This window comes from Tyto alba, unplaced genomic scaffold (genome assembly GCF_018691265.1).
Source record: "Tyto alba isolate M040663 unplaced genomic scaffold, T.alba_DEE_v4.0 Super-Scaffold_20000042, whole genome shotgun sequence".
NCBI lineage: Eukaryota > Metazoa > Chordata > Aves > Strigiformes > Tytonidae > Tyto > Tyto alba.
This window is the reverse complement of record NW_024881293.1, coordinates 4,158,124-4,366,164: the sequence shown is the minus strand read 5'-3', so window position 1 is coordinate 4,366,164 and position 208,041 is coordinate 4,158,124. Positions and strand designations below refer to the sequence as shown.

Genomic DNA, 208,041 nt, shown 5'->3' with positions numbered 1-208,041 from the left:
ATGCTGTTTAATTTAAATGCTATAGTTTAACATATCAGGCTTTTTTTTCTCCAAGTTAATATCATACAGCTTTTAGTTTATTGACAGACTATGAATGTATTGGAAAGATTGAAGAAATGCATTCTGCTAATTTTATTCAGCTATTACAAATGAGACACACCACCACCTTTTGTGAATAAGGATGCTCTGGGGATGTTGAATGGTTTTATAAAATGAGAAGAGCACGAGCAGAACTAATCCATCCTGAAATTAAAAAAAAGCTGATTGCTTAAGTGTACCCTTTATAGGGCTTGTGGTCTGCTGTTCTCTAATAGTTCTCGATATTTCACATTTGAAGTGTTTAACTAACATCAAAGAGGGTTGCGAGTTGAAAAGTTTTACCAGAAAATACGTACGGAACTAGCTCTTTTTAATGCAAATATAAAATGATAATCCTATTTTTTTTTAACTTACTCCATTGTGCCAACGAAAAGATTTGTTTGAACAAATTCAGGATGTTTAGAAATACTTACATTTGGTATCAGGATGTATCAAGACAATGCCGTTCAGAATCTGATCTTATAGGTATTCTGCCATCATACCAGACTTTGAGACCTATAAATAGCAAAGTGCATTACTGAACTGTTTTGTCTAATTCTGGCATACATGTATCATTTGAAAATGTATCAGTGCAGAAGACAAGAAGGCTAACATTAAGTGGCTAAACCAATTTTATCTGGAGAACTACTCTCCAGTGCTTGAAAGGTATGAGTTCAACCAAACACTGTCCCAAATTCAGCATTCATGGACAGAATGATGAAATGTATTTTAATATGAGCAACTGAATGTACTATTCTGTTGTTTTCTGGGGGAAAAAGTGAATTAAACCAGCGTTTTTGTGGCTAGTGGACACTTGAATATCTGAAGAGGAAAGCTGAAAGTAGTATTAGATTAAGAATAAATCTACCACAGAAGCATAGCAGTTGTGTGACAATTGTTTAATTAATTTCATACAATCTGCAGGTTTTTGTGATTTTTTTTTTTTTCCCCTCTCCCTAATTCCATGTCATTTATCTCCTTTGATCCAAGTGTAACCATATTACAACACAGGGACTTTGTGTCAGAGATCACAAAATCTATCACTTGATTAAATTACCTTTGACATTTACATGTATCTGCAGAATCTGAAGAGCTTTCAACTGTGAATTCTTTATCACAGGAATGGTTAACTATATGAACGTTGCAGAATGGGCTTCTATTGGAAAATTTGTAGTTACAAGATTTTATCGCTGGTCTCCGCTTGCCTCAAGCTATGTCACTAAAGAAATTACTAGGGCAAGTTCTGATGTTAGAGCAATACAATTCAGTACAATTGATTCTATTATATCACAATTTACACTTATGTAATAGCATAATTTACATCTTTGTCAGCTATTCCCTGCTGGCCCCAAGGACAGCCTCATGCCGCTAATAGCAGGCTGACACTGCTGCTTTAGCCAGCAGCAGAGTGACTCTAACAGTCCCCAGGAGCATTCTGTGACACGGTAGCTGTCTTCCTTATCGCTCAGCTTAAACCAACCCTCTTGCCTCTGTTTAAACAGGCTTCCCTGTTTTAAGAAGCACATGTCGGTGATTTCAGTAACCAGCTATATTTGTTTGTACTAATAAATGCAAGAGACTTTTTTACAGTACTATTTGCTCTCATTTTTCTAGTATGATAATGGGCAAGAAGACTTCACTTGTGCAGGGGCCCTTCATTATATGAATATTTTCTGGAAAAGGAATGTCTGAATTCTACTTCTAAATGCACACAGCTTGCAGGGAATTGGATTTGTTTCTGCAGTGTTGCAGGTTTGTGGTATTGGTTAGAAACATACACAAGGAATTAGAATAGACACTAATTTTTTAAATACGATTCAGCAGTCAAATATTGCACTAGGATTCCACTTAAGTACAGCTTTTACTAAGTTAATTCTAAATTACCCAGGAAGCTCTCCCTTTCAGAAATGATACCAACAAGGCTAGTTTAGTTGTGCTGAAGTTCTGTAATTAAAAAGCCTACATCAAGACTGCGTTAATGCTTGACCACCTTCCAACTCAATGCTTCGATCCTCAAAGATGAATTTTCTTCCTGCCTCCCTTTGCAGTGAGAGACCTCCCAGATGCTATCCAGCATCTGTCAAATGCCCTTTACCATTTTCTTTCTCTACATGTAACTAGATTTTTAAGTGAACATTCCTAGCAGATTTTTCAACACTCTGTAAGCAAGCAACTGAATTAAAATACTAGAACTATGTAAGACAGTGATGCAGGAACTACACTTCCTAGGTGACACTATACAAACTTTACTGAAGTAAAATTAATCACGTTATCTTTTACCATGGAGGACTACGGCACATGGCCAGTATTCCACCAGTTTACAGGGCATTTTGAAACACATTTTTTTCTGAGTTTTTTTTTTTTCCAGAGAAAGTATAATTGACCTAATTCTGCATGACTCTGGGTAGAAGTTAACAGTTGCACCACACTAAACCCATCACTAAATCATGTGTTTCATCAATAGGAAATCTTCCAAAGTTCAAATAATGGTATTTTCTAAGACACATGAAAGCCACGGATTTTTGCTTTGTTGGTTCTGTGGCAGTATTTCCTTAAAAACCATGGCTTAGCTCTGTAGGGTTAGGCTTTTGCATTCAGAGGCATAACTGCAGGTGATATGCACACACAATGAGAGGGGAAGGGGGGGGAAAGTCACTTTTTACCAAACGAAAAGTAACAAATACCTCATTCTCTCAAAAACCTGAAACTGACAGGGAACATGAGACACAGGGAATATTAATGTTAGCAGCCAGGGGCCTGTGAACAAAAATAAACCTTGTTCTGAAACTAGAAGTCTCAGGTTTCAAATGTTCTCAACAGCTTAAATCCGATTTGTATATGATGGTGTCTGTATGGAAAGTATGTAATCAAGGTAGTTCATGTAATATTGTTTTCTTTAAAATGCTCATAAGCTTAAATAGAAACCTATTTCTAACACTAGAAGTGATCAAAGTACTAATGGAAAGGAGGAACTTTACAGCTGAAGTTATTGCCACAAAATAAGTTTTTACTGTACATGTGATACTATTGAAAGTACAAAAACTAATATAGCACTACTGAAACAATCACATAAAAATACATTGTGAGATCTACAGAAAATAAGATGCTCAGAAAACGGTTTTGGGGTGGGGGGAAGGGACAATTACTGCCTCCCCTCTGAGCCAGGGGTGCCAGGCCTTCTTCAGGACTCAAACTCCGGGGTCCCACTTAAGTTGGCGAACCCGCTCCCTCAGCCCCCGTTTTGCGGCAGGCCGACACGCCCACCTGCCCCGGGCCCCTCGAGGCGGAGCCGCCAGCCAGCCGCATACATTAAAAAAGCATTTTTTTAGTCACAAGTGCCCAATTTCTGCTCACGTCTCTGGTAACGACGCGCAACATCCCCGGGCGCGCAGGGTAGGCGGCCGCCGCCGCCTCCAGGGCCGCGCATGCACACACCACGGCGGAGCGGTGAAAAGACACGGGTGTCCTCGCGCCGCTCGTTATAGGCTCAAAGAGGGACGACGCGGCTCCGTCCCGAGCTCTGATTGGCCAGGGAAGGGGGAGAACTGATTCCCCGGAGGGGCTCGGCGGAGAGATTGATTCAGCGGGAGGAGTAGGGCCCGTCATTGCGGGCGGGCATTCCCGGGCTGTGATTGGCACGGCGGGAGGCGGGCACACGCCTCTTCTGCGCTTAGCGATTGGCGGATGGGGGGGAGGAGGGAGCACCAGCGAGCGGCTATTGGCTAGGCGGACGTCCCTTCGTCTGCGGAGGTGGGTCCGGGCGCCGGGCCCCGCGATCCTGTCAGTGTGGGAGCGGCGCTGTGGGGAGCGCGTCGCTGTGTTCCTTCTTCCCGGTGCGGCCTTTCTCTTTTCTCCCTCCCCTTTTCTCCCCTCCCTCCCTCCCTCCCTCTTCCTTCCTGCTCCTTTCCCGGCGGCGGGGGGAGAGGGGGGGGTCTCCCGGCTTCGTCGGAGGCAGCGAAACGTGATGGGGATGGCCGGATTCTTTTCTTTCCTCCGCCCCGCACTGCGTTGCTTCGCCGGCCGCGCCGCCTTTCCCAGCTGCTGACAGCGCCGGCGGCCCCGCGCTGCCCGCGTCCTGCCGATCCCCCCCCGGCCCCGCCCCAGGTGAGGGGCGGCTTGTGCTGAGGCAGGTGGGTCCGGCAGCGAGTTGGGGGCGAGACGAGTGGGGAGGACGGCTGGGTGCCGGGGCGGGGGGGGTGGATGCCGTAATGCGGGTGCGGGAGGCGGGCGTTGCTGTTTCACGCAGCTCTTCGGCGTGGCGTGGGGGGACACGCCACGAGTGGGATGGGGCCTAGGAAGTGGCGGGGGGGTGGGGGGAATTGGGGGGTGTTGGCGGGACGGCGTGCCCCGGAGCTGTCAGGGCAGCGGCACAAGGGCGTGGGGCCCGGCTCGGCCTTTCCTCGTCTGCATCTGCCTGATGCACGGGCTCGTCCTCTGCGACGCTGCCTTCCCCTTTTCCCCGGCGCTCCGAGCCATGGCGGGCCGGCCGCTTCCCGTCCTTTTAGTCGGCAGAATTCCGTGCGCTTTGTGGGTCGCGAAGATCGCCGCGTTTCGCCGCCCTTTTTTGCCTCTTTTTTAGCTCAGATGAAGTGGAGGCGATAATTGCTTGTTGAGGAGGGAGGCATAGTCTCTCAACCAGCCGGAAGATGCAGGAATGTAAAAGGATTGTGGTTTTCAGGGTGTTTTTTTGTGGGCCTGTAGGTATAGGATCTGTGCCTGGATTCAGCACAGCACAATTACTGAGGCAGCCATGTTGGGATGATGATCTGACAATCCTCGGTGAGCTAAGTCAGGAGGCAGGCGTCAGGAGACAGGATGACAGGCCTGGTAGTTTTGGGGTCATTGGCAGAATATGGGTGTTAAACTGGTTGAAGAACTGGAATTCACCAGAGGCAGGTGGTGGATTTGTATCTGTTCTCTGAAACGTAAAATACGTTCGTACCGAATTTTAAAGTGTATTTGTCTCTACTTCCAGCTCTTCCTTGGCTCAGTTCTTTTCGTTACTGCACAGTCCAGTGCATTGCTGTGTTGATAGATAGCCATATGTTTGGATGATCAGATTTGCAGTGCATTTCCAAGTTATGCACCACTGTTTTGCCTGGCATCTTTACTCAGTACAAAGATAGCAATTCATAGTGTATGAGTTCAGTTGATATATCAGACTGTCATCACTACCTGATCCTTAGTGGAGGACCTAAATTAGAATTCCCTGTGGTCCTGTTGTTCCTAAACCCCTGCTGCTCTGAACAGCTGTTTTGCTAACTTTCCATATACTAATCTCTATTCTTGTTAATTGTCTTTCTTTAAAGCTGTTGTACTGATTAATTTAAAAGCAATCATTTTGTTTAAAAGTTACCACAATTTCTGGTGGGCACACGTATGCAAATATGACACAATGGCTGGCTACGTTAAATAAAAGTGATGCTTCATTTGTGATATGTGGTGGTTTTTTAGATTTTTATTTGAATGTAGAGAGACAGATTCTGAACATTGCTTTCATAACCATTTTGAACTTGTTGCAAACTTCTCTGAACATGTAATTTGGCTAAATACCTACTCTGCTTGTAATTTTATTTCCAAAAATAGCAATACATTCTGTATTTTGATACTCTGTAAAGACTGGTTTGCCAGAACTTTCAAATACATCCAGGGATCCAACTCTTAATAAACAGCTTGTTTCTTTAAACATTTGTGTGAAAGTCTGAATGTAGTTACAAGTGCTTTGAGACCACGAAGGGTGGTTGACCAACATCATTGGGTTTGTCAGCTTGAATAACAGGAAATGGGCGAGATATTTAGATGATTGGTTTAATGACACACTTTAATGTTAAAACCTCAATGTGTGACTTAGAGGGTGGATGGTGGATATCTTTTAAAAATAGTTTAACATAAGTGGGAAATTAATATATAGGATTTGCTTTTGTGCTGATGGAACTCACTAAACAACTTAAATATTATCTGCCACCTGTTTCAGAGCCAGAGGTATGTCATGTCAAAGACTCAAGCATGCAGTTCCCGTCTTGTCTTTGTTCCTGATTGGGATTCCACAGACTGAATCTTAAAAGATACATGGCTAGTAGACTCTTTTAAGACGTTAGGAGAATGATTCATTCAAGCATGGATGGCAGCCTTCTAAGCCTATAATGAACATTAAAAAAAAAAAAAAAAAGCTGTCTTTTATAAAGATTGTTCTTCTAAATCTGTACCACAGACTGTATTGCACATTTTGTTTTGCTCTGTTGCAAGTTATGTCTCCTATTACCACTCTGGCGACATCATTTTGTAGTAGTAAGTGATACTACTGGCAAGTGTGAACTGTGAAAAAACAGTTGCAATTTATTATCTGTGATGCTGTGCAACTTGGTCTCATTTTGCCTTACTTTATCATTTTGTATGATGAGGGCAATACTGCCTTTATAAAATGTTACAACCAGTTACAGTTGCTGATAAGTGGGGAGAAAAAAAACTCCAAACCCCAGCACCTTAAATTTATGGGAAGCTTGGCAAAATATACTGATTTTGGTTCATTTTGTTCTTAATAAAAATTAAATCTTCCGTGGCATTCAAAACATCTGAAATCCATGTGCAACTACAAGTAGGCATATTGCTTACTTTAGCTATGAAAAATAGCAGAGTTGAGAATGAATGAGGTTTAAAATTACACCACATTTAATTTCCTGTGAGCATAAAAGTTATAGTTGGGAAAAGTTGGTAATTACAAAAGTCTAGCAGTTCAATTTTTATGCTGTTGTAGGTGATTTTGCAACCTGTTCTGTAGGAATTTCTTCACAGCTATGTTTCAAACAAGGCTATTATTTAGCTAGTGCATATGGAGTCTCTGGCAGTGTGCTTTTCATGCTTTCTTATTAATATGGTGTTCAGAGGTACTCAAGGATTTCTTTTTTTATTTGGAGTAGATCATTCTTTCAGTCCATCTTGTTTGCCAATTTCCTAGGTATACTAGTTATCTGCAGAAGTTAATGTAGTATTCTGAGAGATATTTCTATGAAAACGTCACCAAAAAAAATGTTTGTGTGTGGGAGTCTTCAGTAAGAAGGATAAATGAGATCCCTACATTTAATAAATGACATTATAAGAATACATTTGTTGTATTTTTGTTTTCTTTGAAAAAAATACCGCCTTCATTAATGCCCTTACCTTTATTCATTGGTCCTTGTGGGAAGTTGATAAAATTACAGTTTTCACATTAATATGGATAGATGGGGAAAGAAAGAGGACAACCACTAGGCCACTGTCCGGTAGAATCTCTGTAATGTGCTATACCCTATGAAACTTCCATCCACTCATCTTTTTCTGCAAATCTGCAGTCTGACAAAGTAAACCGTATCAGTGTGACTTGATAGATTTCTCAAATTATATTCCAGAAACAGAATACTTAGTGGCCATTTACAGTAACATTCCTGTTTTCTAGCAGTAATATTCAGGGTCAGTTGAATAATACCGCTGGGCTGTATCAGGATTAGTCTTGTCACTTAGCTTTCATGTGAGGGCACAGGTACTTAGACAAGGGTCATGTTAAGAAGGGAGAACAAAAATTCCATACAGTAGTTACTCAGGAAGAAGGTTTATAATGAAGCTACATGTTTGATACACTTAGTTATACAGAAAAGTAGACATCTCTGAGCAAGAGTGAATAAAGCAGTCCTCTAAACCAACTCTGTTAACCTTTGAAAATGATTCAAATTCATTTCCATTACTACTTTACTCTAATCTATGTTTAAGTTTTTAATAAAACTTCTTAAAATTCTGTACTAACTTAAAGTTGACTGTGTGGCTGTGTCATGAATCATTTTTCTATCAGTTTGCTGTACCCCTAACGTTGAAATTTACTTGGCTTATTCCAAAAGACATTCCTATTCTTCTAGTCTGCTGAGATACCTCAGGTACCTGCTAAAATAAGGAATCATTTAAATTACTTCTGCTACTTGGTGGAGTAATTTAATGCCTGCCTTGACCATGTGATGGCATTAATGAAGTAATGCAGTTTTATTAAAAACTTCTTGTACTGTGTGAACATGTGTCATAACTTGAAGTCAGCATGTATATACCTTTTGACCAGCTGTAGAACTTTAGAGCTGAAATGCTTTTGCTTTAGATCTACTAGTAAGTTTTCTTTTGTGGCACTGTGATTGCAGTCCTGAAATGAGCATTTAATTGGATATGTGGCTTATAGATAATCAGAAAAGATGTCAGGATTCTTGGGCCATACATAATGACTTTTGCTGGATAGAGTTCTGCCCATGTTAACTCAGATTCAAGGTAGAAATGGCTGCAACAAGTCAGACCAAAGATTCACCTAATCTGGAATCCTGTCTTCAGCAATGGCCGTAGCAGCTATTCAGAATATAAGGATAAACCCAGCATGCAATCATGTTTTCTCAGTATAGTCTTCCAGGCTCAGAGAGTCTGTGCCATGGAGGCTTTCCTAGCCAAGGGTGGTAGTTTTTTACTCAACTTTGATAGCTTTTTCTCTGAATCTATCTTAGTGCTTTTTGAGTCTATTTAACTTCAGTACTGATAGTATCTTGTGGCAATAAGTTAGCCTGCTTAATCTTAGACTGACTGAAAAACTTTCTTCTAAATGGGAAAGGATGGTCAAGGACAATACAACTGAACCGATCTCTATTAATCCTACATGTCCATGCTGTCTTGAACGTGCCTTGAAGTTTGGATTGTGGGTATTAGGGATAGTTTCTTGCAACTAAAGTGCTCCATCATTTGCACACAGTAGGATTTGAGTAAGTATTTTCATAATGAAGATGAATTTGCTGTTGAACATCTGCTGAAGATATGGATAGTAATATTTACCCCAAAGGCAATAATTTCTGATTCTTCTTCTTCTATATAGAGTAGTGTGTCCTTTAATCACTAGATATACAGGTAGTTCATGAGGTTTTATTTCCTTTGAGAAGAGGACTTCCCCAGAACTGCAAAGGGTGCTTTAAAGTTATCAAGTACACCCTTTTCTCTGGAATGGTGTGTATGGAAAGTCAGGGTGATATGGCCCATCACACTTTTGTTACTGTTAATGTTACTGCTAATGCATTATGGCAGTGAGGGTTGACAGCCAGAGAACCTAGACATGTAGTATATGGTAGCTAGCTCATGCTGAAATCTAAGTAGCTGTATCGTTACTGCTAAAATTATCTTTGTTAGGATAAGCCTAACACATGTTGCAACCAGATCTTCATTTTGGTATTGGCATCCCTACTTTCTGGGAAGAAAACCAAGTAATGAAAACAAATATGTTTGTACACTTCAAAAGAACTGCTTCAGATGACAGAAACTTTTGACTAGGGAGACAGCATACAAGTGCTGTTCAGGGTGAGGCAGGGTGATTGTAGAGTAGAAATTGAAGTTATTAAACAACTTTGAACCTCCCTAATTTTATCAACGTATTGAATGCAATAGCTGTAAATAACTAAATTATATTTTTCTCTTTAGAAAACGCCAACAAGAAGGATAACTTGAAACACTCTTGACCCTTTCACTTTGAATTTCTTGACTGCACTACAAGCAACCAGAATGTCGGGGGCTTCAGTGAAGGTGGCTGTTCGGGTCCGGCCCTTCAATTCCCGAGAAACCAGCAAAGAATCCAAATGTATCATCCAGATGCAAGGCAACTCAACCAGTAAGTCTATTTTAATCTCATAAGGCAGTCTTTCTCTTTCTTCTCCCTTCGTGCTTAATCCTCTTCATTTTGTCAGACTAAACTGACTAAACTGTGTACTTTATACCTTCTAGAATTACTCTTTTAGGGAATCTTCTCTTCGGAGGCTGTCATTAGACACAAGACTGTCTCTGAATTTGACTAGAAAGTCTTAATTCACGAGTACCTTGATTTTGATGCAGTTGTTTATGGTGTTTGCTTGTGGTGAGCTGAGGATTCTCCAGAAAGGTCAGAATGCCAAGGTGAAAACCTTTTCGTTATGTTCAGTGTGTGGGAATATCATGTGGACTGTCAGACGCAGGGATACGTTGCAGACCACCACATGATAATTGTTGCAATGTAACTCCTGCTTGGGTCTGGTGCTTTAGTTCTTGGTGTGCTTATTCCGCAGTCTGTGCCCTTGTTTAGGAGCATAATTTGAGTGAGAAACCTGAGGGGAAAAGGATGTCAAGTTGTATGATTTTCAGGTTAGATGTCTAAATAATGGCAAAATAACAGACTACATAAAATCTTATTTTCTGACCAATTTGAAGTGTTAGGATTCTTAAATAAATATTGTGGGATGAATTCAGAGAAGACTCTTCTATGGGAAACTGAATACAGGCACACTGTTTATGGAATGTTTGTTTTTTTTTTTTTTTTAACATGCGTCTTAAGATCAAGGCAGTATTGATAGCATTTGCTGCAGTGTCGTTGGTCATGTGTAGACTAATACCTTTACCTATAAACTGCTCTTCTTATGGTAGTTTTTCAGTTACATAATCAAGTAGAGTCATCTTGTCTGTAGCTGTAGGAAGTAACATGCCAAGAGTACTGAGTTACTTCCCTGTCTGATTACTTGAGTATTTACTCATGCTTGTTAATACATGGAGCTTTTATACAGGCTCCTCCCTTTTTTTTTTTTAGCTGGTACTGTACTTCAGCCTGCTTCTGCAATGGAATTTAACTCCTGGTTGTGGTCATTGAAATGATATACAATGTTTATGGTTTCATTGGAAGAGACACTGTACAGAAGAGAGCTTGCTTTTCAGTGCAGTGAATTCTTATCTTTGGACCTTATGTAGAATATTACCCAAAGAAACATTTTTGGGAGTTGGATTTCAAAACTTCCATTTAAAATGGGGGGGGAGGGGGAATGTTTAGAAATCATCTCATGTAGAAACAAGTGCTTATATCTCAGTGTTGCCTGTCAACTTTCAGACCAAACCATTGTTGAATGGAAGAACTACAGATGCCATTAAATGGAAATGCCACCAAGTTCCAAACTACAGCAGCAGCACTGGGTGCCACTGTAATAGGTCCTCTTGCAGCTGTCATGGCATGACAACAATAATTTTAGACACTTACGGTTTTTAAAGTCCAGGAGCCTGTGGAAACACCTTTCTTGTGGTACAATGACAAGGGTGACCAGTGGATCTTTGTGAGTTTGACTAAGTTTGAAATGTGGTGTAGACAGAAGACACTGTTTTTGTTTCTGAATGCTAGAGCTTCACTACAAAGACACATTTTCAAGAAATGGCATCCACTTTCAAAAGGGGGAAAATACGTCCTGATTTATCTCATTGGAAATTTCTTTACAGGTTTTGCTGTATTTTGTGGTCTGGAAATGTTCTAATCTTTAGCCTTCTATTTGGGTCCTATGGCTCTGATACAAGATGGGTGATAGGACAGGTGGTCAGGTTTAAGTCACCAGGGGCCATGTCACCACCAGTGGGAAAGGAATCATCAGTTGCAATAATTACACATTCTTACAATTTGTGGGCTATTTTCTCCCTGTATTTCCATCTTAGAAGATAAATACAGAGGAAAGCAACAGACAGGAGTAATTTTACTCATTGAACAGAAGAGGATCACATAATAAAAGATACAAATAAGGCATTGTTTGGTGAGGAAAAAACCTGAGCAGAAATCTTATCTCCAAAGAATCTTCCTAACAAAGTCGTCTGACGCACATAACTGAGCTGAAATTCTTCTGAAATGCATTTAGGCTACGTTAGATTTGGGGGCATAAATGCTGTTGCTATTTCTGCCAAGGATTCTTTCTTTTTCATGATTCTTCAGTCTTTGCAGCCTCACAATTACACTATTGAACTCCTTATTATTAAGGTCTGAACTTGTTGGCTACAAGCTGACTACAGAAAGTGAGAATGTACCTGACACATCTGATGCAGCACCTTCAAAATGAAGGGAATTCAGTAACAATTTTTGCCTGTGGAGTTCCTGCCTCATACTTTCAAATGCACTGACAAAATGATCAAGGCTTTCGTGTCTTGCTTCGGAGAAGTTGTTTTTTTTTCTCATTTGTGCACTAATCAGGTTGACAGGAGGCACATCTGAGACGCTGGTGATAAGTTGGGCAGCGACTGTTTTAAGCCTTCAAGATCTTGGAATTAAAGCCTGATGGACTATTGTGATGAACAGGATTGATGAGATGGTGTGGAGTCTGATTGCTGAGAACGGAGTTTGACTGCTACTTGAACTTTCATTCTTTATTTATTGAGTGGCGAAGCTATTCTAAAAGTCCTTTGTGGCTCCTGAGTTTAAACCTTGTCCGAGTCTGAGTTTTGTAAATGTATTGGCTGATACGGGCAGAGAGTTAGATTATAGTGAAACTGAGGCAAAGTGCTTGGTACTATTTTAAGGAAAACAGTATAGAGATACAGATAGTAGTGTATCACAAATATACTCCATTTATGTGTGTTTTTTTGTTGTTTTGTTTTGTTTTGTTTTTTAATGAATGTGTTTAGAAAGGAGTGGGTTTTGACATCCATAATGAAGTATATTCTTGAAGTTGGATTGCCACCAGGGTTGTTGCCTGACATGCTGCTTTTGTTTGTCAGTTTTGTGTGAATTTGGCTGTTTACAGCTTTTGGGGTTGCCTGTCACTTGTGGTGGGTTTGCCAGCAAAACAAAGCATCCTCTCCTGGGTTAGAAAGCTTATTCTCAATTTTGTTACACAGTTTAACTTTGCCTTTGAAGCAAAACAAGTGTACTTTTTTTTTTTTTTTTTGGTGGGCTTGAGGTCTCCTACAGTATTAACTTGTAATCCTATCTAGTTTTTATGGAATTTTTGGAAGAAGATCAGGATCTTTAGTCAAGATCTGTAGTAGAACTTGATCTTCATAATTTCTCAGTGTTTAAAAAATGACAGTGTAGCTGTATACAGTTCTATATATGTCTTAATCTCAGAAAAAGAGAGTTCTTACAAAGGTCTTTAACCCACAGCGTTAAGAGCACTTACTGTAAGTAATTGGGACTTCTATTTTTCTGTTGGAAGTATACAAAATATAAAAATTTTTAAATCAGTACTTGAAACATATTGTCTCTTTTATTTTGTCTGCTATATTAAGATGACAAGACTAAATTTTGTTTTTTCCCCTTTTTTAGTTGCAAAGGTAATACAGTATCTTGCACTTAAAGAATCATCAGTATTTGTTTTCAAAATATATGCTGCAAAAATGAAATTCTGCAGTCCAACTGAAGTCACATGTGCTGACTGCGTTAAAGGGCTGGTATTTTGGCAGCAGGCCTGTGCTGCACAGATCATATCTAATTGCAGATGGTATCCGTTTGAATGATACCGCCAGAAGTTCTTCAGTGGAAATGGGAGAAGTGCAGGTAGGAGAATAGAAGATAATAGAGGAATTCTTAAAGACAGGAGGAGTTAGTTTGAGATTGCAAAACACTTTCCAGTGATGAGGTAATGTCACTGTCAAACTGGTAATAGAAAAACCCTACCAAAACAGTAACTGAATGAGATGAATTTAAGAGAAGACCATTGATTTTTTTATTATTATTATTATTATCACATAGTTATGATCTTAAGAAAGATAGGATTTGCTTTCAAAAGCACCTGCTATGCATTTGGATTCAGTTGACCTAAATGCTTTATTTTCATTTGGATTTATGTTCTGAAGAATGTATCTATATTGTTCATTGGGCAGAGGTCACTAGTAGATATGAACATATGCCTGTAAGTCTCGTGCCCACTCAGGGCTAGGCACAGTGTAGCTGTCTTTGTGGCATTGCTTATGGTGTAGTCAGCCATGTGAGGGTTTCTGGTGTGAGAAGGGAAAAGTTAGTGGGCTCTGAGGACTTTTCATATTGATAATTAATTCCCTAGGGTGATCTTCTCTTAGCAGTCCTTTCTATCGGTTAGCATGACAATGCCCAATATAAAGTTTGTTTCTTATTCTGCTTCTTACAGAATATTTTGAAGTGAAACTTGGCATTGCTAGACATTCAATTTGCCCTTTGTGGTGGTGGTGGTTTATTGGTAAAATCCCACCTAATATTGAAATGGACCAAAACTTCTGAAATAACTTTTTTCTTTTCCTCTGAGATAACTTCCTTAAACTTATCAGTCTTTAAAAAAATTTGAAAGTTTATCTGCTTTAATATTTTCTTTAAGTTACTGGATAGATGCTTTATTGTGCTCTATGTCAAAGTCACAAGCAGCTTTTTGAAATTAATAATTCATGAATAGATCACGGTTGTTAGCATATCTTGATTGAATATGCTTTAACTCCTGCTTTTTCACTTTTTTTGTTCAGAATAATTTACACCAATGCATCTTACCTACAATGTATTAATTGCTTATTGCCAGTGCACTTCATTAATTACTGGTTTTATGGTGAGTGGGGAAAAAGATTCAGCTGTGTAATACATGGGATGAAAGGTGAGCTATAGGTCTAAGAGTATATTGTGTGTCAGTAATTCTTGTACTCATTTTGTATCAGATTTTGAAATGTAACAAATGTAAACAACGTTGACATTGCTGCCTTGGATTATTGACCTAAGAAGCTAAAATATTATATGCCTAAAGACTTCCTTAGTGTTGTGGGTTTTTTCTGTGGGTTTGTGTTTTTTTTTTGTGGTGAGTTTTTTTTTTTTTGGTTGGCTGTGTGGTTTTCTGTTTGAGGTTTTTGTTTTTGTGTTGTTTTGGGGTTTTTTTGTGTCTGTGGAAGTGATTTGATAATCCCGTCAGTAAATAAATAATGCATAAATAGAAACAAATGGAAACAAAGCAGGGGTTCAAGCTAGTAGTTACAAGACAGCATTTAGGTACTCATCACTAGTAGAGAGTCCAGCTGACTTTTTCTTTTAAAAGGCTAAACAAATATGTAGAAAACTAAACTAATGAAGCAGGGAAATAAGTAAGTATCCTATGTGGAATATGTCTCCTGCAATGGATTTTACATTAACTGAGCGTTAGATGGATGAAAATAGGTTTTAGCATCTTGTGGGTTCCAGTGACAGAGTCAAACAAAGTTCTCAAACTACAGTTAATCTGAGATTATTGTTGGCCATAAATTGTATCAATGTAGAAATGTGCCTGCATAGTCTAGGTTATTTTGAAAGATATGAGCACAACTGAATCCTCACGTTAGGAGTGAAAAGTGAAAATGACCTATTTGGATTTTTAACTCAGCCATAGTCTCGTCTCCGTGGCTCGGTGATGTTGGAAGGCTCTTTTGTGGACTGCTTAAGGTATTGGATGTTTAATGAAAATAGGCACAGTGGAGCGGTCCCATCTGCCAGTAACAATAGTCACAGCTGCTGCTGTGGACATGTGGCAGTTAGGTTCTCAAGCAGGCATCCTTGGCATCAGAAAAACTTCGTAAGGCATTCTGGAGTTAATTTGTAGAGGCTGAGGAGAAAATATTTCTCCTCTAATAGTGGGGTATTTTTTTTTCTAAGGTTTATAAACCTCTGGTCTAAACCTAAATATTTTTAAATAAATAAAAAAAAAATAGAGAAACATCTAATTCTAGTTCCTTTTCTTTTTTCTCCTTTAATTTTTTTGTCTTTTAAGATGTGCTCTCTATGCAATTGTTCTGGAGCAAAATAAAAATGAGTGGGAAAGCAGGACTAAACTTAAGGCTTTTTGTTTATGGCATGTTTGTTTAAATTAGTTATTTTTGAAATATAATAAAAACGTTACTGATATTTGAAAAATAATACAGAAGTCAGAACTATTCAAAGGTTCATAGAGCAAGATAACATCATCATTCAGCTAGTACTTTATTGGTATACATTGACAGGGGATATTGTTAAATGTTGCCTTTTTCAGTGTTATGTAACTCTAAAAACTAGTAACATCTTTTAAAGAAGCTTAATCCTAAGAGGGAAAAGAAAATATGGTTTTCTGATCTTCGTCTTTCTGTTGTAATTTTTAACTGTTTTCTTAGTGAAAAGACACACTGAAGGGAAAAGAAACCCTATTGTGTGTATATGCCTTCAGGAGAACATTTTTTTTTTTTTCCTGTGGTATTATTCTGTAAGCATAGTTCATATAGTTTCACAAAGGAACCTGTATCATGAGAAAAATCTATGCCCTAAATGACTAATGAGAAAAGTCCTTATAAGAAACTGGCTTATTTAGACTAGTTCTGAGTACATGTTAGGTAGTAATGGGAATTAATATAGTGTTTGCTACATAGGTAGAAAGGGCAAGAAAGAGTTCATTGTAGTTGTCTTACCTAATAACTTTACTTTGTTAATCCTCTTCATGAGACATTTTCAATGAAAGAGTAGAACAGGTGGGAGGATTCATTTTCCTAGATAGATTTCAGTCTTGACTCTCAGTTTGTCTTCTGAAAATCACTAATTATATATATCTCAAAAAAATAAGCATACCCCATTTCTGATGACTTGTGCCTGCCAAAAGCATTGGCTTTTAAAGCATGTCGTTTATAATATTTTTTCTGCATACAGCTTGCGTTTTTGTTTGTTAGTTTGTTTGTGATTTGCTGTTTGTTTTTTTTTTAGTGTTTCCAGTTTTTTATGCTTGTATCTTGCATGATGAGGTTGTCTTGGGAAAATAAACAGCAGTGGAGGAGAGTCACTTAACCGTTATCTTGATTTTCTGATCTGTAAATCCTCATAACTGTGGTTAAAACTAGATGAATGCTCGTCCAGCATGTTAATACTACCTTGCATTCATGGTAGATGTTTTATCAAAACAGGCTGTTTTGTGGGAAGATAAATTGTGTGTCATGTGGAAGATGCATCAATTGTCTCACAGTTGAAGGTTGAATTGGGAACTGATTTGAAAGACAAGTCAAAGAGGTCACAGTAGTCGAGGTTACCCGAGTTCTTCCAATGCCTCTCCTGCTTCCAATTACATTTGTTGGAAATACTGTAACAGGGAACAGAAGGTTTGAATGCAAGTTTGTCTCAAAGAGAAAATGGAAATGATAGCTATTCTCTTTAAATAGTTGTCCATGAGTGGAGTTTGTTGAGGAGTTGCTCCTGCTTCTTTATTTTGTTTCTAATAGTACTGGGTAATGCTGAATGCAGGCAACAAGCAAAGACTCTACATATGAACATTAGGGCTTTTTGTGTTTTGCAGGGTTGGGGACTCTGTGTTGCTTGTCCATAAGTCTGTCTTAATCAGTGTTTTTGAATGCCCTACAATATTAACAATTCATACATGTTAGAAATCTTGAGTATTTTTTTGGAGAAGAAAAAAAACTGGAATTTTTTTAGATGCTTCATTTTCCTTCTAAAGCCTCTCTACTGATTGCATAAAAATAACTTGAAGTGTTAATTCTGCACAGTTTAAAAAAAAAAAATCTTTGTAAGATGACTTCGGGGAGGTGGGAGAAGATGAACATTTAGTGATTTTTAAGTGTTAGAGGTACAAATAATGGGCCTGGGGAAAGATCTTGGGATGGCTGGGATGTTTCAGCTAATGTTAAATGCAGTTGGACTAAGTTTATGAAACTGTTACAGAGTATAGAAGTATAGTAGAGAGAGATGCTATTATTGATGAACCCAGAAAAGTTTTCCATTTCTGGTGAGTAAACTGTGTGAAATGCTGCCTCTTCAGAGTTAGTGCCCACTGACACAGAACTAGCACTTTAGAGATGATTCTTTTTATTAAATGCTTAAATAATGTGCCATCTTTCAGTATGCAAGTAGAAGTAAAGAAAACTGACATTCTCAATGAGAACTACTTTAAGAATTGGGTATTTTCACTACATGAATCTTGTAATAGATTGAGGCTGGCAGAACTGACTCCCCGGGATTCCAATGCTACATGATGTCCTCTTCATGTAGTGCTGGTGTGTGTCTGAAGGTCAAAATGGCCTTTGAAGAAGGTGGTTGGCTCTTGGAGATATAGTCAAGTAAAAGCAGGTGGTGAGGGGAGGTATTTTGTCTGCCTTGAAGCAGGAAGCTTGAGGAAATAATTCAGCTCAGCTCCAAGTGCTTAGCCAACTACCTACATAGACCTGATATGCATCTTCTGCAGTAGGACATCTTCAGGTAATCAGCTGACAATGGAAGTTTTGGAATGATTTTGGTTCAGGTTTTCAGATAGGTAGAACAGTGTGGTTTGACTAGCTCCCGCTTGGTGCAAAGCCTGCTGTCATGCTGTTCTCCAAGAACACCAGCTGTAGAGATGGTATTTATAGCACTTGGATCTGTAAGAGCAGCTGAGGATGAGAGCAGCTTTCTAGCAGCTTCTGTGAGCAAGCATTTGCCTTGTGCTGGTGCTATTGAGGCTAACTCCCTCCCCCATCCAACCTTTCTCCCAGTACAGGGCTGAAATTCCACAGTGGGGAGAGAATCCGGTTGAATTCCAAATGAGCTGTTCTTAGCTTCTACTTGGTTTCCTTCCCTTTTAATGATTTGAAAAATGCAAACAGTGCTTTGAAAAGCAAGCGCTGCTTTACAAGCTGGAAGTGTCCATTTCCCTTCATTTATCTCTTCTAATAACAACCCTGAAAGTCTGTCTTATAAAAACAGTATAGCCATATATCTGATTGCAATGTATGCCTAGGAAAGAAGCCTGTATTAAATGTGTCTTTGGGGTGTTATTCACGTTCCAACAAATAAAGAATGCCTGCTCCACCCTGCTCTCAGTAAGGAACATGTTCTCATTGTTGTCATTCCAGTCTACAGATGGCGCAGATATATTTTCCAGACCCATGCATTTTAAGAGACTGTATATTTAATGTTGATTTGATCTTGTGGAGTCAATTTTGAAAGCCCCAGATCTTTTATATTGGTTAAACTGACTAGTCAGGCATCATAAAATAGAAGTACTGCTTATATTGATTCAAATAGAGTTTGAAGAAGGCACAAAAATTAATTATTTGGTGTTTGGTTCCCCAAATGTTATCCCTTCCAAAGTTCTGCCAAAACTAGCATGTTTTTTGAAAATTTCTGCCTATTCCTTGACCAATGATTAATGAGAACAAAAGTGAAGACAGGACAGTGCTTTTCTGGGAGTTGTTATCTCTTAATATGTGTTGGCATTTGGTAGGAATGTGTGCTCTGTGTAGGTTACTGCTGCCACTAGAATTACTGAGGCTGGTGTGAAGCCTCTTTTGTGAGATGAAACCTAATTTTATTTCATATGTAGAAATTAAAGAGGCTTTGTGGCTTCAGCATTGACAGATCTGGTAGCAGTGTGGGAATAGAAGATATAAACGACAGAAAGCAGGCTGTATTGCACAAATGATGAAAATTGAGTTTCTTCGATTCTATACTTGACTTTCACTGTTACTGGGTTTTATTTCTGTTTGGCAATTGATAGCTTGTTTTGGTTTTGTTTGTTTGTTTTTTAAAAAGCCAACATTATCAGTCTGTCTACCCCCTAGCACAGACTGTATATCAGCTAATCCCAGGATTTAGCTCAAGTTAATTCTGTCTGCTGGTGTTTATCTGAAGGGCAAACTGCAGTTAGACAGTTCTTCACTGGAGCACCCTACAGTGACTAATATGTGGCATGTCTGATGGCAGAATGCCCTGTAATATGACTCTGATTGCTAACAGAGGTGGAGCTGTTGAATCTAGTGACTTGATTTTAAATGCTATGAGGGTTAAGAGAATAATTCCAATTCTTACCTCTTGTATGCTTTGCGCTCTGTCTCTCTGTTCCAAGAGTTTATTAGGAAGAATTGCGTGTATCCCCAGATACCAAACTGCAGATAATGTCTAACCTGAAAAATTTCTGCTATGCTGGGATGAAAACTGACTGGGCTTGGACTGCAAATTCAGTGTCACAATCTGATATGAGATTTAAGTGGTTAAGAAGTAGTTTCAGTCATTCTTTGTGCTTGCAGAAATATTTTTGTGGCTGAGTAGATGGGAATGGAATGAGGGGGCTAACCTTGGCTAAGTTTGCTTGCTTTGGTTTTTTTCTGCTTTTTTTTTCTTTTCCCCCTCTCTCTTCTCTGTAGGTTTCCCACTGTCTGTTTACTTGGTTAGTTTTAATGGAGAATGGAAGTGTAAATCCAAAAATGAAGGCTTGAAGTGAGAATGTGTTTGTGCATATGTCTAGGAAGAAGTGAGAAGACAGAGAATGCTGCTCCAGTTGAAAGTGTCCTAGAGATTGTAATTTTGCATCAGGTCTCTGTTGTGTTCCACACTCCTGTTAAAATTGTAAAATAAAGTGCATATTTGAGGTGTGCTTTTTGAATTTCAGCTTCGACAACTCACATTTGGATTGTAAGGCAGTAAAGTTTAAATGTCCAAAATAACAGTAGGAACGCAAAATAATATATACTACAAAATACATGGGTACTGTTTCAGTTGTCTTTCAAAGTTTGCTAACAGTTTTTGCTAGAATTTAAAACTCGCAATGAATTCGATCTCATAGATTTGAAAGGTTGAAAGTGTATGTTATTTTTGTCCTAGCTGATAAAGCAGATGGTAGATGTTATGAAAAATGTTAATTAAGGAACAAGTAGGATGGACTGTGGAAGTACCTTATGCCAAGAAAATAAGTTCCCTGTTTAAGTAAGGGCATGTTAAAATCCAAATGTTTTGTGGAGATTGGTTTGTTACTGTTGATACAGCACATGTAAAATTGTAATTCCTTCATTGATTGTGGTCCTCCTTTCCCCTTGTTTTTTATTAGGCTGTACTGCTAATACAGTATACTTCTCCTGTATAAGGACTAATTAGTTAAAATATGTAGGTCTGATGTAATGATACAAAATTTTAGGTTATTTGATGTGAAGAAATTTGTTTTGAAGCTTCCTTACCTTCTGGTCAGTGACATATAAAACTCATATGTTCATAGTTACAGGTACCAACCAACCAACACCCCCCCCCCCAGCCCCCGATTTGAACAGCTAAGTAGCTAAAAAGAATTGTTTAAATTATTTGAGCTTCAGAGAACATGTGGATTACTCTTGCTTAGAGGCACCTCATATGGTGTGAATCAGCTCTGTATGGCTTACTACATAACTGTAAGGAGAAGGAAGCTTTTAAAATGCAAGCTGTTTCTCTAGGTTGGATCGGCAGTGGGTATTAAATAAACTGCTTCAAATTAAATGGTAATGCTACATGGCTGTTCACACAGTGCACTTGTATTTGAATTTTATTTCAATTTATGACATGTAATTACTTTTACTTATTCTATTTGCTTACCAAGGTAGAAAACTGATGTAAGTATTATGTCTTAAGGTGAAGCATATCAATCAAAATTTCTTGAAATTAATAATTCAAATAAAGAAAAGGAATAATATGGGCATTTATCTCCCTCAACTGAATCAATTATTTGTAGAGTATATTTTAAAAATACGAATATTCCCATGTCTTTTTCTCAGACTTCCATTCTAAAGGTAAATGATAGACCCTAATCCAAACTGTGGTTGATGCTTTGATCCCGGAAGATTTTTTTAGACACTGCAGTAGGAGAATAATATCTTCAACTTGTTTCATCCTTTCCACATTTTTGAATTGTGCGTGTAACCTTTTTCAGTAACAATGGTATACAAGATGGGGATTTTGTAAAATATCCCTTCCAGTTTCTGCTTGATGCAGAAACCTTAACTTGTGGAAAGCTGAAAGATTTCACATGACCTAAGAAGTTGGCTCTTGGTGAAGCAAGGGGCCTGAAAAGGGGGTTGAGTTTCTCAGAAACTGTCTGCTTAGGCGATCTCCAACATTCAAAGTTGTTACGGTGCCATGCTGATGGTAACTAATTATAGCTGCAGCACAAAGCATTAGTGTCAGTTTGCAAACAGAAGAGTTAATTGCCACATTGGACCTTTGAAATAGCAGATAAACAAATTTATTCTGTAAGATAAAAAGGCCATTAATGTGTTCCTGCTGTGATCGTCTGCCTTATTGCCTTTCTCATTTCCTGAGGCTCTGTAATTAAACCATTAGCTTGCGTACCATGCCTTCAGTCTGCAGTGGTGAGAGGAGATAGATGACGACCTATTTCATGATTCACTAATACAATTTATCTTGGCCTTTACATGGTTTAAAAAACAAACAAAATAACTGAAAAGCTTTTAGTGTTGTGTGTATTGGAGACACTGGAAACAGTCCTCTTTTAAAATTCTGTTTGTTTCCTTGTTCGGCTGAAAACACAGCTTGCTGAATAACATGGTACATAAAATCATTGTTGCCCACTTAGTCTAGTTTCTGCATGGTGTTCCTTTTTTTTTTCCAATTTGGTGTATGAACTTTTAGGATAAAGCTTACCTGTACTATAAGAAGTCTTTTAATTTCTTCAGAAATATCCATTAGCTTCCTTTAAAAGTAACTAGATTTCATGGATTTGCTTGTCCTTCCAAAGTAGATGGTTGGTGCAATAGGCACCTTGAAGTTAGGTCAGTTACTTCAGCTTGAATTCTTAGTTTCTTAGCTGCCTCACCATCTTCTTTCGGGTGTCTTATCTTGCATTATTGCGTACCTGATCACGTGGTTCAAACTTGGACCGTATCAGACATGACTGATGCTAGTAGCTACCCATTCGGTGCTCAGTGTTCCAAATGGAGAGGGTTTCAGTCCGATTGAAATCCAGTGAAGTCGTAATCTTGTATTTTGTCAATCAGTCAGCTCTGCTGGATTCATTTGTAGACAGACTGCGAATTCTGTTAAACCAGTGATTCTGAAAATGGAGGGTGTAGACTCTGTGTAGGAAACAGGAATGGGGATAAATAGACTTCAGGCTAGGACTAGAAGCTGAGTGAAAAGGCTGGGACTGGATCACAGTAGTGAGGGACAGCATGCAGAGTTCCTGGCAGCCAGGAGGTTTTCTGTGACCTGTTCCTGTTGCAGTGGAAGGTTTTGGCCAGGCAACTGCATTCCCGACCTCTGACAGAGCTGCCTTCTTGCACGTTAATCTCCTTTTCCTGATATGCTTCTCAAGATATACTTTGCCAAAACATGCATCCTAGAAGGTAGTTTTCAAAATAGTGTGCTGGGTGTGGAACTTGGTGTGAAGTTGCTGAGGAAAGCCTGTTTAAGAAAATAATTAAAAATGGCTTAAAAAAAAAAAAAAAGTCGTGCAGAGTGGAACCACCTGCATAAATCACAAAGCCTGAACTTCACTCCTCACAAATGTGATGGATCAAATTTAAGCTTGAAGCAATTAGGGTGAAGCTGTAATGGCAAGCTTGTAGTGCCTTTCCAGACACTAAGCCTGTTGCATAGCTAGGGATCTTGTCTTTTATGGGTGGTCAATGTGCCCTTATGCACAGCGAGTTGAGTGGAAAAACTGGCTATTATTCTGATAAAATGTTTGGCTTCATTGCTTTCTTTTTTGAAGTGGTGGACTTTTCCTAGAGATATTTAGTGGGTTTTTTGTTGTCTTTGTTTGTTTATTAAAAAAAAAAAAAAAAAAAAAACAAAACAACCAAACCCAAACAAAAAACAAACAGCTAAGGGAAAGTGTATGTTTTCACATCAAACCTGGTTTGGAATAATACCGAGATTTGTGCTGCTTGTTCTGTTTTCTGTTTCTGACAATAGAATCTTAAAAGACAATTTACCTCTTGTTTCCTTGGAGAGACCAAGCGCAGCTTTGCCTTGTCCAAGAGAAATGTCCTTTTTGCTTATCAACAACAATATAAAAATGGAAAAGAGAAACTGATGAATACTCACTATTTCACTGTTGATTCTAAGAAGAGACATATCAATCATACCATGAGTTAAATAAGTGAGATCAAAACTCTCTTTTGTGGTTGCAGTTGCACCTTAAAGTCAAACTTCTCTAATGTGACATTTGGATAACCAGTGTGTGTTTTTAGGTTGTGGTTAAAAATGTGTTTTTTGGTCAGCAAAGATGTAGCTAGGCTTCTGCTTGTTTTGATTGCCTTCACAGTTCCTCAGGCTGGGAGTTTCCCATTTCTAAACAGTGTTGCAAATGCAGTGTACCAGTAAAGGTCGTTGCTCCTCTTTTTGCCTAGCTGTGACTCCTCTCACAAGAGTAGTATTGGGTTAATAGTTGGGGTTAAAATGATTTGCTGCTGAGATTAAGCAGCAGACTGTATATTGTCAGTAGGGGTGCTGGCAATACATCTTTTCATCAATCTGCTTAGAATTGTGTTTACAGTACACAGGTATAGTTTCTAGTACATAGGAATGGGTTCTATTTATTGTTGCATTTTTCTCCTTTTAATGGTTAGGTTACTTTCCCTTGAATTTATAACGTAAAACATCTGAAGAAAATAATGGTGTTGTTCACCCCCAAAGGTTGTTACATTGAACTAGTGTGGAGATTGGTTTTCATTTGTTCTGCTTTTTGGGGTAGGAACTTACGGGTACAAGGAAGTACTACTTCCTTACCTTTCAGGGCTTTGATGTTAAATAATTGAATGAGAACTGAGGAGTTGTTGAATTCTATCAGTCTGGAAAACAATGGAAGGAGAGGACTGATCTAAGTTTGGGGCAGGGGAGTTGTCTTCTGGGATTTGTTATTTGTTCACTTTAACTTTAGAACTGGTTTCATAGCACGTGCTTTAGATATACTGCTGTTTGATCAAAACTAGTAGAGGGAAGTTAAAGCCATATATGATTGCTTAGGTTACCAGTTTGTTATGTGTTGATGCCCATGTTGCTATCCAAAGCCACAAGCATTTTTGCCATCAGATACTGTACTGGTGCAAGGCATATTATTCATTGGCTTTGCATGTCTGTCAGCTTTTGTAAGGCAAGAATGTCAGCACAAGGTGCATCCAAGTGAAATGGAGTTGGCCACAAGGAATTGAATAGCAACTGTTGCTATTTGCAATCCAGACAGTGATCTTTTCTCCACACTGTAATTTTGGACAACCGCCCTGCTCAGGGACACAGCATCTGGTAGAGGAGTGATTTAATTTTAATGGGGATTCTATAACCACACTTTCAGAGATTTTGGTGCAACATGATGTTAAGTTCATGTTTGAAATATTAAGAGATGTGGGTGTTACAATTTTTATTTATTACAGAAGTAAAGGGAGAAGCCACCATGTCCCAAAGCATAGCTTAACTGGCATGAATATGTGGGAAATAAGCATCCTTTATTTAGGATGACTGGTATCAGGATGTAAATCATCCCCAGGAAGACTGTCACCACCTTAGATAGCTTCTTTCTTAGTAGATTTTGTTTGCATATATCGTAATTAGTGTATCACTTCGAAAGGCAGATTGCTGCTTTATGTGCAGATGGGTATGTGTAAATCTAAGGTGGTTTATCTAATTTTGATACCCTTGAGAGTATGCCTTTTTTCAGTCCTTACTTACACAGATGGTGTTGAAAACAGCTGCTGGAAATAATAGATTTAAGTATTTCCAGGACTGTAGTACTGAAAAGAACAAAGCAGTAGAGATTCACTTCTGCAACAAGAGCTGTGCTTTTAAATTAACTTCCTTGGAATACTGGAACTACAGACATTCTGAAATGACAGCTGAATCCATTGTGTATTACCTCCTCCCCAGGCAAAGGTTATAGGAAGCTGCTTTGTTACCAGGTAAGAAAAAAATCAAAACACACCAAAACCAACAACCTAAAACATATCTGGAAGAGCTTTCATTAATTGTGGGGAATACACGTGTGGGTCAAATATTGAAAGAATTAGAGGATCCAAGAAGAAGAGAAGAGCATAAAATTTACAGAAGTACCAATATGAAGAGAAAACATTTTTTGTTTGTTAGCAAAGCGTGTTTATTCTGGTAAAGTGTTCAGTGACTTAACTCACCTTTTGAATGTAACTTAAAAAGTCTTTAATATAGGAACTACACAAATGCGTGTTTTCATTCTGGTTTTGTGTGTGTGTGTGTGTGTGTGTGTGTTATTTATCATAGGGCCATCATATATTTTACTTCAGTTCCAAAGCAAAAAAACCTATGCAGGTTGGTTGGAGGTCACTGTGAGATATCAGTCCAATTACAAATCTGTCTGTAGACTTTGTGCATGTAAAAGAATGTTGGAGTCAACTATGTGGATAATCCCTGAAATGTCTGTAGGTCAAATTTTCTTCTTCCATGCCCTGAAAATGCTGAACTTCTTTAAGAAAATCCTCCTGCAGTGAGCCCTTGTACTGTGTAACATGTATTTAAAAATAGATTTGAGTTGTGCTGCTATGAAATCACCAGGGATTCTTGAACTCTGTTTCGGATCTTCCTTCTTGCTAATAATCCTTCAACTCCTCAAAGCCTGTCCCATTCTAAAAGCCACTGGACCAGGATGATCTACTTCTGACTTTCTGTCCAACAGAAGAATTTTGTTTAGCAGCAGTATTCCTTCTAGGATTTTTTTCCCTTGACTTACTTCAAGTAAGGCCTACAGAAATGCAGTGTTAGGAAGCTGTGAGTCTATTACTTTCAATCTAATTACTCCTGTGCAGTGTGGCAACTCTGAATTTGCAAATTAGGTTGAGGGTCAGCAAGTTCATTAATTATCTTCCTAAATGTTGTTAGCTAAGAGTTTGAATTTTTTTTCCTGTAGGTATTATCAACCCAAAGAATCCTAAGGAAGCACCAAAGTCCTTCAGCTTCGACTACTCTTATTGGTCCCACACATCGGTAAGTTGTTTTACAAGAAAACCATTGGGGTTTTATGAGGGGTTTTGTTGGAGGTTGTGGTGACTGGTTTAACTGTATTCTCTTATGATCATGCTATCCCTGTCAGATGTTTCTGCTCTGTCTCTCTCACCCTCACTCAGGTTAAAAGGTTGTAGTTGTATGTTGTCTTTTCCTGTTTGGTAGAGAGCAGAAAGCTAAGCTCCTGAAGTTTGATAACAAGTTCTAAATATTTGAAAGATGTCTGAAAATATTCTCCAACAATGTTCTGTTCTAAGTATTTTAAGGATGAGTGTGAAACACAGTTAATTTAGTTTTGCTCTTAGATAAATGAAAAGTTGCTCGAGTTCTTATAGTTCAGGGAGAGATTTGGTCTGGGTTCCTTTTGTGTATCTGGAAAAGGCAGAGCAGTGATCCATGATTCAGATTAGCTGCAAAAGCAATAAACTCTCATCTAGCTCCTCTGCCCCACCCTCCTGCAAATTAGTGCTAAGGTCTTACTGACTTCCAGTAATTGTTCTACAGCAGAACTGTGTTGTTCTGCCATCTACCCCTCCCCTGCTTTATTTTCTCAAAATACACAGAAAGAAGGTATAATGCATTTCTCTAAGATTCTCTCCTCTTTGCACAAACGCAACATAAAACATCTGTGTAGCTAATCATTACTATGATCATTTTTTCAAGTATATTTACGAAAGGGGCTTTCCTGAATGATCAAGAGAGGACATCAGAAAAAAAAGAGCATATACACTGAACCCAGCTTTCTATCAGTATTTTTGTATCCTGTACCATGCCTAGAGCTGCATCCTGGATTGCCTCTGACTGAATGTTGGAGTCTGATCAGTGCCATGCCTGAAATTCACTACTCCTAGAAATTACTTGTTTTGAACAGGTTCTGTACTTGCCTTGAGATCTGGCAAGTGTATTCTTTTTGACATCTTTACCGTGTTATTTTTTTTCATTGCATGTATTGATGCCTTTTTAAAATGTAACAAACATTTTAGTCAAGTGTTTGAAGATGATAACTTGCTTTGTCCCTATACAAATTTCTATCACTGGATGCATCTGCAGTAGAGTTTTTGTTTGTTTTATCCCTGGGCTAAATAGCTTTACATTGGCTTTCATTGGCTTTTTTTTTTTTTTTTTCTTTCTTTAATTGAATGTTATATTTCAGTTTTATTGCTAACCTTGAGTTTAGCCTTAGAAGAATGTTCTGATACATTGTCCTTGACTGGTTCAGGTACTTGCTAATTTGAAATATGTATTAACATACATAGGAATTTTGTAGTCACCAGTGAGGTTGTAAGTAGAAACCTGGATTGGATTAGACAGTGGAATCGGACAGCTGCAAGAAAACCTTGGTCATTTTAATGATTTGGTTAAACTCTTTTAGTCTTTAAAAAACCCAACAAAATAAACCTAAGCAACTTCGGCTTCTCTTTTCCCTCTGCTACTCTTCAGAGCCCTTGTTAAGACCAGTCACTGTGGGGTTTTTGTAGCTTCCAGACCTCTATTAATTTGTTTTGACTCTCTGAACTCTACTTTTGATTTTTTTTCTTCCCCGCTTCCCTCCTTCCAAACACCCTGAGTCTCATTTGTCAATGATCTTGCATGACTCTTTTCCAGTAGTGTCAACAATGTTCACCAAAGAGAATTCTTGGTGGAGCATTGGTGGAGTGGTCCTGCAAGCATTGTCATTGTTCTTCTCTGCCTTGGGAAAAAGCTGTGTGTAAAAATGTGCTACATTTGCCTCTTCCCAAGTGACTGACCTGCAAGATAGAAGTAGAAAAAAACCCAACCAGTTGCTTTGTGAAATGTTACTTGAATGATAGGATAGGACTGTATTTATGCTTTCTTCATGTCTTTCCAGCCTGAAGATCCCTGCTTTGCATCTCAGAGCCGTGTGTACAATGATATTGGGAAGGAGATGCTGCTGCATGCCTTTGAGGGCTACAATGTATGCATATTTGCCTATGGACAAACTGGAGCTGGGAAGTCCTACACGATGATGGGCAAGCAGGAGGAGAGCCAGGCAGGCATAATCCCCCAGGTAGAACAGAACCCAGAAAGGGGATTTGTTTTTTATAGCATGTTCAGACACACACTTTCTGATTTTTATATTGTAATAACAGTTAACAGAGCACCACAGCTTACTTCTGAAGGGAAAGAAAACTGCTGGGGAAAAAGAGCATTATAAGTACTTCTCCCTGTTACATTTTTTTTTTTTTTTAATTGTACTGTACACTCTGTATTTTTCCTACATTCAATTTCTCCCCTTCCCCAACAAACTAGTGAATCGAGATCTTACTCACTGAATTTCTTGTTTCCTTCTCTGACTTGAGCTAGGACAGCACTTAACCACTTTGTATTCAGCAGGAATACAGAAGGTGGTATTAGTGATGAACATGACAGAAACATTTTGTGGAAACAACTTTCCCAAAGCTAAAAACTGAATAATATATCTTGGTAAGACATGAAGGATATCAAAACATTGGAAAAAAATATTTACAGCAACTGAGCACAACCCAGTGCAACTTCCCCCCCTGAAATTTGTTTTTGGTATTTGCCATGATTGAGATACCCCGACAAGCAATTTTGCCTGGCAACAATTTTACTGTCATCATGAATTCTGTAGCAGCCAGATGTGTGACACTTTTTCTAAATGCAGGCCTTCCTCTGTGTGTAGCTGCTGACGTTGGCCCAAGTTTGTTGGAAGAAAGTGTATTCCTCCATTACCAACACAGACACCTGAGGTTGGGTTTCAGGCGCTGAACACCTTGAGTCCTCATTTGGCTGCAGGTTTGCAGAGGTTGGCCTTGTGCCACAGGTGTGAAACAGCCAACATAGAGCGTTGTTCTCTGTTAAGAGCGTGGGCATATGTTCTGAAATAGGTTGCAAGTGTTCTGGTGATTAACTTAAAATAATGATGAAAGCTAATGTGATGAAGGACGGAATTGATATATCTAAGCATTTTGGTTTTATTACAGTGTAATAAAACAGTGTAAAAGGGGAAATGAGCTGAAGATCTGTGACAGCAGCTGGGTGCTAAAATTCTTGGTTGTAATCTTGATATTCCTATTTATTTTTTGGAAAGATCAAATACATACAGATAAAATGTTGTCCTAAAAACCCCTCAATTTAATAATGATTCCATAGATTTAGTTAATGCTCCTGTTATCTACTACAGTTTTAAAACAAACTCCAATTTCATCAGAGGCCTTCTCATAAAGGTATAAAATGAATTAGCTGTTTAGACAGACCTTATTGAATCCGTTCTCTTGTCAAGTACACAGAAGGTACAGCACAATCATGTTCCAAGTAACACAGGTTGTTGACATTAAACTCTTATGTGTTGGCAAAATTCCCTGTCTGCCAGTCCCTAGTGTGAAACTTTATGATACTTTAACCATGTGTTGACTGGATGCTTCAGAGTGCGTACTTTCAAAATTAACTGTATTCTTTGTAATCTGTTTATTTTTCATACAGTGGCTTGTAGACATCTGTTCCAGAAACCTTTCTACTCTTATTTCTTTCTCTACCCATGCTTTTTAATCTCCAAATACATACTAATGGCTTAACGGCTTGCCCACTGTTCCTTTCTTCTTCCATCATTGACTTAATTTTAGTTACTTGCAGACAAACACTCTTGAAGCATTAGACTGCTGATAGTTAAAGTATATTTCATATAAGATAGTTAAAAAATTTTGAAATAATTTTTGCCTATGTATTTAAATCTGAATCTTGGAACTTCAGCACACCGAATAAACAGACTGTTGTTTTTATGAGACTAGGAGAGGATTAAGGATTTTAATAATAATTTTCTAAAGACGTTATTTCCATTTTCAGTTATTATAGGCGTTTTCTAATTTCGTAGTACAGAATAATAATACTGGTTAAACCTAGAACAATTGTTGAGATGCTGTATAAAATAAGGTTGAATGATAGTGGTGTAGAATTGATATTAAGTATCTTCCCAGTGAAGGCTGTATGTGGTTGATTTAATAGATTCTTTTTTCTTCCCCTGTCCTCACTCTAAAGTCAATTTAATGACATGTCGTAGTAGTTACTTGTTACTACTTGGTAAAGACTAATTTCTGACTTTCATTTTCTTTCCAGCTATGTGAAGAACTATTTGAGAAAATCAATGACAACAGCAATGAAGAAATGTCATATTCTGTAGAGGTGAGTATGGTGAGGGATCAAAAAACATCTGTGTGCTGGACATCAGACTGAACTTAGGTGCTGCATTATTGATGTTGCTCCAAGATGCTGACTTTTGATTGTATTGGGGGTACACTTTATGTCTTTTCTTTGTTTCATTTTTGAGGCAAATGTAACTAAAACCTTTTTGGGACTTTTTTTCTCCACCAGAAAATTAGTATACCTTTACCTGTGTAGCAATTCTGAAAGAAATGGTGGGCTGTAAAAACCTAAAGATTTTTTTTTTTTTTTTTTACTCCTGGTGGAAGACTACATGTTTCCTGTCATAATTTATACCCTATTTCTCTACAGGACTTGTCTAGAATAGCTTAGTCACATAGTCTTACCTGACATCTGTTAGTAAGGCTGGTTTACAGAAAAAATTTTTTAAGCTGTGCTTACATAAGAAATTTGCCAGTACTTAATTTTTCTTCATTATTATCCTTACTTAGGTTGGTCTGTGTTTAGAAAGTGCTTTTCATATGCTATCATACTATACCATTTCTTTTTCTGTCTTGTCTCCTTGCCCTGCTCCAAAATAAAAACAAAAACATCTGCTTTTTTATTTCTTTTACTGTTTTTTTTTTTTTCCCCCAGCTAATTTGAATGGCTTAACCTGCATATGTGTTGCAGGCTTCAAAAGAAAGGAAGATGAAAAAGCTGGTAGAAGTCAAATATGATTATTATTAGTAAATGTGAACTCCAATCATTACTGCTTCTAGATTACAGAACCGAGGAATGATTAGTTCTGTGACTTTGAATCTGTCCATTTTAACACTTCATTTAATTGTATTTTATTAAATTTGATGACTTAATGCTTGAATACCATAGGAGTATCACATTTAGAATTTACGAATAAGAAGATTCCCACATTTTCATGATGCTTTTTCTATTTGCAACTTGTTTATGGTTCTGATTATGTGTCCAAGTATAGATTCGTGCATGTGAGAGAAATAAGTAGTCCCTCTTATAATGGAAATCCAAAAGAATGAACATCTGAAAAATAAGCAGAGAAAAGAGACAGCTAGACAGAAATAGTGATGGAAATGTATAATTAGTGTGTTGTGATTTGTTTTGGATATAGAATTAATTTTTCTGAATTGCAAAAAAGATCTTAAATCTCTACATTTTTTAAATTGCTGCTTACATCTATAATCTTTCCACAGAATGAAAGTGAATGACTTACTGTCTCTTTTAATATTTAACATTTTGACTGCTGCAGCTGCTAAGTGCCTGGTCAGCTGACATAATCCTAGTGCCATGAGAAAAACGAAAGAATGCGTTTAAAAATAATCTTAGCTTTATAATTTATTTCAAAGGGTGCAGATTTAAGATTACCATAGTTTGAATGATTGTACTGATGACTCAGGAATACAGCAGGACGTGGGTACAGCTTAGAATCAAAAGCTGTTTCTGCATACAAATAAAATTTTTTTTTTTTCCTTCTAAAGTTTGCTTTGGAGGTTCATAAGAGATTCCTTGTAAGCAGACTCCTTTTGCCATCTCTCTTGTTTGCCTCTTCAGATAGTTTTGCTGCTGTGTCATATTAAAGCTGTTAAGATGATTGTGAACTCAAGTGTATAATTCTTAATTAAACACCAGTGGTTTTGGAAATGGCTGAGGGATCCGTATATAGATGCAAGGCCTGCAGCTTGTGTTGGAGATCTGATGTGTGAGACTAGTGACTCTTCTTCCCTTCTGCCATTGTCTCAAGCTGTTAAATGAACTCAGACATCCGCCTACAGCTTTCCTATTTTGGACTGGGGGAGTTTCTACCAGTGGCTCTCTGAAATGCTGCAGAGCTGCTTGCAGAGGAAGGCTTAAGAAACACTAAATTGTCCATGCAAATTCCTGTTTTCAGGTGAGTTACATGGAGATTTACTGTGAGAGAGTCAGAGACTTGTTGAACCCGAAGAACAAAGGGAATTTGCGAGTGCGAGAACATCCTCTGCTTGGACCGTATGTGGAAGATCTGTCCAAGTTAGCCGTCACGTCTTACACAGACATTGCAGACCTCATGGATGCTGGGAACAAAGCCAGGTTAGTGCTGGTAGCACGTTATATATTTTTATCTCTGTTGTGGGGATATATGTCATATAGCAGCAAATTTAAAGTATCTTCTGTGATGCACTAGCGCTTTTAAAAAAACTCATGTCACATGTATTGTTGAAATATGCACTGATCAGTGCTATTAAAAGGCTGAAAGTGATTCCTGTGATGAAATAGTGCTGCAGTCTCTGTATAGCTATTTAAAGCTTGTGATGGGTTGAGATGAAGTATGTAAATAATTATGCTGGATTTTAGTTCTGCCTTCGTTGTGTACTGTATCACTATATTGGTATAAATAAACATGTGAACACAGTCTTTTCTTTCATTCATTCAGGTGGTCAGGACTGAAGTTGGCATTCTAGCTTTAGGTTCTGGTTCATTAGTAGTTGTTTTCATGTCAGCTCTAGGCTCCATTTAACAACGTGTGGGAAGGACTGACATAAATGCCACTCATGTTTTCTCGGGTGTTGTCGTGTAAGGTAGTTTATTGAGTACACAGATTGAGGAAGCTCTGTTTAAGATGTGATTAAGATGGGAGTAATTCAGGAGTGAACAATCAAAGGGTTTGTTAATGCTATTTGGTGTGGCTTGGTTTTTGGTTACAGGGCAAGAACACCAACTGTACTGCCTCTTGATCTCATTCCTCTACAGCTGCATTCAGCCCTGCAGGTAGTTATACCTGCAGCATAGAGGCTACTGGTTTCTAAACATTTCTATGTCTGTTCATATTGTAGGACTGTGGCAGCTACCAACATGAATGAAACCAGCAGCCGCTCTCATGCTGTGTTTACAATTGTTTTTACTCAGAAGAAACATGACACAGAAACTGATCTTTCCACAGAGAAGGTATGTTACAGATAAGTGGCTTTCTGACTGTTTTTCACAAATCTTCTCTGCAGTGATGGCTGGGTTCAAACCATGACAATTGGCTGTATGGTGAGGAAATGAGGATTAATTGTTTTTTCTGATGTTTTGTTTAAGGGTGAACTTGATGTGTGCCTTACCAGAGCCCTTTTATTTCTTATGGGATTTTGTTTGTAATTCTAAAAACAACTAGATGGAGAATACATGCAGGAGGAGAATATATAGATGAGGGAAAATACGGCCTTAAGGACTAGGTTCTATGGGGAGTGATATATGAAATAGAAGTAGTTAATCTTCCCGAATCTTGTTCCCAGAACTTTCTGTGGTTTTGCTTGTCAGTGCAAAATATTTGCATCCTTAGTGCTTTTCTTTGGGCACAGGAATTGGGCTGAGTGAGACTTAGGCACTTCCTGGAATTTGCATGTTAGAAGGAGGTACACTATTTAGCATGGAACAGTTTTCTGGCTTTTATTACTCTGAAATAGAGGCTCTGCGTGCAAAAGTAGCTGAAATACAGGTAATGTTCATGTTAACTGACATGCAGTCTGTAGCTTTGGTTAGGCCTGTGCTTTGTCGGTATCACTAGAGTCAGGATGAAACTTTAAGTTTGTTCATCTTTTGAGATTCCTGTGTTGTCTCTAGTAGTAACAATTTCTTTTGACTTCTGTTCTGCTCTGTTCATGTGAGACCTCATTCTCTCTTTTTAAGTAGAGTGTAGTGATATGTAAAACAGAGCATAATTCCAGGCACTGATTCATAAGATAACAGCATCGGGCTAATTGCCTGTGAAAACTTTGTTTGGCTGTAGTTTTAAGCACACTACAGTGATTTTTTTTTTTTTTTTAAGACGGTATAGTTCTTCTCATACCATAGAATTCTTTGAAGTTTTGTTCTTACTGTAGTTCACCAAGAGCTAGTTCTCATTGTTAATGTGCTTTCTCTCTTCAGGTCAGCAAGATTAGCCTTGTGGATCTAGCTGGGAGTGAGCGGGCTGATTCAACTGGTGCCAAAGGAACTCGATTAAAGGTATTGAGCCACTGATGTGTGGGGAAAGAAAGGGAAGTTTGTGCACAAGCATGTGCAGTCTTCGCTTGACAAATAATAAGGAAAATAAAGGATTACTATTATAAGTATGGGAAAACTAGTTGCAGAACTGAAGACTTTTTTTCCCCTCTCATCGTGGATGTGACGTTTGGCTTGTTTAGTCTACAAAGGTTCATGATTAAACAGTTTTAATTACTATATAATACTGGATTCTGTTTTCTCAGGAAGGAGCAAATATAAACAAGTCTCTCACAACTCTGGGCAAAGTTATTTCAGCATTGGCTGAAGTGGTAAGTACAGCATTTACCTGCAACAACCTTTCCATAACTAGTGAAACTGAGACAGTAAAAACAGTGGAGTACAGCAGAATCATTCACTGTTCTTGGCCTAGCATTCTCAGCCAAATTAGGTGTGTGTATTTTAGCAGATGAATAGTTTTGATGGCGTTCTGTTTATGTCATGCAGGCTGTTAGAAACTTCATTTGTTGATAGATTGAAGCATTGGTTTATTTAGCTGTGAAGTCTTGCAAAAGAAGCCTGCGTGTGTGTAGAAGACATGTTCCTGTAGCAAGCTTTTAGTTCTTCAGAGCAGTAACTGTATTTTTATTTGAGAGAATAATTTTAGAAAACCAACTGCAGCTTAGTTGTTAAAAACTTTAGAAATACTAGTGTCATAATTTGATTATCGCTGGATTTTTTTGCAATGGCAAGACTTAATAATGTGCTTGAGTTGAGTGAGCATATGTTGATCCAAACATAATGTTGTAGGTTTAGAAAAGTACTTTGTCTTTTATACTCAACTACTATTTAAAAAATCACAGGTAAATTATTGCTGTTACTTTTAAAAATGAATTCTCAACAGCTTGGACAGGTTAAATATACTTAAGTGCTTTTTAGAGTATATTTTTTTAAAATGAAAACTATTCTCATTCATTGGGCTTCTCAAGAAAAGAAAATACTATCCAACCTAACATGGAAACTATATATAAAGCTCTGTTAAGAAGCTCATCTATCTTATTCCTCTTTCTTTAATGCTTTCTACTTAGGATAACTGCACCAACAAGGTATGATGGTCTGAGTAGTAGTGGATGTTGTCTTTTTTGCCTGAGTATAAGATTTTATTCTCTTCACTTTGGAATCAAAGAGCAGGGATCTTTTATGTCACATATTTGAGAAATTCCAATGTCTATAAACTATAGTCATGAAGCCTGAGAATTATCAGTACTAAAACTTAAAAATGTTTTAAGATTGAGGATAAATTAATGAAAAGTATACGTTTAAGTACGTATTTAGGAATATACTCTTGTTACATTCCTGCTCCTGATTTGGTGACTTATCTTAGGAATATTTAATTTTAGTGTGGATAACTTTGTCTTTGCTTTCATGTATCCTCAATGCTTTTTTCTTGTACCCTGAATGACAAATTGTAGGCAGTAGACAATTGTAGTTTTCAGCTTTAGCATCTGGTTCTTAACTGCCCTTAGTACTTTTACTTGTCCATTGTAAGGTTATTCACCTTTGACAAGGGACAATAGAACTATTGTAAAACTAACACTCACATTTTAAGCACCTGTTGAGTGTTAAGAGGAATTTTGCACAAATTATAATTGGGCCTTTTATTGCAAAGCCATATCCCATGTTAAATGTTGTGTGGAATTAAACTTTTGGTATCTCTTGAAGCAAGATGTTTGCCTGCTGTTTGTGTAAGTAAATGGATGAGTCAAGATTCACATTCTATTACAGAACTTTTGAAGTTAATCACTGTTTCTTTTAGACCACATAATGAAGCTAGGGAAAGCCTTTACAACAAAATTCGGAGGGCAGTCTGCTAAACGTGCTGAGAAGGCCCTCCTCTCTTCTATGGAAGTTGTACATTTGTCACTACTGATTTTGGGAGAAAGTACTTAGATACTTGGGCACTTGTCTTGTGGCCTTGTGCTTTGGTTTGAGTAGTCTCTCTGAAGTTTTTGTCTTTTAAAAAAGAAAAAAAAAAAAACCACAAAAAAAAACCCACCCCACAAACCACCTTCTTTCTATTCAGACTTCTAATTTCAGTGTCCGAGTACTTTTAGCTTTTCTGTCCTCAATTTTTCTAATAATTCCTTACAGAAACAGAAGATTGGGTAGTTGTCCTTTGACGTGTACACCTGTATCTCTTTAGCTGTACAGTCTTGTAATAGACTTTTGACTGCTCTAAAAAGACATAACTTTTCTAGCAAAGGAAAAGTGAATCTTCTGAGTGACTGAGGGCTTACTGCCTAAATCCTCTTGGAATGGTGTTGGAACAGAGAATTTATATCTCAGGAAGATATTATTCATACACAGAAAAACCTTTCTGAAGGTAGTGCATCAAGGGAATTCCCTGGACTGCTTATCATCTGTTTAGATGTTTGAATATGTTGCATGTTATCTAGTAGTTAACTCAGCAATCACTTGTACAACTGAGGATGAGCCACCCTTCTGTTTAGATAGCATGTGTATGCTGTCATGGTTCTCTTGATACCTATACTGTGATTTTTATGTCTTAAATAATGTTTTTCCATTCAGTGTTTTATTTTTCAGTAGTATGTTCTTTCTTTGTAGAGTAAAAAAAAGAAGAAGACAGACTTCATACCGTACAGGGATTCTGTACTAACATGGCTTCTTCGAGAAAATCTAGGTATGGCTGATTTCCCCATGCCAATATGGAAAGAAATTCTAACTACATTTTCTGACTGCTTTGAACTTCCTTAACCTGAATTTGTATCAAGTATGAGGTTAAACATTTTTAGTAGTCACATCTGAGTCATGTAGTTCGACCTTCTATTAAAGATACAACTCTCTTTCCTATGATTTCTTTAATGTTCTTTAGTAATGTAGAATATAGTTGAACTCTATAATTTATTGAAAATACTGGTATTTAGTAAGCAATTAGTGCCTAGATTGTGCACTGTAGTTTCATCTGAAATTTTGCCTGTTCATTATAGGTGGTAACTCCAGAACCGCGATGGTTGCTGCTTTGAGCCCAGCAGACATAAACTACGATGAAACTTTGAGCACTTTAAGGTACTTTCTTTTTATCTGAGATGGATATGGGTAGCTGTTAGCTCTAATGGCCACATTCTATCCTTCAAACCTTTGTGTTGTTATGTTTTGACAAAATCTGGGGGAAGACGACCATACTGGCAAGAACTCACCCTGAAAGAGGAAAACCAATCTATTGTATGTGAATAGAGAACTAGGCATTTATTGCCTACTCCTAGCTTGAAAAATCAAACTCATTTTCTCATATTCAAATATTCTTTTCCAGTACAGTCCCTAAAATAGAGCATATTAGTCAAGCTTAGGCTTCAAAGGACTGAATAAAGAAAAAAGAAAAAAACGTGTTGTCTGTTGTAAATATTGTTAATCCATCTTGAATAGGACTTGTCTTTTTTGCAGCAATACCCTGTCTTAAATATGAATTCAAATGAATGATTGAATATAATCAGGATTCTTTTCTGATGTACAGCTCAAAGCTAAATGTCTCCTATATGTCTCCTGTATTGCTGCATTCCTGTGTTGCATAGAAGGATTTATATGTTCATTGTAAGGTTTCATTGTTTTGGTCTGATTCCAGATATGCTGATCGTGCAAAACAGATTAAATGCAATGCTGTTATCAATGAAGATCCCAATGCCAAGCTGGTGCGTGAGCTGAAGGAGGAGGTGACAAGGCTTAAGGATCTCCTGCGTGCTCAAGGGCTGGGAGATATTATTGACAGTAAGTGGATTAAACAGACCTCTTGCCATCTTGAGGTGGGTTTCTCTTACCAAGGAGGGAGAGCTGGGGCTGTGAGAGAAAGGGGTTTAAAACTTGGAGGTTAAATATAGGTGCTGATGTTAAATTTTGAACATGGTTTTAGAAATGGTACCGTCATGTGTCTTCAAACAACTGATGTTAGGATTGTCTGTAGAGCTGACAGGCCATCTTCAAACACTCAAGGGAAAACATGGACACTGAATTTCTGTTACTTTAGAAATGATTTTGTATAATAGAACTTACACATTCAGGAGTTGCCCTGGTGAGTTATGGAGGGCTTTCTCTCTGGCTGCCAATAAAAGGAAGATAGTTGAAATACAGAAACTTAATTTCATACTGAGAAAGAAAGCATGTTTTCTTCCTCCTTAAAGGGTTAATGTTATTAGTTGATACCTGCCTTTAACGCCATCCTTGCTCAGAAAGGAAAATGATGGCTAATTCCTGTTAGACAGTGTCCTGAGTGACAAATCATTTGTCATCTCAAAATAACTAGCTATCAAACAGCTGCCTGTGAATAAATAATGAATTCTTTTGGGGCAAGATTTTGAGTTAGATTGGCAGGGCAGTATTGTACTGATTTGCTTTGCCAGCAACCTCTTAAAGCACCAGAACACACTTGTGCCCAAGTTACTTCCTTGTCCTTGTTGCAAACATGGCAAAACCCCTAAAATTTTAGCTGCTACGTTCTTCTATGATATGAACAGTGATTTAATTCCTAGTGAAGGAGATGCCAGTAAAACCACAGAATGTATTCCAGTGGATTAAAAGATTCTTTGACTTCAAAAAAGATATAAATTAAAAAAAGTTTCTGATTTGTCAGACCTTATTTGCTTGTGAAGCAGAAGTCCTGACTTAGTTACAGACTGCGTAAGGATGTGTAACCTTTATTTACCTTTTTGTTTGCTTGTTTTCAAGAGAATGGGGCCAGAAGACAATGAAATGCAGGTGTTTTCATGCTTGGTACAGTCTGTGGGTTTTGGTTCTAAATCAAAACTGAAAATACTATGTGTTACTGAAAATTGTTTTGTTTCTTTAAAAATCAAGTAGTATTCTCTTCCCTTCCTGTGGCTAGTGAACCTTCAATTTTGATCCTTCTTGTATTTTCCCTCCTGCTTCCTTTCAGTTGATCCAATGGGAGATGAATACTCTGGAAGTGGAGGCAAATGTGTGTATTGTGTGGTTCTCTTTTTAACCTGCTTTCTCTGGGTCAGCTTTTAACTGAGCTTTGCATGCCAGCATTTCTCACAGGGAAATCCCAGACAGAACGCTCACTGTGGAATGCAATGCAGTTTCATGGAAACTAGCTTAACCAGCATTTCTTAGATTGAGTCGACAGTCAAAAAAAAGTGCAGAGTTTAAAATGCAACGTATGTTCATTGCTTGCTTTCTGGCAGAATATAGAATGGTAATTCTTTAGTCTTTTGTCATGAGAGCCAACAGTTTAGCTTTGAACTAGAACATCTTTTTCTCAACTCTTTCTCAAGCTACTCAGTTGAAATGGCTTCTGCTTCCTGGCCTTTTAACATCTCTTTTCTACCTAGAAGTATTTCTTTATTTTAAATGTGTCAATTGATTAACTCAAGATGAAATGTTATCAGTTCCTCCTGGAGACTGAGACTGGTTTATTTTGTGTAGTCTCTTTAAAAAAAAAAAAAAAAAAAAAATTAGATGCACATCTTGTACTGATGAAGGTCTCTTATTTGAGCTCAGATGCTTGGTTGCAAATGATTAACTCAACAGGGTTAAAACCAGTCAGCAAATAGCATTTTATTTCTGTTCTACTGTTTGTTTCTGTGAAAGGGAAATACATGTAGTCCATTGCAAGAGACATATATTCTATGTAACTTTTGGGTTGGTAGACTTTTTAAACTCTTTCAGTCAGTCTTCTTCACCCTCACTCAAACAATATGAACTGGAAGAGATCTGTCTGAAATTTCCTAAAATTAAAGCTACTGGTGGTGTAAAGACTCATTCTGGCCTTGTCTTATGTTCTGATGCTGCTTCCAGCACGTGCATATGCCATCCGTGTGAAAGCTGCAGCCTCCAGGAGAAGTGTGCATGATGTTGAGGGTTTTGGTCCTCTGTGGTCACAGCAACTGTGAATGCTATTGCAAGTGCCACTTCCTTTATCTTCAGGAGTGCATGTGTTTATTGGCCTTTGAGACTTCATCCTCCCTGCTCTGTCATGCCTGCTTTCCTCATCCCGATGGCATTCCCTTTCCTTAACCTGCTTTTCTTCTGTTAAATTCCCACCCCTGCTTCCTGTATTTGCAGATGGTGGTTTTCAAACTGACTTGATTCAGTCATCAGTTTCATGAGGCTGAAACAGCAGGTTGAATGTGGAGTGAACTAGGGCATAAGGCTGACAATAGCAGAATTGTTCAGGATAAGAGTAGAGGAGATGTAGGAGGATATGGAAATTTATGCAATGTCTGGGTGAGCATCTCATTTTTGTAAGTGTGAAGCCCTTGTTTATAACTTGAAAGGTCTGGTTTGACCTGTTTCTTTCCTAAGGATACTTATTTTAAAGGATTTGTTTTTGAAATAAAATTTAAAATTATCAAAATTATTAAAACGGAGCTATTTAGTTGTCTGATATTTCCATGTTAGATTTTTTTTTTGGTGTGTGATTATTCTGAGGATATGGTTTACAGGCATATCTGAGAAGCTAAGTTAAGTTAAAATAAATTGCCTTTGGATATTCGTTCTCAAATCATTGATATACCTTTTCCTTGTTTTCTGTCTTTCTAGGAGGCATCTTTCAGGCCTCCAGGTTTTCAGGCTATAAAAGCTGCCTTATTACATTGCGGGGGGGGGGGGGGGACGGACAGGTTTAAGACCTTCCTCATCTAAACTAAGACCAAAAAGCTTTAAAACACTTTCTGAAGTAGGAGAGCCTTATCAGATATTTCACTCATCAGGTATCTTAGATTTACATTTTTCAGATAAGGAGCATCATGAAGTAACATAATGATGTTATTGTGAACTTGAGTTCTCTTTTCCCCAGCATGGACTGACAGGTGATTTACATATTCTCCTGTGAGAATTTAGGGAGGGGTTGTTATTTGTCCTTCTAGTCTGGGTGGTTCAGCAGCAGAACCACTGCTGTGATAAAGATTTACTGAATCATCGTTTTAGATTAAAGGAGTCTGGTAGAGAATGTTTTACTGAATTTAGGGGGTTGATGTCTATTCAGACTCCAGCCCAAACTGTCACTAATATAAGGAACTGAATCTGCTCCTGGTCTGAGCTCCATGGTGCTCAGTTTATTGTTCAGTTAGCAATAGGATGGGTTTTTTTTGTTGGCAAATATTGAATTTATTTTTTCAAGCTTTTTTTGATCAGAATGGTTTATGATGCAGCCCTTACTAATAATCCTCAGAGTCTGAACTGAGTTATTATGTTGTAGACACTAATATGAAAAGATTTGTTTCAGAACTGCCATCTAAAAATTAAAAAACTTGTCTTGTTGCTGCTTAAATGCTTTCCTCTTACACTGGTATTTCCTTCCTTTCCTTTTTCCTCTTCCTTCCCTCTTCCTATTTTCCTTTTTCCCCATCTTTCTGCCTTCCCTCTGTCTGTGTGTCTCTCTCCCAGATTTGAAAGATTTTCAGAACAATAAACATAGATACTTGCTAGCCTCCGAGAATCAACGTCCTGGCAATTTTTCCACAGCCTCCATGGGGTCCCTCACTGCATCTCCATCCTCCTGCTCTCTCAGTAGTCAGGTGGGCTTAACATCTGTGTCCAGTATACAGGAAAGAATTATGTCAACACCTGGAGGAGAAGAGGCAATTGAACGTTTGAAGGTGGGTAACACTGTAGATTAAGGAGGTGATTATTTTGTTTTTTTCCAAGGCTAAATAGCAGTGAACCCAGGAGAACTTTGCTTCATAAATATATTCAGTATGCTGTTGTTTCTGTAGGAAGTTGCCTGAAACCCACTTGCACCTTAAAAAGGGCACTCTAACTGTGGTGGGGTAGAAACTGGCACAGCCTTTCCTGTTAGGATTATTTAGGTTTAATTGTGGCCTGGAGCAACAACTAAATTATAAATTAAAATCTTGATTCTTGTTTACAGGTTCTCTGATGCAGTGGTAATTATGGAAAATTTGATCATAAGTATAGACTTTAGGAGGCCTGGTCAGCACTAGTGTGGACAAAGTCTGACTGGCAAATGCACTCTGCTTTCAGAAAGCCGAATTACCCCAAAGTTGAAAAAGGGAGGAAGAATAATCCTGCTACTGTTGTGTTTGCCCAGCCCCCACAGATTAAAATGTGAAGCACACAGAATAGCACGCATTATCCAGACAATAGCGGCCTTGTCTCAATTCTGCATAGAATTGAACCACATCAAAAATGCACTACAGTGAAGTATTTCTTAATTTTTATGAAAGCCCCCCCCCAATCTCCATGGGTGGATGAGTGGGAAGAGCTGGCAGTATTGAATCTACGCTTCATTCTCATGTTTTGTCCATGAGACACTGCCACAGGGGTTGGAATGGACTGGAACACACACTGCATATCCCTTTCCTATTAGAAACCCGTTGTTGCCATGGAAATAACAGTGTGGTCTCTGCAGTTCCTTGGCATCCAGTTGCTGAATGATGTCTGTAAATAAGATCTTAAAAAATATAAAAAAGGAAAAAAAAACTTAGGTGATTCAAATTAAAGTCTGGCTGTGGTTAGATATGAAGTTGTCTTTTCTCAGCTTGCCTTTGAGGCTATTTACCCTTTTAAAATTAATGAAATCAACTTAGAGTTTTGAAGTGCTGAGAGTACTTTTTATATCCAAAATTAATTTGAGGTCTAGAACTGAGCACAAACTTCACTTGCTTTGCGTACTGTGTGAAGAACTTTGAGAAGAATTGTAAAACAGCTTCTGGGATTTTCACACAGGAATCTGAGAAGATCATTGCAGAGCTGAATGAAACATGGGAAGAGAAGCTGAGGAAAACTGAGGCCATTAGGATGGAAAGGTCAGGAATTGGGAGTGCTGTAAATGTGGATGGTCTGTGGAAAATGGACAACGTTACTCTGATCAGAGGCAATGGAACAGCAGATTAGTGCTTAGTGATAATTCTGCTGAGCTTTGTGTTACATATAACAGTAGGGGCAATGCTGAGAGAAAGCCGTATTCCCATATTTCTTACAGTTCAAGTTGGTTTATCATTGTAATTCAAGTAACATCCAAAGCTGCTATATGGGCTTCTGCTGTGAAGCAGTGTGGAGTCCTGATCTCTTTCTTCTCCCACCATTCTCTTACTTTCTAAAGATTCTGGCCCCAAAGTTAAGCAATAAATACTAAGTTTTTAGTACCAGAGTATTTAAAATTATGAAACAGCTCCAGCTTTCTAGATTTGGTTTGTGTTGTGTCTTAGAGCAACAAGACAGATTCTTAATAGTTGTCAGAAAGTGGGTGCGACCAAACAGCATTACTTATTAGAATATTAAAAGCTTACAAAAGGTGTAAGGGGAACATCTTTGCCTGGAAAGAGTGTGATTAGGCAGTCTGTAAAAACATGAGAGGTATACGAGGAAAGTGGATAGAGATTGATTATTCACTGACAGAGGTAAGGGACTTTAAGGGTAACAGGTGATTTGAAACAAATAGGAAGCTCCTGCAATGCATGGGTAAGCTGTGTAAGTCTTCATTACACAATGTTGATGTTGGTAGGAGTTGAATTAAAAAAAAAAAAAAAAAAAAGGATGACAAAACCTCAAAACCCACCAACAAAATCACTTTGGATAGCTGTTTAAAAGAAATGCCACCACTAATTTTGGAAATACCTTAGGAATAAATTGGGAGACTGTGGGGATACTTTGGGGAAAGTATCACAGTATTTGCCATGTTCTTATTCTTCTGTGTTGCCATCACTGTTGTACTTCGTCAAAGCCAGGAAGACTGTGTTACATGAACAGTTTGACCCAATACAATCCTTTTTATGTCTTAAGAGGTAGAGTGTACTTTCTGTATTAGATCAGGAAGAGCCAGTTAAGTCTTTGTAAATTAATGAATAGTGGTAGCTCCTTGTACCTAAATTAAATATTTAGATTTAGAACAGACTTTAACCTTCCTTAAAGAAGCAATGACTGTAATGTTCCAAAATGTACTTACCTTGTGATACATTACTGCACTGAAATACTATTAAACCTCTGTAAAATTTTTGATATTTCTGTTCTGCAGGCCCATAAACTCTAGGACTAAAGTTTAGAAACTTGTCCTATTATGTTACGAGGTGGTGACTGTCCTAGCTGTATGGTCAGTGGATAGGCTGGTTGAAAGTCGAATGTATTTCATCACATCGCTTTCATTAGACTTTATTTTACCTTAGAAGTGTAAAATATGGTAAAAATCTTGCGTTTTTCTCTCAGGGAGGCATTGTTGGCAGAAATGGGAGTTGCCATTCGGGAAGATGGAGGAACACTCGGAGTCTTCTCGCCTAAGAAGGTAAAAAAAGTTGATAATTATTGCATCATGTCTCCAAAAGGCTGATCAACCTGGGAGGAGAGGGTGATAAGAGATGGTACCATTCACACAAGGTCTTGTATTTGTGTAAGGTACAGAAGAGTATGAATGAGGTTTGGACCCTTAGTAGTAAGTTCCTTTTACAATATCTTTTTGTAAATAGCTTTAGTGTTAGAATCTATCAAAACACTCTACGTCTAAGCATTATTTTGCCCATAACAATGAAGTTGGATGCTGTTCCTCATGCAAGTGATGGAACACAGTGCTTCATGCTTTTAGGGATCTGCAGAAAGAATTGCCTGTTGTAGCTTCCATTGGTCATTAAAGTAGGGAAGCATGTTCTAGCTAAAACAGTGATGAAACAGGAGCAGCGTGAAAAGTTCATGGGGAGATTTCAGATATCAAAAAATAGTTAAACTTTTTTGTACCTTCCTTTAGAAAAGTCTGTGTTGCAATAAGTGTTTGCAGCTCCTCGCATATCTGTTGATTTGGTAGCAACTCAGAACTGCTGCTCTTAGACTGTTGCCATTTCTGCAGTAGCTGTGTGTGACCTCCAGGTACTCTACCTATTCTCCTTTGAGATACCCAGGAAAGTTTTGAAGTCTTGTTTAGGTGCTCTTCCCTGAATTTGTTTGTTAATCCTTTTACCCCCTTGAAAAAAGGGATTGTAATCTAATGAACCACTGAACAAGGGGGGATGCAGGGGAATATTTCTTTTGATATGTGTCAATAGTTCTATTTTTTGCAATTTAAAAGAAGGAGAACTGTGCATGAACAGGGTGCTATATAAAATGATCAAGATAGTACATAAGCTATCTATGCAGTTAAATCAGAATTATTGAAGAAGTACAAGGAAAAGAACGTACTTTCTTATTTCTCAAAAATTTTTTAACAAGCACAGGGTAGTATTTTAGCTGAAAGGTGCATGTGCAAGTATTTAACAGACTTGATCTAAGATTAAATGGGGACCTATCTAGAGACATTGTGTAGAAATACAGTACAGTGGAATTGGTTAAGATGTGTAATTCTTTGCTTAAAGTAGTGTTAGACTATTACGTTAGGAGTAGGTACAACTGCGGTTTGCTTTCAGTATCCACTTGAGAAGTGCCTAAGGTTTGTAAAGAAGGCGCTAATTCACTGAGTGTTCTTTACATTTCTTTCTCTTATCTTATGGATCCTCATCTCCTTTTAGTTTTTCCCTCAGACGCCCTCAGCTCTTTTTGATGACTCTTTTGGTGCATTTTCAGCTGATCAGGTTTGTGTATCAATGCCAGCTGGATTAAGTAGTTACTTTGGTAATAGATAGTATTTATTTTTACCCATATAGGATATACTAGGAGAAGTAAAACTCCTGACCTAGTCCTGTCCTGCTTCTGTTCCTTGCTATCCTTTCACCCCAGTTTTATTAGTTCTCCTTCTAGTAACTGTAGCTGCTATTGTGAAAATGTAGATGTAGAGAAAAAGTTGAAGGTTTTTTTTTTTTATAAAGACTTTACGCTTCTGAGGTACCAGTATATATCGAATCATGTGCCACTAAGACAGCACTGTGTTTTTACCAGCTGAGCTGTAAATTGAACTCTCTTAAGGTTAACTTAGCCCACTTCACAAATTAAAACGTATCATGCTGTGCAATTGTTGCTGTGTTACCAGTTTTGCCTTTGATGGCAGGAAACTTCTTGAAATGGATTGTGGAAATTGAATTACCTGTGCTGTCATCAAAGATGGGAGCAGGGAAAATCCTTCAGCTCATGCTTGAGGAATGCTGTACAGGAGAAAGTTGAAGACATAACTGTCTGTGGATGAATAACAGATCTCAGAATGAGTGAATAGTTGGTTTTGCTAGCATTGTCTTGGAAGTTGTTGAGTTTTATTTCTTACAAAGCTCTCTGTTGCCTGTGAAAGACCCGTTCGGACCTCGATTTAGTGTAGTAAATGAGCTCAGATGCTAAAAGATGTATGTATAAGGTACAGCATTATTTTCAAAGTGTCCAAGTGGTACAAGTCATAGTGGTGTTACAACAGTTGACTATGTCTGGGATGTGGTTTCTCTCCAGTTTTCTCTTGTTTTAAGAGATTTATACAGCTCTAAATATTGATTTGAATGCAGTGAATAGCGATGATGGCATGGGACATCTTCAGCTGCTGTTTTAGATGGCCCCTATATTTTTAGGGGTGAAAAAGTTGTCTTGGTTTTTCCCCCCTTTTCTTTTTTTAGCTAAGTCTTCCATTGGGCAATTGACAATCAGACTTCTTTCAAAGACAAATTTCATTGTGAACATCCAGTAATTTTTGAGCTTCTGTAAACTAAGTGCTGTTAACATGTCTTAATTAAACTTTTTTGCATCAAGAGTAAGTTGATGGAAGCGATGTTGCCAAGGAATTGTAGCCAAATTTATTTCCTTTTGTTAAATTTAATCTATTTGAGGGTAACAAAGGGACGAGTGGCTTATTAACAGTTTTATTTCTCTTCTATCACCTTTCTTTTTAATTCTGTTTAACCATTTCTGCCTTTTCTTTTGTGCTCGTGCTTACTGCTATCTCACTGGCTAGATTTTCACACCAAGGCCTTGTGACTTGTTTGCTGATTCCAGTGGGGTTTTTTCACCAAAGAAGGTTGGTTTAGTAACCGTAGTGGATTTAAATTTAGAGGAACTTTAGATTAAGAGCTTTTTAGCAGTTTGTATTAGAGAATGTTGGTAGCTTTAGATTTTCTTTTGATGTTAACAAACTTTGCCAAATGAGCACCTGACCTGTATTGCCCAAGAAAAGCCAAAGTTGATTCCACATCAGTTTCAAAATGTTACTGAAGTAACCTTTTCTGCTGCTGGACTTCCCTTATCAAAGGTTCAGAAACTTTAGTTTTTTTTTTCAGGTATCTATTTTTTTTTTTTTTTTTTCCCAGCTGAAGCCTTTATTCCTTTTATTGATTGATATTTCAGTTAACTAAGCAATCTGATCTGTATTTCTGCTGTTATTTTGTGATGCTCTTCAGTACTGCAGGAGGTTATGTTTGAAAAAAAGCATTGTGGAATGACCTCAATATACGTAGCAAAACTGCTGGGTTAATACACATCCTCCACAGCTGTGGGAAGAAGGCTGAAAGCAGGTCCTCAGTTCTTAATTAATTTTTTTTTTTTTTTTGTTCTTTCAGACGCCTCATCTTGTAAACCTTAATGAAGATCCACTCATGTCTGAATGTCTGCTTTACTACATCAAAGATGGTATTACTAGGTGAGGATTGGTGCTAATATGCTCTGAAGTCTGCCTCTTTGCTTGCTTAAATCCCCATGCTGGAGACACCATGAGTTTAAGTAACAACTGTGCCTTGAGTTATTCAACTTGCAGGTACTAATGAAGCATGAGATTGTTGTAGGTGGAAGAAAGTACAGAAATGCATTTCTTTTAAATTGGTTTTGTGCTTTAGAAGTCACGTGTGCAGTCACTGAGCTGTATAGGAAGTTTGTAACTACACCTGGGCAGCAAAAGAAAGCATGATATCCCTTCTAAAATGTAGGGAAACAAAAGTAATAAAACTTACTGAAAGTGCCTTTGAGATGTTGATGGGTGGAGGATTGGAAACCACAGTACTTGATAAAAGCAACTGGAATATGGATGAGTGTTCACTTGATTGTTTAAATAAACTGTTATCAATGCCTCAGCACGATTAATATATTCTGCATTCACATATATGAGATGAAATTTAATTACCAAATTTGGAATTTAAGACAGAATTTATTCCCAAACTTGTCAAAACATCTGAAAGAAGAGAGGTGAGTTTTGCTATCTTCAGCGCACTAAGCTGTGTTTGGTTGCTTAGTTTATGTATTCCTGGGGGACAAATGGTGAAGAGTACACAGACAGGTCCTGTGGTATGCTACTACTCTAATTATGCACAGGTCCTACTGAAAAGAATATCAAACTTGTAGAGAATTCAGCACAGTGATGAACAGAATAGCTTAGGGCTTAAGAAATCATTATAAGTTTTGAGCCTTCCTAGCTGACATCAGAAATATGTAGAGTAGTAAGTAAGCAAGAAGTTTGTAAACATTAGGATTGAAAATTAAGTTGTCCATATCTAGAATTGCTGAAATATTTGATTTGGAATAGACATAAATCTTCATGTTCCATGGATACAGACAACCTCTTGCTGTCTGGAAGCTGGATGAAACTGCTTGTGGCATCAAATTATTCGGTAGGAGTCTCCTGACCTTTTTTTGCTCCTTTGTTAAAGTGCAGATGGTGATTATTGGAAGAGATGACCACTGTCTGCCAGCTGAAATTCACCACTGGAAATTCCTGTCACTTTTTTTTTTTTTTTTGATTTGTGTGTTCCTTTGCTAAAGGGACAAGGGGGGTACACAAGAGGGAAGGAAATGCATTAAATCCAGAGGTGTTTAACAATTCAATTATCTCTTTAAATTAAATGTTTTAAGAGAGAACACTTTTTTTTTTTTTGTCAAGCTGTTATCAGATTTACCATGAATTGGATGATAAGTTCTCCTCAATGCAGAATTAAGCACTATTTCAAAACTTTGAACTTGAAGGATAGTCTTAATAGTTTAGACCTTTTTCCTGGATATTTCTGAGCTGTATTGTCCTACACAGAGTTGTAGAAAGTGTCTGATCTGCTCTTGAAATATCTTCTGTTGGACCCAGGGTTGGCCAAGCTGATGCTGAGCGAAGGCAAGACATTGTATTGAGTGGGGCTCATATCAAAGAAGAACACTGTATCTTTCGAAGTGAGAGGAACAACAATGGTGAAGGTAAAAAACTACTTCTCCTAGTGAAGTATTGCTGAATCTTTCACTTCTCACTTAATAGTTGGCCCAGGAATACCTGTATTTGAAAGTTTACCTCAAGAAAAAGTGATAATAGCTTCCAATTGCAGGCTGCAGTCAATATCAGAGTTAAGTTCTGGTCTTGGTTAACTATCAACATGACAATTCAAACAAAAAAAATAATGATTTTCAACTGCAATATGTGGAGATATCAGTAGTATTGATTTTCTCATGGGGCATTATTTCTTTTTTAACCAGCAAGGCATCAAGGAGTGATTCACTTGTATCTTGTTTTGGTGTTAGTAGGAAGGTAGGCAGAAAGTGAGAGGCCTCTAAAGATTGCACACTTCTGTTTCAATGCAATGCGCTCTAAAGTCTCATTCATCAATGTTGTTTTCTTCTTAGTTATTGTTACTTTGGAGCCTTGTGAACGATCAGAAACCTATGTTAATGGCAAGAGGGTTGTGCAGCCTGTGCAGTTGCGCTCAGGTAAGAAATGTTAGAATGGATTTTTTTGTAGACTTTCCCTCTAAGAATTATCCATATGTGACACTTGGATCTTATGTAGAGAATGCTGGGTGCTGTTAAAGGACAGCAGTATTACTTTTTTGGAGTGTAGCTTCTAAGCAGAAGTTGGTACCCCTCTTTTGGCAGCAGGTTGTTTTTGTTTGTTTGTTTTGTTTTTTTAATTCTTTGCCGCACTACCTGCAAGTGTACTTAAAATATTCACTGCCATGCAGCATCCTGCTTGTCCTTCTGCTTACCCTGATATTATTCAAATACATTCTTGCCCAAGTCTGTTGCCCGTGGCAGTCTCAGTGAGACAGAGCAGACAGACTGCCAGTTGCTGATGGAAAATTCCCAGTTTCCTGGCAAAGCTAAGATACGACCCTCTGCTAGAGTACAACAGCTCCTCTTTCCTCTCATTAGATTTCCCACTCAGTCCCCTATATTCCTTTAGAAGGGCATGTGGGGGAAGAATTAGAGAGGAGGCAGTGACTTCCCTGAATTATGAGTTTTAACTCTTTTAAGCTATGATGCTTTCTGTGTCTTTTTTTTTTTCCTACTGGTAAAGCTACTCAAAATCAACCAAACAAAAACCCCTTCACCTCTGAATTATTTGCACCAAGTTATAATGTGTATATATATGACGGTATTTTCATGGAACCAAGTGTACTGACTTCAGTACAAGTCTGGACAGTGAAGGAAGAACAGTTCCTGCTGTTCTGTGCCTGCATATGGCTCATATTGAATACCGTGACTTTATTGTTTAGTAATTACTTCATTTTAAAAAAAAGTAGAGTTGTTTTCTTCTGCATCTAGATAACTGAGTTACTAGAAGAATATAGACATGCTCTTGGAAATCTTTAAGAGCCTGTCTTTGAGTAGTATATTGATAAGGACAATTTTGCTTACTTTGGAGATCTACTTACTAGAACACCTTTTTAAAATTTTAACTACATTAGTACACTCTCTAGAAGAGCAGAGGCATTTTACATCTTCTATCACATGCATGTCTCAGGATTTGTGGACATCTGATACCTCTAGGGTTTAGCTGAAAGACTTAATAATATTAGATTTCTTCAGCTCTTCTGAAATTAGTGTAAAAGAAGCTGTAAAATTCTTCCATAAATTCCACCAATTAGGACTCCAATAAAATCCGTACATGTAAACCACATTTTAGAGAAAAGCACCATGCATTCCAGTGCTTGAAGTTAGATTTCTCCAGGCTGAAAATTGTTAGAGTTTTCCAAGCTGCAAATGTTTTGGCATTGTCACTAGAGGAGAGGAATGGGATTTAATGATTTGTTTTATTTACTGCAACTGTTGGTCAATCTCCAAGTTTGTCCTTTAATTTTTGTTAAACTCTGCTTGGATATTAGGTTGAACCCCAGGGTGCTGTCGTCCTCTCTGAGCATTGCTTCTTGTTAGCAGTGGCTTGTTCTATACAAAGCAGGCATTCTGTTTTTTTTCTTGTCACCTAGTTAACTTGAATGTATACAGAAATCCTTATAGGGCAATCTTTTCTTATGCTGTCACCCAACAGGATAAATGGGATGAATCATTCAGTGATGTTTTTCAATGGTTTTAAAATCCTTACCTGAAAGAGTTAACTTCTCTTCCTATTTTTAGGAAATCGTATCATCATGGGTAAAAATCATGTCTTCAGATTCAACCATCCAGAACAAGCACGAGCAGAAAGAGAGAAAACACCGTCAGCTGAGACTCCCTCTGAGCCAGTTGACTGGACATTTGCTCAGAGGGAGCTTCTGGAGAAGCAGGGCATTGACATGAAGCAGGAGATGGAGAAAAGGTAACAAAATAACTCAGAATTTCTACCTGAAACAAGGAGGAGTCAGCTGTAGGTTACTTGGCTAGTGTCCATGAAAAATCTAAACCTAGGTTCTGCAACACAGCATCTCTGCCACGTATTGTGTAAGTTCAGAAAGCTTCATTTTTTTACTTCAGTATTCAGTGCTCTAGTTCCTTTCAAAATCACACATAAACAGCTGCCACTAACCCTATAGACCTTGTGGTGAAGGACTGAACTGCAACTTACAGTAAGTTTCACATCTGTAGTACTATAATAGACAACTAACAGTTCATTTTAAGTGGAATAACTTTGACTCATAACTGTAATTCAGTGGGCTGTGCATGTAGAGTAACACAAACATAAAAATAATGGCCTCTTTAACTCCTTCTGTTCTTTTTTTCATCTTCAGATTACAAGAAATGGAGATTTTGTATAAGAAGGAGAAGGAGGAAGCAGATCTCTTGTTGGAGCAGCAAAGGCTGGTATGTGTCCTTCTGATTAACTATACCTTTGGCAAACAGTAATTCCTGTCCTTGCTTATCTGAAAGTTTAGGAAACCTGCTTGGGTTGTCTGCACAATGCAGCTCTCCCTTTGCTTTCAAATACTTTGTGTCTACAGTGAATTATTATTAGCGTGAGTGAGCTCCTTCATGTTAATTCAGAGATTGTAATTGACAATGAAGAGGCTTTAATCAGTTCTCGTTGGGACAGGTTGGATTTCTTGCAACTTAACCTGTATGAAGGGCATTTCCATGCTCTGTGTTTTCTGAAGTTCCTTTTCAGTAGTCTAAACAGCTACTTCTTGGGGTGTTTGCCTTTATTTTTGTCTTGGATCACCAGAACATACTAATTTTGTGCTGCCAAAGAGATTCCTAGAACATTGGTATGCTAGATCTATTTTTTTGAATGATGTCTGAAAATGTTGCTGCATTGTGCATGTTTTAACCCTTCTCCCTCCCCCTGCATGGAGTTCCTTGTAAGGGTCTTAATGGTACACATGCCGATGGTGGGGTTGTGACTAGGGAGCAGTGTGCAAAGGGAATGTTAATTCATTCAGAACAATGGGAATTCTACCTTTCCACTTACTTCTTAAATAGGAACTCTGACAAATTAAGTCTGATATAGGAAGACTTCAGTCTTCTCTCAACAAATATCTTCTGAAGTGCATTAGAAATAAAAATGCATATAGCCTTCAAGCACCCTGTGAATTTTAAAAACAAGACCAAGCCCAGGAATAAAATCTAGATTTCCTTAAGAAACCCGGGTCTCATGATTCTGTTTTAACTACATTGGGTTCTGTTTTAGCCAGAACGCAAATGTAGTTGTGCGTGAATTCTAATAAAAAATTTCCAAATCATGATTCGTTTGTAGTATTAGTTTGAGACCAGTGAAAGCTGTGGGTTAAATGCATGCTGGGTTTAAAACTGTAAAGGTCTTCCCCTTCTCCCAAAACCAGAATGGAGGAAAGTACTGTGGCTTCCATAGGTAGAAGCAATTTTTTTTTTTTTAATATATATAATTTATATTACACACTTAGACTTCTGCATCTCTAATTATTTCATTGCAATGGACTAATTTCTTGGCTGGAGAGGAGTGGCTGCAAACTCTGAACCAAAGCAACACTTAGTTCAGAAAGGAATTTAAGATGTGACTAAGTAATGTTTCATCTCTGCAATTTTATAGTTAAAATTTGTATATCTGAAAGTAATACGGCAAAAATCAGTTCGATGTGAAAATAAGAATAGTTTGAGTATTAAGTAAATTTTGGCTATGTGTCAAGGGAGATGCGAGTAGTGGAATTCCCTCCCTTAAATTTTAGCTGACAGGCATATGCCGAATCTATTGTATGAATTAAAGATGTGAGAATTGTCTGTCTAGGGAGCTGCTTCAAATAAGGCTGTGTTTATAACAGTGTTGTGAAGGGATTTTGTTTCCACATATACTTAAGATGAAGGGAAGATTCTCTAGATAGTGTGTTTTTTAATACTCCAATAAAGTTGCTGATTTCTTTAAGCTAGTTTTGGTTTTGCTGATTTCAATTAGTGGACAAAGGTGGGAGATTATCCTACATGCATTACCAATGTAATTCGTGAAGGACACCTTTCCTAGCTGTAAGGGATCATGTCAAATAAAATCATTGGTCTGTTAAGCAGTATCCTGCTTATCACAATGCTTAATAAGAATATTTTAGATGACAACAAAACTTCTTGACACATCTCGTCATTTCTGTGTCACTGTATGGAGAGTCTGGAGTGGACAGGATTAATGCATTCATAAACAGTAGTTGAATAATGATTGGGAAATCTGGGAATGCATTTCAGCTTATGTACCTTAAAAGTATTTACATTGCTGCAATATCCAGCTGCAATATCAGGTTCTCTAATTTACTACTGTGTAAGACTGATATTGAAATAGAAACATTCTTGTTCTAAATTGGAATATAATCTTGGATATAAGAAGCTGGCTAATCCTATTTACCGGATTGTTTTGGTTTTGTGCTGAGATTCCAACCAATTTGGGTATTTGTTAGATGTGCCGTACAAAAAAAAGATGAATCATAATTCTTGTTCCCCAAAATTTACAACTTAAATATATTTGCTGTGCTAGTATTACTAGGAAGTAGAAATAATTGTTCTCTCTTTACAAATTGAATGTGAAAATGTGTTTAATAGAGCTAAAATCATCTTCCTGGGTTTTTTGGTCATAATGCTTTTGCAGTGACCACTTGATACTAGACTGTGGGTGTGTACCTATATTAATTGGTCTGGTTAACCTCTGAGTGAGTGCACAAATGACCACATAGTGTCTCTTAATCAGCTTTTTATATGCAAGACATGCTTTACCCATAAGTAGTAATATGGTAATTTTGTAACCTATAAGAATAATCCTGTGGAATTTGTGACTTAATGTTTGAGTAGTTCGTCTTTTGCCTTTCTGGACGTAACCTTGAATGTGTAGATTGTACAGTGTCTTCCTCCAGGGCATTTTTTGTTTCCACTGCAATATGCAGGTTGTTAGATGCTGTTTCATTCGGCCGCAAATTTTGTTGGCTGTAAACTCACAAAGAGTTTATGCTCTGTTTCTAAACCAGCGTTTTGCTTATATTTTGACCTAAATTTAGAAGTTGATTCTCTAGTGCGATTCTTGAATATTAAAATTACAGAAGGTCACAAGAAGCTCGAATAATATGAATCTTAGGCTGTGGAGCTTGCTGACCATAGGGCAGAACAGTATTTCTTTTACTCCCTTTCATCATTCCCAAACCAAATTGTATTATATCCCCCATTCTTTGTGGTCTTCTACCCAAAGTCTTAAGTCTAGGCACATGTGGTTCTGAGTCAATGACCTGGGTTTCCTTTGGTTTTAGAGTAACTTGCTGTTATTGTTCCTGATTTTTCATGTAACATAATTTTCTATGTGAAAAATAAGGATGTTAGATAGAGGTTCATTAGAGACCGACGGCTGTGTTTTATTGATGATGTTTGTATCACAATAATACATAAGACTTTGGTTGTTAAAGAGATGTCTTAACTTAATAATCCTTTAAAGACAAGTAATCTGACTTTAATTCCTGGTTGCAGTAAGCAATAATGGATAACCTTAACTTCTGGTGGCAGTACACCTGAACAAACATTCCTAGCATGTGGAAACCTGAAGCTCTGCTCATTAAAAATCATTTAGCAAAAGGTGGAAAACTTGTAATGAAGAAGCAAAACATGCATAACTCTTAGCAAGTGTGTGGAAGCTCCACGCTCTAGGGTTTGAGAAGAGGACAAATCAAGGATATCAAATAGAGAATTCGTATTAAAACAATTAAAAAAAAAAAAGTTATTACTGCTACATTCTTCTGAAACTCATTCTTCGGACAGACAAGACTGTTAATGTGTTTTTTTTTCCTTTAAACTAAGCAACAAGGTGACAAATGGGAAAAAAAACCCCAAACCACAACCCATCTGTGAAACTGATTCTGGATATCCTTTTAGCTTGTAGCAAGTCTTGGAGTATGAACCACTGTCTTCACCTGTCATAGTGGCACTTACGGTCCTTTTAACATTGAACCTTTCGGCTGCTTCTGTTTCATTTTTTCTTATCGTCTAACACTTCTCTGGCTGCTATTGTAGTGAAGTGGATTCTAAACTTGAGCATCCCTGCAACCACGTGCAACGTTACTAACCAGTGTTAACCTGACTTACTCTGGCTGCTCATGACATCTTCTATGATGGCTGTTGTGTTCACCTACCTGGGGAGGATTTGCTGAAAGAAGCAACAGCAGTCACCAAGGCAAATGTGTGTGGCGGGGATTTGCATGTCTTTATAGCATGTGTGAAGTGCAGTTTACACTTGGTTTTTAATTTTTTTTAATCAGGAACGTGGGTTTAGTTGATCTATTTGAAGATTTTGGAAGGGATCGGGAGGGAAGAGTTTAGATTATCTGCTATTTTGAGTTGACAAGACTTTTAAATATAATGTATCTTAATTTAGTGAAGAGCTTCAATTTTCACAGTCCATGACTCTTGAAGATACATTTAAATGTCCTAACACTTAGTCTTCAGGGACTTCCTTATCACTTGTTCTACTTTGATTTTTGATTTAGTTTTCTTTGCCTGCTACTTCTTGTTTAGCTTTTCCATTTTCTTACAATTTTAATTTTGGTTATTTTGGGGCCACTTCTTGATTTTTGTTTTTCCAAAGGATGCAGACTCTGATAGTGGGGATGATTCGGACAAGAGATCGTGTGAGGAGAGTTGGAGACTGATCACTTCCCTGAGAGAGAAGCTGCCCCCCAGCAAGCTCCAAACCATTGTAAAAAAGTGTGGCCTCCCCAGCAGTGGGAAGAAACGAGAGCCTATTAAAATGTACCAGATACCCCAACGTCGACGCCTTAGCAAAGACTCCAAATGGGTTACCATCTCAGACTTAAAGATTCAGGCTGTGAAAGAGATATGCTATGAGGTAGCACTCAATGACTTCAGGCACACTAGGCAGGAGATTGAGGCTCTGGCCATTGTTAAAATGAAAGAGCTTTGTGCCATGTATGGGAAAAAAGATCCAAATGAGCGTGAATCATGGCGAGCTGTTGCTCGTGATGTCTGGGATACAGTAGGAGTTGGAGATGAGAAAATTGAAGATGTTATGGCCAACAGTAAAGGAATAACTGATGTGGATGACCTTAAGGTGCATATAGACAAATTGGAAGATATTTTGCAAGAAGTGAAAAAGCAGAACAACATGAAGGATGAAGAGATAAAAGTCCTTAGAAATAAGATGCTAAAAATGGAGAAGGTTTTGCCTCTGATAGGGTCTCCAGAGAAAGCTCAGTCAACTGTAGCTAAGTCTCCAAACTCTGCCGGCATGGTGGATATGGATAAGAAGTCCACGGATGACTTGAAAAGAAGTGAGAATGATGATCTTGCTAAAGAGGAGCGTGTTTCACAGTTAATGGCAGGTGATCCAGCTTTCAGACGTGGGCGATTACGTTGGATGAGGCAAGAACAGATTAGATTTAAAAATCTGCAGCAGCAGGAAATAGCAAAACAGCTTCGTCGACAAAATATGCCTCACCGATTTATTCCGCCTGAAAATCGCAAGCCCCGGTTTCCTTTCAAAAGCAATCCCAAACATAGGAACTCATGGAGTCCAGGCACACATATAATTATCACAGAAGATGAAGTTATTGAGGTTAGAATTCCAAAAGAAGATGATAAGAACAAAGATGAAAACAAAGAAAAGGAAAGCAGAGCTGCTTCTAAAGATCCTCAGCAGCTGTGGAATCTTTATGGCCCCCAAAGGAATCAAGATAATATCCAAATTAACAGGCAGCAGTTAAACACACAGCCACAGCCTAGCAGTCAGCAGCAGCCATCACCTCAGTTGCGCTGGAGAAGCAATTCTCTCAATAATGGCTCTCAAAAAAGCTTGCGGCGTCAGACATCGGGCTCTTCTGAATCATTGCACTCGTACAGTGGGCAGCAGAATCCAGACCTGCAGACTTTCCAGCAAAAACGCCACATCCACCAGCACCGACAACCTTACTGCAATCACAGCAATGGAGGCAGTGCAGAAGGCAATACAGCTAACTCCCACCCAAAACAGACTGACCGGCTTAACCACTATAACCAGTTTGTGACGCCCCCACGGATGAGGCGCCAATTCTCAGCACCCAACCTCAAAGCGGGCAGAGAAACTACAGTATGATTAGTTGGCCAAGAGTAGTCTGGGGGAGGAGGGAAGCAGGGCCAATTCTGGCTTATCGTTGAGAAACGGCCAGGATTGGCTTTGCTTATGTCTTGGGTTTTGTTTGGCCAGGTAGATCTTGAGTAATTCGATGTACAAATACAAGGTACTGGCCCTTCAGCCCGTTCAGTTTGCATGTGACTTTCGTTGCAGTTTTAACAACATTGATTGGAAGAACATTCTGAAAAATTATAAGAACTTTTTTCATAGACTAGAAGACTTGGAGGGAGGGATGTGGAGGGGACAACTCCCCTGCTAGCTTATTTTCCAGGTTTTTTTTTTCTTGTGTGTGTCTTGAAGTATTTTTCTAATGCTGAAAATATTGTCTGAAACTTACAAAGTGCTACCTTACTCCTGTGTTTTATGTAGACAATCAAAACAGGAATTTAGTTTATAGTATTGAATGTTTCTTGTGACCTTTTTCTTAGCAATAAGGAAACTGACCATCTGTTTTTAAATTGATCTGGCTCTTCTGAACAATATTTTCCACACTTAACTCAATTTCTTAATAGTAATAATAATCTATAAACCAAATGTTGTCGGCTGACAAGATATGTGGCTTTTTTTATAGAGAAATTAAGAAGAGCTTTTGGGTCACAACAGTCCTACTGCGCAAGTAGGAGACATCTTTTCTCCTTTTGCTTAAGTTCTTAATTATTGGTATGAAATTGCTGTGACGGTTAAACCTGCCTGAATGGAATTTTATGTCAGAATATATATATATTGCTGAAGCAATACTTTGAAAATAAGCTTTTTCTAATTCCCATTGTATCTCTAAATATAATAGTTTTTAACCATTATAAAGAGGTTGTAGAAAGGAATTAGGTTTTTTTGACGCTCTGGTGCAGGAAGAAGCCTCAAAAAGCTTTTTTGTTTTGTTAATGTTTTCAGCTTTCTGGGGCATGAGTCTGGGATATGTTCTAGAAATGGTTGTTCTTATGAAGACTTACAGATCACTACCTTGAATTGGCTGAATTCTTCTCAAAGATAGGAGAATTGAACTGTTTCATCTTAATTTGATACCTCATGTTAGTGCCTCTGGTCTTGGATTAAACCCCTGTTTCAAGAGTTGTTTAATAAAGGAGAAGGTCACTTTGAGGAGGAAATAAGATTAGTTTTCATCCTCCCCACACTCAAAATACAAGTTAAAATTTTTAATATCTATTTTGATCTGAAGAGGTCTGTACTTGCAGGTGATTTGCCATAAAACAAATGCTTGCAATCCTTACTTCAGATTGTTTCAAACAAATTACTGAAAAAATATTGATCAAATAATAGGCTTTATGAGCTTTGGAATTTATCTCAGTTGGAGAGCCCCAGTTTTAATTATACACTTTTTTCTTTCTGAGTTTCTTGAAGTGCAAGACAAAATTGCACTTTCCTCTGAAAATCTGTGGATTTAAGTATAAGCCAATCTAAAGCTTTGAAGACTTACTTTGCTTTTAAATTTAACTTGAGTATGGTTTTAAAAATAAAATTGGCTACTATACCACATTTGGTAAGATAGGTCCACTTTACAGTGTATCTGTACAGTTAAATGATTTGTACAGTTTTGCACAAATATCCTTAATTTACTTGGGGTTGCTTGTTTGTTGATAAAATATAAGACCTACTGGTAATTGTTACTTCTCCATGTTTCAGCACAGCTATAGATGAGTAGGAAGTGCCTCAAGCTTAATTTCCACCTTGTTTTTGTTTCCTGTCCCGCTTCCTGCCACCCACCAGCCCCCTCCCCAACTGTGCATGGTGTAACTATGTTGGTTGCAACACGTTATGTGGCAGCCGTGCACTGTTTGCCTATCGCTTAATCAAGTGTCAACTCCTAAGTCTTTGCACCTGTGTTACTGATAGGATACTGGCCCTCTGATGTAGGAGATACAAAGTCAGTCCTCGTAACTGTCCTGAAAGAATGAGCTGGTCCCATCACTTGGGACATTTTTTTTTTTTTTTTTTATGACAGGTTTAATTTTGTGTCCAAATATGGCTTTGTAACTTGCATTTTTCTCGTGCTTTGGCCTACTCGAACGAAGGAAATAAAGCATCATGTCCAAAAATGTCTTGATTCTTGAAGAAAAGAAGCCTTGTAGATGAGCAATACTTTATTTGAGCTTGAGTCAGAATTGCAAAATGAGTTTTGGGCTGCAAATAATATTTTGCTATTGCTTTTATTGTAGAATCCTGTTTTAGTAGTGCATTGCACTTTGTTTTTGCACATATCAAGAGTAATGAGTCCTTTCATATCCTCAAAAAGACTTGGACTCTTAAAAATGCATGCTTGGGAAAATCCTCTCAACTCTGTAGGGATACGTAAGCTAAACAGAGTTAGTCTGCATAGGATAGGTCATGAGAGAAGGCCAAACCAATTTTATCTTGTGTCCCACAGCTGCCTGTGTGAAATCACCACATGACTGAGCATGGAATAATTTTGAAGACCATGCAATTACATGTACTGACATGAGATTAAAAACTCCTGCTACTTGATATTTTAATGCTAAACATTAAACAGTTTTTCCCAACTTATTTCAGCTTAAAAATCTGAGAAGAAGTATCTATAAATGCCTCATAGTGGTGATGATGATGAACAGTAGGTTGCCACCAGTCTCTCTTACCCCACTGTTTTAATGCAGCACCAGAAAAAAACCCTGCTTATTCTGTTGTTGATATGACAAAAAAGGATAGCCAATGTCAAAATGGAGTCCAGACTGTTCAGAAGAAGCAGCTTTTTTTACTGTCTTTTAGGAGCGGATTACAGAAAAGAAACTTGGGAAAAAAAAAAAAAAGTCCTATAAAAATAATTGCCCACTTTAATAACTGAATATTAATTACAGTGCAGTGCCTCGTCTGATAAGGGAAGCAATGTGAGAACTTGTGGATCTCCTTGCACTGTTCAGAAATACACACACCTCTCACTCCAAATTTTGAATTAATAGAGCTAATACAGCTGCTTCCACAGAAGACTCTGTGAAAAAGCTTTCAGATTAATAGAAAAGTGGCGTCCACGATGTGAGTGCTGTTTTAGGAAGCTTAATTGCCATTGCTAAGTGCTGATGTGCTGTGTGCTTTGACAGCTGGCTTGCATCCACCTGTGCCTTAGTGATGATTCCTTAAATATGCCTTAGGACTCACTAGGGACATGTGGATTTGGGGGGGTAAGGCAGAGGGAAATGCATGTCACTAACGCTCCTCTGATTGACTTCAACATCCTTTCTTGAGCAATCTGAATTTAGAGATCTGTCAAATTAGAGGATGCTATTTTTATCAATACATTCATCATAGTTTCAATATCTCCCTCACTGTTTGTCCTCTATCCTTTATATGTTAAAATTCATTCTTTATCCTTATGTTGAAATTTGACTCCGATATTTCCCACTGAACCACTTCAGGAGCTGCCACATGAGAAATCTATGCTGTGTGCCCATTTGTACTGTAAAGAAAGCAGTGAGCTGCCGTTGAATTAAATGGGATTTTCAAATCTGTCCATTGTTTAAGAAAAAACAAGTTTTGGATTGTTTTAAGAGCAAGCATCTGCCTTGTGAAAAGCAGAACTGGTTTGTATTGTAACAAGTGCTCTTTCAATAAACTATGAAATACTCTTTTAAGTGTCAGACTTGTCTCAGTGAAATGGAAATGAAATTTGATTGCAGGCCTGTCATGATTTTATTTTTTGTCTCAGGGTTGGTATTGTTCTAGCAGAGTTAAAAAGGTTTCTGTAATTTTTCCTCAATCTGATTCTTATAAGTCCGTCTACCCTGATTTTTCGGCTGTTATATGAAAAGCAGCCTATGCAGATTTGTGTCTATTGTAACATAGCTTATTTAAATTAAAAAAAACCTCACAACATTAAAAAAACCCTGCTTTTATAGCGTAAGGGCATACAAGCCATACTCCTCTTCCGTGCTGTCCCATTTTACCATCTTGTGTGCTGTTTAAACTCTGGAAGAAAATACAGAGCTGGCCATTCACCACTTGCTCTCTGAACACGAAAGAAACTATCTTTTGGTATACCTCAAATCCAGGGGGAGTCACACACACTACAGTAACTTTGCAGGTATCACATAGGTCCACGGAACTGAAGTTGTGATGGTACAGTGTTCTGCTTAAAATGTTGGCCCAGTCTGGTCTTAAAAAGCTTGGACTAGTCTTGAGTGTATGATTTTTTTTTTTTTCTTTTTTTTCTCCTGTTTTCACAAAATATGTGATTGTTATGCCTTCAGATATTTCCATGCCCCTGGGCAAAATGAACTTTGCATTCCCTTTTTCCACATTCATGGAGCTAATGATATCAACCAGTTTGAAGCCATACAACAATATGCACTGGGTTCCAGGGAGTCTAGGACATGGACCTTCAGGGCAGCTTCTAGATGCAGGTTTTTTTTTTTCTTTTCTGGCAGTTGAAGCACATTTACATCAGTATTAACAATTATGTGTGTATTATCACTAGTCCAGTCTGGAAATACTTACCTGGAGAGCTGACCAATCTCAGAGCAAACCAACCCCTTTCACAGTGCAGTCAGTGCACCTTCTGTGTGAACCAACCTGAAATTCATCCTTCCTCTGTTGCTCCATGCCAATTATTTTTAAATACTACCATAGTATCACGTGGCAGGAGGAAATCTTAGTCCTGTTTTTCTTCTTAGGGAAATAGTACCTGTTTCTTTTTTTCGTTATGGGGAAACAAACTTAAATTCTTTTACTTAGTTTTAAAAGTAATATTTGCTAATGTGGAGTCAATAAAAAGAGTGTTGACATTAAGCATTTATTTATCTAGGTATTTAAATATATAGAAGATACACTTACTTGGCTTACAAGTCTGAAAATGAAGAAGGCAAGAAGTAGGTCTTTGTCTTTGAATGAATGTAGTGTGCCTGGGTTTTTCATGCTGGAAGTAGAATTTTCACAGTGGAATGCTCCTGATTTTTGATCATTCCCTCTGCAGCTTTTTGTTTTTTCCAAAAGAATCTGATCAAAGATGCTATTAAACACTACTTGAAGAGCTTTTCATTTTTTCAATCTAGCTGCTCAAAATGACGTCTTCACATTATCTACTTTCTGTCTACAGGAAAATAAATTATTTTGCTCTTCCTTGCAAGTAGGAGAAGCTTGTTTCTGCCATTTTGCAGCTGACCTGTTTTATCTTGGTTTCAAATGTAATAGCTTTATCAACATGGATGGTGGGGAAAAAAGATCAGAGAGAATGCCTTTATGTTAACGAATTTTTAAGAATATGCTGGTATTTCAGAACTGTAGATAAGTCTGAAACTCCTCATTGGCTCTAGAATAGTTTTTTGGTGAATCAGGAATTTCAGAAGAAATAGCAAAAGAAAGGATATATTTTTGTTTTGTCTGTAGTTCTTTTGCTGCTGGAGTAAGGTTTACTTATACTGTAAGTATGTAGCCATCTTAGAGTGAATGGAGCAGACACAACTGAAGAAGAAGCAGCATTTTAGCCAAATAAAACTTCAAGAGGAAATTAGAAGATTAAAATGCAGCCCTCATACAAAGGCCATATATCTTCAATAGTTTGGTTTTCTCTCCCTGAAGGTCATGGGTATTGAATTCACAGTATTGAAAATTCTATACTCCTAAGAGCATAGCTTTTGTTTTTCATATGCTACCTCCAGGAAACATTACTTCTAAACTTAAAAGAACATACTTCAGGTTTATCTCCTTTCCAAATACTGTCTAAAGGTCTTTCTGACTGAACTTTTTTTAGATTTGATGCAATCACATTGTGGCAGTGTTAAGTACTATACTTGCTGGGTGAAAACAAAGTCATGTAGCTGTTTAAGTGGGATCCTTAATTAGGGTGGCAGCAAAGTGTAAAGCTTTCCTTCTATAGCTGTTAGACATAATGTATTACTGCAGGCAGTGCACTGGACAAGTTTTAGGATTTGCGACTGTGGAAGAGAGAAGGTTGAAACACAAGATAAGTGGCTTCAGGAATTTTCCATAAGAACTCTGTAACACTCTTAGTGAATTACTGTTGCAACTCTTGTATAAAAATCTTGAGAAGCCAGTTTAATGAATAATGTATGCCAAAGGATTATCTTCAAAAAATAAAATACGGTAGTGAGGTGGGCTCTGAGACCAGGAGCGCAGTGACTGTGTCTGTTATTGGTATCTTAAATTTGTATTTGTTTTACCTGCAAATAATAAAAGGGTCATTGGGTCCTAGTAGCATTTATTTCAAGGGATGATTATGCTGAACAGGAAGAAAATGCTTTTACACCAGAAGGTACTGTTGAAGTGGTCTTTGTGGGGAAACCTCTGCACAAACTTCTCTGCTTACTTGTCAGGGTGGTGGTGTTCTTTTCATCTTCTGATATATTAAATACACATGTGAGAGAGTGATATTACATCCCAAGAGTAAAATCTAATTGAAAACAAAATGTCTTCTTTTTTTTTTTTTCCTAAAATCTGAAATTAATTTTTTTGTATCAAAAGGCAAATCAGTGGTGCTGTTAATCCTTCTCTTTGAGAAAATTAAGGTGAATAATCCTCCTCTTTTAAATTTGTTTCTGTACTTTTCTATATTTCTGCCTCTTTTCTACCTCCATGAAAGCAGCAAGCGAGTTCCCCAAGAATCCCCTTTTTCCAGTCTTTAGCAAAAAAACTGAACCCTAAACCTTTCCCTCTTACAGTTACCATGAGCATGTATATCTGATGATTTTAGAAAAACAACACTACTATTAATTGTATTTGCCTCTGTCTTCTCTCTTTTCAAGGACAGATTGTACTAAAACAATAGATGTTGGTATGTGACCTCTGAGCATTAATGGAAATGTGTTACTTGTTCTCTATGTCTGTCATTCCATCTGAGGTGTTAGTCTCTCTTAACTGTTCTCCTTGCTTTTGTCTGTCCTCCTACACGGTATCTCCTCTCTCCCCACAGGACTATGAGAGTAAACTGCAGGCCTTACAGAAGCAGGTAGAGACACGATCCTTGGCAGCTGAAACAACAGAGGAGGAAGAAGAAGAAGAAGAAGGTGAGTTTGAAACTAAAAATAATTTGGATACAGCCAAGCCTAATGGAACAGCTGCTGTAAGATCTCTTGCAATAGATAGAAAACATGCTTTGGAAAACTGTGAAACACTTCCTAACTTCTTGATCTGTAATCTTTACAGCATAAAGACGTAAAGTACCTATTCATAGAACAAGTTCCACATAAACAGTAGATATACATCCCCAAATTCAATCGATGCACAAACTAGATCAGTTTAACTGCAAGCTTTGGTTTGGTGGTCTTGAATTTAAAGGAATCTCTCTCTGTTTGGCCCTAAGAGTTCAGATGTCGTAAACCAAAATAATACTGTTGCCTTTGTTTCCTTGTTTTGGTTTTGAAGTTTCTTTTTTCTCCTTGGTAGAAATTTGTGAATTTCATGCTGTGACATGTCTGTATAACTCCATTTCTGGACAGTAGATAGATTTTATTATTCCCGTAATGCTTGCTTTCATTCCACTGTTTCATCATTTGGCTTTAATAATTGTTAACTAATTTAAATTAATAGTGGAATTTATTTTGTTTTCTCTGTTCCCAATCTCCTTACTTGATCATTATATCTCCACTGCTAGTGGTGAGGAAGTTTGAATCCAGTTTTTCCTCATGGAATAATAAAAATACAGGTTTTTGTTTTCTCTTCAAGAAAAGGTGTTGTGAACTTGATGACACAGTCAGCAGTAGTATTAGATACTGCACGTGATGATTTGAAGAAGAAGCAGCAATGTTTTATTTCTGTTTCTTTTCTCTCCTAGTGCCCTGGACACGACATGAATATGAACTTGCACAGTGGGCTTTCAGGAAGTGGAAATTTCACCAGTTTACTTCACTGAGGGACCAACTCTGGGGAAATGCAGTATATCTGAAAGAAGCCAACGCAATCAGTGTAGAGTTAAAGAAAAAGGTAGGGACATGCAGCTTTTTAAAAAAGCTGCTGCTTTTTGAATTTTCTGACTCATCAGTTTTGACTGTATATTCCTGCTTCAAATGCTCAGAGTAATTTGTAGTCTTTAAAGTTATATGTCTCCTGCTTATTAGTTTGGGTTTTAAAAGATTTCAGAAAACTGTGAGTCTTTGATCCAGACTTCTGGCTGAATTAACATCCCATGCAAATCTGGTTGTTATATTCTCCTCTTCTTCATTTCCCTTATGCTGTTCCTGTCAGTATTATAAACATATGTACAGTCTCCCCAGTGCCCTGTCTTTTCCTTTTTCCTTTTACCTTTATGTGGTCATTCATCTTTACAAGAGAAGTGGGGGCTGCAGGATGTTCTAGGTCCATAGTTTTCCACACCTCTGCTAGCTGTGATAGTAACGGCAAGATATGTCTACTCAGCTGAAAAATATGTTTTAGGCCATTCTGAAACAAACAAAAAAAAGGTGAAAAAACTCTGTGAACAGATTCAGGGATGAAAACCTAACTGGCTTCATAATGTGTTGCCTTAGGTCTGCTTTGTGATGCTGATAGCTGGCTTATCAGAACTAAAGGAATATTTTTTTTTGCCATTCAGGTACAGTTTCAATTTGTGCTGCTGACAGACACCCTCTACTCACCACTGCCACCAGAGCTTTTGCCCACTGAGTTGGAGAAGACCCGGGACAATAGGCCTTTCCCCCGTACAGTGGTAGCTGTGGAAGTCCAGGATCTGAAGAATGGAGCAACGCATTACTGGTCCTTAGAAAAACTCAAGTATGTATATATTACTGGAGAACAAAATTCCTTATACCCCAGGAGCTTCACTGGAGCAGAACGTGAAAAACTGCCTAAATTACTTGGCAACATTGTCTGATGCATAAAAGGAAGTAAAAAATATGCAAGAATTAGATGTCAGAGAAGAATATTTAGATGTTTGAATGAAATCTGAGATTTACATAAGCTTCTGCAGTGACCATGCCTTGTACTTAGTGGGCTTAGCCTGCAGATTTCTTCCCAGAATCCCTAACATGTCAGATGTAGTGCAGTACCAAACTTAGTGGTACAGACTCCTCTGTTCTTTATTCTCCCTTTCCTATGTGTGATTTGGCATGGGTGAAGTCAGTTTATCCCACTTTGTGTTCCCTACTTTTTTATTCAATCTCTATTAATTTTTTCATCCTGCTTTCTTCTACACAGGCAGAGGTTGGACCTGATGCGTGAGATGTATGACAGAGCTGGGGAAATGGCATCTAGTGCACAGGATGAGAGTGAAAGCACGATGACAGGCAGTGACCCCTTTTACGATCGCTTTCATTGGTTCAAGCTTGTTGGAAGGTATGTGATGATAATCTCAACTCCTGGTACACTGGTAACTCTTTTCAGCTCTGGATGAACTTTGACTTTGATTGTGGTTATAAAATGTATGGCCATTAGTGTTAGTTGTGTGTTGTCCTTCAGGGATTTCTCATAGACTTAAAATATAGTGAAGAGCAGAAAATGCTCTTTAGAATATTGCCAGTTGTGGTGTAACCTTGTAGAATGTAGTTTGACTGACCCCTTAGTAAGTTATAAGCTTATGTTAAAAAAATGTAGCTACCTAAGTTCTATCTAAAGTCACTGGGGCAGAGCTGTGAGAATATGGACAACACTGGAAACTGATGGGAAGAGTGGCCCACGGCCTTACTTACATATGTGGTTCAAATAGTTTGGTCATACTTTATGGAACTACCTAATATTAATATCTGATGGGATTTTTTAGTATTTCCTGATGTTGGCTGCACCTTTACAATATTTTTATTTACAGAAATGCTGTGTGTTGGAAATAAGAATTGTAGATCTGTTAAATGGATGTGCTCTTAATATCAGTATGTTCAGCCATGTTTATATTAATTTTTCAGTTGCTTTCTGCTCAGTTCAAGGATGCTCTTTTTCCTGACTTCGTTAGCAACCCCTTCCCTTACGTTTCATTGCAGTCCAGATGGTTTGAAGCCTTTGCTTGTTGTTCAGGTGGTCTCTGTGCTGATGGCAACAGACGGCTGTTAAATGAAGCATTCTTCTTTCCCCTCACTCTGTTAATTGGTATTCCGTTAACTGATATCTAGCTCCCCCATATTCCATGGCTGCGTGAATGAGCGTCTTGCTGATCGCACGCCCTCCCCCACTTTCTCCACGGCTGATTCTGACATCACTGAACTGGCTGATGAACAGCAGGATGAGATGGAGGACTTTGATGATGAGGCCTTTGTGGATGACACTGGCTCCGACGTTGGAACTGAGGAGGGATCAGACCTCTTCAATGATGGGCGAGACCCGTTTTACGACCGATCCCCTTGGTTCATTTTAGTGGGAAGGTTGGTGAGGTTACTGTGAGAATGGCCAAAAGGGACCAGCTCTTGCTGTAGGCTGCAATGGCTTTGCCTTGTGCTGCATAAAATACCTGTCAAGCCAGCCAAAATATCTATATACATGAATTGGAATTGCCAGAGAATGAGTGCAGTTTAACATTGACTTTTAAATTCCTATGTCAGAGGCCATGAAGGCATAAATAATAATTGAGAAAATAATACTTAGATGCGACAACATGAGAAAATATATTTCTATTTTTAGATTACATTCATTCTGTGCTGTGACAGTTGTTTTGCTTCTGTACAGTATTTAAGCATTATTTATAAGTGCTCTATTTAGCCATTGCAAGATCACTGAGATAGTATTGCGGTATGTAATTTTCTCCCTTAGAAGAGAATCTGAGAGTATGGTGGAAATTCTTTTAAGTCCAATCCAATAAATCCATTTATTGAAAACTCATCTAACATCCTCTGTGTCTGAAGAGAAAAGATGGCATGAGGAGAAAGAAGAATGGCTCTTTCTGGATGCAGAAAACAGCATTCTTTGAGATGATCTTGCTTCTCAGATTATTCATGACTCTTGGTACCAAGTATTACATAGTGAAAGGTCATTAAAATTCACTGGCTGGTGGTGTTTATCGGCGCTTTCCCTATGTGCTGTGCTTTAATTTCCAAAAGAAATTTGTTTAATGTATTTTAAAGTATCTACTTTGCTGATCCAGATATGATTAAGGTGTTATTAGACCTCAGTCTGTGGTGCAGACACTAAGGACAGCAAGTTGCATTAAAAAAATGTAGTGCTTTGCACTGTTTCTTCACAGATAGTCTTGTTCAAATATGCAACTCATGACAAGAAACAGAAAGATTTTATTTAGTGACTTTGCTCCCCTTTCTTCTGCTCCCACTCCCTCTGTTACACTTTTTCGATCACTCTAAGCCATTCTACTTGTTAATACAGTAGGGGAGGTGGTTTCCACAGGCATTGTACAAAAGAGGGTGCAAGACTCGATGGCTGGTGGAAGGGAGGAACAAAGGAGAAGGGACCAGAGCCTGACTTTATCCTTTTCTGTGACTGTAAGCAGGGAAGACTTCATGGTCAGGAAGACTAGATCTTTTTGCAGTTTCCTCAAATGCAGGAAACTTGATTGGTTTATTTGTAATAATGTGGGACTGAGTTTGTCAGTCTTTTATCAAGCTTTTAGCTCAGTTTAGCTGTTTTGTCTAACCTCATTTTTTGTTTTTAGTGGACATGTTTACAAGCTGTGATTAAAAGTTGGAACTTCTTTCATTTAGTCTTTGAAACAAAAATTACAGTTACTAAAGGTGCAAGTAATTGCATTAGTCCGCTTTGATCTCTGTGAACTTGTGCATTTATGCGTAAAGTCTGATAATGTGTTTTGTAAAATTTAATTCTTTAAGGTTAATCTGATCCACAAGAGTCAGTTTGGGAAAGCCATTTTAACTGGCTTGAGAGTGGTTGTCAGCTAGTTAAAGCAGACATGTGTTGTCTGCAATGGCTAGGGCTGCTTTCTTGTACCAGTGCTGGTATGCTCAGCATATTCGCCTGTTGTGCCTGTTCTTTCAGAGTGGGACCTTTGGTGCATGGGGAAGAGTTGAGCTATTCATCTTCGTTTCACAAACTCTTCAGGAAGCACAACACAAGCTGAGCAAATACAGTGTATAATGAAAACAGTTGTGCTTCCTGGCATTTGCACAGCTTGCTTCCCATTTCCATGTATTAAAAAGAATACTGAGCTCTGTGTCTATAGACAGCCATATGGAGCTGCAGCAGTTAAGGGTACTACCCTGAACCGTGTAAGCTGCACATATTGAGGAACTACTTGGGTTGTAAATTGTATTGAGGACTGAAACTTAGTTTGTATTACCTCTGAGTGGACATCTGAATGACTGTTTCTCAGTTGTTGGTTTCTATTCTGTTGTATATCTATTCCTGTTCTGTTCTTCTGTTGTGCTGATTCTGTCAGCAGAAAGCTGTTAGACTGTTTAGCACCACTGAGTAGAAACTATTTTAATTCCTAAGTGTCTTCCAGCATAAGAATTCTGCTTTTGAACAGTGTGACTTAGAAGCATCAGAGTGTATGTCCATCTGCACAGATACTGTCTTGAGCACAAGGTAGTGTTCAATTTATAACAAAACCAAAAATTCCTTAGTACTTCTAACTGTGTACTGTTTTATATGTTGTAGAATGTGTAGGACAAGAATAAAATAATTTTTATTATTTTGGGGGGTAAGAGGGGTGTGATCAGCAATAATGAGTCGAGGTCACAAAGGAGAGGAGGAAAAATCCGTCATGTAGTTAGACAAGTCCTCGGGCATCACAGTATTCTCTCTCTGTGTTGTGACTCTTATTTGTACTATAACTATTAAAGAAAAGGAAAAAAAAAAAAGAGCTGGTCCCTTTAGCCATCTCTTCTGGCATGCTGGGCTGTCTTTAAGCTGTTTCTATTTAATGGTGTTACATATCAAGTATTTGCTGTTTTTAAGGGAGGTGGGAGAGGACTATGGGATATTTTACTTAAAACTTGAATTGATGTGTTTGTTTTAAAAATCTCCGTCATCATTCTGAGTTCTGTTGTTTTTGTTTTGATTTAAAAAAAAAAAATTGTGTTTGTTAAATTTCGTTTCTAGTTTTGTTGTGAGTATGCCATTTTACCTCACCAATCTTTCTGCTAATACAGCTTCCCCTCTTTCAGTCTGCTGGGCTAAGGTGCAGGGGGACACTTGCATATGGGATGTTTGGGGAGTGGGAGTCCTCCCAGATGTGGGAAGAGGAGGAGGATAACGTTAAGATTTCATCCACTCCTAACTTGGTACTGTCTTGTGATGAAGCAGGTGGAACGGCACTGGAAGGCAGTATTGCTGCATAATCCAGCTCTTTTCTCTATACAGCAAATTGCTATTGCTTTCCATTCTGCAGAAGAGATCCATCATTTTCATCACCAAACAGGAAGCTTAAAACTTTTTGCATTGTGTGCTTTTCTTTCTCTAAGTTAAAATGATTCCAGTGAGCTCTGTGACTAGATTGAAGGAAGTTAAGGAAGATCAGAAATATTTTTTTTCTTTGGGATGGTCATTCTACTAAGGTGACGAAATTGTGATTGCTAATAAAGCTGAATGCTTTGGCTGTCATATGTTGAACGGCAGCTTCAGAACTTTAGCCATGCAAGTAAAAATACATTTTTATTTTTCATGCAGTTAATGCTTTAACTTTACAGTAGTTTGGCTTTGAAGTAGGAAGGCTTCTGTAATGACTGCCTCTTTTAGTTAGTGAAACTGCCTCTAATTGTATACCTATCAATGCAAGGCTATTTAGATTTCTTTCTGTTGGGGAAAAATGTCCGTTCTCCCTAGCTTGAAATGTGGTTTTCAAACTGCGTGTGTTTTTCATGTTGAGCATATAACTACGTACCTTCCTGAACTCCATCCCTGGTCCAGTCCAAGTGAACAATTCCAGGTTGTTAGTGTGAGGGCTGGTTTTCTTGTATGGTGGGATGCTGCTTTCTCAAATGAGCACCACTTGAAATTTCAAAGCTAAAAATGAAAATGTTTTCTCAGAGAAAAAAAAATACTAAATTTCCATTTTGTTACTTTAAATTTACTCTCTTCTCCCTTCCCCTGCTTTGTGAGTGCTTACCTCACTTTGGAGCAGACTGAAAAGGAATTAGATCCTAATCCTAGTTAAGTGTTATGTTGCCGGTTTTTTTTTGTTGTTGTATGGTTTTCTTCATTTTCTGTTTCACTACTTTTATAGCATTATTAATTATTCTCTTTTCTATTGCATTTTGTTGCCACTTTGTTTTTTAGTAGCATTATTTTTGTCTTTTTGGCTCACAACTGACACCCGTTTGACTACCTTGTCATTTCAAGATCATTCATTCTGGGAACAGGCATACGAACCCAAGGAGAAACACTTACCTTTTCTAACTTTAGTCTTTAGCTGTGTGTCCCAAGGAACTGAGTTTGGATCAGTCTTCCCATGTTCGCGGAACAAATTCTACAGCTGATGTCTCTAGACAGAGGCAGTGAATATCTTTATTTCTCTCCCAGTCCTCCTTTGTTCATGCAGGACTTTTCCTATGAATATTAAACAGTCACAGTTATAAATCTGAGGAATTAATTATACTTAAAGAAAAATAAAAAGGACTGCAAGAAGGAAATCCAATTAAATAAATGACTGGTCTTTAGTATAATTAATTATGCATAAATTAATAAAAATTACACACATAATTGGTTAGTCACTTTATATTTAATGACTGGTAAAACTATTGGTTAAACTTCTATGCATCTCAGTACACTTCTGAACCCAGAAACAGCTCACTTAATAAATGAAATCCTCAATTTTTCCCCTTGTTGAGAGCCATTCTTTATGTGACTTGTTTGGCTTCTCAGCATTTAAAGTTTTTGCTCAAGCTAATCACGCTGAAGTGTGGTGCTTTAAGAACTTCTGCAATTCATTGCAGAAACATAAAATAACTTAATAATGTTAGTCTAACTTTTAATTTAAAATCTATGCAATAAAACTTTTTAACTTATTGTTCCAAAATAGACCCTGCTTGTATATAAATTTAAAAGTTAGTGTATGGCAGGATCATTCAGTACTGGGCCTAAATGCTGCTTTTTCTGTTGTAAACGGTAATTTCTAAATGATTGCTCTAGAATACTGTTGTGGTGGTTATTTTTTTGTTGTATTTTTTTTTCTTTTCTTTTTTTGGGGGGAGGGGGGGTAAGTGTGTTAAAGAAATAAATATAATACTCCTAGAGATATTTAGCTGAAAAACTATCAGTCTTCCACTATAAGTACACGCAGTGAATCTTCCAAAGAACCTATTAGATGACTTATGGTTTATTGGGGATTTCTGATTACTCTGTGTACAGTGTTATCAAGTGAACATAGAAGAGAGAAAACATTCAGTCTGTTTTGAAGAGTGGTTTTGTATGTTCAGTAAAATATTTGAGGCTGTGTGAACACAGTAGATCAATTCCCTTTTAATTTATTACTTCAAACTACACTTAAAGAGTTGAAAACCCAAACAATTCTTTATAATCAGTAGCTCCTTAGTAGATTTCTACCATCTTGCTGACAACTCCATTTACAACTGTAGTGCATCTAAAATTACATTCTGTAAAGCCATCATCCTCAATTGTCTCCATATGTTTTGTAACTCACTAATACAAGCCTGTGTCTCCAGTATACTCTGATTTAGAGCATTTTGTGGCTTCACTTGGCTTTGGCACTGCTGCAGAGCCCTGTGTGGACAGTATGGGTACATGACCACAGTGCAGGTCTAATAGGTGGAGTCTAGTAGACTGTCTGAAGATTTGAATGTCCCATTAGCCAACCAAATACTGCAGTCTGGTTTTGCAGATGATTACCTAATGCTGTTTGTGTTTTCTTTCCTTCCTATTACCAGAGCGTTTGTATACCTGAGCAATCTACTGTACCCAGTGCCTCTTATTCACAGAGTAGCTGTTGTCAGTGAGAAAGGAGAAGTACGAGGATTTCTGCGAGTAGCAGTGCAAGCTATAGCAGGTGAGATATTCAGAGCTTTACATTGCAAGTCCTTGGTACACTGAATAGCTGTAGCTTTGAAAAACAGGCAAACAGATCAAACCAGAGTAATTTTGGTGTTGCAAAGAACACTTGTTCTTTATTATTAACTAATTAAAAAAATAGGTTTTTTCATTGGTGTGAATCATATGAGCCAAAGATGAACAAATCTTGAAATAATGCTACTGATCAGAAACTTCTAAAATGATGGTGTTGACCACTGAAGTTTATACCTGGCAACTAATGCAACACTGCTTTTTAAGGCAGTGAAAGGGCTAACAAGTGTCAGTAAGTCTAAAAACTAAAAATAAGCAAAGGTTTTCTTTTTGGCACCCAGTATAAACAGTGGACAAGGGTATATGCATGTTTGATAGTTGTGGTGACTTGCAGAAAAGGTAAAAGTACCAAGTGTTTGCTGTTCTCAAACTATCCTTTTAAACAATGTGCAGTAATGTGCTCCTTCATTGTCTGACTGAATAGCATGTGAAGAAGTTCCTGAACTGGTGGTTTTCAGCATAGTATAAATAGAAACCAGCAGCAGTTTTCCATTTCATAGCCTCAATAAAATATGTTGAGACTTAGAAGCTGCTTTAACATACTGTTTAATCACCGAATTACTAACTTTTCAGAAGAGAAGGGTAGATATGTGGGGCTGGTAACCACTTCATCCGATTTTGAGCTGCCGTTGTATGTGTGCCAGAGCTTAACTGCAGTCCACTAGTCAGCTGCTAATATTTTATACTTTTTCAGTATGAGGTGAACTAGTTGAGTTTTACTGCTGGTAGTTAGCCATGTCTTACCCATGCTGGTGAGAGCACAGATACTTCCCATAATTTGTCCTTTCCAGCAGTGGCTAACTGGCAACATTTCTTTATTGTTTAGGTAGGGTAGCTCTGGAAGTTTCACTCTCCATGGGAACATATAATGAAATCTCAGACTCTGAAGTTGTGTAAGAATCACTCTGACAGGGACTAAAACAGCCAGTGAAATAAAATCTATTTTAATGTGTACAGAAGTCTCATTTCTAGTTTGGTTTGGTCTCCTTAGCATTCACCAAATATTTCCAAAAAGATATTCTATTTATCCAACCAAATAAATAGAACACACCATTGAGAACAGAAATTGAACTGGGGATGTCTCTTGAAAAAGGGCCATGGCATTAGCTGGTCCCTAAGTGAAGTTTTGGAACACTTTCTGAATCTTGGGATTTTTCCTGCAAGAATGCATTTACTGTGGAAAAAATATCTGGTGTTTAACCAGGCTTCATTGTTGTTACTCTTCACAAAAAGAATAAGGTTAAATGGACAGATTGTACTGACAGAACCGCCTTGCAGACTTACATCATGTACTTGTGAAGCTTTGCTAGTGTTACTGCTTAGTTTATGGCTACAGAATTTTAGATCGCAGTTTAAATCAACATAAGTATACACTCCTATGAGAGTTGTTGCATTATGGTATGTTAATTTACTTCAGGTATAATAATCAGAAGTAAATAAATAATCAAAATGAGAAATAAAGTTGTTTTGCATTCAAAATTCTCTAAATATACTAAATATACTTAACAGTATGTTCATGTTGACAATTCATGGCTTGTTTTGTTTTCCCACACTTGAGTTCATGATGGATAGATTTCTGCTATGATTTTTTCCGGCACTTATTCTAATCTCTTATTGGATGAGTGGAGCCGGGCTTCCTCTGCTTTACAGACTCATTTCTACTGTAATCAGAATTTCCATGTAGATAACTCTCCATTTTTTTTCCTTCTTTTTCTGTTTTTTAGCTGATGAGGAAGCCCCAGATTATGGATCTGGTATTCGACAATCTGGCACAGCTAAAATTTCATTCGACAATGAATATTTTGATAAGGTAAGAAGTCTTAAAACTGGGTTAGGTTTCTTTGAGTGCAGTAGTTTGTGCTTCTAAATAAAGAGTAAGTATGGCAGGGGAAGAAGGGGATGGCAAAACCATGAACTGCAGGGGTCTGTTACATTCCTTTTCATTTAATTTTTCAGAGTGATTTTTCTTCAGTTGCGATGACTCGGTCTGGACTGTCATTGGAAGAATTAAGAATTGTGGAAGGGCAAGGACAGAATTCAGAGGTTACCACTCCTCCAGAGGAGATAAACAGAATGAATGAGCTAGGTAAGCAAGAAATATGTAGTAGTTTTGGAGAACTCCTCTGGGACACTTTGAAGCAGTGATAAAAAGGAGTTCTGAGTGTCCTTCAAGAATATGGTAGCTGGGGAGAGGGCTGCATAAGGTAGATGCTGGAGTTATTAATTTGAAGAACTGTGCAGAAAAACTGTTCCCAGGTATTTGGACCTTTTGATTATCAGTAAATAATTTGGGCTCAAAAGGAAAATGAAAAAGTGTGATGGAACTAAACTGTTGCCTGAAGGAATATTTTAAGAAAAGAAAAGAGGGGGAGGGAAAAAAAAAAAGGAAGAAGTGATTTCACCTGGGATGTTTGTGTCTCCCTAAGACTTGAAGTCAGCCACTTTGGATGGAAAGATGACTATGGAAGGATTCACTGAGGAAATCGGTGATCACTTGAAACTGGGTAACGTGTTTACCTTCCGTGTGACAGTGCTACAGGCCAATGGCATCCTTCCTGAATATGCAGACATTTTCTGCCAGTTCAAGTAAGAATTTGTCCTTATTTACATTAGGCAATTAATGGCTTGATAGAGAGTGCAAATAAAAGCAGCAAGGGAGGGTCTGATTGAGAGCTCTTCAAATCAGTGGCAGTGTGGTGTAGCAGAGAAAAACACCTTGTCAGTTACTGGAATTCCTGTTATGAGCTGTACCTGCTTTGTGTTAGCATGGTGTTAAGGAACAGAGTTTTGCAGAAAGGAATTAAGAATCAGAGTGGACTATTAAGCTACTAGTTGTAGATATCTTAAGTTTTTGCCTGATAATGGCTTTTAATGTGAAAAATTCAATATGATACTGTACATATGCTCAATTGGAATGAAAGCTATATGACCCTTGAGTAAATCAGTAGCTCTCAAGTGAAAGTGTTCATTGGCTTAGTTTCTTCAGAAAGAGAATGAAAAATGGGAGTAATAAAGATACAAAACAAGTACAGGAATTGTAGGCTAGAGTATTCCTAGCTTTAGGCCATCACTCAACTCCCTGTAAAGTTCTAGCAGAGTAAGTTTACGGGTTTCCTTTCAGTGTTGAGTTCACAGCACAGCAATCTAATCTTCACTAAACCGTTCTGTGATGTGATTTATTTATTTTTTTATTTATTTATTAAATTTTGAAGCTTTTTACATCGGCATGATGAAGCTTTCTCAACAGAACCTCTCAAAAACAACGGTCGCGGGACTCCCCTTGGTTTTTACCATGTTCAGAATGTAAGTAAAACTTTACATGAATAGTAAGTGCCTGTTGCCTGTTTTAGCACTGGGAGTTATGTGTTATCCTTCTTGTTAAATTCATGAGAGGTGTATGGGAAAGGGGGTCAAGGGGAATTAATAAAAATAAACAGCAGGAGGAGTGATCAGGTGAATGATGTAATTGCCAATGGAGAACAAAATACAGAATGATTCTGTGTAGCAGATTTAACTCTTCTGTTTCACCTCTACTTCCTGCTTTTGAATTCTGTTTCCTCTCCAGGATGTTCAATGAAAGCAGTCTAGAATTCAGGAAATAAATTGTATGTGGATAGCAGTGCTCATGATCTCAGATGAACTGAATATATCTATTTTTATGAACTGTGTAATCCTTTGGTTACATGTAGCTTCCTATTCTCCTGCTTAAAATGACTGATATTGAGTCTTTCATTTTCTCCTTTATTGGAGAATAGAATTAATGCTTAAAGAAAAAAGAAATGGAATAGCTTTTACTGTGAGTGGCACTAAACCATATGAAAAATACAGACTCCTAAAATTCTGAGTTACAAGATTTCATTTTTGTATGTCTCATTTTCTTTCTTTACTTTGCGTAATAGATTGCTGTGGAAGTGACGGAATCATTTGTGGAGTACATCAAAACAAAGCCTATTGTGTTTGAAGTCTTTGGACATTATCAGCAGCATCCTCTCCATCTTCAAGGACAGGATCTCAACAGGTATTGTTCGGTATTCTGGCATAAAGGCTGTTTCTGATCATGCTCAGGTTAGCTCTGCAGTTCGAGCAGTACTTTTTCATACTCCTGAAATTATGCAGCCACACCCTCATGAGTAGGATTCCTGAGAGAGGCCTATTTATCTCGTGTAGTATGTTTTGTTAGTGAGTGATGAAATTGTTCTACCATCTCAAACATGGAAAGCAGTTTTGCCAATACATCTGCATCCACCCTACAAACACTGTGGTGGTAGAATATTGTACTTAAAACTTCAATGGTGATCTCAGTGAGTTCTGGGTAAACCTTAACAAGGCTCCAAGATGCAGTGTTACCTCAGGGCAAGTGGCCTGATGCATAAAGGTAAAATGACAAGAGAGACAAGATTAGGGGGAAAACAAAGGTTTTCAACCTTTTGATGTATTAGAGCCAAAGTTGCTGGGCATTTAAATTTTTGGAATTGGGGAAGGGAACGCTAGTCATCCTTGTCTTCGGAGCTTAAGGGAAGAGGCTATTGTCTGGCCTGCTTGGCCTGGTTAGCCCTCCTACTGAAGGAGCAGCTGCAAAGAAGCAGCATGTGCTGGTTTTAAGAGGAAATGCCAGCTGAGGCTTGTTCCTTTTCCTTAAGTTATTTTAGGAAATGCCTGTTACCTACTTAAATTTTCAGTGCAAAATGGGGGTAGAGCAGTTGGAAATTGTAAGTTTTTATTTTTTTCCTTTTTTTTACTGACAGCTAGGATTAATTAAGTCAGAATAGTAAAAGGATATAGGTTAGTCTGAGAAGTGGGCTGAGTCCACTTGTTTTCCTGATAGGTGATATTTACCTGCCTTCATGGGATTGTGAGGATATTTTGAGAGACAAAAATGAATGGAAGGATGGAATTAGGGGGGTGTGTGTGTATACGTACATGCATGTTTCTGTATTGGTATATATTTTTTATGTTTAGCTGCCTCTATATTGAAAACTCTTTTAATTTCTCTATAGCCCTCCGCAGCCTTCCCGGAGATTCTTTCCTCCCCCTATGCCACTCTCGAAGCCAGGTAAGAACAGTTCTCCAGTTCTGTACATCAAAGGTCTGCTACTGAAAATGAAGACTGTAGTGTTTTCTTAAGCTATTCAGGACATCAAGAAATGTAATGGAGTGAATGTTGCAAAGGGTGCTGGATCCGTCTGTGCTGGCTGTCTTCCCTTCTGTGTGTTCTTTTCAACCTCCTCTTGCAGGAAGTGATTCTTTGTTCATTAAAGGGTAGAATTTCATTCCTGAGGTGTTGACCATACTCCATGAGATCTGGCTATGACTCTTTATGTGCTTACTGAGCACTTGGCTGGAATTTGCTTATTCATTAACCACTTCATCTTTTTGCTCTCTAACATTCTTGTTTAGTGACTCAGTCTTGTTGAAATGATCCTTGGTTTTCTTTGCTTAATTGTAATAATGCATGCTGTACTTATGTGTTTTTTTCCCATTTCACCTTGTAATTTCCTCCTTCTCCAGCTTTCTCTCACCTGCATATTTCTACCATCCTTTTTTTGTGTGTCTTCCATTCCCTTTGCAGACCATGAAAGAAAAATTGAGTTGATTAGGTATCTTATGTCTGGCTATGTAAACGTGCATGTGCTGAACACACTATCCGAGCATGCCAACGTGCTTGCATCCTCTGCTGTGGCTGCTTTCCAGGATGGAGCTGACCAGCTGCCACCTTTTCTCTTTCTGCCTATTCCCAGTTGTCAGAGTGAGCGGGCTCCTAAACGAGATGGTTAGTAGCCAAACTTGATCTATGGTAGATGTAGAAGTAGTTCCAAAACATGCTTTAAAATTCCTTTTTCCTTATCTTTATCATGTAGTATCCTTGGGACTAGAAACTGCCATGGTTGTGGTCATGGGAGCATGATGCTGTGCTTAAGTTTAGGGCTATTCTAGAGAGAACCATATAGAGAGTCTACAAACTCCGGTGTGCTAGGGATCGCAGACTTTTCTGTGTCACTGGATCTATTCCCTGAAATGTCCTGAACCTCTGATTTTCTTTTGTGTCCTGTTGTACATAGCTTTGTGGTATTGGGATGAGAGATGCTGCATAGGAAGAACCAGCTAGCTGTAGAGCAAATGTGCCGCTGTGTTTTGCATAGGTTTCCTTTTTGCTCATCTTTTTTTTTTTTTTGCCACTAGCAGTGCTGTTCCTCACTTATATTTGTGTTCTCTTTTATTAACAAAAAAAACAACCAACCAAAACTCAACATGCTGGTTATTAATTGTGCCAGAGCAAGTCCATGAGAATTACTGGAATTGCTTTCATGTTTAGTTAAATGTGTCTTTCTGCTGTTTTCTTGGTGCTTTTGAGTTTCTGTGCTTAGCAGTAAACTTGAGTGACTTGGTGTGTTTGATGTTCCTCTTGCTGTGAACAGGATTGAGTCCAGCTGTTCATGTGCAGATACATGATATGATGGGTGTAAGAGAGTGACTGCCCTGAGTGATGAATGGGAAGAGTAAGTGATAACACTGGAGCTTGCTGCCTAGTATGATGGAACTGTAGTGCTGTAAATAACCATTTCTTGTAAAATCTGTCCCTCTAAGGTAGCTGCTATTTTAGCCAGAAAAGAAACAGAATTCACTTTTTTTTTTTTCCAGAAGAGACTACACAGGCACATGTATAAGGACCTTTTCTTAACTGGGGTCTATTACGCCCTTCCAGTGCATGGGAAATTAAGTCATGGTGGAAGCTGAAGGATATACAGAGGTGTGAAGACAGGATAACCTAATGAACACTTGAATAAGGGAAGAATGGGGCTTGAGAGCCTTGAAGGGAGAATAATTATTTGGCTTAATAAAAGCAATGAGATTACTATGTGAAAGGAGAAAAATTGGAAAATCAGCTGCAGAGTTCTAAAAATACCTGTTAGAGTAGATAGGAATGAAACTTTTAAAATGTTCTCATTTACAAAAATGCAATAGAGAAGTTGTGCAATGATAGCTAAAAGGTGTGATGTAAGTATATGTGAAGGAATATCAGATTATTTATAGAATTTCACTTATCCTTTTTTTTCTTTTAATATGGTTTATCCCTACATTTGTATGAAAGGAATTAGAGAAGATCTGGCCAGTAGTAATCACTAGTAGCAAAAGATAAGGAACCTAGAAACATACTTTGGCAGGATTATAGCTCTGGGATAAGTCTTGTTCAGCCTTTTTATGTACAAATTATTTTATCTAAATGGTTACAAGGGACTAGCAGTTTGTAACATGAAGAAGACCAAAGTTTTAAGTGCTAGATTTATTTTTTATTCCCATGTGTGGGGAAGGGAAAATGTATTTTACGGGTGAGTAATGTTGCAGATGAACAGACTGAAGTAATTCTAAATCACAAACAGTTAAACCATAAAGTAACTGATGCACCTTTAAAGAAACTCTTTTTCTGTGGATCTAGAAAGACTGAGTATTTTTACAAGTGTTTTGGATACACTTTTGCTTTTTTTTTTTTTTTAATCTAGTAACTTAGATTTAAAAAACAAAGCTTTGAGAAATAATGATAGATGTAAGCAATATGATTTTTGTAGAAAAGGATGTGGTCTGCATATGTACATAGAATGCATAGGATCACTGAAATGACATGTGTCTGGGAGCCCTAGGGTAAGCTTTACTGGTTCAGTCTTTGTAAACCATTCTTTTTTTTTTTTTCTTCTTTTTTTCTTTCTTCAAGTGCCAGCTACAAAGCTAAATACTATGAGCAAACCCAGCTTGGGCCAGAGTGTGAGCAAATATGATCTCCTTGTGTGGTTTGAGATCAGCGAATTGGAGCCAACGGGGGAGTAAGTCCCATCTTAATCTTTTGTGTTTTAAGAGCAGTGGTTTATGGGAGCTTGATCTTTTACCCTTTGTTCTGTTCAGGCAAGGTTGATATTTAGCAGTCATTATTGGGTGGTGGCCTGGCTGGTTTGTAGTGATTGAGTATAAATTCTGCTGGTATTCGCTGTCCCCATTGGGAGGGACTGAAGAGATGGAATGACATCCTTTCACATTTGAAGTACTCTTTCCACTTTGAAGGCCTGTGCATGTGAGCTGAATGGGTACTGGCAAAAGTTATCCTGTGTGGGCTATGAGTTTAGATTCTTTGGCTGTCTAGAGATTTTATGCTCCAGAAGTCATCTAGCAGGCCCTATTTTATGTTCACCTCTGCTACGGAGATGGTTTTCCCCTGACAGGGCTTTAAGGATCATTTTGAGAAGCGAGTTCCACAGAGTTTTCCAGAAGTACTGGAAGTACAGTATATGATACTTTAATATTTCACTGATACTGTGGTGCCAAAGAGTCCAGTCTGAGAGTCAGTAGAAACACTCTTATTTCTTCAGATATTATATGGAGAGGTAACTGTTGGCAGCAGAATACAGAGTAAAGTTGCTGTGCTGGTATATCTTTCCTGTCTGTTGATTGCACTGTCTCACACAGGTATATTCCTGCTATTGTGGACCACACTGGAGGCCTGCCCTGTCAGGGGACATTCCTGCTTCACCAGGTACTAATGAAGGCTGTAGAACAGCAAGTTTAATCTCTGGAGGGGGATTAGAATGCTAATAACTGGATTTTGCATCCTTCATGTCTTCTTTCCCACACAGCTGTCTAATGATAGCTGTAGGGTCAGTCATCTGTCAGTCTGTACTTAGTCTGTTAGCTTTGAGCTATGAGGAGAGTATGTTTGGCCTCTAGTATATTGCTGTTTCCCTTGCCTATCAGTGTGCATCCCACTCATGAAAGATGAAAACTTTTCAAAAAGCAGGAACCTTTGCGACTGGATTTGTGCCTTCTGTGTTCGCCAGCATCTCTGCTAAGGACACAGAAGGATCATGTGGACTCAACTTTCATTGGTTCTTTCTCACTGCATGTGGCTATGAGACAGAGCTACAAAATGACCATGTCTCAGTGCATTTTAAATGCCTGTCATAATCCTTAATAATAATTTGTCTTTAGCTAGATTCTAAAGATAATCCTAGTTAAATACTGTTTATAGGTTTATGTTATATTTTTTCTACTCTCAAATTCTCAGTTCCGTTTCACAGAGTTTACCTGTGACTTGCATTTCCTCTTTCTCTTAAAATGATAGCAACAGTTCTTATAGTTTAGGAATAATGGTCATATTGCAATAATTTCCTTTAAAAAATTAATATAGATGTTACTCAGTTCTGGATCTACTGGTGTCCTCATCAGAAACTTCCAGTTTAAACCAGAGTAATTCTGACCTCTGTAATTCCATTGCCAAATCCACAGTGTAGTCAAACATCTTTCAGCTTCTTTTGAAACAGTTACACACTAAGCATCTTCTCCCTGGATAGTTGTCTTCTACATTTGAAAGAGTGGGATCTGTTACAACTAACACCTGGGGAATTTTTCTTTTTCAGATGTGGTGTTTATTTCTATTTTACAATTTTACCTTCTTCCCAGCTACTACAGAATTTTATTATATTTTGACTTGTTCAGGTACATGTGACAAAGGAGGCCAATATCTGCATGAGCAGTTGCTATTTTCTAGTAACTTCTTTTGGTATATACGCTTTAATATAAATACATAAGCACACATTAGCCAAGTATTTGCTTGTTTTTTGGTCAACTCTGATATATCCCAGGGACCATACATATCTTCTTTGAGAGTGTAGCAACAATTTCAGGAATGTTTTGGGTTAAAAACCCCCTGCCTTTGTGGATCGAGGAGGGAGAATTGTAGTTTCTGTTACATATGAGAATATAATGCTCCTCTTAAGTTGATTTTAGGGCCCTGAAAGACACAGGTGCTTGTTCACAGTTACAGGCTAATTTAAATTATCTTATTTTCTTCATTTTTGCAATATAAGTGCAAAATGGATGATGTTAGTGTGTGTGTGTGTGTGTGTGTGTGTGTAAATACTTCACCAGTGTTTTGTTTTTGAACTCTACCAGGGAATCCAGCGTAGAATCACAGTCACCATTATCCATGAGAAGGGCAGTGAGTTGCACTGGAAAGATGTGCGAGAGCTGGTTGTTGGTGAGTATATTGTTTTGCATGTTGCTATAAGGAAGAAAAAGTAAGAATGATAATTTTTCTTTGCATCAGATTCTGTTGTGTTTATGAGTATTAGCTGTGAGAGGAGGATTTTGAAAAAGATCCAGAGGAAAAACTTAAGTTTTGCAATTTTCACTTACAGCTGCTTGTTAATCACAGTCTGGAATTATATTTGTGAAAACAAATTCCTCCTGTGTTTCAGGTTTAGTTTTAATTGATTCCCCCCCTCCTACCCTTTTCAGGGCGTATAAGAAATAAAGCAGAGGTAGATGAAGCTGCTGTGGATGCTATTCTGTCTTTGAATATTATCTCTGCAAAATACCTGAAGTCCTCTCACAGCTCCAATAGGTAAGTGGATAAAGTGAGCACTTGAGCAGGAATCTAAAATTTCTTTAACTTCTGAGGTATTGGGACGATGTTTGGAAAGTTAGGAATGTTGCTAATTATTAAACTTAGAATTCCTTGGGCACAGGACATAGAGATGGAGAATGAATGTTACCATAAATTCTTGCTAAAGCTGAAGTCCGTTGGTCTACATGGAGGATTTCTTGATAATGCATTTGAATTACTTTCCATGTGTAAGCACCATAAAGGGAGGATAGAAAGGAACAACTTAAGCAAGTCTCAGAATTCAACCCAGAACTTTTAAACTGACATCAACGTTTGTTGCTAGAATACAGCATTGAGGTACAGGGGCAATCTTGGGGGATATATTTATGGATGTGGACATACCTATATTATTCCTGGAACAAGCATGTGACAATTTAAGCAAGAGCCGTGCTTTATAAGTGAAACTTCATAATTTGTGGATTTATACAGCTGTATCACATTTACTCCAGTTCTAATAAAGGAATGCCTATTCCATGTAACTGCAGTCATTTGGGCAACAGCAGGGCCCCTGGCTGAGGGGTTTCTGGCTGCTTGTGTCTCATTAGGGTGCATTGCCGTAAAGATCAGTCAGACTCCACATTGTTTTGCTTCAGTGTCTGCAACAAAGGGCAGTGAAGCAGAATGCTGCATTGCCGGCACAGACTCTCCCTACTCTGACATCAGCCAAGTCACTTGACCACTCAGTGGCTCTGTTTAGCTGGTGCAAAGCAGGAATATCTCTGAAATTTAACTGAGTGTTTCCAGAGGGGAAGGTGTTGTTTTGGAGCCCATTTCTGCTGCAGCTATTGAACGCTGGAGGCAGTATCCTACTAAGAGCTGAAATGGCTTCTTCCTTCTCCATTAGAGGCTTGGACTTTGAAATAGCACTGTGATATTAAAGGTGGATTCAGGACAGTGCTCCTACCCGCTGAATGGCTTCCTGCCACCTAGTGACTGCAGATGCACAGTGACTCTTTAGCAGTTAGTCTTTGCCTCCCACTGAGAAGTGGATGTTTTAGTGTATTTGAATTAATGGATCAGTATAACTGGAACATAAGAGGACTGTTGCTCTTTTCTAGTCTGATTACTATTAGATTTGGTTGGAAAGCCCTATACTCCCTGTTCTCTAGCAATTCCAAGGAATTCCTATATAGCTCTGTAGTTTTCTATTAGGTGGGCCACTTGGATGAACAATGAGTGTGAGCTCATTGAATGAGTGAAGCTGTTGATCATCTCTTGCCAAAATGCCAAGGTTTAAGTTGTGGGATGAGTGCACGGCAGGGTGGTGGAGTGGGATTGAAGCCCTGGTAAGGGATATGTCTTATGTTTGCTCATTGTCTGCAGACTTATTTTCTAGCTGGTTTGTGTGGTTTTTGTTGTGGGGTTTTGGTTTTGGTTTGTTTTCGGTTTTAAGTCCACTTGTTTTGCTCCTCTCAGCTGTTGCTTTTTTGTTTGGCTTTTGGCTGCACTAACTGAAGCTCTTTCTATGTTTTTACAGGCTCTTTCTTGATAAGGATATGCCTAGGTATTTTCTGTTTGCTTCTTTTGTACATAAAGATTCTTGAAAACAGAATGCTTTATGTCCCATTTTGTATTGCTCCCACTTTCCTTTTAGCTTTTACTGAATTCTGTTAGCACACCTTTTAGCTCTTGAAGAAGTAGTATACCTCCTCCTCCTTTGTGTCAGGGGTTTGTTAGGTACAATTCAGTGGGGAACTCGTGAAGGTAAACTTTCATTCACATGTAAGAGATCACTTCATTCAGTCTTTCTGATTTGCAAAATGTGCCATCAGAATATAGTCCCTATTTGTAGTCCTTGCTATTTCTTCCTTTGTTCTGTATGAAAGAACTACATTTGTAATTTCTTACTATCTCTGACTCTGTAATGCTTGCCATATTGAAGTACCAAGTCAAGGACTGAATGATTAGGTTACTTGAAATTCCAGCTCAGAATTACACTGAACAAAAAGCAGTGGCTGCTGTGTGACTGGCATTCATCCTCTGTTCTTAGGTTGGATTTGCATCTGAAATTTAACCATGTGGTCGCTGCTCCTTAGTTTACCAGTTGGCAGGGAAGTGAGACATGTAGTAGCTGCTCAGACTGGATTTCTCTTTCACCTTCCAGATTGAATCGCAGCCAGGCATGCTGGCTGCACAATCTGGGACAATTTGCACTCTGCTTTCTGTCTTCTGCCTTTTTGAAAAAGGGAAGACTTAAGTCCTCAATGTTTTCAATTTACCACCTTTCACTAATGCTAAGATCCACTTAAAAATCAGTTTTAACTATACATTAGTGCCTTTAACCCGTTTCTCCTGTTTTCCATGCTTTGCTCATCTGTGCTCCATTTTCTTCCTTGCACTATTGGCTATGCTGAAAGAAGTTTGCTCGCTTCTGGTTTTTGTCTCCCCGTATAACTATACTAGCAAGTTCTGGTTTGGACAGGCAAGACTGTGTATATTTAACTTCCTGGCTAGACAAAATCCAGTGGAGTAACTGTTTCTAAGCTATACTTGACTTCAACTTGGTTTTCATCCAAAAATCCTCATTTTGCTAAAGAAGGGCATTTAGTGCTGCACTGATGAACATTTATACCTGTGTTCTCCCTTCATGGTGAGAAGTCATGTTTGGCAAATGGTGCAGAGCTGATTCAGGGGCTTTCCCATCTGTGGAAAACCAGGTTTTACTACTTTTTCTTCCATGCAGATAGTAGATCTGGAGCTTGCTAAACGTTTAAAACAATCACTCTCATAATTAAGACATGATGAAAGATAAAACGTAGGGACTCGACACAGATATGTAAAAGGTTAGGGGACAACCTATGTTGTTTGCCTAATCCAACTCAAGTAAGGATTAGTACATTACAGTGCTTTTAAAGTTGTCAAGTACTTAGCCTTTAGAATGTGTTTCTCTGTAAAATTTTTAATAGAAGCAAGACATTTAGAAGTAATTTCTTAAGTATGCTACTTCAAATGCAAACAGTGTTTAGCAACATTCTCATATTACTTGATTGCACAGTTCGTGGTGTCTCAGTGTATCAGCTCAGAATTGTGTAACTGGTATCAGGAAAGGGGGAATCTTGGGAACTCTTATTTGAGATCAGAGCTCTTTGTTTCTGATATGTCTGCTCTTAGGCTGTTTCATGTTTCTTCTTGTTTTGTTTTATTTCTTTCTTCCACCTCCACCCTGCTTTTTCTCATTTGGTTTAATTTTCTGTTTTTCTGAGTTGGCCTTGGGCATTAGTACAGAAGCTCTTTAGAGATATAACTTGTTTCTAAAAAATAATATACGTGAAGCATCTTCTTGCTTTTGGTACCATGTCATTTGGACTCAAAATGGGATAGAAAACCTCAGCAGCAAGGGGACTTGGGAGGGAAATTATATGGAGGTGAAAAAGAATTAATACCTTCTTTGTCTGTTACCAGTGTAGAAAAGCATGCTGTATGCCTGAATAAGGGTATATAGCTTCTTTCCAAAAGAACCTCCGCTGAAATCAGTCTCTACCTGTGAGAAAGGAGAAAGCTCATTTCTCTAAGCCCCTGTTAGAGTGGAGAGAGTATAATGGTGACTCTAGATCTGATGACTTAGCTGTCCTGTGTATGATGCTGTCTCTCACTTCTTACTTGAACAGGTGAACTTCCTTGATTGGTGGGGTAGAACTGTGGGAGCCTTCAGCTCCTTTCTTTCCATGTACCAAATTGAAGAAACTTCTTACAAAAGTTTGTGTTAAATCTGCTAGTTTTTGCTTGAAGCTAGTAGGGACATAGAAAACTTTATCACTTCAGTATAGGACTTATCCCTACCTATCAAGCATTCTGATTTGCTATCAGAAGCTGCTGAGTTTATAAGAGAGAGTATTAGAGGGATCTTTTCTGTTTCTATATGTTACTCCTAAAATATGATGTAGAATAAGTGTTACTTGTAAAAAAAGAATCTTCGCATACAGTTTGGAGGTTCAGCTGGACTGAATTGCACCTGAGGCAATAGAGAGGAATTCTGTATGTTTAGAAACACTGTTCTTTAGTGATGGCTTCCCTATAGTGTTATGACAGCTCTTGTTCTCTTCTGTATTCTCTCTTTACTCTTTTAGATGAATCTTTCATAACAGGCAATGGTCTCTTATGTCGCACTATTTGAGGTAGAAGTAAGTAATCTTGGGAAAGAAGAGAAGGTCTTTGCTTCAAGTCTTTGTTATCTAAGCCACTGAGGCTCATTGGAAGTCAAGGAAGAGATGCTTTACACCGAACTATGAGAGGGGTGGAGAGGAACTCTTACTATTGAGCTTTTATCATACTTTTTTCCAGGACTTTCTATCGGTTTGAAGCAGTTTGGGATAGCTCCTTGCATAACTCCCTTCTCCTCAATAGAGTGACACCATATGGAGAGAAGATATATATGACACTTTCTGCCTACCTGGAGGTTAGACACCTATGCCTTCCTTTTTGCTTGTGACTCAAATATAACTATTTGAGACAGCAGACAGTGTGTACCTGAGATAAATACTTACTGGACTAAGTGTTTTTGAATCATGAAGCTAATGAAAGTCTTTATTGAACAGGGTGGAAAAATTTATTCACAGTTAACACCTTGATGTCAAGGTATTACTGCCTTGCAACAAATGTGAAGCAAAACTGGGGATCTCCTTACATTTCTGTGCCTCATTTTATCTATTTTTGTATCTGAAAATCCACTGAAATCAGTGTCTGTTGCTATGTAAGTACTACTAGTGTTACAAACCCTGGCCTAGCTCTTTGCTTTTTGTGCAAGACACTGTTGTTTTGTGTGGTACAATTATTTCACCCACAAGATGCATCAAGAAATTTGACAGTTCTCTTTCACAGAAGCACATATGAAAACCCTTCACCAAAGACCCAAACAAGAACAAATTTCAAAAAGCTGACACGCTAAAAGAGGGAAGCAGTATAATTTGGCACAGTTATCTGCAGCCACTCATTCATTACTGTTTTTTCTCCTAGCTTGACCACTGCATCCAGCCTGCTGTTATAACAAAGGATGTTTGTATGGTCTTTTATTCACGAGATGCCAAGATCTCCCCACCGCGATCACTACGCAGTCTCTTTGGCAGTGGCTATTCCAAATCTCCAGATTCGTAAGTTCAGTTACCAATTCTGGTGTTGATGTTTTATGTCAGCATATGGTCTTTCTCTCAGAGAGCAAGGGGAGACTGTAGCTCAGTTTTCTTTATTTCTTCCTTGAAAGCCTACCTAGCTATACTTCTCCAGACCAGTTTTGAACATTCTTTCTGCACTTAATTCAGTGAAACTTTGATGGTTTCTCTCTTCATTGACCCCTGTTCCAGTCTTCTGACTGAACAGTTGGGAAGAGAGATCCATCTTTCAAGCTTGCACACAGATTACCCTGATCCTGACCTAGAATTTACTGCAGCAGCTGCTGTCTGAGTCTAATGGGGGGGTGAGGGGAAACATGGGGCAAATGCCATTTTTAGAGATCATGCAGTCTTCCCTGCCTATTTCATGTAAAGATTAGAATTCAGATGTAGTTCTAACTAACAACTATCCTTAAACTTCAAATTTGGGGTCCATTTAACTAAAGCTAATGCACTTTATTTCTGAAGATAATAGGGTTTTTTCCCCCTCTCTGGTTTCTTTTGAACAGCAATCGAGTAACTGGGATCTATGAACTAAGTTTATGCAAAATGTCAGACACAGGAAGTCCAGGTAAGCAGTGACTGGGTGTTCAAGTGACAAAGATGCTGTAAACTGAAATATTGCAGAAAATATCATAAGCAGAACTGAGTAAACACTTCTGTCCTGATGGGAAGCAGTTCTTGTGTTTCATAGGAGCAATGGGACATTGCTATTCCATAAAAAACTTATGCAGACTTTTACTTTCAACTTGGGTCTGTGTTTACCATTGGTGAACCAAGGATTCCCTGAACACTTTATATTTTCTGACATGGGTATGGCAGGGAACAGGGCATGTACCTGAGCCATAGACTTAGGGGGCATAATACATGGCTCATAACTAACACAGTTAAGACTTGGTTTTGCAGCAACAGAATTTTCTCTTTGTCTTTTGAAGAGATTGCCGATATCTGAAGCAAGCTTGGTAACTTGGAAGGAATGTAGTTCACATAGTATCAGTATATTTTTCCTCCAAGACCTAGCAATTGAAGTTCTTCCATTGAATTAGACTGAACAGGAGTTTGTGTTTTATCATAGTCAATAGAAAATATCTGAATGAAGGAAGGAAGGTGGACTAAATCAAATCTTTTTGGGATGTGTGATTGCTGTTAATGAAACTCTTGCCCTGTACATTTCCAGCCAAAGAGCAGAAGTGTTGGTTCTTCACAGGTTGCTAATTGGTAAGTGTTTCTTAGTGGCATCTCTCTGGCTATGTTTTTAACATGTTTTATGATGTTTTTCACTGGTCAGGAATGCAGAGGAGGAGAAGGAAAGTCCTGGATACATCTGTGGCCTATGTACGAGGAGAGGAGAACCTGGCAGGTTGGAGGCCCAGGGGTGACAGCCTCATTCTAGAGCATCAGTGGGAACTGGAGAAACTGGAGCTGCTGCATGAGGTGAGTAGAGACAGGGGAAGTAAAAGAAAAAGCACAACTGTACCTTTGAATTTGCCTTTAGTCTACCCACTGTGAGACCTTCTGAGCTGAACAGGTTCTCATATGGGAGTTTGTTCTCAAAGTGAAAATTTAAATCTATTCTCCAACAGAGAGGATAGAAGGTGTGTGGCTGGCTGCCGAGTAGAAATCTTCAACTCAGAATTTCTGTGTATTCAAAGACAGATTGAACTTCTAGTGCCACTGTAAACTCCCCTCCCCAGGGTAGATATTTAGTGGTATGAATCTTAAAAGAATGCATAAGAATTCAATGCCTGTAAAACAGACAACGTTCAGGAGCAGATGATACTGATTTCTTTCCTTACTAGGTGGAAAAAACCCGACATTTCCTTCTGCTTCGTGAAAAGCTTGGTGACAGCATCCCCAAGTCCCTGAGTGACTCATTGTCTCCCAGTCTAAGCAGTGGAACCCTCAGTACCTCCACCAGCATTTCCTCACAAATTTCAACTACAACATTTGAGAGTGCTGTGACCCCCAGTGAGAGCAGTGGCTATGACTCAGCAGATATAGAGAGCCTGGTGGATCGGGAGAAAGAGCTGGCCACCAAGGTATAGCATGAGAAAAGCATCATGGGTCTAAATTGAGGTGCCAAAGATGATTAAAGATTAACAATGAGCTTCTCAGATAGCATGGTGAATATCCAGTATTGTGTGAGTTTTGGTTTAATATGCTCTATATTGAAATAATATATTCTCACCAGCCTGTGCTGGGGGCTAGGTTTGTGCTATGGCTGTACCTCGTTCCCCTTTGTTAGTCGTTCTGTAAATTAAACTTGCTAATTTTATCAAGGGAGGTGATTATTCCCCTCTTCTGGGATTTTTCACATCAGTTTGGAATTTGTTTCTTTTTTCATGAGCTGCCAAGTGTGTCTTGGCAAATTGCCTCTTGTGTTCAAATTTCTCTGAAAATCTAAATGTAAAATTCTTTTCTGTGTCTGTTTTTTTTTTCCCCCATTCAGTGTTTGCAGCTTCTTACTCACACTTTCAATCGGGAATTTAACCAGGTGTACAACAGCATCAGTGATTGTAAGGTAAGTATTTCACTCAATACAATACACTATATTTGTAGAACAATAGCAAAATATTTGTAGTTCGTGGAATCTGCTGATACTGTGAAGAGACAAAACACATAATTTTAATTTTATTTATTTTTCAGTCCATTGAAAGCATTTGGCTATTCAGCATCAGGTTCCAAAGGTTACTGCAGGAATTAGGCATGGTGTGAACTTGGACTATAGTATAGCTTCTAGTTTATTAGAAGACTGGAAGTGCTCTTACTGTCTTTCCCTACATGTGCTTTCCCTATGCAAAAGGATAAATGGGCTCTTTTAAAAGGTCTGACTGTAAGCACAGAGACATCAAGTTGCAAACTGTAGTCTAATATTCTACTGAGGAAGTCAGGGTGTGAATAATCAGAAGTGTAGGACATTAATAACAAGCTGTGTCTACAGAAGTGCCGTTGTATTTTCACCCCCAGATGGGTTTATGATGGTTGTGTGCAAAACTTGGACTACTGAGCAGGGAAATGGCTCATAGAAATACTTTTCTGTTATCTGAGCCTTTGGCATGCTGAATGCCATGTTCTAGCCAGGACTGAACACTAGTTACAAAAACCTCTCCTCTGTAATATGTGTATATTTGTCCTTGTAGTTGTCAGATATTTCTCCAATTGGGCGGGACCCCTCGGTGTCAAGTTTCAGCAGTGCTACCCTCACACCTTCATCTACCTGCCCTTCTCTGGTAGATTCGAGATGCAATTCAATTGATCAGAAGTAAGTATAGGGTATTCATAGAAAAACATTACTTCTCAGTGCTTCACAAATCTTTGTTACGTTTTCTGATTTTTTTTTCCTCCCCCTTTCTTCCTTTTTCGTACTTTCAGATATTTCTCTGTACAGCCTCCTTACCTTCTCCAATCACTCAGCACAATTATTTTCCCCCATTTTGTTATTTTGAAGTGTTTTGTTTTTTCTTTTCTCTTTGTGCTGAAAGAACAGTCAGATGCTTGTCATTCCAGTGACCAGTGCATCTTCAGTGAGTAGAGTGCACAAGTTTTGTTCAGAGGTCTGTTAAAAAGACCTACTAACAACAACCCAGAATAAACCAGTTTGGCCAGTAATCTCTGTTTATCTTTCTCAGCTGTATCTATAGAAGATATTTTTTGATGAAATTGGGAATAACTATTCAGTGAAAGACATGTAAATTGTACCTTCTCAGTTTAACATCCCTCAGAGGAGGAGTGCTGTATATTTTACATCAAACCACAGTAAGACGTATGTCTGCGTTGTGACTGTGTTAGATGAGAAACAAGGGAGGAGAAGTGGGGAAAAAACTTACCAGCAGTTATTGGAAGTTTTAATCCACAGATTTCAAGGGGAATGCTATTTGATATTGTATGAAAGGATCCCAATGTCATACAAAAAATCTGGACTAGAGGGTGAAACTCATAAGAGAGGCTAGGCCGTAGATGTGCTTTAAATTCTATTGTCACATTCAGTTGGTTTGTTGTGATTTACTTTTCTTTCTTCACTTTTTTTTTTAAAAGGACACCAGAAGCAAATTCTCGTGCCTCCAGTCCCTGTCATGAGGTGGAACAGTTCCAGCTAATTCCCACGGTGGAAACTTCTTATCTTGCCAGAGCTGGAAAGAATGAATTTCTAAACCTTGTTCCTGATATTGAGGAAATCAGACCAGGGTGAGTTTTCTATTGTCATGTGATCCTGGCTTCCTGAGAGCTGTCACAAGGGCTTTCTGAGATTTGTAGTTTCTTTGCCCCATTTGATGAAGTTAAATTAAACAAATGACAGAAGAACTGTAGAGTCCTGTGTGATGGGGGGCAGGATTGATGAAGACTGTGTTGATATTTGATCTCTGCAGCATTTATTCCCTGCATCTACTTAAAGAACAGGTTTTCAAGTGTCTTAAATATAATGTCTGTTATCATCAAAACCATGGCTGAAGTTTAGATCTTTATGGGTCCTTCTTTCTGTCAGACTTCTGGATAGTTCTTGAAGACAAAACTCAGCTTGCTATAGAAGAACTTTTTCATAATAGTTGCAGATAAAATATATTAAGGACCAAGTGTCTTATACAGTGTTTTGTAGCTAATAGGGATACTCAGTAGGTGCCTTATGTAGGGGAAAATGGATTCTTGCTTATCTTTGAGTTTGTTTTGTTTTGTTTTTTTTCCAGCTCTGTGGTCTCAAAGAAAGGATACCTTCACTTCAAGGAGCCACTCTCCAGCTCCTGGGCCAAGCACTTTGTGGTGGTTCGCCGTCCCTATGTTTTTATTTACAACAGTGACAAAGATCCTGTAGAAAGAGGAATCATAAACTTATCCACAGCTCAGGTGGAATACAGTGAGGATCAACAGGCAATGGTAAAGGTCAGTCTGGGACCTACTGTTTGTTTACCTATACAGCAGGAACATTACAGGTAGTAGTGCATCCATACCACCCAGTGTCTCATCTCTGGTCTGAGGAAAACACATCTGTGTCTTGGAGAATGTCTGGCATTTGATGATTCTGCCCACAGAGTTCCCAGTTTGTTCGTGGTTTCTTGTATTTTGGACACATTTGTACAAAAGACTGAAACTGCTGTTATGCATCATATTTGATTTTATGAGCATGTGTATCTTCACCCTGTGTGTTTGGTTTTTATAGTTTCGTTTGTGTGGTGTTTTGGGGTTGTGTGTTTTGTTTGTTTGTTCAAAGAAACCCCAAACAACACACACAAACATCCTGCAGGGACTCAAATTAACTTTACTGGTCCATCTCAGCACCTCTTAAAGTCTACACTCATAGTTAAAACTGTATTTTGTAGATGTCCCATTTGACTGACTAATATCCTGGAAATGACCAGTGAAACTTAAATGGAAGACCTTAGGTGTTATGGTTTTTAGGAATGTGACATAGCAAACTCTTCCTCGGAGAGGAAGTACACATCAGCTTCTGTGCTCATAGACTTTAAATTGTCCTTAATATTTCAGACACCCAACACATTTGGTGTATGCACAAAGCATCGTGGGGTCCTGCTCCAGGCCATCAATGACAAAGACATGAATGACTGGTTATATGCCTTCAACCCACTTCTTGCTGGCACAATACGGTAAGAGGCAGTTCATGGGCAGAGAGCGCTGCAAAGCATAAGGATTGTGAGATAGTCATAAGCAAGGAGGCAGATAGTGTGTCACAGAATTTAATCTTGTTCTGAAGAATTTGATAAGATGGGTGAACCAGAAGAAGGAGGAGGGTGGAGAACAACAACAAAGAAATCAAACAAGCCCTCTGTTTTGGGAAATTCAGTGCCTGTTGCTTTGGCTTGTGACATTCTTACGAGATTTATCCAGTTTGAACATGTGTGGTATGCTTCATGCAATACTACAATTGGAGGCCACAAAACGGTTTCCTTGTACTGCTCTTCTACAGATTTATAAAGCTTCTTGCTACCTCTGTGCAGACGGGTCTGGACTGCCTTGTGAGCTAAAGCAGAAATTCTCATTTTATTCCCTTTTTTTAACTTTTGTAGAAGCCTTCCCTTTGATGCAGGTCACAGACATCCCCTGCTTTCTGGAGAGATCTTACTGTGCTACAGTAGCTCTTCCTTTCGGTAAAAAAAAAACACAAATCCAAAACCAAACCAAACCAACAACAACAACAAAAAAAACAACAAACAAACAAACAAACAAACAAACAACAAAAAAACCCCAAACTAAGCTATTTCTATACAGCATCAAATAATTTCTCAACAGTGCAGTTCTTAAAAGATCTCACCTTCCTTTAAAGGAGCACAGCAGAAGAGTGAGAATTCTTTCTCATTACAGCCCTTGATGTATTTTACTTTCTAAACATATGAAGTAAACTAGGATTTAAAGGATGTTAAAAAGGATTTAAGAAAAAGGTAGACAAACTGTGGGGAGGGAAGAAAAATAAGCTTCCAGAATTCAACAAATACTTTTCTACTTCTTTCTTGCACAGGTCAAAACTGGCTCGAAGACGCACGGGCCAGCTGAAGTACTGAGTCCATGTAATGTTCTCATCTGTTCGCCGTAACTCACCTTCTGATAGATAAAGTGTTACCTCTCATTTTCTCTTTGTGACTCTTGACAGTTTCTCTTGTATGTAATCCTGTGGCTTAACATCCCCTACCTTCCCACACTCCTTCAGCACATTTTCTAGGTATTCTAACCCTACCTTGTTTCTTTTCACTTGTACTGAGAATCGTACTAGTAGCATGTGGCCAAACAAAAAGAGAAAGGAAAAAAAAAAAAAAAAAAAAAAGAGTGATTATGCACGACTCTAAAAACAACAAAAAAAAAAGTTATTTATTTTTTCTTATAACAATTGTTTTCCCATTCCAACTGACCTTTTGGTGTCTGTCCCACTGTCCATTGTTGTCTGTCTAGACTGCTGCAGGTTTTTCATTCAATTTGTGACTTGGCAGTAGTCATTGGTTCCCTCAGGGCAAAGTTCTAATGCCAGGGAAAGACAAATTCTTCTATGTAGACATTACTCAGCCAGGAACTGCAATAGCTCCTAAGGCTTTCTGGATCCAGCCTCTAATTTAAACTCTGTTGAAAGCTGATATTGGACAAATCTATCTGGGCAGACTGGATTTTGGACTTGGTGCATGTTTTTGAGTTTCCAGGGTCCAACAGGCTAAGGCATGAGCTGGAAAAAGCTGGGGAAGAAACCAAGAGGGACTGGCTAGAATAATCTGGCTTTGAACTCTTGCTGTGGGGTTGCAGGAGAAGAGCGTTTGGCTTTAACTCTTTCCCTAAACATTAGCACTCACTTCTCTGCCTCTGAACTGAGCTGGAGAGATGGAACTTGTGCTGATGTGAGGGGAAAGTAAGCCACATCGCTGAAATATTAGATATAATCCCTAAAGTTTTAGATGCTCAGCCTCGAATTTGGCAGACGGAGAGTGTTAAACGGAAATGGAGCAGTGTGGTTGTTTCCTAGAGCGCTTTCCGGAGATCACCACTGGAGGGCAGTATCTCCTCGTTCCCCGTTTAGTCCTGACTTCTGAGTTCCTGTAGCAACAGTTCGCACCTCTCCTGGAAGAGCTTTACGGTTGTCATTGGTGTGTTAGGATAGACTGCTCTTTGGCATCGTTCTGAAAGGCCTGCTTTATGCATGCATCCCTTATCTGTAACACTCAGATGACGTCCCATCTGTTCATGGGGAGACCATTCTCTGTCTACAAAATACTTTCTAGACCTAGCACTTGCAGTATTCTCCAGGGAACAACAGGACACTTCCACCTCCTTTTGTTGAGCACCTCCTAATTTCCCTGCTACATTTTTCATCAGCTAAAACCCCCTGGTTTTAACTTCAGAATTAATCCTTCCTGGAGGATGGATCAAGTGGACTCTGGTCCTGATCAGTGGGGTGTAATAATTGTCTTCCTGGATATCAACTGGGTGGTGTTAGTTCTTGATCTACAAATTAAATTCTCTTTGTGGCCAAAGTTTTGGTCCTTGCCCTGAGAAAGGAAAGCAGAATGAATTTCCTTTCTGAGAATTGAACTCATCTTTCTTAGGTTTTCAGGGAGGTTGTGGGGGGGAGTGGTTTGTTTTCTTCTTCTATGTTTCAGACTGCTGTGCTATATTTTCTTAACTTACCTTGGGCACTAATAGGGCTAGCTGTGATCCTGGGCTATGTACAGGAATTTCATCCTGAGGTTCCAACCTCTCAAGGGAGAGGTAAAAGGGTTTTGTTCTACTATTACAGTAGGCACATCTAGGTACACTCCAGCTCAAGAAGGTCACTTTGTTTCAGCTCTCATCAGCAGGTCATGCCATGCATTGGAAATTCTGTGGCCAGAAGTGTACATGGGACTGGCATCCGCTGAGCAAGATTTTAGCTTTATGGGGTTTTCATTCTTCAGTGAAGCGCAATGCACAGTGAGACCTCAAAGAAACATGGTTGGCAAAGGAGCAGGGAGATGGAGTCTGACATTTGCTAGGACATATCTTCATATATTTCAAGATAGTACTCAAGCTAAATCATGTGCTCATGCTATCTCCTGTGGTCCTCAGATTTATTTCAGAACTGGAAACCAGAATGAGGGAGCATCCTGGGGACCCAGGAGCATAATAGGGATGGTGTTTGTGTTTTGTTTGTTTCGTTTTTGTTTCTGTTTTGTTTTTGTTTTTTTTTTTCTTCTGGTTTCATCTTGTTTAATTGTGTGTGACTCTTCATACGGTGGTAATATTCCTTTGTTACAACATGGATGATAATGTTCTTCTAGTGTGTGGAGAAGGAAGACTGCTAGTGCTGCGGGAGAGCTCCTCAAACTGAAGTTGAGCTGATCTCAAGAATTAGGTTGATTTCAAGCACTAAGCTGTTGTTGCCATCACCACCATTTATAATGAAAGTGGAACCAGTTTGAGGAGGTGTAGCGATTTAGGTAGTAGTATTTTGTGACACACTGTGAGCATTTTACTTCTTATCTGTTACTTTTTTAACTAGAAAAAAAACCTAGTTTGCTAAGTCTTTGCTTTGGATAAGCCAGAAAATGAACTAAGGGGTTATAGGCACTGCATAGAAACATGATTAAGGGATCTTCCTTTAAAAGCAGGAAGAGACAGATGCTTATTTTATACAGAGCTGGGAGTGTTTTAGCTCTGTTGTGTAAATGTTACTCTTCCATCTAAAGATTCCAAGCAACTTCTGGTGACTTGATGTCTATGTGGATAACAGATCACCAGAAGAGCAAAATCAGATTTTTAAGCATCAGTATCTCTTAAAGCTGCATAATATGTGACAAAATAGATTCTTGTGTGGAGTTCAAATGGGCATTATTATTTTCAGGTTTGACATGAAGGCATACAGTTACAGTTTTTCACCAATTATTGAAGCCTACTTTGAGAAATCAGTTTCCCTACTTAAAACTGGACTGAAATAAATTCAAGTTTTCTTTAAAAGGCTAACAAATAATAAAAAAAAAAAAAGTGGATTTCTATTCACATCAAAGCATTTTTGATATAGCCCAACATGTTAGAAATTTCTCATTACAAACAGAGCAAGAAGTGAAAGATGTGCTAAGCTGCCTTCTCTTTAAAAACCCACTCCTGGTTACCTGCTGAGTGTGTGAAGTCCTGGAGTCAGACAGCTCCTAGGACTCAGCCACTGGAGACGAGGCATCATGCTGTGGGCCTGCCAGCCCACTGAGCATAAGCACTAGTAGTAAACTTGATAGGCATTCCTGGGAGAGGATGAGTGTGAAACTGCGCTGTTGTTGGGGTTTTTTATGTTCTTTGCTTAAAGGAAGGAGAAAATTATCTTTTTTGTCCATTGAAAACCATCTTGTTGGTGTTCGAGCTTCCTGGATATTTTGAAACTAAGCTAAACCTCCTATACTGTATTTTAGAAATGCACTTTAAGTACCTTTTTAAAGAAGATTCCTATATTCTGGGATGAAGAAGGGAACGGAATATTATTTCCAGACCACTAAGAAAGGGGCTTTTTTGGTCAGTATCCAATAGTCCTTATTACTGATTAGCAAGGTATTTCAAAGCAAAGACTTTACTTTTTGCTGCTTATTATCTAATTTACAGGGATTTAATTTTATGTAATGTATTGTATATTTATACATCTGTAATTAATTGCACATTAGATAAGAAAGTGGATTTGGTATAACGCCCGTTGGTACTATACAATCAACTAATACTGCCTATGCATATGCATCTTTCTGGTACTCTTGCACAGCCTTAGTTTCTGTTAGTTTATACTGTGGTGGGTGTTTTTGTTGAAGATGCAGCCGTTAACCTGCTGCTCAAAGGAAGGATAATAATGCTGCTCTGGAACGGTTTGCTGAATGTACTTTAAAATGGGTCTCTAACATGTGTGCGTTGCATCTCTCCGTTGTGGTTAATAACCCCAATATGTGGTCTGAACTGTACTGTATGTAGCAGGACTGTATTAATTTTGTGCTTCCTTGTTTATAAACATCAGCTGTTCAAGAACAGGATTGACTTTTTTTGTTCAGAAGGCCATTTATGCATTATAAGTATTTGAAATCAAAACTAGTCCAGCACTAACCAGATGGTTGTGTCCAATGTTATTTGGAACAGTTTTTAAATCAACAGGATCAGCTGTGCATTCAGAAAACTGAGGGTATGGAGCTCGTAAGTCTTCAGTTCTTAATGTCACCAAGTTAATGGCCTGATCCTGAGCAGTCCTGAACAACCTATTGCTTGCCTTGAAACCAGGGATTAGAAGCAGAGGGAGTCTTGAATGCTCAGCACTTCCCAGGATCACTTCTTGATTTTCTACTCTGCTTGTTCATACTTCATGTGCAGTTGATTAAGGTTCTTGAATTTGGACATGAAACATGGTGTTACACTGATATACACACTTTCTTTTTTTTAAATTTCAGTCCCCATTTCCCTGTTTGATCGCTCTGTACACAAGGTATACAAGGTATATGCTGTATAAGTGGCCTTCTTGAACAAATCTCTTTGCAAACTGATTTCATCCCAGCGAAGGAGTGTATCAGCAACACTGTACATTAATTTCAGGTTTTCATTTTCTGATTTTATTTTGTAAATATATCTGATATTTGGAGCTTGAGTATACAAAATGTAAATATAGTTCATGTATTTGTACTAATTCTGATCCATTTGCTGTATAGCCTTAGGTGTGCAATGCAGATATCTAACTGTGTATGGTAACCTTGCACCACTGAATTGTTAGTGAACGAGGTGAAACAATAAAGGTACAACCAGTGCATTAGCAGATATAATGTGTGCTCCCTTTACTATGATTTAATAACTGGTATTTTATATTGATTACTTGTTTTCAAAACCTCTACTCAACAAACTTATGCTTTTGTGAATATAAATTTGTCTTGGTAGTTCTTGGGGAAGAGGCCCTTCTCCTGCCTCATCCTTATCCCTTTGATATGCAGCATTTCTAAGTAGTTTTTTGGATGCTTTCAAAAGATTCTTGTGCTTGAAAGATAAACCAAGGTTGCCATAGTGCAGTCAATACTGAACTTGCTTGTCTGAGGGTGACCATTAAAAATGAGAGGAAGCATGTGAAATCAAACCACCAAAACATAACAGCAAAGTAGAAGGCACTGGTTCTGTGGACAAAGACGTCAAGGAATCCCTCTAAATCATTCTCATCTTGATCTGAAAGTGGAAAGTTCTGTGTAGCTTTTAAAAGTCATGGTGAGGAAACTGGACAGGGCATTGCCGAAGCATTTAAGTCCCACAAAATGAGCCACCACTTGCTGTCAAACACCTCTTGTAACAGTATTAGCTGCATGATGGCAAAATACTTTAATCAGGCTGCTGGCTAGATCAGTTCTTTATGTGAAAAACTATCATGGATATCTTGCTGCTGTAGCCAATTCCTTATTTTTTTCCAGTTAGGCACTTGAGTAACATGTTTTTCTGTTGCTCTTCTGATAGCTTATTTAATACTGCAGAGATGCCACTATCTGTTTTACTACTTTCAGATTCATTCACTCTCAATGCCCAAAAATAAGGTGAATGAAAAATGTGATGGTCACTTTGCTGCCAGTCTTCGTGTTTCGAATGTCCCTTTAACAGAAAGTTAAACATGCTTAAAATGTAATTTTGTCTTGATGATGCACCTGACTGATGGAGCAAAGGTATGAAACTAGCTTTTTTTCTCTTAAACCTGGTTTTAATCTCAGTGCTGACAGAGGAGCGAGTTTCTTAAGTTTTCTTTTGCCCAAATTCTAGGCCATCTCAAAGACAAACTGGTAGCTGTGATCTCTAAGGTGTGTTGACTGCAGCCTAGGAAGGTGTTCCAACAGCTGAACTGAAAGCCGTGCATACTCTGTAATTAAAGGAGAGAAAAGACAAAGTAAGGGGTGTCTGCCGGCTGCCGACCCCAGGGGTGTGTGTTGCTGTAGCCCGTGGGGGTACAGAGGCTGCGGCTTCGTGTGGTGCTGGCCTCTGGCCCTGAGGGGACAGTCTGGCCCTGAAGGGAGGACAGCTCCGGCCCCGCGGGGTCAGCTCTTGGCCTGCTACCGCCCGGCGGAGCGCCCAGGGCCCGGCCGCTGCCCCTACTCCGCCGCTCGGTGCCGCCCCCGGGCAAAGGCGCGCGGGATGCGGCGTGCCTTTAAGGAGGCGAGGCGCCCGACCCATCGGCCCATGGGCAGGAGGGGCGGGGCTCCCCTGCGCAGCCAATGGGCGCGCCCCGCCCCGCCCGCGCGGCTGAGGGCCGAGCAGGCGCCCGCCGCAGCCCCGGGCCCGGCCACTGCCGCCGCGATGGCTCAGTGAGTGCGGGGGGGGCCGTGAGCGGGCCGGTGGTCCGGTATGGCTGCCTGCAGGGGTGGGGGATGGCGGGAGAGCCGGGGGGTGTCCCCCGCTGACGGGAGAGGCCGGACAGGTCCTTGGCCTCTCTCTCGAGGGGAGGCGGGAGTGCGGCCCCGGCGGGCTGAGGGGCGCGGGGGGGGGAGCCGTGCTGGCCGCACGCCTCTGCTTAGGGGCTTTCTACTAAACCTATTTTTTTTTTTTTTTTTCATTTTCTGGCGGGCTGATTTGGGGAGGGAAGCGAGTGATCCCGTGCAGACTCCGGTGCCGCGGTGTGTCCGGGAGGGAGAGGACGGGGCCCCGGAGCTGCCGGAGGGCGGGTGGGCTCGTCGCCCTCAGAGCGTCTGCGGCGGTTGAGAGACCAGCAGGGAGAATAAGCCGGTCGGCCGAGAGACTTTTTGACAAAATCCGGGAGCGATCAGTTTTGAGTCGCGATTGTGAACCAGGAAGCTGGTTCCTGACCCGCGGAGTAGAAGTAGGCAGGTTAGGTTTCTTTGCATGTGTGCCCCTTGCAAGTTGAATGAGGAAGCCTCTGGCAGAATATCTAGTTTTTCTCTTTGCTAAGCCCAAATCTGAGATAGTTTTCATTGTAGAAGACAAAAAAAAAATGGTGTGCTGTTCAGACCTGATGTTCCAGTGCAGCATCTTAAATATGGAGCTGTGACAGAGCTGGATCCGTCAGTGACATATTGGAGCCTTTACTCCCAGCCTCCTAGTGCAATGCTTTTGTTACTCATCTAGTTGTGTTTTGGTAGTTGGGAAGAAATCTTGGTGACTTGGAACTTGCTGTATGTTGATCTCCACTCTGTCTGCTGGACTGACTGGGAGCCCCAAAGATCTCTTGCTGTAATAGCCTACAGAACCAATTCAGAGCACGTGCTGCAGCATTTGTTAGAAAGGGTGGGGTGGCCTAGCAGTTGACAAGAGCAGGATACCCTGACAGAGCATATGGATGCTAGTGCTTGATCACTGCTAACAAGACTTAACTGGCATTTTTGTTCTTCCACATTCCAGAGCTGACATTGCTTTGATTGGACTGGCTGTGATGGGTCAAAACCTTATTTTGAACATGAACGACCATGGCTTCGTGGTAAGCGAAGGAAAACATTGTTCAGAAATGATCACTTACTGGTACTTGGGATGGGAGCTGAGCATTTTGTGGGCGTTTTGGTTCGGTTTGGTTTGGTTTTTTTTTTACCTTGTGATGGTCTAATGGGTGTTATTTTCTCCTTTTAGTTATAACCTAGGCTGCCCTTTGTCCCATTTCCAGAGAAAAGCAGCAGTGCATGCCTGTGCTCAGCTAGCCACCCGATGTGTTAGCTATGTATGATTTTTCCCTGAAGTTTGCTTCAGGTTTGGCCATTACCCATATGTTCCTAAGGTACTTCAGAGACATACTGCAGGTTCATCCCTGCTCCGTGTCTTCAGGGAAGATGGAGGTGGGAGAGCACGTGATGATGAGTCTTGCCAATATAATTTGTAGTTTGAGCTAAAGTAACTGTTCTGTTGGCAGCTATTATTAACATGTTTTCCTGCTCCCTCAGGTGTGCGCTTTTAACAGGACGATTTCCAAAGTGGATGACTTTCTGGCCAATGAGGCCAAGGGAACCAAAGTGATCGGTGCTCACAGCCTGGAAGAGATGGTCTCTAAGTTAAAGAAGCCCCGTCGCATTATCTTGCTGGTGAAGGCTGGAAGTGCAGTGGATGACTTCATCAATAAATTGGTGAGGCAAACATCTTTTCTGTTTGTGACTTGTTGCTGTTTTTTGGAGAAGTTTCCCCTGGAAGATCTCAATTATTCGTCATTAAAAAGGTTTTGAATGCATGGAGAAAACCAAAATGCTGATTTATTTTTGGCAGGTGCCATTGTTGGAGACTGGAGACATTATAATTGATGGTGGAAATTCTGAGTATAGGGATACCACGGTAAGCCTGTTTTCTACTCGAAGTGAATTAATAAAATACACATGATTCCTTCTCCTCTGATCATCAGGATAGTCAATAAGGTGCTATCTCCCCTCTGCTTAGGGAAGACCAAACTGAGTTACCCCTCCAAAACTAGATCATGCAGCCTATTAAAAAGCAATTGTTACAGTAGTTAAGGACTGTTCTATAATTATATTTTTACAGGAGTTGCCCAAATCATCAAAGAATATTTTTGTTGACATCTTTTAAAGAGTGAAGGCCTTTAGAAAATTTCTTGTTAGAATCTTAGAATTTTCAGGGCGATTTGAAAATCTAAGGATATCTAGAGTTTTGTTGTTATATCTCAATCCTACATGACCATGGGAAAACCCAGTAAGACAGAACTGCTGGTTTGGCTGTCTTGGTAATGAAAACAGCAGAGTAATTGCATGTTTTGTTTTGTTTGTTTGTTTGTTTAAAAAAAAAGCCTGCTTGTGAGGAGGTGGTAACTGTAGAAGTTTTAGAAGTTACGTTAGCATATCTGGGATGCTTACATGAAAATACTGTGTTCAAACTGGTACTTCTGAGTCTTAGAAGGGGTGTTGGTGTTAGTCTTTCTGACTTGGCATTCTGGTCTTGGATGAGTTGGCTGTGCCAGAGTGAAAAACAAGTACTAAATGAGGATTAATACTTGGGGAGCTTCTAGCTCCCCTTAAGGATCTCAGCCTGTACTTCTCTCCCACTCAGTAGGAATTAGTTTCCCTGTAGTTTTCCATGCTTGCCCCTTCACTCTGCAGTGAATTCAGCAGCTCCTCCTTGGGCCTAATCTGCCTCCCCCACACCTTTGCACACAGCATGTATCACCTGACACTTAATTCTGAGCCTTTTTCCGCCTCAGAACTGCTCTTTTCTATCTTGTGCTTATAAGGACTTTGTTTTCTCAGCATGTTACTTTTGCAAGGATCCATGTCAAAGTAACAGGAAGTTTCCTAATACTTGCTTTGTTGCATGTACAAGCTTTCTCTAAGGTTGTCTTCCAGCATGTCCAAAGCAGAATTGAACTAATTTTAGGTCTGAATTGCTAACCTTTGTTTGTAAGTTTTTTGCATTAAAAGAAAATAAATAATGCTGCTGTGCTCTCTGTTACAGAGACGTTGTAAGGAACTACGGGCAAAAGGCATCTTATTTGTAGGAAGTGGTGTTAGTGGTGGAGAGGAGGGTGCCAGATATGGTCCTTCACTCATGCCGGGAGGAGCCAAAGAAGCCTGGTAAGCATGAACTAATAAATTCTCCTCCAGGATGGTCTGCAACAATTGTCTTCTATTCACATTGAGAGCTGAGGGAGGGAAGGAGCAGGGTGTGGGTGTGGAGAGAACAAGATATGTTGCCGTTTCACTTCCTCAAGGCTCATCATTTCTCAACCTGGCTGGGGTCATGAGGCACTGCTGAGCTTTCATGGCAGGCAGAACAAAGGCAGGTTTTTCTTCCAGGAATTAACAGGTGAAAATAGTATCTACAGAAATCTGAAAGGAGAAATGTGTGCCAGGGGAGAAAATAATTTTGTTTAAATTTTAAAAAAGTACTGGTTTTGATTATGATTTTTCTTTTGGGGCCCTACGCACTTGGAAGGCTGTTAACACTGAAACAGGCAGCAGCAAACATCCCCGCAGTGACACACATTATAAAAGGAGGCTTCAGTACGTGTTTCTGCCATGTTGCTGTGCTGTTTGTACTCATGTTACTGTGAAGGACTGTACAACATCAGTGTTCATATTAGGCTTTATCCCATTCTCTCTGTAAATGTGGAAAGAAAATGTGTCTGGGCTTTACCTGAGCTTTAGAATCTCTTTAAGTCCCTGTCTATTTGCGTTAGCATTTCATACCAATATCAGCCTGTTCAAATTTGATGGCACAAAGCCAGAAAGAACATAACAGTAATCTGCTGTCTGACCATCTTTTTGCTGTAACCAGCTCTGTAGACAGCTTCTGTTTGCCACCCTGTGTCCCCCTGCTCTTTCACAGCTCCTGCAGCCCATGTGCCACCCGCGCTCCTTTCCCAGTGGTGGTTTTAGGTTCCTCCAAACTTGGCATTCTGTAATGCTTTCCTGTTGGCTAAGTGATTTACTACGCTTGGGGAGCCTGGCAATGAGAAAAGCTCCTAATTACTGTAATAATGCAGATAACTATATCCTGACTTGCATTCATGAAGTTTCTTCCCTCCTTCCCTCTCCTCCTCCAGATCACCCTGGCTTTTTCTTGTGGCTAAAGAACAGAATGGGATTTTGTTTTATCTCTGCCACTGATCCTCTCAGAGTGTGAGCCTGTGTCATAACCTGCCTCTATTTCACCATTTCTAAAATGGAGAAGATAATATTTGGGCTCCTTTAGGTACATTTATATTAAGCTTGTCTGCACAGTGCTGTAAGTGTGACATGGGCTGTCCCTATTTCTTACAAACAGTGTCTAGTTCTGGGGAGAAACATACATTTTATTTGACATTGCTGTGTGGGGGATTGTCAGCCTGCCAGCATGCCCTCACCCCAAGCAGCCTTTTGGCAGGTTACAGAAGGATACTTCATACCAATGGATTTTTATTTTTTTTTTTTCTTGTGGTGTTTGTGTCCTCTGCCTATCTGCTGAGGCATATTATTTCTCCCCACAGGCCCCACATCAAGACCATATTTCAAAGCATTGCTGCTAAAGTGGGATCTGGGGAACCTTGTTGTGACTGGGTAAATACTTATTTGATACTGACCTTAATTTGTGGTTAGAGCCATGCTTAGGTAGTTTGGTTGCTGAAGCTCATGCATATATGTCTCTAATAAAACCAGCAGTGTTAGTGAGTTGATTTTCTGGCTCACTGCATTAAATTCAAATCTACCATCTCTGATAACTTATCCCATACAATGGAAAAACAAAGTTTTATGGTTGGGTCATGTGCTAGGGGAGCTAAATGGATCTGTGACCCATGGTGTTTCCAGTTAGCACAGGGCTTGGCTTGCTTACTTCCTTTAGGCAGAAAGAAGCTGTAGGCAGATATTAAACACTGGAAGTGGTGACAGCACTGTTGCTGATGGCGTTTTTGGATGTTTCCTGACAGGTAGGAGACGAGGGCGCTGGGCACTTTGTGAAGATGGTGCACAATGGGATTGAATATGGAGACATGCAGCTGATCTGTGAGGCCTATCACCTGATGAAAGATGTGGTGGGCATGGAGCACGAGGAGATGTCAGAGGTAATCTGCAGTTTTTAGTGTCTTGACTTACTGAGCCATGGTGGCTGCTGTTGATGGAGGCAGCTGGGCTTGGGTAAAGCTGCTGTACATACATGAAGTTAATTTTTCTGACCTGCCTTCTGCCAAGGGCAGTGCACAATATTCCTGAGCTTCAGAAAAGGTAGGGAGCAGCAAGCACAGGTACACCTAAATGTAGTTGTCTAAACTCACCCATTCTACAGTTGATTTCTCCCCAGGAAGCACCTTCTTGTGTAGAGATATGAATTACTTGAACAGTATAATCAAGCAGGCAAATCTTGCAAAGACCTTGTTGAAGCAAGTCAATAAGTATGATAGTTCTGTTTCCAGCCTTTGGTGCCTGTGGTAATAGTCAAGAGGATGGGCCGTGCCTCTGCCTTCCCACTTGGAAGTGGGTGCTCTGCAGCTCTGAGTCGGGTGTGCTCCTTCCAGTGCTGGGCTCCTGCACAGTGGCCTTGCAGCAGTGCTGAAACCGTTGGGAGATGTGGCAGGGTACCAATAACCAGTAACTGAGATAGTAGGATCCCCCTTCTGTATGTATCATATGTGTATGTATACGTATATCAATAAATCAGTTAATATATATAGTAGATACATAGTAAATCAGTGCATGTGTGTGTGTGTATAAATACAAAAGCACACTTTTCTCCTCTTTCAGGTATTTCAGGAATGGAATAAGACAGAGTTGGACTCTTTCCTGATTGAAATCACAGCGAATATTCTCAAATTCAAAGACAGCGATGGCAAATACCTCCTCCCAAAGATCAAGGACAGCGCAGGACAAAAAGGCACAGGAAAGTGGACAGCCATTTCTGCCCTGGAATATGGAGTTCCTGTCACACTCATAGGTAACTGGTTGTTTGATCTGGCCTTGTCTTTCTTATGTGCATGTACCACATCACAGTAGGCAGTGTGGTGATAGGTAATCTTAGAAATGAGCCCACACTAGTCCTTGGCTCGCAGAAGAGGCTCTTCTAGATGTAGCTGTTGCAGTCTTACCTTAAATATATATATATATATATATATCCCTGAAGTGTGAGAATTTACTTGCTTACATACACACCTAACTGTTTTGTTACCTGCTCTTCTATCTAACCTGACCTCTGAATGGACTTGTGACACAGGGGTTGTATTACATGTGCAACAGAGTACTCTCTTACCATGGGTCCAATGTAGACTTTGCTGTTGAGTAAATAAGGTGACTCAGCAGGTTCTTTGTTCTTGGATTGGCTTTAATTTTCATGCTTTCTCTACCTCATTTTCCTTTGCCTTGGGTGGTTAAGTTGTGCTGGATAAGAGGATAAGACTATATTCAGTAGGCTAAAAGAGAGTAACTGCAGTGATAGCTATCAGAGAAACATGGCTGTATTCCAACACCATAATTTTACAAAATAAATTTTGTAAATGATTTTAATATTCTACTACAGTTACAGTCTTCTGTTTTAGGCTTGAAACTGTTTCTTGCTTGTGCTGTTAATATTCTACTATCTGGGGTTCTTGCAAAGACCAAGGGTGGAGGAGACGCTCCCTAGTTAATCCTCTGCAGTGCCAGGGGAGCACTGTTAGGTAATGATGCATTGATAGGGAAGTATGTGTGTGCAATAGCCCTTGTGCAAACAGGGCGGTTCTTAGGGAAGTTGCTGTGTGTGGTGTGTGTGGTTTTAATGCATAAGCATGACTTGCAGACTTCTCCTTCTAAAAGCAGAGTCATGCTACTCCTGCTTTTTTCCGGGTTTTCCCCCCCACACTTCTCCCCAGTGCAGAAGGAAATTTTTGCAGAAATGGAGAGAAGCCAGTTCTGATTTTGATATGATCTGTTAATCCTACTGCAGTGAGGGTCCAGAATGCTGTGAAAACATTACTTGTTCATATTTTTTGGGGTCTGGTTTGGGTTTTAGATTTCGGTTTTGTTTGGTTTGGATTTTGGGTTTTAGGTTTTTTTTTTTGGTGTTTTTTTTTTTTTGTAATTCATGACTCACTTAAAAGGTAGAAGGAAATTTCAGTCTGAAGACTGTAATGAGCTTGATTGCTTCCCTTCTATCAGACCCTGGAAAGGAAATTTCTTTTTTTCCCCATTTAACAATACTGTCTTCAATTGCAAATAAATATAACTTAAAACAGCACGGTTAGGAATTAACTGAACCGGATCAAGAGATTGGCATTCAGGCTTTCTCTTTAGTAGCTGAAGATACTGCTTGTCTAACTCCTTAACCCTGGCTAATGACATTTAGTAACCTACTTAGTGATGTTTTAATACTTTCTTATGGGCTTCTGAATACTAGTGTTATGGGCCCACCAGATTTGTAAAACTTATTTCCTCTTACAAGGTAACCTGATTTATTCTTGATTTTAATTGCTCTCATTTTGCATGTGTGTATTTCAAAACACATCTAGTTAATGTGAGTTGACATTTATGCATCAGCTTTTTATCTTTGAAACATGATATAGAAATTTGTGCAGTCTTCAGCCTCTCCTGTCCCTAGACTGCAGTACAAAACTGTCTGCCTTGTATAGATAGGAAGGGATTTTAAAGTAAAATCTTAAAACTAAAAGCTGGTGAAGGTTCCTGAGGATAAGTTTTTGTGCAGATGACTTGTGGCTTTTTTTTCGTTTCTTTATCATTTGGAAGGTCTATCAGTCAATATTTACCCAGTGGTTATGCTGATGAGCAGTTTGGTCCCTCAGTAATGCTGTTGAAATAACTCATTTGTAGATCTCTCTTCCCGTGTGACTGTCTCACTATGATTGTGGCTCATCATTCAGTGGTGCTCTCACTGTGTGCTTGAGGACAAGTATCTCAGATCTGAACACTGATGCTGAACTTTCTAATTATCTCCCCTTTCCTACCATACTTCAAGGTGAAGCTGTGTTTGCACGGTGCCTGTCTTCCCTCAAGGATGAGAGAGTACAAGCCAGTAAGCTGCTGCATGGGCCTAAAATGACTCAGTTTGGTGGGAACAAGAAGGCTTTTCTGGAGGACATACGCAAGGTGAGTCATCGTGCTTGCTAGAGTGCTGTATTAAAGCTGCATATCAAAGCAGGGTTTGGATGCTGCAGATCCTGGTGAGGAGCTCTTGTGTTTATGTTGACATTTCTTGACAGTTGGTTCCTGCTTCAGCCATCCCACTGTGCATTGTCTAGCAGTGTCCACAAAGCCTAGTGTGACCAGTTCCTTTCCTGACAAAAGAACAGCCCTGAAGAAATTCAAGTCTAAGCCACAGTGGGCAGTGACAACTACCTGGGGTTCAGAGGTCATAACTTGTGCACAGGAGCCTACTTTTTCATCTCTCAACACTCCTGTCTTTGTAATGGGGATAATAGCTCTTGATCTTTCTCTGAGACTAAACTTTCCAACAATTAGAAAGGATATTTTGGTTCTAAAATAGCTGGAATGTGGCTACTGTACTCATCCCTGATGAGATGTGGGCTAAACAGAGCATGTAGACTGTGGGTTATCTCATTCAACTTTGTGGGACTTCACTCGGAATGTGAATTTGTTTTTATAGGCCCTGTACGCTTCCAAGATTATCTCATATGCTCAAGGCTTCATGCTGCTGAGACAAGCAGCCAAAGAATTTGGCTGGACACTGAATTATGGTGGCATTGCACTGATGTGGAGAGGAGGCTGCATCATCAGAAGGTAATTAAGATGAGGAGGTAACTTGGTTGCTGAGGGGAGCAGAGCAGGCAATTTAGTTTAAGTGGTGCTAGACTGACAAGCCTAGATATTTTCTTGGACAATTCATGGAATTAATGTGATTGATAAAATAATGAAAGGCTGTTCCTGTAGATGGCAATAAAGGTTACCAGATTAAGCCAATTTACTGGTGGTTCAGCTACTGCAGATTTTCTTTGGTCTTTGTTTTGTTTGCATCTTTCTTAGTGTTTGGAATTTGATTCTGGCTGAGTCAAATGTCAGCACTGTAAGTTTTGGATTCCAGGCCTTTGTTGGAAGCTGTGAAATTTTATTACTATATGTGTTCTGCCTAGTGTGTTCCTGGGGAAGATCAAAGATGCGTTTGATCGAAACCCTGAGCTCCAGAATTTGCTGTTGGATGATTTCTTTAAGACAGCTGTTGAAAACTGTCAGGTGAGTTTCCAAGGAAGAAAGAGCATAAAAACAATAGTTAACTGTCTGGACTTCTCCAGCTTCTTTCCCAGGAGTTACCTTCACAAGTATATTTAAACTGACAAATTAAAGAGTAGAGAACACTCACGAAACTTATTTATACAGTATCCTTAATTCCCAAAATCTCTAAAACAGTCCTTAAGGTTGTTGGGACTGTATATGTGTATCTGTATACACATAATGTATGGGTATTGGAATTCATCATCTGTGGCTTCAAGGTACCCTTCTCTAGTAGAACACACCAGTCCTACTGTATCAGGACAGGAAAAAAAAATGCAGAGCTGGAGCTGGTTGAAATGGACCAAGAGAGTTACTGTGATGAGGCAGGCTATGCTGAGGTCCAAATTAGAAGTTTGACAGACACCACAGTTAGCAACCTGTCCTTGAAAAAATGCCTACAAATAACTCTTGCCTGTATTTCATCAGAAAGTGGAAGACTGTTAGTTCTAAATGAAGGAAAAAAGAGGTTGCATCACTGAAGCACTACGTTATAAATCATTATCCAGATACATCAAGTGATGAACTGAGGTCTCGTGCAGTGTTGCAAGATAGATTTGTACTGTCAACCTAAAGGTAATACAGGAGCAAATGAACATACAGTACTTGTGTCACGGTTCTTCTCTTCGATACGAACCAAGCTACTATTAGAAACTTAAGGGTTCTGTTTTACTGTTACAGAAGAGCCTTAGGCAGAAATCTAGCAATTCAGAAGAACCATGATGTCAGGAAAAAAGGTCTAGCCTGTGTGAACATTCTCATCACTGCTCTGTATCTTATGCCTACTGTGCACTTGGACTTCAGCTGTGCAGAGTATAAAGCTTTGTTCTATTACCACTGTTTGCAGTAGCATCAAAATAACAGTGTTCCACTTTTGGACACAGTGTCCTGATTTGGATGGAGTTGACAGGCAGAACTAAAACCAGATTAACTGACCAACAAAGAAGTTGTATATTATCGGTAATAGTTCTTTTAACTGAAGCTGAATATTCCATGCAGGTTACTAAATCAGATGTACAGTTGAAATTAGAATTATTCACATGTCTTTGAAGTATTGTACTGACCTCTTATACCCTTGGGTGGGCTTTGTACTGTGCTTGCTTAGAGGTCTTGAAAGTGCCTCAGTATTTGCTCAGTATGTTCCCCACTGTGTTGTTGCTTTTGAGGTGCACTGATTATGTTTATGTGAAAGAACAACATCCTTACTTGAGGCTGTGGCTTGATTACATGTGAAGTACATGTCTGTACTTACTGTACTGTTTGTTAACTCTATCTTACCTGCCATTATTTTGGATCAACCTTGTTTATGTAAAATCAGGAAACTACTGCTGCATTTGCTCAGACTTGGTCATTAGATTTCATATAACATGAAATAGCACATGCTATTGTACTAGAATAGTTCATATGCCTGCACATACCTCTAAGCAAGCTCTGATTAGTTTCTTTCTTTTTTCCCTCCGCCCCTCTTTTACTCTTTTCCAGGACTCCTGGCGACGTGTGATCAGTACTGGAGTACAGATTGGTATCCCCATGCCCTGCTTCACTACAGCACTTTCTTTTTATGATGGATACAGGCATGAAATACTACCAGCTAACCTGATTCAGGTAGGTGCCTGAAATCAGATCTTCTGACTGCTGAAATATCATCATGTTGTTATTTCAGTATTGGTCTAAAGGCTGGGGTGGCAATATGTCCTAATCACTCCAACTTTGCAAACATAAAGGCATAGATTGCCTAACATAATTGTTAAAACTGAAATTCATGGCCGTGAAATACTATGAGATGTCTGGATAAAGAAGACCAGAGACACTGGTATGACAGTGCCAAGCAGGTGTTAGTTTTCCATCTGTGAACCAAGGGTAATGAGATTTTTGAATCCAAGTGCTCTATAAAGAAGTAAGTATCTTTGAACCTTTGGATGTATAGAAGTGCTTGGTTTTTAAATTAGTACCTAGCAGAATTAATATGTATTTCTACAGAATTCTTAATTAGTGGATATTAGTAAATGTTTAATCGCAGTGATTTTGCTATTAATGAGAAAATAAGTTTGAATGTTATAATACTGGAGTCAGATCTTATTTCTAATATTCCTATAGTCAAGTATCAGTAGGTGCAACTTCTAGTACTCATGACTGTGATATTCATGTCTGTTTTGTTTGTGTTCTTATTCTAGGCTCAGCGCGATTACTTTGGTGCACATACATATGAATTACTATCAAAGCCAGATGTATTTATCCATACTAACTGGACAGGCCATGGAGGAAATGTGTCCTCTTCTGCCTATAATGTCTAAAGGAAATATTTCCTCCTGAAGCCAAGATACTGTAGATCTCAGATATTCTTCCTAGAATACCACTTTACTGTACTGTGCTAAAACTTGTGTTTGGACACTTTTGTAATAACTTGTGGGTATATTTCATATATATATCTCTCAATATATATATCATATAAGAAAGCTAAATAAATTTGCTTATAAACCCATTGAGGTGTTTTCTTTCCACTGCAGCTGGCCAAAACTAGCTGAAATATCTTTGTGCAGTATTTAATAGAATATATTTTATAATGGTAATACTTTTCTTGTATTATAGTACATAAACATATAGGGATCAAGATAGAGATGTCTGCATTTCAATAATTGCTGAAGTGGAGAATGGCGGACAGCACAGCAACGCTACACAAGATTTCAGGGAGGTAAAGGCCTTTTTTTGGTTGCCAGTGTTTATTCATAACAGGTAGTAGCTTGGTTCTTAAAGATGAATTCCTAGGTGTACAAGCAGGGTGAAGGGTGGGATGGGTCAAGGAGAAACTTGAATGCAGGTCAAGGGTGTCAAGACTGATAGTCATGTCACTGAGCCCTCCTCCTTCCAACTGTTCCCAGTTTTAAGCTCTGGCATAAGCTGTTGGATTAGCTGTGTGCTTGTACTTTTTTCCCCAAGTCTTCCTGCTTCTTTGCCTCCTCTTCCTATGGGCCAATTAAAAATACCTGTAGTAGCATGCAGAGTTGGCCCTATTTGATATCCTCTTCCTGCAATCCCCCTGCCAATCGTCTTCAGGACTTCTGAAAATTCACTTGAGTGCCTGTACCATTATTTTTTTCTCAGAACCTCTGGTGTTAAATTTTGTGCTGTGCACTGATTTTTGTTTTCTCCATTTATTTCTGCTAGGACAGTTAGCTACTTAGTTACTAATTGAATATCTGTATAATTAGCAAAAGATTACTTTCAATTTAAAGCAGCTTTTCTGCAAATGATGCTGTAAGATTTAGGAATTACATAAAACACATGCGTGACAAATTGAAGGCAATAGTGTTAACTAGAGGGTTATGAACATTTTAGCAGTCAGTTTGCCCCAATATTTGTGGTTTAGGTTCTCTGGCAGGAGAATTGTATTAGAAATTACTGTGGTGTACAGGAGGAACACTTTTGCCACCTTAGTGTGTGCAAAAGCATTGTTTTTGGGGAAGATGGATAGTCCCACCAATCTATTTTAGTGCTTAGTATGATACTAGTGCTGAGAAAAATACCTACTCTATCGGGGATCCCACTGTGCTGAAAGCTGGCAGCTGCTCAGTCAGAGGAAGCAGTGTGTGCCTCATTGGGTTTATCAGCAGTGCTTGTCTGCCATCTCCTTTAAACTGAACCGTTTAGGGGTAAGGGAAGAGTTGGGGACATCAGCTAATGTTGCTTTATATCTCTCTTGCGAGTTTATGTTATCTCCGCCGGCCACCATGAAATAACTCGCGGGAGAGGGATGAGCTTTCACGGTCCCGGTGCGTCCTGAACCCCGAAGTGGGGTGTTCGGACATGACGGGTGCTGTAATCACGGCTCGAAGCCGGGCCGTGCCCGCTGCGGGACATCGCTTTTCCTCGCCGGTAGAAAAGCGTCTTCAAACACCTTGTTTAGCAACAAGGCGGCGGAGAGGTCGAGGGGAACCGGGGCGGATTCCTCAGCCCGTTGCTGAGCTGGGCTGGAGTCTCCCCTGGAGCGGCCCCTTCCCCTCAGCGCTGCGGCGGCGCCCGACATGGCGGCGGCGCAGCTCCGCCCCTCCGCGCTGGGCGGGAAACCCGGCCGGGGCGCTGAGGGCCGCGCCATGGAGGCAGCGGGCGACGAGGAGCGGCTCCTGCTCGCCCAGGTAGGACGGGGCCCGCAGCCCCGGGCCCGCTCCTGCCGTGCGGGGCTGGTCCCCAGAGCCGCCGGGGGAGGGCCCGGCCGGGACAAGATGGAGCCGTGGCGGGCGGGTGTGGGGCGCTGGGTGATCGCCGTGGTGTTGTAGGGTGTGTTGGGGCCCGTAAACGGTCGCTTATGTTGCGTCATTTTAAAAAGTCGTGGTGATTTACGCAAGAGCTGGTATATCAGTCTGCGGAGAAGTGACCTGTCGCTGCCTTGGATCCTTTCAGAGGCTGAAGGCTGCGGTTCACTACACGGTTGGCTGCCTGTGTCAGGATGTTGCAGAAGACAAAGACGTGCAATTCAGCAAACAAACCATTGCAGCTATTTCGGAGATCACCTTCAGGCAATGTGGTACAGAAGTTTGCATATTATTTATTTGTTCAAGAGCAATTGCCAGTAGCACTGGAGCTAGGGGTTACTGCACTGTTTGCTTGCATAACATTTTTAAAAGTACAAGAGAGAGTGATTTTTCAGACCTGGAAAAAAGGTATTTAAATGTATGTGGAAGTAATGTGTGGGCCACCTGCCTGGGGAACGGAGTGACATATGATAACAAGTTATGGTTGCTTTTCATAACTAACTTGGATAATTTGCAGTTACACCTTTGTAACAGCTATAACTGCATTATGTGTCTCTTCCTATTCAGCATTTTAATATATGTGGTGTCTTTGTGTTTTCCCCAGATAACTTTGCAAAAGACCTTGAAATGTTTGCAAGGTAAGTATTGGAACACTTTACTTTTATAAAGGCTTTCTTTTTTGTGTTTAGCTCCAATAACTACATCATTTTAAAAATACACCTTGTAATTCAAGTTTTATAGGGTTCTTCTATTGGCTGATTAAATAGTGGCTGTGAAGTTCAGAAATAGATATTCCCTGTAGGTTCTTCGTGATCTTAGAAGTATGTTTATGTGGTACAAGTGATTGTTTAAATTAATGACTGTATATAATTGTCAAATGTGTTCATACACAGCAGTAATGGATGGTTTGTGAGTGACAGATGCTTACTAGCATGCCTGTGTTTCATCTTGTTGCTCCAAGGAAGGGAATGTTTTAAGGAGTCAAAACTTAACACAGTGATCTACTGGCAAGTAAGAGGGAACGGAACAGTGGTGCTTGAAGTTCTGGTTGCTAAATTCTGTTGGTTTTTCACAGGAAGCGTGGGAATTTAGATGTACCTGTACAAACTTTTAAAGTAGGTTTTTGTGTATTGTAGTTGGAAAAGATAGGTGTGTTTGGTTTACTGGGTCCCTATTAAGCCCTTTTAATTAGTGTTCTGAATTAGATGCTGTGTGGCCTCTTACAACCTATGTTGGCAAACACATTAAGGGGTATTTTTAATTTTATGCAGGCATGCAAAACGAAGCACAGTCACTACAGAAGACGTGAAGCTTTTGGCTAGAAGGAGCAATTCTTTGGTGAGATTCACTGTATTTTTATCTCACAACATTCTTAAACCAATTGGTTAATTCCTAGGGGCATTTGAATGAAGGCTATAGATGATGAAGCAACTGTTGCTTAAGAAATTTCACTGGCTTATAGGTGATGGATAGACACAATGTGCTGTGATTTTATTTTTAAATTTTCATCTTATTTTGCTTTATGACACTGTGCCTCACTATGGGAAAGCAGATCTGATAGCAGTTCAAGCAGCAATGTTCTGGTTGCAACAGGGCTGCTGGGGTTCCAAGAACAGACACACATTGCAGCACTGTCAATCTTGGAAGTAAATCACTTGGTTTTTGCCTGGTGTTGTGTTCCTTTGTTTTAGTGTAAGGTCAGGAACAGCCTGAGTCCACCTTGCAGTGCCATGTCTCCTAACGTTGATGTAGGGGTGATTCACATTACTGTATTCTCATGTTCTGATCTGTATGATATTCAGTGGATTTAAATTCACTAATCTGTTATGACATACCTGTAAATGCTTCCATGAAGAATACTTCCAATACTAATTTTGTCTGTCTTTTTTTGTAATAAGAATTTGCCATGTTAATTTCTCTTAAACATTTCTGATTTCTCATGAATAAATGAAGTTTCTCACTAGATAACCGATTAACTTATTGTTCTCAGCTAAAGTATATCACCCAGAAGAGTGAAGAGATCACATCAAATAACATGGAGCAAAAGGAGAAGAAGAAAAAGAAATCCAGTGCAGCTAAGGGAGGGGGAACTTCTGGCAAACAAGAAGCAGCTGTGACTGAAAGTGAAGATTCTAACATGGCATGATTTACCTTTAAAGTAATGTCTCTGGTCATTTTCTCTTATTATCCTAGAGGAACCAAAGTTAGCCTATGAGAGATTCCTCTTGCAGGTTAGCAACAGTAATGAATCTGTAGGGTTTTAGGTGAACATGATTAGTTGGATTTTTTTTGTTCCAAAAATGCAAGGTCTGTCAGAATTCAGTAAAGCTTACAGCCAAAATGCCTTAATTGCTCACAGAAAGGTTTCTTACTGTTATTAAAAAGAAAATCCTTTAAATAAAAAGTTTAAAGCGCAACATTCTCACTGACCATAATACCTCAGCATGTGTAGTTCCCTCCATGCTGCTACTTAGTTTCTCCAGGAATTGTTTGATTTCTTCCTTGCTTCCATTTTTGATACGTTTGCTTAGTTATTTTGAATAACTTGTTTTAATAGCCATATCTCTCACTTATTGTCTTGACAATTAAAACATGTTTTGTGTAATTTTTCACCAGTGATACTTCTGGTGTGCAAGCTTCACTTTCAGTAAGTTGCACGGTATTTCTAAATTTTGCAGTAGTAATACGGCTGGAGTGGCGTTCAGAAATGTCTCGCCATTGCCCTCTGGTGGAGTGACAGCGGCTCGCCGAACGCTGGTGGTAGAAAAGCAGATTTAAAGACATAAAGGTATTAGTTATAGCTAAGTGAAGTGAGAAGGCTGCTTAAGCTACTGCCTGGGCAGCAAGAATATACCTGCCAAGGATAGTCTAAAATATGCAGCAAAAGAGGAAAAACTTAAACACTGTTTATCTTGGTCAGCCCCTGAGTCATGAGACAAACTCTTTCTTGAAGTCACTTGTTCCTTCCTGAAGGATACAGTTTAGGGCATTTCCCCAAAACCAAGTTGAAAGTCATCAGGTTCTCATTTTAGTAAGACTCATACCTTAAATATGACCTCAAGATAAAGAAGATTCCAGATGACAGAATATTTTTGATCATCCTTGTGAAGTTAAAGGTATAACCTTGTTCCTTGTTTAAAACCCTTCTCTTGAAAGAGTACACTTTATGGACTAGAGTCACTCAGCTACACCTGACACAATGGAAAAAGAGTAATGCTCTGGACTCCTGACATGTCCTCTCTTTCATTCTTGGTCTATATTTAAGCTATTAAACAGTAGTGGATAGGGGAAAAACATCTTTTGTAGGCTGTAAGTATCCCATATTGATCAAATAAAATCAAGTGCTACAATGTAGATGAAAATAGGAATGGCATGAATCCTATCTCTGGCTCTAGATAGGAAATTCGACACAATGGCACTTTACCATCCCTTTCCCCTACCCCAGGCTGTTCTACTTTCAGGGATGAGAGTTATCTGTTAGAATTCTTCTACTGACTGATGTAGACTAGGTAGATAATAAACCAACAGTTCTGTAAGCAACAGGAAATCTGTCTTCATGGCACACCAGTGCTTACATTACTCAGTTTTCATATTGCCTTTTTTTTTTTTTCTGAATGACACTATACATTACACTTGTGAGGTTCATGAGGCTTTATTTACCTTAATGTACCTTGATCATCAACCCAATCCCACAGGAGAGGCAAAAGATTTTTCTTGGTGCTTTAAGGGATAAATTATTAATGCAGTGTTGAAGACCATTAACTGAAGATACTCATTCATGGCACATCTATTCCTGAAGAAGGGGTCTGTTACTGGATAGGTTTGTCTACTTGAATGTATTAAAGACTTTAACTCAAGGCTTTGATGTTCTAAAATTTTTACCCTGAAAAAAGTGTAATGGCAGCCATCCTATGTTTTTACACATCTTTTGGCTGTTTTTTAGATCTTCCATACTGTATCCCTCCTTCCTGAACACCTGTACAAAATCTGTCCTCGTGAATCATGGCCAGGTCATTCACCCTGTTCAAAAGTTAAAGCTTGTTAAATATTACAGGAATAAGACCAAGGAAATGCTAATTTTTGCATAAAGTGTCTGTGCAGCTTAAATAAGCTGAAGTGAATCAAACACCTCATGTCTACAAAATGTAGATGTAATGTAAGGCTAAATTAGATTACAGAGCATGTTTTAGGTGGACAGTTTCTCCTGATTTACAGGGGTAAGATAAGCAAAAAATTATCTAGTATCTTAGCCTCTGATTCACTGCCTTGTCTCTAAAGAAGCAACTTCTGTAGGGGTCTGGTTGTCAACATGTGCAGTTCTATTTGATTTGTTTCTATTGTTTATCCTATTCCTTTCTTGAGTAGAAAATTGGGATTTATTTCACAGGACTCCTAGGTGTTTAGAAGCAGCAAGCATTTTGATACCGTAGTAGCTATCTTTTCAAGAGGAAGGCCTAGTGGATGTTTATTACACAGCTTACCTGATTTTTTTTTTTTTTTAAGGTAATTAAGACCAACATGTCAGGAAGGGAAGTAATATGTCTCAAAGTTTGTTAGCTCTGATGTTGTCTGCTGTCCTCAGCTAAAATCTCCTGTTACTTCCTCTCCAAACACACATGCATATGCACTAGTGGTATGCAGAAGGTGCTGGCCAATAGCTAAGGATTGTTTCCTGAAAAGCTTTGTGATTATTTGCTGTGGAAATACTGGATCTGGCAGCAGCTCTTTGTTATCACCAACAGGAAATTCTAGCTACAAACTTTCAGAATATAATGATCTAAAGATGTATAGTAAAGTCTACGCTAAAAAAAAAAATACATATATATATATATACTGATTATTGTTAGGTTTTAAAATCTCATTAAACTGAGATGTTTTAGCAGTTTTCATCTTTGATTGCACTACTGAAGGAGGCTCAAGAAGCAATACATAAACTTGACCACTAAAAAAGGATTTTTTTTAATAGAAATTACAGGATGATATGCGGCATTGAAGTCTCTTAGTAGTTAATAGCTTCTATTTTTCACGGAGCTTCTATTTTTCATCCTTTTGAAGGATGTTGACTATAATAGAGCTTTAAAGAGAGTTAAGTATTACATACCTTCTCTTTTTGCAAATATAGTCAATATTAGTGTTAAACTGCCAGCTCAGCTTTAGGCTAAGAGTATAACTGCAGCTCCCATCAGATTATGAAAGTCTGATTGTTAGATTAGAACAGAACAATTAAAACTAACAGTTTATATCATACTATGCTAGGTCTAGTTAATAATTTGAATTCTGTAACATAACAACTGCAACATTTAATAATATATAGGCAACTAAAGGGCTCTAACCTTGGTAACAGAAAAAAAGAAAAAGCAGCAATGAAATCCCTCCGTTTGTTTTTTTCCTTAAGGCTAGATTGGAAGGACCATCACTGCCTTCCTACAAGAATGATCAGCATGGTCTCTGTGACTCCATCTTAGTGTTTGCCTGGAAGTAGGTGAGTTAAATATTCCTAATACACACAGGATTGAAGCAAAGGTGTTATCTGCTATTTTAAGTGGATGTAAAAAAGCCACAGGTAAAACCCTTAATTCCTCTTGTACAGCATGAGCAGCATTTCTATGGCCAAGTTGAGCTTGAAAAAAGAAAAAGCATTGCAGCTGTGAGCAAGACTGAAAAATTGGTTTATAATAAGAGTAGTAATGACAAGTTGAGACACAAGCTCACAGAAGCAACTTGCTGACAGCCAGTCTACTCAATGCATGCTATTGCAATTGGTAGCCAGTGTAACTAGCTTTGAGTGCAACAGAGCATACTTCAAAAATTCTGTTAATGCACTGCCATAAATGTTATTTCAGAAAGACTTGAATGTAAAAAGCTTGTAACTATTTAAAGCAGCAGGAAACCTTTTTACCTGCCATGGCCTATAATGTTACAAGCCAGAAGTGTGATTGTGAGGAACAGTTACTTGCCCTAGCAAAACAGACTGACCAAAAAGTTGACTGAAAGCTTCCCCCCTAAGTCCAGTCAGTTCCCATATGGGTAGCTTCATCTAAAGTTACCCTAAGGATTTTTGCTTACCTCCTCAAAGGCACTAAACTGTTTAGGATATTTATTAGTTACAGTGGTAGTCAAACTTTGAGTATGCCATATTTCAACTTGAATGTCTATATGCCGTGGGTTCATCTGAAAGCCTGCTTAGGAATACTTATCAGTTGGTATCCTGTACCATTTCAGGTTATGTTAATTCAGATGGTTTTGCATGACACTAGAAAACATTTGTACCTAACTAGAAGTTTCAGCTCACTTTTCAGATTTTTTTCATATGCATCTTCTGTTCTCACAACAGCAAAACAGATTGTGCCAGGTGAGAGTTCTGGTGCAGTGTCACCAATATGAACATGCATTCTACCTCCATACTTTGGATAGGTTAAATACTGAGTACTTCTGCATTTAATTTCTTCTTCCTCTATTCTTAAGATAATAGTGTACTTATCAGCATACTCTTTAATTGTAGCAGCTGGTGGGGATATCAAAACTAGTCCAACAGTAAGGTAAAATGGTTTTAATGGTAATAGAAAAAAAGACTTTAACAAATTTAAAAATAAGACAGTTAATACAAAAGCATCATGATATTACACTAATGATTAGGAGAGTAAGTATTTCTACCTTTCCTGTGTGTTACAAGTTAGTGCTTACACTGCACCCAAGAAGCAGGAGCTCCTTAGAGAAAAAACACAGAAGTTAAAGGACTTTGAATTTACTTTAACTGATGAAATTAGTGTGAGAATTCAAGTTCGTAAATCCCAGGCTTGAGCTTAAAGCCAGACAGCAGCTGGCTAACCCCTCTTCCCTGTTCATGAACTGCGCCTCCAAGTGTCTTCTGGAGGTCTTCCATCCTTCACGCTGAAAATGGAGAGTGGGCAAAGTAAGCAAACTGCCTGGGGCTTCAGAAGCTAGATCCATCATTATCAGCTGGAAGCTTCTGGCTCCCAACCAGGTATTCAAAGCTGACCCCTTACATGCTGTGCTTAGCAATGACATTGTTCTAGTATTCTGCAAAACATTCAAATCCCTTTGGTTACACATGATTTGAATCATCACAGGAGTATAAGCCTCAGGACAATGTCCAGATTTTAGTTGTCTATAGCCACACCACAGTATGACCAGCAAACTATGGCTCCCGGGATAGATCTTTACTTGTACTGATTCTAAAGAAAAAAAAATAAGGAAAAATTGCAAGCAGCACTTCAGTCTTATTTCTTGCGTTTTGAACCAAGCCAGTCTCCCCAGGGTAGCGTTTTCTTGCCCTTTGACGTGCTCCTCAAGGAATGCAAAGTCTGCACTTGCTGTAGACGCTTGGAGAGCTCCTGCTCACAGGCTTGCTGCAGAGCATCAGCTTTCTGCTTGTCCCATCTTAGAGCCGAGGCCAGGGCTTGTGTGTCTTCTTTCAAGACCAGCTGTAGCAAGACAGATTTCCAAGTCTTTCTTACTGATGCTCTTCCACCACTAACCCCCCTGCCCAGATTAAGAACAGCAGTAATGAGACACCTGTGTAATATTGCCAATTTGGTATTGAGGATGTTCCCAGCTTTTTCAATATTCTACCAACACTTAGAGCTTGAAGCTATACTCAGATGTTGAAAGGAACAGAAAGCAGTTACTTAGTTTCTACAACAGGGAAAAGCAAGAGGAGCAAGTTCATAGCATTAGAAAGAACACACCTTCTAGTGTTCAAAGTTTACCTAGACCTTCCTTTCCAAGCTATGGGTTTATGTACAGTTTTCCAAAATAATGAGGTTTTGATTTGGGATGTATAAAAGAAATCTAGCTAGATCCATCTGCATACAGAAAACCCTAACTTGCTGATAAGACAGCTGAAGCACTGTACGACTATGATTTGGCAGAGATCAAAACCAAAATCATTTTGTGCCTTTTCAGAGGACAGAGTAGAGTACTTGGAATAGTGTCAGCTGGCTATTACAGAGGAGCTCCAAGCAGGGGGTAGCATTGCCGAGGAAGAGAAATAGATTAAATCTCACCACATTGACATTAGAGCCTCCAGAAGCAAGGACAGCTTCCCCTATAACCTCCTTCTCCAGAGGGAGAGACTTGCCAGAATATGGTTATGTCATTCTCACCCACCTCTAGATCTTGACTGTCCAAGCAGAGCTCTGGGGCAGGTTTCTCTTTCAGAGCAGCAAGGATCTGGTCACTGAGCGCCGTTCTGGCTGAAGGGCCTGTACTGCTGGTACCTGTGTCAACCACATCCATCTCCTTTCTTGGTATAGTCTCAGATTCTGAAAAATAGCAGAATCATTACAGCCTGTGACAAACACAGCACAGGAAAAATGACCTGGATTGCTGTGATGTTTTTGAGATTAATAAAAGATACATTCTATCTAGGTGCATCCTCTGACTCAAGAATACATGATCTAAGCTTTTCTCCCAGTATTCTACCTGCAGACATTGTGAGAAATGTGACACAGCAGTGAGAGGACTCCTGCTCTCTCTCAGTCAAAGAATTCTTACACTATACCAGCTGTTACATCAAGCACATTAACAGCTGCTAAGTGAATGACTCACTCCAGTCCTTCACTCTGTCTTATTTATTCTACTCAACTACTTCAAGCATTTCTGAAAAGCTCCTTCTCTAGCATCCTAATGCTCCCTACCTGCTACTTTGCTTAAGATACTGTCTTCGTTTTTCAAGGCCTCTAGGTAGAGTTCCAGTAGCTGTCTTGACTGGCGTTCTTCTTCTCGTCTGTCCAGCACCTGCTGCAGGGTGTCCTGCAATACCTGGATTTTGGTTTGACTTTGGGCAAGTTCTTCTGCCAGGTCTGAACGTGGTACATCAATCAGCACCTTAAAACAGTGAGAGTGCTCCTGTTACACAGCCTGCCTGGGTAACTCACTCCATCACACCCACCCCAGAACAAACAGCAAACCTCCTGCATGACAGAGCCTCTGCCTTCAGGAAACCCGGCGTTTTTCACGAGGTTTCTTGTCATAGCAAGTCAGCCTAGTTATGAGAGGCTGTAGTGGCACTCCACCAGCCAGCATTCTTTACCAGAAGCCAAAAGGCACCCAGGAAGGTGTGAAATCATGTGCATTTTTAACAGAAACCCTGACAACTCGTGTCAATCAAAGTACTACTTCTTAAGAGCGCATGGGAATACACAACAGAAAGCTGAGAGCCTGGCACTCGGGAAGCTGCACATTGCAGGAGGACAAGGGGCAGTTACCACCATGCCTCACCACGTACAAAGTGGTGTTAAGCAGTCAAATATTTGAATCAATCAGCTCTGGAAAGTGACAGCAGTTCTTCAAACCCCTCTGGAGCAGAGACATGGAATGCTGCTCAGCCTTCCCTTTTGACACATTACACAGGTTTTAAGAAAGAAGCCCACTTCTGCTGCAGTTTGGCCAAATCTTGACTTTTTGTCCTCCCACTGCCAGAACTGGAAAGACATGCTGTGAGGGACAGTCAGTGATTCAAAGCATCCTCCCCAGACACTTGTGAGTGTTTCCCCTCAGGGGGAAATCTGACTCTGGAAATCTGACTCTAGCACGGCAGCCCAACAACTGCAGCTGAATTAAGCTTAAGATCTTGTTTACTTAATTCTGTTCTCTGCCATCTACTGAGCTGAATGGATGATAGGCAAAGCCAAGGACAGGAGTTAGAGGTTTCCCCACTGTACCTGGAGGTCATCTTCAGACATCAGGATGATATTAGACAGGTCATCCCTCAGTTGCCTGGCCAGCTGCTTCCACTTCTCTGCAGCACTATCCACTTCATCCACAGACTCTGAGAGCCAGGACGTTCCACTGTCTGACACAAGAAGCATCAGTTTCACGGGTCATTCCTGATCCACCCGAGACAGCCTAATTTCACTAGGTGTATTCCAAACACCCCTCCCTTTCCTTGCTCCCTCATCCTCAGAGTACCTGAACTTTTGCCGGACCATTTCTCATTCTTGGCCAGTGCCACAAACTTGGTGTCAGATGGCAAACACAAAAAGTAATCTTCGTCATCCACAATGGTGCCATCTTCTGCCAGTACTAAGGTGATGGGCTGCATGGCCTTGTCAATTGCCAGAATGGCACTAGCTGCAGAACGGGGGGAAAAAAAATACCCGATGAAATAATATATGTGACAGACGCACTGCCCTTTTATTTCACCCATCACGAAAGTCAAGCAACTCTTAGTAATTTAGGCTAGCGCCCAGGACCTGTCTCCACACAGTTCCGCACGTCACCTAATTTTTTTAGCCCATACTCACAGGTTTCCCCTCCAGAAATCAATATTCTTGATGCAAACCGTGGCGTACCCGTTTCCGGGACGCTGATTTCCCCCTTCCCCCCCCCCAGGACCCGCCGCCTCCTGCACAGGGCGGCCGGGCTCGGCGGGTCCCCGCTGCTTTCCCTGCCCCTCACCCTTGTCGCGCAGCTCCCGAAGGCAAGAGGCGGCCACGCCGTGCTGCTGCCGCCCGTCCCGCCGCCGCAGCAGGCAGCGCTTCAGCCGCGCCGCCATGGCCGCCCGCGGCGGTGAAACCGGCGCCCGAACGCGGGAAAGGCTCCTCGGGGCGGGGGTGTTGAGCGCAGCCTACGGGCGCTTCCCCTCAGCGTTTCGGCCGTCGAGAAGGGCTCTCCGCGCTGGCAGCCGCTTGTGAAACAAAGGAGCAGGGCGAGCGTGCCGCCGTGCGTTCGGACGATGCGCTCCCTCACAGCCAGGCGTGCTGCCTGGGAAAGGATACACGGGAGAAATCCAGGCACGCAGGGTGGGCTGCCGGCCCTACAGAAATCGAGCCCGTTCTTTAAGAAGCCGTAAAATAGCCGTGCGCCATAGCCAGCCCCACAGCTGCAACGCCGGAGCTGCGCACGGCGGCCCGGCCGCACCGCCCGGGTCTTTTCAATGGCTTTTCCTCGGCAAGGAGGACTGTCCTGCCATGCAAGCTTGGGCACTTGCAACCCACAGAGCCTCGCAGTCCGCGGCTCGCTCTCCGCAGCCCTGCCCTGTCCCGTCGAGAGGGCGGCTGAGCCCGGAAACTCATGGCAGTTGTGGTTCTCCCCTCCTCTTCCCCGCCCCCCGGGGCGCATCGGTGCCCCGGCATTCGACTGGCTCTGCCTGCAGCGCCAGCCGGCGGGGTTGGGGTGCGGAACGGCGGGTGAGGGCGTTCCATCGGTTGGGCGGGATGGATTAGCCGGGTCTGGGAAGATGGCCTCCTCGGAGCAAGCGGAGCAGCCCAGCCAGGTGAACGGGGCCGGCGCTCTGCCCGCCTGGCGCGGGCCGGGGGGTGGCGAGGGGCAGGCCGGGCCGGACCGGGCAGAGTGGGGCGAGCCCGCCACCGTGGCGGGATGAGCTGGTGAGGGAGGGCGCCGTGCCTCGGCCTCCCGCCCCATCCCCCCCCGCCGCCTCCCGCTCCCCTTCCCCGCCCCGCGCGCCGCCCCCGCACCTGTCGTAACGGCCGCTGGCGCGCGCGGCGGCGCGGGGCGGGGGACGGTGGTGACGGTGGCTCGAGCCGCCTCAGCCCCCGCCGGGCCCTGAGGGAGCGGCGGCACCGGCTCCCGGAGGTGCGCGTTGTGCTTCCCGCACACCCCCGCCGCTCCCCGCCCCCGGCCCGGCCCGGCGCGTCGGGGAAGGGCGAGGGGCTGCTGCCCCGGGGGGGAAACGGCGGTGCCTCGTCACGGCCGGGCTGTGCTGAGGCGGGGGGGGTCGGGACGCTCTGCGCGGCCCGGCACTGCTTCCACCTCCAGTGCCCGGGGGGCACCAGTAAAGCTTCGCATCTCGGGGGAATGGGTTTGGCAGGTTGGCGTCCTGCCCTGTGCGGTGGCATGGGGACGGGGTGTGCTTCACCAGACAGCCGGGTGCGGTTGGGATTGGAAGAGTTGTTCAGGCCAGGCCCCTGAGTGTTTTCGTGTTGGGGGTCTGTATGTGAAGCCCCATAAAGCACCTGAATGGGGGGGTGGGAAAGGAGAAGCACAGCCAGAGAGAAAGGAGGCAATTTACGTGTCAGCTGAGTTTTGAAATTAAGCGGAATACCAGTCAGACAAAATGTTTTTGCCTTGCAGCTGCAACAGAGAAAGATCCTTGAACCAACAGCGTGAAAGGGCAAAGCAGTGATTAGACGTAGTATAAGTGTTGTCAAATACTGAATGGGGAGGGTAAAAGAGAAATGTAAATTTGCTGGCTTGAGTGTGTGCTCAAGAAATGTACTAAAAGCTTAAGATACTTTTAAACTGAGACCTGAAGTGAATGGGGGAGCCAGAGGGGAAAAGTGGAAGTATGATATAGCTGTATATAGCATCGGTTTCCAGTCACTTGCACTGGCTTGCTCATGTTCCAGGGTAACTTGCATTTCATTACAACCTCTACCTACCTCATGTCTAATGACTTCCTGGCAGCTCTCTCATCTCACCAGTATCTTGGACAGACTCCTGAGTATGTGGTACCAAGGAATGTGGTACCAAGTATGTGGTACCTAAAGGATTGCAGAGGGCCTTCCTGCAGCTGGCAGGAGATGAAAGGTCTGGCTCTTTCAGCAACAGAGAAGAAAATAGAGCAAAGTCTGCCACTGACATGCTTTTATTCATTCAAATCTATCCAGATTTGGCTAAATCACTGTGAACCTCTCTGTTGATCCTCTTATTTTGGACTGAGGAGGCTGGGTTTGTAGGGAACATTGTTGAACTACACTGAAACACAAATACATTACATAAAATCCATACTGTTGACGAACCAGCACAAATCTCCTAGGTTGTGAAAGGCCAAGTTACCAAACTCCCAGTAGGCTTGCTGGGGAGTTTTGCCTCAGCTACATGCTTTTATCAGTTGTAGTTTGAGGTGCAGACATTATAGTCCCTTCCTCATGCCTCGAATGGATGCTTTCAGAAGGAGGAAACCTGGAACAACATGCGACTGATCCATAAGCCGATTGGGCAGTGTACAAGGCAGTTGACTAGAGGTTTCTGAGATATCTGGTCAATTGGCAAATGTGGTTGCTTGAGAAACAGTCAGCTTCTCTTGAGGTTGGATATAGTATCCTCCCATTGCACCTTTTTTTTTTTTTTTTAAAGCTTATTTAGTTTTGCTTTCTCTCAAAAGAAGCCTTGATGTTTGTAAATGGGAGTCTTGTTTTTTTAACAGGCCTCATAAATGTAGCCAGAGCACCCCCTGAGTTTTAAACTTAAGGACATGAGGAAAGCTACTCTGTCACTGTCTCCATAGTGAAAAACCGGAATGGTAACTCTTACCTTATATATAATGTGGAGAGTTTTTCAGGCACTGTCTGTAAAAAATACAGTGGAGTTAATGCTTGTGCTGCTTTCAAAATCAGGAAGAATTTGAGATAAGGCAGAATACCCAGGCTGCGAAGTTAACTTTTCACCACAAAGAGACTTATTTTGTGTCAGCTCCTCTGGGGAGAGAGGTGGTCTGAAGCCACTGGGGGTGAAAATGGTCAATTAATTGCTCCTCTGCCAGCTTCTGTCACATTCTTTCCAAAATGCTGGGTTCTCTGGCAATAGCAAATTAGTTGCCCCTGTTTTGGCTCCTGACCTGTCATGGTTTCATTAGTGGCAGAGTTTGTTTAAAGGGCATCTCTGGTGGTCTGCCTTGCTTTCAGGTATGTCAGGTAGTGCTCAAGTTTGGCTAGAGCCAAATGTTTACCCCCTCCACACACACAGCAGGAGCAGCCCTGCTTGTATATTCACTTTCCCCCTTCCTCACATTGTGGTCTTGTGGGGAGACTTGTCTGTCCAAGGCTATCGGTGCCTGCTGGTGAGAGGTATCTTCATCTTCACTGCCTAGTATGTGTTTCACACTGGCTGCACATGCCTCATCCAGACAGATGAGAAGTGTTCAGTGCTCAAATTCTGTTGGCTTGGATGGGATTTGAGAGAATCTTGCAGCTTTGGCCTGAAAAGGGGGGTGTAATTGAGGAATATGTAGCACAGTATATGAATTTTTAAGGGGACTATTTTGGAATAAAACAATGAAAATATCTTTATTAGTCTAGCAGAATGTAAATGCCATTCCTCTTATGCAACCACTGCAGTTTTGACACTTGTCAATGTAAAACATTGTCCCTAATGCACACTAAACATTTAGGGAATTTAAAAAAAATATTTACTTTCTACCACAGATGATGCTTGTTTATTTATTGCCAAGCGTTCAACATAAGGCTATGAGTAGTAGCACTGCCTTGCTTAACATGTTTATGTTTGGGTCCTATCGTGTTTTCTATTACAAATCTAGTTAGTTTAGATGCTGAAAAGGGAGTGTCAAATGTCTTTTGGCTTATTATCTGTTTTTCTTAGTTTAATTTTCTTATTCTCATGAATTAATATATTGCCTCAGGCATTGTGGGGAGGGGGGAGTGTTGCAGCTCAAGTGAAATAATTTACATGGATAGAATTATATTCTAAAGGCAATAAACATCTCTACCAGAGATTTTAAAATATTTTGTTTGTTTAGAAATCGTGTTCCTTGGACCTTGAGCAATGTCTTTATTGTAAAATAAACAGAAGAAAAGCTGCCATCTCATTGTTAATATTCCTTGTAGTAAAAGAAAGGGAAGAGCACAATGATGGTATAGCCTCTGAACAGAATAACTGATATCTGATTTCTCTTGGCTATCACTATTTCTTTGATGCCAAATACTTTGGCAGTATATTTGGTCAGTCTTCTTGGCTCAGCCAGCCAACAACCCAGTCCTCTGGTATTCCACTGAATTGTAAATCCCAGTAGTGTGAGCGAAATTGAAATTCTTTAGCATCAATTGGCAATAGTGGTTTTGGTTTAGCTAAATATGTCTAAGTTTTTCCAAGCTGCTTAGTTTGAGACACAAAATGATACCTAATTATCTGTACAATTATGTGCAGAAGCTGAGAATCCTGTAGCCTGGAAGTCAGTGTGTAGCTGGTCTGTGCAAGTCATTAAAGGCTTGAAATGATTAAAGTCAGTGGCTGATTTTTACTTGGTACCCCAGTGGTAGTGCCGCCACTGAGGTAGGACAGACAGAGCGGATTCTGTGTTGTGGGTGTCCTGGGTTTGGCTGGGATAGGGTAGACGGTGGGATTCTTTTGTTTGTTTTATTACACTGGAAGGCTCACTGTGCTAAAAACAGACTATGTATAAATTTAATGTAAGAGACTGAGAAAGGAGAGGTGATAGCAGAAAGCATTGGTGTTCCAACATTTTCTGTACCTGGTGATGTCCTTACATGTGGTTTAGTGGGGAAGCAAGCAGAAGAAGGACGCCCAAATCTTACTTGTTTTCTTTCTAAAGCTTTGTTATACCAGCTTTGGATTGAGTCTAGCTGTGTTTTTTCTTTATGTAAAGAAGTAGCTAAAGCAAATTTTAAAGATGTTGAAAGATGCCTCATTTGTTCAGAGACTTAATTCCCCAGTTGCATCGTTAGTCAATATATAGGTAAATTTTCCTCCCCACTTGCCTGTAGCTCTTGACTGTTAAGCCTCTGGATTCCCTGCCTTAAAAGACAGTTTATGGTGAAGAGTAATGGTCTCTGGACTGTGATGTCCATTGTTTTCATTAAATACAGGCTACTGCACAGCCATCATGCGGGGATGGAATCTTCCTTGACTCATCTCAGAGCTGACATGCTCTGGAGGGTTACTGTCCCCTACCTTATACAGACTCATTCCTTTGCTGTTGCACTATGCCATGTACTTGGAAATCTTGCTGAAGGAAAATGCAGATCTCATTTAAAATGTTGGTAGCTTTGGCCAATGCAGTCAAAGTACCATAAATTATCCCACTAATCATATATATGTCATCAGGTTATGTACAAGCACATGTCAGAATTTTTGAGTATTTGTCTTCAGCATCAAGACCCTTACCTGTCAATGTAATATATGTTTTGTCACAGTAACCTCGGCTTCCTTTCAAATCCTTCTTCAGGCAGCTTCCCAGGTTGGCCAAATTTTGTGTGGAGTGACAACCCATAAATAGTAATGCAGCACCTTAGGGCAGAACAGGCAATCTCTAGTACTTAGGGTGCTCTGGGAATTTTCTGAGGATATACATTCTGTGGTGGTTTCTTTCTTCCTTTGTGACTTTACTGTTTGTACCACACATCTGTAGTTTTTCTCTTTGTAAAGTCAGCCTAAGTAATTAAAATGCTTTGAATTTTCCTTGAAACATGCTACAGAAGAGCAAACTGTATATGCTTAGAAAACTCAACACTATGCATGTGGCTTGATGGAACAATTCATGGTAATAGTAGTTAACAGCTGTAGGTGCTTTTTTGAAGTATTCAACAAGAATTGTATCTGTCTGCCTCTTCTAAGCAGTTCTGACCCTGTGCTAACTGAATTTGATGAGAATCTTTTCTTTGACTTCAGTGTGCTATGAATCAGGCCCCAGTTTTTTAGTATATTAGCCATAGTGAGATACCTGTGTTAGTCCCAGGGTTTGACTGAAGAAATAAAATACAGCATATGCACCAAATGAGTTTATCCACAACCTAAACAGGTTCAGTTAACAACTTAATGAATCACGCAAGCCATATTCTTATGTTGATTCTCATACATTTTCTGTATTTTTGGAGGAGTAGATGGATCTTGAGAGTGTTCATTATTTTTCTTTCATGCAGCTATAACAAATTTGAAAACAGATATACCATGCATGTAAAAATGGGAAGCCAGTGACAGCTGGCTACCAAGCACCACACAGCTGTTTGCTCACTCTCTTCATCCCAGCAGGATGGGGGAGAGAACTGGAAAAAAAAAGTAAAATTCATGGGTTGAGATAAAGACAGTTTAATAGGACAGAAAAGGAAGAAAATAATAATAGTGGTAATAAAAAAATAATTAGAATATACAAAGCAAGTGATGCACAGTGCAGCTTCTCACCACTTGCCAACCGATGCCCAGTCAGTTCCTGAGCAGCAGCCCCTGGCCAGCTTTCCCCACAGTTTATATACTGGACATGATGTCATATGGTATGGAATATTCCTTTGTCCATTTGGGGTCAGCTGTCCCAGGTGTGTCATGTCCCGATGTCTTGTGCCCCTCCAGCCTTCTCGCTGGCAGGGCATGAGAAGCTGGAAAGTCCTTCACTTAGTATAAACACTACTGAACACACTGATGGTTTTAGTTGTTGCTATCAACCTTATTCTCTAAATCCAAACCACAGCACTATACCAGCTACTAGGAAGAAAATTAACTCTCTCCCAGCTGAAACCAGGACACAATGTTGAAGAGAAGTGTCCTTTTGGTGTCATGTAGCGTTGTCTCCGCTACAGACAGAGCAGGCAGTGTGACTTTCAGTATGGTGTTGAAGATGATATTTGCAGTGGTTATGTCAAGTGAATTTTTAGTGGCTGAAATTTTTGCAGGTATGTAGTGGAGTAACAGAAATGATGAATGCATGTGAAGAGCCTAAGGGCCTCTCTAGAGAATCACTGCCTAGCTCTGAGGTCTGGCTGGGCCCTGGTGATGATGCTTATGTCTAGAAGTAGCTGAGTTGCTGTATATTTGAGTTTCTGGCACCCTCTTGTGGTAAATATGTATTTATATCTTTTGCATAGTTTGTAGAGGGGAAAAAAATTATTGAGAGATGCTTTGAAGGTGTGGTATATTGCATAGAAGTGATGAATACAATTGGAGAACAAAGAGTCACTTAAGGACCTTTATGCTATCACATGAAAGTTTTATCTTTCCCAATACTCAGTGAATAGGATCCCTTTTCTTCTAACAGCCTCAAAACTTGTCTTCGTTGCTAATAAAACTGTGTTTGCCATTGAGGTAACCAGTATGTGTCACCTCTCCTAAGATAAAAAAAACACAGTGAAGGTAGTAAGGTTTAGAGCATCTTAACATCATGTGAATCCCATTTGAAAGTAGATTGTTGATCAAGATAAGTTTATTTTATGATAAAGCTTAGGCATCTCTACCTTGAGAAAGCTGATAAATGCTGGTTACACAGAGATCAAAATGTTTGCTTTTGGCAGTGAAGAAAAGCCCAAAGGGTAATTCTGTAAAACCTGGAACTATGCTAAAATGTTATGCCCCTTCTTGATGAGTGAATGAGTACAAGCAAAACTGCAGGTGAGCCTGGAGGGTGGAAGCTCCTGAACTTTGAGTCTAGTCCAATCTTTGGCTTGCTGTCCTGCTTTAATCAAATAGTTTCACTTTCCTCCTGTGTACCACTCTTTCCTAGTGTGACAGGTAAGGTGTTCAGCATCTGCCCTAAAACTATGTCTCTTAATTATGTGTGGGAAACAAGGATGGTACTAGTATTGCTGACATTTTGTGAGGTTTAGTTAAATCACAGTTGTTTTGAAACCTTGGGAAGAATAGTGCAGAAAACAAAGGGTGCATTACTGGGTCATGGAAATGGGAGAAGCTCGGTGTCAAGTTTAGTCCTTCTAGAGAGGAGAAAGTGAACCATGGAATCAGAGCGAGGTACTTCTGCATCCACTTCACTAGCAGTGCTTTGGTCTTCTGCAGCATTTCTTCCCCTTAGCATCACAGAATTCTTTGCAAGAGTCAAGTACTCATCAGATCCCTTTGAGGCAGGCAAGTTATTATCCTCATTTCATATATGATGAACATATCTGGTCTTATACCATGCAGTGACAAGCATTGCAACCAAGAGTTTATCAGAGAGAGTCCCAGTTTAATGCTGTGTTTGTTCACTGCACCATGTATTTCAGAATTTGAGTTGTGGTGAAAATTTCTTTCATGACATCTCTCAGTAGTTTCTCTGGCTCTTAATTGCTGGGTCTCTAAAGCAAGTTCTGCAAATTATCTGAATTCTGTTGTTTTAAATGGGTACTACTGGAACTAATTTTTTTTCGTGATTCTGGCCATTTTGTCTTCAGTCCATCATAGAATTGCTAATGATAGTAGAAACAAGTGTGTCTGTCTAAATCCTGCTCATAGGAAGAGTGGTCTTAATGGACAAGTATTTCTGATTGTGTCCATCAGGTGGCAATGTAACCTCACTCTTCTTTTTGCTTTACAGGCTGGCTCCTGCCCTGCGACTGAAAATGCAGCATCTCGAGAGCCACTGGTAAGTTCTTCAAGAAGCAGCATGTAATTTGTTGCTGATAATATAATATACACGAGTTGTTCTCTTTGCTGCGTCATTTTGTATCCACTGTTTTTCTTTTCTAAGGAGATGGTGCTTTGTGAAAAATGTGTAAACTGCCTTATTTTGCCTTGCTGTTGACCTCTGAAATCTGACCTGTAGCCATAACCTCCTGTCTTTTGGAGTTAGACATAGGTCACCTAGGCCACTGCGTTGTCCTTGATCGTGGACTGTTTGTCCTAAGTGCAATGTATGCTCTTGATCAGTGCTTATTTAATAAAGAGTCTGAAGAAAGTCCTGTGCAGTATAATTTAAACTGAGATTCTTAGTGCTATTGTCTAATAAAAAAACCCCTCTGCTACTCAGAGACCTCATTCAAGCTGTCTTTTTATTCAGATGCACTCAGAGTGAGCTTAGAAGTGCCTGACAGCTAGCAGTGCATGCAATCCAATGTTTTCACTCTAGAACTGTCTTGGAAAGAACTCTGGGATTTTGTGTGTATGAGGATAACTAAGAGAACCCTGCTTTGTTTTCTTTTTTATGGTGACGCAGAGTGGAAAGTAAGCCACCGCTCTCTGGAGCTGCAGTATATATATATTTTTTTTACAACCTTATTTTTCTTTTTTTCATTCCTCTTCAGCCATCCATAACTCAGTCAAAACCTTGCCAAAATTCTCAGCTCATGTTATTGTCCTAAACGTATAAACCTCTCACATTGAGTTTCTTCTCTGGCTTTCATTTGGTGATCATAGTGAATACAAGCTGTTTGCAGTGAGAAGACTCAGGTACTTTCCGTAATGGTGTGGCACTGGCCACATCAAGGTGTTTTTACTTTGTAACTTATCTGGAGAATTCAGGAGATGGTTTTTAAAGGAGAGATGCCAGTAAAGATTGTGAACTGGGAAGGGCCAGTAAAATGTATCTAATGAAAGGGCTGTGCCTGACTTCTGTTAAGCTCTGCAGTGAAAATCTCTCTAGTGTAGTAACACTGTGCCATCCCTTAACTGCGTAGGCACCTGTACGTGAGATTACCTGAAGCTGTTATTGACACTATGTGCCTTGTGATGGATTTGGTGGTTTGAATTTTTTGGGGGTTGGGTTTCCCCCTCACCCATCCCTTCCCTCCCCTAAGGAAGGTCATAGGCAGCAGATCGTCACGGCCTGTGCTGTCGACAGTTTGTTCTCTTTTTCAAGGCAGATTCTAACATTACCTTTGATTTAATTAATTTCTTACTGTATATGCAACTAAGAATTGCTCTGAGGAAGCACATAGGAGTCGTGTGTCTTTCTGTATAGGTGTACATTCCTACTGCATAAAAATATACATTTAAAGAACTCCAACATAAACTTTAGTCTCACAGTGGTGAGTCTTGCATGTGAGCTGATTAGAGCCCTTTGAAAGGTGGAGGTTTTCTCCTTATTTTTTCATTATTTTTTTAATATTAAGTTCTCTCAGTCTTTGTCACGTTTGCTTAGGAGTCATTATTGCTTCCAGCTGAGTATCTGTAGAAGCCTTATTAAATGAGCAGTTCAGTTCTGTGAGCCAGATGACCTAACTTCCACCACACTACTGTGGCTTCCTTGTAGCCAGGATCATGCATGCTGCCTTCTCATGCATGCAGTAGATCTTGGTCCATGAAGCAGACTTGTAAGCACATGGCGCCATGTCATAAAAATGTTTACGGAAACACCAGAACAAACTGTGGCATGAATCCAGCAAAGGGCTCTGTATGGGAAAGCCATGTGCTCAGGCATGTCAGTGCTGACTTCAGATCTGGTGTTCAGCAGTTGAAGAAGACTTACAGAATCCAGAGGAGGGAGGGAGAAAAGAGTCTCCTGACCAAATTCTGCTCTGTACCCCCTCACCTTTATTGATGTAATTGGTGACTGAAAGTACTCAGCAATTCATAGGACTGAGACCTGTTTGGAACATATCAGTGGTGCTGTGCACAAGGATGAGAAGGCAGCAGAATTAAAACACCTTGCATTGTATCAGCAGATGTCATTATAGACTCAAACTGGTTTTGTACTGCATTTGTGATTCTAATGGGCACTATATCCTTCAAGGTACTAAGTAGTTTCTGCTCTGTGCTCAGTGGCACTGTCTTCTGTGTAATCTGTACCCCCATAGCCTGCTGCTTTCAACAGCAATCCAAGAGAAGCAATGGTTTCTAGTTGTTAGCAAGAGAATTTCAGTGTTTTGCAAGATCATGTAGCAGATGCAGTCTGACACATCATATTGTGTCCTGCATTTTGGGTCTTCTGAGCATACTTTGCTAAGGTTTATGGCCTTACCAAAGCCTTCAGAATGGAGCCCTACAAACTCATGTCACACTCCTAACTGCTCTTTCTTCAACCCACTTGATGTTTTGAACTACCAAACTGGAGATAAGGGACTCTGCATCCATGGCATTAATCCCTTGAGTTATCCAGTGTCCTTACAATAAACCGTCCCAACTGAAAAATACTCCCTAATAAGAGGTCATTGTGTTATAGTTGACAGTGGAGAATGAGGTGGAGGGGGATGGGAAAAGCTATAATTTTTGTAGCAGAGAGCGGACACTCATTTCCCTAGCTGTCGGTCTTGGCCCATTAAAATTTGCCATGTAGCTCCATAGTGGGAAGTGTAACCTTGTGTTAGCAGAGTGTCAGCATCTCGCTCTGCTGCTGTTTACAGCCACGTTTGTCATCGTCAGTGCAGGATCAGCTTCTCCTTGAGTCCAGCTTATCAGTGAACACTGCTGCATCCCTTTCTGCTTGTATGTGCAGCCATCTCTGATAATCGTCTGAACACTTGTGGAATTGGAATAGGTTTGTCTTTTTGCAGCCACTCAAAGCAAAGTCCTGGGATGCGCAAAAGATGTAACTACATAGGACAGAACCCCTTTCTGTGAGATTAAAGCATTAGAAAATCTCCTTTTCTTCTCAGATCTTTGTTTATTTGGTCTAATTTCTCTTTAATGTAATTACGTTGTCTTTTTTGCTTCTCATTTTAGCTTGTTTTATCTCTCCCTAGAAGTGTCTTGTAGCTTTTTAACCATACTGTGCTGCTTTTGAGATGTATTTAAGAGCTTGAACATGTTTGCTGTTGGCTCTTGCTTTCTGCTGAATCTGCTGCAGTCTAAATTACAGTTACAGTGAGAGCCTCTAACATGAGCTTGGGTTGTAGGAAGAACCTAAGGAAGGAAAGCTTATACGTGAGGCCTTTCCACATGCTGCTTGTTTTTTTTCCCTTGTTGGTGCTTGGTATCTGAGAGAAGTATTAGTTGTAAATATAAAAGTACTGGTTGTAAATGTAAAATGCTCTCTTGGTTTCTCACTAAGTTACAAAATCCCTGGATCATGGTATGAGCAGCAGGATATTTTCTTTTGCAGGATTATTTAACTGTTCTTCATTTATTTTTAGCATGTGCTGTTTCTCTCTGTTTTTTGTTTTTGTTTTTTTTTTTTTTTCTGCAGATGATAGTAGTTAGCACTGAAATATGGACATTTTATTCCCTTTTTTACAGGCTGTTGAAAGGTACAAGGTAACAAGAATTACTGCTGCCTCTATAACAATTAGTGTAGAGTTTCTTGGGATGTGCTGGAGCCCTCATGGCTTTCCCCACCCTTTGTTAAACTGATTTTCAAATTTTAAGGGTCATCATAATGGCCAGAATACTTTTAACACCCCTTTTCATGCAAACATCACGGGTACACTGTGGACATTAATTATTGTGTTTACGGAATATGTCTATGTTATCTCAATTTTCTAGAAAAGCTAATTGAGATATACAGGTTAACTGTTTAGCCAGGTTAATCCAGTAAGTTGGTGGCATAAATGTGAGACCTAGTCTGTTGGCCTGGTAAATGAGGTAATTTCTATTTTAGGAACTTCACTCTGCCCCTTTTCTGTCTTTGGAAAAGCCTTTAGCTTTGCATGTCTAATACATTTTTTTAAAAGTAACTGCCACTTCTTTAGTTCATCCTTTTTGTGGTTTTGACTATTTTCTGGTGATTGAGGAATAATAAAAAGATGGAGGGCAGAAAAGAGGCTTGACATTTCTGTATCCATCGTGTATCCAGAGGTGCAAAGTCACATCCGTCAGTATGTCCATGCTGAACACATTCGGTGTTTGTATCTATCTTTGCTTTCCTGAACCATCAGTTGAGATCTCAAATTGACGCCATGACTGGTGCTTGGTTATGGGCATATTTAGTTCCTCTATGTTTTTTGTGTTCAGTTGCTAGGTTTCCTTGGAAATAAACCAGTAAAGTTTGTGATACATGTTTATAACGGGTAAAATTTTGAAACTGAAACTGGACAGTTACTTAGCCTTTTCTCAGCTGCCTGGATTTGGGTGCTTAGTATTCAGTGACAGACAATAGAATTATTAGATCACCTCTGTTTAGTTCCCTCCTTTTAAACCTTATCTATTCTGTTAAGCTTCCTCTTAAGTAGAGTGTGGTTAAAGAGAATTTAATTTAGATTTTTGAGGAAGGATCTTTGCAATTGAGATTTTAAGTTTGACTACTTTTAGCTCTAACTGGTATAATTAGAAGTTGACGGAGCCTAACACTAACAATACTGTTGTCTTTAAGCATGTGAACAAAACCATGAGTAGGAATGAGGAAAGGTTACAGAACTGTGTCATAAGATTTGAGAGTGCTTGTTGGGGCTAATGTTAGTTAAGGCTACTCAGAATCCACTTTTTATGAACAAATATTTAGGCACATTGAGAATCCACATCCCTCCTATACTTACGAAGTGGTAGATGCTCTTCTGCTCTGTCTAACCCTGCAGAAAATGAGATAGATGGGAATTTTTTGATGATTCTCCTTTGCCTGAAGTTGTGGTTTGAAATGAAGACAGGAACAGTATTTTCACTGAAAATCTCAAACTTTCTTTTCTGGAACACAGTTTTATGCAAAGGTTACCATGTAGTATCCTTATCCTTTCTTTTACACTTCAAAGTTCCTAGTCTAGCTTTGTAGAAAAATGTGATTTGTTTCAGGAGGACTTCTGTTTCCAGAAATTATTTAAGGGATTGGAATGTACTGGAGGGACACTCCCCATCACACTTTTGGTTTTTATTTCCCCACCCTTTATTGTTTAAGACAAGATTTATACCTGTTTACTGTACAAATTTTCTGTCTACAATGATGGGTTTGTTCGAGAGGTGGCCTAGGCTGAATGATTCTCTAAAAGTAAATCTATCCAGAGGGGATTTCCAGACAGCCAGAGTCAGTAGGCAACTAACTTACAGCCCCCAGTGAAACATCAGTCAGGGTAATTTGCCACTGTCAGCAGGAGAGAGAGAGACTATCAGCTCTGTGACCTCCCGTACAGGCAGTAACCCTGGTGGTGTGATAATGCTTTGTTTGGGGAGGTCCTCAGTGTGTTGCTGTGGATTCCCAGTGCTGGACAACAATTCCATTAGGCTGTGGAGGGCAATTGCTGGGCAGATTTCGGGTTTTTTTGGGCCACAGAGAGACAGAGGTGTGTGACTGACTTATACAGTGTCCTTTGGTTTGCTGCAAAGAGCATTCTGTGATTTACTAAGCAGACCTTCCTTGTGTCTGAGCTTCTGATAAGTTTGAGATTATTGGGGTTTTCCCTGTTTTTGTCTCTTACTTCTGCATGTTCATTGACGACTTTTGTTGTTCGTGCAAAATGTACTAGCTTAATCTGTCAATTCCTTTTACTCTGTTGATTTAGACAAATATATTAATATGTGCAAAGCACGCAGATGCAAATTTACTTACTGAGCCTAGTTAAAGGAACACTGTCACATCAAGTTAAATTGCCCATCTAAGGTCAATGGGAAATTTTTGTTGGAATTCCTTTAAATTCCAGTTTTAAAAGAGGGTGGACTATAATAGTTTGGGATATAACTTCCATTGTAGCATTATATGTTAATGTATGTAAGCTTGAAACGTGCAGTAGTTACTGGCCAAAGAAGGTTTAAGACCCTATCGCGCTGTACAAAATGGCTCTGCCTGTCCCTAGGAGCTTAAAGTTAAACAACGCTTTAGAGCTGGTGGGTGAGGCAGCATAGCAACTGGATAGGTACAGTCATTTTCTATTACTACCAGTGTGGTGAGCTAGTTAGCAGCTTATAATCTTTTCTGGGCACTTGTGCAGAAGAGAGCTCTAAAAGCAATTCCTATTTGCTTTTCAGACAAACCAACATTACTGGTCAGAAGACTTTTTAAATCGTTTTGAAATAGTTGTAATGCTTTAAGTTCTTTACAAAACATGCAAGGAAATTAATGTTCTAGGAATTAGGTTAGATTCTTTTTAAATGTTAGGTATGATTTGACTTCCGGAGATACCAGATTCCTCACTGAAGGTAAAATGGAAGCTACAGTACTTTTTAACATTGGAAAAAAACACTGGCACAGGGTTAGGAAATATCTAGTGTTACTTGATATTTTCCCCTTGAGGAAAAGGAATTTATTTTTTTTTATGTTCATGTGATGTTTTGGAGGTCTAAACATGCTACACCTGCAAACAGTTTTTTACAGGTTATGGCCTGCTTTGCTATCAGCTGGCTGTTCTGTACCGGTTGGCAGCCCAGCTCTTTGCCTGCTCAGAAAGGTTGGGAGCACTTTGCTGTGTGCATCCCAGCCCTTGGAAGGGGCACCTATTCGTTTCAAACAGGTGAGGGCACACAGCAAAGACGTGCCTGCACATTGTGCACCTTGGTAATGATGGGTTATGGGATCAAGGTGAGATGATAGTATCATTTCAGCTACATGTGTGTGGAAAATATGCTATATGCAGAACAACTTGTAGAGGGCAGCAATTGCCCACAGTTCTTTCTGCTTAGAGAGTGGAGGGACCAGTTTAAGAACTTCACAGCAGTGTCTGCCTTTTTAGATTCTTGAAATAACTTTATGCATGAGCCTTGTTCTTTGGAGTGCCTCTTGACTCCACATTATTAAATTCCTAATCTGGAAAGAGTTGCTAGAGATTGTTAATTCCTGTCCTACCTTTAATACCACTGAGCAGTTTGTACTCCTTTTGACTGTATCTGGATGCTGCCTGTGTCATTGTTACTGCAATCAAAAAGAGTCTAGTGACAGCTAGTGATTCTTACAAGATTATAGCTGCCTACATGTGATAACTTTCTTTACTCCTTGGATTCTTCCTACTTTTACCTGAGAGATCATGCTGTAAGAAAAAATTTGCAATGTCTATAGGATCTTTATTGTGCATCAGAGCAAAGGATATGCTGCATCTTCATCACATTAAAAAGTAAGATAGCTGGGGTACAAATGACATATTGGTTTGTTCAAGAACTTAAAAGAACTTCCCCCAACTTTGATGCACAGGAATACATCCTTCAGATACTTCTGATGCCAGCACCTTCAGAATCAAGATTTGCCAAACTAGGAGGTTGAGAGTTGGTATAATTCTTGGATCTGGAGTGTCTAACCAATTTATTGGAGAAGAGATTTTTCCTACTTTTCATGTTTCTTGTATTTCTCCATATGTCACTTACATTGCAAATCCTTCCAAACATCTTAATAGTTTAGGGTTTGGATTTTTGTTTTGGTTTTGTATGCATGTTTACATAGCTCTTCTTCTAGTTACAGTTGTGCAGACCATGCCCTCTTCCCAGTTGTGATCCCATAACACAGCACTGCAACATTGACAATTGCCATTCTGGAAGAGTAACAATGAAAATATGCGTAGCTTTTCCAGTTTTACAGCTGGGGAGAAGCAAGAAAGATAGCTTCATATCATCAGCCACACTCACAATATGCCGTGCTTCTTTACATTATCTTTTGTTCAGAGCAGGATTTTCCTCTGCTGTCAACTTCCTAGTGTTTTGTCAAGCATCTGAATGGTGTGAATGCTGGTATTCCTTGGGATACAATTTTCCAGGAGAGTACATATTGTTGGAATGGAGTTTCCCTGCTATAATGAGAATTTCCTGTCTTTCTTCCAGCTTGCTTCTCCTGTTTGTTTTGTGTGCCACCCTAAGTGATTCCTTTCCTCCTTAAGCATCTGCACCCTTCAGATGTTTGCAGACAGTTATCACATCATTTCTCCTTCCCCCCACCCCCATCCTGGTCTCTTAGCCAAGCTCTACATATTTAGCTCATTTAATCTTTCCTCATAAGTCAAGCCTGTAATTGACAGCTCTGACACGAAGAGTCGCATTGGTTACACATGCTGCCAACAGGATATAAATACTTTCTGTGCAGTGATTGAGAATTACAGTCAAGACTGAGATGAGCCTGCACCCCCCTCCCCCAACACTGTATTTTTGACAACGCCTTTCTCAACATCAGGTTGCCACAGTCCCATAAAGATGGACTTAGTTCTCACTCTAATTGTCAGCTACCAAGCACCCAGTATGTTTCAAAGTAGTGATGTCAGGTCACTTGGGAAATTCAGTACTAAAGCCACATGGGATCCCAGTCTGACCCTAAATTCTTGCAGGCACACAGGTGCCTCACGCTGCTGCTGCTCATTCCTTCTGGGAAGGCAGAGCTGAGCTCCGTGCAGTCTAGCGTGTTGCCTGAACTGAATGGGTCTTGCTCTGCACGTGCAAAATGAAAGAGGGGTTGCAGCCAGTACCCCATGAGCATGTGCTCATGCTGTGCCATCAGGAGGCTCACAGCTCTGGTGCTGGCAGGGATCTGCCGTGCAGATACTCTTGGCACAGACATTCGTCACTGCCTCTGCCAAGAGGAAGCTCAGGATACTCTCAATCCAATTGGCCTATCTGTGAACAAGTTTGGGGTTCTTGCATATACATGTAGGATCTGGGAAGGGGCTTTTAGTCTTACCCAGAAAGGTGTATTGCATTAGAGGAAGAGGTAACTCCATACTGCATGTCTGTGTGTTGTTACACACAGATCCATTCCCAGCTAAACGTATTTGGAGGTTGCTTTAGATTACTTGTCACCTCATGTTTGTTGCATTCTCTTGAAGATAGGTGCAGCTAACAAAAGTTGAGGAACTGGTAAATGAATTGTCTAGCTTCTAATGTGTTCTGTGAAGCTTCATATGATACAGCTTCCCCAGCGGGGCTAGTTCACAAACATTACATGTATTATTGCAAAGCATGCAACATAAAGAGAGCATTTATGAAAGGGAATATCAGAGGAAACATTATAGCAGGGACCTTTATAGCCTTTCCATTATTATGGTTTAAATCTTGACATGGTCTTTATTTGCAATGACACTGGGACCAGTAAAGAAGTGTTTTTTCTCTTCCCCTCCCCTCCCCTTTCTCCCATCTCCTTTTCATTCTTTTCTTCCACATCCTGTTCTGAAGCTGTGGTGCAGAGATACAAATCGTTAAACATGCAAGTAGTCAGAGAGCCAGGTTTCAGTTTGTGTGGAATCAGCCCCTTTTGACTCAGAAGTTGGAAACCAGATGACTCACTGTGATGCATGTTTGTTGTTTTTAATAACTGTCATTTTGCAAAATATGGTCAAAGCTTCAAACCATGACTTCTGGAGTAGGGGTGGTGTGTATTTATTTTTAATTTGGGAGGCTATAAGTTGGAATGTGTTTGTAGCTGCAGTCTTCCCTTAGAATGTGAGATAAAATAAATTAAGGCATTGACAATGTGAAAGATTTTAGAGATAATTTTTTCCTGTTACCTGAAAAAATACTTATTTTCTTGATCAATTACTTGAAAAGGCTCCAGGTGCCAAACATCTGGTGGGATTGTAGGCCCCTGGCTTATGTTTATGTTTTTTAATATATACCCAAAGGGACAGGTTTCTTAAAAAGAAAGCAAGCAGATGTTTTTCATTAGTGGAGTTTTAAAGAATAAATGCCATTCCTGCTTTATCATTCCAATTTCTAACAAAATTGTCGTCTATCTCCTTTCCTTTATAAGAAGCTAACAAATGTAGTATTTTAGTGGCAGAATTCCCCATCAATAAAATCTCTTAGCAGTATGGAAAATATGAAAATATCTACACATTTCATTTTCTAGAGATTTATTACTGCTTGTACAACAGTTTGTAAACTATAAGCTCAATATTAAGTACTTTATGAGTTTTTTGTGGTTTACTTTCTAATTTGCCTCAAGAAGCGTTGGTTTAATTTGTTGAAGTTCTACAGGTTTGTTTTGCAGGTCAGTTAATTTGCAGTGCAAACCTACAGCCACTCCACCACAGAAGAATGGAGATATACCAGTATAAAATCTATATATATGAGAACAGAGTTTGACCCTAGATATTACAGAAACTTACAACAGAATTCATTGTGGTCATGGATTTTCCTCCAGTTCAGTTCTCAGATTTGGATGCTTTGTAACCATTTCTATCATGATTTATATTATGGTCTTTTGCAATTGCTATTGCAAAATTAAATGCTGTGGTATAGTCCAAGGGAGGTAGACTCCTAGCCTACCTCAGCCTGTTGCTTCTTGTCAGAGAGTAAAAAAGCAGCTGCTGATTTTAAAATAGAGAGTTCAAGTTTGGGTTCTGCTTTTAGACTGAGATGGGGCATCTCTCTAATGGTAAAAGTGCTCAAAAAAGCGTATTGCCTTTCCTCTGAAGGAATACGGATATATGTGCTGGCTACTCTTGGACAGCAGTGGTCTACCTGATTTATTATTCTGATCAGGAAAGAAATAGGTTTTGTTCTTTATTTTTTAAAGGGAATGTAATTGCTTGTGAAAGATAGTGAAGTGATGGCTTTGGAGGCTTAAATCATCTCCTCACAAAATTTAAACTGCAAGCTGTGACAGCAGCATTGCAGGATTCCCTACCAGTGTGAGATGGAAGGGACCCCCCTCGTCCCCCAAGAGATGAGAGGAGAATTCGGGCTCTAGCCCATTTGATGCTTGACTTCCCTCTGAAGCTGCCAAGAAGGATGCCAATTTTTCCATTTAGCTGACTATTGTATAGACCTTAAAAGGGAAGGTTTTAATGCAGTTGGCTGCAATATAGACTGTTAAAGGGAAGTTATTTATTTTAACTGGCTGCTGTATGGATTATTACAAGGGCATTCTTTTAACTGCAGCTGCTATATTGACTAGTGAATGTGCCGGGCTGTATTGCTAGTAGCTGTCATATTGACTGTTACAGAAAAGATCTGTATTTAAGCCATAACACTGCACTGGGATCTCCCAGGCAGGATATTAATGCTAATTCATCTGCTCACCCCCTGCTGTGAGTGTTATTTGTTTAAATCTGTAGAATCCCACAGCGCATTTATATCCTCGCTAGAGTGAGCTCCGCTCCCTGTAATTATTTAACATTATATGCTGATATAAATTGTAACAGTTAAAGAATGGTAATGAGTAGCAAAAAAACACAAACTTAACCTTAGAAATGGCAGAGTCAGCTCTTAAAACAACAGCCAGCAACTTTCACTGTTCTCTGTCTTTTCCCAAGTCCATATGCACAATATTGTGCATACATTATGTGTGTGCGTGTGTGTTCATGCTCGCACTGGCAACTGTGCCAGGCAAGGCTGTAATTATGCAGAATGTACTGTGAAACTTATGCACACACTCATAATTACATACAGTGCCTACGTACAGCAACTTTTATCTCTCTGCAGTTCAGCTTCTTGATGAGTTGTTCTGATAGGTGATTTGAGTTGGGGCTGCCATCCTGACAGAGGAAATGGAGCCCCTGGCTGCTGCTGGCAGGGAACGTGTGCCCGAAGGTTAGGCTGAAAGCCATCGGGTGTCACTGTTGCTCTGTGTAGGCTCAGCTGGCAGTGGATTTGTCTGGCAGTAAAAACTGGACTTTGAAAGTAGTATTTTTGGCTATAAACATCTAAGGCATTTACACATAATTTATATATAAAATGCATGTCCATACAACACCATTTACGTGTGGGTGGAGTGAGTGGAGGGAGCTCTATTGTGTTTTAGTGGATTTTTTGTGCAATTTCTGTTGCCTATTATAGCATTCTTGTCCCAAACTGGCATGCAAGATGGCCAGCTACTGATAAATAGCTGTTGCATTCTGCTTTAGAAGTGTCTGCGGTTCAGCAGTGGAGGTGACCTGATTCCTGTATGTAATTTGCGTGTGAACAGAAAGCTGTGAGCAAATTTTTGGATTTATGATGTGCGCAACTGTGGTATAGAAACAACAAAATCATATTCAGTTTAGATTTTTTAAGAGCTTTGGAGCTACTGGGCTTAAAAGATACCATAGAAATTTTTAAACTGTAGTGTGGGTCAGAGCTCATTGGAAAAAAAAAGGTTTGCATTAAAATAGTTTTATCAGTAGCATAAGAAAACTTTCACAGACTTAAAATTGAGATGATGGGGAAAAGCCATGTAAATAGCAAAGAAAATGTATTTTAAAAAGACTTCTTTGTAGTCTCTGTCCCTTCTGACTTCAGGTAGGGAGTAAAAGCTGGCGTAAGAGGAGCTGAGCTTGTACTTGATTTGCAGAGTAGCGTGATGGTCGGTTGGGCTGCGTTGGCAGCATGGACCCGTGCCAGACTTCACCACAATTCATACTGTGTCAGTTTAATAAATGCACTACTTAAATTATGAAATTACAAAAGAAAAAAGAGAATGCACTTATTCAGACTCTTAATACATTAAAAATAAGGCATTAAAACACTGCCTTTTTTTCTCCCTTCCAGAATCAATAATGAACAGGAAGGGTTGTAGACATTAACAGTCATGGACATTCAAACTCTTATACATAAATTATCTTAGAAAAATGCACATAAGACTTGAATAATGTAAATACATTAATGCATTTAATAATTTAAACATTAAAGCGCATTCAGGAATTCGTGGCAGAAGCTGTTCTGAGATAAGGAACAGTCCTGGAAGTTGTGTGTCCCAAGATCGATGGGTGGTTTCTCCTTCAGAAAACTCTCTGGGGAAGTCAAGCTGTGCAACTAGAGTGACCGCCTGTCCTAAGAAATCCCAGGACATTAGACAGCTCTTTTGCTTTTCACCTCCCATTCTCTCTTCACCACATGCATGAACACATACATACAGAATACCTCATGGTCCAGAAAATGCCAGTGTGCATTTTGCCATTTCTTTTTTGCACGTGTGCAGCTTCAGAGAATGAAAATGTCTTGCCTAAAGGTAAAATATCTTTAATAAATGCTAAAGAAACTACCTACAGGATGTTCCATGGTACCACACAGGCTAGGAAGAAGAGCTGTTTGGACAGTATCTGGACTCTGATCTACCAATTCTCCTCGGAGACAGGAACACGGAGTCTCTTCTAGGGCGTTGCATGGACCTGTAATTCAGACTCCATCCTAGCTGTTGGTAAGACAGTGTCAGCCAGAGATAGTGAGGCTTGGAGAAATAGTGTTGTCCAAGAATGCTTGGCTCATTCTTGGAGCCCTGAAAATCACAAGGTTGGCCCCAGTGTAATGACAAGTGAGGGGTTTGTTTTACTCTATTCTTGCCTCTCTGCTCTTTGGATTGAAGCACCTTCAGCACTGTAGCAGCACCTAACTGGTGCACCAAGGTCCCCCTCATGCAAGGCATTTTCCTGAGGATTTTCAGCTGTGTCATTTTTGCTGACGTAATTAAGTTTGAGAGGTGTTGTATCAACCCCTCATGGTATTTCTCCTTGGTTCATAGCCTTGGTTCCTTTGCCTCTTTTGCAGGCAGGTACTTTGGAGGTCATGTGCACCCTACAGCCCCACTCATGAAGTGGTATAAGGTATCCTGCTTAGGCCTAGATACTGATGGAACTAATGATGGAACTAATAAAAATGAGCTTAGTCTGATCCCAAAGGGAGAAGAGTTGGGTTGGTTAATTAAAGGAGCCTGGCACAGGGCACCTAGTAATTATAGGTGCAAGAAGTCTGAATTTGAAGAGGACTGTGCAGCTGGAGAAGGAGAGGGAGGCACCCAGAACTCTGCAGGCTGTGGGCAAGAATGCAGCAAAACCAGATCTGGAAATCAGACTGTGGCAGAATTCATTGGTGAATTCTTATTTATTCCATTTTTTAATGAGGACCTGAATCTCTCCTTATGCATTTATGTTTTTGCATGCACATGTGTATGTACAATTCCAGTTACACCCTATGGCTGGGAGGGTGATTTTATTAAAGACCAGAAGATTGAGACAGATGTTTTAAGAGACACAGGCCTTGCCCTATAGTAGTTTGGAGTAATTAATGCTGACTGCTGCATTGGTTGTATTATCGACGCTACTGGGTCTTTATCTCAAGTATCATCTCAACACCCATGAGTCTGTAGCACTGTAGGGCAGAGCTTTTGATGGCAAAGGGGATGAGGCCACCAGGACTTGCTGGGAAATTGCTCCTAAACTCTTATGTAGGTGTGGGGTGGGGAACAATGCTATGTCATCACATTGTCATTGCCAATGCTATGTCTCTTTATAGTTAAATTCCTTAAAGCAGTGTTTCTCAAACCTAGGTTATAATCCCCAAAGGGATGCAAAAGGCTTCAAAGGAAGTCACAAAATCACCAGCCAGTAAACAGCTTTCTACCTTTAATTGCTATTAGGAGTTCTGTTCCTCCGCATTTATTCCAGGAACTCTAATTTTTCTGAAGGAACTTGCTGCCATTTCAGCTGAGGAATGTGGGATGAGACCACAACAGATGAGTGCAAAAGGGAGTCAAGCTTGCAGAAAGTTTGAGAAGCAGTGCTTTAGCAAATTTTATTTTCCAGGGACAAGCTCTGCAAATGTTGCCTGAAATAGATGTATTAACTTTTCCTGTGAAAGATAAAGACAGTTACTTTGTCCCCAGGGGATTTCTCAGTAGGCCCCATCTGGGGAAGGTAGGACTGTCTGTGCAAAAATGTATAATTTGTTTTAGCACTTGGGACTAAATTATGAGTCAAGGAGACTGTAGCTCTTTACCCTTACAGCTGACATGCTGTATACTGGTAGGTGGATCACACGAGAAAATGAAATGGTAGTTCTAAGGATTCTAGCTCAAAATATTAAAAACAGCAGTTTTGTCAAACTATGGGAAGAAGGTAGTCCACAGGAAGAAACTGCTTTGACTTGTCTACTGTCTATATATATGTGCTCTGTGGCTGTTGTAAGAGTAAAATAAACAAATGTTAACTTGAGACACCTTTTTTTTTTTTCTTTTCACATGTTGCAGTGGACTAGGGGAATGCTCATGGTCATTTTTTCCAGTTCAGGTGACTTTGGCTTTGTATTGGGGATCATAAGCTATAGAGTTGAATGCCCTCAATTTTCCCATCTCAAGCAGGCAGTACCCCTGTGTACATGGAATAAATTTTGAGCCTCCCACACCTGAAAGGGAGAAGCATCGCTGGTGGTAGAGAAGGGGTGTGTCTGTTGCATGTGGGAAGCTCCTGCAGGGGATTTTTCATAATCCAGGGCCTGTTGAGGAGAGGATTTGAGTGATGGGATGCTCTCAGTGTGGCCTGCAGGGAAAACAGAGGAGTGGGTGGAGATCTCCCTAGGCTCTCATGGTTTAACGGCCACATTTAGCTGGATTTAAGAGGCATAAGCATTTATAGTAAACTCTGCTGCTATATCACAGCCTGCTTTCTGCTTTTCTAGCTTTGTCTCCATGGGGGTATTCCATGCTTTATCCCATTTCACAGCCTGAACTTTTTCTCCTACTTAGAGGATTACATGGGGCAGAGATGTAACAAGAAAGGGAATCTTGCCACTTACTCCATCTCTTTATCTCTATAACTCCATGTATATCTTCCTGTCTGTTCTCACAGGGGCCAAGCTTTCTGCCTTCCAAAACCCTTCTCTGAAATTGCTGATTCGAGCAGGTAGCAACTTTAGGACTCCTTGCAGAATAAATGCCTCCTGCGTGCTCCCCTGGCACTGGGATTTCCTCTCTGATTTATCATGCTCAGGTCTGCTAATGTCCCTTGACTAAACTGGGCATGGTGTGATGGTGTGAAGGTCATTTTATATATGACATATACATTTCCGGAGACATGGTGTGAGGGTAGGACATCTGAAGCAGCATTTCCTGCTGGGAAAAGGAGGAAGAAAAGGGTAGTCTGGCTCTTCTTTTCACAGCCTCTTGTGGTGGGATGAAGGTTTTGACAGCCTAATTCAGCATTTACAGAAGGAACCAAGCAGAAAGATTCCCCCTCACCCACTCCTTGCAGCCCAGCTGTGACAAACTGACAGATAATTAACAAATCAAGACCTCCTATTAGCCTTGTCCCTGAAGCATTAAAGCAGCTCCTATGTTGCCTGTGTCCTTTAGCAAATGACTGTACTTTGTGGCTACTGAGTGAGGTAGGTAAGATCACTTTAGAAAGGCAAAGGGTTCTCTAAGTTGTCAATGCACAAATATTTTCAGGAATGGAGTTTGTCTCTAAAAGAAAGTGGTGGATAGTAGGTGGGAAAGCTGTACCATGACTGAATGGAAGCTACTCTAATGGTATAGTATGTGTATGGAGTATCTTTTGGGAATATAGGACTGAAAGGGATGTATGGAATTATTATTGAATCCCTCTTGTTTTTACAGAAAATTACTTCAGTTGAAGCAGCAATTGATGGGCAGTTGTTTTTGACAGGGACTAACCAAGCCTGTAAAAATTACATGCCAGGAAATGTGGTTTGTGGTAGAAACAGATCTGATGTTAAGACCTTAATGTTATGTTGTGGGTAGTGTATTGGTGCCCTTTCCTTTTTGTCCTCAAGTTCTTGAAACTACATGGGTAATCCCCAAACCAGCCGCCTTCTCTTTGCTTTACCTCCACTCATTTGGAGAAGAATGAAGAAGAGTGTCAATGTCCTTCTAGTTCAAGATGTTAAATAGACACAAGCCACTGGTTCAGCTTAACACATGTTAAAGGAGAGAGAGATACCTAATTGCATCAAAGCCACTCTTAAGTTCATGTATGTGGAGCCCATCAAGCTGAAAGCATCCAGACAGCATCTGCTGTTATCAAATCACTCTCGAGTCGAGCTAATTAAAATAGAGCTTCATTTTTCTGAACCATTGTTTGGCAGGAATTCGAAACAGGTCTAACCCGATTTCTGTGTGTTTATGAGCCTTTATTATATCAAAAGTACTTTTCTGTAAATGTACAGGGCAGTGTTAAATGAATTGATCCGCACTGTATCACTGTAGATGCACTATGGACTTCTAATGATTTCTCTTCTAGCTTTTTCCAGATATACCCCAGAATGCTTGCTTTGTCCCTTATCATGTCATCTTCTTTCTCTCTTTTCCTTTCTGTCTCACTCTCAAGAAAGTAAATGTCCTTGTATTTCTTTCTTTCATATCCTCCTCCTCCACTCTATTGGGATTTTTATATTATTAAAACATTTACACATTTGCTGCCACATGCAAATGCAGAATAATAAACCAGGACTCTTTATACTCCAGACAGGAGCAGGAGGTCTCTCACCACAGATTCTTCCCCAGTACTCATCCCTGTTGATTACAGGGGATGGAAAGGAGAGGAATCTAAACATTGCTGTGTTGAATCTGTTTGGTACAGGATTTTTGTCCGTAATTTTTTATTTTAAACATTTTACATTTCAGTGTGCAAATTCTAGGTATCACATTCCTCTTTGTATTTTGGTATGTAACACGCACAAAAGTTGAAGAATGTAGAAATTTCTCCCTGAAGACAGGTTGTACTCTTCAGCACCTAAAAGCTAATTTATGAATATTCTGTATAGAAAGAGAATATCACATTTAGGGCCAGTCACTTCAGAACATATGAGTGTGAGTAGCAGCCCAGTGAAACAGTAAAGTTGGGAAATAACTATTTTTCTGGTACCCAGTACAATCTAAGCTCTTCATATGATATTCTTAAGTCTTACATTTATTTATGAGCAATGGATTCATCTTACAAAAAAAAGGAAGTTAGGGGTTAGCATTAGGTAAAAATCTTGACAGTGATCTGTCATGAAATCTTTTCCCTAGAAAGATAGTAAAGATTTTTGGACTTCCAAAAATAGATGGACAAAATACAAAATAGAAAATCTTTCTGAAATATAATTCGAAGAAGTTTTCTTCTTTTAACTCATTTAATTCACCTTGGAATGGAATTTAAGTGCATTTTATTTTGCATTTAATGCAGTCTCTTCTGAATGCGTATATTCAGCTCCTCTGTGTAAAGCTTAAGAGCAGCATGCATAAATTGATACCAGAAGCAAATGTAACATTTTGCTATAAGCAAACCAATGGGTAAGGTTCTATTAGATGTTCCCAAAATTATGAAGTATTATTGTTTCCTGTTCTGTGGTTCTAAAGGATGAAGAAAATTTTTACTCAGAAGTTTGGTCTTCTGTTTATTGGCAGTGACTCTCTCCTGATTCCTCTTTTAATAAATTTAAGTGAATTTAATACTGACAAAAAGCAGCAGAGTCACAGTATTGAGAAAGATAGAGCATGGACATTGTACTGGGTGCTTTTTTTGCAAGTCTTGTAAGCAGACCTAATCTGAGGGCCCTACTGATAGGTGTTTGGCTAATCTCATTATTTATTCAGTTCCTATCTTCTTTTCTGAGACCATGAAGGTGTAAAGTGGGTACTTGTCTTTCTAGCAACTGTCTCATCAATATGATCACTTTCCCAGCAAGGGACATGAGATGATGGCTTTGAGAGAATTTCTAGTAGAGCACAACAATTGAGGTAAATCCAGGTACTCCTAAGTGCAAAAGTAATTCAAACACCATTTCTGCTCTTGTCATGGTGAGTACAGAGTGAATGTACCGGATCTAAGATGATCTTCGTAGGCTTCTCAGCATTTCCTGTGTATGCAGTTGTTGCTGTATTTGCTACTGCAGAAAGAAGTTTGACATTCTCGCAAGAAACACTCTTTCTTTTTTTGTTTTACAACAACAACAACAAAGTCAGCCATTTGATCTAGGGATCCAAAAGCCCAGGAAATGCATCTCTAGGGCTGCTCGTCAATTTGGGACCTAATGAAATATAGAAAATACTCAATAAAAGCACCTTTATTACTTTAAATGTTTAAATGTGGAGTTTTTAGCCATCAGGTTAATGTTTTTGTATCATTTTTTGATTTGATTGTGAGCACTTTTCCAGGTATCTCTGCCACTTGAGCACTAATTGGATTTCCACAGATAAACGGTGCTAGCTGCAGCCCTTACATCACTGTGTTTTTACTTCATCATTATTTTATTTGTTTTTACTGTAAAGGTTAATAAATCTTGGTGTGTTTAGAGTATGAAACAAGGCAGGCAGGCTAAGAACTACAACGTGAAGGGGTGAAGTTTTATATGCTGCTTTCTCAAGTCTGAGGAGTGGAAGGAGAAACAGTGTGCCCTTTGTGGTATTTCTAATGGGCTGCTGGATATGTTAGTCGGCCAAGTAGCGATCCATAATCCTTAAGATAAAAAGCGTTGATCTCTCCACTAGTTCTCAGACAGAGCTGTAAGGCATTTGAATTGGGTTACCATTGATTTAAGGTGGGGAGAAGACTGAGTATCATGGGTCTGCTTAGAAAGGAATATGTGGGATTTATTTAACTTTATTTAATTTTTTAAAGAAAATTGGAAGCCTTTCAGTACAAGTGAACCTGAGTTCCCTCTGGATTCTCAAGGAAGTTAATATAGAACTTGCCAATATTTTAGGGAAGAACTAATTAAATGGCAGATTTTAGTCAAGGTTTAGGCTACAAATAAATTTCAATATGAATTTATCAAGGTCCCAGATGTTTTCTGTCTCACCTGTTTGTTCAGGAAAGCATGTATTTTTTACCATTCTCATGGTTTCCTGGGAAGTTGAGCTTGACTTCCTAGCACAGTAGATGTAACCCTTAGTTTCCAGCCACGAAAGCAGCGTGGAAGCCCTTTTTGGCCTAACAGGATTGAAACTAGTGCATTTCAAACATTGACCCCCAACTTTGGACTTTGTGGCTTAATAGAAATTGATTGAACAGCCTGTACTTGAGCCAAAGCAGCATTAAAGACTGAATCTACTTTCTTCTGCTACAAAGATAGAAAAATGCCTCGTAGCTCCTATGGATCAGGTACATTGTCCTGAGAATACTGCTACATCACAGACTCAAGCTTTCAGTTGTCTCAGTTCTCCATAGCAACAATGGCCATTCTTACATTGGTGTTAATTCCTTGCTGTGGTGTGGACCCAGATTTCAGAGAGATTGTTGATTCTCTCTGCAGCATTTGTCAAAGAAACGGCTGCTTTCTTTTTTTTTTTTCCTGAAGTGAGTAATTGTTTATTAATTTTTCAGCATGTAAAGAGCATAATTATAGTAGTCCCTGACATGTGCTGGCTGTGCCAAGGTTTAAGGAGAACAAAAAACAGTAGAAGTACCATTCTGAACCATCTCTGATTTTGTAGACCTTCCTGGTTTGGACCCAAATTTTTGTGTAGAAACTAGTCAGAAGCACTCTGGCTTGAATATAATTCTCTGTAGAACCAGTTGTTTTGGACTTTTAAACTCAGTTTAGTAATGTGGGCTCTTACTCAGGTGTTTCAAAAGAGAGGAGTTGGTGATCAGTACATGTGATTTTTTGGTATGTACAGTGCTGTACTGTTTGAGCAGCATCCTGGATTTGTCCTGACACCTACATGCTTTGTTTATTTAAGTAGTGAACGTAACATCCATGAAAAATGCCAAATTGACCCCAGGGGAAAATGAAGTGGACCCGTTGTTTGCAGAATATTTATGGTATGGACAGCTACAGTGGAAATGTTCCTCATGTTTGTCCTTATATGTGTTTCACTCCTGTTCTAGAGGAAGCATGCTAAGAGTTGACAGGGAAGCTCAGTTGCTTTTGAGGCTGCTCATGCAAGTTCCTACATATGAAGGAGAAATTCTGTGATGTGAGCTTCTTTCTGTTGAGAACTGGACAAAGACAAGGGACGCAGCTGCTTTTGAATCTATAAAATTATTCCACTTGCAATCCCCATAGACTAGGCAGCTCTGGCCAATCGGATTTCTTGCCCCTTACTTAGTTTTTCCCTTAATGGGGCAATTAACAGCAGGAAAAAAGTGCATGGTCTGCTCAGTCTTTATTATTATTTGTGTTGTAATAAATGTCTATGAGGCCAGTTGCAGACCAGCACCAGGCACTGTGCAAATACAGAGTGAAAGGACAGTTCTTGTCCCAAAGAGCTCTAAGAAAAATACTAAATTTGCATAAAGGTCTTCCTGGTTTTAGATCATTCTCCTTTTGCTGTTACTTCCCAACTGCTGTGATTTGCATGATTTATTGCTCACCTGTCACAACTTCTAGCTTCTTTAATATTTCCAACATGAAACCTTTTTATTTGTTAGATTCTGGTGATCCAAGTAGTTTCCTCCAGTATCTCTTTTATCATTCTGTCATTCATATTTTCCATGTAATAATGCCATCATAGCCCCTGACTTCACCCCTAATTGTTTGGGGTTTTACTGCTGCAAGGAAAACACTCGGTTTCTAATCTACATTTCCCATGGATTAAGAATTCTATTAAATGGAGTTCTTGAAATAGCAGGTTCAAGGAATAATAGCTTGCTGATTTTTCCTGTCCATTTGAGTCATTCAGTCTAAAATGTCTTTATAGCATCTTCCACAGATGGGTTCTACTTTCGATCCTCTTTCACTAAATCTAAACCATTGTATTACTAGTATTTTTCAGTCCCTTGACTGTAGAATTAGAAGGATCTAAGTAAGTCTGAACAATGATCCTGTTCTGGTGCATCTCTTTGATTGATTTAGCCTTCTAGAGTCTACCATTCAATAGCAATTTTAAATACTCAGGCACAATTGTTAGATGTGATACGGACTTCCTATCCTTACGTCATCTTCTAGCTCCCTAGCATGTGAATGAACCTCCAGCAGTCCTTGTCTGCCCTGTAGTTAAAAGAATGAAAATGTAATAAATTACAGCTTCATTGTTTTTTACATTCTGCACTTGTGAAGATAATAGGGTAAAAGAGATTTCTTTCAAAAGCTGTTGTATTTGAACTCATTAGTAATGGCAACATGGAGAGAGGAGTTAAAAAGGTAAGAGTTGGAGATGCTGCCATCCGCTCCCCTGAAAGCTGTATCATGCATTTTTTTTTTTTTTTTTCAGTTGTGGAGCCACAGAATGATCTTAGTTCTGCTGTAGTGAGCATCTTGGACACTGAGTCATTACATTCCTTTGGAGTGATTCAGCTCAACAGCTTGACACTTGCATTAATTTTACAACACAGAGCCTCAGTGATCCCTAAGCTTCCTTCTGTAAGAAGGGAGAAGCAAGATGTATAAATTGGGTCCTGTCATGAAAAGTTATAAAAATCAGATTATTTTTAATAAGTTTTGACCTTTCACCTTCTCTCTGGCATCTTAGGTCCTGTTGAATCAGTTTAACCTTACCATGGCACACTGGCTTCATCCACACATGGAAGCTAGATACCTTACCTACTTGCATGAGATGCTGACCTTCTAGTCCATATATTATCCACAGTGATCCAGAACATTCAGTGCTGAAGTTATTGCTGTTTTTATGTAAACAGAACTTCAAGTAATTTGCTGCCAGTTGAATTGCAAGCATTATTCCCCCCATGCCCCCCTCCAACTTATTCATCTTGCTGCAGTGCCTTCTTTGGTGGTACTGGTGATTATTGCAATTTAAGCTTAGGCAGAAGTACAAAAAGGGGATTTTTAAAGTTTATTTTTCATCTGAAAGTGAGATTATATCTTTTCAATAAAAAGTTAAAATATTTGAACTCTAGAAAAAAGGTTCATGCTACTCATTGGTTAAAATTTATTGTACCTGCATTATCAGTTTAATACATTCAGTTTGCTCTTCTGCTCATATTTCTTACAAGATGTTTTTCTAGTATTTATCATTTCTCTGTTAACAATTTGTGTTGTGTTAAACCTCATGTTATGAAGTCTCATTTAGAGGTGTATTTCTTTCTGAAATAACAAAATACATAGATAGCATATTTTCTCTGTGTATAAAAACAGTTATTGTACGTTTCTTTTAAAGCATCTTTAAAAGTTTCTTGTTCTTTTTAGTTTTCTGCATGTAAGAATCACTTGAATATTATTACTCTTAAAAAGAGGGAGATTTTGTCAAGATGTCCACTATGTTTTAAATCGAATCAGAAAAAAATGAAGATGGCAGAGATATTTCACTTTGAAAGGTGACTACTACACAGACGAAGTTGCTACTTTTCATAAGGGCTTTTACTCCATATATCAATGTGTTTTAAGAGAGACTTGGGTCAATAATACCATGCTTTAGAATTCCCTAAATACATATTTGCACAATAGACCTTAAAATATATTAGTCTATCATGTCAGCTCTTGTACACTTCTATCAGGGTTGTTTTATGTCCTTAACATATGATACAATAAAACTTTATTTTATATAGCATTTTTCATACAAATTGTATCTTAGAATGCATTGTGGGGTTAAGTAAGACTTTCGCAAGGTTAAAATTAAAAAAAGCTGAAGAGTGCAGGAAAATTAAGGGCTTTGCATAGGAAATATTTATTTGACTGAACAATGGGAATCTGAATGGTGAGGCCACGGAACTAAGAGAGCCTGTAAGTCTGATTCGAGCTGCAGATCAGGATCCCTGGAAGTGGTAAGGTTATGTGAGGAAAGACTGGTTCTGTGTGAATAAAGAAGGTGGAAAGGTCACGCCTTTATGAGCAGCTGGAGGAAGTGTGAAGTGGCTCCTGGAACAAAGAAGTTGAGAATAGAGACTATATGGAGTCGCTTCTTTGTAGTGAGAACAGTAGAAGAAATGAGGGGAAAGCATGTTGAAGGGAAAGCAAGCATCTGAAAGCACGCCTCTACCGCTGAGCGGGTGGGTGAAATTGGTGGGAAGAGGGTAGCAGTGTACACCGTGGGGTTTTCAGCTTCTTCGTTTCTGCTCATTCCGGTGTGCGCAGGGAGTGGCAGGGTCCTGGCTCCGGGGAGGCTGTCCCTGAACTAAGTAGGCACAACAAGATGACACGAAGACAGCTCTGCTTGGATTTTTTCTGGCTTTTATCAATTTTTTTTTTTTGGGTCACCCTATTAATGTAAATTAAGTAAGGCTTTTTTGTATGTGATAATTATAGATAAATGTATTTAAAGTAGATCTGGATTTTGTAGTCCTCAGGAAAAAGAGGAAGAGTAATTTTTCCCCCCGTCCCTGTCATGTGTTCATTTTAATGAGCAATTTTAAAAAATTGAAAATAAAAGAGGAAAATGAATAGGTGTTGAACCAGCCTGTGATATGTAAATGCCAACTAGTAATTACCTAAAACCTCAATTTTCTTTCTGTTTCATCTTGCAAAACATTTCATTTCCACTGAGTGAAAACACTTAATTTGGGCTTCGCCGGCGGGTGAAGCCTGCCTCTCAGCGCGGGGCCCGCCGCGCCGCCGCTAGGGGGCGCCCTGGCTCCGCGCCGCTCCGCGCCCCGGGCCCGCCGCCGCGGGAGCTTCCCGCTGCCAGGGGGGACTGGGCGGGAGTTGCGCGGCGGGGCTCGGCCCGGGGAGCGCTGCCCCCCCGGCTGCCCCTCGGGGGTGATTTGGAGTTAGCTCGCCGACGCAGACCTGCTGGCCGAGTTGCCGGCCACCCCGGATTTGTCATTTTTGCCTCGTATTGCCGTTTTGTGGTTACTATTCAGTATTCTTTTAGTTCGGGGTTCTTCATCTCAAATATGGGTTGAAGCTTGTTTCTTCCTTGCCTTTGTTATTTTCTCATTCTGACTCCTGTGAATCTTGCTCTGAATTGTATTATTATTTTTTTTTCTTTCCTCTGTTTTACATGAGGGGTTTTTTATTGTTGTTATTGCATTTTTAAACTCTTCTTGGTACAACTTTGAGACCTGCCAAACTTTGTAGGTTTCTAGATTCTCTCACAACAGAAATAATTCCCCAGGGTTCTGGATGGTTTCATAAAAATTTCAATTAAATCATAGGCGCTTTAAAGTGTTTCCTCCCTCCTGACTGACCTGCAGATAATTTCTTCAGAAATAACAAGCAGTTTCTGTGGAATACAAATTCCACGGGAGTTCTGGGGCCCAGAATACTGAATCAGGAAAAGGTTTGTCCTGGGAGAAGGAAGCTTGTGTTAGCCAACGTTGTATATGCAGTGTCCCAGGACCCCGACTCTGCAAGAGCTCTGAGTGGAATCTTAAGGAACAGTGCCTATTTAGTGAGATATATGGCTTCATAATTAGCCCCTTGCATTTTTTCATGAGTGCTAGCATCAGCGTTCTATGATGTGTTTCCCTGATTAACAGCTGCTTTGCAACTATTTCCGTGTGCCACCTATAACCATATTTGTCAAGTTAGTCCTGGCAGAGTGCTGATTTCTTACTAAAATGCAGCATTTCTGTTTGAAGGGGTTTTCTTGTTCATTGCAGTGCCAGGCTTTTAAGTCAGCCCTTGTTAAAATGTAAGTTGGCTTTAGCCTGATGCTTGTTAACAGGATTCTGGGTATCTCCTTTAGAGTAGGAGTGCAGAAACCTTTCACAGACAATTTAATCTTCTGAGCCTTGCAAACATACAGCCGTACACTGAGGGGGTGTTGCTGTAGGCTAATATATTGATCAGTTCCATTTGCCCTATAGCTGTGGCCTTCTGCTCTGGCTGAAATAGGTTGAGTGTTTGTTGATACTGCCATATTATTATTTTTTAATACACTGGAAAAAAATTAATTCCAACTTCTTTTACATATGTCATGTATATTGCCAGTGTTGATTGCTTCCGCACATGTAATGTAAACTGTCTGTGCATAGTTCATGGCCTGTGCCGCCTCTGCTTAATGAAAAGAAGTGTTGCATTTAAACAGATACAGATCCACTCAGAAAGACAAAATACCATCCCTTGCAACGTATAATTCAGGCCCAACCTTTACATCACAGGTCATCTCAAAGTCTCAGTCTATCAACAAATGCTGTTTAGTAATAACCTACAGAGGGTTCCCAGTATTAGGAAATCTATTAGAGCTCTTACGGGCTGTGCTCCTGGTGGCTTTTGATGCTGTTTTCCACGTGGAACTCTGTTACCAAATCCCGTGAACTTTTACTGATTAAGGTGATTTTCTTTTACATTTTTGTTAATTGATTGGGAGGTTGTTTTTTTTTTTTTTTTTTTTGAGATGGTAGAAAGTGGTCATTTACCACAGTATTTTAAATTTCATGGTTTATTTTTCTAATGCTAGTAACTGATAAAGTAGCTTAGATTGCTTCATTGGAAACCCTGCAGCTTTGAGCTTAATAAGAAATAAGGCTGGCTTTACCTTCCTCATTAACACAGAAGGGAGGGAAATTAGGAATGAGGGACCTTGGCTATAATGTCCAAGAGCTGTGCTTTGGCCCAGAATTTTGCCAGCCTGCTGCAGTCCCACAACATCTGCAATAAAGTTCCTGTCTCCGTTTTATATCTTTGACATTGAAGTAGAATATTTGGCCTGAATTTATGTAATTTGGCCAGACACAAATATAATCCATGAATAGTTACATTCATCTTTAATTAGAAAATCAAACTGTAGGACAAGACCTGCTGCAGGATCCCCACCCACCACCACCACTCAGTCAGAAACATGTCTTTGTGTATCCTGTCACCCCAGGAGAAGTGGTGGTGGCATAGCAAGTTTATGGAGTCGACTTGCTTTTAAAAGCCAGATGCACTGTCTTTCATTAAGAGAAATATGTACCTGACCCACTGAATAAAACTGGCTTTCTGGCCAGTGTGATCTGGCAATCTAAGAATCAAAGTAGTGATAAAATACTTGTTATTTGGCAGTGTCCTAATACTGTAAAAATTTGGAGAAGTGTTACAAATGTTACAGAAATAGTATGGAACAATGTTACCAGCTGAGTCAGAGTGCTATTTGCTGTGTGATTTTTTTTTTTTTGGCTATACACAGGACTGCAAAGTCTTCTCATCTTCCTCCTCCTTTTTCTGTTGTTTAAATTATGGACTGCAGTTGCCCTTGTTTATGCAAAGAAAATGATCCATAGAAGGTAGGAAGGTTCTTGTGTGTGTTTGTTGAAAATATTGGCATTTTGACATGGCCAAAATTGCTTCATAAGTTGCTCATGTATACAAGATGAATTATAAAAATGAAGAAGTTTCAGCTCAGCCTATAGGAGGACTGTTCACAGGTAATTGCAAACACAAATATGAGAAACATGGGATTATTGGGAGCTGGAATACATGTCCAGGATTTTTTTTTTAATGAAGTTTGTTGTTGCTTGTAATTTTATTTTGTTTTAAGATTAAAAACATTGTGAATAATGGAGGAAGTGATGCAGGAGAGAGATAAAATAGGAGTTTATTTTGGAGTGAAATTTACTACTGAAATGTTTACATTTTTACAAGGCAAAAATAAGTTTTAATAAAGGGTTAGAATCAATAAAATGTTCACATGGTTGTGATTGGAATAGTACCATGAAAAATACTGCTTATTTCCTACAGGTTTTTTAGTGCTTAAAACCTGATAATTAAATACGAGAGCCTGCAGAATTTCAGGTCTGCAGGCCGTTTGTGTCTGTATCTCTAGCTTACTAAATGTGGGAGGGAGTGTTGAGGAGTTTCTGAAGAAACAAACAAGTAATTATTGTTAGAAGGAAAGTGGTTTTGATATGTTCGCGTATCTGTTGGTCTGCTCATTTGGGCATCTTTCTTATTCAGCATATTATCTTAAGGTTATTAGTTTACGCGCTTTATATTTCTGCATCTGGCGTAGCAATATCAGCACAGTTTAAATCTGTGATTTGCCTGTCACCTGCATTTCAGCTGGAGACAGATCAAGTGCACATAAATGAAACCGAAGTGTACTTTATGTGGGGTATTTTGCTATAGTGTTTTATGGTTCAAAATTACTGAATGTAAACTTAAGAAAAAAAATGGAGGAAAATAAGAAAAGGAAAAAGAATTAAAAATACCCCATTCATTTTATCCTCCCAACTTTGAAGTGTGCTGGGACTTTGTCAAAATCCCGTTAAAATAAATCCGTCAATTTCATCTCTCACCCAAATTCATTTATCATGCTTTTTTAAAAGGTGTTTTCTGCTTTACCTGATGTTTAAATTGGATTCGCTCGTTTATGCTGTTCTTTGCTGTATCCCCCATGTTTTTCTTAAATGAATTAGTAATGACAGCGTACTCCATCATACCCTCTCTACAGCCACTTTAAGGGAAGCCTGGTGATCTAAACCTTTTAACCTATTAAAGATGATTTTCCCCAATTGAATCAGACCCACCACAGGTGTAATAACTAATCATTTAAACTACACCTGCTATTATGTATTTTTAAGCCATTATGCGTGTTGGATAGATGATAATTCATGTTTATTGCATTGTCCAATGGATCCGTTTTGCCTACACTAGCCTGATTAATGTATTTAAAGAAATAAGAGATGCAATTTAAAAGAAAAAAAACATTGATGGAATGCACTGAGGAGTACATTGAAAGTGCCATTAAACCCATCAGAACTTTGCTCTCTGACCAGAAATGCATATTCGAAGGGTTTGATTCAAACACAAAGTGAAACTTAGCGATTTCAGTAGTGATGCTATTTTTTTCCTTCTTTTTCTGCTGTGAAAAGTTTTGAAAACCTTTTTGGAACTGAATTCCAGAAACTATATTTTAAGATAAACTATTCAAGACCTAGCTAACGTAGGTCTAGCATATATCACCATTTTAGGAGAACGTTTATGCCACTGTTTGGGGAGAAAAACCTCTTCCATTCATATGCACAGTTATTTTTAGCTCTAGAGGAAGGAAGTAATCTCTTCCACTAGTTCACATGGATGTGTCCATCTCCTAAGTGCTGTTAACTTCAGGCACATCATTCTCCCTGATGCCACAATCAGATGTCTTTGTATAAACATCAGAACAGATGTCTTTGTATAAAAGTAAAGTGAATCACTAGTGCAACAACATGTAATAATGTGTGTAATAGTATAGGAGACTATCTGGAAAGTAAACCTACCATATGAAGAGAAAAATCAAATACCTCTCATTGGCACTAAATGGAAATGTAAAAAAGCTAGTGCCATTGTTGCCATTGAGTGTTATACTATACCCTTTGTTTGAATAAATGGCTTAAGTGCTCTATCTCTGTCACCTTAAAAAAGGATGTAGAAGTCAGTCTTCAGACAAAAGTAATCTGTGATTTCTGCAAGTGTGGAATACAAGTTTAGCTACTTACCTACCCATTTACATAATGAAAAGTGACTTTTTTGATATTTTTGTTATGTGATCCAAAACATGTGAAGGTCCTTCTTTTCCAGTCATGACAGGCTGCGGCTTATTTATTGCTTTCAGTAAATTAGAATGATGGCAGAAAAGGCCTTAGTCTCTTAGAATTTGCAGGGAGCTTTAAGTCAGACAGAAAGGAAGCATTCTTACTTGTAAGCCTACTGTTACAGATCACATGCATTGTCTCAAGGTTGCCCTCAACTGTAGGAGCCAACTTAGGTAACAAGATGTCAATATAAATGACAGAAACCCCTAAGAATCTTAATGGAGTTTTTTGTACATATTGAGCTGCTCCAAGAGTAATTCAGCAAGAAACTTCTAGGTTGAAATGCCATAACTGTGCTGTCTGATTAGAGTTGAGCCACAAACTCTCATACTCATTGAACCATTTCTGAAAGTTGGATCGGTGTCAGCTCCAGACCATCTCCATGTGTTGGATGTGATGCCTTACTCTGCAGCACAGAATGCATAATGTAAACCAGGAATTTGACCGTTCCTAACTTGGATCTTTTCTTTCTTCTGTTTCTCCAATCTTCCTACCCTCATCAGATTGTGACAGCAGTGAAGTTTTTACAGAATCCACGGGTCCGCCAAAGTCCTCTCGCAACCAGAAGAGCATTTCTGAAGAAGAAAGGTATGGACTCTTAAGTTTGTGGTCTCAGTGATAGTGAGGGAGCTTGAGTTAGCATAAAGCCGAAATATATTGCTGTGGAAAGTTAGACGTTAAGGACAAAGCATGTAGTCTGTCTCAAAAAAAGATTTGAAGTTTGTAAGAAATATCAGTCTCTTTTCTTCCAAACTAACTAGAGCCATATTGGCACCAGATGTGGAATTGTAGAGTACAGAAGGCACATTGGAAGTTTTTGGGTTAGCTATTATCAGATCTTTTTTGCAATGAGGACTGTCTAGAGTGGTGGGCTAGTTGGTCAGTTCTAACCTTAGCAACATTGGCTTTAGAATGCCCAGCTTCTAGGTGAAAAGGTTAAATGTTTCTGAAGAGAGACCGAGAGAGGAATGAAGGGCAAAGGAGTTGGTGAAAGTAAACAAGGTCAGGTTAAGGCCAAGCTTGGGGTCAGCCTGACTTTCAGGCTGAAATGGTGAACTACTGACTGAGTTTAGCCCTTTTCTATAGCAGGGATAGAACAGATCCTGACAAATCCTATATTGTCTTAGACAGATGGAACATACTTCGACCATTGCCTACTGAGAATTTATTTTACTTTCTGACTCATAGCAGAACTATCTTTTGTTTTGTTTTGTTTTGTTTTTTCCTTTCTGAAGTTTTTAGTCTACCACTCACAGGGCATTTTCAGGTGAAGTTCACTCTATATTATGCTACCCTCTTGGGACCATACTGCTTAGAACCTTACTGCAAGATGTAAGTAATGACAGTCTTACTCAGAGTTAGTTATATGCACCATGGAACACTTTAAGCAGTTGGAATGATCCTGAAAATACAAACTCCAAACTTCAGAGGGGAGTGACCCACTTATACATTGAAGTCATAAGTACTTCAGGGTATGTCTAATTCTACAGCTAAAGCTCTTGAGTTTTGAAAAGTGGGGAAGCCTGTGAAATATATATTATTCTATTTGGGGTTATGAACTGTTTCTTGAGATGACTGAGATCTAACGTCATGAGATGGAGAGTTCAAGTATATGCACCACTTTGCTCATCTTGAATAGCAAAGGACCTAGAAAGGAATGGCAGTCTTGTGCTTTAGCAATGATGTCGTGACAAGGGTACATCACTTTGAGTGTCATCCTCTCACTGCTTGTCCTAGTGCCAATTAGAGAACATTCCAATCACATAGGTGTGTTGCTTGCCCTGCCTTGCTGTCAGGATGGCATTAAAATTTGGAGCCTGTTGGCCGCTGTGCTCCATGAGTTTTTCCTTGAAATATGTGGACCTACGGGGAGTAATTAATCATAAAAGCTTGGGGATTTCAACTCTATCATCGAAGCAATGAAGCAAGGGAAAGCTGAGCCTAAAAGCTGTGCTGATTACCCGGGGTAACCTGATACAAAATCTATTGTTGCTGAGAGATCCTTAGCCCCCAGTATATCGTGCAATATTATAACTGCCTGATCTTCTTCTGTGCTGACAATGACCAGTTATTCCTCATTTTCTCTCTCAACACAGCTGGGTTAGAATTTCATTTGCAGAAGGTATTTAGAGCAATTTAGAGACAAATGTCTCTGGTGTTTGCTCTGCACTTCTCCACCGCAGGCTTTGCTGAACAGTTTTTAGTATCAGGAGCTCCATCTAATCTGTTTAATTTTAATAAATCCCTGACTGGGAGAAGAGGAAGGGTGGGGAGATGGAGGCACAGAGAAACTGTGGCCCGACTAATACTTCTTATGAATTACTTGGCTAATAATTACTAAAGAGCAAAAATGGTTTGGTAGAGCTGTTTGTTTGTTCCTGTTTGTTAATTAGCCCTCCTTCCCTTTGTGCTAATTGTTTGTTTGAAAACTTAACGGTAGGAGATATGAAGGAGCAGGGTCCAATAGTGCCTGTACCCAGCAGTCACTGGAAATGCGTCCGTATGGAATCTGATCACTGAACTTAAAACATGAACTCTGTTCAGTGCTTGAGAGCAGAAGGTATATACTGTCATGGTGGTACCTATGTGTTCTAGCAGATGGAGGCAATTATTGCTGAAACGTAGACGTTGTGGCTAGTTTAGTCTTGAGTAAATGAGGAATTACACGGTTTGGTAGGCTGTTCCCCTACTCTCTGATACACAGTCATTGATATCCCAATGACAATGTTTGTCCCTATTTTACAGATAGCGAGGCTGTCTGGTAGAGAAGTCCTCACTGCCAGTCAAAAAACCATTTCTGTAGAGAAACCATTTATGTTTCAAGAGTCTCTTTTAAAATGATCTTTATAGGAAATAATACAGACGTACCCTTGTATTTTTTGTCACAGTTACTCTGATACAAGTTTATTGAAGTAGAAATTGCAGTAGAAGATCTTTTTATGGACCCCAGAAGAAATTCAGGGGAGGGAAATTTTCATATCTATAGACAGTTGTACACCATGTATGAACTTGTCATTTGTAGTCACTTTGTGGAACCATACAGGAGAGGTCTATGACTCCCCACTAAGTTTGGTTAAAAACTCCTGCAGTGGAGAGGATGGTGCTGGATCACCTTGTGTCTGTGAATGCGGGGGCAGAAAACCAGGTGCCCTAGCCTGCAGGAGCCTTCCACTACCCCAGCTACAGCCTATGCAGGCTACAGTGACAGGATTGGAGCATTAGCTCCAACTGAGTTTTCAGGTCCCGCAATCCCAACTTTGCCTAAAAAATTTAATTTCTGACACTTGCAGAGATGGTTCCACCTTCAATTATATTTTTTTTCTGCTTTCCTATAAGTTTTTCCTAAAAAAGGCCAATCAAATTTTATTTCCTTTTAATGTTATTTTATAATTAATATAGGAACTGGATTTTGTTTAATACATTTCATTGCGGTGAGAAATTAAAGTTTTCTGCAGGATCATCAGCTGCACTGGGTTTGGTTTCTTGTGAAACAGTAGTTGCAGAGGCTGAAAGTAGGTTTTCCTGGTGACTTGCAGGTCAGGGGTTTGCTTGAACTGCTCTCTCTGGAACATGGAATGATAGTGTTGATGACAGTTGGGAGAGTGAGGGTGTCCTGGATTTGTAAAAGTCTTTCAAAAGTTGAATGAGATTTCTCTGTTGTCTTAAGCACTTTTAAACTCCCAAATACAGAGGCATTAATGAGAAGCATGAAGTTATTAGAATCATTTATCATTTTCTTTGAAGCTTACACTGGCATTTTGTGTAATTTATGACATTTCCTCCTTTTTATCATGAACTTCTTCAGATGAAGGGAAAAACAGCTGTTTCCCCTCAGAGTATCTGAAAGAAAAGAAAGGAAAAAAAGATGCTGTTTGTTTTTTGTCCAACTTGCTGATTCTGCTGATGACATGCCACAGAATCAGCGGCGCCTTGGGAGTAATTAGACAGCATGTGGGGTTTAAACCCTTGTGGAAACGTGTCTGTCATCTAACTGTTGTGCTTCAGATGTCCTGTACTGTTCAGTTACCCATCCGGTAACTCATGTGGCTTGTTAATTTTGCATACTCTGAATCTGTAACTTCTGGCAAGATAAGAGAAAGGGGATGGAAGTGCACTATGCATTTGGAGCTCTGTTTTTCAGGGTGCTAGTCTTTTGGGATAGGGAAGGGGAAAAACTGGTAGGTTACAGACTCATTGTGTAATCTTGGATGAAGAACTTTTTCTTAGTTGATAGTTCTGCTTATCTGTAAAATGAGTACAGTAATGCCTTTCCAGAGTGGGATTGGGAGGAGCAGACAAAAGCATATGAGGAGCTCAGAAATTATTGTGATGGGAGAACACATTAGGGTAAGTAGATGTATAATCATTGAGTTATACTGGGAAAGCGTTCACCCAGAAGGTTGGACAATCTTCAGAAGTTATGTTGCCTGGATTAGTCTTCTGTATCTATATGTAACATTGGGCCACATGCTTCCAAAAGCAGTTGCACTCTTGCTTGGTTAGATGAGTTGGAGGTTGTTGGAAGGATTGCCCTTCTACGCGTTGTATCTACTAATATGTTTCATCACTTTGACTGATAGGAAGTGAGTTACTACACAAGGTTTTCCTGTAGGTCATGCACAATTTTTTGCAGTGCCTCAAGAGTTCCAGAAATTTTTGCCAGTGTCAAGATGCCAGACTATGGTGATTCCTGAAGAGATGAATAAATTATTTAACTGTACATGCCCCTTCCCAATCAGAGCTCAAAGACACTTGATTCCATGAAAACAAATGCTGGCAGCCCAAGAATCTCCAGTAGAAAACTGATGCAATTTTCTTCCTCTTTCTGTAGTCTGCATTCTTAGAACTTGAACCACTGCCTTTTCTCCTTTGCCAAAGAAACCCGAGTGGATCACCTTGAGGACATGAGAGAAGGGGGCAGAGCCCACTGCTGGAGGGCTTTAAAGAAAGTAAATTCTTCAGCAGATTTCAATTTAACCTTCTTTTATTACTTTTCTTTTTTATAATTTAAGTCCATTTCATGAGGCAGTTTGCATGTCCTTGAATGGAATCTCGTTACCATGAAAGCTTTTTTAGCATTGATTTCATAACAGTCTTAATTTAATAGTGCCGTCATTACTGAGAAGCCCTGAGAGTGAGGCCCTAGCTTTCCAGGTCACTGACCTTTTAATTAGAAACCTTGTTCTGATGGCCAGGTTATCGACTGGACAGCTCCCAACTCCTGCCCCCAGCATGATGATGAAAATAACTGCCTTTCCTCCCCCACTTCCAGAAAAGGGAGGAAAAGAAAAGTAACCTCTTGTGTTTCCAGAATTAATTTTCTCCTTCAGCTTTACTTTGTAATTAATTCTTTAACATATCTCAGTGAAGCTCGAACAGTTTTTACAAAGCTTTTCCTTGAGAAGAAAATACAAAGCAAGCCAATAGAGTCCAGTGACAACTCATACAGAAAAACATAGTTAGTAAGCTGTGCTGTCAAAATACCAGTTTCCAAAAAATGCTATGCCCTCCAAACCTTATGCTTTTATAGAAATGACCATGTTTGATACAAGAATGTGTGATTAAGCCAAAAGTGTGGACTACTGAAGAAGTGCTAGATGACTTGTCCTTCTCTTCAAGCTTGCTGACAGGATATGGATTTAAGAAACAGTGAAGAAAAGGAGTGAAGACTTAACTTCACTGCACAACTGATTGTGTGAGTGAGCACTTGTCCTGTTTTGTATTCGCAGATTGGGTAACTTGTTCTCTAGCTGTCTAATAAGAGTTTTGCACCAATGCCTGCACAGATCTTGGCACTTGCACTTGTAAAGTGCAAGTGAGACCTGGAATTCAGATACCGACAAGAAAAATTTGTTGCAAGAATATACTTGCTGTATTAAGCATCTGTGTATTAACGCAGTAAGAGAAAGCTCACTAGCATAGATAGAACCAGGGAGGGTGTGCTTTCTGATTATTAAAGGAGTTTGCAACAGGTGTTCAGGTAGCATAAAGTAAGTCCAACAGCTTGTGTAGACTTACCGAGATGACTGTACAGCTTAAACAGAAGTCAGTGTGTTCTACATTTTCAGAATGCTTTTTATTTGAGGATCTTAGGGCACATCGTACCCATTAACCATTGAGACTTTGCAGCTATTTGCACAGAGCATGTTTGATGGTGTGTTTAGGGTTATCTAGATCTCACTATGCTTTCCACTAAAAAGTATCCACCTCTGAGGTAGAAGACAGCAGCTGGTTAACATCACTACGTGTTTTTTAGGAGAGGAAATGAAGAATACTTTATCTAAGTGATCTTGCAGAGGGAGCTTTAAGGATAGAGAATGTAATTACTGAGTAAAAATTTTACTAAGATTCTTGAAAAGCACTGTGGGATATTTAATTACTAAAGATGCTTAGGCCTCTGTTTATGACTTTGAAAGACAGCTAATGTGCCTTATAATATTTTGCTTAGGTTAAAGAAAAATATGTCCTACACCTGTTCATTCAACCAGTTTGTTCTTAAGCTGCTTCCCACCCAAACTTTGGGTTAATACAATCCTGCATAAATGGGGAAATCTGGTTGTCTCCCAAGGAATTTATTAGCACTCTTCAGAGTGAAGCGCGAGAGAATGTATGCTTTCATTGCTAACAAACTCACAGCAGTTCCTACCCGAATCAGCATTATCGATAGTCACATCCAGTTTTGACACTCTGCTGTGTTTGCCCAGTGGTGATCATGTTCAACATACAGGGAAGATTTCTACTGCTGAGTCTCATAATCCAGAAGAATAGATGTGCTCGTGATCCAGAAATGAGTCCCACAGTTCTGTGTTTTGTATTAGCTGCCATCTTTTTTCTTCCTGAAAATGATTGAGAATCTCTATCCATCTGCTGTGAGGGAGATGTCGCCCTGTCCTGCCAGTCTTCCATCTGCATATCTGTCACTTACTGTTCAGTACCAGCCTATTCATCATGCTGACTCTTTTCCCCCATCAATTTTACCACTGTTTGTGATACCTGAATTTGTCATGAACTTTACAGATATTCTTGACTTCTTTGGCAAGAAGAGACCTGCAGCAGTGGTGCTAACAAAATGGGATAAACCGGTCAACCTTAGGACATCCTGGGGAATCTGATATGGCTATTTTTTGGAGCTGTTAGGGTTTGGGGAAGAAAATCTTTGTAGTTGATAGAAACCTTTCAGTATCATTCCTTAGGATTTGGAAGGAAGTTTGGAAAAAGTAATCTAATTAGTCCCTATCCACATGGAGAAATCAGTTCATAGCTCATCTTTGACTCCTGTCTCAGTCACTAGTGATTCACGAGAGGGCAGAAAAACACCCGACACTAGTTTAGGCATAACTAGCCATGTGATGCAGTGTACAAAGGAGGGCAGACCTTTCTTTTTCCTACCTTTTAATGTTCATAATAGCTGGATGATTAAGAAAAGTGTCTTTGTGTTTGATAGGAGCTATAGTTATTTAAAAGTGAATTTGTTATTTTAGAATAACATTCTACTCGGTGTACATTTCACTGGTTTATAACAATTGTTTTTTATAGCTCAGTGGTATCAAGAAACTAGGTTGAACAATACATTTCTATCCCACTGGAATTTCTGAGATTTGGAAATTTGTTTTTGTATTAAATAGGGATTAACATTTAAAATAGCAGACTTTTTCAAAAAATGACATATTATAGACCTGTCAGTCTGGAGTCTTTAATATTGTAACTGCTCATAAAAGAGATTGATAGAATAATACAATATGTGTCATAATATTGCAGTGAAAATATTTGGAAAAATGATATTTGAATTGTTATGAAATCAGTACTTTTCTCGAGAACATTTTGGGGTTTTTTTGAAGAAGCACTTTCTGTATGAAGAAATTATATCCTAGAAATTGTTGAAGAGCTCTACTTGGAACTAAAGAATTTTTTCATAAGAGTGCTTTTACTAGCAGGAAGATGTATCATCATTGTTACTGGGTACCTCCAACAGGCTTGCACCATTTCTACTTGCATGTTTGGCTTGAATGCTCAAGACTACTGGCTCTGAACTCAGTATGTTGCTGAACGTAAGGGAAAAAGTCCTACCTGGGCCTGTTCAAAGGGAGTAGAAGAAAGGAAGTAATGGAAAATTTAAGGCCTACTAATCTTCCCAGTGTATTGGTTTAAACAAGATTATTTTAGAGGGCTTTGATACAATAACTGCTACTTAATATTAAAAACATGAAAATCTCAGTGACTTTCTCTTTGGTTTCTGTATAAGGTGTTGAGAAGGTGCATCACAACAGGCACCCCTTTGATGTTTAATGGTGTTGTGAAGAAGACATTGAGGAAGCAACTCTCAGATTTTACATCCTCTAAATGCCTATATATGTGCTCTATAACAGAGGATACAAGTCACATTAGTGGTAATATCCTTCCTCTCTCACTTCAGGCTTAACCTACAGTGATCTTAAACCATTTAGATCTATACCCCACAGAACAAGAGAGGTGATTCATTTAGAGTATATTGGGTAAACAGTCTGCTACATCTCCTGTTTCTTTTGGGCCACAGAAGTTCCTCATGATTTCAGTAAAGAGTCCAGAATCGCCTTTGCCACGCTTTTGTAGGTTGAAAATTATTGATAAATTGGAACAGACCAGTTTGGTGCCCAGGAAGTTGTGCATGCTATGAAATACTGGTTGTAAGCTTAATTTTAACAAATAATTGGAATGTCATGGGTTTAATGATGGCTCTCCACTTGGCTATCTGACAGTAACTATGTAATGTAAAAGAGCCGTTAAAAATGGCTTTGCAAAATTAACTCCTATTGCTTACTGAGTGTGTTTTGAGTCATATCTGCCTTGTTTACTGTCAAAACAATGTTTCCATTCCTGGTAGCATTGAAAAACCAATATGATTACAGGCAGTGCTAAAATAGTCAGACATATTCTGAGTCCTGAAATTGTTAGCCTTAGTGATAGACAAAAAAGACCCAGACCGTAAGTCTGATTTGTAAATTTAATAATTTATTTATCATATTTTCAAGTGAAAGTAAATGCAGAGCGCCAAAAGAAAGTCACTTCTGTAGCTACAATCTAAGAGCAGCTATTGGAGATCTGAGCTATGACTGCTTGCTTGGCTTTGGGCAAGTTACTTGTTCTCAGCTTGCCCATCTGTAAAATGGGGTTAATTACCACTTTTGCATTATTGACTTAGTAAGATTTATGTTAGCTATGTTTATAAACTGCTTTCATATGCTTGTTTCAGAGTTCTTGGTGCTGCAGCATGTGGTTTTTGAAGTTGCTTGCTGCAGTAAAAGCCACACTTGCAGAGAGGTTCAGAATTTACTTCTGTCAGCTGTATATGGGAGGGGAGAGCTGCAAACTTTAGAATGTCAGACTGTCAAGGCTCAGGCAGATTGCGTGCAATCCTAATCCAGCCCTGCAGCTTTGACCTTTGAAGCAAGCTTCACCTTGAGATGGTTGAAGAAATCTATGTACGTTTGTATAAAAATATTTTTGTGTTAGAAAGAATTTGCTCTTCATGGTCATCCAGCCCAGGGTTTCCCTGCAGTCTTCCTGGAGCAAGTAAAGGAATTCAGCTCCTGATCTGCTCTGTGAATGAACCCAGTGTTCTAAGTCTAAAGAGACAGCCTTCTCTCTTGGGGCTAAAACAAGGAGTGTAATTAGGATAATCTGTGTTGCTCTTCTGCCGAAATCCATCTCAGACCTAATGATACTTTCCTGTTAGGAAAGATAAAATAAGTTCCTGCATGCGATAATTCTCTAGGTTCTCTTAGACAACATTTCTACTCTGTTTAAAACTATGTCTTGGGTGCCTGTGAACATGAAATCCTACTGTTTGCTTTTCTGCTACACACTGTTCCCTCTTAATTTTAATCTGGAGTGCAATCATTCTTTCCTTAGCTAAGAGGGGAATTTAGTTTTTGGTTCATTCTTTCCTATTCTTTCTGATGGAACCTAGTCCAGGCGAGACTCCATTCCCCTAGGAGGAGAGCAGAGAATTCATTCTCAATGAAATCTGAGGCTCTCTGAAGTAAAAGCTGTTGACTTTGTCATACTGTGCAAATGTGCATTGCTTTTAGCAAGACAATAAAGGGTAAATGGGGTGATCTCTGCTCCCGTGGAGAGGTCGGCTGGTTACATTACACAATCTTCTAGAGCATCTTGCAGCAAATACATGGGTTATATTAAAAGTTGCAATCATATCATTTTTTAAAAGTAAATTGCTGACCTTATGCAGTGGAATCAGCTTTATTGAATTTCGCCAAAAATGCGTTTATAATCCCCCCCGCCCCCGCATACACATGATATTCATGTCCTTGCTGCCCATGTGGAAATGTCCCTTTTTATGGTGATAAAATTAAATTTGTCTTTGTCTCTGCCTTGCCTCACCTTTTAAGATTCCATCCTTAAGAGACACCAGTGGATATCTGTACCAGAGAATGAAGATGGGCAATATCCCTGCATGGCTGGCTGGCTGATTGTGAACCACCTGCCACGGAACAAATAAATAAGCTTTTCACATTTAGAGGACAAATAAAGCTGAGGCCAGGTGTAATATGGGTATTTTTCTAGAAGTGTTGTGGCCTTAGCATAGGTAAGAATTTATTTTGACTTGGAAGTACTTATACTTTCCTTCTGGATTTTTTTCTAATTGCCACACAATATGAAATGCAAAATCCACAAATAGTTATTGTGCTACTCATGTGATACTATGTTACATGTCCTCCTTCAATAATAACTAACCATATAACACTCTAGTCTTTGGCCACCTACTCCTTCCTGAATTCAGTCAAGAAAAGAGTGTTTTGCAGTGTGCTTGACAATTTAACAAACCTATATCCTGTATTTCTATACCACTTTGCATATTCAAAGTACTCTACAAACATTAACTGACTAAGCATGTGACACCTTTTGTGGAATGGCAACTTGTAAGATTAATTTAATGTACTTCTGATTACGTTTTCTCTTCTTCGTTAGGCCTTTATATTCTCCAAACAGTTTGCAAACTCCAAATTTCAGTGGGAAACAGAGGAAATACCATCCCCATTTTAGATGGGGAAACTGAGTCAGATGTATTAAGAACAGTTAGATCTGAGATAATTCTGACTCCCAGTCATATATATATATATATAAAAAACCATGCTGTGCCATACTGTCTGTGTGATGCACTGATGTTTATACCTTTTTCAGTAAAATTGCTCAAAGCATTTTTGTGTTTATCCTCTCCAGGCCCCAGCTGCTTTGGGGGGTGGGAGAGGTTAAGATAGTTTTATTCAGTAAAATCAACGCAAACCATCTATGTAAATGAAGGGGCAGATTGGCCTCTGCAGTGTTAGCATGTATCCCTCCTTACAGCATCTCCCCCAACCTGACTTCCTTTTTATGTAGCATTTAAAAGCCTAGCTGCTCAGAGGTACAGAGAAGAATATCAGAATATCATTGCTCCTGCTCTTCAAGTAACCAGGAGAACGCAGCTGTTAAACTCAGAAATGTAAAATACATGTTTAAAAGATGACTCTGTATGTGTTTAAAAAAGAGAGCGAGAGAGGATTCAAGGGAACCAAAAAATAGCAGGTTCCATTACTGTAATTAAATGGCAGCATTTAACCTATCAGGCCGTTGCGTGTATGTGAGAGACGAGCAGGGAGCTGCATTTGAAATGATCACTGTCTTCCTTGGGGGATAGAGTAGTTAAATAATTTGTTTGTGAGGTGTGAGTTCAGTGTCGGGTAAAGCAAGTGCTTGCGTGTGTGTGTATCTTAGAAGCCAGGGATGGCTGTGTGTTTACTGAGAATACCCTGGAGGTTGGCATTTACTAGCACGTGCACTGTCAATAAGAACACAAGCTGCTTTTGCCCATTTGTTAGGTTATCTGCAGAGTCAGGGCCTCACCTGGTCCCAGATATTGCATCATAAAAGGAGAGCTTTTTTTCACACTAGGCCACCTGAGACAGACAGGAGTGGTAGTAAAAGAGAACCAGGGAGGAAATGGGGGAAGAAAACAATCAGAGTCCTGTTGGTGAGCTTCATCTACTGCGGGGACTGTAAAGGGTGAGTTCTTCTATCTGGTCGTTGGACTTGGCACTCAGGAGCATGGGGGCTGTGTCATGGGACCGAGGGAAAAGCTGCTGCGTAGAGGTCTGCCCCTTAAACAGCACATCAAACTGTTGCTTCCCCTGCAACAGTGTTCTACCTGTGCCTGGCATGACTCCTGTGCTTCAGGACTGCAGTGTGTAAAACTATGTGGAGAGAGAGAGATCTGCAAGGTGCATTCTTGGCTTTTCATCATTGACTCCGACTGTCAAAAAGCTCTTTGGGCACCCGTGTATAATGGTGTTGATCAGCCTTTTGGCAGTCTGGAAAGGAGACACATTCTTATGTAGTGCCCAGAAGGGAACATCTTCCTGTTTTTATTCACTCCCTTTTTATTTGTGAGGCAATTCCTTTATTTAAGGGATGTTTTCTAGTCCTCGAACTCCAAGAGCTATCCTCATACAGTATGAGTTTATGCTAGTAGCAAGTTTTTCAGCTGCTTCAGCTGCCTCATCTACTGATCTGACTTGTGTTATATTGCAGTAACATGCCCATAAATGTTTCTTAATCTTCACTCCACTTTCTGTGTGAATTCTGTGCAGCCGCTCCTGTTTTAACTCCTGGGCTGGAACTTTTGTGAAGCTCTAGAAGACAACAGAAAGTGTTAAAAAAGTAGATCTTTCAGTATTTCCAGTTTGAACATTCAACCCCAATGACTGGCTTTTGAGGGCAACAATTGCTGAAAGGAGACCAGAGAAATTGCATGTATTTTAGCACCCAAAGCAAAGCATGAATTTGAGTCCTTGTGTAGTTTGGTGAGAGTTAGAAATCTGGAAGTATTTCTGAAGAGGATCTACAAGCACCAAAAAAAAAAGAAAAAAAAGATTAACTTGTTACTTGAATAAATTTTTTTTGATGCAAATGCCTTACCTAGCTCAAACAATGCATGTAATGTATATCTAGATTCTCAAAACTGTCAGTTAGTCTTTGTACATGATAATTGTGTCAGTCTCAAACATTTACAAAGGATATTGTGTAATATTATTCCTGTTTTACAGATGTAGAAACTGAGGCAGATGGAGGTTAAATGACCTATACAAGGGCAATAGCAAGGCTGGGAATAGAACCCAAATGTGTAGAGGCTTTTTATTATACTAATAAGGAAACTCTGGAGGTGCGTTTGGCATGGTAATCAGAACCCTAGAGAACTAGAAGCAGTTAGTATGTTCTGTGCATGTCCCGAGGGAGCAATGATGAAACTCCTTTTCTACCTTACCACTCCAGTTCTCTGTGTGTGGTCACCATAGTTTTTCCACCACTTAACCTCGTTATTTTTAGTATTGTTAGCGTTAGTCGTCCTTTGGGCGTTTAATCCAGACTCCTTTAATTTTCTCCAGAACTCTGAAGAGCTGTTGAAGGCACATGGGGAGAAAAAAATAACAATAAACAAACCCAAAGATGAAAAATGATCTTTTGAAACTTCTGTTATTTTGTTGACTTATCCCTTAATGGTTTTTGTCTTCGCTCTTCTTTTATCACTAAGGACCCTGCTTGAATGTGTAATCCTGGTTTCTTAAAAGTTCATTTGCTATTGTTTCTTTCTTCTCCACCCAAGATTAACATCCTGTGTGATGACATAGATGGTTGTTGTCTAAATGGACGCAATGTAACCAACAAAATTGTGAAGGGTGGGTGGAGAAATATTTATACAGTTGTGTTAAAAATTACAAAGTAGGTTTGCCTTTTAAACAGAAGGTATTTCAACACTGTTATTGGCAGCATCAGCCTTTAATTTTACAGGTGGCTAGCTTTGTAGTAGCATTCAGCAAACAATATTTTAATGGCATGTAAAAAAACTTCTCTAAAACAAAAGAAAGAAGAATGAGGGTGATTTATAATCTGTAATAAATACTTGCCTACATGTCTTTTTATAATAGTGTATTAGCATCTCTGTCTTTCTGGGGAAGTGCAAACCAGATTTACCTGAAACATTTGTACCATAATAACCAAATATGTAGTATTTCAATGTATTTTTCTTAATTGAGTTTATCTTCTCAGTGCGATACCTGATTCCTAGGTGTCTAACATTGATTGCACTTTATAGAAACTGGGTTAGAGGTGCAAAGATGCTTTATAAGGTTTTGAGAAAATACCTGTCAGGAAAAGGACTTAAATTCCTGTGCTCATGGCTCTTCACCCAGTGTTGGTTTCTTTACATTTCCATATATTCTTCCATACATACTTCCGTGTATTTTCACATTTTCTTAGAAACATGCAGCTGTAGCTGCTGTTCTCCATGCTCCTTAGAGCAACTTCCTGACAGAGTGCACAGTATGCACTGTTGCACTGCATGTTCAACATTCCATTCTGTGTGTTCCTCAAACACTGAAACTTCATTTAGTATACACTTTATATGATTTTTCATGTGATAAGCATGGACTAATGGGTTTGTTTTGTTCCTTTCTGAAGTTTAAAGTTTTGAAAGTGAAAGAGGAAATAAATAGCATTGAGGCAAGTTGCTTTTTACATGGCAGTTAATCTTAGTTTGCTGAGGCTACTCTCTGACAGGTATTGTCTAATGTAGAAAATATCCAGATGCTCTGTTAGCATGTTTGGGGCAATCAGTAATTCCAGAGAAATATAAGGAACTGAGAATGGTGCATTAGGACAGACTTTCTCATTCTTATATATAAAACTAGGTCATCCTCCAGGTATTCTGACAAATCTGATTAAATAATTCCTTATAATGGCTTGAAATTGTTGCTCTTTTACACAGTTCCTTTTGTTTGAGCTCAGAGTCGGGGAGAGAATCTAGTTCTAGAATTGCAGGCCAGCCTAGTCCAGTAATAACAGATCAGTAGTGACTTCTAATCTAGAGTTATTCCACATTAGGGCCATTCTGCTTGGTCAAATCTAATGTGGACAGTATTCATGCCCACGCCACTGAAAGGCCTGGTTATTCTTTGCTGCGGTGACAAAGGAGGTGTTGGACTTACAGATGTCTGGTTGACTGCAGATCTTCCAGGCCAGATCCTTCTACTTTAGTGCTGGAATTTTTGTGACATGCTGGTTCAAGTTGTTGGAAATACAGTTTAAAATTGGAGTCCTGAAGGTAGATCAAAACCAAACCTCCTATACTGGTAGTATTTTACCTTACCTGAATTTAAGACAATCTCTGGCTTTCTCTTTAGACGCTCCTACAGATAGTATCACAGATCAAAGAGTAGCCAAAGGCCAATCATTTTGTTGCTATTGCTCAACAAGGTGCTTAACAAAATATTTTTCTTTCACACAAAGTAAATGGATCTGAAGCACAAATGTTTTCTGACACTGCTGTTTTTAAGATTTGTGATAAGTTTTGGTAATTAAGTTTAGTTTCTAGGTTTTTGAAGTGCCATGTACCAAACTGTTCTACTTTTGGTAGTGAACTTGTAGAAGAAATTAATATCCTTTCACCTTTATAGAATGTTTTTTTGTTATAGTTCCCAATGAAATAGAAAGGAAATTTCATAGATCTGGTGGGTACTCTGGGTAAGTCAATTCATTTATGTGTGCAGTGTTTTTCTTTCCAACTTGTCTTTCCTTCACATAGACTGTTGAACGTTTTGAGTCTGACTGCCTTCTACTCTGTTTCTGCACAGTAACTGGCACAATACCTGCACAGTGAATGCCTTTTGGGGTCTCTAAGGAGTATTATAATACAAGTAATGAGGATCAGGAACCACCACCATGAGACTCGTTTCTCTGCAGGAATAACAGCAAGCATTTGCAGAGCACAGGTTGGGTATGCTTGGAAACTTACCCATTCAGTGTATCTAATACTTGTTTTCTCTGAATGCATAGTCTTATTTCTAGGAAGGTTGTCAGTTGTGGTAACAAATTATGACAACACTATGGTTACTAGAGTAGTGTCTCTTCATTATCTGGATCTTTTGCCCCATACAGTCTTCTTTTGAACAAATGGCAGAACTGTGATTATGTTCTATTGCTGATAAACTACCTTGGAATTGGCATCCTGGCATAGAGTCTTCAAAGCTCAAGCTAGATATTAATTTGAAATAATTTCAAATATGCAGAGGTTTTTGTTCTCTATGTAGTGTTCTCACATCATATACTGGCTGACTTGGATGTCCTGTGTTCCTGTGTTACAACACTGGCTTCCAGCTTAGTCACCTGCATTGTCTTTTCATCACTAGTGGTGCAGTTGACAGATGGACTTGTCCATATACCATTGTCCACTCAAAGGAGGATTTCTATCAGATACTGTTCTTCTGCTTGTATGATAATAGAAAGGAGAAGCTGGAGGCAAGAGGCCTGAAAATAGTACCCACAGATGGTGATGAAATAAAATTTCCCCCTATTTTTATAAGGAGATATTTTTTTATATGTATTACAGGTCTTGGGAAGAAGGTACCCAAGATTGAAGTTTTGCTGTGTTTTTGCATGTGCTTGTTTAGGAATTTAACTGGGCTTTGTAACAAACCTTCTGGTTCTGTAATTCAGGTTACTGAAGACTTCTGGACATGTCTTGTTTGATATAGAGTCGTGTTGCTGACTGCCTTTTTTCTAATTTGAACTTTTTGTGAAGCAAAAATTGTGCCTGTTGAATTATACTGTTTGTTACCTGAAGATTTGCTGTAGAATAATTTAAAAATGAGGCATTCGAATCCTGTTAAGGCTGTGATAGCACTGCATCTAATAGAACTTTTGTATTTTAGAATCCCGAGTCTGAGTCCCATTATCCAACCACTTTGTCCTGCATGTTGTTCCTTGTATTTTCCTCTTAGTACTTTGGCCCCTGAAATACACAGCTTAGTATTGGGAGCTTTTACTTAAGGTATCCCTTCCTTTTTTTCTATGTGGATCAGAAATAGCATACTTCATATAAGCAAGGAGCTTACTTTACATTAGAAGAGGAAGACCTGACCTCTCTTACTACAAGTGAAACTGTATTTTCCCTGCCTTGAAACTACCAGTGAAATACATTTTGCACTGACTTATAATGCTGTGATTTATGCTGTGATATGCTTTGTGATATTACTATGTCCTTTTGCCTTTGTATTTGATTTTTTCCCCTCTAATAAATTTTAGTGGGTATGTTGTCAGTGAATGGGGGTATTTACCCAAAATGCCCATAGAAGAATGAGGCATTCTCCCTGCAGTCTGCAGCCTCAGAGAAGGAATCCTGTGCATTTTTTTCCCCTCCCATTAATCTTACTGCATTTTTTTTTCTCTATATCTTTCCTCCTTGTTTTGAAATAGTATTAACAAGGGAGATATTCTTAAATAGAAAACTGGAAGGAAATATATTTCTCTTTCTCTCTCTCATGTGCATACACGTGTTACACACAAACATGAATGAGTGACCAGAAGCAACTTTTTCATTCTAGATTTTGAACTTCTCATATATAGAAAACTGACAAGAAAAGTTGTAGTACTTGTTCTTTTTTTTGCATTCCAAGACATGCTATGCAAGTTGCTTGCCCTTTCTCATTCAAAGTGAAAATACTTTGATCCAGTTTTCTGAAGACAATACTCATTTCATAAGAATATTTAATCAGTAGAAAATAGGGAGGATTTAGTTTGTTTGTTTAGTATTTAACCAAGTGAATAAGGCAGATTAGGGGAAGGGGGGGAGACTGGACCCATAAACAAGGTGATATATAATATTTTTTTTCGTTCTCCTTTTAAATAAATACCGATCAGCTTTATGTTCAGAGACAATAGGAGCCGTTGGCTTAAATTTGCAGTTTACTGTATTTATGGCTGTAATATCAAGGTGCTGCCGTCGTAATTTCATGCCCCAATGAGAAGAGCAAGGTCGAAGCAAATGCTTCCATCGGCATCTGCTAACACACTAACTCATAAACAAGGCCCGGCTGGATCAGGTGGCACGGAATAATACAGGCTAATGAAATACAGCACAGCTTTCCATTACTGTTAGTTTTTACAGTGTCGTCATTACGTGTAATTTATGTTTAAAAAATTCAATTTTATACAAGGCTCTGGGAAATAGGGGTCTGCAGGTCACCCAACGACTTTTAACGGCTCTGAGAGTCCTTATTGCACTCTACTGTTCCAACAAAATGTTAATAATAAATAAAAAAAAAATCCTCTTTTACTTTTTCTCTGGTTTGCATATCTTGCTCTGTCTTTTTAATTACAAGTGGCTAAGGAGAGTTTGGGGCTCTGGATGATGTCAGGAGTTATCCCCTTTACTGATGCTCCCAGAGGGGGGTTACTATCTGCTTGCTTTTCTTTTGTCTGTCTATCAATCACCTGGGGTCCTGTAAATGGAGTAAACACAGCTGAGGAGAGGGAGATACTTAACAACCTCTCTCCCAAACCCTCACCCTCTGACATTGCCCTCCTCTCCTCCATTACACTTCATTTTATTATAGACTCCAAAAAGCTTGGCCAGGAAGAGAAACTGCTGCCAGATTTATTTATTTATTTATATTTGTTATGCCAAAATACTTTTTTATTTTAACCTTTTCCTTCCTGGTTGGCTCACTGTAATTCTTAGCATTGTACTGTCAGTCAGGTTTTCCTTATTTTAGTGCTGTTCAACTGAGGATAGAGCATCTTTATGAGTTGATTGCTACTTAGTCACCCTGATGGGTTAAAGTATATAATGTTTCTTAAAGATTGCAATTGCATAATTAACAGTCTCACAGATGAATAAAGCTGTAAGAATTCAAAGCCCTTTCAGTAACTTTTCAAATTACTTTTATTTCTGCGTTTTTCGGCCTGACAGTTGAGACCAGTCATTTTCCCTTTGATGTTTGGGTTCCTTTACAGAAAGTTTGAGCTGGAAGTGCAGCAGCAGGATGTTTACATTCAAATACAGTGTCTTAATGTAAATGAAGGGTAAAAAAAAATCAGAGTGATGTTTCTGGGACCTTAGGTTTTGTTGAAATGTTGGGTTGGGCTCAGCCTCGTGAATGCCCCATCAACCAAGGTGTGCGAAAGAAAATGGATCAGGATACTGTGCCTTTTTGACCTCTCTGAAATGTGTTCAACTAAGCACAGAGTCGGATATAGGACAAACATTTGATAAAAGACTCACCCAGCACTGCATGTAACTGACTGAACAGGTGGAATCATTAGTCTGGATCGGATCCCAGAAGGTTTTTACGATGATTCTTTTTAAATGTGGCCATGTTCTTTCTGAGCAGAGTTGACTCAGTGGCTTCCAGGAACAGGAGCGTAATGTCGTTTCAGGGTGTCTACCAGTAGCTCTTCCTTTTAGTCATATGATACCATGCACCAACTTTGGGTAGTCATATACTTTGTTGTAGTTAAAACAAGTTGTCCAGTTCTATTCTCTTTTCTTTTTAATAGAAAGCGTGTGCATGTGTGATGAAAACAACAGATACCACCCCCTGGCCTGCACCCCTCCCCTGCCTTTTGTCCCTGCAAAAGGGTAGGTGTGATGATTGCTCCAGGGTGATCTGTCAGAGTGATAATAAAACTGGCTTTGGAAACCCAGAGAAAGAACTTAATTCTTTCCACCACCTTTCCCTATTATAGCAGAATTCTTAATTTATTCCTAACCAGAATTTTTTCCCTAAAACTAATGTTACCTTGAGGTTGTGGAAGTCTTGCGTGAGTTACTGGATTGAGCAATGCAAGGAGGAATATAATGAAGAAAAAAATATGCTCAGTGGATGGAATGGCAAAAAGGGTTGTCACTGAAATGTCAGAACCTGTGTCAGAGAAGAAGACAACTTTGTGGCTCATCTAGTTAAGCTCATGCAGGGGGTTTGCATCATAATTATTGCTACTGCATTTCATCCAGAAAATAAAGACGAATGGATTTATGGTAAAACAATGGATTGAGACTCACATCTCCTGAGTTTTATCTTCTGACTGTCAGAGGTTTGGTTCTGACCTTGGAACAGTTCTCATATCTGTATGTCTCACTTCTTCCTTGTCTGCAAAATGTGGATAATAGTACTCCTCAAAGTTCTCCTCCACTTCAGAGTGGTCATAAGAGGAACAGTATTTTGATGTACTTGAGGTCCTTATATTAAATAGTAATAGATATTCTAAAAAGGCCTTAACAGACAGTCAAGTCTTAAAAGTTCTTCAGCAAAGGAGCTTTTTATACAATACCCAAGGTGCAGGCAGCAAGAGATGTTTGTGACAACCCATTTTATTCTCTGACTTGCTCTGAGTCTGTGTTTGACTACAATTTACAGAAGCTGAGTGATCCCTGAAAATTGAGTGGCAGCAGTGACAATCACAAAAGAGGGTCAGCAAGAACCTTTGAGTGCAAAACAATCATGGGTGCTGGATTATTCAAATCAACACCCTGAAGCCAGAAAAGGAAAATTTAAGGCTTTGTGACAATTATGACTAATTCTTGGCAATGGCTGTGGTGGTGTAGAGGAATGAAATGGATGGTTGGGGGAAGGGAATAGGTTTGCATTCTGTAAGGCTACGAAGACAGTTTCCTTGCATCCTTCTCCTCAGCTCAGTCCTTGCTCAGTACCCTCTGCGGTTAGATTATTCCTTGCAGATAGCAATCAACTGGAAGGAAGTGTGTGTCTAATTTGCATGAGATTATTTAAAACAAAAAAAAAGGTCTGCATTAGTCAGGGTGATGGTAAACAACGCAAAGAGATGCCTTTTATAATATAGCCGTGGCTCAGCTTTCAAAGCCAAATATAATTCACTTACAATTGGCAGTTTCCTTTATTGTTCCTTTTAACCTTTTGCATTCTGCACGGTCTTGATCTTGCTGCAACTCCAGAAGAACTAAAATGTTTGTTTTTCCAAGTGTTGAGAAAGTGGATTTAGAGCAATTCTTCTGTTAAACTGGGGTGATTTTCTTGACGTACCTATTTGAGAGTAACATTAGACACAAAGCTTCAGTTTTCATGGCACTGCTTTTGGATCCAAGGGAAGTGGTATTATTTTGGGGTTGCCAGCTTGCTGTAAGATTAGAAGAATGAATGGACCGTGGATACTTTTTAATATAATTTAGTGATAAAAGGACTGTGATAAAATAAAACAAGGTGAGATATTGGAACAGATGACACTTTGATCTGGTTTAGAAATTCTCACTTTTTTGTGTAATTAATATATCTAGGTTGAATAATTTGGGGCATGAAACACTCATACTGTATGCATATATGTGCATAGGTGGTGAATCTGAAAATAATTTAGTCCAAAGGGAATTTTGATGACTTACTTATAATAGCCTGACTACAGTCTTAGAATATCTTGTACATTTTTGTTAATGTGTGTGAGAAATGACAACCATGAAGACAAGTATATTTCTGAATTCACAGGTGACTAGTTCAGGCTTACTCCATATATATGCTTAAGGAATCATCTCTGGGAGGTTATTCCCTTGATGCTTGGAAGCCAAGATGACAGGGCCTTAAAAACACCCTGTTCAGGTGAATAAAAAGGCAGTGTTCCAAGGTGATGGCACCTCCAGTCTTCTCCTCTGATAAGAAGGGATGTGGCTGTGATGTTCTTTTGTATAATGCCACTAGTACCATGAACAAGACCGCTTCACAGGGCTACAGAATAGTCCAGGGAAGTAGTAACAATTTTAATTTTCACTAGTTTGCACAGGATTCAAATGTGAACTCAAATGTGAGAGGTTTCCCATCATTCTATCATTCACATCAGCTTTTCCTTCACAGTACAGCAGGGTTTTAATGGAAACAGTGATACTTGAGTGTCCCTAGTAGGCAAGACCTGAATAATTCTAGAAGTGCATTTTATTTGCAAAAGATTTTAGTTTTTTTTTTTCTAAAACAGGATGAGAATAGAAGGGGCAGTATGGTTAGGAAACGGTAAGCATTGTTTCCTGCTCTTTTTGTAGAATGAATTAAGGATCCTCTATAAATTCCGTACATTTCTAAGTGTTACATATTACCAGATTTGCTGTCTTTGCATGGAGTAGAACAAAATACCTTATTCTAGTGGGAGCCATGTTTGCAGCCAGCAGATGATGTTGTCTCTATCTTTATGAAATTCCTTGGTTGCTAGTGATCTGCAGTGTTGGCATCTGTTTATACTTTCTCCTACATTGGATAATTAGGAGCTGGTTAAAACAGTTTCTTTCTGATTAGGACTTCTCTTTTTAACATGGATTAGACACCATAAATATCGCTTTTGTGACTAGAACAGTAGGCTGAGTTGTGTTCATGTGTCTTTTATTACTCTCACTGCAAGTCTCGTTCCATACTGTTATGTGTGGTTTTGTTTCTTTACTATTTGAGGCATGTGTCACATACAAGTAAAGGGGTGATTTTGTCAGATTACAAGACCAGAGATCAGGATCTTTGGATTTCTGATACTGTTTCTGACACTGACAGTATTCTGTTATGTTAGAAAAATCACCTAACTTCTCTGTGCATCAGTATCTGCACTGTAGAGTAGATAGAATAGTATCTCATGTACTCACAGGAACAGGGAAAAGGTCTGTTAATAGTTATAAAGCCTTGCGAATACCAGAAGCACTGTGTTAGTGCTTTGTGGTATTAAATAACAGTTCTGAGACAGGCTTGTGTATTTATTTCTGCCAGTATTGTTTGTGCTACAGATTAATCTGTCTAGACCCCCAAAATGCAGTGAAGTTTAACATCCTGAAAATAATTTCTCAAAACTTAGGTAATACACCCAGAAGCCTGGCCATTTTCTATATTATATCTCCCTGTAATGTTAAAAAGCTAAGTGTTTGAAAGAGTTACCAGCAATACTTTCTGGATCTTGAGAGGAGGTGATGGAGAGAAAGTATTCCCCGATTTTTCCTCCACTGCTCTCATATTCATACCGTTTTCCTCACTGTGCTCAGTCCTTGCAACAACTGTGTGAGAATCAAGCGGTCTGTCTCTTCTAAATCCCTTTCCTTAAATCACTATTTTCACTTCCAACCTTTTGGAATGTTTTTACATACATGCTGCAAGTATAGTAAAAGGTCCTGAATCACTTCACATGTTCCTCATAGCAGGGACACTGGCTTTCTACCTGCTTCTGTGCAGGAGAATAACGTAACAAATACTACACAGCTGTCCAGGCCCCACATCATGGTTGCCATCTGAGTACTAAATTCTTTTTCTAGAGGATGTTTTCTCCTGTTGGAAAAAATAATCCAGCTGTGCTTCCTTCTTCACAGATGCTGGTCATCGTCAATCCTTTAGCTGCTTTTCTTTTCCCCCTTGTTGGCCAAATCCTTTCCGTATGTTGTAGCCAATTACAAATGGTCATCCTGGCATTTCCTGATGGCAGGAGTGACTGCACCGACATGTACCATGTGTGCAGTGTTACTACAGCTCTGTGTGAAATAAAAACCAGGCTGCCCTAGGGCAATCTAATCATGCAGCAATAGGCCGGGGCAATGCTAAGCTGAAAGTTTGGGCTTGGCCTTGTTTTGATCTGTTTTGTTATAGTTTTATTTCCTCCTTACATTCTGTGTCCCATTCATACTAATCACAGTCAGTCCTGATTTTTTCTTTTTATTTCTGCATTTGTCATAAAATAAAGCAAATTATTCCCGTCTTCGGAAACGATCTAGACTAATTAGTCGTCTAACCCAATAATTAGTTTTTTGTTTCCCTGTCTGTTTTCATGCATTATTGTTAGTTTTTTCCCCTCTTTTTTTTTTTTACACCATTACAGATTAAAATGAGCCACATTTGCAGTTGATGGTATCTTTTTTTCGGGGGAAGAATGGAGAATTGCAATAGAAAGCTACTTCAAAAGCAGCAATAAACTCAAGGATAAATTAAGGAAATTGAATGAGCCACATTTGGAAGCAGTGTTGAGGCTAATATTCTGTCGCTTAAGGTTAAATTGCAACAGAGAAAGAGAGAGGGAGACATTCCAGTGAATCCAAAATTGGGGAGGCATTACTGCTCAAGTCAGCGCCAAAATTCTTTGCATCTTGAAAGGATTCTGCCTGGCTTGAGAATTTAATTATGCGTGCATCAAGTGGGTAAAGGTGCTAAAGTGATTTAATTTCCTCTGCTCCCCCAGGCCTGACAGATGAAGAAATTGATGTGGCCTTCCAGCAGTCGGGCACAAGCACGGAGGAGCCGCAGTCCCCTGGTCCTTCTGCACAGCTGGTGCCAACTCAGCCCGCTCACCCTGTGGTGTATAGTAAGTAACACTTTGAAAAACAGCAGGTCCTGTTGCTTTCTGCAGTGACTTCTGCAGCAATTTCACAAATTTCTTTGCCAGGTCCTAGATTTCAATGCCATACTTTTTGTCAGAATTGGACACCAAATGTTACTTTGAATGATCTTCATTCTTGTTGATGCAAGACCATATTACACATGGAAAATGAGATACAAATGATCACCATCTACAAACAAGTATCATATATACTAGCCTATGACACCCCTTGACCTGAGGGTGTGTAGCCAATACAAATCAGATTCTGACTTGAAAAAAGTCAACATAGGACTCAGTCTTCCCTTCTAAAACTTAAGGCCATGCTTCCCTTCATCAGTAGGGTTTTCTAGTATTTCGATCATCAATATATGATAGAGCTGATAGATTCTTAGATGGAAGGTGCTGTGAAAGTGCAACACTGTTACATCTTTAGTTATTGCAATAGTGGGCTCTGTTCAATAAACTGGTGGACATCATCACAGTTTTGTAATTTAGTTAGAGTACTTGTTTTCTTAACAAGTTGGGCAACTGACCAGTTCGTGGAATCATAGAATATCTAGAGTTGGAAGGGACCCATAAGGATCATGGAGTCCAACTCCTTGCAGGACTACCTAAAACTAAACCATATGACTAAGAGCGTCATCCAAACACTCCTTGAACTCTGACAGTTAATGCTTTGAACAGTTACTTGAAAGAGGTGTATTTTCAGCATGAACAGCAAGCTGGAATATAAAGTCTTCAGGACTTAGTCCGTGACTTCTCAAGGTCTGGCATAATGGACCCCCAGTATGAATGAGTTTTAAGAGTGCTGTCAGTTTACAAATAATAATAAACTGTTAATATGGATCCTTAATTTTAACAAACTTTCTGTCTTCAATCTTAAATAATCTGAGGGGTGACAGCAGAAGTTCTGTATAGATGGTGTGGATGTCATTGTATGATTTTGTGTACAAAATACACTCTTAAAGAATTTTTAAAGTCCCAACATAATCTGTGTAGACTCAAAATTTACATATATATTTGCATTTTAAAACAAACCTCGCAAAAAAGTATCTAAGCTCCAAACAATAAAAACCAAAGTACATACCATTAAAAATCCATCAAAAGAAGCTGTTCAGCTCACATGTGTCTCTGGCAGTTTGAAAATCACTTCACTTACCTGCCAAGTATTAAGAATAGGATTTTGATACTGTTCCTAAACAGCTCTAGGTCACATATTGACCAGTGTAACAGCCCAATTAGGGCTGTGTTTATTAGTTTATGGCATAGTTTTGCTATTGCTGGAGTACTAGACTTGCTTTCTGAGTTTTTAAATACTCTGGTTTGGCACAGTTTGAGAAGAAAAACATTTGTGATGGAGTTGGGCTCAGAACTGGAATATTTCTGACTGTTGTATTGGGTGTGCTGGTGAACTCCAGGCCTGAAGTCTGCCTCCTGGGCTAATACCTGTCTGTCATGTTTGCCAGAAGAGCAAAATCTGCTCTCTTGCTGAAGAAACAGTGCCAGATCCCTCTTAGTGCTACCCATTGCTCATTCAGCTAACTCTTATTACAACCCAATATTGGAAAGGTTAATCTTCCCTTATTTTATAGTGTTCCACTAATAGAAGTAGGGCAGGAAAGAAGTATGCAATTCAAACTGGGACATGTTATCATTGTTAACTCTTGCAGCTTTATCACTATTTGTTTATTTTTCCTTTTACTATTTTGGCTTTCCTCAAAGCACTAGCTTACAATTTCTTCTTACTAGGTAAGATCCTTAACTAATTACTTAAACATCAAAATGTTCCAAAGAGAAGTCTGAAAGTATCATTCTGTAATGCTCAGAAGCCAAAGGTGAATAAAAATACCACCAAAGTAAAGCTTTTTTTATGGGTTGTAATTGTATACTGGTGCTCTAGCTTTGTGATCTGACTGGTGCTTTTTAAATAATTTGAACCAAAAGATTTTGCCTGTGAGCCAGTCCTTTTTAGCAACCCCCAAAATCAGGGAAATGGTGACAACAGGTTCATTAGGTATTGTTCCTCCCCTCTCTAGCCATTCTTTGTAGACCTTCTATTTAAGCTTGACCTCTAAATGGATGTATAAAAAGAATAAATAGCTAAATATACATGGGATTCATTTGACCAAAATATTTATTTTCATTAGGTCTCATCTGTGCCCTATTCTAGTCCTTGACTGGTGTAGTTCTGGTGGTGTTAATGATGGATCCATCTTTGTGCCTTCCTGTTAAGTGCTTTCCATAGTATCAGAACTGCAAAAAGAATATGTGGATTATTCTAGAGCTGATGGATGAGACTGTGCAGTGGCTCAGTGCTCTCTCTAGGTGCCTTGTTTGCTGTAGGTTATTTCATCAGTTGGTTGCTAATCCTGTAATGAATATTTCTGAATGGGTCCAAATCTGCTCCAGGACAGTTGTTTCTGTGATAGTTTACTAAGTCAATTTATCTTTCACAGATTTGTCAGGGGTTGTCATGTACAGAGAAAGACAGATACTACTTTTTCTGTCTATCTGTTATGCTTATCTTCTTACAGAGAATTCATGACACTAGTGTTGGAATGTTTCAAGGTTTGAAGTTCAAAAGTATATATCTGAAGGACTAATGAGGTAGGTAGACTGCTGAATCTATAAGCTGACTCGTTGATGAGTACAACTGATGTTGGAAGAGCTTATACTGGAAAACATTATGAGCTATATTTGCCTTCCCCAAAGAAGATATCTGAGTTTCCTGTGAAGCGGCATCTGATCTGCTGGAGTTTAGGTCTTGAAGACTCTGAACCACTTTGTGTTTGATATTTTTAGTTCTTTTTAAGTTTTTTTTGGGGTAGTTTTGACAAAATCACAAATCTAGAGAGAAATAATTACCCCATACAGAGAAAAAAAGAGAAACAGTTGAGGAGGGTACTGTGCTGAAAAGAACTGGCTGGTGTCTTAAGAAACCTAATTTCCTCTCAGTCCCCCCTCCCCACAAGATGTTGCTGCTTCATTTTAAAAATTACATGAAAACTGTGGGTTATGAGTACAGAAGCTCAGGATGGCTTCAGAACCATCTCAAGAGTTTATTCAGCGGAAATAGAGCAAACAGATGAGTTGGGGATCTTGCCAGCAACTCCAGCATAAGATGTCCACTCTTGTGAGTCAGAGCAATAAATCCTAAACACACCTTTTGATTTTACTTGCTTTCTCTCCTGCTGTTGTCAACTCAGTATGTTCTAATTTTTAAAGTTGCAGGAAATAATTCATACCACTTAAATACTTCCTTTTGTACAATTGAACTGCTAGTGTAGATATTACTTAATGTTCTAATGCTTTGTTGGAAATAGCTGTTACCTATGTAAGTACTTTCTTCTTGAAGAGTTAATGAGAAAGCAGTATATTTGTAAGCCTTCAGAGTAGCATAGTTCTTGTATGCCAAACTCCTCCTGAAGTTGCTTTTAGAGAAACAATAATAACTTTTGGGAGGAAGAGACAACAATTAAGTTAAGTTTCTAGACAGCCTATTTTAGCTCAGTACCATCTCTACTACTTCTCCCCCTGTTCTGGAGGAGTAATTCCTTCCCTCCAGTTTGTACTTTTGCCAAGAGGTGTCAAAACTGCTTTAAAAAAAAGCTTAAAAAAAGCTTCAATTTGATTAATATAGAGAAACAAGACTTTGCCTGACTGATAATAAAACTGATAAATGACATTTGAATTACTTGTAGCAGTAATTTATTACATAAAATATCTTTTATTTGACATGCGATTAGTTGCTGGAAGCATCACTCAATCTGACTAGTTTAAACATGCTCTAAAATGAACCCCCAGTAAAAAAACAGGCCTGTCTGCTGTTGGCGTTATGAAATATACTAATCCAGCAATGAGGACAAAAATCTGACTTTAAATATTTAAATGATTAATTGGGTGTTTTTTTTTTTTTTTTTTTTTTTTTACCTTTCTGACCCTTATAATTATAAGCAAACTCATGGGAGTTTCTGAGCAAGGTGTGCAAAGCTGCATGTTTATCATCCAGGTATTGTCTGTGTTCTTCCCCATGGTATTTATGGTCTCCTTTTATGGGGTTTTGTGCAGATTTTACACCTGCTTAAAAATCAGCTCTGGTGACTATTTTTCTTGCCGTTTGGATCTTCTTCTCCCACCGCTGTGTCTTCATTATGTGGGAGGCTGTAGAATACAGACTGTTTTCTCTAACAATTAAAAATGGTAACTAGAATCCAAACTCTTTTTTTTTTCCCCAACTCCTTTCCATGGTTTCACTGTTTGCTCTTGGAAAGTCACCTCTTCGAGCCTCAGTTTCTACAGTTTTAAGTGTGGATACTAGTGAGGCTGACCTTACTTGGGTGCACAAGGCCTAATAACCTGATGTCAGGAAAGTTAATTCTGAGATGAATGGGGATCTTAAAAATAGTAAGTGTTTATTCTGAAAGTGCAATTTACAGTTGCTGCGATGAAAATTAAATATGCCTATAGAGAACACAGACTTACAGCTGAAGAAAATGTCTGTGTCCCTTCCAATTGCCTCTTGAGGGTCTCTCATGTAGAATGGTTTGTTACTTCCCCAGTGCCTAAACTGAAGAGTAACTGGGCTATTAGTGCTTTTGCATTTTCTATGAATGTATTCCAGTTTTACCAGCGCGGAAATTGAGGATATGCAAAGAAGTCAGTGCGAGCACTGAGGTTACAGCTGAGAAACTTCTAACCCTCCCTCCACCCCACGTTTCAGATTAGAGTATTACAGAGGAAAAGGAAGATTGAATGTGGATTTTAGGCAGAGCTGTGACATTCTTCATAACATTGTAAAGTTGATGTGGTCAATGCAGAGCCTTTACTGCGTCCCTCACTCACTTTTCCTCTCCACCCCCCTCACTTTTTTTTTGCCACAAGACAGAATTATTTCACACATCTCTAAAACGAGTAAAATGGCATTTCAGCTTCTTGTCTTTATAGACTCTCTGAACTTTAGGAAAGATCATTCTGGTCCCTTTTCATTAATAATGAAAACCAGGGGGCAATAAAATGTTCTTAGCTCAAGCATTACAGGAACGGAGGGAGAGATGAGTGAGGTGAAAGGGCAAAGCAGACAGGGTCCTACAGGTGCCTCTCCTTTCTGCTCAGAGGTGACTGCAGCCGGGAGGTGGTTAGGGAAAGCCAGTCAAGGACTGCCATGGATGGGGCACAGTTGGACCCACAGACCTTCTGAGATTCATTAACCCTTTACAACAGGCAGTTCAGCCTGGAACGAGTTATGTTGTCATAGAAGGACATTTTCAGTCACAAGTTCAGGGGAGAGAACTGGACAACCAAGAGACAGAAATGACAGTAGGAGCAGAGTAGGGAGTGGAAAGTGGGATGGATGACTGGGGTTTGCGGCAAGATTAGCCAGAGATCATTTTAAATCCTGACATGTACACAGCCAGTTACTGCAGTTTAGCTGACGTGTGTTAACTCATTAAGTTAAAAAGTTATGATAATTTGATCATGTGCTTAAAGCTCCAAAACTGCAACTGCAGCAACCCAAAATACTACTGGTGACACTATTGACCAATTCCGACAGAGCTGCTTTAATTTTTTCAGATTTCTAGCCAGTGGATAATTTGAGCTGTGTCCTAAAACGTAGCAAGAAGCTGTGAATGCCAGTATTTGAGAGTCAGTGCCTGCCTGTAGAGCCTGAGGGCTGGGATTGGGAGTAACTCTTGCAGTGAAATGCCTGTAGAAGATCTTGGCAACAAGAAAAATGGCACTAGGTGAACAAAGCAGAAAGGAGACCAAGCTTCCAGCCATTTCAGACAGTTGAGCCTCCCCTTGAAAACCTAAATTGGAACTTTGGAGAACAGAATGCATTTCTGAGACATTGTAGGTCACATGTAGATTTGGATCTGTCTGTTTGGAGACTGCACACCGGCCTCCACCTCATCAGTTCTGCCCACATCCTGCCACTGAACTTTAGGAAAGATCACTCTGCATCCTCTTTATTATTAAAGAAAACCGGGGGCAGTACAAGATTCGTTAAGGGAACTGCGAGGGAGGGGAAAGGATAAAGCTGGTGGAAAACTACAGGTATCTTCTGATTCTGCTTAAGGAGCACAGCATACCATATCTTTGCTTTGCTCTGTCGAGTCTCTAAGCTTCTGTGCAGAATTGTATGTTAAACATCTCAAGCTTTTATCTACTTCTTTACTTCTCTCTGTAGATATTTTATTGAATATTTTCTCTCTGCTGTTTATGTGTGCTTTAGTCCCTATTTGTAATTCAGACTTGAAAGACAGTGGATCCTTCACTATTGAAATGGTCAGTAATTGCTGACACAGTGTTCATAAACCCATTTATTGCCCTGATAGATTTCTCTTCTTTCTCAAAACACTTCTTTCTTTTTTTCTTCAGTCTTCGGGATCTCTGGCTCTGTCCCCATTTTCAAAAATTCTGATAGTGGAGAACAATTGGTATTCAGGTAATTAGTTAACCTTAGCTAGTACTAACACCACAGACAGTTGTCTGGGGCAAGTGCAGTAGGGTTTACAGTGTCTTCTGCAAGAAAAAAGGAAAGAGTAGGGCAAACCAGCTTGATGGAACTTTTTTAATTGCTGCTGCGATCATGCAAGGCCAATATCAATGCTAGAGGTCTGGACAGATGTTTCCCAGCGCCAGAAGCCTGCACACTACTGGAGGGACTACCAGAATCTTAATGCCCCCTGCTCAGTAAATCTATGCCTGCTAAGAAACAGCAAAACTGGCATTATTCATTCATCTTTTCTCTGATAAAATGGGTGTATGCAAATGTCACCTGCAGTTCTGACTGTGATTATTTCTTGATTTTGGCCTTTAGGTCCACCTGGCTCCAGATGGCGAGATTATGGGGCTTTGGCTATCATAATGGCAGGAATTGCTTTTGGATTTCACCAGCTCTACAAGGTAATATCTCACTCGCTAACCTTACACTGTATTCTGAGAGAATGATGTTATGCTGCTTATGTCCAAATTACCATGTTGGTTCCAAATTGGTGAAGCATCTCTATTCTTACTAGTACTACCATTGGTGTATTTGAGAAGTGTAGACACTTAACATGAAACTGCAAAGTCAAAAAGTTGCAAGCAACCAAAACTAGTTTTTAGCAGTGGATCTCAAACTGCTAGAAACAAGGTCATTTTCATCATGTATATGTCTTCTGGAATTTTTGAAGTTGGGGAAACTGAGCATAATTCAGTAAAGGGATTATCTCAGCACTGGCCAGCTGACATTACTGTCATAGCCCCAGTGTAATGATTTGTCCACTGGTGATCCTGCACTATGGGTAGGAAAGAATCTTCTTTGGCCAACCAAAATGTTGAAGAGAAGAACTTACAGGTCTACTATACATCCTGTAGTTCTACTCCAATGTGGTTAGAACAAGGTAGAGCAAGTGTGTGCCTGCTTGTGTATTGTTGAGACAGCAGCCCCTTCTTATTTTTTGTGCAATGTTTCTCCAATTGAACATTATTCTTTCACTCTGGATTTTCTGTCTAACAATGTGGTAAGTGATGTTAGATGATGTCTTTGGTAAACAATCGTATTCTGTGGCTACATAGAAAGACGTAAGTGGTTCAGGTCAACACAGCAGAGTGTAAAGAGCTTTGGTCCAGTAGAAGTTGAGTTTTATTTTTGAAAAAGGGACAGAGATGAAGACCTAACGAGAGGTTGATGGTTTTCATGTTTGTTATTTAATTTACAATTACTGTCTTGTTTAGTAAAATCTATTTTACAAATAAAAGTATTGGCCTTCTAGTTTCTAAAACTACTTTTGTTACCTGTTCTGTAATTATATGGGCCAAGCAACATGTTCCACCTCTTCAAGTAGAGTTACATGACTTATGAGAATGGCTTTTTATTGAGATATTTTGTCCCTATGTTTTTATATTAAAGTAGTGATGCTAACCTTACTGATCTTTTAATTCTTGCAAAGAATGGTGGAGCTGAGAAGTGTCCAGAGATGTTAAAGCAACAGCTGCTGGACCTTACAGACCTGAACATTTTGCTGTTACTAAATGGCACATATTTAACACATATCGATGATTTACATAAATCTTTTGGCATGTCACTGATGCTGTTAATATATCCTACTGCCGTATTCTTTGTTTACAGACCTTGCTGTGCTGTCTATCCAAACCTCATAAGGCCTATTGTGTGCCCAGCAGAGACCCATTTTCTTTTATAGGAGTAAGACAACTTTGGAAACAATGGATGAATTCCCTTTGCCCTTCATGGGATTTTGAGGGAGTTTGCAAATAGTGATTTTTATATGAAAGATATGACGACAGAATACAACATAGTTGTCTGTGTGTGTTCTGTGAAGATTGAGAAAGAACTGTTCTTGAAAGTCATCAAAAGCTATTTGCTTTTCATAATGTCTGAGTGTAAGCATGTACATGTGCTTTGTGAGGGTAAGAGCTGTGTACAGCAACACTGAAATTTTAAACCAGTGCTATTAAGTGTAAAAGAAGTCGGTCCCACACGTCAGTTTGGATAATCAGCTCTGTCTCAAAAACAGTTCTGTACGTATACCCCTGCAGTGGGTGTACATGGATCAAAAGCCAGGATGAAAAAGAATTGATAGGCACTCTCAGGGCTATTTCCACAGCCTTGACCATCCTTTTCTCACGTTTTTTTCACCTGCCACATTGTGCTCGGATATGCCCTTGTTAAAGTGCATATTCAGTTCATAGGAGCAGTGCTGCAGATGGATCTGTGGTAGTTAGACGAGAGTTGTGACCTATTAGATCCAGTCCATCCTCTGCAAAGGCAGAATGAGGTAGATTCCATGGCTGTGTACGGTGTCACTGAACTGCTTCCCATCCTGTACGAGCTTGGCTCACTCTCACTTCCTTTATCCCTGGTTCTTTCGTTCTTTCCTACTGTTGTTAACTCTGTTCCATTTCTTTTCTCTTCCCATGCTCCAGATCTCTGCTTTTCCCTCCATGACTCGTAACCTTCCCCTGCCAAGGTTCAAAAGATTTAATGATACCTCTCGTTTCCTGGTTTGTGCTTCCTCTGGCATTTCCTGGGCCTTTCTTCCCACTTGTGCATTTCTTGCCTTGTGGGTGCAGCTCAGGTGTTGTGACACCTCAGTGTGTTCACATTTGAGAGCGTGTGATCTGAGATTGTACTCCAGAAGTGATGGATATTTCTCTGGACTGAGAGCTGTCCCAAGAAACCTTAAATGGAGTTAGGAACTATTTTTTAGCACCCCCAAAAATCTAACCACAGAACTCATATCTTCTCTTCTGCAATTTCTTTTAACACCTACTGTAGAGGGAATTTCTTTTCTCAGCCACGTGTGTGGATAAATGATCACTGGCTCTGTAATAAAGGCTGAAGTTTGGGTGGTGGGCTTTGAGGATGTTTCAGGTAGACTAGAAGGACCGCTTTGCATATCCCTATTTCCTAAGAAAGTTTCTGTACTCCATGCAGAAATACCTGCTTCCTCTCATCATGGGAGGCAAAGAAGACAGGAAACAACTTCAGAGGATTGAGTCAAACATTTCTGAGATGAGTGGCAGTGTGACACAGACAGGTAAAGATTAATGACTCCATCAATTCACCCCTCAAAGCCTTTCTCCTTGTATCCTCCATTCTGCCAAGACTCCCACCCTTTTCTTTCCCTCCATCTCCACTTTATGTGGTGACTTCATTTATCTGCTCTGAGAATCTGTTCACATTTGCAAATGAAGCCGCCGTCATTTCGGTTTAATTTGAAATTGCTTGTTTACTGTCGGCGCGGCCTCAATTAATTATGTTTTTACGGAAAGGCTCCCAACCTCAGAATATTAATAAGGGGAATAAAATGACAGCCTTTCGGAGGGCTGTAAAGTTCATTTTTAATTTCTGCTTCTCTGATGTTTTCAGGGGGTTTTTTTTGGTGTTTTCCCCCCACCTTCCATCTGAAAATCCGAGAAAGGGTCAGGAGAGTCTGTAATTACTGTGCCTCCCTGACCTTAGCCACCTTCTCTGTTATTGACTCTATAGGGTGTCTGTTCATTACCCAATGCCCTAATGATGGTCTGGATTAGCTGTTACCTGTCACACCAATAGAGTTTTTAATTTTATTTTATTTTATCAGCTTGTTTACTGCCTGGAAGCTTTGGATAAAGTACCAAAGTAGAAAAAGTTCTCTGACAGCTGGAGTTGGAGTCCAGCAGAAGTTCCTCAGTGTTTGCTGAGGTGTAGGAGGCGAATACAGGGTGTTCTCTTGAAATAAAAGGGGAAAAGTGCAAAGTGTGTTCATTTGGTGGGATGGAAAAAAGCATGATTTTCAGCAGTAAGTTTGTTAAAGATGTTGGGGTTGAAGGAACTGGTGGGTTGAGAGTGGGAAGATGCTAATTACACTTTTTAGTGGAGGGTGAGAAGAAAAGCATCTTTCATTTCTCATGATACCCTAAGGTCAATACTGAGACCAGCCTCTTCCCAGATTGGAGCTAGCCTCAGTGTTTGCCTGCGTGAGGCCCGAGATAGATGAATGATACAAACATTGTATAAGTTCAGGGAGATGTACAAATCATAAACCAATATAATTAGAAGGGAGAGGTTTTGGACGGATATACTGTGGGCTATAGACATCTATACAATGGAAAGATAAACTAGAAATACTGGAGGTTAGATGCAGTGCAGGTAGATTACCCATAGTGCAGATAAATCATATGGATTAAAGTGAACAGGCGGGCGTAGATAAATTAAATATAGTAGGAATAGAGGCATCTTTGTAGCTAGACAGCAGGAAGGACGTGAGTGCATATATGTGCATGTATCTCAGTTTAACACACTCCTGCTTTTTCCCTCATAGTGACTCAGTTACAGACAACTTTAGCAGCTGTTCAGGAACTGCTAATCCAGCAACAACAGAAAATCCAGGAGCTCACCCAAGAACTGGCTGCTTCTAAGGTATCTACTTCCAACTCTCCACCTTTAGAACATCACTGTTGTCTCTGGAACATGCATGGCTTCTTTTGTGGGCACATGGAAAGCACCTTGATAGGTTCACAATCCTGCCTTCAGCTCTGTCATATACCTAGCCAGTTTCTCTGCATCTGACTTCACCATAGGCACTCTGTTTAAAGCACTGGATATTAACTGGGTACTTAGTAAAATATGTCTAACCCCTGAGAGGGCTTTGCTGTATAGCTTTGTGGGCAGCCTGTGTATCTGAGGGCTCAGATCTGTTCTCAGCTCTGTATCTTCTGCATTGCATTTGAGATGAAATAATTGTGCTGTTAGTCCACTGACCAAAAGAGGTAAAGGCCCATTGTGCACAAGTTTTATTTGAGTGTAATATGTAATTTTGCATGTTTATATTTCTCCTGTATCCTTGTGCTTTGTCAAAACAATGACTTAATCCTGTTCAGCCCAGCAAACACTCGAAGTACTATATTTAAGTCATTTGTTCAGATCTGGGCCGGGCAATGGCTGAACATTCTTACTATTTGGTTTCTTGTTTCAGCGATTTTGGTCATCTCAGTGTAACAGGTGGCCCCATCACAACCACATTAGTGACACACAATGGCCCGTTCCCCTTGTCTCCTGACTTGACCCTGGCAATAAAGCCATGGGTTCTGACTAGTTTGTGTTGTTACATGTGTAACTACAAATAACCACTTTTAACCAAAATTGGTTTATTTTTGGCAATGAGAATTAGTTCTCTTTGTCTCCAAAGTACTTTGCAGCCATTGGCCTAAGTATTCTATCAGCCAGTAAGTGTTGGTTACATGTGAGGTGGGATGGATTTGAACCAGTCACATAGAGATGTCTTCCTTTCACTCACGAACTTGTGATTATTCAGGGCCCCATCATCTTGCAGTATTCTCTGTACAGGGAGAGATTTTTGTTTTTATTGTGAAATCCCTTAGACAATGCTTACAGCCTTTTACCTATAGCATGAACAGTTGTCTTCTCCCCATACCTATACTTTAATCTCATACAAACCCTTTGATGGTGTGTAACTGGTGGGCCACAGCTGACTATGCAGTGTGCACGCTGTACAGTAGGAATCCCTCAGTGGCACAGCTGTAAACCCAACCATGAAAGCCAGTTTATGGTCACAACACTCTACTTCAATTTTCCTTGGGAACTGTGGCCTGTCAGTGGCCTGGAGCCAGTCCGGAAATTGGAAAACTGTTTTCAGGTCTTAAGTGTTAAGATTAAGACCACATGTTGAGCTTTGAGAAGGAAAAAGGGCATAAGAGTCTTGGTGGTTTAGAGAGTCTTGAAGAAATTTTTCCTCCCCCCTCTCTACCCCCTGCACTGAAATGGTAGCACACATTGTTATGATATCTAAACCTCATGTGTACAAAGAAAAACTTGGGCAACCCCACAAACCAAGGAATAAAAGCTGTGTTTTCTCAGCTGTAATGTAAGTTTTTATATCTGCTTTTCAAACTCCTACTGGCATGCTGTAAAAAATTAAAAAGAGGGACTTTAAGTAATTAAAAAACGTACATAAAAATTCAAGGCTTGAATTTTCTACAACTGTTTTTTAAAGAGACTGGCTAAAAAGCCCCAGATGTCAGATTTTATTTCTAAATCCTAGGCATCTGGCACCATATGTGTTTTGGAAATTTGAGTCCTTTGCAGGCCAGTGAGTGGAAATCACTCCCTTGTTAATGTGCTGCTGTAGCTTTCAAGGTCTTGGAAAGCCAGAACAGTGGCTCCTGGATTCTTGCTGTCTGAGGGCTGGGAGTGTGAATCCCAAGGGATCGCATCTGTGTATATCACAGCTACTACAGACTGAGCCTCTCCCAGCCCACTGGGTTCACAGCCCAGAAGTCACTGTGAGGAGTGCTGGCTGTGAAGGTGTTCAGGGTTACTCAGCACTAGCTGAAGTCTGTTTAAAGAATAAGTGGGAACAACCAGTTCTGGCTACATCTAGTAGGAACTGCTGAGGAGGAGTTTTATGTTATTCCAGTCCTGGCTTCCTTTGTCACAGGATTTATTAGGAGTATCTCTGGAGCAATGCTCACAAATGGGTTCATTCCTAATGGCTTTTAGCAGAAATTACTATGGGAAGTGCTAGACACGAGTGTTCTTTGGTCCCATATGCAGCCCATTGCTACAGGAGTCACCAGAGTGATAGGATGGGTTAACTATAGGCCATGATCTGCCTTTTAGAATGTTCCTCCCATTTCTCAAGTTCCCAAAAGGGTTAAAAGAAAGATTGCCAAAAGTAGTATCTGCAGCATGTTCTCCTCACTTGTTACCTTACTCTAATTTCTGTGTGATATCCCATAGCAATTCTGATGCAGTGCTGACAGCAGCTGTACCAGGCTTCCATGAGTTACTTATCATCTTTCCCCACCAAGTTGCATTCGTTGCCTTGAAATATAAAAGAGACAGTGCCTAGTCCAGCTGCTTCCTGGAGATACAATCTGGTAACTCAAGCATAGCTCTAATTCTTCAGATCTAGTAGGGAAAATTTTTGCAACTTTCAAGCATCAATTTATCATCCCACTTCTAAACACCACAGAGTGCAGATAATCGATTCTTTATTTCGTGATTTAGGAGAAGTGAACAAATGGGTTTAAAATAGTTGTTAATATATAATATTTGAATCTGTTGCCTCAGCTAAGTGCAGTCACAGGAGAGAGTAAAGGACCTGATTCAGTGCAACTCCCACTGCCTTTCAGATCCTAGTTCTAGTTGTTTGTCTGTAGAAATCATTCATTAGGTCAGTGTCAAATGATTTTGTTTACCTCCTTTTGTATAGCTCTCTGATATGTTGGTGGAAAACAGCCTATGTAGACATAGCTTTGTCTGAATTCTCAGAAGTACTGGCCACCTCCTAATCGAAAAAGAAAGGTCCCCTTCAGATGTTTCAGCAATGGTTGTGCATGATATGTTGGAGACAAGATTAATTAGTCCCCCAAATGGAAAGCAAGTATTTGAATAGTCTTAGCACCTTGGGACAATTACTATTTCTGAACATCTTGGGGATCCATTCAGATCCTTCTGTATTGTGGAAGTTGTTTTGCTCAGCTCTGAGAGATTTTAGTTTATTTTTTTTCATGTTCTAGGCCACCACTTCCACCAACTGGATTCTGGAGTCGCAGAATATTAATGAATTGAAATCTGAGATCTACTCCTTAAAAGGACTTCTCCTCAACAGGTATGGATGGAATATGTGAGCAGATTATTGTGTGGGGACAGGGTTGCTTTCTGGGATTCTCTCAGTCACGGAGAGGAAAGGCATTTCCAACAGGAACTAACTCTATGTCCTGTTATTGCTATTTTAGTAATATGACTTTGCACTCCACTATCACTTTCTATTTGCAGGTCTCAAAATGCTTTTCAAACTTGCCTTAAATCACAGAGCACTTTAGGTAATTAATAAGATTTTTCATTTTTTTTTTTTTACGGTAGAGGCATTCTCTGCCATTCACCACAGTCAGGATGCCTTCCACCTAGTCTGAGGTATTGTCTGCATCTGCACCTGCATTCTGCTACAGAGAGTCATTTCTGGACACAGTTCAGCTGACCTGTTCATTGTTAGGGCATAATCAGGATGAAAAGAATCGCACTTCAGCAGAGCCTGTTTCTCTTGATGAGCTAGCTCAGGTATAGACATCTTATAATGTAGTAGATGTCTGGAATGAGGTGATAGAAATCCCAGTCGGTGGGACAGACATAAGAACAGTGATCAGTTCTCAGTTCTTGAGGAAATTCTTTTTTTCCAGGTACATTACTTAAGAGTTTATCTAGCTTTTCAGCTATTGATTTTTTCACTCTGATATGACTCCCTTGTCTCCATGCAACGGAGTCTTCTCAAGTCATCTGTTTCCTAAGAGATGGACTTCAAAGATCAGTCTAAGATTGGACTAGACATGTTCTGGATCTCCGCAAGTGGGCTTTTCAGAAGTCTGAAAAGTGTATTGTCTTTAATATCCTTTTAAATGCCTGTTACCCATCCCATTTCTCCCAGGAATCACAGTAGAAAGCTTTGGAGGATTGAGGACCCATAATAAGCTACTCTGTTAAGTTGGGTCATACTAGCATCACTGCTGGGGAGAGAGCATTACTTAATAACACTTCTTCAGCTATGGGAAAGTTGCAGCTGGGAGATAAGCACTTTTTGGAAAAAATAAAAATTTTGTGGGGGGTTGTTTTTTTACAAAAAGGCAAATGTTTCTGCAGCGAGGAGGCAGCAGCAGCACTGGAGCCAAGAAAGTCTCCTGATTGAGTTTGTTGATTGCATTTATGATACTGGTTAAATAATGCAGACATTAGCTTATTGCACTCACAGGAGATGGAGGTTAGATCAGCAGAGTTCTCTGATGGCTGGCAGTGGCAGTAGGAAGAGGGAGGTTAGAGCAGCTACTGTTCCTAGTTCAGTCTGAGAAAATGTAATCTGCTGCATTTGAGCACTCGCTGTAGGAGAGCGGTCAGCTTTTGTCTGCTCTGGTCTTGTTCGTGGCACTAGCCAGCTCAACTGAGAGGCATGAGGATTCCCTGCCACACAGCATCCTTTTCAGAGCCTGATCTGATACCTCTTCATACTCCCACTTTCACATACGCAAGCAAGGATGCATGGGGAGTACTAGATCAGACATGGTTTTTTGCTTTGCTCTTCATGATGGATGACTTTCTCAGGGCACCAGTGCTCCCCACTGCACTTACATTTGTCCTGTTTGGTACTTGGATTCTTCTGTTAGGGCTGGGCTTTAACCTGCCACTACCAGATCCGTAAAGCCCACCTGGAAGGGACTCGAGGACAGAGCAGCCAGCTTTCTCAGCTGGTGCAAGCTAGTATGACTCCATTCAAGTCAGAGAAGCTGAACCAGTTTGTGGCAGCCAGGACCTGGCCCAAACATGTCAAGTGCATGCTGGGACTAGGAGATAGGCTCTGGATTGTAATGAGCCAGGATGCAATAGCTGTGTATCACAGTGGAGGCAAGAACCAGGTGGTGAAATTCCTTGGCTCAGGCACAAGGACCTGGTGTGTCTGACTTCTTACTCCAGTGGAAATTTTCTTTACCAATTAATTAGTGATTGCTTTATAAATGGGCACCGTGTCTTTTCACAGGCAACATTCGTGAGTGCTAGCTTACTCTGTGAAATTGGCCAAACCAGATCATTTTAGTACTTCAGATTGCCCAGCTGTGATATTCTCCTTGTGTGCAGGCTCAATTACTGGGTAAAGCACTTTGAGATTCTGGCTGAAGAAGTGAAGTGGCCTTGGTTTTGTTCATTTATAGCAGAGGAGGCTTGCAGTTTCAGTCCTGCTTTACATGACTTCCCCAGTACAAATACCATTCTCTCTAATAATAACCCCTCAGTGTTTTTAATAAAAGCCCCTTTCTCTCCTTTTCTTCCCCTCTTCCCCTCCCCCAAGGAGGCAGTTCCCTCCCTCCCCTTCAGCTCCTAAGATCCCGTCATGGCAGATCCCAGTGAAGCCAAGCTCACCCTCCAACCCTGTTGTTGCCAACCATAATAGCAGCAGTGACATCTCACCCGTCAGCAACGAGTCTACCACCTCATCACCAGTCAAGGAGAACCACAGCCCTGAGGGTTCGAAGGTCAGCTGCCATCTGCTGAGTACGGAGGAGGGCAACAAGGCAGTGATTGACGTCAAGAGCCAAGTGCGGATGGAGGTGCAGGGTGAGGAGGAGAAAAGGGAAACCAAAAGGAACGAAGAGGAGGAAGAGGACGATGAGGATGATGATGTTAGCCATGTGGATGAGGAGGAATGTCTGGGTGTCCAGACTGAGGACCGGCGAGGAGGGGATGGTCAGATTAATGAGCAAGTGGAAAAGCTACGAAGACCTGAGGGGGCCAGCAATGAGAATGAGATTGACTAAGGCACCCTGGCTTCTGCTGCTGCTGTACATCCTCCCTAGCCTCCTGCACTGTCCCCGGTGCCTCTCCCATTTTGTGGAGAGAAGCGCCACCATCCCGTCCAGTGATTCTCCCATGATTGACCTTGAGCAGGGTCATGATTGCCCAGTGAACAAGGTGGGCCCTGCTTCACTGCAGGGCTTTGCAGTGTTGCAGTGGCTTCTTCTCCCCTCCCAAACCTACTTTTTCCCCATGAGCTGGGGTCACTGCCTAGGCTGGAAGACCAATCGCCTTATCATGCACCACAGCTACAGAATAAGTCCTCTTACAAAAATACCATCTCTCCTGAAACAGCCAGCCTCTTTGCTGCATCCTACAGTCCTTCTATCCAATTTCAGAAGCCAATCTGTCCTGAGCTCTTTGATTTCACAAGCCTTTAAACCCCACATAAGGCCCGAACCAGTTCTCTGGGTCCCAAAAATAACCCTCTGTTTTATTTCTCAAACCACTTGATATTCTGTTGCCAAAAAAGGAACGTTTTTAACCCCTAATTCCTCACCAGATCTCAGTCTTGGCTCTTCCAAGCCTTATGTTAAACCTCAAATTCCTGAAACTACCTAGCATCTAAAAACACTAAATTTCTGTGGGGTCCAAAGAACACTATTTCTACCCCACAGGCATACACTCATCAAAGTGGCCTCTTGCTAGGGACCAAGTCCAGGTTTCATGGCCACAATAAGATCCATGAGAACAGGTGGCTTCGTTACTGATTGCTCCCCAGTAAAAGAAGGCTTTAAAAGAAGTTGATTCCACTCATCCCAATTATTACCCTTCCTCCTCTAAAGACTAGGAGCTCACATCAGTTTTTGACATCTTACATTTTATTTATAGCTACCCTGAATGAACAAATGAGGTGATATCAGATGCTGAAATAGTTGGTTAATTCTGAATCTTTACAATGGTTTTTAGCCTGTTTTTCCTCCCTAAATGAGGAGAAAACCTATCTTAAATGTTCAACTGAGACCTGTAGCTACCCAGTGACAGGCATCTGCTTCAGCAAAGCAGTCTTTACAGAAGAGAGAACAGTTCCAGCTCTGAGGTTAACCACTGGCCCTATTTGCCCAGTCCAGCCTTTTTTTGCCCCATTGGGGCTATACACAAAACGGTGAATTTTGAAACCTCTCATTTGCAGCATTGTGTTCTCAGCTGGTAAAATGGTGGTGTCCAGTTATATTATTCACTGCATCAGAGCCTCTTAGCAGAGCAATTCTTGTAACAACTGAGTCTCACTGTCCTCACCAAACAAGTGTGCTCGTCTGTGTGATCATGTATAGATTTCAAATATAAAATACGATTGTATATAATTGTAATAAATATGAGTTACCACTATTTAACACCAGGCTATTACTGGATTACTGTGGCTTTTATTTTGGGGAGAAATATGCATGCAGGGTGGTAAAGGGAGGGGCAGGAATTATTGCAGAAATTCAGTGCTTACAAAATGTTTTCTGAAGGACATTTATGGTTGATTTTCTGACTGCTCCAATACTAGGTTGTATCAGCAGGAGGCAGTGTAGAGAATGGTGTCAATGCAATATAAGCTACACTATAAATAGCTCCATCAACACTGTAATGCTAGGTTGCCTCCGATGTTGCAGAGTGCGAGATGAATCTGTCATCTGGTGAGTAAAATGCAGCTATTCTGGCTGCTCTCCTCCCAGCGGGGAGGGTCTGCGGGGTGCAGGATGCCCAGCCTGCTCCGTTCCACCCCGGCAGCAGGAGGTGCTGAAGGGAACGTGCGAGGGATCCCACGGCCCCTCAGCCTTATCTGCCAGCAGGGAATGCTGTGCGGTATCCCATGACTGGTCTAGCCGTGCTATGTCAGTACAGAAGCCATTGAAGGAAATGGTGTACAGCAAGTAATTTGTAGCTACTGCAGCCCCATCTTTGTTCAACAGAACTATTTGGCTCCCTTCTTAAAAATGAGGGATTTACTTGATTCCTCAGTATTTGGGTGTCTGGTACACAGTGACATTTTCCTGCTCAGGGGGAGCGAAAGGGACCTTCATATTACTGTATTTAGACCTGCTGCTGAATGTGATGATTTCTCATTCCTTAAATGGACGAATATCTTCCCCAGGAGTGAGTGAGTGTGTGTGTGTGTCTCTCTCCACCACCACCCCCCCCCCCAGTCTCTCTCTCTCCACTGTTTAACGTTCACAAAGAACGTCACGTTTAGCTAAAACAGGGCAAATTTGAAAGTGTTTAAAAGGAAAGGTTTTTCTTAAGAGATGGTACTTTTCTTTTCTCCAAGCCAAGAAACCTTGTGAAAAGAAAACAAGACTGAACGCAGGGATGTGATGAAAAAGTATTGTCCTGCCTGTGTACATTTCATATACATAGAAGGTTTTGAAAATAGAAAGTGCCTGGACAACAGCAGTTGGTGAAATGTGGAAAATATGTTGCTGAGGTATGTGCCTTGCAGAGTGACTTACGAGGTTTACAGTACAAGCATCCCTGCGGGTTCATTTTTCCCCCCTTTTCCTCCATGTTGCCAATGTTCAGTTCATCTACCTCAAGATTTCTGGTGCAGTTTTCTTCAGCTGCCCTTTTCCCTTCCTTAGTTTTTGCTTCTTGCAACCCTTACCAATTCAATAAGTCACAGTTTTTTCTGTCCCCAACCTGATGAATCCCAGAAAACTCCATCATAGCTGTTGTTGCTCAAAAAAATGTAACTCTGGGCCTCTGGCTGCTGATGGGGTGTTTGTGTGCTTTGTTGAAGAGATCCAACCCACCAGCAGGGAATTTGGAAGAAGCCAGACCTCCTAACCAGCAGGTATTGTTGTGAATCGTGGGTTTTATTCCTCTTGTCTCATGTTCCTTGTCTTTCTACCATAGTAACGGCTGTAAGGTGAGTATTTTGGTTCTTATGAA

At 39.6% G+C, this 208,041-nt stretch overlaps 5 protein-coding genes across 33 annotated transcripts; 4 read left to right on the top strand and 1 right to left on the bottom strand.

Annotated features, from left to right (window-relative positions):
* The first annotated feature begins 3,819 nt into the window (after positions 1–3,819).
* On the top strand, positions 3,820–100,910 carry KIF1B (kinesin family member 1B). Of its 28 annotated transcripts, none has more exons than XM_033007685.2 (53): positions 3,820–3,911; positions 9,544–9,730; positions 26,451–26,527; positions 28,395–28,574; positions 30,641–30,706; positions 32,586–32,764; positions 33,508–33,619; positions 34,586–34,663; positions 34,906–34,971; positions 35,728–35,745; positions 37,265–37,340; positions 37,648–37,726; positions 38,280–38,422; positions 39,585–39,626; positions 42,059–42,270; positions 43,361–43,440; positions 44,837–44,912; positions 46,123–46,185; positions 47,481–47,543; positions 48,082–48,161; positions 49,587–49,693; positions 50,114–50,197; positions 51,842–52,022; positions 52,432–52,504; positions 65,149–65,242; positions 66,010–66,158; positions 66,766–66,944; positions 67,368–67,505; positions 68,273–68,521; positions 73,949–74,067; positions 75,866–75,951; positions 76,098–76,227; positions 76,568–76,727; positions 77,354–77,444; positions 78,041–78,159; positions 79,139–79,194; positions 79,711–79,911; positions 81,850–81,958; positions 82,596–82,662; positions 84,078–84,162; positions 84,423–84,528; positions 86,048–86,074; positions 88,852–88,966; positions 89,524–89,657; positions 90,185–90,246; positions 90,964–91,109; positions 91,475–91,714; positions 92,125–92,196; positions 92,816–92,937; positions 93,711–93,860; positions 94,358–94,550; positions 95,154–95,272; positions 96,142–100,910. In XM_033007685.2, the coding sequence occupies exons 2-53, from the start codon at positions 9,625–9,627 to the stop codon at positions 96,182–96,184; spliced, it is 5,802 nt and encodes a 1,933-aa protein (XP_032863576.2). In that variant the 5' UTR covers positions 3,820–3,911; positions 9,544–9,624; the 3' UTR covers positions 96,185–100,910. The 28 variants fall into 28 exon arrangements, with proteins under 28 accessions (XP_032863576.2, XP_042650127.1, XP_042650131.1 ...); XM_042794193.1 differs by lacking the exon at positions 3,820–3,911 and adding an exon at positions 3,918–4,182; XM_042794197.1 differs by lacking the exon at positions 3,820–3,911 and adding an exon at positions 3,918–4,208 and having other exon boundaries at positions 42,137–42,270.
* A 1,448-nt stretch (positions 100,911–102,358) lies between these two features.
* PGD (phosphogluconate dehydrogenase) lies at positions 102,359–114,227 on the top strand. Of its 2 annotated transcripts, none has more exons than XM_042794220.1 (13): positions 102,359–102,424; positions 103,476–103,551; positions 104,006–104,185; positions 104,322–104,387; positions 105,516–105,634; positions 107,029–107,098; positions 107,467–107,601; positions 108,278–108,467; positions 110,478–110,608; positions 111,126–111,259; positions 111,610–111,709; positions 113,228–113,350; positions 113,920–114,227. In XM_042794220.1, the coding sequence occupies exons 1-13, from the start codon at positions 102,417–102,419 to the stop codon at positions 114,037–114,039; spliced, it is 1,452 nt and encodes a 483-aa protein (XP_042650154.1). In that variant the 5' UTR covers positions 102,359–102,416; the 3' UTR covers positions 114,040–114,227. The 2 variants fall into 2 exon arrangements, with proteins under 2 accessions (XP_042650154.1, XP_042650153.1); XM_042794219.1 differs by lacking the exon at positions 102,359–102,424 and adding an exon at positions 102,444–102,462.
* A 1,336-nt stretch (positions 114,228–115,563) lies between these two features.
* CENPS (centromere protein S) lies at positions 115,564–118,412 on the top strand. The gene is made up of 5 exons (XM_033007714.2): positions 115,564–115,878; positions 116,144–116,267; positions 116,600–116,633; positions 117,267–117,333; positions 117,986–118,412. Exons 1-5 carry the CDS (start codon positions 115,768–115,770, stop codon positions 118,139–118,141), a joined length of 492 nt encoding a protein of 163 aa, XP_032863605.1. The 5' UTR covers positions 115,564–115,767; the 3' UTR covers positions 118,142–118,412.
* A 4,125-nt stretch (positions 118,413–122,537) lies between these two features.
* DFFA (DNA fragmentation factor subunit alpha) lies at positions 122,538–127,041 on the bottom strand. The gene is made up of 6 exons (XM_042794221.1): positions 126,418–127,041; positions 125,929–126,090; positions 125,682–125,812; positions 124,656–124,845; positions 124,126–124,280; positions 122,538–123,440 (listed from the first exon to the last, which is right to left on the bottom strand). Exons 1-6 carry the CDS (start codon positions 126,512–126,514, stop codon positions 123,237–123,239), a joined length of 939 nt encoding a protein of 312 aa, XP_042650155.1. The 5' UTR covers positions 126,515–127,041; the 3' UTR covers positions 122,538–123,236.
* An 86-nt stretch (positions 127,042–127,127) lies between these two features.
* On the top strand, positions 127,128–206,511 carry PEX14 (peroxisomal biogenesis factor 14). The gene is made up of 9 exons (XM_033007712.2): positions 127,128–127,234; positions 134,972–135,019; positions 164,666–164,750; positions 188,184–188,306; positions 195,142–195,227; positions 197,761–197,863; positions 199,130–199,227; positions 202,350–202,441; positions 204,665–206,511. The coding sequence occupies exons 1-9, from the start codon at positions 127,199–127,201 to the stop codon at positions 205,128–205,130; spliced, it is 1,137 nt and encodes a 378-aa protein (XP_032863603.1). The 5' UTR covers positions 127,128–127,198; the 3' UTR covers positions 205,131–206,511.
* Positions 206,512–208,041: the final 1,530 nt, after the last annotated feature.

Bases quoted from the DNA above. Each gene is read 5' to 3' on its own strand.
- KIF1B (XM_033007685.2), top strand. From the start codon at position 9,625: ATGTCGGGGGCTTCAGTGAAGGTGGCTGTTCGGGTCCGGCCCTTCAAT. The intron at 65,243-66,009 runs GTGAGTTTGAAA...TTTCTCTCCTAG, and splicing joins GGAAGAAGAAGAAGAAGAAG to TGCCCTGGACACGACATGAA. The intron at 84,529-86,047 runs GTAAGTGGATAA...ATGTTTTTACAG, and splicing joins TCCTCTCACAGCTCCAATAG to GCTCTTTCTTGATAAGGATA.
- PGD (XM_042794220.1), top strand. The intron at 104,388-105,515 runs GTAAGCCTGTTT...TCTCTGTTACAG, and splicing joins CTGAGTATAGGGATACCACG to AGACGTTGTAAGGAACTACG. The intron at 111,710-113,227 runs GTGAGTTTCCAA...ACTCTTTTCCAG, and splicing joins CAGCTGTTGAAAACTGTCAG to GACTCCTGGCGACGTGTGAT.
- CENPS (XM_033007714.2), top strand. From the start codon at position 115,768: ATGGCGGCGGCGCAGCTCCGCCCCTCCGCGCTGGGCGGGAAACCCGGC. The intron at 116,268-116,599 runs GTACAGAAGTTT...TGTTTTCCCCAG, and splicing joins GATCACCTTCAGGCAATGTG to ATAACTTTGCAAAAGACCTT. The intron at 116,634-117,266 runs GTAAGTATTGGA...AATTTTATGCAG, and splicing joins GACCTTGAAATGTTTGCAAG to GCATGCAAAACGAAGCACAG.
- DFFA (XM_042794221.1), bottom strand. From the start codon at position 126,514: ATGGCGGCGCGGCTGAAGCGCTGCCTGCTGCGGCGGCGGGACGGGCGG. The intron at 124,846-125,681 runs GTACAGTGGGGA...CACTGTTTTAAG, and splicing joins TGTCTGAAGATGACCTCCAG to GTGCTGATTGATGTACCACG. The intron at 124,281-124,655 runs GTAGGGAGCATT...GCTATTTTTCAG, and splicing joins TATCTTAAGCAAAGTAGCAG to AATCTGAGACTATACCAAGA.
- PEX14 (XM_033007712.2), top strand. From the start codon at position 127,199: ATGGCCTCCTCGGAGCAAGCGGAGCAGCCCAGCCAG. The intron at 195,228-197,760 runs GTAATATCTCAC...TACTCCATGCAG, and splicing joins GATTTCACCAGCTCTACAAG to AAATACCTGCTTCCTCTCAT. The intron at 197,864-199,129 runs GTAAAGATTAAT...TTTCCCTCATAG, and splicing joins TGGCAGTGTGACACAGACAG to TGACTCAGTTACAGACAACT.